Source organism: Podarcis melisellensis (genome assembly GCF_964234715.1).
Source record: "Podarcis melisellensis genome assembly, chromosome: 6".
NCBI lineage: Eukaryota > Metazoa > Chordata > Lepidosauria > Squamata > Lacertidae > Podarcis > Podarcis melisellensis.
In genome coordinates this window covers 21963558-22207350 of record NC_138538.1, presented here as the reverse complement: position 1 = coordinate 22207350, position 243793 = coordinate 21963558, and the positions used below count along the sequence as shown (strand labels likewise).

At 44.6% G+C, this 243793-nt stretch overlaps 3 protein-coding genes, 2 long non-coding RNA genes and 1 pseudogene across 7 annotated transcripts; 2 read left to right on the top strand and 4 right to left on the bottom strand.

Moving 5' to 3' along the window:
- Window positions 1–4431: 4431 nt before the first annotated feature.
- Window positions 4432–136249, top strand: LOC309373214. The gene is made up of 2 exons (XR_014169850.1): window positions 4432–4685; window positions 133192–136249. It is a non-coding gene; the product is annotated as an uncharacterized lncRNA (long non-coding RNA).
- RIMS4 (regulating synaptic membrane exocytosis 4) lies at window positions 39936–128222 on the top strand (the record flags this gene model as incomplete). Of its 2 annotated transcripts, none has more annotated exons than XM_081917297.1 (6): window positions 39936–40047; window positions 106557–106695; window positions 123284–123396; window positions 125351–125452; window positions 126904–127043; window positions 128004–128222. In XM_081917297.1, exons 1-6 carry the CDS (start codon window positions 39951–39953, stop codon window positions 128220–128222), a joined length of 810 nt encoding a protein of 269 aa, XP_081773423.1. In that variant the 5' UTR covers window positions 39936–39950. The 2 variants fall into 2 exon arrangements, with proteins under 2 accessions (XP_081773423.1, XP_081773422.1); XM_081917296.1 differs by having other exon boundaries at window positions 39949–40047; window positions 106554–106695.
- Window positions 128453–133197, bottom strand: LOC309373194. The gene is made up of 3 exons (XR_014169818.1): window positions 132214–133197; window positions 129083–131999; window positions 128453–128592 (listed from the first exon to the last, which is right to left on the bottom strand). It is a non-coding gene; the product is annotated as an uncharacterized lncRNA (long non-coding RNA).
- Window positions 136250–146932: 10683 nt separating the features above from the next.
- On the bottom strand, window positions 146933–154520 carry KCNK15 (potassium two pore domain channel subfamily K member 15). Its single transcript, XM_081915230.1, has 2 exons — window positions 154149–154520; window positions 146933–147933 (listed from the first exon to the last, which is right to left on the bottom strand). Exons 1-2 carry the CDS (start codon window positions 154474–154476, stop codon window positions 147026–147028), a joined length of 1236 nt encoding a protein of 411 aa, XP_081771356.1. The 5' UTR covers window positions 154477–154520; the 3' UTR covers window positions 146933–147025.
- Window positions 154521–179294: 24774 nt separating this feature from the next.
- Window positions 179295–181300, bottom strand: LOC309372575 (P2Y purinoceptor 1 pseudogene; annotated as a pseudogene). Its single transcript has one exon. The product of its transcript is annotated as a P2Y purinoceptor 1 pseudogene (transcript).
- A 15446-nt stretch (window positions 181301–196746) lies between these two features.
- On the bottom strand, window positions 196747–212123 carry CCN5 (cellular communication network factor 5). Its single transcript, XM_081917311.1, has 5 exons — window positions 211967–212123; window positions 205876–206092; window positions 203026–203277; window positions 200905–201107; window positions 196747–197128 (listed from the first exon to the last, which is right to left on the bottom strand). Exons 1-5 carry the CDS (start codon window positions 212012–212014, stop codon window positions 197105–197107), a joined length of 744 nt encoding a protein of 247 aa, XP_081773437.1. The 5' UTR covers window positions 212015–212123; the 3' UTR covers window positions 196747–197104.
- Between the last annotated feature and the right edge of the window lie 31670 nt (window positions 212124–243793).

The window sequence follows — 243793 nt, the reverse complement described above, 5'->3', positions numbered from 1 at the left end:
CAGTGATGATCTGCTATATTCATAATGGACTCCAGTGCTAAGCCACCATGTCTCCCTGCTCCACAGCTGCTATAATAATTTCTCTTGTTTGGAAGGTAGCAACCCAGTTTGAGCAATAAACACCTGGCGCTGTTTTCTCTCTATTTATTAAAGTGTTAGTATCGATTTAGTTGGGGGGTGGGGTAAACTTGAAAACAACTGAAATATCACACAGGCACACAGCTCAGCCCAAATAGCTGTGCAAACCTCTTTCAGTATGTCTATGCAACTGAAAAATTACATTAATAAATCGCAACCAGCTGTGGGAGGGGGAGGAGGAGGAGGAGAGGAAGAAAAAGAAGAAGAAGAAGAAGAAGAAGAAGAAAATTCAAACAGATCTGTGAAAAGAAAAGAGCAAGAAAGAAAAAGAGAACAAGGAGCTAACAGAGAAAAGGAAGGGGAAAGTGAGAGGTCAGCACTGAATGGCAACAACAGAGACCACGTTGTTGCAATACACACACACACATACACACACATAGCCAAGAGTCTGGAGCAATGGAGGCCACATGATAAGGCAACATCTGTACCATACATTTAAAGCACTCTTGCATCACTTTAACAGTCATGGCTTCCCCCAAAGTATCCTGGGAACTGTAGTTTGTTAAGGCACTGAGAGTTGTTAGAAGACCTCTCTTCCCATCACAGAGCTTCCATTCCCAGAGTTCTTTGGGAAGACGGATTGACTGTTAAACCACTCTGGGAATTGGAGTTCACTGAGCAAACAGGAGCAGCATGCTTAGCTATGCTGTCCTTTCCACCAGTCTTTAAAAAGCTGATTCTAATCAAATGGGGAAAGTATTCTGCACATGCTCAGAGGCACTCGACTGCCAGTATCAGAATCACTGGGGCAGGAGGATGCCTCATTTAAATTAAAGGATTTTAGGAGGAGGCTTGAAGCTTGCACGGCTGCCCGAAGGCAGCTGATGCTGACAGAGAGAGTAGACAAACCGCCGCCCAGTCTTCCCATAATGCATTGCAGGGAAACTGGAACAAACCTATGAAATTGGATGAGATTAGCAAAGCAGTTAAATTATTCTAAGCTAATAATGTCCCTGGTCCAGATGGCTCCTCCAGTGAATACTATTATGGAGAAGATTCTGGTTAAATTAGGAGATTTGAGGCTAACGCTTTTAATCTGGATACAGAAATGTCTCAGACAGTAGCCTATGCAGAGATTCCAAATGTGGAAGGGCTCATGGCAGGCAGGCAGAGCAAATGATGCCCAGTTTCTGGAGTGTGTTGAGTATTGCTTACTTGTCACCCATGGGCTGATTCTCACACACATTTATTCACACCTAGATTTTCGGGGGTGCGGGGTTCAGTTAAAAAAGCTAGCTCTTTTCTTATGTGGTCTTCAACGCAGAACAATGAATTGGGGACAGCTTTACTCATAGCTTCTCTCAGCATCACCTGTTAGATTTTAGCACCATTACACTGTGGTTTAAAGTGAGGATTGGAGGCAAGGTGAGGGGGAGATGGAAGTAAGGTATCAACCAGAAAAGCTGTCCAAAAGACTGTGCTATGTTCTCTCCACCATGGTAGGACAGTTGCTGGTCTATATATCTATATCTATATCATAGAATCATAGAGTTGATTCCCTCCATATCTATATCTATATTGTAAAAAGTTCATGCCTCCTCCCCACAAAAAACCAGGAATGCTGTATGTTAACAATGGAAAAATCTGTGTCCCACCAGTCAGTGGGATCCAGTCCCTTGGGGCAAATGGGGCACTTCCCCACCAACCTCAGTTTTGATTCCTCCAAAGCCACTGATCTTCTTCCTTACCACCAGTCCAGAGGGCAGCCCCATAGCCAGCTTTCCTTGTTAGGTGGGGCTGCCACATTTCTATACGGGACATTCTTTTTTGTGGGGGACGAGTATAAATTCACTAACCATTCCGCAATTTCTCAGGCCAAACAACCGATTTGATCTGCTGCTCATGTTGGCAACAAGGTTTAAGGTGGCCCTACAAGCAAACCTCCATCGTTCGTCAGAAACAAAGCTATGCCCTCCCAGTGGCGGAGGAAGCTCTGGCACCCGGTGCAGGGTGCTGAGGAGCGGGGCGAAGCGCCTGGCAGTGCATGCACAGCACCCATAGGGACTGTGCACGAGTGGCAGCCTGTACCAATGACGCCCGTACCTACAGTGTGTGAGCCCTCGGCCTCATTATAGCTGGGTGGGAGGAAGCGGGCCATCTTGTCTCCCTCCCAGGTGGCACCCGGGGCGGGCCGCTCCCCTTCGTACACCCCTGTGCCCTCCCACCTCTATATTGGAAGCCCCGCCAGATGGGTGGGGTATAAATAATAAATAATAAATTGTTGTTGTTGTTGTTGTTGTTGTTATTATCATTATCATTATTATTATTACCCAAGTTTCAGGGGGAAGTGCAGAAGGTTATTGTTTTGTTTGTTATTCTGTTATGACACGTGCTTATGTACTGTGATCTTCAGCTGAAGGGTGGTATATAAATTTAATAAATAATAATAAAAGCAGCGGGGGAAGGTTCTCTTCTTTCTTTCACTCTGCAAGCATACTTTGGATTTTTCCTGCTCGCTTTCCATTAGATCTCACACCATCTTTCTGGCTCCACCTGACCTGAAGAGAATGCAAATGGCAATAGCCAGACAGCAAGAGATTTGCTTTGCTTTTCAGATTTCCCAGGATTCATGTAACAAAAAATGTGGGATGGGTTTTGCTTGAGGGCGACTCCATGGGAACGATGCCCCCAAATCTTGGACTCAGACAGCCTCAGACACACAGTAAAGGCCAGTGTGGACAAGCCCTTAGCTGGCTCTACCTTCTGTTGGTTCTGACTCCTTTGCTTCTACCACACTGTCCCCAGATGTTCATGGACTCCAGTTTCCCTCATCCCTGAGCATTGGCCATGCTGGCTGGGGCTGATGAGAGTTGGAGTCAAGCAGCATCTGGAGGGCCACGGGTTCCCTAACTCTGCTGTGCATCAACACATCAAGAAGAGTCTGATTTAAGAATAGGTCCATGTGGTATAAAGAGCGCACTGTGCAAGTTGAATATTGCATTTTTAGTTGTTGTAGCCTGCCCTGCTTCATCTTAGGGTGAAGGGCAGGTAAGTGATGGTGCTGATGTCAATAATAATAATAATAATAATAATACAAAGGGACCAAGTATAGCAATTGGATATACAGTGGTACCTCAGATTAAGTACTTAATTCGTTCTGGAGGTCTGTTCTTAACCTGAAGCACCACTTTAGCTAATGGGGCCTCCCACTGTCGCCACGCCACCACTGCACAATTTCTGTTCTCATCCTGAAGAAAAGTTCTTAACCCAAGGTACTATTTCTGGGTTAGCGGAGTCTGTACCCTGAAGCATATGTAACCTGAAGCGTAACCCGAGGTACCACTGTATAATGACAGATATTGCATCAAATCTCTCTGTTTCCAGAGACCTGTGTCACCACACCCCCATTTCCCCCCCGGAGTGCTATTTTAAAATGCTGCTAATATATGCATCTATGGACTAGCTAAATATGCTTGAATTGCATCTATTCTATAATTAGGGCTGCCAACATTAGAACTGGTTCCTGTAGCTGTCTTAAAACAGCAGCTCAGTTAGCAGGTAAAGTAATAATATTTATCTCCATGTGGTAAACAGTTTCCCAGGTGATTTGTGCATATCAGGCTCCTTAAGTGGGTAAGAGGAATCCACATAACACCCCCCCCCCAAAAAACCCAGGGCAGTTAGCAATAGAATGGTCAGATGGGGGGGTGGGGTGGGGACCTGCACCTTTAACAGTTAAGATGAAGAGGGATATCGGCAGGCATTACTTACACGACAAATTACATCATCTGATATAGAAAATTAGGGGTGGTTGGCTTTTGCTGCCCAACTCCCCAAGGGACTGAGTCCCCTAAGTCCATCATCAGTCAGAGATGAATGGATGGAGGCAAGGTGCAGTGAAAGCAAGGCTGATCTTTATTTTGCTGTTGCAACAGAGGTCCCTCTCCTTCTAGCAAAGAGGTAAGGGTTTGCATTTTGGCGTGGAGAAGAACTGGACATCCCCTCTACAAAGAGTCAGAAATTACATCACACATAAGGAGGGGTTACTGTGGCTCAGGCAGGCCAAGGTGTGATATTCCTGAGGATTTAGAAAGTTTTACATAGTTCCAGACACAGTTTACACAAAAACATTAGCATTTGATAAGACCATCGGGATGTCTGTCCCTCAGTGCAGGGCATCTGGGCGAACAGTGACAATTAATACAAAAGAGGTTCATAGATATAGGAGAGGAATCCCTTCAGGAACTTCCCTTGATTGCTATCTGGGATAGCAAGAGGGATTAAGGAGGCATTTAGAGTCTTTTGGATTGCTCTCCTGTACTATTTTAGACATGTGGTTTATATACTTACCGTATTTTTTGCTCTATAAGACTCACTTTTCCCCTCCTAAAAAGTAAGGGGAAATGTGTGTGCATCTTATGGAGTGAATGCAGGCTGCGCAGCTATCCCAGAAGCCAGAACAGCAAGAGGGATTTCTGCTTTCACTGTGCAGTGATCCCTCTTGCTGTTCTGGCTTCTGAGATTCAGAATATTTTTTTTCTTGTTTTCCTCCTCCAAAAACTAGGTGTGTCTTATGGTCTGGTGCGTCTTATAGAGCGAAAAATACGGTATGTGTTTACCTTGAGCAATTATCAACATTTATTCTATATTTGAGACCTTAGAATTCCTATAACACATCTAAGCGTCCTTCTTCTGCACAACTATCAAAGGTTCAGGAGTCCTGTTTTCCCTGCCCCAGCTGCCTACCCTCTCAGGGAATCATGTTGGGGTGAGAATTATGATGTATCACAGGGGTAGGAAACCTTTGGTTCTCCCCATGACAATCCCAATCCCTACTGAAATAATTTCAGCCTTCTGTTCCCTAGCTTCCTTGTCATTTTGAAGTTGAAAGGAATTATTTCTTGGTATCCATGTCCTGGATTCCATCCCAGTCTTGGAAAATTCATTTACAGAACGTTTCCTCTTCATACTTGGATACAGGTTTATTAAAACACCTGGCACTCCCCTTTCTACTGGATGGGGAGACCACTTGGGATTCTACACACTGAGACTACCAGGGAAATGAGTAAGAGTATTAAGAAAACCTGTGTTTGCTCCTAATCTTTTGATCTGTGCAGGACTATTACATAACATCTCCAAACTGCAGGGGTGGGGGAAGGAATCCAGCAAGCCGCAGGAACATACGAAAGGCATTTTAACATTCAATGCTTAAATCTGTTTGTTTCTTCACTTATTAATTAATTATTTTTGTTAATCCTGCCCTTCCCCTCCAAAGAGCTCAGATATTGAGCAGATTTCCCCCCAACTCCATTTTACCCTGCTAGGAATGCTGTTGCGATTCTGGGTGGCAATCTCATTCATTCTCAGTTTTATGCCTGTTATGTACTGAGTTGAATAGGATCCAAAAGGCAGCAGTCTGATTGGTCCTAGAACAATAGGCTTCAGAATGCAGCAGTCTGATTGGTCCACAGGAGCCACCCAATCCAGCTCCAGGTGGAAGGGAAGCCACAACCTGATTGGCCTACAGGAGAATCCCGGAATTAGCCAATCACGTGGGGCCCATTGTGTAAATAATGTATATAAGGCAGACATTCTGGGGGAACTTCGATTCCTCCTCACCACTATGAGCTGAATAATGAGCATGAAATCCACTCTCGACTCTGAGTATATTTCAATGCCTGAGTGGGGATTTGAATCCAGGTCTCCCTGATTTAAGTCCAATACTCTTAACAGCTGTGATGGAAGAAACTGCCAATTTCTGTAATTCTCAGTTTTCCAATTGTCCAACATTAAATTCAGTTCTCTGCATTTCTGCAGCAATTTGTGCATTATTATTATTTTTAAATAAACTTCATAAAAACTCTTCAACGGTTTGGTGAAAATTTCACTCCACAAACACATTTTCGTATGCAGTTTTGACTAATGTCTATGTTTTCCTCTAATATAATGCACTTTTGATGTTCTTTTCACTTACATCTTTGTTTTTATGTACACTTTCCCCTAATACACGCATTTTTGCAAACACTGTTTGGGCAGAGATATGTATAGAAAAATTTGGGTAAGGAGAGCTGTGCTTTGGCTCGCATATTGTTTAGGAGAGTGCAGGTTTGATAGCTCCAGCTTAAATGCATGCTGAACAGACTGTCTCCTCCATCCCTGTCTGAGAAAGCAGACCAAAGCTATCAGTATTGTGAATGTCATACTACATTGATTGTCCCCAATGTGATATCTCCAGATGCTTTAGATTACAACTTTGCTGGCAGAGGCTGCTGCGAGTTCTAGTCCAAAATATCTGAAAGGCACCAAGTTGGCAAAGACTGGACTAGAATGTCCATTCAGCTCAAAAGGTGCACACTTCCACTTTTTGTTCTTCAGTAGCCACCTTCGTCTATGCCACAAAGAATGAAAGAGAAACTCAAATTTCTTTTTAATGCCACATAAACAAGCAGAATCAGAGCCACCAATATTGATCTGGATTAATTAGGTCTGGGAGATATCTCTCTTGGATCATCTTACACAGAGGAGGGCCATTGGGGTGTGTCAAGAAGGGATAGGTTGAGGAGGTTTGGGTTTGGTTCTTCTCTTTCATAATTAAGGGACAGCATAATTTATATTCCCCAGTCTCCTGGCTTCCAGTGTGGAGAGGCCACGTGGAAGCTCACAGAAAGTGGGTTAATGCATGAGGCATAGGATCTTTGCATTAAGATGAATCCCCAAATGCACGAGAGCAGAGCATTCATAATATGACGTTTCTTGCTTCTGTACTCTGTTTTGCTTTGTACGGGCTTGTAGCTGAAACAATTCTGTGTGGTTAGGTTTGTTGCTGTCCTGTTTAATGAAACTAATCGATATACTTTTAGAAAAGCCGAAAGGTTCTTTTTTAATGCCACATTTTAAAAGGTTGAGAGAGAGAGAGTGCGTATTTTGACCAGCTACATCTCCAATTCAGTTCTGCTTTTATTAGAGGAACTCTGGCTAAACTCAAGAGCTCTGAGCATGATTCATGAACAGATGGGTCAGAATGTGAAACAGCTCTGGAACGCATATTTTCTCTGGCCAAATTTTGCAGTTGCTTTTCTGTCATGCAATACCATATTCAAGATATGGAGAAACAGATATTTGCAAAGGGTTGCCCCCTCAGGAATGGGGTGTTTATGAGACCACATTCTACATTTAAAGCCTTATGACATCACTTCAAGTACCCATGTCTTCCCCCGCAAAGTATTCTGGGAGGTGTAGTTTGTTATGGGTGCTGAGAGATGTGAGGAGACCCCTGTTCCCCTCACAGAGCTACAGTTCCCAGAGTGGCTTAAAAGTCAACCCCCCTTTACAGGGAACTCTGGGAATTGTAGCTCTGTGAGGGGAACAGGGGTCTCTGAACAACTCTCAGCACAAACTAAAGTCTTACTAAGCAAGAGGCAATGCCATGGTTCAAATACATGTTCTGTCTGGGCAAAAGCATTCAAGGAGCAGGACTAGTGAGAGCTGTGGCCTTCAGAGATACCTACAGGTTACCTTTGCCCCTGATCCAGAGGTTCCCTACCAATGGTCTACAATGCAAGCATGTATTCAGGATTTCAGGTCTTTCCCTGCCCAATCTGGTGATGGCAGGGACTGAACCCTGGGACCTCTTCCATAACACTTGTTTATTTAGGAAATTTATAGGACATTTGCAGGCCATCCAATCAACAAGGTCCTCTGTGTAATACAGTCAGAGGTCAAACAATATACAGTGGTACCTCAGGTTACATACGCTTCAGGTTACATGTACTTCAGGTTACAGACTCCGCTAACCCAGAAATATTACCTCGGGTTAAGAACTTTGCTTCAGGATGAGAACAGAAATCGTCCTCCAGCGGTGTGGCAGCAGTGGGAGGCCCCATTAGCTAAAGTGGTGCTTAAGAACAGTTTCAAGTTAAGAATGGACCTCTGGAACGAATTAAGTACTTAACCTGAGGTACTACTGTAGAATCAAAAGGTTGAAACAGCTTTCCCCCCACCAATTTACTTGTACGTGAAGTCCCACTATGTTCCATGGAGTTTACTATGAGGAGTAAAAAGGTAAAGTAAAAGGAGTAAAAAGGCAAAGTAAAAAGGTAAGGTAAGGTAAAGGACCCCTTACCTTGACTGGATGGTTAGGTCCAGTCAAAGTAGACTGTGGGGTGCAGAGCTCATGTCGCTTCAGGCCGATGGAACCGGCATTTGTCCACAGATGGCTTTTACCTTTACTATGAGGAATATGCCTAGGCCTGCAGTCCTAATGAAATTTACTTGTACTCCTTAGTTAGCAGGTTTCAGTCTTTAGGAAAGGGGTCAGCAAAGTTTTTCAGCAGGGGGCCAGTCCACTGTCCCTCAGACCTTGTGGGGGGGGCCGGACTACATTTTGCAAAAAAAACATGAATGAATTCCTATGCCCCACAAATAACCCAGAGATGCATTTTATATAAAAGGACACATTCTACTCATGTAAAAACATGCTGATTCCACGACTGTCCGTGGGCCAGATTTAGAAGGCGATTGGGCCGAATCCGGCCCCCGGGCCTTAGTTTGCCTACTTATGCTTTAGGATATGGTTCCAGTGAGAAGGCAGTAACTGAACATTAGGCAAGGTGGCTCTGGCTGCATCATTTCAGTATTAGAAGTGCTTTCTTTCCTCATTTCCTAATGCTTGTCCTCCTCTTTCTGATCATGCTTTCCATGGGGCGATAGATGCAGTAAAAGGCAAGTCTCTAATACGTCTAACTGTTGTGCAGAAGAGAGAGAAAATTGGCAGGTGCAGTTTGTCATGTCACGGTGCTCCGGGGGTGATAAAAGCTTCATTTACCAATATTTCCACCTGCCAATGTTCTTCTGCAAGAGGCTAGTGAAGCTTTTCTCACCTCTGGAGCAAAATGCCAAAAACATTTTCTTGCACATTGCCATGGCATTATTATTTAATTATCCCACCCTTCAAGGAATTCAGGGAAGCAAACATGGTTATCACTTTTACCCCCACCCCCACTTTATTCTGGATTTTTTTTTTGTCAAGTAGGTAACTCTGGGGACGTGGGTGGTGATGTGGGTTAAACCACAGAGCCTAGGACTTGAAGGTCAGCGGTTCGAATCCCCGTGACGGGGTGAGCTCCCATTGCTCGGTCCCAGCTCCTGCCAACCTAGCAGTTCGAAAGCATGTCAAAGTGCAAGTAGATAAATAGGTGTTGCTCCAGCGGGAAGGTAAACGGTGTTTCCGTGCGCTGCTCTGGTTCGCCAGAAGTGGCTTAGTCATGCTGGCCACATGACCCGGAAGCGGTATGCCGGCTCCCTTGGCTAGTAAAGCGAGATGAGCGCTGCAACCCCAGAGTCGGCCATGACTGGACCTAATGGTCAGGGGTCCCTTTACCTTTACCTTTAGGTAACTTTGGGTGACTGCTCCAATGTCACTCATGCAGGGGGTTTCATAGATGAATGGAGATTCGAACTCAGAACAGCCTTTGCACTGTACAAAACTCTAACCACCACACAGCAGCGGCTCTTTTAAGCATACAGGTGCTCCAGTCCCTGTTGCATGTTCAATATCCTCCCAATAGCAACTCTGCTAGGGACTGGATGTGCAAAGAAGTCTTGTTTTTTTGCAGAAAGTCTGGAGAGCATTTAGGGACGGGAAATGAGTCTGAATTTGGCCTGCATATGTTCTTATTTTGATATAAGCAGAGAGCAAAATAAAGGAGACAAGAGGTATGTGGGGGGGGGGGGGACATGAATCTCGTTCTGCTGCCAAACTCTCTCCATAGTGTTCATTAAGGGAAACAGCTCGTAGATTTTTAATTCAGAATCAACCCTAATGGGATGCAAGGGCTGGTTATTAGTTTTAATTAGCATGAGAGAAGCTCTCTGTGATGGATTCCAGGAAATGAAAAGACCAGGAGAAGGGAAATGGGAAGGGATATTATTGAAGTCCCCAAGCTAGAATTTGATTATGTATTGAAAGAGGGGAGACGGGGGGGGGGGGTCGTGTCAATTATGAGCCAACAGAACGTAGCAGCACCTCTTGCCTTGCATGCGGGAATTGTGTGGCTCTAGCAGACTGCTGCCATGTGCAGCCATGAAAACACACGTCTTGTTTTGCTGTGTGTCGTCTTCTGTTTAGGAAGATTCACCTTGTGTGAAGCAAAGGACCAGAGGTATGAGTTGGGGTGCTATCAGGTTCAGGGTTGTCTCTCTGGCCACAATCCATTTGTGGAACATCTTTCCTAAGTGCAATTTCCAGACACCCAAATTACTATTTTTTAGGCACCAAATGAAATTATCTTCTGTTTGTCTAGGCTGATGGTAGCATTCAACTCTCTCTTTTCAACTGCCCACTTCCCTGTGTTCCTGCCCACTTCTGTAGCTACTGAGCATGCTCTGTCCTCATTTGTGGGCCTTTTTTTCTTTCTTTTTTTGGTCTCTTAGATTTTTCTTAAAAATATTGTTTTCACTGCTGAAAAACATGGGCTTCTCTTGAACATGTTGATACTGCCATTTTGCTTATCAGGAGCCCCATTTGGGCAATGCTCCTACAGGATTCGCCACCTTCAATTACACTATCAGAAGCAACCAGATTGTTTTAAATTAGTCATTGAAATCCAGCTGGAGGAAAGGCTGAAAGATAATACTGTATTGGCCTGAATATAAGCCTCACTTTCCCCCCAAATCCCGACCATGTAAAGTTAAAGTGCAGCTTATATTTGCTACTTTACGGTATGCAGCCAGGAGCGTGGGGCAAACAGTGCCAGGAGCACAGCAAAGTGGCACCTGCCCTGTGAGTAGTCCCCCGTCCTCTTGCCCAAAGTCAGGGGGGGAGAAAGTCAGGAAGGGGAAAGGTTGCGGCATGGTTCCCCTCCCCCCCCACCGCCAGGAGCAGCGAGGAATGGAGTAGCTTATACTGTATTTTTCTGTGTATGAGACTACATTTCCCCCCAAATTTTTTAAGTTTAAATTTGGGGGTCGTCTTATACACGGAATGTTTAAAATATTTATTTCTTAATCTTGGGCTCAAAAAATAGGGGTCATCTTATACATGGGGCGTCTTATACACGGAAAAATACGGTGTTTGGTCCCCCCCCCACCAATTTTAAAGATGTGGCTTAGATTTGGGTGCAGCTTAGATTCATGCCAATACGGTAAATATGAGATTAGAACTACCATTTTATTTAGCAAGCCCTGTGCCTGTGTTTTTAACAGCAGCCTTATGTACAGAAACGAAGCAGGCACAACTTCTCCTGATATGGATAAAGTGATGGGAAATCTTCACCAACTTGCATGGCACAGCTCTATGCTCAAAAGGAAGAGGGTTTCCAGACTGTCACTGTCTTTGGGTGTGATTCAGTCACCAATTCCAAATTTAGGCTGCACAATTATAGTTGATGGGCAGGTTTTGCAGAATGAACCCATTCCCTGCAAATACTGTATAGGACTTCTGCAGTATAGTCAGTGATGGAGAAAGGAGAGCTGGAAAGTGCTGGATAAAACTTTGGCACAACACCGAGCAACCTCCCCTGAGTCCTCACAAACAGAATGAATTCTCATTAACTAGCCCAAGTGGTATAATCTCCCTGCAAGCAAATCAGGATGACTGCTCAATAAAGAGGACCTAAATTCAACTGACTTCAGTGGAGCTTATTCCCAGCAGAGTGGATCTATATTGCAAAGCTAAATCTTCTCCTGCTGTTAAATGCCCAGGAACAAGGGAAAGGGCAATGACTTTGAGGCACGACAAGGGCCTACAAGACGGAGAAGGGATTTTGGGGAAGAGGGGTAATGCTATTGCATGCTATGAGTGTTCTGATGCTTTTGTTTGAAAGTACTTCAAGGGGCAGGGTAGCTCATTTCCAATAAAGAGAGGTAAGCATTGCAAAAACCATTCTGTTTGAACAAACAAAGCTCCTTGCAACACCTTAGTTCCTCTGCAAATGGATTTGGGGCAGGGGGACTCCCCAAATCTGGCTTTAAGCTGTCAGTTGCAATTCAATTGAAGGAAAAGGGCATGTAAAGACATCTTAACACATACAGTGGTACCTCAGGTTACACACACTTCAGGTTACAGACCCCGCTAACCCAGAAATATTACCTCGGGTTAAGAACATTGCTTCAGGATGAGAACAGCAATTGCACGGCGGTGGTGCAGCAGCTGCAGGAGGCCCCGTTAGCTAAAGTGGTGCTTCAGGTTAAGAACAGTTTCAGGTTAAGAACGAACCTCCGGAACGAATTAAGTATGTAACCAGAGGTACCACTATATCAGTATACAGCTTTTGGTTTGATGGTTTGTTTTTTTAAAAAGCAACAACATAAGCTTAAGAAGATCACCAGCATGAAAGTCAGCATTAGAAATATCTAACCCTGTCTTATCAGCTTTATCATTTAGTAGGGGTGAAAAGTATACCTTGCCACTTTGAATAGTAGGGTGAACTTTGCCTCTGTCTCATTCTGCTTATTGCAGTACTTTGCTTTTTTTCTTTTTCCAGCATGTAAATACATTGGCCTTTCAAGTTGCAGCGGCAGGAGTGTTTTAAATAATGATGATGGTGATGATGATGATAACCTTGTAGCTGTTTAGAACCCCTCAATGGATTTGCAAATGAATGAGCACAAACCATGAGTCAATACTGTGGAGGTGTTTGGATTGCGCAGCGCAGCCTTTACGTTTTGTTTTTTGTTCTTCAAATACCAAAAACTGGTCAGTCCATTTGACAGAATGCCTGCTGCATTCGGATTTCTCTTTCTCAGTAACCCTTCGGGTTTAGGAGTGCAGCCCCCGGGTTTTGAAAGTGTTTGTTTTTAACACATGGAGAGACTTGATTCACAGGTTAACTGGGGCAGGAAGTGACAGGTGGATGATACACCACACCACTAACGTTTGCAGAATGGGACCACAACGGCAAAGTGAATGATGTGGAGCATCCCCCATCCCAGATTTTCCTGATCTCTAGGGAGAAGTCTTCACTTTTTCTACAGATGCTACCAGAACAGTGTAGCATGCAGTCATATGAAAGACAGAGGGCAGATCGCTTACTTGTAAACCACATGCTCTGCGTTTGCAAGGTCCCAGATCTGGGACTGAGCTATACAGCTGCAAACATAACATTTTAGGTCTGTTTTAAGTGTGTTATACAAATGTGATACTAGGTGGCGATGGCGAGCTTATGGCAAATTCAACATATTTTTCAAAATGTTTTTTTTAAATAAAGCATTTTCACAGCATTTTTAAAAATACATATCTAGATTCCACCCTGGTCCCCACCATATAGCAGGTCTGGAGGAAATCCCTGCCTAAAACTTGGGAAAGTGATGCCAGGAAGAACAGATAAACAGCCCAATGGGTGATATGATTTGTGCTACAGCCTGTAATGCTTACTCTGAGTGGATATGTGTGTAGCTAAAGAAAAGCCTGCAAAATCAGGCCAATGGCCCATCTGTTCCAGCGTCCTGTTCTCACAGTGGCCACCCAGAGGCCTCTGGGAAATCCCAGTGCAGGATCTGAGCAATGGAGCAATGCTCCCCCCTCCTGCAGTTTGCAACAACTGGTATTCAGAAGCATTAAGGCAGAGCATAGCCATTATGACTTGTAGCCATTGTAGTCTTCATCTCTTTCAGAAAAAAGGGGGAATCTCCTACAGTATTTTTAAAATGACAACTGCAGAGTTTCATGCATGGCTCACAAGGAGAAGCAACAGGTTGTATTTGAGATGCTAAACTTGTCTATTTGAGGTATGAAGCGCATGCACATCCACACAAAAATAAACATAATTGTGATTTTATTTTATTTTTTAAATGGCATTTTAACTTCTAACAGAATAAACTGCCCTGACATTTTACAGTATGCCAGTATATAGATACTTTTATAATTATAACTATAAATAAAATATATAATGACTTTCTTAGCACATGCCGTGATCGAGGCTTGAAACTGGGTTTTTATGGGAAGACAGATCAGAAAGCCTGTAACTTTTTGCTTAGTGCTCCATGGCCTCATTGAGATCAATACCATCACTGTCTGAGCTCAGCAATAGGCAGCAGCACCAGGGTCTGCTCAGGAGTTGATTTGCCCTGCTTGAGATGGAAGGAAACAAAGATTAAACGCAAGCCATTTGTTCAGTGCCTCTGTTATGCAATCAGACACTACAGATTAAGGGAGGCCGGTCACCTCCTGGAGCAGAAGGGGATTTGCTGACCTGTTAAAGCAAGCAGCGCGTTTGCCACCAATACTTTCAGTCAAAAAGTAACATTCTAGAACAACTGGATTTCAGGTGACTTATTTATTTAGCTCCAAGGGCTATATACACCCTGCTTTTGTGTAATCTGTTGTACAGAGTTGAACTTGGCTCTGGAAAACTGTGCTTCTAATAGTTCTGCAACGAGACAGTGTATCTGGCTGTTAACCAGAAAGCTGGTGCTTCAAGGCCACCCAGGGACAGAGGTGACAGCATTCCTGCATTGCAGTGGGTTGGACTAGATGACCCTTGGGGTTCCTTTGAGCTCTACAATTCTATGGTTTTATTCTGAATTCCACTTCTCATCATAGGAGTTTGGGCAAGCCACTACATTCGCTGTGTACCTGACCTATACTAGCCAGTACAGTATAGTGGATCTTGCCTCTATGGATGCCCAAAGTCCTAGCATTGTTTGCACGTTGCATGAAAACACACCATCTGAAAGAACTATATGGGGAGAAGCCTTTGCACAGATACCTGGGGCTTGTCAATCAGCTCATGTGGATTGTGAACCCCTTCGGCCTACTTTAATCCCCCTTTCTCCATGCAGCGATCTCCTCCATCTCCTGCGGTTAAGAGCGGTAGTCTCGTAATCTGGGGAACCGGGTTCGCGTCTCCGCTCCTCCATATGCAGCTGCTGGGTGACCTTGGGCCAGTCACACTTCTTTGAAGTCTCTCAGCCCCACTCACCTCACAGAGTGTTTGTTGTGGGGGAGGAAGGGAAAGGAGAATGTTAGCCGCTTTGAGACTCCTGAAGGGAGTGAAAGGCGGGATATCAAATCCAAACTCTTCTTTCCCCCACTTTCTTCTTCCTAAATCTGGAGAATTCCCATGCTTTGAATTGCTCACCGTGCATAACTTTAGACACTTCTATCCATTCCATTACAGTGGTACCTCGGGTTAATAACTTAATTCGTTCTGGAAGTCTGTTCTTAACCTGAAACTGTTCTTAACCTGAGGTACCACCTTAGCTAATGGGGCATCCCGGTGCTGCCGCACGATTTCTGTTCTCATCCTGAAGCAAAGTTCTTAACCTGAGGTAATATTTCTGGGTTAGTGGAGTCTGTAACCTGAAGTGTCTGTAACCTGAAGCATCTGTAACCCGAGGTACCACTGTACTTTCTAAACTAAAACGTCTCGAATACTGTGACCATTTCTCCAGCCCTGCAATCATTCTAGCTGTCCTTTTCTGCGAAACAAACCACTTTTTGCTCCTTTTCCTGCCGCTGAATTTTGTCTGTACTGGATCTTTGACTTCCACCCTGTTCTGTCTTGTCTCCCATCCAGGGCCAGTTCTGCAAAACTGTCTAGTGTCCCGTCCTTTATGCAGCTACCCAGAACAAAAGGATGATATCATCTGTCAGTGAGCCTTAGGTAAAGAGCTGAGAAGAAGAAGAGGAGGAGTTTGGATTTGATATCCCGCTTTATCACTACCCTAACGAGTCTCAAAGCGGCTAACATTCCCCTTTCCCTTCCTCCCGTACAACAAACACTCTGTGAGGTGAGTGGGGCTGAGAGACTTCAGAGAAGTGTGACTGGCCCAAGGTCACCCAGCAGCTGCATGTGGAGGAATGGAGACATGAACCCGGTTCCCCAGATTACGAGACTACCACTCTAACCACTATACCACACCAGCTTTTGTTTTTGTGGTGGAGACTCTCTTCCACCCCACCCTCCAGCTTCCATTGCACCTTTATGCGGAATACTGCACGTCCATCCTCATCAAGGACAAACCTAGAGGAAGAAGCAAAAGCGGCACCGGCAGCCCAGCAAATACTCTAATGAGCGGGGGGCTTTACTTTGACCCACTATTCAGAAATGCTGCAGTTCTGCTTTGACGCTTGTGAAGACGGAAGGTGCATTTAAATGGCAGTTGCAGCAGGCTGTTCAATAGAGGTGTGAGCCCAGCTCATCAAGCTCAGTGCTGAAATTTACATCACAAAGGTTAACATAGCAGAGGATGAAGAAGGAGGGTTTCCAGATGGGTGTTTATTGTGGAATTGGTGTTTCTCATGCATACAAGTGGTTTTGCAGCATCAACACAATGTTGTTGTCATCATCAAAATGGCAGCCTATATCCCCACCCCACATTAATCCATATTTACCCTTTGCCAGTGAGCCATAGGTGATGTCTCAACAACTCATTTAAAGTTTGAAGCTCTTGTCTGGAAACCCTCTTAATGTTAGATCACACCCCTCATCTAGCTGCTCTCTTTCTGCGTTGGGGGGAGGCTGTTTGCATCAAAACAAACAAACAAACAAACAAACAAACAAACAACAAACAAACAAACAAACAAACAGTTAGTTAGTTAGTTAGTACACACTGACAGATAAACACAGCGCCTCCATTTTGCCAAAAAATATAAATCCCTTTTTTTTCTTTTAAAGTTCTAGAACCGCTCTGGAGAGTGGGAAGGTGACAATTCCTCATACACTGGCCAATAGGAACCTACCACAATTGGAATTTCTCCATTTTTGCTGTACCACACTGCTCAGTCACTGGAGCATAAAAGTATTTTTCTTAAAAACAGAACGATTCAACCTTGTCTGCCATTCTAAAAACTTGAGTTCTGCCTTTAGCCCTGTTATAAATATTAATCTAGATATACAGTCAGACCTTGGTTCCCAAACAACTTAGTTGCTGAACAAATCGACTCCTGAACGCCGCAAACCCGGAAGTAAGTGTTCCGGTTTGCAAACGTTTTTAGGAAGCCGAACATCCGACGAGGCTTCCGCTTGAGTGCAGGAAGCTCCTGCAGCCAATCGGAAGCTGCACCTTGGTTTTCAAACGGTTTCGGGAGTTGAACAGACTCCCAAAACAGATTAAGTTTGAGAACCAAGGTACCACTATACTTATATAAATATTTATAATTAAATTATGAATAAATGCAATCCATAAGGTGTGGAATGGATTTAGTAAATAGCAGAGGATATCTTAATTACACTGATTCGTCCAGATTTAAACATTTAGAATAATCAGCTAAGTGTTTGCACTTAGAATGCAAGCTGGGCAGAGCTTTAGATTATCACCTCTTGGCAGAAAAAAAGAAGTTCAGGAAAGGCAGCAAAACCACGTTTTATTTAAGTCTAGCTGCAAAGCAAGCTGGTTTTCCCCTTTATAGTTACCACACTTGGTAAAATAATCCAAACCACAAAATGTAAAGTAAGTTTAAAATAATGTTTTACTTACTTAAAGTCTTGCACTTATTTTAAGCAAGTAGCAGCAGCAAAACAATGCAGGCAAAATACCTTTAGGTTACAAAATACATAGCTGAATTCTAAAATGGAGTCTTCACTCAGGGAGAGCATAGACAGACATTCATCTCCAATAAAGACATGGTGCGACAAAGACAAAGAGAGAATGAGTGACAGGAAGGAGAAGGGTTTATATCTCTCATTTCTTCTTGCTACTGGAAACAGGGGAAATGATATCACATAGAGCTCTATCTTCTACAATTGCATTCCTATGGTCTGAGTCAGCCTTTCTAGAAATTTATAGCTCTGTGGTTGCTACCCCATAGACTTACTAATTAACAAGAATATGGATTGTTAGGTAAAGGTAAAGGGACCCCTGACCATTAGGTCCAGTCATGGCTGACCCTGGGCTTGCGGCGCTCATCTCTCTTTACTAGCTGAGGGAGTCGGTGTACAGCTTCCGGGTCATGTGGCCAGAATGACGAAGCCGCTTCTGGCAAATCAGAGCAGCGCATGGAAACGCCGTTTACCTTCCCGCTAGAGCAGTACCTATTTATCTACTTGCACTTTGACATGCTTTCGAACTGCTAGGTTGGCAGGAGCAGGGACCGAGCAACGCGAGCTCACCCTGTTGTGGGGATTCGAACTGCCGACCTTCTGATCGGCAAGTCCTAGGCTCTGTGGTTTAACCCACAGCGCCAACCGCGTCCCATGCATTGTTAGATTTGACTGCAAATTTCCCAAATAAGTAAAGTGCAGCAGAAGGCTGCAGTTCTGAATCACAAGCCCGCCACATTTATTCCCTACTTTGCAAACCTTTTTGACTGACAGAAGAGTTGGTTAGACGGGGATCTGACGACACCCTTGTGCATAACAAGTGGTTTGAGTGACAGTTCTATAGTGGGAATGCAAAATTAGCAGCTTGTTATTTCTCTGCCTGCCTAGGAGCTGAAATGCAGACAGGCCAGGATACAGGGTGGCCCAGAGGAATTAACCTTCCTGCAAAGGAATTTACTGCCCTGTTATTAAAATCTTGCCGAGAAATTTCAATTAGGGAGCATTATGCAAATTCCTTAATGTTTTGCTGAGCATTTGGTGAAGGAGGCGGCAGCTTCTCCCAAGTGTTGTGGTATCATCTGTATCTGTCCCATTTCTCGGGGCCAAACTGATGTGATATTATTCACACCTATAGCCCTTGCATGACAGCATTATTTTATGAACAGCCAATGCAGCAGGGAAGAAAAGCCTGATTGAGATCATGACACAGTCTGGGCTGCACCTGCTATTTGCAATGGAATGAAGCTCTGTAAACCTTTTGAAATTCAGGTCTCACCTGTCCCTTATGTTTCCTCAGGTCCTTTCGGGTTATCTGAAACTGCCCAATGCCTGTGTGTCCAATAAAATAATAATAATAATAATAATATACCCTGCCCATATGGCTGGGTTTCCCTAGCCACTCTGGGTGGCTCCCAACATAAGAAGAAGAAGAAGAAGAAGAAGAAGAAGAAGAAGAAGAAGAAGAAGAAGAAGAAGAAGAAGAAGAAGAAGAAGTCCCAAGAGATAATACATGGTCCCAAGAGATTTGTCAAGAGGACCAATTTAATTCAGGGAAGGCATTCTGGCCTTGGATTAACTATGGAATTTAACTATGCTTTGTTGCTGGATGATGGCACATCAAAGGAAGGATTGGTTTTTTGTCGTTTAGTCGTGTCCGACTCTTCGTGACCCCCTGGACCAGAGCACGCCAGGCCCTCCTGTCTTCCACTGCCTCCCACAGTTTGGTCAAAGTCATGCTGGTAGCTTCGAGAACACTGTCCAACCATCTCGTCCTCTGTTTTCCCCTTCTCCTTGTGCCCTCCATCTTTCCCAACATCAGGGTCTTTTCCAGGGAGTCTTCTCTTCTCATGAGGTGGCCAAAGTATTGGAGCCTCAGCTTCACGATCTGTCCTTCCAGTGAGCACTCAGGGTTGATTTCCTTCAGTATGGAGAGGTTTGATCTTCTTGCAGTCCATGGGACTCTCAAGAGTCTACTCCAGCTCCATAATTTAATAGCATCAATTCTTCGGCGATCGGCCTTCTTTATGGTCCAGCTCTCACTTCCATACATCACTACTGGGAAAACCATAGCTTTAACTATATGGACCATTGTTGGCAAGGTGATGTCTCTGCATTTCCAGTACTTTCTCTGTCACACTTATCAGCACTTTCCCTATCGCAAAAAGTCTGATTTTGGGGGGAAGTACACTTGTTGTACAAGACCACCCAGTCAAGCCTAATTGTGTGACCTGAATTTTCTGGTATGTGACTGAATCTCATTCAAAAATAGCAGCAGCCTAGGAGCACTGTAAGGAGCTGGCCAAGTATTGCTTCAGGGCAACCCTACTCACAGCGGTAAACACCAACGGCAAAGCCGTAACAATATAATGATATCCAAATATTTTGGCCCCCTTAGGGCATGTAAAACCTTTTCTGTATTTATCTGCAAGTTTTTATACCCCAGCTCTGCAATTCACCATTAAAGCCATCCCATAGCTGTCAACTTACAGTTTTGAAAATAAGGGACCAGCAGCCTCAAAAATAAGGGATCAGCAGCCAAAATAAGGGATTTTCCAAGCACAGGTATGTTCAACTTCTGAACCCCTCTGAGCCAAAGGCAGAAAGCCCAGCCAGCAGCCAAACGAAGCCTCAAGCGGTGGTTCCCATGGCGCAGCAACCCGGCAAAGGGGACACAGCAAGGAAAACCACCGTCACCTCTCCGCTGGGAAGCGCTGAGTAAAGGCGAGTCCCCAGGCAACGCGGCCAATTTGATCGGCACAAGGCATGCAAGCTCCACCCCCCAGTCATTCTTAGACTCCTTATTGGGTGAGCAACGCAGCCAAGCAACACAGTTGGAGCCTCCCTCCTCCCTGGCCAGCAGGGAGGGAGGGAGAGGAGCTGCTTCCTTTGAAACCCGGGAAATTTAAGGGACATCATCAGTAAGGGACAGCAGGGACACGGCACTGGGATAAGGGACTTTCCGGCCAAATAAGGGACGGTTGACAGCTATGAGCCAATCATTGAAATAACAACCAGTATGTATTTTGCCAATTTCTATGCCATTTTCTGATATATGTATCTGTGGAGCAGCTCACAACAATAAAACAACAGGAATAAATATCATACCAATAAAACAAAGCAATTAAAAAAGCAGACAAAGGAGGCAGCGATAAGATATCATTTCCCTCCTTAGCAGTTAAAAAGAGTTCAGCGAGGATACAGATCCCAGACTTGCTTAATCTGGCTGCAATTATATTTGAGCAAATAAAATCGACCCTGATTCCTCCCCTGATTATGACTGATCTTCGTTTCCCAATTTTATTTTATTTTTTGAAATGATTTTTTCGAAAAAATTTCAACATAACACAAATTAAAAGCTAATTGGTTATTTATCCCTTCTGGACTCCCCTCCCAGCCTCCAGCACCCCAGTTTCCAATTTCTCCCCTGTTTCCTTACACATCTTAACTTTTCCATTCAATTGCAAATCCATTTATAAACTTTGTTCACGTTACTTCACAGATGTTATATCAATCCTGCTAATGTTTTTAAATCCTTACAGTGAACCTTAAGGTACTCTATAAATTTTTGTCCAGTCTTGTATAAACTTTTTTTTCATCTTCATCTAGGATCTTCCTGGACATCTTTGCCATTTCAGCATAGTCTATCACCTTAGATATCCACAGTTATCCATCATCTTAGTTATCCACTTCAGCATAGTTTATCATCTTAGTTACTGTTACGTACTGAGTTGAATAGGATCCAAAAGGCAGCAGTCTGATTGGTCCACAGGAGCCACCCAATCCAGCTCCAGGTGGAAGGTAATCTGCAACCTGATTGGTCTACAAGAGAATCCTGGAATTAGCCAATCACGTGGGGCCCACTGTGTAAATAATGTATATAAGGCAGATATTCTGGGGGAACATTCCTCCTCACCACTATGAGCTGAATAAAGAGCATGAAATCCACTCTCGACTCAGAGTATATTTCAGTTATCCTTTCCTAAAATTTTAAAGAGCTCCTTTCCAACATTTCCTTTTCCAGACAGCTGTTTGTTAATCTGAATTTGTAACACTCATGAGAAAGTAGGCAGCTGCTTTGTGAGGACACCAGGGAGGTGTGGAACCTTTTCCAGAGCAAGGGACACTCTTCCTCCCTGGTAGTCTTCCAGGGACCATATGTCAGCGGTAGGCAGAACCAGAGATAAATGTTGGCAGAGCAAAAAATGTAATTTTTTTAACCTCTGTGCAGTAGGCTAATTGTTGTACATTCTCTACCCTCTACCAGGGCAAACAAGATCTATTATGAGAGGGCACATGCTAGCCAGCCAAAAGTGTGGAGAAGGGCGTGGCCAGGCAGATATGCACCAAAGGCCACATTCCGTTCCCAAACCTCAGCTTCCCCACCCCTGAACTATACCCTTGACTTAGTAGACAGCTCCAAGGACTAAGGAAACTGGGGCACAATGGCAGAAGAGACCTGTGCTGATCTCTCTCCAACACACACTGAAATATCATGGCAGGCAGATAATCCATTCCATTTTGTCCGCTGCAACTGTGGCCCCTAATACGATTGTTATGTTAAAACAATATTACAGTTAACTTGTGCCAGCCCCATTCCTGGGAATACATCAGAGGAAATATGCCAGGCCACCCCTCCTGACACTGTACAAATGGATTCTTCTGAGGTTGGGTGCAGGCACCTGATTGTCCCTGTAATGGTTTGGCCCATCTGCTTCCTCCTGTGTTCCCTAGTAAATTGATGCCTTGTGTTTTGCTTTTAAATAAGAAACTATTGCCCGGAAGATTATTCTTTGTTTATCTCTCTTCATTCCAACGACCAATCATTATTTCCACTTCTTCCTGGTCTGTTCTCATAGAGAGGAATGTTGTGGGATTTTCTTGAACTTTGCAGCCAAATCCTACATTGCTTTTAAAGCTATTTACGCAGGCATCGAAAGCTAATAATAGCACGGCTGGCTTCGGAAGCAAGCAAATGGTGCAAGTTTCTCAGACCACACACGTATAGAGCCTCAAATGATGGAAAGTGGACAGGAGAAAGAGACAATATCTGCACTACATAGAAGCTTCCTTTGTGCAGTTTGTATTATTGCTTCCTATTCAAATTAATTGTAAAAGGAAAAAAAACATGAGTGGAAACCAGAAACTGAAGTCCTGCTCTGCCCCCAATGCAAGAAGCAGGAACTGAGTAATTACAATGCAGTTAAAAGATTACACAGTCATACTGTTGCTTTGCTGAACAAGAAACAATACAAGGGCCAGAAGCTGTAAGAAGGAAGTTTCTAATTAACAGTGCAGGTGACCTTTCCTGAACAGGACATTTTTCTGTAAACATTATAGTAGGATCTTGGCAAAAGGGATGGGTTTTGCCAGATAATATAGCTCTATATTAAGTGTCGTGTTGAACCACTGTTTTAATTCTCCTTTCAGCCAATTGCAGAAAACAAATACCAATTCGCTAAAATGCCTCATTGTAGAAGCGCCCTAAATTTGCTGAACAGGAAGCAATAAAATAGTTTGAACATGCAAGGAGGAAACCTTTGATTAAAGGTAGTGTACCCCTTAAACCTCTGTATTAAAAACGCTATTAGTTGGAACAAAAATCCAGGACACAAATCAGGGCTTTCAAAAAACAGCACTGGAGGATAATACAAACAAAAAACTGGCATGCAAGTGTTAGGCAACAGCAGCAGCTGGATTCTCCATAAAAAGTGTGTATAACAAGGAAGGTCAGTTTCAGAGAAAATTGCAAGTAACAGTGGGTTCTTCCTCAATGGCGCGCATCTGCCTTGTTTCTGGCATGATTGACACAGGAATATAAGAAGCTATCTTCTACCAAGTCAGACCATTGATCTGTCCAGTACAGCAATGTCTACAGTGGCAGGCAGTGACTGTGCAGGGTTCCAGAGTGTCAAGGTCCGGTTCACGGGCAATCGAAGTCCCGGCAGGGGACGTCAGGACCAGGGGCAAGATGGTGGGGTGGGAGCAGGAACGGGGGCCCAGAAGCCAGGAGTCAGGAAGCCAAGAGTCCAAAGGTCAGAGAGCTGGGAGTCAAGAAGCCAAGGGTCCTAGGGTCAGGAAGCAAGGAGGAAGTCAGGAGTCCGAGGATCAAGAAGCAAGGAGGAAGTCAGGAGTCCGAGGATCAAGAAGCAGGGAGTTGAGAAGCTGAGGTTCAAGGATCAGGAAGCAAGAAGCCAAACACAGCAAGGCAGGGAGCGTGTTGCTGTGGCAAAGAGCCAAAGGGAAATGCTGACCTTATATCCCTTCCCAGCTCTTGCCACCAGGTGCTGTGAGTTGCCAATCGGCCTCACCTGTGCAGCCACACCTTGCCTCTTCAGAACAAACTTAGGAAGGCCCCAATCCTGCAAAGTCCTATTGGTCACAGGGCCTGGCTCCTGCACACACTCCTGACACAGAGCAGCAAACTTTCCCAGCTCTACTTGCCAGGGATTTAACCCGAGACTTTCAGTATGCAATACAGATGCTCTACAACTGAGCTGGGGCCCTCCCTCTTCATTGCAGCAAGCTACCGTATTTTTCACTCTATAAGACGCACGAGACCACAAGACGCACCTAGTTTTTGGAGGAGGAAAACAAGAAAAAACATATTCTGAATCTCAGAAGCCAGAACAGCAAGAGGGATCGCTACGCAGTGAAAGCAGCAATCCCTCTTACTGTTCTGGCTTCTGGGATAGCTGTGCAGCCTGCATTCGCTCCATAAGATGCACACACATTTCGCCTTACTTTTTAGGAGGGAAAAAGTAAGTCTTATACAGCAAAAAATACGGTAATTGTAGAACCGCCATTAGTGCTAACACTCCACCCTATTCTTCGCGTGGCTTCCCTGCTTAGCTAAAACAAATATTTAACGACTAACACATTTATTTACAACTTTATAAGTTCTTTCAATTAGTATTTTTCAAAAGCAGACACTTTAAAAACACTTTAAACACTGAAACACAGCGGTGGCCTGTTCCGCAAAACCAGGGACTTTCACGAAGAACAGTGATGATTACAGATCATTTGAAACCCTGTAATTAAATCCTTAATTCATTAATTGCACACATTAATTGACCAAAGCCTGCAGCCTGCCCCCCCTCTTCATATGTATCCATGCTTTATATATTCAACACATAGAACTAACGGTACACCCTATTAACATGGTAATAGTATCAAAGCTAACCTCACACCTCAGAGGAAAATATGAAGACAAGTGATGAGGAACGAAGAGCCACAGCACTGCTGGCCGCAAATGCTAAAATATTTCTAGGTAAGTCAGTGTTCCATGCAGAAAACTGGGTTTAAATTACCCTGCAGGTTCTATTTACTGCTATATATTTAATACCAACTTCAAATGCCTGGGGCTTACATCAAATCCATTCAAGAACTCAAAGCTGTTTTCGTTAAAGGGCTCAACCCTTTAGGATCTTTCCACAAATTCACCCCATTCACAAATTACATTTTAGATGTACCCTTAACAAATATTAGGGTTACACCTACATAATGCAAAGTACGAAGCAGGAATAAGAGTGAATTCAGATTACCATGAGGTGACATCAACTATCACCCAGTGGATTGTGACAAGCCAACGAGTCATACGCAGAGTAAACCCAATGAAAACACTGAGGCTAAGGCTACTGATTTTAATGGACATGCTCAGAATATGACTATCATTCTTTTAAATTTACAGATAGGTAGCCGTGTTGATCTGCCATAGTCAAAACAAAAAAAAAATTCCTTCCAGTAGCACCTTAAAGACCAACTAAGTTAGTTCTTGGTATAGCAGTTTGGAAGGAATTTCTTTTTGTTTATTCTTTTAAATTGGTATTAAATTTGAAGTTAAATTGTTAAAAACCTTTGAAACTTAATAAAAATCAATTGCCAGAAAGGGTGGCTGTGGAGGAAACTCGACTGCTCAGCTTTAATTTCAAAATAATAGCAATTAATAATATTTTTTTTTAAGAAAGAGAGGGTTTGTGTGGCATGTGCAGTTTCTGCAGCTACCCACAAAATGGCAGCCAGAGTAGAACGAATTCAAGTGGAGGTTAGTGAGAAGAGGAAGCAGTGGGGGCAGAGCCCCCTTACTAACAACATATAGGCACCTGTTCCTGAAAATGGCAACAGCCTGTTTATTTCCTCCCTCAAGTCACAATACCTAATTTCTCCTTGACTCTAGGTGTAACTTGATGTTTCATTTCCTCAGCCAAGTTGCCCTTTTGTTCTCCTCATGGTATATAAACATCACTGGTTAGCAATTGTGGGCTAACTACCCCACTGCAACAGTTAAAAACCCCACAACTTTCCAGCAACATCACAGTAACTCAGCCAATGGGACAGTTCAGGTGACTGGCTGAAAACAGATATGTCAAGAGGCATTTATTTTGGCTATTTGCAGCTCCAAGATCTTCCTTGAAAGGCAGCAACTAACTTAGATAGTACACTTTTTATATATTCTGTGCCACGTGACTTGTTGATGCTTTAATCTCAGCTGCCATGGGGGGGGGGGGGAGAGAATAAAAATTAATTCCCCTCTCGTACGTCTTGCCTTTATACCAGCTTTCTTCGCGTTGAATTAAAAGTAGATGTTTTTGACTCAGGAAAGCTATTCAGAAAATACTTTCTAGACATGCTTCTTTTCTGTCTGCCGAAACCTTTTTAAGTGAATGAACCGGCCTCAGAGAAATGTGCACCAGACTATAAATAGCACTGGGAACATTCATTGATTAAAGCCATGTGACTGACCATTTAATGTTTCGATCACGGATAAAAATAGAATGCTCATTAACGGGAGCCTGTGGCTTAGACTAGAATTTCCCAAATACTTGCTGCTGAGCCCCAGATATTATATCTTTAACCCATCGGAGCTCCTTCTCACTGCCTTCTGCCTCACCTGGGCTTGTTCTGAAGCATGAGTGAAATCTCAATTCAATTCAAAATCCTTTATTAGGCATAGCACACCACACATTAACAAACAAACATCATATACAAACTGTATAAAATACAGGTACAGCAAACACAATTTATCCTAGTCCTATTCTTAACTCCCAGAAATTAAACGATGTACATGAATAACATAATACAATATAATATAAAATAATAATACAACCCAACAACATCACCTACCATAGAATTCAGTTTTAATTGCACCATCTTGACTCCAGCTGTTGGACTGTATACCCAGTGGTTGCACAAGTGAAAGGCAGATTGCAGAATTATTTTTTTCTAGCCTCACCCCCTGCACCCTCTGGAGGGGAGTGGACAGCTCCTAGATAGTATGGGATATGTCTTACAGGGCTATAGTGGAAAGGGGAATCACCTGAAACCAGGAGGAGAGATCTTGTGCCAGCAGCTGTAGGTAAAAGGTAAAGGACCCCTGGATAGTCAAGTCCAGTCAAAGGCTACTATGGGGTTGCGGCGCTCATCTTACTTTCAGACCGACAGACAGCTTTCCAGGTCATGTGGCCAGCATGACTAAACTGCTTCTGGTGCAACGGAACACCGTGACAGAAACCAGAGCATACAGAAATGCTGTTTAACTTCCTGCCACGGCGGTACCTATTTATCTACTTGCACTGGTGTGCTTTCAAACTGCTAAGTTGGCAGGAGCTGGGACAGAGCAACGGGAGCTCACTCCGTCGCAGGGATTTGAACCGCCGACCTTCTGATCATCAAGCCCAAGTGGCTCAGTGGTTTAAAAGTGAGAGGTGGGTTGTTGAGTGCTGCTTGGTGGTAACAGAGTGGGAAATCTACAGCTGAGGGCGGGGGGGCCTAGGCACACGCAGATCTGGATCACCTCAATGTCCTTGTTGTGCTTTGCAAAAAGAAATTGCTTGCAAAAATCCAGACACTTCTCTTTCCATCATCGCTTCCATTTGTGACACTGACAGTGACATGAGTGGGAATGAATGAAAGAGATGAAGGAAGCAGTTTGTCTGCACAACAAGCAAGGGCTCATTCAAATGCATCCTGCTAGCTCTCTATTATGGCTTCCCACCTCCACATCCCTTCTGTATATAGCACAAAGCGTCTGTTCCACATTTGCTAAAGAGAGCTATGTGGGTCAGATTTTTCCCTCCCCAAAAGCAACTTCTGCTTTTGCACATGGAAGCAGTATCTATTTCCAAAGGTAAAAGGAAAAAAAGCTAAAATGAAAGAGGAGGCTCAAATAGCAAACTCCAAACAAAAAAAAATCAGTCGGGATTAAGTGTAATAAATTGGCTAACAAAAAAACTCACCAGGTAAATATATTAACAGGACTTCAAGCGTCAAAGGGAATTGTTGTATAGTGAAATAATTTCTAAGGAAAAAACGTAGGTGATTGGCAGAATAAGAAAGGCCTAATTTGCTAAGCAGGATAAGTGAATAACTAGGGATTGCAATTCTACAGCTAAAATGGAAATGACTTGACGGCAAGCTGTATTGCAAACTGACCTGAGCCTAAAAACAGCTCATGCGGTTCAGCGTGGATTGCCTTAGAGCCTTTTGATATGTTATGCAGACCAAGAGTTGGGGACCTTTGACCCTCCAGATCTGCAGCTTTCATCAGCCCTAGCAAGCATGGTCAATGGGCAGGGATGATGTGAGTTGGAGTTTATCAACATCTGGAGGGTCCAAGGTCCCCTGCTCCTGATGCAGACTAGAGGCAGCTCATGGCATTTTGCTGCCTGAAACAGATGGCACCCCATTCCAACATACAGAAGCCAACCAGACTGGCAGTGGAAGTTTATTTGGGCACTAGAAATAAGACAGCGCAGCCTTCTACACCACACTTGAGGGCAGGAAGGGGTAAATGGCAAGCCAAGTGAAATACACACAGCTCTGTCCTCCAGTGCCTCACTGCTGCTTCCCAGCATCTGCCGACTGAGGCAGCCTAAACCCTCTGCCTAACGATAGGGCCGGCTCTGTATGCAGAATAAGGAGGGAGAGTTCTGGATGTTGCCACTTCACACTGCAGGGATGGTTGTGTTGTATATTCTGAAGTCCTTGCATGTAAACAGCTTCCAGCATGTGGTAAATGCCAGAGATAGCACTACATATATTCAATCCCTTGATGAAGGGAGATATATTGTGCTTCCAGGCCATCTGTTATGCAAGACATCCCAACCAACTGTAATTATGTACCCAGAATTTGCCAGTATGTGATTCAATCCTACCCCAAAATAGTAGCAGCTGGGCAGCACCCAGTTATGGGCGCAGCCAGGATTTTTGTTACGGGAAGGGCAGAACCGACATGATTGGTCAGTTACTTAAGTATTTCTGTTGTTTTATTTGATGGGGGGCAACTGCCCCTCCTGGATCCCCCGGCTATGCCCATGCACCCTTTTTGTTGTTTAGTCATTTTTTCGTGTCCGACTCTTTGTGACCCCATGGACCAGAGCACGCCAGGCACTCCTATCTTCCACTGCCTCCCGCACTTGGTCAAACTCATGTTCGTAGCTTCGAGAACACTGTCCAGCCATCTCATCCTCTGTCGTCCCCTTCTCTTTGTGCCCTCCATCTTTCCCAACATCAGGGTCTTTTCCAGGGAGTCTTCTCTTCTCATGAGGTGGCCAAAGTATTGGAGCCTCAGCTTCAGGATCTGTCCTTCCAGTGAGCACTCAGGGCTGATTTCCTTCAGAATGGAGAGGTTTGATCTTCTTGCAGTCCCTGGGACTCTCAAGAGTCTCCTCCAGCGCCATAATTCAAAAGCATAAATTCTTCAGTGATCAGCCTTCTTTATGGTCCAGCTCTCACTTCCATACATCACTACTGGGAAAACCATAGCTTTAACTATATGGACCTTTGTTGGCAAGGTGATGTCTCTGCTTTTTAGTATGCTGTCTAGGTTTGTCATTGCTTTTCTCCCAAGAAGCAGGCGTCTTTTAATTTTGTGACTGCTGTGACCATCTGCAGTGATCATGGAACCCAAGAAAGTCAAATCTCTCACGGCCTCCATTTTTTCCCCTTCTATTTGCCAGGAGGTGATGGGACCAGTGGCCATGATCTTCGTTTTTTTTATGTTGAACTTCAGACCATATTTTGCACTCTCCTCTTTCACTCTCATTAAAAGGTTCTTTAATTGCTCCTCACTTTCTGCCATCAAGGTTGTGTCATCTGCATATCTGAGGTTGTTGATATTGCTTCCGGCAATCTTAATTCCGGCTTGGGATTCATCCAGCCCATCCTTTCGCATGATGAATTCTGCATATAAGTTAAATAAGCAGGGAGACAATATACAGCCTTGTCATACTCTTTCCCAATTTTGAACCAATCAGTTGTTCCGTATCCAGTTCTAACTGTAGCTTCTTGTCCCACGTAGAGATTTCTCAGAAGACAGATGAGGTAATCAGGCACTCCCATTTCTTTAAGAACTTGCCATAGTTTGCCGTGGTCGACACAGTCAAAGGCTTTTGCATAGTCAATGAAGCAGAAGTAGATGTTTTTCTGGAACTCTCTAGCTTTCTCCATAATCCAGCACATGTTTGCAATTTGGTCTCTGGTTCCTCTGCCCCTTTGAAATCCAGCTTGCACTTCTGGGAGTTCTCAGTCCACATACTGTTTAAGCCTGCCTTGTAGAATTTTAAGCATAACCTTGCTAGCTTTTGAAATGAGTGCAATTGTGCTGTAGTTGGAGCATTCTTTGGCACTGCCCTTCTTTGGGATTGGGCTGTAGACTGATCTTCTCCAATCCTCTGGCCACTGCTGAGTGTTTATTAAATGCTTGGAGTTCTTAGACAGGGGACTGCTCAAAAATATTCCCCCATCTGTAATCTGAAATGGTAGAGTTGAAAAGTCTACCACTTTACTCCACTATCAGGTGTAATGTATAGAATGGTTCCACATGGTTCACAACAATAATTGCTTTTTCTCCTCTTCTGGTGCGGCAGAAACTGGGGCAAGGAAAACTCAGCCCTCATTACTCCCAAGGGAATCTCCTACCCCTCTATGGGACATGCAGCTTTTTTTGGCAGAGGCAAGTGTTGTTGGTGAAGCCTAGGCAGAACATCAAAGCTCCTTGAATTGTCTGTGGCCTATAACTTCAGCAACAACAGCCTGGAGCTGTGCCTCTGGCATGGCTCTTTGTGTGTGCTTTTGTGTGTATATAAGTCTGCACTTAGGATGCATTTGTGTTTTTAATGCTTGGTCATCCTCAGTAGGATGCCTGGCTGTACAACATGAACTGAACTGAGTTAAAATAGTTAAAATAACGACCACAGATCAATAAAATTCAACATATACTTGCATGGATACTTGCCAAGAAAGTCGGACACAGTCATGGCAGCCTGCACTTTCTCCACATTTAATTCAAAATCTCCTGATCCATGGATAATGCAGTACGGGAGGGAGATCCACCATAAAACTGCAGGTTACATACTGAAGCATATTGCGTGGGCAGGATTCTTTTTTAAAAAACCCATGTGTGGTGATATTTTACTGGGTGCCATCTCCAATGGCACCTCCATTGGTGAGGTGCTCCTTAGTAGGCTGCTGATGTGGTTGGTACAACACACACTTGGGGGGGGGGTATCTTTAACCTGTGCAAATCTGGTATACCGGCAAACATTTATCTCATTTTTTTAAAAAAAGAAAAAGCAGAATTGATCATGCACAGGTAAACAAATACCTGTGCACATTCCCAAAATGGATCGCAGATGGGGAAGGTGTGGGAAGGACTAATTGAGGGGAGGGGACCGCAACACACAGTGCAAATACATAACCCATCAGGCACTGCCCACTAGTGTGGATGAGAAACACTGAGATAGCGTGAGGACTCATCCAGACTCACCCTTGCTTTGCTGTTTTCTCTTGGGTAAACCCAATCTCTATTGCTGAATCAGAGCAAACGTCAATCGGGTTTTCTCTGGATTGACATTTGCTCCGATTTATTGCTAAAGAGTGGGTTTTCCAGAGGAAAGCAGACCCATGCAAGCAAGCAGAAAACAAGAAAGAAAGCAGAAAACCTCTTGGACCTGTGCTTTCCAAGTACAGGACTAGCTCAGGTCTGCATGAGCCCTTAAATTGAAAGGAGCCATGTGTGGACGACCGTGCACAAAGGGAAAAATTGGATCTGTGTGGCCTGCATGCACCTCAACACTCTGGTGTGTTCACAAGAAGAACATTGAAACTACTTTTTGTCTTCATAAATTTCTAGAGTGGCTTAACAGTCAACCCCTCTTTCCAGGGAACTCTGGAAACTGGAAGCTCTGTGAGGGGGAATAAGGGTCACTCTTTTAACGCTCTTAACAAAACTACACTTCCATTTCCAGACTGTCAGATAATGAATTCAGCCATTCAGAGTGCACTGATTGGGATTTCTTTTCCCTAGAAACTGAATGCCACAAGTAACTGAGTAACAATCAAAGCTGGAACCTGCTGTGCCATCTGACAGGAAGCTGCTGAACTGCCATCTCTGTTTTGCTTCAAAGATTGTCAATCTGGAGAGAATACGGCAAAAGCAGTGGCATTAGCTGAATATGGAGGATAGGGATATGAGAGATAAGTGTTTGGATTCCTACAGAAATGCAGTGCATTGCAGGACTAAAATGCCACAGAGACGGCCCAAAAGAAGCTGGAAAGGGCGTTGGTGTCTGTTCCGAGGTCTTAACTGTAGTGTCCTGCATGCGTTCAGATTTTCCTTCCATAACATAACAACAAGGGTTAGAAACTTACTTTTTAAAAGCAAGTGTCACAAATCCTAGATACTCTGAATTTTGAAAAGCAGAATCTGTGCCCAGTTGTGCAATTACAGGGATGTCTATTCCAAAGGTAGGCTTTATTTCTGTGCATTTTTATTCATTTATGTTAACGACTGGATTGATCGGGGGTGGGTGGGAAGGGAGCTCAAATGCTAAGCAGATATCACAGAGGAAGTTACCTACCAGGCCTCTGAAGAGAGGGAGTTTTGGGGACAAAGACTGCAAGGGTTCAGGAGTCTGCAGAAGTTATTAAAAAGAGAGACACATTTAACTGCATTAGCAAGGCATCTGAATCTCCAGCTAAAGACTTATTGCCTCTATCAACTGCTCAAAAACCTAGAGACATGTGGAGGTGTGGTATCACCAAATTTAATCACACGGCCAGAAACTTTAGGCAGCTCAAACCCCATGTACCTACTAGCAACAGGCATTAAGCTTTCAAGAGCCGATTGCATGAATCTCGATAGCTTGAATCTGCTCCTGGACACTGTGGTAATAGAGAGAAGTCTTTGTACTTTAAGGCATTTGGACCACTTCCATCTAACAATATTGGCAGGTGATGCAGTGAAAGCAGCAAGAGGTCTATGACTCAAGATCTGCTTCCATGTTCTCAGAAGCAATAGAGATCTTTATTTCTCAACAGCAAGATTTATAGCACAGCTTATTCCCAGGGCTTGGGGTAATAATGTTACTTCACTTATTCTCAGTTTTCTCACTCCTATCAAGCTCATGAGCTAGAACATTATTACTGCCATTTACAAACAGAACATTGACTGAGGAGAATGCTTTGTCAAAAGCCACCGAACAGCCAATGGAACACAACTTATTTCTTTAATGGTACAAACCAATTTCTATCCAAACCCAGTGCTTTTTTTTTAAAAAAAATGTTTAGGAGTTCTCTCATTTTGACTCAAGAAAATTACCATTTTATACTTTAAATCGGGGAAAATAAATACAGTAAATGGACAAAAGTACAAAGATTCACAAAATGTTTAGGGGTATGCATACCCCTGCATCCCCCCCCAGAAAAAAGCACTGTCCAAACCTATGGTTTAAGGTGAAGGGACCCCTGACCATTAGGTCCAGTGGTGACTGACTCTGAGGTTGTGGCGCTCATCTCGCTTTATTGGCCGAGAGAGCCGGCGTACAGCTTCCGGGTCATGTGTCTAGCATGACTAAGCTGCTTCTGGCGAACCAGAGCAGCGCACGGAAACACCGTTAACCTTCCCGCCAGAGCAGTACCTATTTATCTACTTGCACTTTAACATGCTTTCCAACTGCTAGGTGGGCAGGAGCAGGGACCGAGCAATGGGAGCTCATCCCATCACGGGGATTCGAACCACTGACCTTCTGATCGGCAAGTCCTAGGCTCTGTGGTTTAACCCACAGCGCCACCCGCGTCCCTATGGTTTAAGGTAGGAGTGCACTAAAGATTTGAATGAATTCCAGATCAAGAATTGAATTGGGTCAGATTTAAGGTTTCACGGAATAATAGAGTCATAAAACTGAAGAGTTGGAAGGTGCCTCAAGGATCATCTAGTCCAACCCTCTGCAATGCAGGAATCTTTCACCCGGGGTGGGACTCGAACCCACAACTCTGGGATTTAGAGTCTCATTCTCTACCGATTGAGCTATTTGTTTATTTTTTATTTGTCCAAGCCAAAGTAGAACCTCTCCAAAATACCCTGAGCCAATCTGATCTTTGAACAACCAGCCATAATGACAGCAGGAAATTGACATGTGGGTTATCCCTCCCACCTGTCAAAGTTGACCCATGTGGACGGACTCTCTGCCTGGCCTGGGCTGCTGGGCCAAAAAGGTTCCTCCTCTCTGATGTATACTGATGATACTGTAAATGTATGGTAATTTGCATCCTGCCCTTTCTCTAAGGAACTCAAGTTGGTGTACATAGAGGCTATCCATTTTATAGGGCTCACTGTCAAGTCTGAATATCTTGGGGCATACAGAGTATTTTACAATTGCAAACACATCTTCTTCACACACACACACACACACACACACACACACACACACACAGTGGTACCTTGGGATACATACGCTTCAGGTTACAGACTCTGCTAACCCAGAAATATTACCCCGGGTTAAGAACTTTGCCTCAGGATGAAAACAGAAATCGTGCAGCGACAGTGCAGCAGGAGGCCCCATTAGCTAAAATGGTGCTTCGGGTTAAGAACAGTTTCAGGTTAAGAACAGACCTCCAGAATGAATTAAGTTCTTAACCCGAGGTAGATATATATATATATTGTACCACTTGATTGTAAAAAGCAAAAAACCCCTCAATGTAGTTTACAAAAAACAGAAAACAAGATAAATATCACTTAGAAAAATCAACAACAATAATTTAAGACATTCAAAAATGTAAAATGACAAAAGAATAATCCTAATTCCTCCTTTTGATAGCAACTGGAAATGATTGGGGCAAAGGATCGGGGGCTTCTTCTCTTTGTGACACACCAAGGAAACCTGACGGCTGCTGGGAAAACCAACCGAAGGCTAAGGCTCCATCTTATTTTCTATCTGAGGTTTGAGTCACACAGAATCGCTAGGCAGAGATCCCTCCACGCAAATGGAAGCATATGATGCAATTGTGCCTACACTGCTTTTGAGTTTCCTGGGTGAGCAATGCTCATCTTCTGAGGACAGCTGGTGTTTTTGATTGGCAGCCAGGTTTTTCTGGGTGAACTTTGAGGGAGGGTAAGAGAGAGAGAGAGAGAGAGAGAGAGAGAGAGAGAGAGAGAGAGAGAGAGAGAGAGAGAGAAGAGTGGGAAACCGGCCTTCAGGAAATGTTGGGAAACAAAGCTTGCTTATTTATATGTGACACCATAAACCCTGACCAGTGACTGCTCACTCTCGGATGCCGAGAGTCCACTGGACTGTGCTAGGAGAAGGCTTGCATTCTTAGAGAAGGGCTTCAGCAGCTGTTGACTAAATGACGCCTCTCTTTTTCTAGGAAGCCTGCCACAGCTCTACTGCTTCGTTCCCACATTAAAGGAAGGAGTTGACACAACAAAATATGAGAGCAAGGAGATGAATCAAATCTGTTTGTCTCCTTTCTCCCAGCTAACTGTTGGAATGCTTTTGATGGTGCAAAATGTGCCTATATGTGTTGTGCATCAGACTGTTCACCTCCCATAGGGTAAATTTAAATGCTTGGAAACAAACATAGGATAATCTCACCTGCGAGATGATATGTTCTGAGTTTATTACGAGTCTTGATTTGTAAAGGCTGTGCAGAAGTAGTGGCTTTCAAGTGTTGAGTAACAAATATATGTAATGCTCCTTTCTGGCAAATGTTGTACAAACGATCCATTTAATATGGCTGTGTCTGGAAATCATACCATGATGGAAGCATGGGAGAAAGAATGGAAATGTAAGTCACCCACTTTTCAGAAAACATGGATCACAAATTTAAATTTTTTTGCCCTTCTTCCCTCTAAGCAGGAAGAATTCGGAGCCATCTTGCCTTGGTGGGGAGGGAAACTGGTGGTTGGAGCAGGGGAAATCGCCTGCCTGCTTTTGTGCCTTTGAACCATGGATTGATATAAACTACAGAAATCAACAGGAACAGCTTTTCATATCATGGATGTAAGCATAGGAGCAAGACATGGATAAAAAGTTGTATAAAAAAACAGACAGTACCAGATATTCATAATATCACTATTTGCTCAGCTGATTCTCAGCTCTCTTTGCAAACACCAAGCAAAATTGGTGTGCTATTTTTTTTTTTAAAAAAGGACATGTACACCGCTTAGAAATTCTGAATATTGAGCAGTGTATACTAAACGATATGTCCGCTACTGAAAGACAAGAGACCTAGCCACTGCTATCCTTGCTTGGGTGGGCTTTCATTTTGGATCGCTGCAATGGTGTTTTTGTGGGGGTGTCCTGGTGCCAATTGATGCTGTTTGATTATGGTGGGCTCAAGCCAGGATTTTCCTATTAGCTGTTTTGAAACATTACGATAGTTTCCAGCTCCTTCCAAACTCAACTCAAGGTGCTGCTTTGACATTCAAAAGGCCTCAGTGCCCTGGATTCTGATTATCTCAGGGCAAATCCCCTCCCATTTAGCCCTCTCAACATTTAACATCCATTCAATGAGGTCATTTCAGACTCTCCTGCACATGGCGGTGAAGCTGTTCTTTTCAAGAAGCAGGACCTTGTCCGTTGTGGCCCCAGAACCTTAGAATGGCCTCCCACCAGATGCTCATTGGGCTTCCTCCCTGTTATTTTACAAAGACCTTCATTTTCAGTGCACCTTCAGTAATATTATTAATTCTTCTAGTTGGTGTTTATATATATATATTTTCAGGTTTCTAGCTTGCTCAGGCTACTTGTCCTCCTATGGTGAAGTGTTTCTGTTGTCGTATGTTCTTATGGCTTATATATTAAAGGTCACAGTCCATCACACTTTCACTGCGCACTCATATGTAGGCACTTAAATAATATATTCATATATTTACAACATTTGGTTGCAATATGCTGTTCAACATATTGGGAGCCTTTCAGCCCCAAAGCGGTATATAAATAAGCCAACATGCCCACTCCTTTTCTACATGCTTTTATATAATCTTTTTTTAAAAAATGGATTTTAAATGAGTTTAGTTGAGAATGTGATCTCTTGATTTTTTGGGGCACTGCTTTGAGAGGCTGCTGCTGATTTTGGAAAAGCGGTATAAAAAACAATTAAAATAAACAAACAGAGAGACCTCTGCCCAAAGTTCAAAGGCTGCAGTCCTATATGTATTTGACTGGGTGTAAATGCCATTGAACTCAATGCCACTTACTTCTGACTAAAGATGCACAGAATTGTGTTGGAAGGCATTCTTTCCACCCGGACATTTGGCACCTGTGCACACCGCAATCCCACCAGACACATGGTATTAAAATACTTTATTTTTCAGTTACAAAAAAGCCGTATCACAATCCTCATATATCCTCAACCCCCCAAGAAACATTTCATTTATATACAAGTTACAAGAAGAAAGGAGATTTCAAGTAAACATCAGGAATAACTTTCTGAAAGTAAGAGCTGTTCAACAGTGGAACGGTCTCCCTCAGGAGCGGTATATTCTCCTTCCTTGGAGGTTTTTAAGCAGATGTTGGTCGGCCATCTGTCATGTATGATCAAGTTGCAATTCCTGCATTGCAGGGGGTTGAACAAGATGACCCTGAGGAGCTCTTCTATGATAATGTAAATCAGGGGTGACCAACTCCCAAGTGACTGCGATCTACTCACAGAGTTAAAAACTGGAAGCGTTCTATCCCCTTATTTGGGCTTCAGGTCTAAGTTGTTGAGGTTTTTTTAGGAAGGAAACCCCTGTTTTAGGGGTGCAGGGCAAAGTTGTTGAGCTTCTTTGTGGGGAGCCTGTGATCTACCACAGATGTCCACTGATCTACTGGTAGATCTACCTGTTGGTTGTGCCTGATGTCAATAATACAAACATTAAGTTTGTAAGTACAGTAAGTACAGATGTTAAATTATCTCTGTATGCCACAACTGCTGCTCGTATTTTGTTAGCTAAAAAGTGGAAAATAGAAGAATTACCAACGATAGAAGAATGGCAGATGAAGATGATGGATTTTTCGGAGCTAGCCGACCTAACCAGAAGAGTCCGCGACCAGAAGGAGGAGGAGTATCAGGAAGAGTGGATTAAATTTAATGATTACTTAGTTAAATGTGTTAAATTAAATTAACTGAAAACAGCTTGCAGATACTTAATTGGCTTAGGATTTTATTTATGTTAAATGATGAATTAATATGTTTAATTTCATAATGTGAAGATCTAAGGATGTTAATGTTTAAGTTAAATTTTATAAGAACTGTGATTTGGAAAACCGTTAAAAGGATATGCAATGAAATTCAACCAAGGGGAAGCGAGGAAGTCACTTAACAATGTTAATAAGTGTAATTTTCAATAAGGCTATGATTTATGTTTGTTTGTCTTATGTGTTTGTTTGTTTATAATGTGAAAAGCAATATTTTTTTTTGTAAGTACAGTCATACCTCGGGTTACAGATGCTTCTGGTGCATTTTTTCTGGTTACGGACCTGCCGAAACCCGGGAGTACCGGAACGGTTTACTTTCAGGTTTCGGGGGTCATGCATGCGCAGAAGCACTGAATCACAACCCGTGCGTGTGCAGACGCACCGCTGCTGGTTGTGAACGTGCATCCTGCATGGATCACATTCGCAACCCGAGCATCCACTGCAGTTTAGATCTGATTGCATCAATTTGGTGTCTTCTACCCTCCGTCTTAACAAGCTGTCCCAAAGTGAGCCATGGGTAGCTGGTGGTGAGGGGACAGCACTGTCCTTTCCGGTGCACTGAATAAAGATGTGCTATGCAGTTTCAAAAACATCTTTGGTCTTTGTGTTCCTGGTCGCTTTAAGATGCCTTGTTAGTTTCTCCATAAGGACTTAGCTCCACATTCTACATGCCATTCCTCTGTCGTTAAGTTAGTACCTGCGACAGGGTAGCTCAGTCAATAGAGCATGAGACTCTTTATTTGACGGTTGTGGGTTCGAGCCCCACGTCGGACAAAAGATCCTTGCACTGAAGGGAGCTGGACTTAGATGACCCTCCTGGTCCCCTCCAACTCTACCATCCCATGATTCTGTGATTGAATGGTGCTGAACATCCTACAGCCAGCGAACTCCAGCAGCGTGAAATCGATGGGCTGCAAACCATCCGCCGCAGCCGCCGTCACACAAAAGGCGCGAGGGCGCATGCTCCGTCGCTTTCCGCCTGGCAACGGCCGCCGCCAACTCTTATCCAGCGGCGGGTCTCCTTTCAAGCCCTAGCGACTGCCCCTCTCCGCCCGCCCTCGGGCTCCGATTGGCCGCGCCGCCTTTCCCGGGATGACTTCACGGCCGCAGCCCCCGCCCCCGACGCCGGGCTGAATGAAGAGCCATTGAGAGCCGGAGACGGGCAGCCGCGAGGAGCGCAGCCTGGCGGTGGGGGACGCGGCGAGAAGAGCCAGACGCGCCTCCGTGGGAAGAGCCGCGGACGCCCGGGGAGAGCGGGCGGAGCAGCAGGTGGTTCTCTCGACGGGAGCCGCAGACTTCGCGGCGACGCAAGGGCATCGGGCTCCATCCTGACATCTGCATCGGGGATCACAGCAGCCTCCCTCCTCTCCTCCCTGGGGGCAAAAGAGCAGCTGCAGCATCTCTCCTCGGGAGAAGAGCGGCAGCTGGAAGAAGCAGCTCTCTTGGCAGCATCCTTCCTCACCGCATCCATCCTCCCTTTGGGTACCACCAGCATCCTTTCTCTCTTGGGTACCACCAGCATCCTTCCTCTCTTGGGTACCGCCAGCATCCTTCCTCTCTCGGGTACTGCCTGCATCCTTCCTCTCTTGGGTACCGCCAGCATCCTTTCACCCGGGCGCTCAGTTTCCTGGGTACCACTAGCATCTCCCCTGCGCGTTCCCTCCTCAGCATCACCTTCTCTTTCTCCCTCCCTCCCATCTCCGCCGCGGGTGGGTTCAAGTCCGTTCTTCTGTCACCCCCCCTCTCACCCAGCCCCCGCCTCATATCCCCCACCCCCCCACCCCGGTCAGCCCATTTCTCACCTCCCTAAGGCCCCCCCACAGTAGCCAAGACGCCGCGGGCTGTGCTCCGAGTGAAGAATGGGGCGTCGAAGCTGGCCAAGCCGCAGGCTGCGGCCGAAGCCCCCGGCGGCGCCCCGGGCTCGGGGCTTTTCATGGAGCGATCGCAGAGCCGCCTCAGCCTCTCCGCGTCCTTCGAGGCCCTGGCCATTTACTTCCCCTGCATGAACAGCTTCGACGAGGAGGACGCGGGTAAGACTCGGCGCGGGGTGGGAGGGGGGGGGAGCAAAAGGGAAGCGGACAGAGGAAGCCGGAGCTGGGGAGAAAACCGAGGCATGTCGGCAGCAAAGGGGTTAATAGTTGGAGCGAAGGAGAGGCTTGTGTTGTGGGAGGGGGGGTTGGGGGGATGCTTGGCGTGGGACCCACCTTGAGCTGCTTGAAGGAAAAGCTGGGATGGAACAGTACCAATTAAACAAATGGACAGGCTGCATAGAGTTAACCGTTGTTCCACATCCCTCAGTCATGTCTGCCATCTCTCTCCCAGGTAAATAGCAGCCAAGAGGAAGGGTGCAAAGATTAGATTCTAGAGGTGCAGAGGAGGGAGAAAAGGAAGCCAGCTCCAGTTGTGTGGATTAACTTTTCATCGTGGTACATCTGTAGAAACGTGTGTCTGTGGGAATTATACGCACACATTAACACACACACACAATTTGATGGCGCAAGAGCTGCTTCAATATTGGCTCCCCTACCTTCCACATGTCTACGACCTGCTGTGAAAATAGCTTGAATGGAATTGACAGGGTGTGTTTGTTTGTTTGTTTGTCTCTCTCTCTCTCTCTCTCTCTCTCTCTCTATCTATCTATCTATCTTCGTGTGCTGTGGGTGATGGAGAATGCTTTTTTTGGGCATTCCTCTGGTGTGAAAGGCATGAGCAAAACTAAAAGAACTTGTGGGGTGGGAGTGGTAGATTCATGTTGCAGAGGCCAAGGGCACTTTGGGGGCAGACCACAGGAAAAGGGGAGAGTGGAAATCTCGTGGTGTAATGATTGCATACACAGAGAGAAATGAAAGGAATGAGATAGTTGGTGGTGAAGACCAAAACAGTGGTACCTCGGGTTAAGTACTTAATTCGTTCTGGAGGTCCACTCTTAACCTGAAACTGTTCTTAACCTGAAGCACCACTTTAGCTAATGGGGCCTCCTGCTGCTGCCGTGCCGCTGGAGCACGTACATTTCCATTCTCATCCCGAAGCAAAGTTCTTAACCCGAGGTATTATTTCTGGGTTAGCGGAGTCTGTAACCTGAAGTGTATGTAACCTGAAGCGTATGTAACCCGAGGTACCACTGTAATATGAATGGGCTGGACTAATGAAGGGGGCAACAGAAGTTGCTGTTGGCGGCCTCAAGGTGGATGGGTAAGAAGCTTGGTGTGTGTGTGTGTGTTTGTGTGTTTGGGTTAGTAAAGGTAGCAATGCCAATGCAGATGGTGGGTGCTGTTAGCCTACAGGATACTGGAATGAGAAGGAACGGTGGATCAGATTTGGGAGCACTGCTTGGCTTTCAGCAGGACTGTGTGGTCATGGATGCACTGACTCAACCCCTCCCTGACTCAGTATGAGCAGCGGATGACACCCTACTTAAACCGCCTGACTAGCAGTCTGCCAGCCACTGCCTACCACACATGCTGTGTGTTTGCAGTGTGAGGCATACCAAGTTAGGACCCTGAATTAGTGTGCGGGGTTTAAAGGGTCATCCTTAGGCATAATCAAGTGAGCTCTCTGCTTTTCGATTTACACTGAAGTTGATGTATTTATAAAAGCATGGTGCAAGTCTTAATCCGTCTATTAAGCTCCTCAGCCTTCTGGGGAACGTGATGAAAGGGGAAACTTTAAATACGACCAAAAAATAAAGCCCTCTCTGACTGCACATTCTGGTCTCATAAAAACAAAAGACTGCCCTGCTATTCAGATGGCAAGCTTCACTGCTCCCAGAATAAACACTCCCACTGTAATTAATTGATAAATATGCTAATTGAGACAGATGGATTTAATACATTTCAAGAATATGCGAGTTTAAAGGTAATCTGTCGCCCGTGAAGCTTTCACCCAGGCAAATTTATGAATTTGTTAGAATAGCATTGTGCTGGGAGTAGATGTGTCTAATGAAATTAATCCTGTGATTTATTGACTTTGAAGGGGAGGGTCTTTTTTGCTGGGTACAGGAAACCCTGTCTTATTAATCCAAACAAAGTTTTAAATTTTGGATCTCCTATATAGGGATGGTCTTCAGGAGCAAGTACTGGCCTCAACTCCTTGTTCAGTGTGCATTTGGTGGCCATTCTCAAAATGGCCCTTATCTTGAATTCCCCAGATTGTGTCGCTAAACCCCTTGATCCTCTCTAGAGAGGGAATTCTCCATCCTGCCATTCTTGAGCCTGAATTGGAGGATGGAGTAAATCGGAGGCAGAACCAGAAAAAAAATGCCACTCATGTCTTACCTTTTTTGACTGGAGAAGTGGCCTTTTCTTGGGCATCAGGAGGTGCACCACTCACACCATGCATGGCAGCCATGCTTCCCTGTTCAAAGCAGCACCATAGCCATCGTTGACAGTCTGAGAGGAGAAAGATCTGTTTTACACGCACAGAACTGCTGCATATTATCACTAGTTTATTATTGTCAGCTCTTGCTATTGGTGCAGCTGCACTTCAACTATCTGTAGGATCAAGGTTGCCTGATAATAGAGGTATGTGTGCACTGATGCCCCTCCGCTACAATTTTCACAACGGTTTGGCAATTGCCGTTCCTTGATTCCCTTCCCTTGCTCCGCATTTCCTTCCCTCATGTGCTTCCTGCTCGGGCCCCAGGTTAAAGCCCTAGCATCTCCAAGTTAGGCTGAGACCATCCCCAGTCTGAAACCCTGGAGAGCTGCTTCCAGTCAGTGTAGACATTACTGAGCTTGATGGAACAGTGGTCCGACTTGAACTAAACTATGTTCCTGCTCCTGGGTGCTTTTTGTTCTTCTTCCTTTGGAAATCATGGTTAATATGCAGACAGCTGTGCATATTATATATCACAGCACATCATACTGATGTGCTATAGTAGTAGTAATAATAATAATAATAATAATAATAATAATAATAATAATAATAATATATTTATACCCTGCCCATCTGGCTGGGTTTCCCCAACCACTCTAGGTGGCTCCCAACAGATTAAAAGCAGAGTAAACTAATAACCTTGTGGGTTCCTCCAGACCTGTTGTTTGTTTGCAGATGTATTCTGCAACCTGACACCGTTGCAGTAATAGTGTGCTAGTGATGGATTTATTCTCGACCATCCACACAGCTTTCTTCTTCATTAGTTGTTCTGCGATGCTTCCCCAGTGTTATTGTATTAATGTCATCTGGAGGCGGCTACAGCCCAAGAAGTGCAGGACAAACATTTGCGGGATTAAAAAGTTATAGGATTTCAGTTATGGGACATGCACTGGTTGGAAACGAAGCAGTGTGTCTGCCCCAAAATGTTTCCTGGTGCCTATAGTATTGAAAATGGGATTGTGTACAACAACCCCGATTCCATAAGTGAGCAGAAATAATCATGAATTCACAACAAAAAGGACATTCATAGGGACCCTGTATTTGCCTGTATGTGAGAGGGAAAGAAAAAGAGAGAAATATTTAGAATTAATGGAGGCTATTCAACTTCAAGAGGGAAATCTGCCAGAAGCACACAATAAAGCAGCTTGAAGTGTGTATTGGTGCGGGAGGACTGATGCCTATTTGATGGGTAAATAGGAAGGAAAGCACCCATTTCACCTTAATTGAACAGAAATAAAGAAAGGTGTTAAAAAAACATACTCGAGGAGAATAATGTCCTAGATTAGGGACACTGTGGAATAGCTAACCAGGCACAATAGACATCACACAAAGGTTAGCATCTGGGCATGGGGTATTAATCAAGGCAGAATGCAGGATACTGCGCAGACTGCATAAGCTCTTTGTGGCACACACAGGTGCAAACCATTTGAGGGAAAACAATTGGTGCAGGTGTGCCCTTGTGCTTGGCTACGTCTGCAAAGAAGCTGAATTCAAACACTCTAGATTGCTAAGAATAATGATTTGTGGCGCCCAAATATGAAAACATCCCATCTGGGACAGCTGATCCAAGACGAGGATCTAACCTTCCAAATACATATTACTGGATGAATTCATTTCCTCCAGATGGATGATATCAATCTAGACAAAAGTATTTTGGAGTGTGCTTGGAACTGGGCAGTTCAGTTGATGGTTTATGGTTACAGCAAACTAGGGTTTTGTACAAATAAGCAGCTTAAAACAGCGGTGGTTAGTTTGTTTTTGCAATTTAGATCGAAGCTGGTTTGGGGAGAATGCACCAAAACACAGTGTTTTGTAAGGAACGACAGGATATATATGGATCGTGGCTGATGCCCTCCCTCTGTGCACTGCTTCCCAGGCCAGCTATGGGAGTACACTAAATGGGAGTGTGTACACAGTCCAACACCGTTAATGTGGCAGAACAAGTGCAACTTAATGCAGATAATATTCAAGCTAGTCCTGGGTTCAAATCCTTGTTCACCCATGAAGCTAGCTTGGTGATGGCTCCACCATCTTTCAGCCTAGAATCACAGAGTTGGAAGAGACCTCAAGGCTCATCGTCCAGCCCCTTGCAGAGCCTAACCTGCCTCACTGTGAGGTCACATTGATCAAGCTGAATATGTTTGTGAAGGCTCACTGTCATTTTTTACATTGCATTTCTCTTTGACCTCACTGCTTTCATTTGCCACCCCCTTGCACTCCTTGCATACAATGTAGGAAACTTTTGCTCACAGAGGCTTATGCCATAATACCTTTGTTAAGTCTTCAAGGAGCCACAATGCTCAGTATGGCTTTTTATGATTTTGCTTTGTTGAGCAAAAGGAGTTGAAATCGACTAGAAGTTTGCAAAGCCCATTTCAAATTTTGGTATTATATTTGGACTGGAGCGACAGGTGAAGCTTGTCCATTTTGCTCAGGAGCTCAGAAGGGGGATTGTAGGAGGAGGAGATTTTCCTCTGCTCCCTATAGTGTCTCTTCCTGCCCTCGCCCCCAGCATACATACACAGTGGCGAACAGGTAGCTGCCCTACTGCAGAAAGTTACTGCAGGAGGAGGCAGGGCCAAGATGAGCCCGGGGGTTGAGACAAGAGGCCTAGCAGGGCTTGCAGGGAGCAGGTTTGGTTTGCAGGCTGCCGGCTGTGACTTAAAATGCAGCTCCAGCACTCTGTTTTTGGGCTCTTCCAGGAAACCTGTTGACTGAGCATGCATCCTGATTTGCTTATACAATGCTTACATGGAGGTTAGACTATGTCCAGACTTTATTGAGCTTTTGTTCCAATTTGTTTGTGGGAAGGTTGTATAATATGTATGCATCCTGATTTGCTTGTATACAGGTTATAGGTCTTCCTGTTAGCTGTTCCTTTGTTCTGCCCCTCCGTTTCAATGTCACAAGAAGTCTGTGTTTTGTCTTGAGTGGATTTGTTGAACTGGGGAAGCAGAGATCTTTGATCCATGTGAACTGTACAAACCTAAATTTCTGGTATGCATTCAAATCCCCCCTGCAAAATACTGGCAGTTTAAAGAGGTGATTTTCGATTGGTGGGGAGTGAGATTGACCCTCCTTTCCAATCACTTCTCCTGTAGTCAGCTTTCAACAGTTTCGCCCAAATTCCCAATGAGCTTTGCTGTATAAAGGGTTTTTGTTTTGTTTTTTGGCTGTAAAAGTCTCTCCCTTCTACAGCCTTCTACAGTCTCAAGGTAGTTAAGTTAGAACTTTGGTCCATTTAGTCCTGGTTGGTCTGCTTGGAGTAGCAGAAGAGCCCCAGATATTGGACAGAACTGTCCTGTGATCACCGGGAAAGAACTGGGCAGGCAAAATTCATGCAACAGAAGTAACTGGTGAGAATGACTTTTCCCCACCCCTGGAGCAGTAGCAAGTTGGTGAAACATCCTCTTTACAGGGAAAAGGATGACTACTGAAGTTTCTACAACAGCAGCAGTGGGCAAGTTAGGAAGGAACAGAGTGGTGAGTGAAATTTCTCCAGTATATCTCTTCCTTCTGAAAAAGAGGGCAGCATGATATTAGGACACCATAATGAACTGTTAAGGCTGAATCCTACTAACACTCATATTGCGTTAGCAAAACAATGATTTTATTTTTGATTTTGAATCAGACAAACTGTGTTGACATGCTGAAAAGTGTACACTCTCTAATAAGGATAAAATACAAGGGCAGCAGTAAGGCTTTCTACTTCAGATGGCCAGTACTTGCAGAAACCAACTGCCAACTCTTCCAATGCCATTTCTGTGCAAGAAAAAAGAAAGTGCAAAAATACGATGGGCAGGTGTTGGGTTTGCCATTTTCCACAGGGGCATGGAATTCTACTTTGCACCCTCAACACAACAAACATTTCTGTGTGAAAAAGAGGGAAGTCAACCTGTCACATACGTATTGTGGGATTATTCCCTACTTCATGACAAAATTGAGTGACACAGTGCTAGGAGAACCATGGGAGTGGAAATTTGAGCACAATTCCCCAATCATTAAATAGCTGAGGATTTTTCCCTAGTCTTCCATGCTTTATCATGTGGTTGCTGGACATCTGGAGGCAGGAAGTGGACTTATTAGTTTGTGGGTGAGTCTACAGAAGCTGCCATTAATTATCAAATGGAGACTAGCAACCACTCTCATCGCTAGCTCATGTTGGTTGCATGCCTATTTCCATAAACCTTGTCTTGTGAGGAGGACTATAGTAAGTTGAACTGAAAGAAGAAAAGCTTTCAAATTAAACTTTATGTATTAAATAAGGTTGTTGGTTGTTGTTTTTTTAAGTTCCTAACCAAGCAGCCCTTCAGGATTTAACCTCCTTCCATTAGGCCTGTAAGACAGAGCTACTCCACTTGGTCTTTAATTTGAATTCAGCCTGATCTTTTATTTCCCTTCTCTTCCCTCCCCCTCCCCTTTCATGAAGATTACCCACTCTGAGACCTCACAGCTAATTCTCCCCTGGCCTCCTCGCTGGCCCAAGTAGGACTAATTCAGCCAGCTAGCCCTGGTGACTATATAATGCTTACTGGATGGATTTTCCCCAAATTGATTTTTGAACTTTGAATTTTATTCTTATTCATGCTTTTATACTGTATTTTATGTTGCTCTATGTTGTATTACAATTGAGTGTTTTAAATTTGTTGTTAGCCGCCCTGAACCCGGTTTTCTGAACTTGGAAGGGCGGGGTATAAATAAAATTATTATTATTATTATTATTATTATTATTATTATTATTATTATTATTATTTATTACTGGGCAACTGGGTTGAACACTGCCTGCATGTTAACCCAGTCAAATGGGTGGAGTACAAGATAGATAAATTATAAAAGCCAGAAATTCTGAGCAGAAGACTGAAATATTCCTGAGGGGAAAGGTCATAGGTCATTAGAGGAGCATCTGCTTTGCTTGTTTGTTTCCTCGCTTCTTATTTATTTACTTAAACAAAGCCTTGTCTTGCTGAGTGGCTTTTTCTCCCCACAAACTCGGTCCTTTAATTTTCCTCCGCTGCCCATTTCCTTGGCACCTGTTTTTTTTTTGGACCTACCAGTCTACTTGCAGCTCTGCCTGCCATGCAGATAAAGTGGTTTTGCTCCGAATGCTGCAGTTCCTCCATTGCCTTCTGTGTGATGAAATGGAGAGACAGTGTGTACCTACCTAATGCCAGGCTGTAAGAGGAGCCGCAAGGAAAACAGACTTTCCGGTGAAGAAAGTGATTTCATAGCTGAGCAGTTTTCACAAATCCGTCTCATAACTTTTATCTGTCGTCAGCCCAGAGCATAAATCCTGGGAAGTCCTTCTCGCATCTCCTTGAAGACACCCAGCTATCACCATCAGGGCAGGATTCACAGTGACGTGATGTCAGGTAGAGCGTCGTTCTGAGCAAATGAGGAGCCTTTCCTTGAAGGCTGAGCAGTCGGTCTGCTTTTTGTTGGACTGTGCATCATCCCATCCTTTAAGCAACCTGGATATTGCTCCTTAGTGCAGCAAGCTGAAATGTATTTCTTCTATTGCACCTAGAAGGAATATTGCTGCCACAGTGGCTTGCAGGAATAGCCTGTAAAGCGTAAAATGCAGTTGGTATTGTATAAAGGGTAAAACGCAGTTGGGTATTTTGATGTGTTGGGAAGACTCAAGCCTCATCTCAAAGGCTAATGGAACAGTCAAAGTATTGCAGTAGTGCTATTGAGAAAAAATTATTTACTTAGCCACTTTAAAACATACCCAGGATTCCCAGAATAGTTACTCAAAACTCATATATGAAAAGAAGGACAACCAAGATGGAATCTACACAAATATTTAAAAAACCACTGTGAAAATGCTTAAAAAACAAACAAACACTTTTTGAAAAACACATTGAATTTGCCACAGCTCACTGTTGCCATCAAGTGTCTTATTTGTATATTGCACTTTACAATATATTTAAAATGTTTTATTTGCAGCTGTATAGCTGAGTCCCAACCATGGTTCCTTTAAAGCATCTGGAAAGTGAAGACCACTGTTGCAGAATCTGTGGCACTGTTTGGGTAAGACTACTGGGTGCAGGTCTGAGACCCTACAGTGATGGTGGTTTGTTTCCCCCCACCCCTAAATTTCTTTAACTTTTCCCCACAGAGCTGCCATACTGCGGAGTGGAGATCCAGGCAGTTATGCAGGCCAACTTCATCTCCCAGAGTGCCTCAGGGCCCCATATGAGAAATGAAGGCCGGGGGGGCCACTAGGGGGTGCATTGGAAGATGGCCAACAATACAATCTCTACGACCCACACGGGGTAATTAAGAGGCTGTTATGGGAGTAGGCAGCCTCCCTTGTTGCCCCAAGAAAATGGGGAACACTGTCCTTGCCTGCTGTGCCCATAAATCACCCCCTAATTTGAAAGAAGGGGGTGAGGGCCCTAGGCAGAATGCCCCCGTGTGGACCTCGGCTCTCCTGGACGCTGTCTCTGATAGCACACTAGCTGCAGCAATTCAGAATAATTAATTACAAAAGAAGTAAATGCACATATTTCAAGTGAAGAAGGGGAGTGAAGTCTGCTAATTTAAGTGACCTCTGCGAAAGAAGACGACAGGTTGGAGAAACAGGAATATTTTATGATGAAGATACACCAAAGGCTGGGTATGTTGGGACTGAATGGGGGGGGGGGACCTTTTTTACTTTCCTTCTATGTGATTTACAAGAACCCCTCCTCATTAGAATCGTCGGTTGAACTGACCCAAGCAGGATGATTAAGGTCTGTGTGGAGATAAACTTTAACCAAAAGTATGCTTTATGGAGATCGAGAAGCAATAAGAGCTTTTGGAATGGCACAGCAATTAATTTGGAGTCGCCATCTTGCCAAAGGATTTATAGCCAGGAGGAAGAACGGACTTGTTTTTAGACGGCATTCCTAGTGAATCTCCTCAGAGGTTTTGAGAAAGGAGGCAGATTGGTGAAGATTAATGACGCTAAGACTGTTTTGATGTATGGAAGTGATGTTAAATGGAAAACGTCTGGATATGGCTACTGGACAAAAAAATAATATCCACGCAGCATTACAAACTGTTCTAACCAGCTTGCGGAGACTATCAGAGGTCACAAAGAGAAAGGAAAAATATATGAAAATAACAACAAGAGATGTGGAAAAACAATAAGAAAGGACTGGATAGTACTGTGAACATCATAAGGTTAGATTTGTGGACATTAAAACAGCAGTAAGAAGCAAGAAGTTGATTGGATCCCCTTCGGAATTTGAAATATGAGTACCCCCAACAAAAATTTAAAATTTGGCTGTGTAATTTGGAATTTATGTAATTTGGTTTGATTTTATGTGATTGGTCGGTTAATAAAAAATTATTCTTAATGAGAAATGAAGGCCGTGGGCACGATTGGCTTTTTGTTTCACTCCACAGTGTGGCTGCTCTGTGAAACAAGTTAAGAGAACGAAGGAAAGATGAGCTTGGCAGTAACTGCCATCACCACCGTTTCTGGAGCCTTCAGTATTTGGGGGAGAGGAACCAAGACAAAGCAGGTCAAGCATCTTTCCTGTGGGCGCAAGCCTGACACATGGGCTCGGTCTGACACAGAGTTGTGGACCATAGGCTCTGTCTCTGTCGAGTATCCTAAACAGCCTCGGTCCAGTATACCTGAAGGAGCGTCTCCACCTCCATCGTTCTGCCCAGACACTGAGGTCCAGCTCTGAGAGCCTTCTAGTGGTTCCCTCGCTGCAAGAAGCCAAGTTACAGGGAACCAGGCAGAGGACCTTCTTGGTAGTGACACCCGCCCTGTGGAACACCCTCCCACCAGATGTCAAGGAGAAAAACAACTGCCAGATTTTTAGAAGACATCTGAAGGCAGTCCTGTTTAGGGAAGCTTTTAATGTTTAATAGGTTATTGTATTTTAGCGTTCTGTTGGAAGCCGCCCAGAGTGGCTGGGGAAGCCCAGCCACATGGGTGGGGTATAAATAATAAGTTGTTGTTGTTGTTGTTGTGGAAGCCGCCCAGAGTGGCTGGGGAAGCCCAGCCACATGGGTGGGGTATAAATAATAAGTTGTTGTTGTTGTTGTTATCCCCAAGCCACATTCCCTCCTGAACAGCATCTTGGACAGAGGATAGGGAAGAGTACATGTAGAAACAAGCCTACTGTACAAAGATAATATTTGCATTAGTCACTCTACCTACTTTTGCCTCTGGTCCCGCCCACCCCTGGCACATGGCCCCCACAAGAATGCTCAGAACGGAATATGGCCCTCAGACTGAAAAGGATTCCCCATCCTTAGTCCCACATTTAGCATGGGAGAGGGAGGGAGGGCTATATGCAGAGAGGAAAAATCTTGGTCTGTTTCTCTGATTCCCTCTGGGTCTGAAAATCTAGTGCTTCTCTTTTTTTAAAAAAGATATTTATTAAAGTTTCAAAAATTATATAAAAACAAAACAAAACAACAATACAAACAAACATAAACAAAAACAAGTATAGTTTCAATCCCTTATTTTCATGTAACTTACTTCCCCGACTTCCTCATACCTCCCCTTTCTGTATTCCAATTTCTAATTATTAATTCAGCAAATCCTCTCCCTTATTTTTCATTTAATTTTTAGCCTTTCTTTTCTTTTTACTTAACCATTACAGCTGGAAACCACATAATTTCTAAACCAACGTCATTCTAACATTCATTAATTTTGCAATGTTTCTTAAGATAGTCCTTAAATTTCTTCCAATCTTCTTCCGCTGTCTCTCTTCCCTGGTCTCGGATTCTGCCAGTCATTTCTGCCAGTCCCATATTGTCTGAAAATCTAGTGCTTCTCAAAGGAAGCGTTTCCTTCCTCATCCCACTCCTTTTATTTTCACCAAGGACCTCTGTGTTTTTCTTGGTTTCAACCCCTCTGCCTGTTAAGTGATCCCCTCCTGGCTCGGGAGAGGGAAAGAGGCAGCTTGTCATTTTTTCTGATTTGATCATCATGTTCGGTCACTGCATTCAGGTGTAGCATTTGTAGGGATGCTGAGCTTCTGCAGAGAAGTTGTGTCACAGCTTTTTAATCTACCCTGTGTGGGTTTCTTCAGCTTCGCGAGTTGTTTGGTGATATGTTCATATTATTATTATTATGCTTAAGTGGAAGTTGGAGGAAACGATAACCTGGACAGCAGTTGAGATTATGGACGGGTGAATCTGTCAGTTGTAGTTTCCCTCAGTTTCTCATTTTTTTTGCAATCTTAAATTTAATTTTCCACATTATATTTTTTGAAGCCCTCATCCACCATCATTTTAGTGTGAATGATTCTTAATATATACATTTTTGCCTAATATTATAGATTTTTGCCAAGAAATTCCCCCTAATATATCACCTTTTCCTATGTTGTTTTCAGCAATACATGCATTTTAATTGCAAACTTTACCCTAATTGTATGCATTTGTGCACACATAACTTGGCAGGTGAACTGCACTGCAAAACCTGTGTGAATCCTGAAGGATTGCTGTGTTTTTGATTCTTGTTTCAGAAAGTGCAAATGAGGCTGGTATGCCTTTAAGTTCAGACTGAATCAAATTTCTCTCTCATCCCTAGGAGAGACTGTTAGAGCCTTTTGCATGGCTTCCTATAGAAGCAAGGGTGGGAGGAGGGCAGCTTGGACAACAGCTGAGTCCTCCCCCAAGCTCTTTCTCCAAGGAAGAATGTAGCTTTGGGTTACTCATGAACAACAGATGCTAGAGAAGGAGTCAAAATTTTACCTGCAGAATTTTAAGACAATTCCTTGGGGATTACTCCCTCTAATAACTTCAAAGCCCCACAGGTGCTGGAAGAAGGTGGCACCTGCTGAATCTCTCCCTGAAAAATGGAGTAAGTAAAAAGCTGGCATCCTTGGTGGTGGTGACCCTATGTAGCATTTGTGTGCCCCTTGTGATCTTCAAAAGGGATGCAGGTGGTGCTGTGGGTTAAACCACAGAGCCTAGGACTTGCTGATCAGAAAGTCAGCGGTTCAAATCCCTGCAATGGGGTGAGCTCCCGTTGCTCGGTCCCTGCTCCTGCCAACCTGGCAGTTTGAAAGCACATCAAAGTGCAAGTAGATAAATAGGTACCGCTCTGGTAGGAAGGTAAACAGCGTTTCCGTGCGCTGCTCTGGTTCACCAGAAGTGGCTTAGTCATGCTGGCCACATGACCCGGAAGCTGTACGCCGGCTCCCTCGGCCAATAAAGCAAGATGAGCGCCGCAACCCCAGAGTCGGTCACGACTGGACCTAATGGTTAGGGGTCCCTTTACCTTTCTTGTGATCTTCAAAATGGTTCTTCTTTATCACTCTGAAAGCCTGACAACAAGGTTGCAAGCTGAGAAAAGGGGGAAGGACTAAGCTGATCTGATCCAGGAAAAGAAGAAAAACAGTGGTTTAAAATAATAATAATAATAATAATAATAATAATAATAATAATAATAATAAAGCTTTAGCATGATTGCATTATGGGTGGTTCAGGTTTTTGAGCAAATATTCAAATTCAGAAATATTGTATGCTATTCTTATGCTACTGCAGACTGCGCATGAGAGATCACATGTTTGGGTGCCTTCTTCCTCTTGGCATAGAGGAAAGTAGCACATCTAAGCTACCATTCTCCCCTACTAGCTAGTTTCTACAGCTGTGGAAATTTTGAATATGGATGCTGTTTAATTTTCTTTTCTGGTGCCACTTTTCAAATTATTGCAGCTGCTCCCATCCACCAAGCCATGCAGTTTGCCCAGCTTCTGCTAAGTTGTGGTACGGTCCGCATCATCACAACCTGAAAGCAATTGGACCATTTGCATATATACTGTGATACTTTTTAAAGGTGTCAGTGCCATGTTAGAAAGCTGGATGCAGAGGCTTCACAATATTAAATGTGGCCAGAACCGTCTGTTTCTCAAGTACTTCAATTACAGCTTAGGAGTCTCCCCTTTCAGTTAATGTGCATTCAGTTAATGCGCATTGTGACCATTCCCAAGTTATACTTTTTCTTCTTTTAATGTCACCTTGCCCCCTGCAGCTAATGTAGGTTAAAGTTCCTATATTTTGGCCCACACTGCTCTGTGGCTAGACCTGGTCGCAGAGAGGCAGCATGGAGCAATGGTTAGTGTGCTGGACTAGGATTGGAGTTCAAATCCCCACTCAACCATAAAGTTAGCAACTGGCCTAGCTTTCAACCTAACATACCTCACAGGATTATTGTGAAAATAATAATAATAATAATAATAATAATAATAATAATAATAATAATAATAATAATTTATTTATACCCCGCCCAGCCACTCTGGGTGGCTTCCAGCAGAATATTAAAATACAATAATTCATCCAGTATTAAAAGCTTCCCTAAACAGGGCTGCCTTCAGATGTCTTCTAAAAGTCCGATAGTTGTTTATTTCTTTGACATCTGGTGGGAGGGCGTTCCACAGGGCAGACACCACTACCAAGAAGACCCTCTTCCTGGTTCCCTGTAACTTTGCTTCTTGCAGTGAAGGAACCACCAGAAAGCCCTCGGCACTGGACCTCAGTGTCCAGTGAACGATGGGGGTAGAAACGTTCCTTCAGGTATACTGGGCTCAGGCCATTTAGGGGTTTAAAGGTCAGACCAACACTTTGAATTCTGCCCGGAAACGTACTGGGAGTCAATGTAGGTCTTTCAGGACCAGTGTTATATGGTCTTGGCGGCCGTTCTCAATCACCAGTCTAGCTGCCACATTCTGGATTAGTTGTAGTGGTAGCCCCACATAGAGTGCATTGCAGTAGACCAAGCGGGAGATAACCAGAGCATGAGAATGAGGATAAAGTGTTTGAAAAACGATATATATGTGTAATAAAAAAACCCCTGCAGTATGGTTGGTGACAGGCCCTATTTGTGCATTGCCAGCTTAGACTCACTGCTACCACTTCCTTCTCCATCCCTGCTCAGTGAAACTGACAAGTTATGAGCGAAGAACGTTTGGTGGCGCAGACGCCTCATTACTGTGTGCTGATGCAAGGGGAGAAAGATGGAGATCAGCAAAACTGGCAAGGCTTCCCCCCTGAGACCAAAACATACAGAACAGTGAAGGGAATGGCTGTGCCATTGTTGCTCAAGGTCATACAAAAGAGAGGAGGAATTGGGTAAAGGAGCAGTGCGAGTTAAGAGCGATCAAATCTATGCTTCCTTAGAGGAAGGAGAGGTTAAGTTGTGAGAAACCATTCCCAAATGTGTAGAAATCAGTGGGGGAAAATGGTGGGTGGAAGATTGAAAATAGGATGCACCTATTCTTAGATTATATGCAATCGCAGCCTCCTACCCAGCATTGCTCAGAAATGCTAAGAAGAAACAACAACAGCAAAATCAGTGCAGTTTTGAAATCAGTGGTTAAAATCAGTGCAGTTTTGAAAGGTTCAGTCAGCCACTTTGCTTCAGTTGTATCCAAACACAGATGAAAACATGCTGCTTGATCTCAGGAACCATTATGCAAAGATTGGTTACAATATCCTAAGAGGTGTCCAAATACATAGCACAGGCTTCCTCAAACTCAGTCCTCCAGATGTTTTGGGACTACAGCTCCCTTCATCCCTAGCTAACAGGGCCAGTGGTCAGGGATGATGGGAATTGTAGTCTCAAAACATCTGGAAGGCCGAGTTTGAGGAAGCCTGGTATAGCAGCTAAACAGCTTTCCAAAATATACAGTAGATTGTCAACCCACCTTCTGCCATGACCACCAGTCTAAATACTGATGTCCGTGTGTCTTGCCATTCATACCAAAGAGCCTGAAAAAAGCTGAAAAATGCCTTTTAGGTAGCATGCGTGTAAAATCCTTCTGCTAATAGGGAAAAGGTGGGACATTTCCTCAGTGATGATTTTTTTTTTTGGTGTGGATCTTTTCCCTGTCAATTTACTCTAAATGAACGTGTCCCTAGATATCTTTCTATCTAGGAGCAAATGTTCTCCTGTCACTTCCAATTCATGTAAAATTAATTCCAATGCAAAATTTATTATCTCAAAACCATAACTCTTCCAGCTTTTTTTTAAAGAAAAGAACTAAGGTACTTTGGTCTGTCATGTTTCTACATTGGGAGAAGTCCTGAAGTGCTTGTAGCTGTATATGACTCCTATATTCTCTTTGATGACTGCGTGCATCTGATTTGGTGAAAAGGAATGCCGCTCGATCACACTTTTGTTTGAGGAATAACTTATTCGCATGGGTTCTCTAAGCAATGAATTACCTACTGCAGTTTTAAATAACTGATTTAGGTGAGAAGTGCATATGTTTTCAGTTCAGTCTACTGTATCAATAAACCAAACGGGATTTAACCACTTACAGTACCAAATCATGTGATGTAATATAATACAAAAATTCAATAGTAACGTACAATATTCAAGTGTTCCGGTGCTTCACATGCTAGTTGAACACCTAACAACAACTCTGCAATATGGTGGTGGTGGGCAGCATTTTATGCACCAGGGGCCATAGCAATCCTTGACCAGCACTCCAGGCTAGGCATGCAAAAAGTGCCTTTTCTGCATGCATTCTCACATGCACCCAGGGCCGGCTGGCCCATGAGGCAAGGGGAGGCGACTGCCTCAGGTGACAGGATCCACAGGGGCAGCAGATCCCAATGTAGGTCGTTATTCCCCCTCCTTTTTTCCATACGTAGATCTTCACTCGCTCCTTTTTGCCTGGCGAGGAGAGAGGCCGCCATTTTGTGGTTTGCCTGAAGTGCCAAAAAGTCTTGGGCCAGCCCTGCAGGCACTACATATGCAGGAGAAACAGGTGTATAGGACCCAGCACAAGCACACACTCCAGCTTGCCTGATTCATGAAGATCATCTGGGGAGCAGGGTTATTGCCTTCTCTCCACTCATCAAATGATCAGTCTGATAACTGATGGGGGGCGGGCGGTATTTATAGCTCCATCAGGATGCTGGGATTAGCAAAGAGGTTTAATATTTTTGCTGCTGCAGTGCTGCCAAAACTGATGGGGTTTGGAGAGCCAGAAGAAATTTGTTCAGGGAGCCAAGGTCTAATCCCCAGGCTAGGTTCACGCCTACTGTAAGGCAACGGTTTGCAGAAGTGCAACTGTTTTATTCTGATCACTATTCTTATCAAATTTATTTCCCACTCTTGACCAACATGTTCCAGGTTGGGTTACAAGTGAAACTTCAGTATTAAAAACTGCTGTAGCAAAGACAAACAAAGAGCTTCTTTTATTGAGCGTTTATCCTGTTTTGCTTGCAAAAAAGTTAACATAGAGGTTAGATTGCATCTAGTTTTTATTGAGGATTCAATCTGATTTGTTTATGGGGTGGTTATGTGACAATGCCCATTCATCCTGATTAGCTTTGCAGGGTGTTCACATGTTTTCCCATTAATCACACTTTTCAATGCACCTCCTCATCACTTCCTAAACTACAAAAAGTCCTTAAAAAGAAACAGGGCAGAAAAAGACCAGATTTGTTGTGCTAGGGCATCAGAGCCCTTTAATCTACTTGGAGTGCCTCAAGTATTTTGTCAGTATTTTATGGGAGGCATTCAAAGAGCCTTGTGGCACCTTAAAGACTAACAAATTTATTATGGCACAAGCTTTCATGGACTTAGTCCAATTCATTAGATGATGAAGTCCATGAAGCCTTATGCCATATATTTGTTAGTGAGAGTGTAAGAGGAGTCCTGCTGGAGCCAAAGGCATTTTGTTCTCACAGTGACCATCCAGATGCACATGGGAGGCCTGCAAGCATGGCCTGGGTGCAACAGTACTCTCCCCACTCTTGATTCTCAGCAACTGGTATATTTAGATGCAGGTAAAGGTAAAACAAGAGGAACACGGGTGGCGCTGTGGGTTAAACCACAGAGCCTAGGACTCTGAAGGTCGGCAGTTCTCCCAGTACCCCCAGTGGGTGAAAGGCTATTCTCGCAGTCAGCTGTTAGATCCATTCCTGACTGACCACTGTGCATGGTGGGATAGCCTGCCTAAACCAAATATTTGAATGGTCCAATCAGGGCAGGTTGGTGGGCAGAGCTGGGTTTATGGACTGAAGCGTGGAAGTCTTCACTGCGGTCCGCTGCCTGCAGACATAAGCAGGGGCGGAGGAAGGGTGTGTGGTCCGCCCCGGGTATCACCACTGAGGCGGGTGACAAAATGCCGGCCGGGCGGCACTCACTGCGGGGCCTGCAGCGCACCTGAGCCACACGTCTCTCCTGGGAGAGACATGGTGGCTTGGGCACCTGCAGGCTCTGCACTGCCCAAATGGTCTGCCCGCTGCCTCCCCCCAGCTGTAGGGCAGCGGAGAGGGAGGAGGCAGGCAGACTCCGGAGGCCCCTATAGGCTGCTCGCCCTGCCCCTATGGGTGCGCCCCTGGTCGCCCCTGGTCGCACCCCTGGTGCGCCCCTGGTCGCATGCGCCCGAGCAGCTTCCTCCGTCGCTGGACATAAGACGGCTACATTTTTGGAGTATGTGTGATATGTAATTTCAGCTAGACTGAACTGGATTAACAACTCTCGTAGCTTTTTTCCATGGCAAGATTATAAATGGGACAGCATCACTGATATTGACAAACATGATCCCTTTTCAGTGCACACTTCCAAATCCAAAAAAATCTGGAAACCAGGAACACGTTTAAACAGAAACTGCTGCCCTGTTGCTTTTAATTACCAAAGTCCTGATTCTGATCGTTGCAGTTTTTACTTCCTTTTGGTGTTTCTGTCTTTGAAGTGTTGCCCCAGGCAGTTGTGCTTTTTTAAAAAAAAGAATTAACTTATTTGAATGGAAGCATTTTATTATCTGGACAGTTGTTCAACAGTCTTTGGATGGTTGGTTAGAGCATGGTGCTGATAATGCTAAGCTTGAAGGTTCAATCCTCACATGAGGCCCCTGCATATTCCTACATTACAGGGGGTTGGACTAGATGTCCCTCAGGGTCCCTTGCTAATCTACAATTCTATGATGGTGCAACCCACCAAGCTTTGTTGCAGCATCTCCCGTGATTTATTTCACTTAGATTTCACAGGAACCATGATCTCATACCCTCCAACATTTCTCTGATGAAAATAGGGACGTACTATTCAATAATAGTAATAGTAATAGTAATAATACAGTTGTACCCTGGAAGTCAAACGGAAATTGTTCCGGAAGTCCATTCAACTTCCAAAATGTTCGAAAACCAAATCGCAGCTTCTGATTAGCTGCAGGAAGCTCCTGCAGCCAATCAGAAGCCGCAAAAGCCCCATCGGATGTTCAGGTTCCAAAAGAATGTTCACAAACCAGAACAATCACTTCCGGGTTTGCCGCAATCAGTAGCCAAAACATCTGAGTTCCAGGGCATTCAGAATCCAAGGTACGACTTTAATAATATTTAAACCCCGCCCATCTGACTAAGTTGCCCAGCCACTCTGGGCAGCTTCCAACATATATAAAAGCAAAATAAAACATTAAACATTAAAAACCTTCTCTATACAGGGCTGTCTTCAGGAGTCTTCTAAAGGTTGTATAGTTACTTACCTCCTTGGCTCTGGGGTCGCAGAACTATACTCTCCAACATTTCTCCAATGAAAATAGGGACGTTCTAAGGAAAAGCAGGACATCAGAAACCAGGATGCCTTCTATAAATCCGGGACTGTCCCTGGAAAATAGGGACGCTTGGAGGGTCTGTGATCTGTGAATGGCAATTGCTGGCTGCATTTGATACCATGTTTGCTGAAAACCCTTCCTCATCTTCTGAAATGGAGAAGGAAATTGTACGTTTTATGAGTAAGCAGAAAAAAGATATTAGATGCATAGCTGATAGCACGGTGCTTCAATATATTATGCATATGCACAAACTGGACAATTAACAACAGCTGTACACTTACTGAGTCGGCAGGTTTCTTGAGCTCTGCGTTGCGGAACTGTTTCATGGAAAATGCTCTAGGGAAAGGGAGGCACATTTCTATTGAGCAGAAATGGGGAGAGACTAGTTCAGTGATTGAGCACGTCCTTTGCATGCAGATGGTCGGGGGTTCAATCCCTGTCATCTGCAGTGAAAAGGAAAAAAATGAGGATTGGGTTTTAGAAAACAAATACAAGACCTTGGAGTTTGACTGCTTGTACTATCCAAATAGATAACACTGGGTATTATCTACACATATCACTATGTCATACATATATTTCTATACAGTTTACAGCAATAAAACAAAACAAAAAGCATAAAATAAAAGCCATGTTTGAAAAGTTAAAATCAGAAATCAGGTAACTATTGTGGAAAGATGTATTCTGAGTTGCCTGCCTAGGCCTGATGGAATAGAAAAGTTTCCAGCAGGTGTTTAGAAGTTGAAACAGAAGGTGCCTGCTGAATCTCGATGGGCAGAATATTCCATAATACCAAAGGCTCTGTTCCTTGTTGCCATCAAATGACCCTCACCAATTTGTGGAATGACCAGTGATGCGCCTGATCTCAGTGGTTGATTGGGATAGAATGCTTCGGGCAATCCCTGAGGTACCCTGGACCTAAGTTGTTCCGGGCTTTGCAAATTCATGCAAGCACCTGGAACCTGGCTCGGTGGAAGATGGGTATCCGGTGCAGCTGTTTTAACAATGGTACAGTAATCCAGCCTCAACACCAACACATGGATGACAGCAGTCAGGCTGTTCCTATCCAGGAACAGTCATAGCTGGCGAACTGGACAAAGCTGGTAAAAGGCATTCGTAGCCACAGAGGACAATTGGGCCTCTGCTGACCAAGGTGTGTTCAGGAGTACCACTTGCTCCTTCAGAGGGAGTGCAACCCCGTCCAGAACAGGTAACTTGTATATCTCCTGAAAATGGGAACCCCCCCCACCCAAAAACCCGCCATCTTCCCAGGATGTCAAGACGAATGTCAGAATACATCATCTGCCTCTGTGTCTGTCCTCCTAGGCCCCTTTAACTCTTCATGCTCCATCCTGCAACCTGACGCCTCCAGTTTTATCTTCTCTCCCTCTCTCAAATTATTTCATCCTCGTATAAAACTTCTCATCTGCAGAAACTGCAAGTCTCAAGTCAAATCCATTCTCTAGACAATCTGATTAAAGGATTTTTTGCGGGGGTGGGGGAAATCTCTTTTATGTAGGGTACTTAAATCCAGAAGGATACTATTCCCCTCCCCACCCCAAAGAAAGGTTATTTACAGTTAATCTTAAATGTTCACAGGGATAAAATGATTCCAGAGAAGAGAGATGTACGGATGACATCCCTTTGGGTTTATTCCATGCTTGCCAAATAGCTACGAGGAACACATTATGATAATCTTTTGTTTCTTTTGTGCTGTCTTGCCCAGGATAAATCATATTATACACTCCCCACTTCCCTAAGCTATGAGAAATTCCAGGGGTTTTGTCTCTCTTTAAATGAGAGATCACAGAAGGCCTGTGGCATTTTTGTGATAAATCTTGTTTATTCTCAAATTGCGCATGGATGAGCATACTTGCACTCGAGCTATCTATACAGTGGCTTCAGTTTCCCAAAAGTAAACAGCATCTCCTTGAAGTTCCCTAAAGCTCTCCTTCCAGCCCAGTGCAAAACTCAGAACCTAGTTTAGCTTCACTGGGTCTATTATATTTTATCTCCCCAAGCGCTCTCTCTTCTCCCAGAACATTTGTCTCTGCTCCATCCTGGCTAGAGTGTCTAGGTACTCCTGAAACATCTTTCAGCCATCAAAGGCTGACACTAGAAGACCAGCTTATCACCACTGCCCATTAGCAAGTGTTCAGGTGTACAAAAGATGGTTGTCCTTCTAGGTGTTTCACAATTCTCCTTAGGCCAGTAAGGGCTTATTCACACTTACCGGTACCTTTCCTCTGCTCTTTCTAGGCATGGACTGCGCTTTAAATCTCAGCACTAGTTTTTGTTTTTGTTTTGCCCCAGAGCTTTCCCTTGAAAACAATGTTCTTTAAAGCTTAATCAGAGCAAATGGCAATCTACAGAAAACCCAAATTGATTTTTGCTCCATTGAGGACTAATGAGCGAGTTTTTGCAGGGAAAGCTCAGGGCAGAACCAAAAATGCTCAGAGACGGGGCTTTTAAGCACGGACATTTGCTTGGAAAGAGGGGGGCAAAAAGTAAGCGTGAAGCCCTTAAGAGATCCTGTTCCTAGCTGGTTGTTGGCTGCATTTTTGCTTCTCTCTCTTTTGCCATATTACAGTCTGGAAGCATCTTAAGTTTTTGCTGCTGTCTGGGAGAGTAGAAGCCTCTGGCACCAAGCGGATGCTTTAAAAGATGCTTGCTCATTTCCCTGCCATGCTCAAGTTGGATGTATATCTGTGTGTGTTTCCAGGGTGCTCTCTTTGCAAGGAGAATGTGGTAGGAAGTTCCTACCAGTGGCGTAGCGTGGGTTGTCAGCACCCGGGGCAAGGCAAGTAATTTGCACCCCCTAACCCAGTAGGGGCAGAGAGCTGTGAGTGCGAGCGCACCCCCCCAGATGTTGCGCCCGGTGCAGCCGCCCCCCCTGCACCTCCACGCTACGCCACTGGTTCCTACCACTATGGGAAGCATATACAGCAATATAACTGCCTGTGTTCTCTTTCTCATGGTGTTGCATACCTTAAGTACATTGTTTGGGAGTTGTGGCCATCAGCACTTTTTGATTGATTAGGAAACAAAACCAAGTTACGCTGACAACAGCTTAACATGCTGATGGTGTTCATCCTTGCAGATAATGGAAGCTGGGTCTCGTGGCGATTTATAATGTTGCTCCTAAAAAAAAGCTTTCTCACGTGCTCCGGAGTTCAGGGCTGCCAGGTTGGTTGGGATCCAATAGCTGGGCAGCTTGAATTAGCTGTCAGCTGCTGCAGCGACTGCGGTGAACTCTGGAGGCAACTTGATGTGAGCCATATTGATGCCGCTTGTAATGAAACAGCCTGTGTCAAAACGCTGCACCGTATGAGGACATTTCCATGGCAACGCAAAGATCCCATGGTACCCTGCCTTGCACTTTGATATCGGCACAGACTTCCGTGGCTGTACATCCTCCCCCAATGAGATCGCCGGGAAATGACACAGTAGTCCTAAAGAGCAAGTTAGTAAAGGTGTGTTGATAGAGGTTATGGCCAGATGCAAAGAAGGACAGGTGGGTTGAACAGGGTTTTCAATAGCAACTGTATGTATCTAATTGTGGAGAGGCAAGAAAGGCTGCCCAAACACACCTGTCAAGAACCCTATCTTTTTGTTCTTATTTAGTATTATTATCAGTGCTATTTTTCTAGAAAAAAGAGGTGCCGGAACTCACCACAAACACCTGCCTTATTCTCTTAGAATGGCAATGGTGCCCACCTGAGAGGTGCCAGAACTGAATTCTGGCAAGTTCCGGCTAAAAGAAAGCCAAGGTTATATGAACTTTTGACTATATTCAGAAAGGCTCAACATCCCCCAAATCTGGTGAAATAGAAATGACTTTGTTTGTGCCTAAAAGGGCACAAAAGAGGAAATGAAACTAAAAACTTATTGAGGGAGGGTCTTCCACAAAATGGGGGTTCTCGCTGATAAGGCCCTGTTCACAGTACAGTGGTACCTTGGGTTACAGATGCTTCAGGTTACAGACTCCGCTAACCCAGAAATAGTACCTCATGTTAAGAACTTTGCTTCAGGATGAGAACAGAAATTGTGTGGGGGTGGCATGGCAGCAGCGGGAGGCCCCATTAGCTAAAGTGGTACCTCAGGTTAAGAATAGTTTCAGGTTAAGAACGGACCTCCAGAACAAATTAAGTTCTTAACCCGAGGTACACAGTAGTTGACAAACTGGCATACATAAAATAGTGGTGCTTGCTGGTTCATCTCCCTTAAGGTGAGTGCAGCTGACCAGTCATGTTCAGGTGGCCCACCTCCTGCTTTTCACTGTCTGCCCAGAACTTGAAAACCAGGAAGGTCATCAAGCTGCTGGTGAGCCACCATAAAACAGCGTTCAGCTGGGTAGGTCACAAGCTGTGCTGACCCATGGCTCGTTTGATGGATGCTTCATTTTCAAACTGCAGATGCTCCACAAAGGTCGTCTATCAAATCAATGTCTCTTTCCCCTTTGTCCCCCCTACCCCCCATTTTAAAGATCATTTTCTTTAATATAACTTTCCATTTCGATCCGCATTGCATCTGTACAACTCAAGCACGGCCAGTGTCTCTTCTTCCAATCTACATGATTAAGGACAGGATTTGGTCCATGGCAATGTTCCTCCGTTGCTCTAATCCAGCCTCTCTCTGTTTGTCCTGCCCTTAGGTTATTTTGCAAAAATTGGCCTTTCCAAATACAGTCAGGCGAGGCAGTGATTTTTGGCTGCTGTTACAGTGCGAGATGTCAGCTACTCATTTACGCCACTAGCTGTGGGAAGTTTTTTTTCTCCCCATACATAAACCTGTGGCTTTTTGGTAGGATCTACCCATGCTGCAGTTGTTTCTGGTTTCATTCATGTCTTAATCAGTGTTTTCTGCACGTCTATAAATAATTCAACCCTTGCTGTCACTTTGGCACATGACATGAGTCCCTCCAGGACTCTTCATTTCTCTGTTGATGCATCTTTGGTGCTCAAATAGTTTTCGGTGTTTATTTCTTGCATTACAGTAATAGAATGCTCTCTCTCTCTCTCTCTCTCTCTCTCCTCTCTCTCTCTCTCTCTCTCTCTCGCCTATTGCAAGGGACTCTTCCACATTCACAATTCCCCCTCCCCAACTATTTATTTATAAGCAAGAAGGGGAACAAAGATACTTAACATCTGTTACGCTCGCTCATTAGCAAGTCCTTTGTAAAGTAGTATTTTGCAAAATACAATCAGTCTCGATCTGTTGCTGCAAAAATAGTAACTATTTTTCCCCCATAGAAGTTTATTCCCCTGCTTGTTTCCCTCCTCTGTGTCTTTGGCTATGTGTACTTTACCAGCACAAATTGGAGCTAGGCTGTACATTTTCTCAATTTGGATCGAAGCTGGTTTGGAGGGGAAACATCAAGCTGCAATATTTCATAAGAAATGACAGGATAAATATAGGATGGATATGGATTGTGGCTATCATCAGTTCCCAAACCAGCAGTGAGAGCACACTGGATGCAGAGCAAATAAGTGTGTGTACACAGAATAAGGCTTTGGTCTTTTCCACGCTTATGCGAGAATCGGTCCAATATAATTTAGAATATACATCTGGTGAAACATGAATAGTATTGGACTACCCATATGTCTACTTTATCAGAATCAAAATGGCTTCCAGCAGTTCAATCCTATACAATCCTACCAGAAGCAAATCCGATTGAGTTCAATGGGGCTGACTCCCAGGAAGTTGGCTATAGGATTGCAGCCAAAATCTCCGCACTCACTTACCTGGGAGTAAGCCTCATTGACCTCAGTAGGGTTTGCTTCCCTGGTCAGCAAGTCTAGGATTGTGAAGCTATTTTTTATTATTGAAAAAGCAATTAATTGAAATCACTTTGAGGCCAGTTCTTCCCTAGCATTGAGAAGCAAATGTAGTTTACATTAAAAACGAAGTAAAACTGGCTGCATGGCTTTGTGGCATGACAAACACTGGGTTCAACAATGCACAGAGAGGCAAGCTATCTCTTGCACTGTAGCCTGCTACTAATCACAGTTCACATCCAACCACCGCCTGCTTTGTGTATTACATCAACCCCAACCTATTTAATGGATAATGAAGACATGAGAAAAGATCGTCTTAAAATAATGTAATCCTTTACCTTTTAAGTATTCCTGAATATTGTTATTAACATTTATGTACCAGCCTATGGCATCCCTAACATAGCATAATAATAAAAGACAATAAAACAGCCTCAGGGAGAAAAATCATAACAACATTTCTGAGGCCATAGATTGTTTAATGGCAGAAGGCCTGGGTAAAGAGGAATGTTTTCTCCTGGCACCCAAAGACATGTAATGATGGCCCCAGGCAAGCCTCTCTGGGGAGAGTATTCCACAAATGGGGAGCCATCACAGAAAAGGCTCGTTCTCGTGTTGCCACCCTCCGAATCTCTTGGGGAAGCGGGACATAGAGAAGGGCCTCAGATGACAAGCACAGGGTCCAGGTTGGTTCATGTGGGGAAGAGGTGGACCTTAAGGTATTGAGTTCACGAGCCATGTAAAGCTTTATAGGTCAGCACCAGCACTTTGAATTGGGCCTGTAAACTAATTGGCAGCCAGTTAGTGAGTTAATTGGCAGTCAGAGACATTTTTTAAAACGCATGCAATATTTGTTGCTCAAAACGGTCTCTTGAATTGCTTTCACAAGTATGCAGGTTTAGAAATGTTATAGTGGAATGGGTTGTCCATGTAACTTTTCTAGATGAGCATGCTTCTATTCAAATCTATGGACAGATCCATATGATTGTTTCTTGAAAGTGTGCATGGATAATTCATTCTGTCCACATATTTGGGGCAAGGATAAGCCCTCTGTTTGTTCCCTATGTGTCACAATATATGTGGTACACACAACACACACCAGAGGCATTTGGTACAAGCCAAGAAATTTATTTTAAAAGCAGATGCAAAAGGCACGCATTTGAACCTAAGTTTGGCCTTTAATGAGTGAAATGTTTGTGAATAAACATTCCTCTTGTTTGCTCTGCTCAACACTCAACTGTGCCCTATTGACAGACCAGGAAATTGGCATGGATGACATTCAGCTCTTTTCTGCGTACTGATTTATTCAAGGACACGGCCATGTGATTTCCTTATCACACAGATACTTAATTAGTTCATCCTATCCATTCAGACTCCAGAAGGCCAGTTTTTTGAGTCTCAGATGTGAAGCTGCTTGCAAAGAGCAGGCAGGGCTTTGGAAACGTGACTGCCTGATGGCTTGCTGCCCATTTGGCCTTTAGCTCGGGGATGGATGAGCAAAGGTGCGTAAGATCCACAAGGAAAAATCCTTTCTGTTGTTAATCATAATTGTAAGTGAGGAAGGCAGCCTTTCTCACCCCAGTGACTCTTTCCTCCACACTAGATGCGGTGTGATACTATGTGGAAACAACTCTCATAGAATTCACTGGGACTACTCTGAAATAAGTAAGCATAGGATTGCAGCCATAGCGTAGCCAAGACTGGGTGCTATTTTTTAAAAAAATAATTTAAAAAAACCTATACTAACATGGAACTAGGGATGGGAGAGAATTTTGATTCCATTTTGCATTTAAGGCAAATCTACCTAATTTGTACTTTGCAAAACAAGACACGAACTGAAACACCAGCCATCCTTTGAAATTCACACTTCTCCAGATTTCGCAGGGCAGTTCTCTAGCCAAGTAACACATACAAAAATGCATATACTGGGGTAAAGTGTCCTCAAAAGTGCATATATTAGTGAAACGTAACAGGCAAAAATGCATTATTTGGGTGGGGGAATGTATTGCAAAAATCAGGAGACACTAAAACGTTGGTAAATTTTCTTTCTAATTTTTTTTTGGGGGGGGGTAGAATGTATTATCTGATTTTTTAAAAAAATTGCAAACCTATGTGGAAATGTTGAGAACTGAATTTAAGATTGGAAAAATGAGAAACTGATAGATTTGCCCATCCCCATCTGCAACCCAAGTTTTCCATGATGAAAAGCTTAATTCGTTGAGCTGGATGAATAAGGACATTTCCTGAACTTGTACAATATATTTGTTGCCTCTGCTGATACTGGGGAGGGGTGAGGAGCAATGAAGCAGCCACTCTGCTCCTTAACTACTAAACTCCCTCTGGCTAAAACCCACACACTTTAAACTATGTCTCAGCACTGATGAAGACCGGCAACATCCATTGGAAAAGATACGCTGAGATTCTCAGACTGCTGTTCTTGCAGTTCTTTGGTGGGCTTTCTGCTCTTGTCATGGAATGCATGGCATTCCTGAACATGCCTCTTAACTGGAACAACAAATTTTACAACCCTCCTTTTGTTGAACTGTGACTGCTGCTCCATTGTCATGTGATGATGAAATGACACCCATGTTCTCACATGCGATCTTTTGAAAGGACAGCATTTTGGAAGCAGGACAGACCTATTCTCAAACAAATGTACTATTTTTTAATTTTATTTATTTATTGAATACAGTATATATACCGCCCTATACCTGGGGGTCTCAGGGCAGTTCACAGAAAAAAATCAAGATATAAAATCACAAAATACATAATAAAAATAAAAGCAACAACCTAATAGCCTCCCCCTCCCCAATAAAAACACATCTTAAAAGGGTATAGGATGTAAATCAGATCAACCAAAGGCCTGTTTAAAAAGGAATGTTTTTGCCTGACACCTAAAGGTATGTAACGAAGGTGCCAGGCGAACTTCCCTGGAGAAAGCATTCCACAGGCGGGGAGCCACTGCGGAAAAGGCCCGTTCTCGTGTTGCCACCCTCTGGACCTCTCAAGGAGGAGGCACATGAAGAAGGGCCTCAGAAGATGATCTCAGGATCTACGATGGCCAGTCCTTGCTTTGTTGGGTCCTTTTTATGATGAATCTATTTTAATAGGTGATCCAGACTAATCATTGGCACTTGATACGCATGCCCAAGGAAATCAGTGGTGGATCAGGCCATCTCCTGTCACAGTGGTACTGTTGGTGCTAGATTTGTTCAAAGGCATGCTCAGAACAGTCTTCAATGATCACAGTAGAGCAGGGTTGAGGTCCCTCTGGACCGCCTATTGCTGTACTCCCATAATCTCTGAACATTGACCATGCCGGCTGGGTCTGATGGAGCTCAAATCCAACAATATCTGTGGGGCCACAGGTTCTCCAGCCCTTTGTTGTAGCATTATACTCAGTTGTTTATGAAGTGCTCGACAGTTCTGAAGAAAGACAACTACCTTTCCCCCAGGGCATTCCTGTTATTGCAGTGGAGAGTTAGCCTTGAAGGCTGCCCAGTCCATAGTGGTTCTGTACTAAACTCTGTCAGATATGCAGATATCAGCAGAGGACCACAGCAATATGTTTGCATGTGAGGAAGGAGGGTGCATGAGTTGTGGGGTCTTCAGCTAAGCAAGTACGTTGGGTACTTATGCAAGCAGAATATCATCAGTAGAATGCTTAGCTGTGAAGATTTCAGCTTTAGTGCTAGGATTGTGGCTATTATTGGGTTTCTTTCATTGGTTTTCTAGCTTCTGAGGAGAGCTGGGTGAGTTTTTGATCTCTGTGTTACCGATCTCGCGCTGTATCTCTATCACTGTCAGCTGCTTTGGATGGGCGTTTCCCAGAAAAGCAGCCGAGAAATGGATCAAAATAAAACAGAATACAACGAATGAGACTCTCCATCAGAGTCTGTGACTCTGATGTAGTTACCATCTAATTTTGATCAGTTGCATGAGAAAGGCCATCAGGCTTCTTGACAAGGAATTGTGACAGCTTATCTGTTCCTTGCACACATAAGGGAAGGCGGAGAACGATCACTAGACAGCAATACATCTTTCTTGGGTCAAGTTTCATAAAGAATTCATTGACCCAGTTTTGCTTGGTTTCCCATCTTTGTGGAAAAGGATGTTTTCATTGTGCTGATCTTAAATATTCATTTAAATAGCTTGTGTCCTGGTGTCTCTCTTGTTATGCCGTGAGTCCTGCAGGTGCGCAGCTGCTTAAAGCTACTATTTTATTTTATTTTAAAAACGAATCCAGGACAAATCTGGACTATATTTAACATTGTTCCATTTTGACTTGACAACCAGCTATTGAACACCTACAAATTTTGCATCTGTGAATCACTCCAGGAGTGATGTCACTGGGTATTAATAGCCACATAATTGTAGCCACGTTGAGGAAACAGCTTCATTAATTACTTCCACAAACAAATACTGTTTATCTGAAAAATCAAGGAGCATTAGTTGTGCGCATTCTTGGCTGTGCGTTCTGGATGAACTGCTCCCTGCCTTGCTCGACTTTTCCCCACCTGGCTGGGAGGGTGGGGCCCAGACTGACTCCAGCTGCAGAAGCCGAGGCTGCTGAAGAGACCTGGGCTGGGGTAATTATTTAGGGGTTTTTGCTGGGGTTTTTTGTTGTTGCGGATATCGTGGAGGTTTTTTTTGTTTCCTTACTTTTTGATCTTATGATTTATGTGGAAATGGTTACAGTTTCGTGGTGCACTTTGACATACATTTTATTTATGTTGTTTGTGACTCAACTTTGGTTATTTTTGTAATCATGTACAGTGGTACCTCGGGTTAAGTACTTAATTCATTCCGGAGGTCCGTACTTAACCTGAAACTGTTCTTAACCTGAAGCACCACTTTAGCTAATGGGGCCTCCTGCTGCTGCTGCGCCACCAGAGCACGATTTGTGTTCTCATCTTGAAGCAAAGTTCTTAACCTGAAGCACTATTTCAGGGTTAGCGGAGTCTGTAACGTGAAGTGTATGTAACCGGAAGTGTATGTAACCCAAGGTACCACTGTAAATCTCTTCGTATTGTAAGTCACATTGAGCATGGTTTTAACTATTGAAAGGCAGCATGCAACTAAAATGATGATGATGCATTGTGAAAAAAGCTCTCTCTCTCTCTAACACACACACACACACACACACACACAGAGAGAGAGAGAGAGAACCTCTCTGTTTACAGGCTGGTTTTCCAGACACACATCTCATTATTTCAAGCAAAGGAAATAAACACATTAGGAATTGAAACAATGCTCATTCACAACCAGAATAATGGAGCTAATGATGGGACACAAATCCAAGCGCTTTCTTTTTAAAGTAGCCTCAGTCGTTCAACAAGAGAAGGCCTTTGCTTCTAGGGGATTTGTGGCTTTCCTTGGAAGCCAATGCATCAAGCATTGCGTGCCCTTTGGGAGATTATACGAGAAGAACTCAAATGATGCAAGTATTTCTCATAGGAGGAACAGGAGCTGTGTGGTGATGAGCCAAACCATTGGTCCAGCTGGCTCAGGGTGCAATGCACACAAGCTGGTTGCAGTTTTCCAGGGTTTTGGACAGGAATGTTTCCCATCCTTGCTTAGAGTTGTCAGAAATTGAACCTAGGACCTCCTGCGAACACTGTCATTCCAGTTCAGCCTTCCCACCTCAAGCACCTTGCAATCAGTTTTCACTGTGGGTTGGTTCACATGAAATGCCAAAATTGAACATTGTGGCCCCCTCCCCACCTGCCACATATACCACTCCAACTTCTTCCTTCCCCTTTTATGCAAGCCATCGTTTGTTACCTGTAGACTATGGTTTGTGCTTGCACTTATTCACAAGTTTGCTAGTGTAGACATTGCCGCAAAATATGGTTTACATTGTTGTTGTTGTTTAGTCATTTAGTCGTGTCTGACTCTTCGTGACCCCATGGACCAGAGCACGCCAGGCACTCCTGTCTTCCACTGCCTCTCGCATCTTAGTCAAACTCACGTTGGTAGCTTCGAGAACACTGTCCAATCATCTCGTCTTCTGTCGTCCCCTTCTCCTTGTGCCCTCCATCTTTCCCAACATAGGGTCTTTTCCAGGGAGTCTTCTCTTCTCATGAAGTGGCCAAAGTATTGGAGCCTCAGTTTCAGGATCTGTCCTTCCAGTGAGCACTCAGGGCTGATTTCCTTGAGAATGGATAGGTTGGATCTTCTTGCAGTCCATAGGACTCTCAAGAGTCTCCTCCAGCACCATAATTCAAAAGCATCAATTCTTTGGCGATCAGCCTTCTTTATGGTCCAGCTCTCACTTCCATACATCGCTACTGGGAAAACCATAGCTTTTACTATACGGACCTTTGATGTCTCTGATTTTTAAGATGCTGTCTAGGTTTGTCATTGTTTTTCTCCCAAGAAGCAGGCACCTTTTAATTTCATGACTGCTGTCACAATCTGCAGTGATCATGGAGCCCAAGAAAGTAAAATCTCTCACTGTCTCCATTTCTTTCCCTTCTATTTGCCAGGAGGTGATGGGACCAGTGGTCGTTATCTTAGTTTTTTTGATGTTGAGCTTCAGACCATATTTTGCGCTCTCCTCTTTTCATTAAATGGTAGTCATTAACTGAAGTGGACTGTACAGCAGGGGAAAGAGAAACCAGGCTCATTCCATGATGTTTTTTTTTTAATAGAATATTTATTAAGATTTTACAAAGACATAAATAAAAAATAAAAATACAAAATACAAAAGACGAAAAAATAAGAAAAAAAATTAAAAACAAATCCATTTTTTATAACTTTAAACTCATTAGCTTGTTTCCTTGCCCTCCTCCCACCTCCCCTTTTTGTGTTCCCATTTACATAATCAAGTCAAGGCTCATTCCATGATGATTTGGAATTGTGACAGAACCCCAAATCCCCAATCCTTTGATTCTTTTCATAAATCCTTGCCTCTTGGCTTATAAAGTAGCCCATCAGTGACTTGTGATGGCATCACCATAAGCATAACTTTAGAATGTTGTGCCATGGCAGTTCATAGTAGCCGGGCAGCTGCATGTTTCCTTGTGTCCCTCCTTCCCCACTATTCTCGGCTTTCCTTAGTCTTGTTCTCTTCCTTTGATAATGAATAATTCATCTACGTTGCTTACATTTTTGCAGGCTGGCTGCTTCCCCACCATCTGCCATCAATCTCAGATATTTATAAAGGCATCTGTCACCTTGGTATGACTTTATTTTTCTTGACCCATAGCTCTCATGCAAAGCTCAATGTCAATGCCTTTCTAATGGCTTCTGTTCTAGTAGGGCCAGGAAATGGCAACTCGGAAAAGTCCCGTACCAAGAGGAGTGGGTGGTGGCAATAGAAATGATCTCAAAATATTTTTCGCTGTATCCAGAGGTGGTTTCGTAGTACCTCGGTTAAAGAACAGCCCTATTTACGAACTATTCAGTTTACAAACTCTGCAAAACTGGAAGTAGTGTCCCGGTTTGTGAACTTTACCTCGGTCTAAGAACGGAAGCCAAATGGTGGAAGGGCACCAGCAGCGGGAGGCCTCATTAGGGAAAGTGTGCCTCAGTTTAAGAACGGTTTCAGTTTAAGAACGGACTTCCGGAACAGATTAAGTTCGTAAACCGAGGTACCACTGTACTCTGGAAAGTGTTTGTTCTTGGCACCCTTTTTTCACAATCTCCCCTCTCTCTCACAGCCCCTGATATCACATCCCATTGATATTGGAGTCCCCCCCCCCAAAAAAAATTATCTAAGAAACTGCTCTGGAGGCCCCTCAGAGCAGGTTTCTTTGGCGCTGGGGGGGGGGTATATGCACCTGTGTGGATCATAAGCACAGAATTATAAATAAAGTTCATGAGGTGTACCCAGTGTTGGTCTCTCCAGGTGTTTTGGTTTAGATCACCCTGAAAGCACTTCATTGGCTACCTAAATAATAATAATAATAATAATAATAATAAGAATAATAATAATAAAAATAATAAAAATAATAAAAAACCTCCCTAAAAACTTCCCTACTGTGATGGTTATATGGGGTTGCTCGTGTGTAAGTTGCCGCCACTCCTGGCTAGGGAGCCTGGTTAAACCTTTCCTGGCTGGACAGCCCTTCACTTCGTGGCTGTTCAGTCGCTAGCAGAATCCGTCAGTGGGAATTTCTTGAACTTTTTCCAGCAAAGAAGTTCTTTGACGCCAAGTCTGCGCCTACTTTCCCTGAGCGGAAGTCTTCTGCACAGGGTGGGTGTGGGTAGCGGAGGACCTGTGCTCTCCCCGCTGGTCTCCAGCGAAGAGTCCTGGAGCCCCCTCTCCGATTCCCCCATCCGCCCCACTTTATCCCTGGTGTTACGCTGATTTCCTTCCCCAGCTGATGAGTCCCCTCTCTTCCCTGCTGGGCCCTTCTCCAGCATCGCTTGGGAGCCCTGCCTCCACTTCTGGCTCCGATGTCAGTCCCCTGACACCTACCTATATATTTCTGGTCAGAATTTAACATGCTGATATTCACCTGTAATATCTAAATCACTCAGGACCCAGGGATCTGAATGAGGACTTCTCTTTGTATTAGCCTGTCCAGTCCTCTCCAGTCTGAAGGAGACACCATCTCATGGTCTATTAGGAGAGATTCTTGCAGCACTGGCTGGTCTGAGAGCCTTTTTGCATGATCATACCCCATTTGTGGAATGCCCTCCCCCAAGAATTATGCCTGGCGCCAACTATATTTCTTGTGCCAGGTTGTTTCTGTTGCCCTGACAAGGGACTCAGCTACATTTATCAAAATACAGCATTATAAATGTGTTATAACAGTGTCACTAGATGGCGCTGTAGAGCTGAAATCGTAACTCAATAATTTTTTCGATTGTGAAATTTACAACTTTTTTTCAGAGTGTTTTCAGAGTGTTTTTTAATAGCTGTGTAGATCTAGCCAAGTTGTGTTGTTCCCACAAATCTTTATGATTTAACCTCAGTTGATTTCAGGTTTTATCTGGTCTACCTGGTTCTTAGGCGGCTTGTATTTTAACTGAGACTATAAGATGAAGGGCAAGATAAAAGCATCCTAAATAAACATATTATGAAGTATATAAATAAATCTCTTTAAGAGATTCACATGATACATTCACATGCTCCTAGGCTTCTGACCAAGATGCATCTGGCATATTTCTCATACCCGGTCAGATGGGCAGGGTATAAATAATAAAATTATTGTGATTATTTCTGATGTATGCAGAAGATGCAACTTTTTACATTGGCCTTTGACACCCGAGATACATGTTTTTCAGGACCCACCCTACTCCTGTGAGTGTGACTTGTTTTAAACTATTTTTAATATTTAATTTTTAATAGTTGTAGCCCTCCCCAGAATCCGACGGTGATAGCCAGGTAACATATTGAAATCATCATCATCATAATTAAAAATGAATGTGCAGACAAGTGGCCCTGGCATGGCAGCATTTATGCATTTTCAAGATTAGCTGTAAACCTAGAAGAACAAAACAAAAACCTAGGCAAACTAACCAAACTAACCAAAATTCTGTGTCAAAGAGAATAATATATGCATTTGGGCAAACCACTGCTCCCCTTACCCTTTTCAGATCTACATGAACACACTATGATATAAATGGCTCATTTATTCACTCCCCTGTTCTGAATGCATTGCCAGTGGTCCGTCTAATGAGCTGAACTATATGTGAATATCTTCCACTAATATCGCACACACGCACTAACATTTCAGTAACTGGCAATATACTGTGCATTTAATACATCAAGCTGGCCTCTAGTCCAAATTGAGTGGGTTTCACCAGCATGTGACACTGAAAGATGCAATTAGCAAGGTATGTAAAAATGGCTCGGAAAATGAGCGACGTGAAAACGAAAAGAAGAATGTGAAAGGGGCAAAGTGGAGGTTAAATGGTGCATGATTAATGCCAGGTAAAAAGGGTTCACTAAGCTATTGTGATTTCATGATGAGCGCTCTGATGCATAACATGGTATTTCAGCGCATAATTTCCCTAACCAAGATCTAAATGGGTACATAGGTATGGAGGGTGCTACTACACAGCAAGAAAGCTTTGGGCTTTGGGAAGGAGGAAGGAGGGCTCTGGCAGGGTCTTAGACTCCTTCCACCTCCTTCTCAAGGTCCTGGGAGCCCTTGCCAAGCTTTGGGAAGGAGCTGGGAGATCTCTAGGACCCTGCCAGAGCCCTCACACCTCCTTCCCAAAGCCTGGCACCTCACTTACCCAGCCTTGAGAAAGCAGCGCAAGGGCTGGGCTGTGCATGTCAAATTTTGGCCTCATACAGGGCGCCATGTTACCAAGGCCTGCCCCTGCACTTGCTGAAGCCCTGAGGATGCTGAGGGACACATCACTTCATGCTGCAGCACCCAAGAAGGTTGAAAGAAGGCTCTGTTGTGAGCATAGTATCTAAGAGACTATGCAACAACCTTGGGCATTCTGAAGCTCTTCAGATATCTTGGACTACTATCTTGGATAGCTGATGGCCTTATGATTTGGGAAACCTGACTAATCCTCTGAGTCTGTAGTCATCTATCACCCTGACGTATCCAGGTAGGCTTGGAATATCTCCTATTTAAAACCCTGGTGAGTCACTGCCAGTCCGTGTATATCATGGATAGAGAACACAGTGCCTTGTCGATGATGATGGACTATAATGGCCAATGGTCAGGGATGATGGGAGTTGTAGTCCAGCAATATCAGGAGGCCACCATGTTGCCAATCCCTGCAGTAGATGAACGGAGCTGGACAGAGCAACTGGTATACTTCCTTTGGCTGATGCATACCTAGTAAAATTCTGCTTGGCAAAAGTTGGTCTGTCTTCATTTATTTCATGGTAACATTTCTAACCACTGTGCCATCTAGCCTGGTTCTCAGTGTTTGAATCTTCTGCATTCTGTGGAGGTCCAGCAAGTTTCAACTGCAACAATCTGACAACAGCATGGCAATGGCAAAACATGTTCAGCACTTTGATCTTGTCAACAAAAGCATCGTTACAGGTTGCATATTAGGGGCCCGTGAAATGCTTTCTGACACCGATTTGACCAGATGCCACAGCAGAAGCACTCGTGCTTTGGGAATGAAGAGGGAAATAATACTGCTCTGTGTTTCTTAAGTGTAAATGGATGAGGTGGGCTTTATTTGAGACAGATTCTACATTGTAATAGCTTCTCAACAAAATAATAAAGGTACAGATTCAGGTGTTGTTTCGTTAGGCTGAAATCAAGGCCTCTTTGATGACAGAGCAGTTTCCAGTGGTGTTAGTGGAAATTGCTGGGTTTATGGATCAAAAGCAGTTTGCTTGCTTTGCTAGTATATATGTTGAGATTTGAAATTCTGGAAATGAGGAGGTGAAGCTTAATTTGTATAAAAATAATATAGATCCCCGTGGAGTCTGAATTATAAACTGTATTTTATCAGCATGTACCAGCCATCAAGCCCCACAGACACACAGTGCTTGATTCGCTACCTCGCTCCATAGCAACAAACAGAACCCGCATGGAAATATTGAATGTATTTCTCTTGTTTCGTCATTGGGTAACTAGAATGTAGACCGTACAAACAGCTCACTCATTCACTGTCGCTCTCAGTGCCCTCTACTGCAAGCAAAATGTGGGGCTCAGCAAAAATGACCACTTGAGATTCTCCATCCTGTTTTCAGGTTCCAAAAAATAAAACAAATACAAAAGTAAAAGATGGGGAAGGGACAATTTGCCAGATATTCTCCAGGTGTGGTTGAAATTCTCCCAACAGCTTGGTGGAAGGCTGGGGGGAGGGAATATCTGAAAATTCTCTTTGAAAAATTTCACTTCGTTCATTCCGCATGGAATTTTGTTGTTGCTATGGCTATTGTTTAAATTTAAAAGGTCTCCGTGTGACTTATATTGTTTAAAACACGACTAAAAATACATTGTAATAATAACACGGGCAAAGCCGCTTTCACACAAGATGCATGCAATTCATAAAAAATACAGACCGCTATCCCACCCCCACCCCCCATTACCAATAGCAGCAGCAGAAAGCTCAGACAGCACACTAGCAGCAAACAACAACAGCATCTTCCATAGTCCAATTCGGAGAGGAGGATTTTGTGATTACTGTCATGATTGTGGGGTTGGACTAGATGACCCTTGGGGTCTCTTCCAGCTCTGCAGTTCAGTGATCCTGCATGGGGCAGGACTGTGCCTGCTGACTCTCCCCCGTCATGCCCCCACCTTCTGCCATCACCCACATGTTAGAGAAAAGTCATTAGGTGTCAGGCACCAGAGGATCCAACCCCCATGGCAGGTTGCCAGGAATGGATAAGGCGAGGAAAGTTATCACCAATGCTTTTTATTCAATATTCACAGAGAGAGGCTTAGAAATGCAGCCTCTTAGAGTAATGGCGTTGCTCCGATTGAGTCTCCACCCCCTCCCTGTCTCCCATTATGCATCATCACTACTGGTCTTGAGCTGTGCCCTTGGCCTCTGAGCTCTCTGCTTTCAATCCCTGCAAGGCTCGGGTGGGGGGGGCTGGAATGCTTTCGAAAGAGGCTGTGTCCATCAGCTGCCCCCCCCTCCTTTGGTGCTTCTTCTTGCTCCTCTCCCAGTATTCCCCAGCTTTCCCCCTTATCTGCCTCTGAGCTGTGATGATAATGATAACGATAACGATAACGATGATGATGATGATAATAATAATAATAATATTTTATTTATACCCCGCCCATCTGGACGGGTTTCCCCAGCCACTCTGGGCGGCTTCCAACAGAATATTAAAAAAACAATAATCTATTAAACAGTAAAAGTTTCCCTAAACAGGGCTGCCTTCAGATGTCTTCTAAAAGTCTGGTACAGTGGTACCTCGGGTTAAGTACTTAATTCATTCTGGAGGTCCGTTCTTAACCTGAAACTGTTCTTAACTTGAAGCACCACTTTAGCTAATGGGACCTCCCACTGCTGCTGTGCCGCTGGAGCATGATTTCTGTTCTCATCCTGAAGCAAAGTTCTTAACCCGAGGTACTATTTCTGGGTTAGCAGAGTCTGTAACCTGAAGCATATGTAACCTGAAGCGTATGTAACCCGAGGTACCACTGTTGTTGTTCTCTTTGACATCTGGTGGGAGGGTGTTCCACAGGGTGGGTGCCACTACTGAGAAGGCCCTCTGCCTGGTTCCCTGTAACTTGGCTTCTCGCAGTGAGGGAACCGCCAGAAGGCCCTTGGCGCTGGACCTCAGTGTCCGGGCAGAACGATGGGGGTGGAGACGCTCCTTTAGGTATCCTGGACCGAGGTCGTTTAGGGCTTTAAAAGTCAGCGCCAACACTTTGAATTGTGCTCAGAAACATTCTGGGAGCCAATGTAGGTCTTTCAAGACCGATGTTATGTGGTTTCAGTGGCTGCTCAAACCCCTGTTGTAATTCTCAACTGTCGTCTTCTTCTCTGGAAGGGTCAGGGCTGGGAAGGTTGTCTCTACCATTCCTCCTCTGCCCGGTCCTTGACATTAAATGAGGACCCCGTTCCGGGCACATGCCACATTCCCTGTGACATAGAGCCCTGCGTGAGGGAAATCAAGGCAAATTGGGACAGAAAGGTATGGACAGGGCTGACCAGTACAGCTCCACTCAGTGGCTCCATGGGATTGTAACAGTAGGATCCTGATGCCCCAGTAGGGCTTAGATGTTTGGCTTGCTTCCTCCAGCAGTATGATTCATGGGTTAAGAGAAGTGGAATTGGGGCTTCTTCCAACCCTATTCAGATATATTTGGTTGGATCCATAATTCACCACCTGCTTCACGGATTGCAAAACAGTATGCACATTTTGCTAATTATTCTTGTTATATGTGCGAAATATTCCAAAGTGGGGTTTTGGGGGCTGGAAAACATTGGGGGGTTGTTTTCCTGAGAAGTTTCAGCTCAGCTCTAGAGGAGAGAGGCAATCCATATCTGCCTTTCAAAGTGTGATCAGTCCTTCTCTCTTTGATTTCCAGAGTCTTTCGTAGTGGTGCATCTCAATTCCCTTGCTCGTCCAGCAGTAGGAAAAATGGACAAGATTTTCCCAAGGCTAGAATGTCCAGGACAATAACAAACTGGGGACGGAGATAGGGTCCTCCCCACCAAAACTTGAAGGCAGTGTAAAGTCAGGATCGCAGTGCGTTATATGTGCAATCACCCCACTTTCACCTCTTGTAAACAGGTTTTTCAGGGGTTTGTATTGTTTCAGAAACCTGCAATACCCGCTTCACATATGTGGCAGGGTTACAAAGCAGAGGTGTGTGTGCAGCCTGGAAACTAATGAGCCTGTCAATCACTTTCAACCTCCTTAAAACTGTTTTGTCTAAGCTTGAGACGTAAGAACTATGATCGACAGGCCCATGCAAGATTTCTCAAAAAAATATATTTTAAGACAGTTTGGTGGTTTTTGCCTGCTTTTAAAAAACCATTTGAAAAGCCTGTTAGTTAGCAGCAGAGTACAATGTGTGGGATGTAACAAAGCCCAGATTGCAGTTACCCTGATGAACACCCATAACAGAACCCTAGACTCTCCCGCTGATATATACCAGTGGAAAATCTGCCTTGGTGCACTTAACATATTTGGATAATGTCACTCTCAGGTTTTGAACACTGTGGAGTCATGGCATTAAAAATATCTCCTCTCATTAAAGGGATATTGACTTTTTCTCTTGCTCTCTGTATAAAGAATGTCATCAGTATTCTTTCTTTAATGATGAAATCAAAAACTGTTGCTTCCATCTCTGTTAGCATTTGCTAGACTGACAATTTGCAGCACATCGATAAAAGTATCCCCGGGCAAATAAGATTCAGTGTTCGTTAGCTCCTGGCTTATGTAGTTTTGGTCCGTGTCTGACTTAGTAAATTGCTTTTTGCTCAATAATTCATTGCCCTCCAACTGTTTTATTGTCATTTTGATTTATTAATGAGTTTGGCTCGAGTTGGCTGTCCTCGTACAGTATTGTGAAAGAGAATCTTTCACTCGCCACATTTTGCAATTGCAGTCCGGTTTTATTTTAATGCTTCCATGGCACAACTTAGACTTTCTGTCAAAGCGTGGTAAAAGGAAGCTTAACCATGGTTTGTATGATGGTTAGAGTGTCGAGAAACCATGGCTTGTGATCATTTGGTGCACAGCAATCAGAAACCAAGTTTGGAAGTAATTCTTAACCTGGTTTGGCACTCCAATCCACATGTGACAGTTTGGACTGGGTAGCTTGATTTTCCACAAGGGTGTGGGGCAAACTGGTTTATTGATTTGTTTGTTAAATTTATATACCACCTGTCATGAAAAGACCAGTTTACAGCATAGAACCCAAATGTCAATACATAATATCTATTCAACCTAAAAATCAACAGAGTTCTATAAATGCAATTATAATAATATGAAATGCATAATAAAATACAGGTTCTCAAAATACAGATTCTGAAATCAGCAACGGCATAAAAATAAGAGAGGAGAAAATCCGAGGAGAAGATAAAACAACTGCACAGATGCAGAATACTCTGTATCCAGAAGTAACTCTTAATCTCGCCCTCCACTGAAAATGACAGACCCTCCCAGCTCTCACATGGCAACGTTCTTTTTTTTTAATTAAATAAATTTTATTAGTATTTACCACACAACAACAACAACACAAAAAATAACAATACACAACACACAAAAACCAACATTCGAAAAACAGCAGCTTTCCTTTCATCTCCCATTCTCTCACCCTGGGAGATATTGACTTCTCTCCCTCTTACGCAAGGTCTCTCCACCATCTATCTGCCATTTTCATGTGGGTGCAGTCCTTTTGCCCCCAATGGCATCCCAGACGGGGCGACACCAGAGGGGTAATTCCCTGGCACGTCTTCCCCTTGAGGTCACTCTCGCTGGCATTGACCCATCCCTGGGCAGCCCTCTGCCTGCAGCATGCCTGATTTCTCTCCCCATCCTGGAACACATCCTTAGGGTGCTTCGAGTTCAACTTGCCTGTTTCAGTGCAGTACAGCCAAAAAAAGCTGCCTTGTGTACCAATTGGCTCCATTTTCTTTCTTTAATAGCCCAACTGTCAGCACCTCTGTTGTTGCTGCCAATAAACTGCAGTTAAATATCTCTATCAGAGACCACAGAGATATCTTGAGGAGCACCTCAAGGGTGCAGCTTGCTGATGAAAACACATCTCTAAAGTACAGCTGTTTTGTTTTGTTTTGGGAGGGAGTAATCCAAAACCACAGAGCCTAGGACTTGCTGATCAGAAGGTCGGCGGTTCGAATCCCCGCGACAGGGTGAGCTCCCGTTGCTCGGTCCCAGCTCCTGCCAACCTAGCAGTTCGAAAGCACATCAAAGTGCAAGTAGATCAATAGGTACCACCCTGGCAGGAAAGTAAACGGCATTTCCGTGTGCTGCTCTGGTTTGCCAGAAGCGGCTTAGTCATGCTGGCAACATGACCCGGAAGCTGTACGCCAGCTCCCTCGGCCAATAAAGCAAGATGAGCACCACAACCCCAGAGTTGGCCACGACTGGACCTAATGGTCAGGGGTCCCTTTACCTTTACCTATCTGCCATTCACAGTTTAGGACCAGCAGGGATGGCTGATCCACTGGCTGAGAACCACAGTTGAGAGCCCAGCACTTCAGTTACCTTAGCCTGTGCGTGTTATGTAGGGTCAACTGCTGCCCCACATCCATACCGGTCAAATTGTCCCCCCCCCCATACTCTGCACAGAAAAGGCGATTGTGCACCCTGTTTCAACAACGAACCCCCAAACTAGGCAAACTTTTTGTAGTCTTAGTTTGAAGTGGTTTTGCAAGCCATGGTTTGTGCTAGCCACAATTTGATGCAATGTCCCAAATCCAAAAGGCCATCGGTACTGTTGTTGCTCCACGTCCCCAGGCTGCTGGATGTCAGAGACATAGGAGGAACTGTCTGAGCAAGCAGAAAAAGGAAGCAGATAAGCAGACCTAAACCATGCTTTGCCTGTTGTATGATTAGGGCCTCTTCATGGTTTGCTGTTGTGTTTGATCTGAGCCAACATCTCTGCATGCATCATGACTGAGTGTACTTGTAGCTTCTAATGGGCATTGGTGCTTTTTCTTTGTAGGAACATGGAAGCAAAATGTTCCACTGCTCACAGAATTCAGCTGTCTGAGACCCTCTGCTTTCTTCTCTTTTCTTTAGAGCAGGGTTCTAGCCCTTTTGTTAACGTAAGATTGTGCAGTAGATATCCGAAGACAGAAACTGAAAGACAGGGACTTTCCAAGACCTTTCAATACATTTGTAGTTCAGCGTAACTTTGAACCCAGGTCTTAGAAGAGTCCTGCTGGATTGGATCAAAGGCTCACCTAGCCAGTGGGGCAACTAGACCTCTGGCAAGCCTACAAGCAGCACAATAGCTCAAACACACACTCTCAACTTCCAATTCCCAGGAACTGGTATTCAAAGGCATAATTCCTCGGACACTTTCCCCTTTGCAATTAAAATATGCCTTTCATGCTTTGAGGTCTAGATCAGCAGTCAGTCCGATCGCTCTTCCATGCTTCAGGTAGCTTGGTTTACTTAATTTTTGTAAGCATGCTACGTGTGTGTGTGTGTGTGTGTATGTGACATTCTTACTTGGTCTCTTTAAAAATGGTTGCAAAACTGCTCTGCAGATAGCGGTGCTGGCAACTTTCTGCTAGCACAGACGTTACCAGTTGCAGGAAATTTGCAGAACTGAGTTTTGGTTTTAGCTAATCTCTGAGAAAGATAAGGATGTGTTTTGTAATGAATGTGGGGGAGGGCAGCTTTACCAAACAGGACCTAGGGCTTTGCATTCGTCTTCACCACTTAATCAGTCCGGTACATGATTTGCTCATCAATTGACTTTGCCGGCTTCCCTGCTGCGAACCGTTGCAGTTTCCCTGCCGAAATCCCTGCCAGGAACAAGCAGAACATCTCTTTTATTTTGATTTGATTTGGTTAGCAGATAAAACCCTTTTGATTGCTTTGCTAACTGTTTCTGTTTGTGGCGAACACCCTCAGTAAGAACATGCAGAAAAGGAACAGGAACTGATGGATGTTTAGAATTATCCTGCAGTCATTTTGCCGGGCTCTGCATTCTGAATTCTCTTTAGGGAGGGTGATTGATCAGCTCGGAGCAAGCTGTAACTTTTAAGGTATAGTGTATGTTACTGGCAATATTAGGGCCGAATGATGGCAGAAAAGTACTTAAGCTTGCATGCGGTACCATTTTCATCTCAGAATTATGAGTTATAGCTGGTTTCTGCCTCAGTATGGGAAAAGAAAAACCTTACAGTTCATGTTTAGTGAGCAGCTACAAATTTCCTCCCCTGCCCCCCCCCTATTTTCAGCATAATCAAGTGCAGGCAGAAAGCAAACAATGGATTAACAGGTTTAATATACAGAAAACCCAGGCTTTAAAGGCAGTTGGCTCAGAAACAAGATGTTCCAAGGAAAATCTCAGCAGAAACAGACGGTGTTTTGCAATCGAAAAAGGGAAATGATTCTGGAGCTTCTAGAAGGACAAAGCCAAGTGGATAAATGGTTCAGATGCTGCCCAAAGCTTGAACTTTAATATCAGAGCCATAACCCCATAATAATTCTGCAATCAAAAATAGTAGATGGAGCTCAAACCATTTTTACCTAAAGATCACAGCTGCACCATACAGTTAAAGAACGCTTACAGCACTTGAACAGCCATGACTACCCACAAAGAATCCCAGGAACAATTGTTTACACCTCCGAGAGCTACAATTCCCAACACCCTTAACAAACCACAGTCCCAGGATTTTTAGGGGGAGCAATGTGGTTTGGGACTGCTGGCAAACTGGCTGCAGTTGACTTAGGAAACCTTTCTTTGTGAGGGCACTCACCATTCATCTATTTTCTGCTGCCCATGGCAGCTATGTTACACTGGTACCCATTGCACGTTATCAGAATAAAAATACCAGTGCCTTATATTTTTGCCTCCCCACCCCTTAAAATCACAGCCCTGAACCATCTTTTCTTAGTGCTGCTCTCAACACTTTGGGGTTTTTAGCAGGACTGGTTTTACAGAGTCGAGAGTGAGAGTTATCACGGGACATGGGCTGAAGGTGGAGCTGGGAGGTGGATCACGGAGAGCAAGGGGGGCGGTTTTAGGGGTCTGGTCCCATGCGGGAGAGAGCTTTTGCACAGGCAGACAGGGTGGGTCAGACTTGGAGAGCGAGAGAGAGGTGTTTGTACAGCCCTGATGGGGGGGGGGAGAGATTCCTCATGGGCAGAGGCGGGTGGTCAGAGACTGAGATTTGGCGTCAGAAAGCAAGAGAGGGTAGGTTTGCACAGGCCTGCTCCATCTGTCCAGTGGAGAGCGAGGGGATTTGGACAGAGAGTTTTTGCATGGGCAGAGGCGGGTGGATCAGAGAGCGAGAGAGGGGCTTTGCCTGGGCCTGGTCTCTAGAGAGTTTCTGCACCACATAAAGTAATTTTTAGCCCCACAATTTCCCTCTCGACCTGACCTGTATTTTTCTGACCTTTTTGTTATGTACTGAAGTTCTCACCCTGGGCCAGCAGGGGGATACTGTAGATAGTTTTCACTCAGGTCCACATATACAAATAAGGGATTGAAAGTGATGTTCAGTGATTGGATAGTTACAGAAAGTGGTTACAGTTGTGTTGTAGTGAAGCTCTATATAAGCAGGCTGGCTGAACCCTTCTGTTCAGTTCTGTTCTGGCCTGTGAATAAACAAGAGCTGTTTGAAGAATTGCTGTGTCATCTTATATGTTCACCCACAACTTAGCACTTTTCCTTTACTTTGCCCAACCAAGGGTGGTAACCCTATCTTCACAGCATCTGCTTCCTGAGGCCGCTGTCTCACCCTGCCTAACAGCAGGGCCACTCTTGTCTTGTAATAGCATATCAAGGCTGAAGCACCCCATGCCCTTATTCAAAGTAAGGTCACATCCACACCATAAAGCACATGATTTCCCCCAAAGAATCCTGGGAACTGTAGTTTGGCAAGTGTGTTGGGAATTGTAACTCGGGGGGGGGGGTAAACTACAGTCGCCAGGATTCTTTGGGGGAAGCCATTCCTAGTAGTGATGTATGGAAATGAGAGCTGGACCATAAAGAAGGCTGATCGCCGAAGAATTGATACTTTTGAATTATGGTGCTAGAGGAGACTCTTGAGAGTCCCATGGACTGCAAGAAGATCAAACCTATCCATTTTTAAGGAAATCAGCCCTGAGTGCTCACTGGAAGGACAGATCCTGAAGCTGAGGCTCTAATACTTTAGCCGCCTCATGAGAAGAGAAGACTCCCTGGAAAAGACCCTGATGCTGGGAAAGATGGAGAAGGGGGCGGCAGAGGACGAGATGGTTGGACAGTGTTCTCGAAGCTACCAGCATGAGTTTGGCCAAACTGCGGGAGGCAGTGGAAGACAGGAGTGCCTGGCGTGCTCTGGTCCATGGGGTCACGAAGAGTCGGACACGACTAAACGACTAAACTACAACAACAACAATTAGCTTTAAATGAATGGTGTGGATGTAGCCGAAGACTTGTGTGCATTATTTGAAAGGGGCAAATACAATGGGCCTTCTTGCATTCCGTGTTATCTTCTGTTTCACTGAATATAGACACCATTTCCAGTGCTTTATTCTTATACTGAAGCCTGTGCTGTCTAATCTATGTTAGTGTGCCAGCTGTGGACCCTTAATTGAAAGAGCCCTGTAGTTAGTGGAACAGATGTTAGTTGAGAGGAAGGTTCGTGTGTCTTCCCTCAGTAGGGTATTGCTCCCCAGCGACTGAATTGGCACCTGCTCAGATATTTTATGGGCTCTTATGAGTCAGGTCAGTCACACCAGCTGCACCGGTCGCATTTGCATTTATGAAAATGTTCAGCAAATGAGTGTAATCTACCTCCACTTGGCAGTGCTCCGGCAGACATAAGAGAACAAATTGCTATGGCTTGTGAGCCAACACTGTCAAGTAGTTTCTAGAAAAGAAATAATGCAAATCTCATCTTTTCCAGAAAGACGTTGGGGTCAGCGTCTTGCAGACCACGCTTATCGTCTCATTTTTCGTCATGTAGCCACACAATATAAGTAATTTGGGTCATAATAACCCAAATCAAGGCCTTGGCCAGAGACCATTCGCCTTTTTAAAAATGGTAGTTTTCATGGGTACTTCTTTTTAGTAGCAAAGGGTAACACAGCCTACCATGCTTGTTTCAGATTTACGAGTATTTTCTTACAAGCTGTTCTGTCCGATCGCTCTGCTTTTGAGGTGAACTTCAGCGTGTTCTTTCACTTAAATATAAATCAAGGTTCTGCATCATAAAATTCTTCATTCTGGACACACACAAAATGCGAGGCAGGAATAGGGTTTTATGGCCTACAGTTGTTTACCTGCCAAAGTTCTTAGGACAAGTGTTTGGTGTTTAGTCTCAAGAATAGAACTGCACAATTAAGACTCCATTTAGAAGCCTATTCAGAATTTGGGATATGTGCTAGCAACCATGTTTTGGAGGAACGTTACAGCACTCTGTGCTCAGTTAGCTTGCAAAAGACGTTCCCTAGAACCCACCAAGCCAGGGCAAGGGACCTGTGTTTAAACCTCTGATCATCATCTTGAGTGCAAATGTAGGATTTCTGTGTGGATTTATAATAATGGGTTGGGAAAATATTAATTTCATTTTGGGACACGAAAACTGCCTTGCTGAATCTGACTAAAAGACCATGTAGGCTAGTTGACTGCACCCAACTGTGCCTAACCCAAAGCCTTTGAGAGCTTGAAGCAAGACAGGAGGGTGACAGCGACATTTCTGTTTTGTTTGTCCTCAGAATATGGTATTTCAAACTACACTATCTATAGACTTGGAGGTCCCATGTGTCTTGGCTAGTAGCCATGACTAGACCCAACTTCTGAATAGTTAACCTTTCTCTAAAAAGCCATCTGCATTAGAGTTCACTTCCGTATCTTCCCAAGCAGGCACTCTAGGCATGCACAAAATTATTAGTAGTATAAGGGAGAGACCTTTTCAGCCCCCCCCCCCCCAAGTCTCTGTCCTGCAAAGCTCATTGGACATTTGGGTGAAACTGTTGAAAGCTGATTAAAGAAGAAGAGTATGGAAAGGAGGGTCAATCTCACTCCCTGCCAATCAAAGGTCACCTCCAAACTGTCCATATTTTGCAGGACAGATTTGATTGCGTGCTAGAAATTTATGTTCACACAATTAACGTGGGTTGAATCACAGTTGGGAAAGTAGCTGGGAGGTGCACTGTTGGATAAACAATTGACCGATGGGAATACGTGTAACTCCTGCACAAGCAAATCAGGATGAATACTCATTGCCTAATTTCCCTGCAAACAAATCAAAATGATAATGAGTGGACATCATACGACCTCCATGTAAGTTTTCTGCAAGCTAATCAGGATGAAAGTTCAATGAAGAGATTGTCTGGAGGAGCCTTGAGAGAGCATCATCATTCGTGCCTTGGGCTCCTTTCTTCCTGAATCTGTTTTTGCTGCTTGTTTACTTCTAGTAGGCAAAGTGGGGGAAATTTGGTTCAGTTTGCATTTAAAGGCAAGCCAACCTAATCTGCACTTACCTAATTCACACTTAACCAAAACACAGCCATCCTCTGAAACAAACATCTACATTGTGCAATGTAGTTCTCAAACCAAGTAATGTGTACAAGAATGCAGATACTAGGGTAAAGTGTACATAACAATTCACGTTTTAATGACAATAACATACAATGGTACCTCGAGTTACATATGCTTCAGGTTACATACACTTCAGGTTACAGACTCAGCTAACCCAGAAATAGTACCTCGGGTTAAGAACTTTGCTTCAGGATGAGAACAGAAATCGTGCAGCGGTGGCGCAGCAGCAGCAAGAGGCCCCATTAGCTAAAGTGGTGCTTCAGGTTAAGAACAGTTTCAGATTAAGAACGGACCTCCAGAACGAATTAAGTACTTAACCCGAGGTACCACTGCACTAAAATTCATAATAGGCAAAACTGCGTACCAAAATGAGGATATAAGAAGAAATTCACACTAAAGTTCTGATGAATTTTCATGAGGTTTTCTTTTTAAAAAATAGCAAATTGATGTGGAAGTGTGAAGAGCTGAACGTAAGATTGGAAAAACAAGGAACTGAAAAAGAAGAAAAAAACCTGACAGATTTGCCCATCTGTAGCAGACTAGCAGCTGCTATCACTATTCATTTGTGGCTTTTCTGCTGCTACATGCGAAACTGCAGTTCACTTTCCAATTTCAGGAGTACAGCGGTGTGTGGGTGTGGGTGTGCATCCTATGTTCTCTCCACACTGGTGGGTGCAACATAGGTGCATGTGTGGGAGGAGGGAAATTCACTTGTGCATGTTTAGCAGCATGATTAAAAAAACCCACACCTCTTTTTTTTAATTGGGCTTTAAAAGATTTCCATTTGCCATGATATTTTAATCTTTAAAAGGCCAAAAGGGGAAAGTAAGTGTGCTAGTTCAAAGGAAAAGGTTGCTGTTGCTTTAAATCCCACGTTGCTAAAATAGTGTTGACTGGAAAAAAGTAGTGCTGAAAGATCAATGGCGAAAGATCAACCATCAACTTTGTCACTGTGTAAATCAAAACCACATCTCATCAAAGAGACAGAAGAGAGGCACTAATGTCAGCTGCTCCTGCAGAGATTGCACTTCTGTTTCCAAAAAGGTCACATCTTCTGCAGTTTCAAAAGGGATGGGGAAACGTGCAGGGGCCAATGCAGAAGAACAACGATTTGATGATGACGCCATGTAAAAGCCCTGGAATATGGGAAAGAGCCAAGCGTGGCAGTTCTGGAGTAAACAGCTACAACGATCACTGCAAGTCACTTCTCCTTGTTAATCCAGACCTCCCTGAAATCACACAGAAGTGGCTGGAGATGACGAAAACAGTGGTTCCCAAACTTTATTGAGTCACCACTCTCTCAGTTCCATAAACTCATCCCCGTTGCCCCCTATCCCACCCTATCCTAGGGTTTCCATGTTTCACAAAGTGAAAATCTGGACACAGCAATTTTTAAGAAACTTCGCCAAAAAAATCAACCTTTCCAACATGGGTTGCCAGGTGTCTGGATTTTCCTGGACATTGTTACCGATTTTTGGAAATTCCACCTGGACTCTATTTCTGACGAACAAATCCCAGAAATGTCTGGGAAATTCTGGACGTACATCAGCCCTACCCTATCCTTAAAAAAAAAATATTCAGAATTTTCGTTTGCTCAACTCACTAAGGAAGATAACTGCACAATAAAATTCAAAATAGTAGCAATTAACTGCACACTCACTCAAAATCTATTTAGAAATATTTGGCTTCATTAATTCAACAAAAGTGATCAAATCAGAAACGGGAACAGTCTGGGACTGTCCCTGGAAAATAGCAAAACTTGGAGAGTCTTCTCTAGACAATTGCTTAAGGCATATTTGGGTATCATCACCTGGTACATCCAAGGCAAGAACTATCCTTAAAAGAAAACTGCTTGTGCACATGGGTGGGGTTTGGTTTTTTTATTGCTGGTGTGCCACAAGGTAATTGCAGTGCCTCCAAGTACCAAATGAGATACAAATTAAAATTATCCATGCGTCCTCCTTAACACCAACTCAGCCATTTCTGTGGACGGCAGGTTTTCCTCTGAGACTTCGTGCAGACAAGTTGTCAGTACCGAACCAACTGGGTGGCAAATGATTTCTGCGCTGCCTCTGGGCCAATGGGGTTTTGGTGGCTTCCTCCGATTGCTGCTGACTGCTGACTGGATATGCGCGGAATTGAAATGCAATTACAGAGACTGTCAAAAAAAAAAGTACACATTGCTCTGAATATATTTAGAACAGGGAATTTGTCGCGCTGTATCTTAAAATTACTTTTCTTTGCCTGCCTTCCATCCCCCTTGCCTTATGCGAAATTTCCAGTGCGTCTTAAGCTCTGAACAGCTCCCCAGTTAATTATCAGATCTGTAAACATGAATAATGATGGCAAGGACGCAGCTAGGAAGGCAGGCTAGCTGCATTGTTTGAGCACCTTCAGGATAATTTACAAGGCCTGTAATATTCCAGCCTCTCCCTACAGACTGACCTTCTTTTAATCACTGTCTCTTGTAAGTGGTTTCCAGCACACAATATAAATCTGTTCCCAGCAAATATATATATATATTTCTGTTAGTTAGGCTGGTATGGCAAACCACCACACTCTACAGCCACCAAGGCTGCGTGTAGACACTGCTCTTTAAGAAACAAATTCCGCAACATTATGTTTAGACCCACTCTGCGGCAGGCATGATGGTTCTGCCTCTGTATGCCACAATAACTGTGATATTCTGCTTCCGCAAAATACTCATGATAAGGAACACCAGAGCCATATCATAGCCATTTGACACCAAATGGCGTCTCTCTCTGGTGTCTTTCTTTAGGCATCATGATGTGCTTCTTGGACTATATGCATCAAGGTATATAGGCAATACCTCAAGGACCGCCTCTTCCCATATAAAACTTGTGGCAACATAAGAACAGGCCTTCTCTGTAGTGGCTCCCCATTTGTGGAATGCTCTCCCCAGAGAGGTTCACCTGGCACCTTCATTATATATATTTTTAGGTGCCCGGCAACCAGGCCTTTGACTGATTAATATTCTACAGCCTTTAAAATTTGTCTGTGGGAAAGGAGGGTTAGTCAGTTTTACCGTATTTACTCAAGTCTAATGTGCCATCGAATCTAATGCGCACCTTAATTTTTGCAACGTGATTTGGCCCAAAAAAGGTGAGCATTAGATTCGAGTAAACACAGTACTTATTTGCCTTTTTTATCCTGTATTTTATTCTCTGAACTGCTCTGAGGTCTTATGATGAAGGGCAGTATATAAATCTAATAAATAAAATATTCTCAGCTCAGTTGGTTAGGGTGTGGTGCTGATAACACTGCAGGTCCGATCCCCATAGGGGAGAGCTGCATTGCAGAGGGGTGGACTAGATGATCCCCAGGGCATAGCTATCAACGTTTCCCTTTTTTTAAAGGAAAATTCCCTTATTCCGAATAGGATTCCTCGCAAGAAAAGGGGAAAGTTGACAGCTATGCCCCCGGGTCCCTTCTAACACTTCGATTCTACAATTCTATGATTCAACCACTCCAAAAGAGGGGTTGCAAAGCGAATCTTCTATCCTACAAAAAAAAAAGCTTTCTAGAATATTTCAACTTACGGAAGCTTTGCCTACTAAACAGTAATTAATTGCTTCCCAAAGCCCTGCCCCTCTTCCTCCAGATTTGGATTGCTGAGCAATTAGAGTAATAGATGAGACAATGAGAGCAGAGGTGACTAAGCAGATGTTCTTTCATTACTGAAGCAACACAGTTGCTGCACCCCCATGACTGGATTCCATGCAGCGCTGGTAATGGCACCACTGTTATCCATGCTTTGATTATGACTAAGCTAGGTTAGAAACACAGAACTGAATCCAGATAAAATGGAGGCGATGCCATTAGGAAACGGCCGTGGTCTGAAGGGGTTAAGCCTGCCCGTGACTGATGGGGATCTTGACCCACTCGACTCATTCGATCTGCAGAACTGACACTTTGACAAGTAGATCCCATACTGTTTGCTCTGCATTTGCGAGGAACCGATCCTTCAGTCTCCCTGTCCATTCAAGATGAGGCGGGCACTTTCACTCCACTGTTTCTGACACCTGCTAAAAATCTCACTTATTTATTTCACAAGATTCATATACCACTTGATTGTAATAAAACCTCAAAGCGGTTTTGCTTAGGCGTGCAATTAGCACGCAGTTTATATTTGAATGAATTCTATGTCGATTTGTTTCCAATGCTTGATTTTTATGAGTGTTTCGTTTTATGCAAACTGCCTAGAGGGTTTTTGTTGTTGATGATTAAGTGGTACTGTATATAAATCTTGTCTTATAAAATTTCCCAAAAAACCCCACCAATCATGTAAAGAGTTTGGGGCTATTCCTGGGCCCAGCTGCTGTTTGTTTCTTTGTCCTTAAGTAGGATGGAATTATTGATTTAAGTGCCTTCTTTCATATTCAGCTAATATACCCTCCAACATTCATCAGATGAAAATAGGGACATTTCTCACTCCCCCACAACTGACCCTCCTCAACCCTCCATTTCCCACCAGAAGTGACGGCCTCCACAACTACACCAACAGGACACACCACACATGTCTTCCACCACCCTAAGAAAACCTCTCAATCCCGATTGTATTATATAGTGTAAAGGTAAAGGGAATGACTCTGGGGTTGCAGCCCTCATCTTGCTTTATTGGCGGAGGGAGCCGTCGTACAACTTCCGGGTCATGTGGCCAGCATGACTAAGCCGCTTCTGGCGAACCAGAGCAGCACACGGTAACGTCGTTTACCTTCCCGCCGGAGCGGTACCTATATATCTACTTGCACTTTGATGTGCTTTCAAACTGCTAGGTTGGCAGGAGCAGGGACCAAGCAATGGGAGCTCACCCCGTCACGGGGATTCGAACCGCCAGCCATCTGATCGGCAAGTCCTAGGCTCTGTGGTTTAACCCACAGCGCCACCCGCATCCCTGTATTATTCTTTGGTAAATTTAGAGGAAGTCCTTTATGTTGGTGTGGAGTAGGGCTGGATGATATACAAAAATGTTTGACAAAACCAGTTTGAAGTCCATATCGTGATATTGGTTTCAAAAATTTTGACCTGGCAATATATCACGAATCATGGTGTGTGTGTGTGTGCTATGCAAAAATCATGACACGGGGAAGCCAGCTAGTGCCTCTACATAGCTCTATCCTTCTTTCAGACATCATGATATATTCAGTATATCGCGATGTTTAGCTGGTGATATACTGCGATGCTGAAAAACCAGATACCACCCAGCCCTGGCATGGAGTGATTACTGTAAGTGTGTAGTCTGGATCTAGACCTTCGTGGAAAGTAATGTGTGTAGGTGGATTCTGGTTGGTGCACAAGTTCACTTCCTGGAGCAGAACTCTCATTTGCAAGTAGGAAGAACTTATTCAGGATTCTGAGTCCTTCTGCAGCAACAACTCAGGCCATGTGCCAAAAACGAAACAAAACACCAAACCATTGGGCTGGTCTTCAAAAAGAAAAGGGGGGGGGAGAGAAACAATAGCAACAAAGCTCACTCCACAACAATTTGGCTTTGATTATGGGAGCCAGCTTCTATATATGGATAGCTCTCTTTTTTTGCCATTTTTCATGTTGTGTCCTGCCATTTATTTTGCACCCTTTAACACAGGAACAATTTCCTTTAATAACAACTGTCAAAAGCAAAGGCCAAGGTAAGGTTAATGAAACTGCCCGACTTGTGAAGGTCAGTGCTGCCTCAAGGATTGGTGAGAGGGGGTGTGAGGGCAAGGCAAACTCAGTTAGCTACCCCTCTCCCACTTTAGTCCAGACAGTGGCTACAGCCCTCTCCTCTTAACCACTAGAAGAAAAGGCTGTATGTGCATAGGAGCACAGGGAGCTGGCTGCCTTAAACAGAGAGGGACGCATTCTTGCATCCAGCGCAGTGTTGTTGACACTGACTGCAAGTCTCTTTCCAGGATTTCAGAGAGGGGACAAAATTCCCTGCTTTACCTGGACATGATGGGGGTTGAACCTGAGACATTCTGCATGCAAGGCATATTATCACTGACTGCACCTTCATCAAGTGCACACATTAACAGATATTAAATGTTACTGAATGGGCCTGTCCTGACAATGTTCAGCCTTTTTAGTCTGGCCCACTGGATTGAACCCCCCTCCCCAGCCCTGCTTTGTATCCTGGGTGTTTTTTCCTGCCTGGGATGTGTCTCTGACATCACCTCTTGACGATCGCTCAGTTGTTAGAGCATGAGACGCAAGTGTGGCCAGGATCCTGAGTTGCACAGACTTGACTTCAGATTAGAAGGTGGGGAGGAATTCAATGAAGTTTGCTTTTATAGGCAGACCTACTGATTCGAACTTTCTGAAACAATGTACAAACTGAAACAAGGCCCATGCCTCAAAATTCGCACTACTCTGAATTTTGCATTGTAATGTGTACACAAATGCATCTGCTTGAATAAAGTGTGTACAACATGCATATATTAATGAAAGTGGCATACAAAAATGCTTTCTATAGGATGGAACTGGTTTGTAGAAAAATGTGTGTATCGGGCGAAATTGTATTATAGGGAGAAATTTGCACTAAAATGCTGCTGAATTTTCATGAGGACTTGTTTCCCCCAGTAAACTGATGTGGAAACATGGGAACATAAGGAAGGCCGGCTGAATCAGGCCATTCATCCTTCTAGGCTGGCATCCTGCTCTCACAATAGCCAGCCAGATGCCTGTGGAGGCAGGACCTGAGGACAAGGAGCCAGTGTGGTGTAGTGGTTAAGAGCGGTGGACTCGTAATCTGGTGAACCGGGTTTGATTCCCCGCTCCTCCACATGCAGCTGCTGGGTGACCTTGGGCTAGTCACACTTCTCAGAAGTCTCTCAGCCCCACTCACCTCACAGAGTGTTTATTGTGGGGGAGGAAGGGAAAGGAGAATGTTAGCCGCTTTGAGACTCCTTAGGGTAGTGATAAAGCGGGATATCAAATCCAAACTCTTCCAAACAAGACCAGTTGCCCCTCCTGTGGCTTCCAGGAAATGTGAAGAAGTGAACTAAAGAGCAGAAAAACAAGAAACTGGAAATGGACAGATCCACCCACTCCTCCTTCAGATGCTTCTCCCTACCTCCTTATGAGATTCTCTTCCATTTTTTTTTTAAAGCTCTGTGCACGCATTGTGGAAGGCTTTTAGTGACTCAGATGACAAGCTCAAAGAATGACGCCAACTGACGGATTGTTGCCCCAAGGTCATCTCCTGCCATTTTCTATCGTTCTTTTCAACCAATATATTATTTAGACACCCATCACAGTTCTTACTTGCTCCTATATGAAACTCAATGTAAAATGCCTTCCTTCAGGTGCTCATCAAAATTCTCAACCCATTAAGGTGGAAGGACTGTAACTTGTCTGTCAGCGGCATGCTAGCTCTTCTAGTCACACTGCAATTGCATTCAGCTGGTTAAATGCTATGAGGAATGACTTTTCCTTAAGAGAACTTGAAGGGGGACGGAGTGTTCTCTAGTGAAATGGGCAGTTGATTCGTGATGCCCCCAAAGGGAGTATTTCCCCCCACAAAATGCATAATTAATTTATAGAAAAACAAAAGAAGCATCGTGCATATTTACTCGATCAATGCAAATGTCCATGTGTTGCTCTTCAACTAGATCTACTATCTCCTGTGCATTCACATGGGCAAATGATTTGGAGTGCTTCAATATCTTCCTTTGAGGTGACTCCAGTTGTGTTTTCCTTGAAGCTCCATTGTACATAATCAGAATTTGCCTACCGGCAGTGCCAGATTTACATGTAAGCTAAACAAGCTATAGGGACGCGGGTGGCGCTGTGGGTTAAACCACAGAGCCTAGGATTTGCCAATCAGAAGGTCAGCGGTTCGAATCCCCACGACTGGGTGAGCTCCCGTTGTTCGGTCCCTGCTCCTGCCAACCTAGCAGTTCGAAAGCACGACAAAGTGCGAGTAGATAGTTACCGGTCCGGCAGGAAGGTAAATGGTGTTTCCGTGCACTGCTCTGGTTCTCCAAAAGCTGCTTAGTCATGCTGGCCACATGACCCGGAAGTAGTACGCTGGCTCCCTCGGCCAATAAAGCGAGATGAGCGCCGCAACCCCAGAGTCGGTCATGACTGGACCTAACGGTCAGGATTTACCTTTACCTAAACAAGCTATAGCTTAGGTCCCCACTCTCTTGGGGGGCCCCAAAAAAATTAAAGGAAAAAAACCTGGATGTAGATTTCCAATATATAAGATAAAAAACAAATAAAATGAAACCTACATACAGCTTCAGTGTTTTGTGTTGTGTAGGCTCCTATGATGTAAGTAATGGGCTCCACCTGCTATAAAAAGGGCCCCGTTACCTTCAGTAGCTTAGCGCCTCATCAAACCTAAATCCAGCCCCTGAAACTGAAGCCCCTTGTGTTCCTAAATGCTTAGCATTGGAGCATCCTTAGAGCTCTTTCCACCCAACCTTCATCAGAGTGACCTTAGGAGCCAATCCAATGAGAGCCAGTGTGGTGTAGTGGTTAAGAGCGGTAGTCTTGTAATCTGGGGAACCGGGTTCGCATCTCCACTCCTCCACATGCAGCTGCTGGGTGACCTTGGGCCAGTCACACTTCTTTGTAGTCTCTCAGCCCCACTCACCTCACAGAGTGTTTGTTGTGGGGGAGGAAGGGAAAGGAGAATGTTAGCCGCTTTAAGACTCCTTAAAGAGAGTGAAAGGCGGGATATCAAATCCAGACTACTACTACTACTACTACTACTACTACTATTCTTCTTCTTCTTCTTCTTCTTCTTCTTCTTCTTCTTCTTCTTCTTCTTCTTCTTCTTCTTCTTCTTCTTCTTCTTCTTCTATCTTCAGTGGCCAACACCCTTCCCTTCATTCTGATTGGCTCTGTTTAGCACAAAGGGTGAGAATACTTCTCCTCATTGGCTAGAAAGCTTCCCTTTCATGCTGATTGGGCAGCTCTAGGACGCTGGAGACAGGAACCTTGCTGCAGAAATAGTAGGAAGTTTTTAACTCTTGCAGCCCCTGACTACTACACTCCTGCTTACTACTATCAGAAGCCATTCTTGGTCTGATCCTGCTCAGCTCTTCATGTGTGCACTCATATGACTCCAGTCATTGGCTGTGGCCTCCATGTGATTCCCCGCAGCAGACAGCTACTCCAAACAGCTTTGCTTGTTAAACACAAAAACATAGATAGATGCACACTGTAAATTAAAAGCAAGGGAGCGAAGCAAAGGCCTGCAGAATATTCAGTGAAGACGAATGGCTTCGTATACTTCCTGTGTGCATCAAGGCGTTTGGTATTCATGCCGTTCTGTTGAGATGCTATTTTTACCTCTCTTGTATTTTGGACCAAAGGGATTCTTTTCTTCAGCTCAGAACGGATGGATAATGAAATGCCTCCTGGCAAATAGTCCTCAGGGGGCTCTGTTCTCTGTATCTGAATACGTCAGGAAAGAAAGTGGGAAATCATTTAGGAGCAAATGCAGCCAATGAAAGAAAAACAAAGCAAAGCAACCCAGAGCAACAACCAAGAAACCAAATTATAAGAGAGACAGTAACAGTTCAAAGTTGGGACTTCAGAGGCCCAGGTTCAAATCTCTGTTCAGCTTTGAAGCTCACAGGGTTGATCTTGGGCCAGTCACTATCTCTCAGCCTAACCTACCTCATAGGGTTGTTGTGAAGCACTTCTTCCCTGGGACAAACCCGAAGAAGAGAAGAGGAGAATGCTGTGTGGCTCTTTGGGGCAAAGCTTAGCACATTACTGAACATAAACTTAGAATCATAAAGTTGGAAGGGACTACAAGGGATATCAGGGACGTGGGTGGCGCTGTGGGTTAAACCACAGAGCCTAGGACTTGCTGATCACAAGGTTGGTGGTTCGAATCGCCGCAACGGGGTGAGCTCCCGTTGCTCGGTCCCTGCTCCTGCAGTTCGAAAGCACGTCAAAGTGCAAGTAGATAAATAGGTATCGCGCTGGTGGGAAGGTAAACGGTGTTTCCGTGTGCTGCTCTGGTTCACCAGAAGCGGCTTAGTCATGATGGCCACATGACCTGGAAGCTGTACGCCGGCTCCCTCGGCCAATAAAGTGAGATGAGCGCCGCAACCCCAGAGTCGGTCACGACTGGACCTAATGGTCAGGGGTCCCTTTACCTTTTTACAAGGGTTATCTAGTCCAGCCCCCTGCGATGCAGGAATCTTTTTGCCTAATGTGAGGCTCGAACTCGTGACCTTAAAATTAAGAGTCTCATACTCTACCAACTGAGCTATTCCAGAATTTGGCACCTCTCCAAGTGAGCAGGGCAGGGCTTTCCTGTCCAGAAGGTAGGCGGTGGCAGAATCCAAGAGGCACTAACGTGGGTGTGTACACACACACACACACACACCCTGCTGCCAGCAGAGCTTTTCATGTGGATTGCAAGTTGTGCAGGTCTGTTGTTGATGAGGACTCACGGTAGCAAAGCCAATCTGCTCAACTCCTGTCGGCCCGTAAACCTTGGATCTATTAGTGCCCGGTGTGCTTTGGTGCAAAATAAGAAATCTTGGAAGGCAATCTGGTCCATTTTAAATCCAGCCACTGCCTGTTCAACTTCGAATCGATTCCACTTAATGTAGCAGATATGGAAAGCCCCACTCAGAGAGCTACTTCTACAGCCCCTTGAATCAATTTCCTCCTGTGTCACTAGAGTGGAAGCCAAGTGGGGACCTGAATGTCGAAAAATTGAATGGTAATCACAGCAGATGGGATTTAAAATGAGAAAGCTGAGAGAATCAAGAACTCAGAACAGAGTGGAGAAGCAGCAGGAGGATTTAAAAAGGAAGCAATAATGCTCAGGGCACAATCCAGCCAAAGATGAGGATGTCTAAGTCTTATTGATTTCAGTGGGAAAGATGTGCTCAATTTGGCTGAATCATAGAATCACAGAGTTGGAAAGGACCAACAAAGATAATCTAGTCCAAATCCTTGCAAGACAGGAATCTTTTCCCCAATGTGGGGCTAGAACAATGACCCTGATATTAAGAATCGCATGCTCTACCGACTGAGCCACGCCCTTAGTTTTTTATAAATTGTGCTCCTCAAGTTCTCTAAGGCACTTCTCACATATTATTTGTTTGTTATTTGTTATTATTTGGTTTGGTTTGGTTTTTTTATTATGTTTTATTATGGGGGTTATTGTTTTGTTTTTGTTCTAACTATTTGTGCTTTTATCCTGTATTTTTATCTTGTGAACTGCCCTGAGATCTTTGGGTCTATAAATTTTATCAAGAATAAATAACACATATTTTGTGTTTTTTGTCTTGTGTTTTTAATCTTGTGAACCACCCTGAGATCCACGGATGAAGGGCAGTATTCAAATTTAACAAAATAAATAAATAATCTCAGTAATTTTTGCAACACTCCTGCAGTGTAGACTTCGATTATCCTTCTATTACATATCCAGGGTGTTGGGGGGGATGGAGGGATAAAGCTGAAAGACAATGATTTACCTAAAGCTACCCAATGAGTTTATAGCAGAGCTAAAAATTTGCAAGGGGGTTTCCACATCACTGATCATGTTTCAGTCATTACACTGCAGCAGCTTTTACAAGTTCCCAGAAGAGTGGAATCACTGAAAAGTTGCAAACTGAAAAGTTAAATATGTAATAGCTGCATATGTTTCCACTGGTACGATAGCCCTGTGGCTAGATATGGCGATGTACAATAAGAAATTAAGATATTGAAATGCGTTGACATTTTGGCACAACGCGTGGATCTGAAAAATGCTTTGATGCATGCTCAGATGTTTACATGCCATGTCCTGGGGAATCTATAACTGAGCCAAGGTGTAGTGAGTCATAATTCTGAGACATGGTGGGTCATTCCAAGCACAAATGCACCATGCCAAATATCATCTCTCAGCATTAGAGATGACACGCTCTAGCCATTGTGTTGTTGTTTTCTAATGGTGGTTTGAATTCACCCTATTCTGTCGGTATAAATGGCTGCAGAATAGATTATCAACATTTTGTCTTTATAACCTCAAAAGAGGTGGAACTTGGCCACTAGAGAGGGTGGTCGGAACAGTGAGTGAGAGCGCTCTGAACGCCCCGTCATGTGCTAGGAAATATTGTGAGTCATTGCATCTTGTTCATGCCAGTGGAGGAGCAAAGTGGAAGCAAATGGGCAGCATGCACAAGCAAATTGCTTGCTCACGATAAACCACAGTAATAATAATTTATTAGATTGTTCTCCCACCCTTCCCCCCACAAAGAAACATATAGAACAACAAATCAGTAAAAACAATATAGACCTTTTTTAAAAAAATGCAAAACCAAAGCATCCTTACAGCTAGCAGTTTCACGGTTGCCAAAGCACAGCATATTTCATTTTCTAGATGCCTGAATGAACAGGAATGTTTTAAAACCCCACCTAAACACTAATAGGTACATGGGTGGCGCTGTGGGTTAAACCACAGAGCCTAGGAATTGCAGATGAGAAGGTCGGTGGTTTGAATCCCCGTGACGGGGTGAGCTCCCATTGCTCAGTACCTGCTCCTGCCAACCTAGCGGTTCGAAAGCACGTCAAAGTGCAAGTAGATAAATAGGTACTGCTCCAGCGGGAAGGTAAACGGCATTTCCGTGCGCTGCTTTGGTTCGCCAGAAGTGGCTTAGTCATGCTGGCCACATGACCCAGAAGCTGTACGCCGGCTCCCTCAGCTAATAAAGCGAGATGAGCGCCACAACCCCAGAGTCGGTCATGACTGGACCTAATGGTCAGGGGTCCCTTTACCTTTACCTTTAAACACTAATAACCTATACATGTCTATATTACAGCAAGCGACTGGGCTGTAATAACTATCCAGTGCTGAATCCATGTACAGTAGTTATTCTTTACTCTTGGGTTGTTATCAGAACTATGTATGCTGCTGGCAACCTAGAGCACGGGTGGGCTAACGTTTGGAGGCTTAGGGCTGCATTTGGGGGGGTGGCTAGGAGGTCACATGTCACTGCTTGGTGGGTGGAGCCAAATAAAAAGTGGGTGGGACACCCCTTCTCTTCCAGTCTTTTATTCATTCCATCACAGTCTCACAACTCACTCTCTCCCCCCCCACACACTTTATTCCTTGATCACCCATTCATTCTCTTCCAATCCTTCTCTTCTGCTTCCTCACTCTCTCTCGCTCCGGGATGGGCTTGAAGGCCACCGTGAAGGCTGCGGAGGGCCACCTGTGAGCTCCATGATCCAGATGAGCATGGCTACTTGTGTGAATTCAAATGAATACATTCCCAGACTGTAATCTACTCTGTAGCAGCCTTCCCTTGGGTAGGCTGTCAATTAATTTAACCACCGCTAGCAAGTTTTAATTGCAACGTGCGCAGGGAGTATACATCTTCCCCTGCCATAGGAAAGAAGATCGATACTCAAAACAGATAGCCCTTAAGAAGCTAACAAAGGTAAATTATTTTCTCTTGGTGCATCATCACTCAGGGGACACCACAATTGTCACAAGGACATAATGATAGTGGATGAGATCAAGCATCCATTTGTCTCCACCAGTGGCCAGGTAATGCTAATCAGGCTTGGGAAGATGATGAGGGACATCCTTTACTTAACTGTTTTCCAGCATCTGATACTCCCACATTCAATGGATCTGGTGGTTGCATTTCACTTTCTGGCTCATACAAATTGATCTGCCTGCTCCCCACGAATGTTTAAAGCCATCAGAGCTAGAGGCCATTGACACTTTTTTTGGCTGTAATTAACCTGAAATTAAATATGCTTTTCTTTCATTGTTTGGGTTTTCTGTTCAATTTGCCTAGATAGTTCATGACCTTACAGATCTTGAACATTCCCTTCTTCTTCTTCTTCCTCCTCCTCCTCCTCCTCTTCTTCTTCTTCTTCTTCTTCTTCTTCTTCTTCTTCTTCTTCTTCTTCTTCTTCTTCTTCTTCTTCTGTGATCACTTGTACCTGGGTAAGATTGTCTTCCATGAATATGGTCTTAACAGTGTGTCCCTAAGTGACTGTGGAGGCCAATTCTGGATCCACACATCCTTCTACAGTGGGGATATAGGTTTGTGAGTGGGAGTTAATCATAGCGAGGATTTGCCAAATGTGTCTTCCTCACCCATCCTTTCATTGTCTCTTTTAAAAAACAAACTAAAAAAGAAAAGAAACAAAAAGCCAAAGTCTTTCCTCCTAAGCATGCTGGGGGGATGGCAACCCTAAAAGGCGATGGAGCAGGTGTAAGATGGGGGGGGGGCAGTAGCTTTGCCAGATGTTTAAGCTCTGTCTCCTCACCTCTGGAATACCTTACCATTCCTCCTCTGGTTTCTGATATCTGTCCAGGTACTGCTGACATACTTTACTGCTTTCACTGCAACTGTGATTCTAGATGCTTGGGTTTTAGAAGGGGGGAAGGAAGCTGATATATTCAGTGTGCCAGACTCTGTGCCAAGTATCCGACTGCATGCATGGAAAGTCTTTGGGTTCACTGAAGACACATCACCTGCTAATATTGCACCACATTCATTGTCACTGCTGATCTCTCTAGCTTGAGTTCAATTTGGTTGCATAAGTCCCATCCCTGAAAATAACAACAACAACAACAACAATTTTATTTATACCCCGCCCATCTTTTTTTTTCCCAGCAGGAAGTTTGGAAAGCACCAGAATTTTCATCTGTAAATAACTCTCCTTTAGCGGACTGGTTTTCAGGTTTCTCCTTACAGCTGTGAGTGATGGTTTTTAAAGCCACGAGATGATAGCAAAAGCACTTTGCTCTGTCTTTCCGTTCATGTCCTTCCATCACACGAAACACAAATTCAAGGAGACAGCTGAGGTGACATGACAGTACTACAAATCTACCCACAGCCAATTTGAGAGATGGCCAGTTTTAAGAAGCTATCTCAAAAGGCCACCTTAGAGGTGGCTGAAGATGTCCCATCTGCTTGCATCGTGGCGTTGGCTGATAAAAAAAACAAGCCACACTTTGGTACTGTGGTATCTGAAATGGAGGGAAGGGTGGAATTTATGTAATTGTGGTGCACGGTAATTAAGAGGAAGCCGGGAGTGATCTTCCGCAGTTCCTCTGTATCAGTCTACCCTTCTGTGCTTCCCATCTGGCTGGGGGTGAGGGAAACAGCAAAGGCAAAATGAGAAGTGTATTAGCAGCAGCTGAGCCCTAGCCAAGGCTTTAGCTTCTGGAATCATGGATGGCACTGATCATGTGGGAGACGCTTCGTGAAACCAGATGCTACCTCTGAGGTTGGACACTGCAGCCTCTAACATTGCACCTCATGGCTTGAGATTTGGCACTGAGTCGGGAGAGGATGAGAGCAGGAGGTGTTGGGCAGCCAGTGGCAAATGTAACCATTGTCAAATAAGCGCCTGCGACATTTGTCACAGCTGCACTCCTAGGCAATAGCCAAGGATTTCCTGACTGAGGGGAAAATCAGGATTGCAGTATCCCCAATTTGGGTGCTGGGAATTTGAGCATCTCACCAGAGGAAAAGCTACCTTAGGGGATTCATTGCAAAGGTGGATGATGAATGCATTGACATTACATTATCATAATGTAAAGTTTTAATAACTTTACATTTGAAGTCATCAGCTGGGAAGGCCTCTATTTGTGGAACTTCCTTCATGAGTTTCAGAGACTATGATATAAATGTCTAAGGGCTTTGGCATATTGTGGATATCTATAGATGTATAACTGTTTATAGGATCCAGTATTCTGCTATTTATTTATTACTTTTACATCCTGTCTCTTCCCTCTGTGGAATTCAGAAAGTTTTTTTGGATGTTTCATTGGAATCTCCTTTCTTGTAACTTGAAGCCATTAGTTTGAGTCCTCTGGAGCAGGAGAAAACAAGTTTGTTCCATCTTCCATATGATAGCCTTTGAGATATTTGAAGATGGCTATCACATCTCCTCTCAGTCTCCTCTTTTCCAGGCTAAATATACCAAGCTCCTTCAACTGTTCCTCATAAGGCTTGGTTTCCAGACCCTTGATCTGGGTTGCCCTCCTCTGCACACATTCTAGTGTGTCAAAATCTGTCTTAAATTGTGGCACCCAGAATTGGACACAGTATTCCAGATGTGGTCTGACCAAGGCAGAATAGAGTGGTACTATTACTACCCTTGATTTGGACACTGGAGATGAGAACATCAGAAGAGCCCTGCTGGATCAGGCCAAAGACTAATTTAGCCCAGCATCTTCTTATGCTTAGGGGAAACTTGCAAGCAGGACCTGAGTGGAAAAGCACTTTCCCAGCATGTGAGTTTGAGCAGCCGCTATTCAAAGACATGCTGCATCTAACAGTAGAAGTAAAACATAGCTATCATAGCTAGTAGCCACGGATAGCTTTATCCTCCATCAATAACCCTCTTTTAAAGCCATACAATTTGGTGGCCCTTTTTCATTTCCTCAGGTGTTTCTCCACTCTGCTAGACAAAGGGCAGGGGAGGTGAAGAAGAGACATTTTCTCTAGCTATCACACATAGGAAGAGAGAAGTAGAGGGAAGACTTGGCAATAGGCTATTTGCAACAGAAGCAGTGGTGTTGTGACCTTTGTTGGTGCCCGCGGCATGCATACGCACCTCAGGCAGGACCAGGGGCTGAGCGCAGAGGTTGAACAAAGCCTGTCACGCCAGCCCAATCCTCACTGCCATTGCCGGGTAGGAGGGTTCACAGGGCCGCACTGTGCCACCTGCCTGCCTGCGCAGGGGGGAACCTGGCTGGCTGACGTGGCCTGTGGTGGGCACATCCCTGCAATGCTGGCTGGGCAGCCATTCGGTAAGGGGGCCAGGGCAAGACCAGCCAGGCCAGGCTCCAGGACCCAGAGACCTGTGGTGGCTTGCAGGGCAGGGATCCCTATTGGGGAAGAGTCTGGCTCATGCCCCCTGAAGATCATGCACCCGGGGCTATGGCCCCCTAGCCCTGCCCAAACTATGCCCCTGAGTGGAAGATCTGTCCTCCTTATTCCTCCCTTGCCTGGAAATGGTCCACTGGTAAGTCAGTCAACAGGGTGACAGTTCATATAGGGTAATATCAAGGTTAACACAAAAAGGTGTAGTCTCATAAGGAAGATGTCTCTCACCTGGCAGGACATGAAAATGGCAGGTATCCGTCCCTTGCCAGAGAAAGACAGTACGAGAATAGCATTCTTAACGGCAGCATGCATTTTGCAGAGAGTTCAGCATCCTCATTCATTAGCAGAATTTTGCAGCCCTTTGTCAGCGTTATGGTTTAAGTATTGCATGTCAGCTGAAACTTCTTAGCTTCCTGACGTAAGCCAAAGCAATTAGTGTTAATGGTACTTATTATATATTCATTATATAACATAAATTTATTCAAAGAAATGTGGACTGTGAGAGCGGGTGATGAAAATAGAAACTCTGAATTTAAGAGGATGGGCTTTCGAAGGCCAGTTTTTCAGGGAAGGGACTCAGTGTTATTCATTCCGCGGGAAAGTACATCAGCAGGACATTTTCTCTGCAAATTCGGCCGCTGCAATGCAAAGTGATAATTCTCTCAAGCACACCAAACAATAACATCAAATGTGAAAATTTGGATGTAAATTTGAGAACTGGCATGCATAACCAGTTGCTAGGAAGTAAAATTGTTTTTATGGGAATAAAGGTAAAGGTAAAGGGACCCCTGACCATTAGGTCCAGTCGTGACGACTCAATAAAGCTCATCTCGCTTTATTGGCCGAGGGAGCTGGCATACAGCTTCTAGGTCATGTGGCCATCATGACTAAGCCGCTTCTGGTGAACCAGAGCAGCACATGGAAACACCGTTTATCTTCCCACCGGAGCGGTACCTATTTATCTACTTGCACTTTGACGTGCTTTCGAACTGCTAGGTTGGCAGGAGCAGGGACCGAGCAACGGGAGCTCACTCCATCGCGAGGATTCGAACCGCCGACCTTCTGATCAGCAAGTGCTAGGCTCTGTGGTTTAACCCACAGTGCCACATAGGTCTAAATACTCTTCCATATAGGAACATCTCCCAGGAAACCATAAGGTTATCCAAGTATCTATGTGCAAGGATTTGTTTGCTTTTTTCCATAAGAAGCAGGCATTCATGCTATCTCCCTGCTACATTTTGATCTGCAGTAGTTAGGGATGGGTGGGTGTGGAATTTGATTCTGTTCAGAATTAAAGCTGAATTTATCAAATCTACACTTTCTGAAACAATATGAGAATCAAGTCATAACCATCCTTTGAAATTGGCTTTTATCCAGATTTTGTAATGCAGTTCCCCAACCAACCAATGTTTTCAAAAACACGTATCTATGTAGAGTGCATAAAATGACTGCATTTGCGAAAGTATCATACAAACATGCAGTATTATGTTAGGAGCAAATGATTGCAAAAATGTGTGCATTAGTCAAAAATACATACAAAAATGTTGAAGATTTTTAATGAAGATTTTCACAAATTGCTGCAGAAATGCAGAGCATTGAATTTCATATTGGGGGGAAAATAAAATAAAATTTTATATTGGGGGGAAAATAAAAACTGAGAGAATGGAAATAGACCAACCCTTCCATCCCTGGTAATGCCACAGACCAGGGAGAGTTTTACCACTTATCTGTTGTTTATATAAACGAGGCTTGTGCTGTAGGTGTAATATCTGGTTCTGCTACTTTTGCAAACTGAAAGCCTGGCTTTTTTATCCCCCTCAGGCCTCAAAACCCAAGGCTAATTTGCTGGCTTTGGATGTAGGAAACTGTGAAAGTTTCATAATTGTGTGGATTTTTATGGAGAAGCTCTATGCGCATACATCAGTAAGTGTGTAGAAGGATGTGTCACCAAAAGCAAAATGGAATCTAGGGTGTCAAACCCAAGGCCAGCTCAAGACATTTTGCTGCCTGAGGCGAAGAACAATATGGTGTCCTGCCCCAAGGCACATACAGAAAGCAACTGGAATGGTAGTTGAATCTTAATCCAATACAAGTGAGAGAACAGTCCTTTCCACTGTGCTTAAAGGCAGCAGGCTAGTGTAGAAAGTACAGAGGAGGCCACATGTCACTCACAGCTCTGGCCACTCCCTGCACCTAAGCATCTGCCGCCTGAGGCAGCTGCCTCACTCTGCCTCACTGTAGGCTCAACCCTCTTCCTGCTACACCAGAAAGTGCTCCAGATTTCCAGATTCTCTGGTGTTGTCCTAGTTTCCGGATTCCCAAGTAAAAATCTTTGTATTTATTTGTTTGCATGTTGCTTTCCACTGTTGTATAGTCTTCACCCAATATCAAAATGCCTAATCACTTTTCTTTTCTTGTCTTCCTTCCCTCCTTCTCTCCTTCCCACATGCTCTTTGTCTTTGTTTTAGAAGGAGATGGCCGGAAACTCAAAGGTGCCATCCAGCGGAGCACAGAAACTGGCCTGGCAGTTGAGATGCCAAGCCGAACGATCCGACAAGCCAGCCATGAATCCATCGAGGAGAGTATGAACAGCTATGGATCCGAAGGAAAGTAAGTAGCAAGAGGGCGAAGTACATATATCTGTGTATCTTTATCTATCGATTGATCGATCATAAGCAAACTTTAATTAATTGTAAAATATAATAATGTGTCCTCTGTGTTACCTGTACCAACAAATACATTGACAGAGTAGGCATCTTTGAATGGGCTTCCAGGGGACACTCCACATAAAAACCATAACCCCCAGATTCCCAGCTTTCAGTTTTTTTAAAAAAATAAGTTTCTAGTGTTTGTGGAATCCGAGATATGAGGCAAAATGTAGAAGCACTGTAATTCTTTCTTTCTTTTTTCGTAGGAAACTAGCCTCCTCCCAATCAATGTTTTCCTTTTCCTCCCCACCCTGGGAAAAGTCAATCAATCAATGTGAGACAATGAGTAACGAATAAGTCTCATTGATTTCAGTAGGACCAATATGCAACTTCTTTGCTGTGGATTCAACCCCGAAGTCTGACAACAGCACAAAATTAGCTCAGTTGTGGGATGTCATTGTCTGAATTTTAGAGCCTAGAAGGTCTTCAAAGGTGACTCATTGAGGCAGAAGGTAAATGGTGTTTCTGTGCGCTCTGGTTTCCGTCACGGTGTCCCATTGCGCCAGAAGTGGTTTTGTCATGCTGGCCACATGACCCACAAAAGCTGTCTGTGGACAAACGCTGGCTCCCTTAGCCTGAAAGTGAGATGAACGCTTCAACCCCATAGTTGCCTTTGAGTGGACTTAACTATCCAGGAGTCCTTTACCATTCACCTTTACCTTTTTACCTTTTGGAGAAATGGTTTAAAGCTAGAGATCCTACCAGGCATTATTATTCATTGCTATTGTTTGTTTGTTGTTACCACTCTGCAATTGTAATGATTATGTAGCTGATGCCTTCCATGAAAACCTGCCTCCAAGGAAATAGTTCTGCTACGCAATTGCAGTAAGGTAACTTTGTTCCTTGCCTGCGTTACAAATTCAGTGAATTTGGAATTGAGGCGTGTTCTTTTGGCCTTGCAGGGAATCTGTTTTCCATGCCAACAACCATTATTTCCTTTCTGTCTGTGTGGTTCAGCCTCTCGGGAACGATGTACAAATATCTTGGATCATCTGTGCAGCATCACTGCACAGACCGGCTGCTTTCATGTTCAGGCTTTGATTGGAAGTGCGTAACAGCCCAGTTCCAAAAGAAATAGAGTACCTTGGTAAAAAGCTGCTCCACTGCAGTATCCTCCATTTATTAAAGTTAGTGGCATGCAACTGTACCCTTTATATTCAAACTCCAAGTTTACACAGGATGATATAACAGCTCCTTGGCCTTCAAGAAGGGGTGACATGGACAGAGAGATTCAGAAAGGCACAAGATGTGAGCGCTCATGTTTATTCCAAATCATGCTTCCAGTTCCAATTTTGCTCCTAGAATATCGGAAGCATGTTTTGCTTTCTTTGCTGTACTTAGAAGCTTCTGTAATCACAGCCCTTTTCATGCATGCAAATGAGGGAGGCTATTAAAGGGGCAATTAATAGGCTATTCACCACCAGCACACACTCACGCGCATCAGGAAGCAATAAAATTGCCGGAACTGAGGAATTTGTTAAAAAGAGCATTGCTGGGAACTTTTACAGGACTTATTTATGAGTAAACATGATAGGAAGCTAAGAGGACATTGGCCATGGGTTAGGGTTAGCGCACTGCTGGTGGAAACTTGTGTGGAAACTCCATTCTAATTGCTTTTCCAGCTAACTGCACATACTCACACAAAAGTCTTCAGCAGTGCTTAAATGCTGTAGCATGGAAGCAACCTAGGTTAAGAACTCCAGCTACTGAATGCCTAGACCTGTTCTGTGAAAGCAAATACTGAATTATTTCTTTCAGGGAGCATTGTCAAGAGATAACAGCATTTTATGAATTTTTAATGGTTTCCTTGCATAAGTCACTTCTTGTGGCTTAGGACATTCAGAACCAGTATTACTTCGATGGCACATTTCATCCCTCCATGTTTCAGTTCTTGAGAAGTAGCTCACACACGTACACACTCTTGCCTTTGCCATTTGAATAGCACCAAGAGTTAAGATGACCAAGCCCTTCCTAGCCTCCCAGCTGAGGACAGATATTTACAGAGACCTGTTGCTACTTACTCATCCTGATGAGCTGCCAAATTAGGAAGCTTGCACATCTCCCAGGAGAGCAACAAGCTAAGAAGGCTAGTGAGAAGTCAAATTCTTCCTCCAGCTTTCAGTTCAGAGGTTTGCCCCTGGGGAAAGCTGCCATGACGTGAATGCCAACTCACATCTAAGACCTTGTGGAGGTTTAGAAATGGCTCCTTGCAAATCATGGCTTCCAAATTGAGATCCAGCCTCAGGAATAGGTATTCTATTCTTTTTCACTCTCAGGCATAATTTCCCCCCTCTTCTCCCTTTGTCACCTAGAACCATGGCTTAGTATTACATCTGTGCTGATGCTAATCTTGTTTATTGCTAACTAGGAGTCTTGCACGGTCCCGAGGATGACTTCTGGTTTGCAAATCATGGCTTGCAGGAAACGAACAGGAATCAATCCAGATTAGATTACTGCAATGCGCTCCATGTGGGGCAGCTTTTAAAAAGTGTTTGGAAATCTCAGCCAATGCAAAATGCAACGGCAAGAACGTTGTCCGGTGTTTTATTTCATGGTGTGCATTATTTTGATTTTGTTCAATCTGCACTGCCTCCTTGTTCATATCCAGGCACAATTGAAAGTGCTGATTATTACCTCAGCCTTAACTGACATCCCATGCTAGGAATATGTGTTGCGCTGACTCTATTTTTCTATATTCCTGTTTTGTTCCATGAAGTTTTCATATGTATTTTGTATTCCTAATGATTCATAAGCTGCCTTGACAGTTGATTTGGCTGAAAGACAGGATATAAGTTTTAAGACAAGGAGATTTTTTGCACCAGAGCAGATATGAAAACATGGTTTAAAAAATCAGGGTTGTATCCAACTGAGAAACAATAACTGTTGTTTGGGGGTTTTGCTGATTCAACAGAGAATCTGAAGCTTAGCTCTGACTCCAACAAGGTCCTGGGTATACTATATGGTACAGTTAGCAAGATGTGGCAAGTTAATTATGTTTTACATAATTGCTTCCACTGTGTGCGTGCACCCACCCACCCAGTGACTGGTTTTATTGGATGAGTGGACTTCAGGTAAATTGCCCCAGAATAAAATATTGTGGGCTGCTGCAATCTGAAATGCATTGCAGTTGAAGGCTTTCTTGTTTTCTGCTGACGACCGCTGGGATGATTAGTTTGCAGAATGCTAAGGTGACTTTCTTACATTAGAATAACACAGCAGGCAATGACTTCGGGAGGAGCAGGAAAGGCGCTCTCTCGTTTGATATGGAAGTCAAAACCGTGCTCTGCAAGGACACGTCGTCAATTTGCTCTGCCTTCTCCCCCCTTCATGCTTTGTTTCAGCTCTTAAAACAAAATGTTCTCTTGCCACTTCCCTAGAGGCTGGTATCATGGCATCATGTGGGCTCCACTCTGAGATACAGCATGGAAGGCTGCAGAGACACCTGCAGCTCTGTTTGCCACATGCCTACCTGTGAAACCCAGATATCATTCTAACAGAGAACCTGAGTAGCTGTGTGACTGTCAGTTTGTAAATTAAAGGAACCTCTCACATATAATGCAGCAGTGTTTGCACGCACATAGTCACTGCAGTGGTGCATACATTTGTAAATAATGAGGGGAAAGGAATGATTGCTGCTGTTGTGAGTGGTTCATTTCAGCCCACTGTTTACAACATCCTTTTTCTTTTTCCTCTACACACCCATGTAAACATAAACATAAACCTGCCACTTTCCAGCAACCCTTCGTGCATCTGACTCTGGTCCATAGAAGCTGATGTCATAATATTTAACCAGAAAATGGCTTCCCTCAAAGAATCCTGGGAACGGTAGTTCACTCCTCACAGAGCTGCAATTCCCAGCACCCTTCACCTAAGAGTCAGGAGGATATTGCTGAAAACCATTCCGCTGTACTGCCAAGAGGACGGTGGGAGTACATCTAGCTGTCTATATTAGATAACATCAGAAACAGTCAGGGCTAATCCACTTTAAGAAGTGAAAGTGATGAAGAGAAAGCACATTAATCCAATTGTGAAAGATTATTTGCTCCATTTATTCTGTTAGGTGATCAGTCAGGCAACTTGATGCCAGCAAATTTCCAAAGTGTCGTCTTCTGAGCAACACCAATGGTGTAATAAACATGTTTTAACCTGTATCAGGCAGGTTTATGGCAATTCGCTCCACAGAGGCCTCAAAGTTTTCTCATCATTAGTGCTTTGTTTACAAACAGTGCCTGCCCGCAAAAGTCGTCTGCCCACAAGGGTAAGAGAGATCCATTGTAAATCTCTACTTTGACTAATGCCCACCCAGTGCTCTGTTTGATTCAACATCTAACAGCTCTCCAGGCAAGAGCTGATCAGCAGATTTATGGACTCTCCACAGCAAGTTTTGAAAACCATGAGCATTATTCTTCATTAAATGTTCCTGCCGCAGGTGTTCTCCCAAGATACCCCCTCCATTCTCCCTCCCATTGATGGGAACGTTTGGAATCCATCTGCAAGTTGGAACATTAATTTTCCCTACTTCATTTCCATTCAGCCTGATAATTTGTGATAGTGGCTATTCAATGTCTCAAAAAACCCCCGAAAAATGGTCAAGAAAGTCTCCCCCCCCCCGGACTTTGCTTCTTTCTGGTCTCATTGCTCAAAGGTTCAGATCCAGTGGCAAGTTTTGTGTATTCAGGTTCATTGGCTCATTCTTGTGGTCTATGAGATTACAGGTTTCTGGACCACCCAAATACTGCACATAGTCCAGATTGCTGTGCCTGCTACAGCTGACCGTTTTTGCACAACTAAAATAGAGGAAAAAATACATATATGTGCATACAATTTATATGTGCTAATTTATACTTAGAAATGAAAATTTAGAAATAGAAAGGCGACACGTCTTTGAACCAAATTCTCATGCCATTCCTAGAAGAGCAGAAAGTAGTTTAGTTGCCTTTAAAAGAGATGAATAAACTCACGGAGGCGAAGTCTCTCAATGGCTACTGTAGTGGCGTAGGAGAGCTGAAAATAATGCCAATATATTTCACATCTGCCAACCAATGCACCCCTTTGGTTTCAGATAGTAGATGAGTCTAAAAAGCCTGGAACACAAATGTTCATGGCCCTCTAGCAGCCATGGTGGCTCATTTACCAGAATTTATATATTTAGTGTTGGCACTAGAAATGTATACGCAAAAGCAACTACTCTATTCCAAACTTAAAAATGGAAAGCGTAATGTTGATGGTCAACAAAATAGCTTTAAAGACTATCTCAAGGCAAATCTAAAATAAGTACTGTAAACACCAACAGCTGGGAAATACTGGCCTGCAAGCGCTCCAGTTGGAGAACAGCCTTTAGCAAAGGTGTCATGGACTTTGAAGGCACTCAGACTCAGGATGCAAGGGAGAAACATGCTAAGAGGAAGGCACGCTTGGCAAATCCACACCTTGATCAACTCCCACCCGGAAACCAATGTCCCCACTGTGGAAGGACGTGTGGGTCCAGAATTGGCCTCCACAGTCACTTACGGACTCATTGTTAAAACCGTGTTTATAGAAGACAATCTTACTCAGCTACAAGTGATTGCCAAAGAAAGAGAAAGAATGATACTCGACTCTGTTCAAACAAAGCCTCTCGTCTCCTAGTCTCTCCTCTGCAGTTTCTTAGCATTCCTTTGAGCTCATTCCATCATTTTCTCTCAGCCCCCTCTCTCCCTGGACTCCTCCAGATGACCTGTTTATTGAGCATTCATCTTCATTTGCTTGCACAAAGCTTACCTATTGATTAAACAATGTCCAGCGTTCACTGAGCATTTGTTCTGATTTGTTTGCTTTGCAGGGAGGTCATACAACAATGAACATTCACCCTGATTTGCTTGCAGGGTGTTTATAGGTCTTCCTAGTAATCATTCATTTATCCCACCATTTTCAGTGTGTTTCCCCATCACTTTCCTAACTGCAAAAAGTACAGTATCTTCTTTTTTAAGCAAGCTCGTGCCAGGATTGCACTTTAATCTACCTTGAGTGCACAAATTAAATCCCCAGTATGCACATGAATCTCTCCAGTAAAATAGTGATAATCTGGAAGCACTCCTTGAATGCTTTCATGGTAGCACAGAAGCAGCACAGGATCTACTGTTCGCAAGATAAGAATTCAGCTAAGATAAAAATAAATAAGATACCAAGAGTTGAACCTGAGAGTCTCCGCATACAAAGCATTTCTGCTACCTCTGGGGGTGTAAGAAGCATCATTTCCCAAACTGCTCTGAATTTGCTGCATGCAACACTGTTTCCATTCCGCTGCAGTATGTCTTCTGCTAAGAACTATGTTATTTGCCTTGTTGCCCACTGTGGCAAAATTACAAAATTCACATTATTAATTTTGTAAATTGTGTTGTCATTACATTATCCCACCCCATTCATTTCAGTGTAAAGGAAACACAATGCAAATGACGGAGGGGAATATAATTAATTAAGTTTTGCTTGTGGACAGAAAACAACAACAGCATATACTGATTGTCTTTCTTGGCATGGGGCAAGTAAGTAAACATTGGCAATTTCTGCTGTTCTTTACCTTTTCACTGACTATTCCCACATCCCTAGCTACTTATAAGTCAGGGGTTTCAAAACTTTGATCATGCACGTGCTCCATGGCATGTCTGTAGATTTGTGGCTGCAGATGGGAGGTGGCAGATCAATCAGATGGGAGGTGGCAGATCAATTTTATTTTTAATTGCTTCTTTTATTTCTTATATTGGCTTTTGCCATGACAGTTTTGAATTCTACAGAATTCAAATTGCAATGCAGTAAGATTCTATATATAAGAAATAAAAGCAATAATAAAATGCAATTTAAAAATTATACAGGCTCCAGCACAGCACATTACAATCTCTGCAGGCAGAAAAGTCACTAAGTGGTCTGCCAAGACCCTCGGCAATTTCCAAGTGGTCCACATTAGTGGTGGAGAACCACTGAGCACTTTTGTTGCACAGTGAGCATAGGCGGGTGACTAAAGGGAAGGTTTTCTGAGTGCCAGGGCATGGAGTGGGGGTAGAATCTGTCCCTCTTTGGCCATGTGAAACGTTTGGAGCTGCAGAGCAATGGCTTTTTCCAGGTTGGAGAGCTTGGAATGGTGGACAAGCAGAGTAATGAAATCTTGAGGCTTTTGGTGAGTTGAAAGCTTTGGCTTGGCACTCTGCAGCAGCACTTGGCATGGAAGATCTCAGAACCGCTTTAAAAATAGATTTGAAAAGAGGTCACAAACTCCACATGGACAAGAAAAGAAATTAATGATACGTTTGCCTAAACTTAGCTGCGCAGAAACTGCTTTCCGCATACTAATGCGTCACATTTGGCAGGTTGGAGGGGAATGGCTCCCGCTTGGGATATTCTTCAAAGCATTCCTTGCTGCAAGCAGTTTCCTTCGTTAGGCTGCTTGTGCTACTGTCACTTTCCAAAATAGGATTTTAAAAGCAGGTCAAGAATATGGGTAAATTATACGGCGGTGGGTGGTGGGCAAGGGATAGTAAATTTGGCAGAGCAGCTTGCAGTGGTTCCTTTAAACACTGAATGTAACTGTGGTGTGATATCATCATCATTATCATTATCATCATCACCATTATTATTATTAATATACCACCCTATAACTGGAGGTCTCAGGGCAGTTCACAGGAAAGATCAACATAAAAACCACAATATATACATGCTGGTGAGAGGAAGAGAGCATGGCCTGGTATTTGCTGGGCTGTTAATATAGCATGTTTAAATAATAAAGGAAATGCACAGTGACCAAGCCTTGATTAGATATAAACCTAAAAGAGATGACTGGTGCAGTATCATCATTATGTGCCAGACAGCATTGACTGTTTCATCTTTTATTAACTTTGCTGCTGCTGCTTTTATTTCTGCCTCATTGTGGTTTTTTCCTGCCTTTTAATATTTTTTAATTGAGTTTTATGGATACTTGTTGGTGTTGGGCAGGGCTGGGACACCTATGGCACTCCGGATATTTGTTGGACTCCAACTCCCATCAGCCCCAGCAAGCATGGTCAAGAACCAGGGATTATGGGAGTTGGTGTCCAGCAAGCTCTGGAGAGCCACAGGTTCCCCAGCTGCTCCTTTAGGATTTTGACTCTAAATTTAAAAGCTGGATAGATTGTATCAGTGATGGGCAGAATATCATTCAGGATCTACTGGTAGATCTCTGAGTTAATTGCAGCAGATCGGCAAGGTGGAAACTACACACGTTTAAAATTTTGTGAAAATGCTTTTTTTAATAATTGTTTTGAAAAACGCATTGAATTTGCTATAGCTCACTGCTGCCATCTAGTGTCACAACTGTATATTGCGCTTTACAACACATTTCAAAACATTTTATTTGCAGCTGTATAGCTGACTCCTCTGTCTCTCAGAAACCCTAAGTTGCAACACAAGAGATGCTGGTCCTTATGGGTGAATGAAGCACTGCCCCACCAAACTCAATATGCTATTTGCCGGCCCCTCTTCCTAAAACTACTTAATTGATGGGACATATTTTTTTTATAATACTGTCATACCTTGGAAGTCAAACTGAATCTGTTCCAGAAGTCCATTCGACTTCCAAAACGTTCATAAACCAAAGCATGGCTTCCGATTGGCTGCAGGAAGTTCCTGCAGCCAATCGGAAGCCGCAGAAGCACCAATGGACATTCGAGTTTGAAAGAACATTCGCAAACCAGAACACTCACTTCCAAGTTTGTGGCGTTCGGGAGCCAAAACGTCTTGAGTACTAAGGCGTTCAGGATCCAAGGTACGACTGTACTGCCTATGGAACGGTTCACAATCTCTCATGGCTGTGCCATCGTGATATGGTGTGTTGTTGTATCGGTTCAAGTGTTGAACCAGGACCTGGGAGGCCATAGTTTGAATCCCTGCTAAGCCAGGAAGCATCTTGAGCCAGTCACCATCTTTCAGCCTCACAGAGTTGTTGTGAGGATAAACTGAGGAGTGATGGGACCAGGCATGCCACCTTCAGTTCCTTGGGGAAAAGGTGACATGAAATGCAATAAATAAATAACCTTTCTCTGATTTCCCTAAGTAGACAATCTGGAAGATACTAAGCAGATATCTGATTTTTACAGTGCAGACCAGATATGTTGGAGATGCCATAAATAGTCACTGGCACTTAGCAAACACCAGCAGGGATGCTTCAGAGCCAAGAAATTGATTTTGCTGTTGTTTCTTCTGGGCCTAGAAATTAAATTCCAATAGGTTTGTTGTGAGGGTGACCTTGCTTATATTTAACATGTGTTACATGAGAAACTGAGCTCTTGCAAGCAACACCGCTATGATCTAACATCTCTTGCAGACATTATATTTGAGTTTACTTTAGTCTGGGTGTTATTTAGGAACACTTCATAAAGAAAAGAAAACATATTGGTGTTTTCCCTTCAAAGAGGCACAGATGAGAGAGCTGGTAATCGTGTGACTGGAGATAGCAGACTGGTTATGCATGCATGTAATGGTGCAGGAATGCTATATTTTCATTTGTTTTGTAGCGAGCCAATGCTTGGCTTCCAATATACTGTCTGATCTTCCATGAAAAGAATCCTTGCTCTCATGGAAAATCCTTTGATCCATCAGAGGCTCCCCACTGGTAGAAGAGCAGAGATGATTTTTTTCTCTTCAGTTTCCTCCCTGAAATAAGGTTACCAGACGTCCTGGGGACAGTCCCCGGATTTGCAACTCAGTCCCCATACAAAATCCATTGAAGTTGAAAAGTGTCCCCAGATTCATTGAAAAAAAATCTGATAACCTTACCCTTAAACCCCTAACACCACCTGTCATACTGGCCCATTGGTTTCACTAATTCTCTGGGAAAGATTTCCAGGGCAAAAGAGTTTCAGGGGAATTGGGGGGGGGGAATCCCTTTCTGCCAGAGAGAGAGCCCTGTCAGCAAAGTTCCACTCATGAGATCTCAATTACTATGTACATTTAGGGAAGCTTTCATGCAATAGCTGCCCAAACTAGTATGAACTCTATCCACACCATGCACACACACACACACACACACACACACACAGTGGTACCTCTGGTTAAGTACTTAATTCGTTCTGGAGGTCCGTTCTTAACCTGAAACTGTTCTTAACCTGAAGCACCACTTTAGCTAATGGGGCCTCCTGCTACCGCTGTGCCGCCAGATCACGATTTCTGTTCTCATCCTGAAGCAAAGTTCTTAACCTGAAGCACTATTTCTGGGTTAGCAGAGTCTGTAACCTGAAGCATATGTAACCTGAAGCGTATGTAATCTGAGGTACCACTGTATTTGGAAATAATTTTTATTGAAGATTTTCTTGAATTAAAAAAGGACATGCAACGTCACTTTTCTTTTCTGTTTTCCGGATCATGAAATCCCCTCCACACCATAGATTTAAATCTCTTGGCTTCCCACAGAGAATCCTGGGAACAGTCCTTTGCCACTAACAGAGAGCTAAGGTTCCCAATACCCTTCAACTACATTTCCCAAGATTCTCTGGGGGAAGCCATGTGCTTGAAATGCCTGATTGTGGATGTGGCCTAAGCCTCACGGTGCTGAACGAGTATGAATGGAGCTCGCCCTGCTCATAGCTTACAGCTCTGTGTTGAATTCAAGCGGTGCTGCAGCAATCCCTGACCTCCACTGACTTTGTTCAGACCTGATGATACAGCACATACTGGTTTGTCAGCTGCTGCCTGGGGCAGATTCACCCATCTGTATAAAGTTCAGAGGAGGAGTCAAGTACTGCTTCCAAAGGCCGCCTGAGCTAATTTTATTAAAATCATTAACATGCTGCCATAACAAGTTCATCATTAATTGTAATGACTAGGAGGCAAAGGTCATAGAAGAAGAGAAATTGGATATCCCTTTGAAAAAAAGAAAAATGCTGATCACCAAGAGGAAGCTTATTGAGTCCATTTTGTCCTCCAGGCTCAGTTGTATGAAGGGGGCAGACGTTTCTCCCAGGTTTGATAGAAGGAATATAGCGTGCTCCTTAGTAATATTTTGTGTAAAGAGGAGCAGCCCCTTCTCTGCTATAGCACCAAAAGCATCTCTGTTGACTGGATTACTTGTCCTTTCCAAAGTGCAGAGGAACATGCTGATAATAAGAATAATTTATTATTTATACCCCGCCACTCTGGCTGGGTTTCCCCAAGAGAATTAAAAACTCGATATAACACCAAACATTAAAAACTTCCCTAAACAGGGCTGCCTTGAGATGTCTTCTAAAAGTCAGATAGTTATTTATTTCCTTGACATCTGATGGGAGGGCGGGCGCCACTACCGAGAAGGCCCTCTGCCTGGTTCCCCACAACCTCACTTCTCGCGATGGGGGTGGAGATGCTCCTTCAGGTATACTGGGCCAAGGTCATTTAGGGCTTTAAAGGTCAGCACCAAAACTTTCTTAGCGCCTTCTTGATAGGATTAGGTGGAATCACACTTGCGACTCTGGTAGCATGTGTATTAATCAAAACAGGGGTCGGTTACACAGCTCTGGAAACAGCATAGCAAGTGGTTTGATGGTGTGTGCCTCAGTTTGTGCACGCAGTGAAACTGCCATGTAGTTGCGTTGCAGTTATTCAGTCCTCCTTTGAGAAGAACCATAGCTCAGTGGTGGGACACATGCTTCACTTGCAAATAGTCCCAGGTCTAGCATCCAGCATCACTTCACATAGCACTGGGAAAAACTCATGTCTGAGTTTGACAGTGGAGCCATCATCCTTGGAAGATGGTGGACTCTCTGTTAAGTTGTGGGTGAACATATCAGACGACACAGCGATTCTTCAAACAGCTCTTCTTTATTCATAGGCCAGAACAGAACTGAACTGAAGGGTTCAGCCAGCCTGCTTATATAGAGCTCCAGTACAACGTAACTGTAACAATTTTCTAAAACTATCCAGTCACTGAACGTCACTTTTGAACCCTTATTTGCATAACTATCTACGGTATCCCCCTGCTGGCCCAGGGTGAGAACTTCAGCACATAACACTCTCCTTCCTTGGAAGTTTTTAAGCAGAGGTTGGATAGCCACCTGTCATGGATGCTTTAGTTGGGATCATTTCCAACTCTACAGTTCTATGATTCCACGATCAGTGGCACTTACCTCTTTGTAAACATGCCATGGGACTGGGCTGCACAACACTTTGCTCTTTAAAGGTTTGTCATTGCTGTTACTATTAAGGTAGCAGCCGCAAAGGATGAAAACCAAATGATAATGGAAATAATTATAATGAACGAACAGTAAACTTTGTGACGGACTTCCTTGCAGAATGTTTGTTCAAAGGCCACATTCAGAAGCATTTCCCTCAAATAAATTATAACACATTTGAAACATATACAGGAAGATGAGGATCACAAGGAACAGGCTTGTGATACAATCTGTTTGAATCAGAAGCTGATATATTTCACATACTGAAAAAACCAAAAAGGATAAAAATAAAACATGCTTCAGCTCTAATTCAGTGGTTAATTTATATGAGAAGTGCTAGAAGCCTCAATCTTTGATCAGACACTGCCCCCCTCCCTTAATCCTAGAGAGATGTAGATCTGCTGTGGTTAACACGTTGGAGAATTAAAGTCACTCTGCACGTGTGGCATTTTTGCTGTGGCTTCGGCAGGGTTTCATCCTGTCCTTGATGCTGCTTAACATCTACATGGGAGCAACCATTAAGGGATTTAGAGCAAGGTTCATTGGTATGTGAACAACAGCCAGCATTGCTTTATCATCTGAATCAGGTGTGCCTGTGTGGGTGTGCCTAGGCCAGTGAAGGGTGAATTAGCACATGCATGCATGGGGGGGGGGGTGTCCTCTTTTGTTGTGTTGCTTTTGAGAGCCAGTGTGATGTAGTGGTTAAGAGTGGTAGACTCGTAATCTGGTGAACCTGGTTCACATCTCCACTTCTCCAAATGCAGCTGCTGGGTGACCTTGGGCTAGTCACACTTCTTTGAAGTCTCTCAGCCCCAATCACCTCACAGAGTGTTTCTTGTGGGGGAGGAAGGGAAAGGAGAATGTTAGCTGCTTTGAGACTCCTTCGGGTAGTGATAAAGCGGGATATCAAATCCAAACTCTTCTTCTTGGTGAGGGGAATAGCCATTGGAGGAGAATTCAGAGGCCATAAACACCTCCTTCCTTAGCCCTCTGCCTCAGAACAAGATTTTGTTACAGAGACTCCCTTCTCATTTAGCATTTCCAGACTGTTCACCACTGTCAGTAGGTGTCCTCTGGACTAGTCAGGCCATGCTTCCCTCATATGACCTCCCCAGCTTTTCAACCATCTTTCCTGGGAAGCTGCTGCACATTAATGTCAAGCGTAATTACAAAATTTCTGGCGCTGTCACATGCATCGCCGCAGGGAACGCATACCAGATCAGTAAAATGGTTCGCTGCCTCCTAAAATCGGTTTCTCGGAAACGAGTCTGTACTCGAGGTGAAACATTCGCTAATGGTGTTCCTCTGCTCGGTGCAACATCTTCTCCTGCAATCGCTAACTAATAGCTTCCAATATGCTAATTTCACTGCCCATATATCACATACAATTTGGTTGAGAAGTCAGCACAGGGTTGTTGATGTTTTGTGCCCAGAACTGCTCAGTTTGTAATATGAGCTAGCCATCCACCCACTCCCCATCCCAAGATTGCTTTCTCCTTCCACCCACACGAATAGGTCAAATGCTGAAGCTCTGCGCTCTCCATCTCTTTCTATGGAAGTCTGTGTCATTACAGAGAAAGGCATCATTATCTGTACTAAGAAGGGCAAGCATGCATTCACACCATGTCTGCTGTGCAGTGTGCCTGCAAGGACTTTATGTTAGCTTTATAGATTAGTTGCCCTAAACCCACAAACCTTTGCATGTAATCTTTAATAGGTGTCAAAACCCCATTCAGTTAGAAGTCGGCTAATAATGGGCTGACATCATCCATAATGGGACGTCCATTTTTGCGGTCACATTGAAATATGCAGCTACCTTGCATTGTTCTGTTGAGCTCAGTATTATCTATCCCAGCCTTCCACAATCTCCAAATGCTTTCGATTACAGCTCCCGCTGGCCCAGCTGTCAGGGATGATGAGAGCTGTAGCCCGACAATAATATCTGGAGGCCACAAGTTGGCAAAGGCTGATGTCCATAGAATGGCAGCAGCCGTGGGAGTTTGAATTGCCCGCCTGTGAAATTGGCCATTCACAGGTGGGCATAGGTGAGCATCACAAGGAGGGCGGGGCCAACTGGAAAGCCACCAGGGTTTTCCCTTGAGTATGCTCTCCGGCCTTATAAAAGGGGCCAGCTCCTCGCCCTGGCACTGCGGTCTGTGGAAATGTGGCAGTATAGTTATAAGAAATGAAAATGTTGTTTTTCCCCATAAAAGGCCAAAAGGTCACAACAGCTAAGTAACCGCCAACTCGCTTAGAAGCTTATCTTTAGCAGGACTTGTGGTTAGAGAGCCCGAAAACAGGGCGTCTTGCAGTTGAAATGTGGTTTATCTATACACTTCAGCAGACATAGAACCCGTGTTCGCCTATAGTGGTCGTGATGTAGCATTATCACTTGAGTCAATGTGTCAAAACCTAGGAGCATGGACCAAATAAGGATGAAAATAATCAGAAGTAGGTGGTGGTAAATTCAGAGTAATGGAAGATGTCAAGAAAGGCGGAGATTTTAGCATTTTAATTAGGCAATTGTGATAGGCTGTAAACCCTGCATGTGCCCAGCCAATGGGGAAACAGAGGAGGGAAACTGCACTTAGATATAGGGGATATAAGCTTGTGTTTTGCTAAATTTGGGTGTGCTTGCTTTCAGACACCCGCTTCTTGCAAGAACGTTTGTAATCAATAAGCTCTTTGCTGCTTCACCAATTTTGTTCAGATTCTGTTTGTAGGTTCCCAGGACCCAGAGTCTTGGGACCTGTGTTTTATACCTAACAGTAGTGTAATGTTACAGGTAGGTATCCGTGTTGGTCTGCCGTAGTGGAAACAAAATTTTAAAAATCCTTCCAGTAGCACCTTAAAGGTAAAGGTAAAGGGACCCCTGACCATTAGGTCTAGTCGTGGCGGACTCTGGGGTTGCGGCACTCATCTCGCTTTATTGGCCGAGGGAGGCGGCGTACAGCTTCCGGGTCATGTGGCCAGCATGGTGAACCAGAGCAGTGCACGGAAATGCCATTTACCTTCCCGCCGGAGCAGTACCTATTTATCTACTTGCACTTTGTGCTTTCGAACTGCTAGGTTGGCAGGAGCAGGGACCGAGCAACGGGAGCTCACCCCGTCGTGGGGATTCGAACCGCTAACCTTCTGATCGGCAAGTCCTAGGCTCTGTGGTTTAACCCACAGCACCACCCACGTCCCTTAGAGCCCAACTAAGTTTGTTATTGGTATGAGCTTTCATCTTCAGATAACGGTTAAAGTATTGGACTATGACCTGGGAGACTTCAAATCCCCACTCAGCCATGAAGCTCATTGGGTAACCTTGGGCCAGTCACCATCTCTTAGCCTAAACTACCTCACAGGGTTGTTGTGAGGACAAAACGGGGAGGAAGAGAACCATGTATACCACCTTGAGTTCCTTGGAAGATAAAGGTGGTATATAGATGTAATAAATGAAATAAATAAACTTAAGATTGGGAAAATGGGCAGAGGCAAAATGGTCTGATTGATATGTACAGTTGGCCGGGAACATCTGAGGCATCAGGATTCAGCATTTTTATTGAGATATCGAAATTCACATCACTTTAGAAGCATTGTAGTTTCTGATCGGTGTACCATGATCTCATTGGTGGCATAATCAGGAAATTAAATTCTTCAGGATAATAATAACAATAAACTCCTTCAAATTTATGGGAGTAGGAAGGACGTTAGCATGGGAAATACGCCAGAAATTAACAGAGGGTCAGAAAGAGACCAAAGTGAAATTATATGAAATACAAGGAAGCAAATCAAGATGCACCTCAACAGATTTAACACATCCTACTGTATAATTTTCACTTCTGAACAGGATCCATTCAGCTTCGGAATGAATTTTTAATTGTGAGAGGGAATTTCTGCTTTCATCTACTGTGGTTTCCATTGAGTATAAATACAGTACGGCTAGTCTGTTTGGCTCTAGATTCCATCCTAGATGTAATAGCCTCAGGAGAGAGAGACTGCACATCAGCAAAAAATTAATTGCATGCCATTCGGACCCCCAGGCAAAAGAGTTTCAGTTTTTCCTACTGTATTTGGGGAGGGGGGGAGAAGCTTGATACAGGAAAATGACACCAATTTCCCATGTTGATTTATCATGACGATAATTGTTTTGTCTGTGATTATCTGTAACTACACTAACCACACATCCCTTGCGGTTATGGGAAGAAACTGAAAGCGCGTCAAGCCAATCTGAAAACCAGCGAGACTGGAACTCATGCAGAAATAGCTCTTCATTTCACGCATATTTCCCGTTAGCTTAAGACTGTGTATTTAGCAAGTCTCGAAACAATGAATTACACGAACCAATTTATTTTGCAGCTTGAACTTCAATGGAGTTCACCTGGCAGCCGCTGGGCAGTTCAGCGATTTCCTGGGCAGCATGGGGCCTGCACAGTTTGTGGGTCGCCAAACCTTGGCTACTACCTCCATGGGTAAGCAAGAGAAAACCATTGTTTTTTTTATGAATGTGTTTTTGTGTTGGAATAGTGCTATCAATGCACATGATGCTTTGCAAAGAGGAGGTTTGCCAGGTTGCCCTATCCTAAGGAGGTTACAAATTTATAAGCAGACAGAATGACACAACAGAGGAAGGGAAAAATAAATGAGGCTGCTTAGATTTGACCTCTTTATTGTGCATTCATCCTGATGCACAATAGATTAGATGAGGTTGGCTATTCAATGGGCATTCACCTGGATTTCTTTGTGGGGCACCAAAGCAAGTGTAATCTCACACTTTGCAATGTATTTCTTCCACTACTTTCCTTATCGCAAAAAGTCTGCTCACCTGGGCAAGCGGGTATGTTGCGCAAACTTCCCAATCAGCTATAACTGTCCAACTTGAGTTTGCTAGTCTGTGATTGAAGCACCCACCTCCTCTCATCCGAGTAGCTAAGAAAACATGGAGTTGCTTGTGTAAATCAGAATGTGTGAGATTCCCTTAAAGCAATGCACGACCTGTATTTTGTGTGGTAATGCATGGGCATTAAAGATAAATCAAATTACTTGAGGGAAAAGTCTTGATAAAAACACAGATTGCTTTAAAACATCCAACAATATTTACATTATAACAAGATACAGTAGAAGAGCATGCAACATACATATTAAAAAATCCAAATGGTGATAGTTGTAATAAGCAAAAACAAGTTTCAGAATAAAAGTTTTCTGAGGCTTCTTAAAAGGTTAGCCTTTCTTTGGAAAGTCTTAGCCAAGTGATCCCTTTGAACATGTTGGAAGGAAGAAAAGAGAAGACGCCATAAGGTATCAAAAGCCTTTTTGTGGCGGGGGGGGGGGGTTGAACTGTGTCTAATATTTATACCCAGTGCTTTTTTCTTTTTAAAACAATGTTTAGGGGTACTCTCATTTTCCTACTCATATTGAAATATTGCCCTTCAATGAGGCCAAACTTAGATTCACAAAATGTTTAGGGGTATGCGTATCCCCAGAAAAAAGCACTGTTTATACCCTTTAAATTAGATAGGTCAGCAATTATCAACCTCTCTCTCACTCACACTTACACACACACACACACACACACACACACACACACACACACAATCATCATTCTTGGAATTGTTTTCAGTCTAGTTTTATCTTCTACACATAAGCATTTCAAACACTGGACTTTAGGTCCTGATGAGTTCTGTACCACCATATAACTGCTTTCATGCTGCAGAAATATTTCTACTTGTTCATCTTGTCATATTTCCAAACACATATTAACCATAGTAGTTTAATGACGTTCCTTCCCCTTAAGGTCATTCTTTACTCTTTCATGGATCAAAATTCAGCTGGTGAAGTGCAGGTGAAGTTTTATTCCACCGTTTTCACTATATACTGTGTGAAGCAGTACTTCCTTTTTCTTGTCCTGGAATTGCCTACCCTTCAGCTTATTTAGTGGGAAAACAACAATTTCTATTTTTTCTCTGCAACATGCACAATTGTATGTACCTTTATCATGTGTGTGTCCCACCACTGATATTGGTGCTCAAAACTTCTGAATGCAACCTTCTCCTGATGTCACATAACATTTCAAGAGATCATTCGAGGAAGGGCACATAGTTTGGAAGTTGTCACTTTGAAAGGGTGAGTTGTTCAAAGACTCTGGCAGTTAATATGCCTGGTGGACCACTTTGAGACAAGGAAGGCCCGTGCCTCAATTCCATACTAGTCAGTAAGTTCTGTTGCCATTTTATCCCCATCTTTCTTGCCTCTAGATAATCAACTTGTTGCAAGGGGAAGCCTGACTTGTACCAGATGATAACTCTGCAGCGCAGAGTACTGCATCATTCTGCAGTCTCTAATGTTTAAGAGAAATTAGAGCAGTGAGCAGTGGTTCATAGAGATCTTTTTGACACTCACTTACTTTTCATTTTGTTTTCTGTCCAGGTGATGTGGAAATTGGGTTACAGGAGCGAAATGGACAATTAGAAGTGGACATCATTCAAGCCCGAGGACTGACTCCAAAGCCTGGCTCCAAAACCCTGCCAGGTAGAGTGTTTCAGCCTCTTTGCCTCTCCCAAATCCTGGGTAATAGCATTGATAAAAGATGCTTGGTTTTTACAAGGGAATAACTGATAAGATTGTGGGAACTGGAAGGAGGAGAAGGATGGTGTGGTGTGTGCCATCTGAATTTTGCAAGCATTCCTTACACGTTATCGCAAGATTCTGACATTTTTGCAAGGTTCAGATAATTTTTAAGATGAGCAACCAGTTCTTTGCTCATCTCTAACAGGCTGCATAAACACCATTCCATGAAAGTGCATGTAAAGCATGTGGGTCAACACACACACACACAAACACCAGTGCTGAGAACTGTGGTTTGTAGAGGGAGCTGGGAATTGTAGTTCTCTGAAACACAGTTCCCAGGATTCTCTTGGGAAATAAGTGTGCTTAAAATCAATGGTGTGTACACTGCCATAGACACAGGACCTCAGAGTGAGGTGGCTGCCTCAGACAGCAGGTGCTGGGATGTGCATTGAGAATGAATGGGGCAGTATTGGCAGCCCATCCAGGGATTCTCCTATTCTGGAGGTAGGGGTGGGGGAGATATTTCATTTGGTTTGCATTTATCAAATTTGCACTTTCCAAAACAATGTGAGAACCGAAACAAAGCCATCCTCCAAAATTTGCATTTACCCAAATTTTGTGGTGCACTTCTTCATCCAGTGTTTACAAAAACGCATTATAGTATGTTAAAGCGTGGATAAAAACGAATGCGTCAATACAAATAACATACCCCAAAATGCATTGTATTAGGAGAAATTCCTTGCAAAAATGTGTACATTAGTCAATACCACATATAAAATTGTGCCTATTTAGGAGAAACGTGAACTAAAATTCTGAAGAATTTTCCCGAGGTTTTTCTAAAAAAAACCCCCTGCAAATTGTTGCAGAGATGTGGAGTGCTGAATTTAAGACTGGGGGGAAATGAGAAACGGAGAGAACCAAAACAGATAGATCCTTTCATCCTTAGTGGGAAGACAGAGCTCTGTGTAGCAAACAACCCACCTTGCTCCCACTAAGCAAATCTGCTGTTCTCAGGTGTGAAGGAGGATAGCATCCCATCACCAGTGTTGAAACAAGATTTAACTTCCTGTCCAATCAGCTTCTGTATGTGGAATGGGAGTTGCACCATGTTGTCCTGCACTTCTCGGGCAGCAAAAAGTCCTGATGTGATCCTGAATAGATACTTGCTGCGTATGTGTGATGATGGCTAGAGATAAACATTGGACCGAGGCCAGTCACAGGCAACCTCAGCATCACTCAGACACCAAGCAAGGCTTGAAAAGACCACTTCCAACAATATGTTGGAAGCTTTTCTCTCAAAACAAACTTTTCTTTTTTAGTAGCTTCATCTGAGCAAATTGATGGTGGTGTTTGTGGGGGTTCCCTGTACTTAACACGGCAATACAACCCTTTACCCTGTGTTATTCTTCCAGCTGCTTACATCAAGGCCTACCTACTAGAAAATGGGGTGTGCATTGCAAAGAAAAAGACCAAAGTGGCTCGCAAATCCTTAGATCCGCTGTACAACCAAGTGTTGCTTTTCCCAGAGAGTCCACAAGGCAAAGTACTGCAGGTAAGATGGACCTGTCTGAGGCCTCCTGGCAGATCTCACAGCTAGGGTTAGAGTGGCCTGTGTGGTCAACTAGGATGTAGCATTTGTAAGGAGACACCATACAGGGAGAGGAAGTTGTTTGTGCTTTTGATGAGTTGCCATTCTGCTGGAGAACCAAGGTGGTCATGTGTCCTACTTTGCAAAGGACAGCCCTCTACTTGAAGGACTGTCCAGTCTAAAGAGGAAGAGCCAAGAAGGGAGAGCTGGAGGACCGTGTAACTGTCCATTAATAGCACCCAGAGAGCAGACTGGGAAGACACAATGCTAATTCTGTAATAATAACAATAATTTATACCCTGCCACTCTGGGCGACTCCCAACAGAATATTAAAAACGCGATAAAACATCAAACATTAAAAACTCCTCTAAAAAGGGCTGGCTTCAGGTGTCTTCTAAATGTTAGATAGTTGTTTATTTCTTTGACATCTGATGGGAGGGCGTTCCACAGGGCGGGCGCCACTACCAAGAAGGTCCTCTGCCTGGTTCCCTGTAACCTCACTTCTCGCAGTGAGGGAACCACCAGAAAGCTCTCGGTGCTGGACCTCAGTGTCCGGGCTGAATGATGGGGGTGGAGAAGCTCCTTCAGATATACTAGGCCGAGACCCATTGAAATTAATAACTTAAAGTAGTTTACTTAAAATAGTTATTTTAATTTCAGCGCCTCTACTCTGAGTATATTGCGTGTATTTTATTTTTATTTTTCAAATTAATGAAGTTTTGAAAAAAGAAAAGGAAATACAGTGCAATTGACTTGACTCTCCCGTGACCTTCACCTCAAGTCCTTCCTTGGTCTTCTTCAGTATCATTCAGATCATGAGCTGTGTGAATGCTTTGCCAAAAGATAAATTCCACGCCAGCCTCCCATCATTCGTGTGATATTGCTTGCAAACTAAACATGTCCCCCACCCCTCTTGTTTCCAAGGTGATAGTCTGGGGGAACTACGGACGCATGGAGCGCAAACACTTCATGGGAGTTGCCCGGGTTCTTCTGGAAGAACTTGATTTGTCAACTTTGGCAGTTGGCTGGTATAAGCTTTTCCCGACCTCGTCGATGGTGGATCCTGCTACTGCTCCACTCTTACGCCAATCCTCGCAGCTTTCCTTGGAGAGCACAGTAGGACCTTGTTGTGACAGGTCTTAATTGGCAATGAAGTTCCAGGGGGACTGCTTCTGTTTTTAAAATCATGCTGTCGAGGTTTTGTTTGCCAGAACGCTGTCCTCAAGCGCATTGCATCTTTGATCAGTCCTTGGAGGAACCTGAAGGTGAGGATAGCCAAGTAACCTTGGACAGGAACCAAGATGGAGGCCAATGACCTTTCTCCATCCAAGTAGAAAGAGCTGCAGGGCACAAGTCCTAATTATGAAATGACACACACAAACACAAGACACACTTTTTCGTTTCCCTTTTTCCACAGTCATCCATGCACCCTTGCTTCAGATCAGTGTAAAACCTTGAAATGTTGCAGCATCTTTTTTAAAAATTGGGGAAGATGTTTCTCTTCTTCTTAATGCTATTTTACAAATTGGGGAAAGAAGAGATAGAGAGAACTTTTAGAAAATTCTTAAATATTCAAAAGCAAACATCTGACCTAAATGAAAACAGCAGTTTCAGGGAAACTTTGTGGGTTTTGTAAACTTTCCCCACCCCCTTTAAGGCTGGGGAGGGGTGGGAGGAACTGCAGCTACTACTTTAGAACAAGTTCCACGGTTCTGTATGATGTACAAACGCCGCTGTATTTTTTACACTGTGCCAAATTACCAGCAGTGTCTTCTACTATAGGACTTAGGCCAACAGTACTGCTGACGCATTTTTGTTGGAAGGACAAGAAAACACACTTTGGTTACACCAGTCGGTTCTAACGCAGAGTGCATAGCAAGCCAATTAGCTGGAATGTTGCACAGAGAATGTTGCTGAATGCAAACTGGAAATCTGGCAGAGCTACTTGCTAGCCCATTGTTAGATATGAACACTGCAAAACACACACACACACCATACCTTACCTCAGCTTTTGCTGTGCTATCCCCCTGTTGTGTTTTTTGCTTCCATAACGCTAGTCATGCTTTTGGGATTTTTAGTGCATATCTGGTGACGTGCCACTTTCCTCTGGAACAGGGATCAGTTTGAGGTAGCAATACTTTCTTCTGCCGTTGCAAATGAAATGACAACATAAAAAGTCTGCACATTAAAAAAAAGAGGTGGGAGTGATCAGAAGATGGAGTTCTGTTCGTCATGCAGGAGATTATTAAACCCTGCCCTTAGAGAAAAAGGAGTGTTGCATTCAGACAACTGTATTAATACCCAAGTGGTGTGAAGCAACATGGAAAACTCAGGCACAGAAGGCAGATAAGGACTTATTTAAGGGTGTTTTCACAAGTGACACTAAAAGCGCCTTCCAACCTTTTGCATGGATTGTGTGCACGTGTGAATGACTGCAATGCACTTTTGAATGAGTGTGAGGAGGAGATTGATGTTGGCATTTGAACTTCCACATGGCTTTTTGTGCGTATGTGTCAGCCTGCCTGTATATATGTGTGGATGTTCTGAGTGGATGTTCTCTACTCATAATGCTTTGTTGACCCTCCATCCACCATTCTTATTGCCACAAAGCTCTATACATTCCAGGTTCAGCATGCAAGGGTATGTCTTCTGCTGTACCATGAGCTCTTATTGGTAGTCAACAGAAGTCTTGCTTTTGAATAGAGTTAAATGTGATTCAGCTGGCGGGTTGATACCGGCATGAGTTTCCGAGTCACTTGTGAAACTGACCTGGTCACTGCAGATAGGCTTTGTGGATTGTTTTATAATGAACAAAAAATAAATAAAATAAAAGGTAAATATTTTATGTTCGCCAATAAAAAGATAGCTATAATATATACATATATATATTCTGCATACAGCTAAGACGACAGCAGATTGTCAACAGAGTCACCTTCAGTAGAGTAGGTTAGTGGTTTACCAGATAGAGCCATTGAACAAATGCAAAGTGATTTACCTGGTGACAGCCCTGTCTAGAGGCTTCAGTTTAGAGAGTAAATTTAAGAAGTAGGCCAAGACGCTCTATCTGTATTTAGATCTACCTTTTGTACATTGCTAGGTGTTTTGTTTCTGTTCTCATTTCTAATGAAGATTTAATGATTGCTATCTCAAATCTGTTTTCCTATTAGGATGTCAAGAGCTGATTTTGCTCCACGGTTTCTGGTGCCAAGTCCCACGTTAGCATTTAGGAACCATCTCAAAATGGCTTCCTGGCCTGTTGTTACGTCACAGAGTAATAACAAGGTTTCTACGTGGACTACGAACTAAGCATGATTAAAGCATGACTTACTATAGAATGAAACATAGACAGTCATATGTTATAGGTAGTGTTTTTAATGGTTTGGGAAATAACGACCAAATGACTAGAAAAGCAGTAGGCCCAGTAATGAGCTCTGCTTGAAGTAACCTAATATAGATAATAGCATAAGGAAACATTGAGCATATTAAAATCACAGAAGCTCCAGAGTTTCAGATTGATTATCTTAATTTTTTCTATGCCTGTGGTTTCAAGTATAATTCCGTTTCCAAGTCATATTAAAGATTTTCTGTGTATTGGCTGAAGGGAGGTAGTTGCATGCTGGTCAAAATATGTTGTGACTCTCCTTTCCCCCCATTTATTTAAAAACTCGCTTAACTATATTTCAGACTGAATCCTCTTCATATTTGTGTATAGTAGGTACTAGGCAATATTGTACAATATATGTATGGACTAGAATAGATTGGGTTAGATTTAGTGATTGGTAGCCATTGACTCTTTTAATAACCTTGTCGTAAAAAGGACTGTGGAGAAAACAAAACACATTCCAAAGCTGGGAACCGAAGAGCAGTCGTTGATGCTTTATAAATTCAAATATTTTGCTTATGTTGTTTGAACCTGTAAATCAAATCAGCCCTGTTTTGTATGTATCCTGCAGCACAGCTGTCAATTCTTACCCAAATGTTAATAGTGGAAGTGGGAGCAAAAATGCTGGAAACACAATCTTGGCTTCCTAATCTGTTGTTAACAGCACAACAGACTTAACTCTAAAATGTCTGGAGCTGCCTATCTCTGTTAACTCAAATGTGAATGGATGTGTGAGTTGGGTTAAACTGAAGGACTCAGAACAGAGAGGTCCATCCCAAAGCTGCTTAGAAATAATTTCAATAGGACATAAACGTCAAAAGGTTAAAAACATTTTCATGTTGATTCTATGTCTTTGTATACTACCCTTCAACCAGTTGATTCCCAGGATAATTAGCAAGAGAATAAATGGCAATGAAAAACAGTTTTAAAAAGCAATTTTTAAAAACCCAGTAGCGCCAGCAATTAAAAGCAACAGATTAAAAGTGTTAGAGGCTTGAGAGAATACAAAAGGGTTTTGCTTAGCAAGAGGATACTTATTTCAAGCTATTTCCTTTCTTCCCTCTTTGGTGCAACCCTTTGGATCCTGGCAAAAAAAAACCTTAGTTACAGCAACTTTGAGCTAGGCACACATGCAATCCACTTTTCTATTTTTAGCAAGCAAGTCTGCATTACTACAAATGCAAGATTATAAATGATCTACAAAGACTGGATTAGAAGGAACAAAATTTACTTAGCAATTGAAACTAGTCAGGTGTCCCTGAGCATCCTTTCCCTTCTAGTCTCACCGAGAACTGACCACGTCTTATAACCCTTTCTAAATAACATCCGTTCCTATTTATCTATTTTATGCATCTATTTCAAGTATTTATATACCACTTTGCATCATAAAAGATCGCGAGGTGGTTTACAAAGAAAATCGAAAAAGAATGCACAAAACAAGAAAAACTAAACACAGTATGGAGAACATCAGAATCCGTAAATAATGCAATGTATGAAACATGAAACTTCATCATATAGAATTCCACGGACTCTATACACTTACAGTGGTACCTCGCAAGACGAATGCCTCGTAAGACGAAAAACTCGCAAGACGAAAGAGTTTTTCGTTTTTTGAGTTGCTTCGCAAGACGATTTCAATTTCATTAATTGATTTTCAATGCATTCCTATGGGAATCCGTGCTTCGCAAGATGAAAAATTCGCAAGACGAAAAAACTCGCAGAACGAATTAATTTCGTCTTGCGAGGTACCACTGTATTCAATATCCACATCTTCTAACACACCTGTGTCTCAACCAGAGTGCACCTGCACACATTCACCCACATGCTCCAATCCATTACAAATCCCAATAATCCCCTGGGTGGGCTGCACTATGATGCTGGCAGTCTAATACCAGGAGACTAAAATCACCTCACAGAGTCTAAACTAGGGCCCTTGTGGTCTTATGTGCACCCTCTGGGTACATGCATGCAGCGGCCTTGCTAGATCCTGACCCACAAACGCAAACAGAAATCTAAAATGCAGGCCTGCTTTCAGAGCACCTCGCTTTCAGCCCACAACAAGCAACGTCCAAATACGATACATTGCCAGCTTAAAGCTGTTCTTCTCGTTCTTGTGAGAGCCCTTATTCTTGAGAGCAGCGGTGGGCAAACTCTTCTTCTATCAAGGGCTGCACTCCCTCAGGGGTGACCAATTGGGGACCACATGACTGCAGTGGGCACAGCCAGAGACAATAGTGTTCTGGATTAACTAATCTCGAACAATGGCTGCCCTGTTTCAATTTCACCATGGCTACCTCGAATTAGGATTTCCAATCCTTTGTAGATCTACTCAGAATTAAGCCCCGCTGGTTTTGATAGGTTTTGATACTTATTCCTCTCCAATAAGTATAAAGAGGATTTTTATTTTTTACTGAGGACAACAGACCCATACAGTGACTGGAGGGCCAAGTGAAAGCGACTCTTTTCTAACTTTAATGTGCTTAACGCGCACCAACCACAGAGGCAAGAAAGGGGAAGTGATGAACAGGAAGGAAGGAACTCTGATGAGGTGGAAGAATGAGGCAGCTTCCGAGAGTATAGGGGCCACAGACTGGCTACAAAAGAGCAAATAAGTTTTGCATCTAAATTAAGAGGCAGTTCTTCAGTAGATGCAGGTGTTCTGCTCCTGTGCACACCTTTTTACTGGGTTGTTGTTGAAAGCTGGCTCAGAAATCCACAAGTGATAAAGAGGTAATTAGTATCACTAGGCTTGGATCAGCTCCTCTTGTGTAAAGCCCAGCCTGGAGCCTGTTTTCTTCCACATTAGATCACATGATTCCTGGTTATGATCCACTGCCCCTTTAGGGGCACATACCAGAACATCTCCCTTACTCTCCCCCCCCCACCTGTTTTTCATGCTGAGTCAGAAGATATTTCTGAAGCCACTCACATGAAACTTGCAGTGAAGCCTTTATAAATAATAATAATATTTTTCATGAAAAAAGGCCCCATAGGCCTAAGTTTCACTTCATCATTTTGGTTGTGTAAAGCAAGTGTTTGCATTTTGAAACCTCATCTCTTGCTACCTTTTAAAAGTTTAAAATAGAATCGCATCTATCTGTAACTTTTAATGATTGACTTCTTTTATGGGGAAGTAGAGGAAGAGTTAGAGGGTGTCTGAGAGGTAATAGTTAACCTCTGTGGCTTGCCTGCTTGTTATTAAGCTGAGGAGCGAAGGCTCGGCCTCTCTCCATTTTATAGCCTCTTCAAGCACTTTGAATTTTGGTTAAAATGACTGACAACTGCATCATATCCATATTGTGCGCTGAAAGCACATGGCTTTCCCCAAAGAACCTTGGGAAATGTAGTTTAGCAAGCATGCTGGGAATTGTAGGTCTGCAAGGAGCCAACTACAGTTCCCAAGGTTCTTTGGAGGAAGTCGTGTGCTTTAAAGGCGCTTTAAATTTATGACATGGATATGACCTAATAAGCAAAGCAGTGACCTCTCAGCCACAATCCTAGGAACACACAAAATACTGGCTCTGAGCTTCATCGCCCTATTCTTTAACCCCCCAAAACAGGAGAACCATTTTATTGCCACAATTGTTTTCAGATGCAAATGTCATATTTTTCTGGGAGTGCTTTATGACCCCCCGATTCCTAATGGTTATGGTAGAGAGGACAAATCTAGGTTTTCTTAGCTCCCGGAGTGCCCATGAAAGTCAATTTACTAATAATATACAAATAGAATGAAATGTATCTTGCCAATCAAAATACTGAAACAATGTGTAAAAAACCGAAACAATATTATACGTCAATGGCCTCCAAGTCATAGCTATTCTTGTTTCACAGGAAGTTCCCAGGTTCGTACAGTTTTTAGAGTAAGGAGTTGAATCTGGACTTCCCGTGCCTCTTAAGCACCAGATCATTCTTCCTCTGTATGCAGAGTTATTTTTGAGGATCGGGAATTAAGCAAAACCCAGCCTGCTGTTAGCTCAACCAAGGCTCCCCAACTCTGGGGCAAAGGACTTTTGAAGAAAGAAAAATCAATTTGTGAATGCTTCTGTTGTATATAATTATACCTTTTTAATGTTTTTAATACTGGATCCCTTATACATGTACTTTTTTGTTTTTTTAAAGTAGGTCTATAGGCAAAAGAAATATCATAAATTTATGTATACAAAGAAATTATGTAGATGTCGAGGCAGTAAGAATCTCATTGTAAACATGATTAGTAATAACCGTCTTAGACAGCAAGACCTTTTAATGAAGTTTATTTAAGTTAGTTTACTACATGCTATTTAATAATTTTGACACTGGAGGAATATTTTATTTAAAAACAAAATGTGATACTTTTTTTCTAACAGATTATATGATTTAAAGTGCAATCTTTTGCATGGTTACTCAAAATAAATCCTTCTGTGGGACTTATTCCTTTGTAAGCATGTTTTGGATTGCAAACTTAACTTTTTAAAATTATTTTTTAAAAGTTTTATGTTTGGTACAACCTGTATTCTTCCTGATCTGGAGAATGTTAGCCATCAGCTCCATTGAACTAAATGAACACTGGTTAGTCATGACAACTAGTTAGCCATTGAATTCAATGGAACGTCAGCAGAGTTCCCCTTCTCTGGATTCAGTCCTTACTGGTTTAGTGTCAGATGCCACATGTTATCAACTTGTTCTTTTTTCCCCAAAATGGAAAAAAAAAAGTTTTGTAAATAGCTACCAGGAAATAGTCCTATAGAAATTTCACTTGAATCTCTCATTAAGTTATTAATACTATTAATATTGTGTAAGAATATTTGCAGTTGTTCATTACATCTCTGCTAAAGATCTTAGCCTAAGATCTAAGCCTTTGTTGAAGGAATTGATGTCGTATTTTCAAGATGAAAAAAACAAAAACCTTAGCTAGTTTGTCATAATCCTGTATTCTGTAAACAAACAAAAGAAGCCTTTTTATAAAGAGAGTCTACATAGGCTTACAAGCAATAATATATTCCATTTGGTGTGGAGAATGTGATGTGCAGATGGCAGTATATACCATGGATAACAATATGTGATGACAGACTTAGTTTTTAGGGATGTCAGGTTTGATTAGGCCATATTAATATTGGCCATTTGGTTATTTTTTAAAAGGGAAGTTGGGGTAGGTGCCATACTGTTGGTTCCGTTCTACCTACTTGTGTAAGTCCAATCACTGACCATAAAATATATGTAGTTGACTTTCATGCTACAATTGTCAAAAAAGTTTCAGTATAAAGCTCACCAAATGTGTCAGATCTCCTTGTTTTCAGATAACTGTTGAGCATTTGTCACAGTTTTCTCAGACACCGCCACTGCCAGTGTTTTGTATTATGAATCTGATGGCAGCTCTGCCCCCTAACGGGCCTGTTTGGCAAAGACACCTCGTTGAAGTTAAAGGGAGGTGGGCTGTGTTTTTCTTTTCCTCTCCTGAGCTGCTGTTCCATCCTTTATTACTGTACATGACACCAAAGCAAGGGAATACATGCACCTTTGTCAACAACAAGCACAGATTGATGTGCAAAACAGAACGCCACAATGCTTGACTGCGCTGTCACATAACGGCAAACAGTATTATGGAATATGTGTGGAGGTTTCCACCAAATGGCAGGAGCGGAATCTGCTCTGCATCCATTTTAAATTCAGTCCAGTGGATAAAATAATTAGGCTGCAATCAGTGCTAAAGTTTAGCTCCAGCAGGTGGGAGAGGGAATGAGCAGGCAAGCTCAGATGGAAACTCTCAAATTGTAAAATTGTTCCCACTCCCAGGACTAGTGCTTGGTTCTAGGGCCTTCCCCATCACTCCTAAGAAATCTTGCAGAAAATTAATTTCCCTTGTTGATTACAGATTGGGCAACCAGATACGTTTGCAATGCTAAACCAGCAACTGATGCTCATGGCGCCACATGCATTACTGTGCATGGTTCCATCTCTCCCCAGTGCTAGTGAGGCCACTGCTAATCCCAGAAGCAGAAGATGAATGTGGATGAACATTCCCCAGTCAGCCCAATTGACCAAAGGGCCCTTGCTGGTCACACCAGGGCTGTCATTCCACGTCTGGCAGTGTGTGAGTGGATTGATAGGAGACCTTTTTCCTTTCGCCTCTTCACATAGCCACAGAAAATAATTAAAGTATGGAGCTCGCTATGAGAGGATGTGGCATGCGCCTTCCCCTTACGTGGCCTTTTCAGACAGGGCCTAAACCAGAGCACTTTTGCTTGGTGAAAGGACATGACTATATCCAAGATAAGCTGATGTGGAAGGGGAATTCCTGAAGCGACTGTACCCCCACACATCTGATGCTGAAGTTCACTGGTGTGTCCGACTTTATGCTGCTTCAACATCCTACCGTATTTTTTGCTTTATAAGACTCACTTTTTCCCTTCTAAAAAGTAAGGGGAAATGTGTGTGCATCTCATGGAGCGAATGCAGGCTGCACAGCTATCCCAGAAACCAGAACAGCAAGAGGGATTGCTGCTTTCACTGCGCAGCGATCCCTCTTGCTGTTCTGGCTTCTGGGATTCAGAATAATTTTTTTCTTGTTTTCCTCCTCCAAAAACGAGGTGCGTCTTCTGGTCTGGTGCGTATTATAGAGCGAAAAATACGGTAATTTGATTGATGCACCTTGGCCAAAAACCCAGTCTGCGCAGCACATGTTGACTTGCAGTTATATATTATGAATTGCTTATGCCTGTGTCCTGCTTGTCTTTCCACATGGGGGTTATGTTTTTACACACCAAACGTAGGAAGCTGCCTTATCTCAAGTCACAGCATGGGTCCATTCAGCTCAGTATCACCAGCACAGGCTCTCCAGGGTTTCAAGCAGTTGTCTCTCCTGGCCCTACCTGGAGACGCTGAGGATTAGATTTAGGACCACCTGCCTGGATGAAGATGCTCTACCACATAGTTGTGGTCCTCTTCCCTTAACAGAAAGCCAAAGCCTAGAGCCAAGAGAGGCTTGAAGGCAATTTAAGTCTCGTGTATGGAAATGTTTTTAGATGTGATTCACTTTCACAGGGACTTAGTGAAGATAATCTTTTGCTGGGTTGTGCCCTGGGTGTTAAAATAGTGCTACCTGCTACATGTCCTCTCCCCTGCCATGCCAACCCTCATAACACATGAAGTTTGCAAGAATTTAGCAAAAAGTGAAAACGGGCGTGCAACTAGATAATTATCAACTGCATGTTACCTGGGTCGGTGACCTTTTTGGAACACATTGCACAGGACAGGATCTCTCCCAAATCCAAGAGAAGGTCTCATTTCTAACAAACCCCACTGAAATTTTCATAAGGTGCATGAACTTCCCTGTTTGGCATCTTCTGTGGCAGGTTGCTCTGTAACAGTGCTGTACATGTGGCAAAGTGTGACTTAGCACATAGTGTCCAGCACACATTCATGTTGGGTGCTGTCTTTTGTCTTTAAGGGAAGATACGGATGCGCTGTTTTCTTTGTCTGTCAGTTTTATCCAGACAATACAAAAAAAATGGTTGGGTAATTTGCAACTTAGTGTTAAGCTACTGAAACTGTTGAAAATAAACATTCTTCATTTCTTTTCCTAAACTGAATCTGAGCCTTTTCATTGAATGCATTTTTAAAAAAATAAATAAATGACGATGACGATGATTTATTACATTTCCGCTCTGCCCTTCACCACGAACAATTAAAAAAATAACAATATTAAAATCAGTTAAAGCAAATTACAGTCACGAGAATGGGGTGGATCCCAGAAATAGATGTCTTGGGTGTCTAAAGTCAGGGTGAAGCATCTTCACCATACAACAAAAACTGGGTAATGAAGGTTCTAGATGCATCTCTGGAGGGAGGGAATTCCATGGCTTCAGAGGCTGGCAAAGAGAATGTCCCAAACTTATATGGAAGGACAATGGAAGCATCAAGAGGGACCCCTCTGTTGATCAACTCTGTTGACCAACTCACAGAAATTCCATTAGGAAGGAGGAAGTCTTTCAGATAACTGGGGCCTACATCACTTTGGGTTTTAAACACTTATGTGAGCACCTTGAATTGGACTTTGAATTATAGTGGTACCTTGGTTCTCGAACTTATTCCATTCCAGGAGTCCGTCCGATTCCCGAAACCGTTCGAAAACCAAGGCGTGGCTTCTGATTGGCTGCAGGAGCTTCCTGTTCGTCTTCCGAAAAACATTCACAATCCGGAACACTTACTCCCAGGTTTGCAGCGTTCAGGAGCCGATTTGCTCGACAACTAAGCCGTTCGATAACCAAGGTACCACTGTATTTTCCAGGGACCTTGAAGTTAGGGCACCACACATCGAAGAGAAGACGTACCTTTCTTTTTACCACTCAGTTGCAACCAGCTGGGATCAGGGTGTCACAGAGTGATCCAGTCAGTCAATCATGCCATCCAGAGTTGGAGCTAACTCTTTATTAGGAAAAACACAATCTTCACAGACCTTGTCGAGTGTCGGGCCTAATGAACACAGCAGTTCCTTCCCTGTAGGTCTTACTCTAGGAAATCAGTTACCAAGACTAAAGGTCTCCCCACTGTGTCTCCTCCTCCCCTGGGCTTTCCCCAAGCAATCAGAGACTGCATCTGCACATCTGTCTTTGCTTCTCTCATTTATGCCTCTTCTGGTCCTGGGAAGAGGGAGCATATCTGCCCTTTGCTTTCATGGAATAGGCTGTGATCCTAAATAATTAGGCTTGTGTGGAGCCATCTACCATTTTCTAAGCACTCATACAACCAATATTTTATCATTCTTCTACCCCCCCCCCCAATCACTCTGTAAGGGTCATATTTGGCCCCCAGGCATGTAAGTTCACCCAACCGAATCTATGATTTTGGGTTCTAATTCATTAGAAAAGTAATAGGGCTTATGATTGGTAATCACAGCATTTGGCTTAATTCCAAATCACCCCAGGATTCATAGGCTTTATCAGAGAACTTGTTGCATTGACCAGATATTTCAAGGCTAAGTTTTTGCTCAAATTATGCCTCCTGTTAAGCTGGTGGAAGACAAGGGCAATCAAGTAGGTTAGGAGGAGAGAAACAAAGAGGGGACCCCAGGGTATAGAAATGGGCGACGAGAAGAAGTGCCCATAAGACTTACCCATTGCTCAAAAGTTGTTTGTTTTTTTAAAGTTTTTTTTTAATGTATCCAAAGCAGATTATGGAAAAGTCACCATCAGTTCCCCCATCACCAACTTCCAAAAGGAGCATCAGCTTCTGGCTGTTGCTAGGCAACTGGTGCCCTCCGCATAATATCTCCTAGCAACCCAAGGACGGTGACAGCAACAAATAATAAACAAACAGGTGCCTTGACTTGATGGCTTCTCACATTCTCTATGAATGGCAGCCACTCTGTTTGGGAAACAAACGCTCAGCACTACAGATGTCCCAGTTCATCACTTCCTGCGGGGTCCCTGGCATTACTTCCTGCACTGTTAATTTGCAGCTTTTGTGCTCTGGTGTTCTCTGTGACACAGGCTGATCAGACATGGTGAGCAAATGTAGAAACCAGCCAACAGAAACAGTGAAGGAGCAATCCAGGGCCTGATCCTGCTCTCCAAAGTTTCTTTCTGGCTGCACTTTGGTGCTGAGCTTTTGTTTCCCAGGGCGTCTAATAAGTAAGGCTAACACCCAACTGAAGAAATTTGAAGTCCTGGTCTACACCTGTAGCAGCATGAGCAGGAAATGAGATGGCACAGAACTGGTGGTGGACGTATGGATGGCACCACTTCAGGCTGAAGACAGGTGGGTATGGAGATCATCTTTAAACACCTGTAAGAAAGGAACCTACCCTACAATCCCCCTACAACACGGAAGGCAAGGATCATGAGATTCTTTATGCTCCACCTTGGTCACCAAGCTCCTCAGATGGGGCATTCTGGTGGTTCCCCATACCCCTGAGGTTTGGTCTGATGATTTCAGGTAGCTTCCTTGAATATATATTATTTTTCTTAGCGGACAGCACCAGGGCAATTCTGGGGAGAGGTGATGCAACAACAGCAGAATGTGAAAACACCACCAGCAGAATGTGAAAACACCAAGAGAGACACAGCAAAGAGCCAACTCTCACTCTCGACAGCCAAATACCACATCTCATGACACTGGGGCAGGGAAGGCACCTAGTTCCCTTTCTCTTTCTCCACCAGTGAGCCAACCACTGCATCCATCCTGCCTGTGGTTTCTGCATATGCTGCCTCATGGAATCCCTGAGCAGCAATCAATGTTAATGATCTCTCAGGGATCACAGGACTTTCCTCCTACATGCATGTAGTCCTGAGTCTAATCTGGATGGTTTGTTTTCTTTACACAGCGTTCGAAGGTGGTGATTTGCAACAAAGATTTGGCTTCTAACGCCACTATTTCATAAACCCTGTTCTGTGATGCATCTGCCCAATGCAGGATAGATAGATAACATTTATATATTGCTTTTGTTCCACCATGGAACCAAATGGAGAATCACCCTTTCAGGCACTGAGCAGACCCAGATCTCCTTAACTTCAGTAAATTGGGAGCTTCATGTGTCTTCAAGACCATACCCTGGAATGTAGAGCAGGGCTGGAGGATCCCTGGTCCTCCAGATGTTGTTGGACTCCAACTCCCATCAACCCTAGCTAGCATAATTAGTGGTCAGGGATAGAGATGTGAAGGCCTGGGGGGGGGAAACCACTGGGTTTCTCGCCACCGCAACTGCCACCTGTTTTTCTACTTTTCCAATTTTTCAGACACAAATAGGCCGGAAAAAGAAAATGGGAGAAAAACTGTTTCTTCCCCCTTTCCTCCAGATGTTCCCAGGGTTTTCCCCAAGCTTTCACATCTCTAGTCATGAATGATGGGGGCTAGAGTCTAGCATTTAGAGAGCTTCAAGCTTCCCACCCATAAATGTAGGGGTGATCAAACTTTCCAGATATCACCTGTGTGCCGAGAGGCAGGTAGCTGTTCTTGGGGCTGCACCGCGTGTGAGTTCAAAGGTTTGGAGAACAGCTACATTGGTGCTGGAATGCCAGTCCCCTGGGGCAGTCATTACCATGTTCCCTCAAGGCACGAACCGAGGTCTGCAAGTGATTAGAGTTAAATCTCGAAGGGCTCACTAACTATACTTTGTAAGGCTTGTTAAGGTAGCTACCCTTGTTTTTCTCTTGGGCTCTGCTGCTTTTTATCATAGGAACAAGTGTACAAGAAGCATACAGGGAGCCCTTTTCCAAACTCACAAAACCATTTTCAGCACCCCGTTTTGGGACCTTTGCATACCTTATTTCCGATACATTTAGGAATTTCTCCTATCATATCTGTTGGCAAATACTAAAAGCTATTGCAGCTTAGAGTGAGTTCACCTCTGAGTAAGCATGCATAGGATTAGAGCTATGCAGCACAATCCAGGGCATATGTACTCACAAGCCACTATCTTCAATATGGCATGTAAAGGTAAAGGGAACCCTGACCATTAGGTCCAGTCGTGACCAACTCTGGGGTTGCGGCACTCATCTCGCTTTATTGGCCGAGGGAGCCGGCGTACAGCTTCCGGGTCATGTGGCCAGCATGACTAAGCCACTTCTGGCGAACCAGAGCAGCGCACGGAAATGCCGTTTACCTTCCCACCGGAGTGGTACCTATTTATCTACTTGCACTTTGACGTGCTTTCGAACTGCTAGGTTGGCAGGAGCAGGGACCGAGCAACGGGAGCTCACCCCGTCATGGGAATTCAAACCGCCGACCTTCTGATCGGCAAGTCCTAGGCTCTGTGGTTTAACCCACAGCACCACCTGCGTCCCTCAATATGGCATAGTCCCAGGTATTTGTGCATATGACTCCAGCTTACGTGAGCTTTGATCTGCATTGTATTGTGGCCTTCAAATTCTATCCTGCATTAAAACAAGAGAATTGCTTGTTGATTTACTTTGAATCATAGAGTTGGAAGGGACTCAAAGCATCATCTAGTCCAACCCCTTTGCAATGCCAGGAATCCTTTGCCCAGCATGGAGCTTGAACCCACAACCCTGAGGTTAAGAGTGGGTTCATTTTGCCTTGTGCTCAGGACATGCAGTTTCTCCCTCTGGGTCCAGATGAAGCTCAACCGGCTGATCAATTGAGCAAGCATAAACCCCAGAGTGTCATTGCTGAATGGCGCACTTCTCTGTGTTGACCACAAGATGGCACTCATTTGTGCCACATGAGGACATTTCCCAAGCCCTGAAAATGTCACCTATTTTCTATCCTTAGCAAAGAAAACAAGGGTGTCGTCGCCCTTCACTTGCCATGCTGTAGTACATATTTTTGTATGCACAGTTCTCCTGCAATATACACACAGAGGAGATTGTTCCTATTCCTGGCAACACATCTTACACTTTCAAAACGCAACTGAAGAGATGCGGCGTAAAGGAAACTCAGATATATAAGCTAGGCACCAGATGGCTCCTTAAACCAAAGCTAGAGTTGCCAAAACAAAATGTCTTGATCCCATTTGGGGGGCAAGACGGCTCTGAAGTCTTATTTTTCAAAGGATGGACTGACTGTGATTGATTGTTAAACACCTGGCTAGTTTAGATGACAACCTTGAACTAGGTTAAGAACTTTGAGATTTTAAAGAAGAAAAATCCCTTGATCCACATATATATTGGCCTATTCCTACCTTTTATCTTAATGGCGACACAGACCATTCGTAAGGCAAGAACATTCTTCACAACTGTGAGCAGGGCAGTGGCGTGGGGTAGACAAGCTGCAACAATTAACTGCAACCTTTGAAGGTGACCCGGAAACTACAACTAATCCAGAATGCGGCAGCAAGACTGGTGACTGGGAGCGGCCGCTGAGACCATATAACACCGGTTTTCAAAGACCTACACTGGCTCCCAGTACGTTTCCGAGCACAATTCAAAGTGTTGGTGCTAACCTTTAAAGCCCTAAATGGCTTTGGCCCAGTATACCTGAAGGAGTGTCTCCACCTCCATTGTTCTGCCCGGATACTGAGGTCCAGCACCGAGGGCCTTCTGGTGGTTCCGTCACTGTGAGAAGCCAAGTTACAGGGAACCAGGCAGAGGGCCTTCTCGGTAGTGGCACCCGCCCTGTGGAACGCCCTCCCACCAGATGTCAAAGAGAAAAATAACTACCAAACTTTTAGAAGACATCTAAAGGCAGCCCTGTTTAGGGAAGCTTTTAATGTTTAATAGGTTATTGTATTTTAGTGTTTTGTTGGAAGCTGCCCAGAGTGGCTGGGGAAACCCAGCCAGATGGGCAGGGTATAAATAATAAATTGTTGTTGTTGTTGTTGTTGTTGTTGTTGTGTTCACTGCTCCTGCGCAGGCTGCTCAGAAAAAAAGCATTTTGGTACCTGAAATTCATTCCGATTGTGCAGATAAAATATCATGGATAGAATTCTACAGGGTGTGGTATTAGTGTGTGAAAACAGCCCAAATCCAAGCATACCCCCAGGCATTCATTTCCAGATGGTGGAGATGTCAGGCGCCATCTTGACACCCAGGCATCTTCACTTGGTCACAGTTTCGAACACTGGTCAATTAGCAAGCAAGATGTTGCGCCCATCGGCTGATGCAGACTGCCTGCCGCAGCCTTTTCTAACCTGACGCCCTCCAGATGTCTTGGGAGTGGTAGTTCAAAATATCTGGGAGGTCACCAGTTTGGGACAGGCTGATCTACAAAACACAAGGGCGGGGAGCTGCGGCTCCACGAACCTATGCATGTTGCAGCACGTAACACAAGAGTGGAGTTGATTTTCACTGCTATCAGGAGCAGAAAGCCTAGCACACTTTTGCAAGGAGCACACACACCAAGCCCAGGGGAGGGAAAGGCTTCTATGGTGGCTTCTCAGAAGCTGAAGAAATGAAAGGAGTTGGAGAAAGCAAGCTAAGGGACTGAAGTCAAGTAGCAGCTGGTGGCTCTTCCACAGCCACTTCTCCCTGTTTTAAAGGACTGGAACTGTCCCCCATGAGAGTGGGAATGTCTGGGGGGTGGGGTGGGGGTGGGGAGAGGTAATTGGAGGGAAGGGACTGTCAGCACTGTTAGGGTGTGAAACCTAAGACGCTGGCAAGTTAGCAATGTCATGTGACTTTAAGTAGTCAAGCTCGTTAAGTTGTTAAGTTGCTCAGTATATAAAGAGTGTTTGTTTTCTCTGCCTGGGGGCGTGAAGCAAAAATGTCTGAAAGCTCCGGAGGTGTTTTTGTTATCTTTCTGCAATAAACCTGTCTTTGGAAGGACAGGCTTCCCTGTGTCGTTATTTCTTTGCTGCTGAGACTCTGAAGCTTGTACTGCAACAAGAATCTCTGCACTGGACTTAATTAATGCTCTGCAAAGAGAACTGTTGCTGGTTGCGCAGTGGAAGCGTTTACTGGACCAGAACACAGACTCTCTTGGGCACATGCATGTGTTATGCAGCCAGAGTGACAGGCAGCTGCTAGAAAATTATTTGCCAGGCTCATCAACACCTTTAATTGGATCACTTCTGCTCATGAAAGTTGGCTGACTAAACTGGTATCACGTTACCAGCTTCCGGTGGCTTAAAAAGACTACAGTCTTTTTATAGAGCTTCTTTCTTCCCACACCCGGCTAAATACTGCCTTCTACCCCAATACACTTTTAAAACTGGCACGGTGACATTGCACAAGGAGCAGAATATTTTCGTGTGTTGCCATTATGGATTGAAAAATCAGCGGTGGAAAGCCGAGGATGGGGAAACTGTCGCCCTCTGGTTGTTGATAAAGGTAAAGGGACCCCTGACCATTAGGTCCAGTCATGGCCGGCTCTGGGGTTGCAGCGCTCATCTCGCTTTATTGGCCGAGGGAGCCGGCGTACAGCTTCCGGGTCATGTGGCCAGCATGACTAAGCCGCTTCTGGCAAACAAGAGCAGCGCATGGAAACACCGTTTACCTTCCAGCCGGGGCGGTACCTATTTATCTACTTGCACTTTAACCGGCTTTTGAACTGCTAGGTTGGCAGGAGCTGGGACCGAGCAACGGGAGATCACCCCGTCGCAGGGATTCAAACCGCCAACCTTCTGATCAGCAAGTCCTAGGATCTGTGGTTTAACCCACAGCGCCACCCGCGTCCCCTGGTTGTTGATACCCCTGGCTAATGGCTAAAGTGGATGGAGCCAATACTAATCCAACACAACAGCCATCACATAAGCACACCCAAAGGGTGCTGCACAGTTGTAAACAGGTTGAGCGATGAGCCAACTATGGATCTTCACTCATCCCTCTCTGGCCAGATGCACAGCCTTCCTCTGGAAAGCAAGGAGGCCTCCCAGTTTCAAGAAAATCAGGCTGTGCAGAATGCTGATTGGCTGGGCATTGTGACAGTCACAAAGCCACCTCCCCTCCTCCCCTCTTATCTGGCTGGGCAGAGTGCTGATTGGCTGGCCCTTGTAGCAAATACAAAGCCAAAGCACTTCCTCCCAAATCTAGTGTTCATTACTTTTTAAAAAAATCAAATCAAATCAAAGCCTGCCTAAAGTCCCCACCCCCTCAAAACATAGCTTCAGGAATAGGTTTATGTGTCATTAGAAGAACAAAGATGTGGGGAGTGGGAGGGAAGCAGAGCTCACCCCCAGAATGAGAACAACAAAAAAGGCACTCAATCCTGTAGGACGGTGGTTTTTCAACCAGTGTGTCGTGACACCCTGGGGTGCCTTGATTGATGGTCAGGGGTGCTGTGGGCAACACTGGCCTCTGTCCCCCTTTCCCTCCTCTGATGCCCTCTTGCATCTCTGCCTCCCCAAAGCTTGCACAGCTGTTTGTTGCAGCAGCCCTGGCTACAGGCTCCCCTGGTGAATGGTGCCTCTGGGGCTGGCCAGGGAGTGATTCCCAGGCCCCTGTGGGGCAGCGTGAGGAGGCACCTCTCTTTGGGGTGGGGGGGAGCAGCTCAGAGATCAGGGGCAACAGCAGGTGCTGCACAGAGGACTCCCAAGGAGAGGGGAGAGGAGAGGAGGCTGAGGGAACCCTCCACAAGGGATGGGTGAGGGGCTGCTAGCTCTACAGGCAAGGGGTGACATAACTGGGCTCCTGAGCCCCACAGGGGTGCCGCAGAAAGAATGTAGTTGGTCAAGGGAGCTGTGGACCCAAAAAGGTTAAAAATCTCTGCTGTAGGAGGTACATCTGTACACTCCTACAGTTGGGGGTAAAGGCAGGACAAACCTAGAATACCGGCTGCAATGATGTAATTGAGCATTATCTATGTATTTTCCCCTGAGGCAATAATTAGGGCTTTCTGCAGATGACTTGACAACTTTGATGCACTGTGGGGTTCTATTATTTAAGTCCCCTAAAATGCTTAGCTTCTCCTGCAATTGTTGTGACATACTCTGTTGATGGGAGAAGCTATTTTCCGTGACTCGTATTTTATAAAAGCAGTGCTCAGGCAAGTGCATTGTGGAGCTGGCAGCACCGCATGTTGGTAGCCATTTTGGGACGTGCCTGCAAAGGGAAAAGAAGAATAAAGGAGATGAAAGAAAGGCAACCAGAACAACCCGGCGTCTCAGTTAATAATTTATCATCAAAAGAAGTTCAGGAGCAGAACACAGCTCAGAGTAATAAAAAAAAAAGTCCAAAAAGAGCATGCACGTTTATCAGATAGACTTCCTCCTCAGCTGGGAGTGCTCCCGGCAGCTGGGACTATTGGACGACAGAGTGCTCCTGGGGGAAGACAAGCCAGTGTGGTCCTTACCGCCCAAGGAGACCTCCATGATTTTGTAAGAAATGGAATTGTAATATACAAGGTTGGTGTGGCAGTTGAAGGCCTCTGGTTGGGAAGGAACTGGGCTCCTGCTTAGCCGCGGCCGGTAGCACAGGCAGTTGCAGAAGGAAGGGACTCTTGTGGTGGAGCCTGAGGACTTCCCCCTCTGTCTCCCGGCCTCTTCCTGCATCAACGGCAGGAGGTTCATCTGACTCGTCCCGTCTTCGATGGGGAGCAGGAGGTCGTTCCTGTCCCGGTTCTCCTCCCGGCTGATGTAATTCCTGGCCCTCCTCAGAGACGCCCTTTCCTCCTCGTCCCGCCGCTCGTCTTCCGAGTTCATAATCAAAAACCGAAAGACGACCAAGTTGAGGAAAGCCCCGATGACCGTCAAGCCCACCAGGATGTACATGAAGCTGAAGGCGACGTAAGGGGGCTTCTTCTGCAAAGCTTCGTGCTTCTGAAGGGCCACAAAGTCTCCAAACCCAATGGTGGTCAAGGTTATGAAGCAGTAATAAAAGGCGTGGAAGAAAGTCCAGCCTTCAAAATAGGAGAAGGCGGCTGCTCCGATGCCCAGCGTCCCCATGCAGGAGAGGAAACCCACCACAACCATGTTCTTCATGGAGACAGTTGGCTGCCTCATTCCCAGGCACCTCTTTATTTTCTTCAGCACCATTCGGACCAGGATGTTCATGCGCTCGCCAAGGCTTTGGAACATCACCAGGGTGAGGGGAATGCCGAGGATCGCATAGAACATGCAGAAAACCTTGCCAGCATCTGTTCCAGGTGCAGCATGTCCGTAACCTGTGGCAAAAGAAGAGAAAACGTAAGCATTTCTCTAGATTGCATATTAATGAATGGAGAACCATGTCAACACAATCCTTTGTCACAGAATTATTCCCACCCCCCCAAAAAATGTTTTATTTAGTCCACTCCTCCAAGGAACTCAGGATGAAACACAGAAGCCCATTTTTGATCTCACAAAACCCTGAGAGACAGCGAGTGGCCCAAGCATACCCAGAAGGTTTCCTGGATGAATAGGGAGACCTGAACCCAGGTCTCATGAACCCAGTTCTGTATCTCTCCTCTGATTTTTTTGGGGTATTACTGTTGCTACAGGTCATCTTTCATCGGTACAGCAATTCTAATCCATTTTAATTTGCATGTTGCCCAGAGAACTCAGGTTATCAGCTGACCCAAAATATGAAATAAGTAAATGTAGGAATGAAAATCACGGGAGACGAGTAGTAGGTGTCATGTGAGAGGCGTCTGCCGGGAAAGCCCCGGGAACTCTCTTTTATTGAATATTACAAACATTGCCACAGGTGTGCTTGTGGCTGATTGGTTGATACAAACACAAAGAAACTTAATGCTGATTGGTTAACATACATACAAGGCGAGAATTACATGTGAGGGGTGGGAATTACATGTGAACATTAATCACCGGTAGATTAAAGGCTGGGAAACGAGGTTGGGACTAGGCAGGCATGAAGCCTCCTAATTAAATTGTAACTAAAGATTAATATAGCATAAAACAATTACTAATGATTGATCATAACATATAACAATCGAGTTCCGTAGATGTGGTCAGCTATGCATTGAGAACAGGTCATCATGATCTTAAGATGAACTGGGTTTGGAACAGGTTCATACAGTGTGTGCAGAAACAGAGGAAAGATTATAAGCGAGAGTTCCCAGAATGCAAGAGAAAAGAAGCAATGCTTCCCTATAATGCAACAGTTATGTGCAGAGGGAAAACATATGTGCAGAAGGAAAACTTCCCTTTAAGTAAATATTTGCTTTAATTGCATTATAGAGGTTCTCAAGCACATGTCCAAATTATCAGTCTGATGACCCCACATGTCCTAATTTTCAGCAGTTTTTCATATCACCCACTAAAGTCGCTTCTAATTTAATCAAGTGTAAGCTTCACTCGGTGTACTTCAGTTAGTATTGCCTTTGATGCGCATCATCACTGAATGAAACAACCACTCCAGGAGATAAGGTGAGCCATAGGGAAACCTGAGACTGCAGAAGGAGGAAATGTTAATGTTTGTCCATCGTCAATAGCAGCTTCCTGGGCCCCATTTTCAAAACAGTCAGATAAACAAGGAGAGAGGACCACACCAAGGTGGCTGCAATAAGCCCAACAGCACTACAATTCCTCGTGGCAGTAGTTCAGCTGTACAAGCCTAATGGAAGCTAGTAACCTCTGCAATACACAGAGGTAAAAGTAATTGGATGGACCATTACACTACAACTTGCTGTAACTGTTGTGGACAGAAGAGCCATCAAAAGCCATATTCTAGTCCCAGCAAATACAAACTCTACCATTTAAGCCTGTTTACACTCCATGAGATTAGCCCATCACACCAAACAACCTCCAAGTAACAGATCAAAAGCCTGACTCATTAAAGAGCAATCATCTTATGTTGTTGCCATTTTGCTGAGTTATGGGATGGAAGATGTTTAATAGTAATCGACCGTTTCTTTTATTCTGAAGATTTTTGATGCAATTTTCATTGAGCTTCCAACAGATTGTTTTAGATCTCATAAACTTGCCTTGGAAATACAGATGACAGACTTTAAAAATAAATAAGGTTTAAACCATCCCTGGAACGTCTATGACACATTGTAGCATATTTCAGTATATGGAAATATTTCTGATCCTGTATTATGATTCCTTCTGCCCTCGTAGCATCTAACAAGTCATTAAAAGCTATAATAAGAAAACAGCAAAAAGTAGTAGAACAAACAGGTCTCTCCCTCTCAAATAATGTGAAAGAGCCCTAGTTTTGCTGCTCATCAAAAGACAAGCAGGGACAAGGCCAGGTGGGCCTCTTTAGAAGGAGAAAGAATCCCACAAACAAGGATCAAATGTTGTGTATCTGCTTGCCGTTCCTCATGCAGGCATCTCATACCTTTCTAATGTAAGCACCTGCCAAACTTCAGATGATGGAGGGTAACAGAGCTCCACCTCTTGATGTTGACCTTAATTCCCGCATACGTTAGCAAACCATACACCTATGTAGGGGAAAGGCTGTCCATAACATAGCTGTCAAATATCTGATGCTAGACAAAGGCTAAGCCCAGAAAATGGTTTAAAGCAGCCTTTCCCTACCCTGGTGCACTCCAGTTTTCTTGGAGGACAATTCCCATCTACTGCAGCTATCATAGCCAATGGTCATGGATGACAGCAGTTGTAGTGCAAAACATTTGAGGTAGCCTAGTCTAGAAGAATGAGGGGTCTCTTCAAGCCCCTCTAACTAACAGCCCTACCCATATCGTTGGGTTACACTCCCATCAGCCCCAGTCAGCATAATCAATGGTCAGGAATGATGGGAGTTGTGGTGGGAGGGCCACATGTCAGCCACATTTGCTATAGACTATCTGGATGGAAGCCCACCTAGAAACCACATGCAAGTTGTTTTGAGTTCAGAGGATGGGTGTGGAATAGGTGTAATAATAGGGGTGGTGCACTTGGCTCCACATAGAACCCCTCCTGCATCTGTTGCTATGTTGACATAGTAGTCACCAGGAAGTTTGTCTGGAAGAAGACAAGCCATGAAACCAGGTTCAGATGACAAAGCCAAAGCATGGCTTGGCTCACAGCGGTGCAGGAGACCACACTTTCAAACGATGCTGTAGTTTGGCTTAGCATTGGCCAGCTCACTGGGCCAATGTTTTCACTGAGCTGTCCACCATGGCCCCAAGATCTGTTAAGTCTCACCACCAACACAGACCTCAGTTATTTCTTTACAATATTTATTAATTGCCTTTTGCTGCTCATCAGAAGACCCCCCCCCCCAAGCCAATATACAGTCACTAAAGATATGCGCATTTGGAATTTGGGGCCCAGTGTGTTTCGCTTAACACTTACATTAACCATCGCCTGCCATTTTGTTGCCCGCTCACCCAAGTTCGGAAAGATCCTTTTGGAATGCTTGTAGTTTTTTCCCACCACTACCCTGTCATCTGCAGACTTGGCCACTTCACTGTTAACCCCCAACTTAAGACCACTTGGGATTGTTAAAAAACAAACAAACGCTTCTCCCAATAGAGATCCTTGGAGGACCCCAATTGTTTGTTGTTGTTGCTTAGTCGTTTAGTCGTGTCCGACTCTTCATGACCCCATGGACCAGAGCACGCCAGGCACGCCTGTCTTCCACTGCCTCCCGCAGTTTGGTCAAACTCATGCTGGTAGCTTCGAGAGCACTGTCCAACCATCTCGTCCTCTGTCGTCCCCTTCTCCTTGTGCCTTCCATCTTTCCCAACATCAGGGTCTTTTCCAGGGAGTCTTCTCTTCTCATAAGGTGGCCAAAGTATTGGAGCCTCAGCTTCAGGATCTGTCCTTCCAGTGAGCACTCAGGGCTGATTTCCTTAAGAATGGAGAGGTTTGATCTTCTTGTAGTCCATGGCACTCCCAATTCTTACAGCTCTCAGTTAATGGACATGTCCATTTATTCCTACTCTCATCTTCCCTTTTTTAAAGTCAGTTACCAATCCATAAAAGGCCCCATCCTCTTATCCCATGACAACAACATTTACTCAGGAGCCGCTCCCCCTTGCCTCATGGCAGGCACACCTCTGGGTGCCAGTTTCCTACAGCAGAGACAGTCAGCAAGAGGACAAAAGGCTGCATGCTGCTGATGAGAGCATCATGCACAGCTGATGGGAGTGACACACGCGCCACAGCAATATGACGACAGCATGGCATGCCCATTTATTATGCCAGACGTCTGGAGGTCCGAAGCCAGCAGGACACTCCTGTTTCTTCTGATTTACCTCACCCCTTGTGGGAAAGTGCCATCATTGATGCTAACTGTACTTTGCAAAGAACAGGCAGTTCAAGATGAACATCCTGGATACAGACAACATGGACAGTATTTATATTTGCAGCAAATGGAGCAATTGCTTTTATAGTGGGATGAGAGGGGAGCTGCTATTGAACAATTGTTGTCCTTTCTTATTGCAATGTCTAAAAGGTTCTTCCTCCACTGAGGAGCAATAAAGAACTTCATAGTTGCTCACTAAAATGAATATTCAGGACACTAGCTCCCCAGACAGTGAATGGCAGGATTGTCAGTGACCCAAAAATGCCAGGGAAAGAACAGGGACAGGTCTGCCTGCTGAGTTGTTTGCTCCCTGCAGCAAGCACCCATAGGTGCTTGTTATCCATCTTCATGCCCTTAACTCTTCACCGGCTACTAGCCATAATGGCTATGTTCCACCTGCACTGTCAGAGGCATTGTGCCTCTGAATACTAGAATACAGGTTCCTAATGCTGGCGTGCTCATGTCCATCTTCGCAGCTTCCCACAGTTGGCCACTGTGCGAACAGGACTACATGGCCCATGGGCCTGACCCAGCAGGGATTGTCTGGAGTTCTTACATACTGACACCACATAATGCAGAGAGGCGAGGAACCTGAACCCCTATAGATGTTATTGGACTCCCACTGGGCCAGCGGTCAGAGATTACGAGAGTTAGGTGTCGGTGCAGAAATTATAGGTGGCGCAGTGGAAAATGCAACAAAAGTGAGCATGAGAGGATCTTGGTTGCTTTTAATGTGGCTGTGGAACTGCCAAACCCTGTGGACACTTGGTTTTATGTAGTGGCAATTTATGCTCATCTCTCAAGAAGCAAAAGTGTCCTCAAATTCACTTGATCGTTATGTAGTGGTATTGATGTGCTTGAAGAGAGTTGGATATCTGCCGAATGGGCAGTGCTGGCTCTGAAGCTTGGCTGAGAAATCATGTACAGTGGTACCTCGGGTTAAGAACTTAATTCTTTCTGGACGTCCGTTCTTAACCTGAAGCTGTTCTTCACCTGAGACACCAGCTAATGGGGCCTCCTGCTGCCGCCACACGATTTCTGTTCTCATCCTGAAGCAAAGTTCTTAACCCGGGGTACTATTTCTGGGTTAGTGGAGTTTGTAACCTGAAGCAGCTGTAACCCTAGGTACCACTGTATTTTGCCAAGAAAACTCTGCCCCCAATTTCAGGTGAAAGCTGGCTGTGGCTTCACAGTAATGGAGACAAAGCACTTGGTACGTACTTGCAGGTGCCCTTCACTATATTTGCTCCATGTTTTCTAGGGCTGAAGCCCAGGTTGAAATTTGACCCTGCTGATGCCCAGCCCATGTGGACTGAAGATAGCTCACGGTCTCCTGGAGGACCCACTGATCAATTTCTGCCAGAACATCTAAAGCTTGTTGGAACTTGGCTTCTTGCTAAGAACGATAGACTAGATGGAACTTGAGCTGGTCCAGCAAGCAACATCTTATATTCTTAAAAAGAGAATGTTCTACTCATGAGGCCTTTCAACATGTTTGGAAATGACATTAAGCCAGATGCGTGGAGAGGGTGAAAGATGGCACACACTGCTGCCACTCCTGATCTCCTGGGCATTCAAGGGCTCTCTATGCACAGTCTACACATGCACAACCTGAGCACATGAAGGCTGCCCCTCCCTACTGTATGGACCTTATGAAATGTAAGTTGCAGATCACACTACGGCAAAATGCATACAACCTGCATTGGTTCACACACAGAGCGAATGAAGGGATGGAAGTTCAGAATCAACTTCCCTTCTGCAGATTTCAGCCCAGCATGGTTAACTCTGGTGTAAAAATGGCTATGTTGACTAGGTTGATACAGGTTAAGTCTTTCCTGGTTGCAAAGATGAACCCCTGCATTGTACATCAGTGGACAGCGATGGGGATCTGGGGAGGTAGAGAAAGGGGTCAAATTGAGCAAGGCAGAAACAAGCCCACATCGACTCCTGGTCCAGGAGTGAGAAACCTGTGGCCTTCCAGATGTTGCTAGACTGGACTCCAACTCCCATCGTCCCTGGCCATTGACCACACTGGATGGGGTTGATGGGAGTTGGAGTCCAAGAACCTCCACAAGCTCTCCTGTCCCTGCCCTGGAGAGTGACAGAAGAGAGCCCGGCACACCCAGCGATGGGTTGCTTTGGGGGTCGCCCTAAATGGGAAGGGGGATCCCTCCGCGCACTCACCGATGGTGGTGATGACCGTGATGGCGAAATAGAAGGAGCCGGCGAACCTCCACTGCGTGCCGGCTCGGTGCGGCTCGGCCCGCAGCGCCAGGCGCTCGAACTCGCGGTAGTCCTCGGCGGTGAAGCGGTACTTCCTCCGCAGGCCGCTGCGCTTCTGCTCCAGGAGGCGCTTGTGGCCGATCTCGGCCTCCGACTCGAGCGCATCGAAGACGGCGGCGCCCACCAGCAGGTAGGAGAAGACGCACACGATCAGCGACAGCGTGCGCAGGTTCTGCCGCTTCATGGCGAGGCCGGCCGGCCGGGCGCCGCTGCCCCGGGCACAGCGCATCAGCCGCGGGGGCGCCGTCGCCGCATGGCACCGCCGCGCGGGGAGCTGCCGGCCTCGGCGGGCGACGGCCTCCTCGGAGCCCGGGGCATTCGCGGCACAGCCTCTCCCCGGAGCCCGCCCACCCCGGCTCCCGCTCACATCGAGGGTCGCTTCTCGCGCAAGCGGCGGCTACCGGGAGCGCCCCCCCTCCGGAGCCCCGGTTCCCGCGAGGCACCGGAGGCAGCTCCGTTCGTCCTCAGCGCCTCGGTGCAGCTCCCTCCTTGCGCCGATCGCAGCCACGCAGCTCCGGAGGCGAGGAAGAGGAGCCGGCGCTGCTCCCGCCGCTGCTCCCCGCGTGCTCCCGCCGCAGGGACTCGCCGGACCCGGCCACGCCTCCGCTTGCCAGCGCCGGCTGCGAGGAGGAGGGGCTGGCGCGCGGGGACGGCCCACACCTACCTACAGCGCACCCGAGGAGAAGACAAACGGATCGGTCCTCTTCCCACGGCCGCTCTCTGAACGACCCCCCTCGCCTTCTGCTCCTATGCGCGATGCTTTTGCAGCGGGGATTTAAGGCTGTCGATTCAGGACGAGGACAAGCTCAGAAACGGGATAAGATCCTAACCTAAGAACAACCGCCTTCTTTCTTCTTCTTTGGCGATCACTCGTAGCCGAGTAAGATTGTCTTCCATAAACACGGTTTTAACAATCCAGACCAATTCTGGATCCACACGTACTTCCACAGTGGGGACATTGGTTTCCGGGCGGGAGTTGATCACCGTTTGGATTTGCCAAGCGTGCCTTCCTCTTAGCACGTTTCTCCCATGCGTTCTGAGTTGGAGTGTTTTCAAAGCCTATGACACCTTTGGTAAAGGCTGTTCTTGGTCTGCTGCTTCCTAAAAGGATGCAAGAGGACCAGACCAAGAGCTCATCCTGTTCTCAGAGCCAGATCATAGAATCATAGAATTTGAAGGGACCCAAGGGTCATTTAGCCCAACCCTCTGCAATCCATGACAGATGGCTATCCAGTCTCCACTGAAAAACTGCCAAGGAAGGAGAATCCACCACCTCTCAAGGGAGACCATTCCACCTCTGGGAAACCTGGAAGGAGGACTTCCATCGGTCTCTCAGTTTGTGATGCCCAGCATGCTGTCTCCAACAAAGGAGATGGAACAGAGCCATTGCAGTTTGTAGCTATGGATCACATTCTCTGTGCCTTTGGCTAATACTCTTTTAAAGGCATCCAGAATTGTTGCCGTCACAAATGACATCTTGTGGATAGCTCAGTTGGTTAGAGCCTGGTGGTGCTGATAACACCAGTTTTGATGCCCATATGGGAAAGGCGCATATTCCTGCCTTGGACTAGATAATCCTCAGGGTCTCTTCCAACTCTACAGCTCTATGCTACTATGCCCTTGAGTCCCTTCCAACTCTATGATTCTAATATTGTGACCTTTTCCAACAGGGGAGTTGCTGTGACCCCTTGACCATTTTGGTTTCCCCTTTCTTACACTTTTCCAGCTCTGCAATATCCTTTTCAAGGTGAGGCAACCAGAACAATACCCAGTATTCCAAGTCTGGTCTCACCCTAAGAACATGAGAAGAGCCCTGCTTGGATCAGGCCAACGGCCCATCTAGACAACACTGTGTTCTCAAAGTAGTCAACCAGGTGCACATGGGAAGTCCCAAAACAGTAGCTCAGTGCAACAGCAGTCTCCCACTTGTGATTCCCTATCAGCCGGCAAATAAATTTGCACAACACGTTATGGGTACTGGCAGTTTATTATAAGCCCCTTTCCTAATGACTACTGTCATGAAATTAACCTTTTCCACTGCTGCCACTCACAGGGTCAACATCAGTAGTGAACTATCCTAGTCAGTCATGGCTGGTTCATGTCCCATTAGTGTATTTATTAAATTAGGGTGGGATTTTTGTTTTGCTCCAATGTGCATTATTTTACATTTGTTTACATTTGCCATTTTACTACCAATTCACTCAGTCTGGAGTTCTTTGCAATCCCTTTCAGTTGTAACCACCTTGAAATATTTTGTATTGTCAACAAATTGGCTACCTCACTGATCACCTCTTAACTCTGAATTATTTCTGAGCAAGTTAAAAAGCACAGGCCCAAATGTCAATCCTTGGGGGACACCACTTTCTACACCCACCCATGGACAGAAATGTTCATTTATTCCTACTCTCCACTTCCTATTTCTTAACCAGGCCATGGAGGGAAGGACCTGGCCTCTTCACCCTGCTGCTGAACTCGCTCAACTGCTGAACTCACTTGTTACCTTGAAGCTTTGTCACTGGGACTGAGAGACTGCATCAGCTGAGGCACCCCTCTTGCTCATGGAATGGACTCCTTCACTCAATTGTTTTTAAGTTTATAACCCTAGCTAGCTTTCTCCAGCTGCTAAGGCAACTAATTAGATCAGCAGGTTCTTGTTTGAAAAGCACAAGGAGGTGTGTGCCTCAACAACACAAATTCCAGTCAGGAGGAGTTTGATCAGAAGAGGTAATGAGATAAAAGAAAGTGCTTCTGTCAGTATCTTTTTTTAGCCCTATGCAGGTGTTGGATCATGTGCATAACTGATACATCAGCAGAGATGTGCATGCTATTTTAGGAAACGAGGACATTGCATAAATATTACTAATAAAAAATACAGTTTGAATGGGTAGAATAGGTAGAATAGCTCCAACTACATTTTGAAGTAAGTGAACTCATGCTCACATCACCTTCTAAAGAGTTGCCCCACTTCCATAAGACCATTAAGTCCAGAGTCTAAATTTACCTAACGGCATCATTGTATCCACTAAATATCCTCTCACTTCTTATGTAACAATAAGTGGGGGGGGGGGCTGAATATCTTTGCAAACTGGTTCCTCCTAATTATTTTCCCAGTTATTGTCACATAAGGCCTGGGGAAATGTGAGTTCCTATGGTGTCTGGAAGAACAAAGCTTACTCCGCATTTCACTGATATATCAAACTAAGTGGCATCTAATGATTTTAATCCAGTAGCAAAGTTACCAAATGCTATACAAGACTTATCGAAAGCTATACTAGAATGGGACTGCGCTGCTTAACATGCACTGTTGAAAAAGGTGCTAATTTGATTCATTTGAATCAAAGCCAAGATGGTGTCAGTATAAATTTAGCTCCCAGCTATTCTTGCTGATAGATAGCCCACTATCGTCCACACCCTTCTCCCACTCCCAAGCAAGGCTGCTAAGAGGTTGAAGGGTACCCCAGCACAAATGGATGCAGGTGGCACTGTGGTCTAAACCACTGAGCCTATTGGGCTTGCCGATTGGAAGGTCAGCGGTTCGACGAACGGGGTGAGCTCCCATTGTTCTGTCCCAGCTCCTGCCAACCTAGCAGTTCGAAAGCACACCAGTACAAGTAGATAAATAGGTATCGCTGCGGTGGGAAGGTAAATTGCATTTCTGTGTGCTCTGGCTTCCATCAGTGTTCCGTTGCACCAGAAGTGGTTTAGTCATGCTGGCCACATGACCTGGAAAGATGTTTGCGGACTAATGCCAGCTCCCACAGCCTGAAGCAAGATGAGCACCGCACTCCATAGTCGCCGTTGAGTGGACTTAACTGTCCAGGGGTCCTTTACCTTTACCTTTTTACCTTACTCCAGCACAATCCACCATGTGGTTAGACCATACATTCACCGTGTTTGGTATCTCAGAATGTGAGGGTTGATAACTTTTAGATCAATATTTTCCCTGCAGTTCCGTTTCTGTTGTTTTATAAACCATAATAGAGTAAGCAGATGGCTAGCTCTGAAAGAGGGGGAGGGGGGAGCCACTCCTCCATTTTTAAATACAGCTGGTTAAAAACCACCATGTCTTTGTGCGCAAGGGGGGGGGGAGAAAAAGTAACCTTCAGAACAACATTTTGATATATTAATATATTTGATATATTGATAAGCTGTATTTTAAGCCATATTTTAATTAACTGCTTGTTTGTTTGTTGTTTTTCTATTATGTTTTATTGTAATTCATATTTGGTGTTAGCCGCTCTGAGCCTGGACCTGGCCAGGGAGGGCGGGATATAAATAAATTATTATTATTATTATTATTATTATTATTATTATTATTATTATTATTATTATTATTATTATTATTTAGCAGCAAATCCCATGACATTCAGGACTTTTTATTATTATTTTAATGTAGAATGTCTGAATTTCAGTGACACCCCTCCTCACACACACACACTGGATGTATGAAGGTTGCCGCATACACTCAAAGGGCAGTGAGGCTGCAGCTCTGGCCCTGTCCTGAGGTCATGCACCTGTCCCCAGTGTGCTCAGGTGTGGGCACCTACAGGGAAAAAATAACCTATGACCATGGCAGATTTGGGAGAAATTGGAGAGTTGGAAGGGACCACAAGGGTAATCTGTTAGGATATAGTTCCGTTCCACCTTAAAAAGAACAGACATGACTGTAGTGTGCCACATGCCTGTTTACTTTCAGCACAGTCTGCTGGGAACTTCCATTTGTATATTGCTTTTGCTATACTGCTGTTGTGCTTGGACACAAAGGGAAGCAGACATGTTTTTTCCTTTGTTCCTGAACTATGCTGAATAAAGGGTAAAGGGGACACCTGACCATTAGGTCCAGTCATGGCCGACTCTGGGGTTGCGGTGCTCATCTCGCTTTATGGGCCGAGGGAGCCGGCGTACAGCTTCCAGGTCATGTGGCCAGCATGACTAAGCCGCTTTTGGCGAACCAGAGCAGCGCACGGAAACGCCATTTACCTTCCCACCAGAGTGGTACCTATTTATCTACTTGCACTTTGACGTGCTTTTGAACTGCTAGCTTGGCAGGAGCAGGGACCGAGCAACAGGAGCTCACCCCGTCACGGGGATTCGAACCGCTGACCTTCTGATCGGCAAATCCTAGGCTCTGTGGTTTAACCCACAGCTCCACCTGTAAATAATGCTTACACATGTCTCTGTCCGCCACTTCCGTTGTGAGAAGTTATTCACTCTGCTGACTAGAACGTACCAAGTCTCTAAAGGTCTCTGAGGCTTGTGACCCTGAAATTAAGAGACTTGTGGTGTTCCGGCTGAGCTATACCTTATGTGTTTGTCCATGAACACCACTATTTAAAATCAAATCAACAGATCCATGCTTGAGCCACTGTAGGTGCACCTAAAGGATTTTCAGGGCTTACTGTCTAACTGCACCTATAGAGTAGCATTGAGCTGAGGCATAGATGAAGGATGAGTAGCAGAGGTAGGGAGACTATCAGGGCAATTGTGAGCGGCATCTGATTGGACAGCAACTCCCTTTCAATTCCACGTCTCCTGCATGGAGGCAGAAGCAGAGTCGGGAGAACAGAGGCCTTTAGCTGTCATGGGTTCCATGGGCAGTGTTGGGTTAGAGGAGGAATCAAACTTGGGTAGATGGGGTTGGAAGATGGTGGGAATGGTGGATGTGACATGCGACTCCTCTGTGTTTTCAACAGCAGCAGCAACTTGTCCTAATGAGACAAACAGAGGGGATTCAATTGTGCAGAAAGGAATATATAAGTAGCTGCCAAGAGACAGAGAGAGAGAGAGAGAGAGGAGAAAGGATTGTGTCTCTCACCTAAGGCTTTGCTTAGAATTCAGCAGAGACACAAGAGGAAGCAGAGCTTCATATCTGCATCTGAAATGCACACCCCCTGCCAGCTGACAAGCATCAGCCTAATTAGGCAGGGGAAGAAACCAGGCTGAGCGCCTTCCCTTAATGAGGCTAAAACGAATTTAGTTCCATCCCCAGACTGCATAGTCTTGGAAGATGGGAAAGGGAGCTTTCGTATCTCCGCACAAACTCCAATTTTGGATTTTTTTATTCCTCTTGGAAACCAGCTCAAAGATGCCTGCAAAGCATCATCGGTCAAATCCTTAGCTGATGACAGATGCTGATTCAGGACACCCACACACTCACCGGGATCAGCAAACAAGCCTCATCTGCATACAGAAAACACCCCCACCAACTTGGAAGATTTTAAAAGGATTGGACATATTCATTACAATCTGTGGCCTTTTAAACTGTGCGTGGGGTGGGCCTTGTTTTTGTTTGTTATTATGGTGTGTACTTTTGCGTTTTTATATTGTAAGCTGCCCTGTAATCTTTGGATGAAGGGCGGTATAGATATTTAATAAATAAGAAATAAATAAACACAAGGCTATCAATGGCCCGTTGCTGGAAACTGCTTGGGCTATGCTTAGGGTGTTAAGTTGTGGGTGAACATATCAGATGACACAGCGATTCTTCAAACAGCTCTTGTTTATTCAGAGGCCAGAACAGAACTGAGCTGAAGGGCTCAGTCAGCCTGCTTATATAGAGCACCAGTACAACGCTACTGTAACCACTTTCTAAAACTATCCAATCACTGAACGTCACTTTCGATCCTTCATTTGCATAACTATCTACAGGATCCCCCTGCTGGCCCAGGGTGAGAACTTCAGTACATAACATAGGGGTTTCCCACAGGCTTCTGGTTGGCCAGTGTGAGAACAGGATCCTGAACTAGATGGGCCATTGACAGACTGCTCTTATGTTCTTCACATTAAGTAGCATGGGGGATAAGATAGGATTTGTTCGTTTGTTTAATAAATCACTTCCCATGAAACAGACCCAAGCAGTTTCACAAGAAAAGCATCAGCCATAATAAAAACCATATACGCATAGATAGATCTTTGTTGGACCTTGCACACCCTAGGCCTGTTATAATAACTTGTTTAGGAACCTTGGAAGCTGCCTAATACTGAATCAGACCATTGGTCCCTCTAGCTCACCTGGAAATGCCAGGACTTGAACCTGGGACAACCTGCAGATGCTGTACCACTGAGTGACAGGCCGTTCCCAGAGTGGGTGATGGTGTTACTTCTCTGTTTCTTGCTGGCAGATTTCTATAGATCAAGCTGCTGTAAAGGGTACACAAGCAGGCCAGGTTGAAGGGGTTTGTTCCCTGGTCAGTTGGCAACCCTACATTGAAAGTGCACACACCAACCCACTGCAGGGGGTTGGACTAGATGATCCTTAGGGTCCCTTCCAGCTCTACAGTTCTATGATTCTTTCTCTTTTGGTGCCCCAGAACACTTGAAGTGGTATCCCCAGACACTCTGAGAATACAGAAGTGGAAACAAGGGCTCTCCACTCACAGCATGACTTTCTCTCAGCAAAGTTCACTACCAGTACATTTGCCCCTTAACATTACAATGCATTTATTTAAAACATTTCTATCCTTTTTTGGGCAATGCCTCAGATGATGATGATATAAAAAGATTAAAAGCAAAAACAATTAAGCAAATGTAATAAAATAACCTCAGATTAAAAACAATGGAGGGGAATTAGATTAAAGAAAATTTCCCTGGCATTGTTTAAAGCTGGGAATTCTGAAGCCCTCTAAAGCCTACACCTACTTCAAAAACACACCTACTTTGCAATTTTGGTGGAATCTACACACATATAAAAACCGTTCTGAAAATGCTTTTTTTAAAAAAGGTGTTTTTTTAAAAAAATACATTGAATTTTCCATAAGGCTCACCATCACTATCTAGTGTCACACTGTATATTGCACTTAAAACACACTTAAAACATTTTATTTGCAACTGACTCCCAAATCTCTCAGTTGTCACCAATCTAGAGAGTCCTGTTGCTGGCAGACCAACCTTGTTCCTTCCTCAATACCCTAAAAATTGTACTCAATCCTGGCTAGTTATCAGTTCTGTTCACTCCTCATGCTATTTAGCAATGCTCAGAACCTTCTACAGATGCCAGAACCTGCTTGCAGGTACATCCTTGGTATAAATTCCTCTTTCTTGCTGAAATTTACATACAGTGGTACCTCAGGTTAAGTACTTAATTCATTCTGGAGGGCCGTACTTAACCTGAAACTGTTCTTAACCTGAAGCACCACTTTAGCTAATGGGGCCTCCTGCTACTGCCGCGCCGCCGGAGCACAATTTCTGTTCTTATCCTGAAGCAAAGTTCTTAACCCGAGGTACTATTTCTGGGTTAGCGGAGTCTGTAACCTGAAGCGTATGCAACCTGAGGTACCATGGTATTTGATCCATTCTAGATGAGTGACAGCCATTTCCAAACATTCCCTATGCAGTTCTAAATAACTAGAAGAGGTATTACAGGAAGGTTATGTTTTCAATTTGATTCATTTTGGCTTTGCAAAGACCCCCAAGAGCATTTTATAGATTTCTGCCTATCCTTTGCATTGTTTAGGTTCTAACTGCTTTTTCTTGCTATTGCACGCAATAAACCCACCCCCTCCTTTTGCTCTTTCTGCACCTTTTATTATGGCATTCTGGTTTCATTTTAAAATGTTAGGCATATGCTTTAAATGTATGATGTCTTCTGGGCTCACAGAGCTTCTGTTTCCTTCTGTTCGAAAATCGTCCCAGTGCTCACAGAGCTCATGACACAGTTTGCAAATGAACAGTTATATTTCTTTTTATATTGCTCGTGGTCCGAGTTTTTCTGCAGCACTTCAATCCTCGTGTCATTGGAACAGAAAACATTTTCCGCTCCTCTTGGAGTGGCCAGCCACCTCCTCTGGGTCTGTCACAGTGACCTGTTAGCAAAGTGGTAAGCAAATAATGAAAAGGACCCTACTCAGCTTTTTCCACCCTCTGCGCTCTCCCTTTCAGAAACTGATGTATTGCACCTATTAGCGGAATTAGAAGCGCCAAGACAGTGACATAAACCTTATCCCGCCCCTGAGTTAATGGAATGGAACTGGAAACCCAGTGAAGCAAGAATCCAATGTTGTCTTGCTGCTTCTATTTATACTTGGTGAATACAGTAGGACCAGGATGTAAAGCATTTCGATTCTTCATGCGAAGTGAATGCGAAAAAAGAATAATTCTGCACCTCCTCCTTTTTTGCAGGGAGTCAACAGCAGGTTCCTATTCACACTTGAATACAGAGATTCTTCAAGGTCATTCAAGATTCGTGTTATTCCTGGAAGGGAGGGAGGGAGGGAGCACTGTTTATACATCTTTTCTAGAAAGTCACCTTTCCAGCAAAAGGAAAACATTATTTCCCCCAATAGTTCATCCATTGTTATCGCAATTGCCCCATATAAGATAAAAACGTAAGATGAGCCTGGTAGATTAGGCCAGCTAGTCCTGCCCCCTGTTCTCACAGGGTAAAAGGGGAGGGACGTGGGTGGCGCTGTGGTCTAAACCATTGAGCCTCTTGGGCTTGCCGATTGGAAGGTCGGCGGTTCAGATCCCCATGATGGAGCGAGCTCCCGTTGCTTTGTCCCAGCTCCTGCCAGCCTAGCAGTTCGAAAGCATACCAGTGCAAGTAGATAAATATCTCCCCAGGTGGGGAGATAAATAGATAGTGCTGCGGCGGGAAGATAAACAGCATTTCTGTGTGCTCTGGTTTCCATCACGGTGTTCCGTTGTGCCAGAAGCAGTTTAGTCATGCTGGCCACATGACCCGGAAAGGGAGATGAGCAATGCATCCCCATAGTCGCCTTTGACTGGACTTAACCGCCATGGGGTCCTTTGCCTTTACCTTTTACCTTTTCACAGGGTCCAAAAGCAGGTGCCCACGAGCAGGACCTGAGAACAAAAGCCATCTCCCCACATGCAATTCCCAGCAACTGTCATCCAGAAGCATTACTTCCTCCAACAGTGGAGACACAACCTTAACACTGTGGCTGGTAGCCATTGAGGGATTGATCCACCACGAATATGTTAAATCTCTTTTAAAGCCATCCAAGTTGAATGTGATGGAGACTGTACTTTCTGTAAGAGCAGGCAATCGAGTCAGCTGCAGGTTTGAGGAAGCTCTGAACAAAGTGCCCTCAGCACCTCAGATAAAAGCGGTTGATGTGGCCTAGAGAGCTACAGCAGGTGGGGAGATGGTAGAAACAGGTCCAGCACCCTCCAAGTGTTCCTATTTTCCAGGGACAGTCGCAGATTTACAGAAGCCATCCCAGTTTTTGATTTGATCCTGGAATGTCCTGCTTTTCCTTAAAGGTAAAGGTAAAGGGACCCCTGACCATTAGGTCCAGTCGTGGACGACTCTGAGGTTGCGGCGCTCATCTCGCTTTACTGGCCAAGGGAGCTGGCGTACAGCTTCTGGGTCATGTGGCCAGCATGACTAAGCCACTTCTGGTGAACCAGACCAGCGCATGGAAATAGGATGTCCCTATTTTCATTGGAGAAATGTTGGAGGGTATGGAGTTATGCGACCCCCAAGCCTAGGAGATAACTATACAACCTTTAGAAGACATCTGAAGTCAGCCCTGTACAGGGAAGCTTTAAAAAATATATATTAATGGTTTCTTTTGTTTTTATATATGTTGGAAGCTGCCCAGAATGGCTGGGGCAACCCAGTCAGATGGGCAGGTAACAGCAACAACAACAACAACAACAGGATGTCCCTGTTTTCATCAGAGAAATGTTGAATGGTATGCTAGCGACCAGGCAGGTTGCGCACAGGCCAAGGTCTCCAGAGTTCAGAAGGACCCCTCACCAGCTCATTGTGCCACACATTCACCACTACCCAACCCACGTGGCCCTGTGTGGACACTACATGGTAGCCAAGCTCAGCACCCATCTGCAGCAGTTAGCTGGGTGTCCATCTTCACCTCCCTGCATCTTGCCTAGGCTCTGAGAAAGGGCCCAGGGGATCTTCCTTCTCAGAGACAGTCTTTCTGGGCGCCAGGAAAATGCCCTCTTCAAAGTCCTTCAAAACTGGAACCTTCTGCCAAACACATCTTCTGTAATCCAGCTGCTTTGGCATTATATCCTAGTTCCGCTAATGCAGGTGGTATCTCGCCATTAGTTAGTGTTGTTATAGTTACTGTGGCATTTGTCCTGCTCTCCCACACAAAGCAGTGTTTCGTCTCAGAATCTTTATCAATAAAAAAAAAGGCTTAGCCATCTTAGTAATAAGGCAGGGGTCAGCAAACTTTTCCAGCAGGGGGCTGGTCCACTGTCCCTCAGACCTTGTCGGGGGCCAGACTATATTTTGAAAAAAATATATGAACAAATTCCTATGCCCCACAAATAACCCAGAGATGCATAAATAAAAGGACACATTCTACTCATGTAAAAACACGCTGATTCCCGGACCGTCCACGGGCCAGATTTAGAAGGCAATTGGGTCTGATCCAGCCCTCGGGCCTTAGTTTGCCTACCCATGGAATAAGGGAACAACCTTATAGTACACAGACCGACAGTTAGTTTCGGTGTGGGACATTTACATTCAGGTCCTAGCATAAAGATTACTAGGGTGCCCTCGAGCAAGTCACCTCATAGTCACTTTGTGCACTAAACAGAACTGTAGAAACGCTGTAACCATACAAGTCCTGCCAGCCTCTGCATTTGTTTTTCCCTCCTTCTCTGCCTACCCCCCAAATCCACTCTGAAAGGCCAGGAGAACCTTCAGGACCACACACTGGGATGGGGCAGCGGTCAGAAGATCATTTCATCAGGCAAGCAGAAAAACTTGTGCTGACCAATCAGTCTCCTTAGTGTTGGAACTCCGCCCTCTGTCCCCATGTATGGGAATACGGCCACCCGTGACATTTTTTTGCAAGGACGTTTAGTTTGTCCATTAGATCTGTTATTAAAGCTTCCTGCAAATGTATAACTCTCAGCATCCGTTGTTATCTAGAACAAGCCACAGGCTTTGGAAGTCTCCAATATGGTGACATATTTATAAGACCCACCTGGATATTGTAGCAATGCCGATAACCCAGTTGTGCTTAACGAAAGAGGACTTTGCAGCCAAAATTTCTGAGGTAGGTGGGGAGTTTTGTCAGGATTAGATTTCAGCTGAAGGCCATTTGTTTCATGTCTCAGGCAGGCTGTGCATCATTTGTACAACTGAGATTTCCAATATGCTTTTTCTTGTCTCGCCAACAGCCATTAAACGAACCTTAAGCTGCAGAGAAATGATGGATTCAAGGAGACTCAATAACTCATAAGGCAGTCACTGTTTGTGTTTCCATTCGTGGTTTGAATAGCTGACCTTCTATTTAACAACTCCTACTTAATCTGAAGTCAAAATAGCACAAGCATTGAGGGTGTTTCACAATTTCAAAACCTTTGCTATTCTGCCTGTGCAAAAACAACAAGAATGAAACACATCTGCTAGGTTGTAAATGTGCTCAAATGGTCCACTAAATCTGATATTATCTCTTTCATAAAGATGTGTTTTCTTTAAAAGGGAACAGGCTGCCAAACTGTAGGATGGTCCTAAGACCATGTTAATATTTCAGTATCCATTCAGAATTCCTTCTTGCACACAATTCTCTTCGATAGCGTGAGACCTACATTTGATACCACATTTGTCAGACTCCAAATCCCACCATCCCCAGCCAGTATGGCCTCCTGCTGGGGATGGTGGGAGTTGTAGTCCCAACAACATCTGGAGGGCTGCAGAATCTGCCCTGTAGTTGGTCTATTCAAGATGTTTATATACTACTTAATTATTTGAATTTCTTAGTAGTGTACATAAGAACAATTAAAGAAAATGTGACAATAGAACAATAATATAAAACCAAACACTTCCTTATACTGCCTGCTGGAACAACAACAACAACAACAAATTTAGTGCCTGAAATTTAACTAGGAGAGTGCCTGTCTACCCTCAGTTGGTAAGAGTAATTCCATGAATAATTCTACATTGATCTCTATCCCATGCCATCCCAGTAATGGCTGTACTGCATTCATCTCAAATTGACGTGGACAGCGTACTGGCACAGAGCTATTTTTCAAAGTCTTCTAAAAAATGGAGGGAAATGCTAAAGTGTATTTTAACCTGATTGCCTGCTCTTCTCTAATATGAGAGAATTGCATCCTGGATTGGCCTGCAGCTCCCATGCGAATTGTCCTTAAGGATTTGGCTAGCATTATACCCATAGCCCATTCCTAGCATTTTAAAAAAAACGTCAGGCAAGAATTGCTCAGTCGCACAAAAATCGAATGAGTGCAGAAAGCTTCTGCACAGTGATATGTGGTGGTTTTGTTTTGTTTTGATTCTGGATAGCAATCATTCCATCTTCGTTTGTTCTGCTTTCACTGTATGTGTCCGTGGTGGAAAAGCTGTGCTGCTCTAGATTTTTTAGACTCCAACTCCCATCAGCCCCTGACAAGATGGCCAATGGTCAGGAGTTGGAGTCCAGAACCATCTAGAGGTGCTCATTCCTGGCGTATATTATTGTGAAGCTGAATTGTTGTGAAATGCAAGGAAAAGGGTAAAAGCAACTGCAGCTGCACATGTTCCCAACTGGAGGCTAGTCCATAAAAGCAAATGGGGCATTGACACAGTGTCCTCAGTCTGTCCTCACCTGTCTGCCTTCTCACTTACAACGAGCCTTGGTAGTAAGCCTGGATATCAGCTTCCTTCTCCTTAGGCTCAGGGTTTCTCTGCACTTCTGTTTGTCCCGTGCCCAGGGACGGATTTAGGTTTGATGAGGCCCTATGTTATAGACACGGGTGGCGCTATGGGTTAAATCACAGAGCCTAGGACTTGCCCATCAGAAGGTCGGCGGTTCGAATCCCCATGATGGGGTGAGCTCCCGTTGCTCGGTCCCAGCTCCTGCCAAGCTAGCAGTTCGAAAGCACATCAAAGTGCAAGTAGATAAATAGGTGCCGCTCTGGCGGGAAGGTAAACAGCGTTTCCGTGCGCTGCTCTAGTTCGCCAGAAGGGGCTTAGTCATGCTGGCCACATGACCCGGAAGTTGTACACTGGCTCCCTCGGCCAATAAAGTGAGATGAGTGCCGCAACCCCAGAGTCGGTCACAACGGGACCTAATGGTCAGGGGTCCCTTTACCTTTAGGTTCTTGAAGGTAATGGTGCCCTTTATATGTCCAGCTGTCCTTTGTCAACAACAAATTGTTGCTGGTTTTTGTGTTGAATATATGCTATGTGGCAATTTATGGACCTAATAGGTATCTAAAACCATTTGCACATGTTGCCATGCAACCTGTCCATGCAGAATGTAGGCACCCTATATATAGAAATGAGCAAACCAGTGATATTTTAGGAGCAGGCTAGCAGGCGGGGCCCATTACTTGCCTCATAGGAGCCTACACAACACAAAACACTGTTGCTGTATGTAGGTTTTGTTTTATTTGTTTTTTATCTTACATTTTGGAAATGTACATCCAGGTTTTTTTTCCTTTAATTTTTTGGGGGGCCCCCAAGAGAGTGTGGGCCCTAAGCTATAGCTTGTTTAGCTTATACGTAAATCCAGCACTGGTCCCATGCTTAAAAAACATGGTTTCAAGCCATTTTTTCTCGTGTCCTCTGCTTTCTAGGCATATGTCTGAGTGGATTTCTGTTTGCTCTGCTGCTTTTCCTGGGAAGACCCACTTTTTATCGCTGAAATGGAGCAAAAGTCAATCCCCGGAAAACTGATGACTCCATTTCAGCATTCAAGATCAGACTTTTCCGGGGAATGTGGCAGGACAAGCAGAAATGTGGATGAGCCTGTCATCTCTCTAATACTCGTCTAAATACTCATTCATCAAGTTTCCATGAAGAGCAATGCTTGCTGTGGCACCCCAAGTAGTAACTGAGAGCTTTTGAACAAGGCAACTTCCAAGTTTTCTTAGTGCAAAGAATAAGCCCCCTGTTTACTTGCAAAGCAATGGAGGTTTGGGCCATGGCAGAGAAAAGGAATGCAGCATAAATCAGGTGGAGCAGTGCCTTCAGCGATGTGTAATAAATAATATGCAAGCGCTCTAGTTTGAATGTGATCTGGCATGAGAACTGGCAATTGTGTCCCTATTTTCATCTGAGAAATGATGGGAGGTATGAGAGAGGCTTCAACATGGGCAACATGCTGAGTATTAATAGATTATTACAATCTTATTAACTTGATTTCTTACCAGTTCTTCATCCCTAAGGTCCCTGATGGTGGAACAGAGCAGGCAGAGTTCTGGGGCCCTGGCAACTGCCCAAGGATGCCAGAAGTACTACCCTGACAATGCTTCCAGCTGATGCTACCCACTCTGCTAAAATGTCCCTGGATCTATGGTATCTGCAGGTTTTGGTTTATTTTCCTGTGATCGCTTGCTGCTGAAGGGATATGCCTTCCGGATTTTTATACAACTACTGCAATCCGTGACTGTTTATAAGGGAGACACTACACAGATGGAGACGGCAGTGAATTCCCTTCTCTTTCTAGTCCAAAAAAGATCAAAGTAAGCAGAAAATACTACACTCAAAGGGATTGTTCTCTGTTCTCTCAGTCCGAAAGAGAGGTTGCAGTCCCCTCCGATTCTTATTTACTCCACAGTGAAGGTGAACAATGGGGGAAATGTTCCAACTGCTCTCTCTTTAATCCATGTATAAGCACTGGGGAGGAAGAAAAATCACAACAGTTGGGAGTTAATAATGAAGGAGGCTTTCTTGCATAGTTCTAGATCAAAGCCAAACGCCTGCCCAAGTCAAACAAATGATACCTGCACTCTTCAACCTGGCTACTGGATGTTGTTGTTTTGATTTGGGACTGGTTGCCAAGAAAGCAAAGAAGAAGGTTGCTTTCTGTTCCATACCACCACCTATTTTAAAAAGCTGTACCCTTCTGGGCAGTTTTGTTTTTTATAGACAGTTTAGGTTATTTTAAGAGAATGCTTTGGGCCGATCTCCTTCTATAGAGCCACACCCCAGATACAGTTTGATTAAACAAAGGATATTGCTAACTCTGCAGTCTTAAAAGAAATTTATCAAGGGGTAGGTACCAAACATGCATAAGGTTGTGCAGCTAAACAGGCAACGGTGTGTACACTCCTTCCAGTATACAAATACAGCAATGGTACCCAGTGCCAGATTTACGTATAAGCTAAACAAGCTATAGCTTAGAGCCCCACCCTCTTGGGGGCCCCAAAAAAAATTAAAGGAAGGAAAAAACTGGATGTACATTTCCAAAATATAAGATAAAAAACAAATAAAATAAAACCTACATACAGCAACAGTGTTTTGTGTTGTGTAGGCTCCTATGAGGGAAGTAATGGGCCCCGCCTGCTAGCCTGCTCCCTAAAATATCACTGGTTTGCTCATTTCTATATATAGGGTGCCCACATTCTGCATGTGCAAATGGCTTTAGATGCCTATTAGGTCCATAAATTACCATATATCATATATTCAACACAAAAAAGCGACAATTTGTTGTTGACAAAGGACAGCTGGACATATAAAGGGCCCCATTACCTTCAGTAGCTTAGGGCCTCATCAAACCTAAATCCAGCTCTGGGTATGGCCCAATGTTGTTGGACTGCAACTCCCATCGTCCCTGACTATTGGCTTTGCTGAGTGGAGCTGAAGGGTGTTGTAGTCCAACAACAGCATAGCTCGATTAGTAGGGCCTGAGACTCTTAATCTTAGGGTCATGGGTTTGAGATCCATCTTGGGCAAAAGATCCCTGCATTGCAGCAGGCAAACTAGATGACTCTCGTGCTCCCTGCCAACTCAACAATTCTGTGGTTCTAACATCTGTTGAGGGCACCAGGTTGAAGACAGTGGGGCTAGATGGACAAATTGTCTGACAGATGTTTCCCAGGCTGGTCTACATGTAATAATAAAAAGGTAAAGGGGCCCCTTACCATTAGGTCCAGTTGTGGCTGACTCTGGGGTTGCGGTGCTCATCTCGTTTTAGTGGCCGAGGGAGCCGGCCTACAGCTTCCAGGTCATGTGGCCAGCATGACTAAGCCGCTTCTGGTGAACCGGAGCAGCGCATGGAAACACTGTTTACCTTCCCGCTGGAGTGGTACCTATTTATCTACTTGCACTTTGACGTGCTTTCGAACTGCTAGGTTGGCAGCAGCAGGGACCAAGCAACGGGAGCTCACCCCGTCGCAGGGATTCGAACCGCCGACTTTCTGCAACTTGAGTTTGACCAAACTGCGGGAGGCAGTGGAAGACAGGAGTGCCTGGCGTGCTCTGGTCCATGGAGTCACAAAGAGTCAGACACAACTAAACGACTAAACAACAATATTGTATATGACTTTTTTTTTTAACCATAAAGACATTAAGTAGTGCAAATAGCTTATGTATGCTTCTTACTAGCATAAGGATTTCACATGTGTTGTGCCATATGTTTGTTTACATTCTTGCTATGACTTTTGGCTGCCTGCAACAGAAATCTAGATTTAATCCGTAGACTATTAATCAATTTAACGATTTGCCCAAGACCACCTAGTAAGTCTTGCGGCTAATCAGGGACATGAATTTAAACATGCATGAGTGCCTTGTATCCAGACCCCACAAACCATTATATACACCCACCCCTGCCCTCCATATTCTTTCCCCCCAAAACGTGTACTTTTATTTAATATTGGGTGTTATATACATGGCCCCAAATGCCCCAGCTGACTCAGAGACAAAACTAAACATTCTTTTTGAGGCACGAAAACAACAAAAAAGGGAGTATGTTACAGTTCCAGCTGATCTCTTGCAAGAATGTCTAAAGTACGTCAAGTGTTTCTAATTAAGTCAAATTAGGCAGAAGGAGACACAGAAATTGACACAGGGTGCCTGATCTCCAAAAGTCCAGCTGTCTGAAGCTGAACACATCCCCGAATGCTTCACTGCAGAGGACATTTTCCCAGCTTTCCTTGAAAGGATATTTGAGAGCACAATGTATGCTACCTCCTCTTACGAGAAAGTAGTGGGCTGTTTGAAAACAAGATTAAGGGCACTTCTTAAGGAAGCTTATTTCATAGAATCACAGAGTTGGAAGGGATCCCAAGAATGATCTAGTCTTACCCTCTGCAATGCAGGAATCTCAACTTCTGAAAATCAGTAGCTGGGAAGAGTGCTCCTGTGTTCAAATCCTGCTTGTGCATTTCCCATAGGCACCTGTTTGGCCACTATGAGAACAGGATGTTGGACTACATGGGCCATTGGCCTGATCCAGCAAACTCTTCTTATGATCTTAAGAGAAAACAAGTCTACACCATCCTTTTCCTGCACGACAGCCATTCAGATATGAAGACTGCTCCCATGACCGACTCCTTAATCTTCTCTATAGACTGAACTCTGTAGACTTTCAACCATTCATCAGAGTCCTTGATGCTAAGGCTGCTGCTCCATGTTTGATCATTTAAACCTGCATTCCCACACCTTCAGAGGTTTTGGACTACAATTTCCACCAGCCAGTTGTTGGGTTGGACAGGTAGCTGGGTATGGATCTATCTCTTCCTTGTACAGTGGTACCTCAGGATACAGATGCTTCAGGTTACAAACGCTTCAGGTTACAGACTCCGCTAACCCAGAAATAGTACCTCAGGTTAAGAACTTTGCTTCAGGATGAGAACAAAAATTGCATTGTGCCTGCGCAGTGGCAGCAGGAGGCCCTATTAGCTAAAGTGGTAAAGGTAAAGGGTAAAGGGACCCCTGACCATTAGGTCCAGTCGTGGCCGACTCTGGGGTTGCGGCGCTCATCTCGCTTTATTGGCTGAGGGAGCCAGCGTACAGCTTCCGGATCATGTGACCAGCATGACTTAGCCGCTTCTGGCGAACCAGAGCAGCGCACGGAAATGCCGTTTACCTTCCCGCTGGAGCGGTACCTATTTATCTACTTGCACTTTGACGTGCTTTCAAACTGCTAGGTGGGCAGGAGCTGGGACCGACCAACGGGAGCTCACCCTGTTGCGGGAATTCGAACCTTCTGATCCGCAAGCCCTAGGCTCTGTGGTTTAACCCACAGCGCCACCCGCGACCCTTAGCTAAAGTGGTACCTCAGGTTAAAAACAGTTTCAGGTTAAGAACAGACCTCTGGAACGAATTCGTAGCTAGAGGTACCACTGTACTTGCAAACTGAGAATGAGCTCTGTGGCTCTTCTGTGAGACTCTGGGCCAGCTGGCTTGCATTCATGCAAATTTTAAACAGCTCAAAACAACCCGTCACCAAAAGCTGTAAATGTTTATTTGGTTGCTATCATTATCTGGTATGAACAGAGGAGCCTGGTTTCCTTTGTGTACGTCAAAAGAGGGCCGGCAGTGCACACAATCCAAGCTTTGGTGCAATAAATCTTCATCCAGTCCAGCTAGCTTTTATCATGGAAAGCTCTTCAAACTCAGCTGGTGAAATAAACCATCTTTGAAACTTCAGGACTCTCTTGTGGGTTGTCTGAAATGCATAGACTCAAACTAAGCACTGAGTGTTGTGAGATTTGCCTTCTTGTGCAACAAATGGGGGTTCTTTGAGGTGATCCACACTGAAGTAACCTGAAGTGTATGTAACCTGAAGTGTATGTAACCTGAAGCGTACATAACCCGAGGTACCACTGTAGTCCTGTTCCTGTTTTGCATCTGGCAAGCATAACCTTAGGTTCCCAGGTCTCCAAGAGAGAGAGGGAGATCCTGCAAAACTAAAGTCAGCCCATGCCTGACATATTGCATATATCGCAGTCAAAATAAATTCTGAAATAGGCCAAAAAAAAACCCACAACCCCTCTCAAATGCAGTGATAAAATGCATGTCTCTTTTGTGAACACACATATAGGACTGACCACTGATGTTACTGAAGAAACACTATAAACTGAATTATTCGTGTTCAGTATAGGAACCTGCTGTATACCACATCAGACATAGGACTGTTTGCCTAGCTCTTACTCTGGCAGCAGCTCTCCAGGGTCTCCTTCCCATCAATGGCTACTTGACCCTCTTTTTTAACCAGCCAGGGGCTGAACCTCAAACTGTCTGTGTGCATGGCATGTTCTCTATTACTGAGCCATGGCTTCCACGCCTAAATTTAGCTGGTCATACACATCTACGGGTAAAGAGTTATCCTGCCACCACCACCTCACATTCAAAGGGAAACTGGCTAAGGGGAAATGTATGGGATAGAAAAAACACGTGTAATTTTGTGCTGCCAATTTAGCAATTCAGGCTGAGAAGCGGGGCATTCAAAATCCGACCCTTTCATGCCATTGAGCAATACCTATCTCCAATCTTCTGATGAAGGGTTCCTGTAGTCTACCTGTGTGGTTTTCCTGTGGGTGTATTTGGCAACATGTATTTGAGATAATTATACTGCATTAGTGGTGAATCGATTCTGGACCATACAGAATCATACACTTTAAACGTTGCTCTGCCATGCTTCCCCAATGCTACCACATTATTGCCATTGAGAGGGGCACTCTTGCACTATAACAAGGCCAAAAAACAAACAAACAATCCAGTCGAAACCCAGGACATTTGTGGCATCAAAAGCTAGGGGGTTTCAGCAGGATGCTATGGGGTACGCACTCTTTGAGAACAAAGCAATAAGTCTGCCCAGAAAGTTTTGCAGGCACAAACAGTATTAAAAGTGGGATCATATATAACTGCCCCATTACTGTCATGAGCACAAATCATCATGAAGGCACAATAAAAAGGCCATCAGGAAGGACCCAAAGACTACTCATATAGAGCTGCGGTAGCTTCTGTTTGCTCATGTGGTTCCTCATCTGAATAAGGATATATGTGTGGAATTCTGTTTCCATGCCCATATTTCCATTAGCCTAAGCAAGTTCCTCTTTAGATATTACAAGCAGTGACCGTGCTCAACTGGCTGCGCTCAGCTAGAAATGCCCAAGCCGCTTCTACAGTTGCAGATAATTTTATTTTTGAATTAAATACTAGCTCTTAGGAAAATGCAATGGCGTGTCAACAGCAGCAGCAAAAACCCTTTAAAATCTATCCAGAGTGTCTTGTTTCCAACCCACCCCAAATCCACCATCATATATCACCCTGCAGTAATTATCCAATCAGTAAGTTTTTCCTGAAATTCTTGTGTTTGTCACAAGTGACATTAGTTGGACAAGGACTGTGAAGAATTCCCAAACATCATCTTTTACCAAAAAATGGCACCTACGTAAAGTCTATGTCCAGTTTCACAGCAACTATCCACACGTGTGGTTCTGATCTAGCTGGAAGAAGAAGAAGAAGAAGAAGAAGAAGAAGAAGAAGAAGAAGAAGAAGAAGAAGAAGAAGAAGAAGAAGAAGAAGAAGAAGAAGAAGAGGAGGAGGAGGAGGAGGAGGAGGAGGAGGAGGAGGAGGAGGAGGAGGAGGAGGAGGAGGAGGAGGAGGAGGAGCTTGGATTTGATATCCCGCCTTTCACTCCCTTTAAGGAGTCTCAAAGCGGCTAACATTCTCCTTTCCCTTCCTCCCCCACAACAAACACTCTGTGAGGTGAGTGGGGCTGAGAGACTTCAAGGAAGTGTGACTGGCCCAAGGTCACCCAGCAGCTGCATGTGGAGGAGCGGAGACTCGAACCCGGTTCTCCAGATTACGGACTACCGCTCTTAACCACTATACCACACTGGCTCTGGAGATAGTTATTTTGATCAACTGAGTGAAAGGGAAAGCTGTGGGGCTGGATTTAGTTTATCTACTCCCTTGCTAAACTGGCACCACCACTGATTTATCAGATCAGATTATGTGTGTTTTCTGTCCTGTGCATTTCCACTTGAAAGAAAAGCAGCCAAACTCTGAATAACATAAGAGCCAAGTGATACCTTATGCAGGAGATCTCTGGATTTGTATCCTGGCCACTGCTGCCTTTTGCAGGTCAAAATAGCAGTTGGAGAGGGTGGGTTTTGGCCAACAAAACGGCATGGTGGGAAAAAGGTTGACCACCATTAACTGCATTCCATACAAAAAATGCAAAGGGTTGGATCTTGATTAAGCTGGTTCAATTTAGCTTCTGTTGAAATTGATGAACAGAGAGGGAAAGACCACAGCTCAGTGGTAGCACATCAACTCACACCATATGTCCATCAAACTCAATACTGCCTACACTGACCCACAGTGGCTTTCCAGGGTTTCAGACAAGGAGTCTCTCCCATCTCTACCTGGAGATGCTGGGGATTGAACCTGGGACCTTCTGCATGCAAAGCAGATGCTCTGCCACTGAGCTATGGCCCTTCCTCCAAAGAATTGCAGCCTTAATCTGGATCGAGCCCAGTATCCTATGACTTAGTGTACTGTAAATAGCCCTGTGGTCCTTGGATTAAGGGCAGTACATTAAGTGAATGAATGAATGAATGAATGAATGAATGAATGAATGAATGAATGATCCAACCACAGACCTCACATGTAAGGTGTAGTTTGAGTTCAGATTTATCAGTGCACTGCTGCTTTTTACTGAAGCGATCTACACTGTTGAATATAACCTCTGCTCCTGTAAAACAGAATAGAAACTTTACAGTGTGACTAGTGATTCAATCTCAGTCATAGAAACATAGAGTTGGAAGGAGCCACACATTGGAAGGCACCCCTGCAATGCAGGAATCTTTCATCCAATGTGGGGCTCAAACCCACAAACCTTAAGATTAAGAGCCTCATGCTCTACCGACTGAGCTATTCCAGTCCTCCTAAGACAATAAAAACCTCCTTATTCCATTTTTACAAACCAACAAGGAGATGTATAAAGATTATCATGAATTGGATGTGAAATATCACATGTATTTTGCTCTGATAATGTTTATTTTCATGAAACCAAGAAGCCCCCAAAATGTCATATGGAATTGTATAGAGAAAAAATATGATTGCAAGGTGCTCCTCCCAAGATAACCATTCTGATCTGATGCTTGGCTGTTGTAAGCCGGAAACCTGTACAATGCTTTCAGATTTCATATCCAGAAATGAAATGCTTAAATTTGTTCCAGTTACAGATAGTTATTTCAGTTAAAATAATTCCAGTTATTTGTTGCATACCAAATAAAATGGGTTGGATAAAAATATTAAGTACACCAATGTGTGATCTCCTGCGGATTAGCGTGTATGAACTGCTAACTGTTTTGTGATTAGACCCCTGGCTGCCTAAAGTGACTACACGCATCTGCATTGTTCTACTATCTTGCTCTCCCAAAATAGCTGAGAAACAAGGTGACCTTTCCATTCTGCCCAGTGAAGATTTGGATGCAGTTCAATGACTTATACCTTCTTCTAGCAGCATCAACACAAATTATTACTTTATCCATTTTGAAATTATTGCTCACAGGAAGATTGCACTCACTGATTGATCTTGGGCCTTTTTCTCTCTTTCCATCTCTCCCTCCTCCAACCTTCCTCACGGGATAGCTCCAAGGATGCTGTAGCTCTGTGGTAAACCATAGTTGAGTGAAGGCCTGTGTCTCTGTAGACCATAGCTCAGATACAATCCCTGGCATCTCCAGGCAGGACTGCGAGAGACCCTATGCGAAATCCCAGGGAGCTGCTGCCAGTCAATGTAGCCAATACAGCGGTACCTCAGGTTAAGTACTTAATTCGTCCCGGAGGTCCATTCTTAACCTGAAACTGTTCTTAACCTGAAGCACCACTTTAGCTAATGGGGCCTCCTGCTGCCGCTGCACGGCGGGAACATGATTTCTGTTCTCATCCTGAAGCAAAGTTCTTAACCCGAGGTACTATTTCTGGGTTAGCGGAGTCTGTAACCTGAAGTGTATGTAACCTGAAGCATATGTAACCCAAGGTACCACTGTACTGAACTAGATAAACCCATGGTCTGATTCAGTATAAGACAACATCCTTTGCCTCTATGCCCACCACCAGGCACACTCCTCAGAAGACAGGACACAAATGTGGGAGTCCAACAAACGTGGATGAAGCTGTGTGGTTTTTTTAAAACTGATTCTGGAAGATACAAGACAAGTGGGCATTTTCTAAGAGATAAATATTTGTGATAAAGCAAAATCTACCAGACCCTTGAATTCAACTGTTAACTTCACTGCAAAATGCACACATTATTTTACACCCTTTATCTAATTGGCAAATACAGCATATGTGGTTTGTTGAGGACCAGGGGGTGGGGAATTACAGATGTTGTTGAAATACAACTTCCATCATCCCTGACCACTGGGCATGCTGACTGAGGCTGATGGGTCCTGGAGTCCAACAACTTTTGTAGGATCACAGATTCCCCATCTCTGCGTTTGGATAATGAGAGGTTTGCTTGGTGCAACAGAGAGTAATGTCCCATTAGATGTGGTGACTTAGCTCAAGAGCTCATTGACTTTTGTTGGAGAGGCTTCTGGTTCAATTATTTCTACATGGACTGACAGCCAATCTTTCAAACAACCACAAGCTACCTTAAAATCAAGCAAATGCAACCTCTTCAATGTGCTCAGAACCATTTCAAAAAATTATTTAATTCCTCATTTCAAAATCTTGAAATAGGCACCAAAGGAATTGGTACAAATGAGTAAATAACTCCAGTACAGTTATATTTGTAATCATCATAATGTGCCGTAAGGTCATTTGCACGCATTAAGCAGTGATATTGTAAGCCGTACGTGTCTTACTGAGCTCAGAATAACTTCCTAGGTAAGTGTGCATAAGGTTGCAGACTAACTGGTGTAGTCACTTCAGGATATACTTTAGAGAATGTTGTCTGGTTCAATGTAAACACTGTAACACAGTCCCCCCAGAAACAAAACCACAAGTTTCTAGCCCTCAAACATTCTGCATAGCCCATTTCTTCCCAAATGTTTGTATTAATCATTTGTGGTCAAAAATGGGAGGGGGAAAGTGTCGATGAATTGTTGAAAATCCTGGATCTACAGTGACAGCAATAGCCTTGACATGCTTTCTCCAGTAAAGAGAAATGGAAATTTTCACGGATATTTGAAAAGTGCATCTAATACAGGCATCTGGATAAATTTCCTGCTTATGCTCCCCACCAAATGGTACCACACATACATAAGGCTTGCAATCCTTCGTGTTAAGTCAGGTTGCTTAAATCCTATTGTCTTCAAATGCACAGGCCTCCAGTTGTGGCAATTAGACATATACTGAGTAAACAAGTGCAGGACTATCAGAGTGAGTAAATGAATAACTGTACAGGTGCAGAATGCATTGGACAGTTTCTGATAAACCCTTCCTTTCTGGTAAAGGACAAACACCACATTCACCCCACTATTGCCTCTGAACATAGCCTTTCCAAGAAGCACTTGCAAGGTTTTCTAGATCTGTTTCACTAGAGAAAACAAGGGCATAAATATGTGCTTAAATCACATGCAATGGTGCTTCCGTGACAGATCACGTTCAGTTCTTTTAAAAACTAGTCTCTGCCTAGAGAGAAATGGATATTGCAAAGAAGCCCACATAAGCATTTAGGGTATGCTTTTCTTCTTCTTTTTAAAGTCAATTCAGAGATAATTAGACACCTCCTCACATTCTTCATTGAGCATAATGCTTTGCTTATTTTGGTCCAAGCGCTGCTGGTTTTGACTTTGCCAAAGATACCCCAGCGCCTTTCTCATCCTTCGGCCAAAAGCCCTTGACCGGGTCACCAGGTCCTCGCTAGCCATCAGGTACAAGAGAGGATTCACAGCACTGTTGAGGCTGGCCAAGCCTCGTGTCACTTGATATGCGATGTAGATGTTCCTCAAGGTCTGAGTGCAGGACCCCTGGAGCTGCCACCTCCGCGACAGCAAGTTGAGGTTCCTGAAGATGTGGTAGGGCAGGAAGCAGACGGAGAAGAGTACCGTCACCAGCACCACCAGTTTGATGCTCCTGCGCCTGAGGATAGGGTCCACATTCCGGTTCCTCTGCAGGACCAGGACCACGTGGCAGTAGCATCCCGTGATGATGAGGAAAGGGATGACGAAGCCAGTCACCGTGATGGTCAGGATGTACGGCAGGTAGGTCCCCAGGTTCTCGTGCTCTGTCGTGTCATGGCACTTGACGCCCACACGGTCCGTCTTGCTGAAGATGAAGTCGGGAGAGAGCTGGATGAGGACCCAGGCCCAGACCACGACGCTGAGCGAGATGGTAGGCCCAAGGGTCTGGCACCTGCCCAGCATCCTCAGAGGGTACACGATGCCCAGGTAGCGATGCACACTGATGCAGGTCAGGAAGCCGATGCTGGCGTAAAGGTTCAGGTGAAACAGCAGACGCGTCACCCGGCACCAGCCTTGGCCAAAGAGCCACACGCGACCCAGGAGGTAGTAGGAGACCAGGAAAGGGAGTGTGACCACGTACAGCAAGTCTGCCACCCCTAAGTTGCACACCAGGACGCTGAGGGCGCTCCAGCTGCCCTTTCGAGAGCTGGCGCACAGGTTCCACAAACCCAGCCCGTTGCCCACAACCCCTAGCAGAGAGACCACCAGGTAAATCGTCGGCAGGAACCACTGGGTGAAATCCGTGTTCACGGGGCACAGGAGCTCAATGTTGAGTGGGGTGGTGCCAGCTGTGGTGTTGGCCAGGCCGTCTATTTCTCCTTCCATGAGGTCCATGACAAAGCTGCAGCTGGGGTAGAGGAAGAGGAACCAGAGAGAGGAACTACAGAAGGGGATCCTGCCAGGACTAAATCAGGGAAAGGAGCAGGGGAGATGTCTATGCAGGAGGGATCTATGAGTTCCCAAGGGAAGGCTTAGGAAAGGAGGCAGCATTGGTGTACGGCAGAGGCACCAGGAGAGCTTTGCAGCCTTGGCTCAGAAGGGAGGTCTGTGAACCAAGAGCAGTTGTGGGCAATGGACACAGAAGGGAGCTAAGAACGGGAGGAGGAAGCAGAAGGTGTCCTAGGACAGGGTGATGAGGATGTGGAAACTCGAGGGAGGTAAGCGGAATGGTCGGCGCTGCAGAGGAAGAAAGGGTGCAGGGTTTTTCGCCTCGACGGGGCGGTTTTGGAGGAAGGGGAAAGGGCGCAGGAGGACAGGTCTCACTTTGCCGCTGGTTTGCTTCGCGTTGCGTCCGATCTCCGCCCTCTCGGACTCCAGATTCGACTCGTGGCCCCGGATCGCGATGGAAAGCCGTCGCCTTCCGACGTGCTGCTCGCGGTTGAGGCGTCGGCGGGGCCGCGTCCGCACCGTCGCAAGGGGAGCCTGTCGGATGCGCGCTGCTCCCGGAGCGCGGCGGAGTCTGCAGAGCAGAGGGGGGGTGAGACGGGACGGGACGCGAGGAGAGCAGGGGGCGGAGATGCAGGAGGGATCCGGGAGGAGCCCGAAAGTGAAAGTCCAAGCTGGGGTTGTTTGGGAGAGAGGAAGGCGGGCGGGGAGGGGGCGCATCGGGGGAGGGGAAGCAGGGGGCGTGGGACGGCCACCCTTCCCGTGCCTTCGGTTTGAACCTCGCCTTTGCACGACTACCTAGATGTCATTGGCTTTGCTGCTGGTCCTCACCACGCGCTCCTGCTTTTATTTCTCCTGCATTCGCGCAGGTTCTCCAAATCCATCCAGGGAAACGGTTGTGCAGGATCCAAGTAGGTGAAGGGCTTGGGCTTCATGGATGATGGCTGTAGCCATAACTTGCCACGATTTCCCCATCTTACCACTTTATTACCTGTGAGTAGCGATTGTAAGCCACTTTAAGGTATTTTATGGTGTGTAAGTGATGAATAAATGCAAATAAAAGTCGCATTTAACGCCTGGTTGTCCTACATGTGTAGTCTGCTACACATACAAATCTTAAGAAGCTGGGGACTGCCTTTGCAATATTCTTGAATACAGCTTAAATGCGCATAACGTCATTGGACATGATGATGTATACACATGGGACATAAATTGTGTCGTTTTGTTGCTTCGGTTTAATTATTTACTTGTGTTTTATCTTGTATTTTATTCTGTGAACTGCCCTGAGATCTTTTGATGAAGGGGCGGTATATAAATTTAATAAATAAAGTAATCATAATAAATATTCCCACTTAACTGTTTTCATTGCTTTTTTTCTAAAAAAAATATGTTTAGGGGTACTCTCATTTTGACTCAAGAAAATCGCCAATTTATAGTTCAAACCAGGAAAAATAAATACGGTAAATGGACATAAGTACAAAGATTCACAAAATGTTTAGGGGTATGCGTACCCCTGCATCCCCCCAGAAAAAAGCACTTTCTTTCTTTCTTTCTTTCTTTCTTTCTTTCTTTCTTTCTTTCTTTCTTTCTTTCTTTCTTTCTTTGTATGTTTTATCCTACTTTACAAACAATTGCCTCGCCAGGTAGGTCACATGAATTAGAATAAAATAGTGGTAGAGTTGGAAGGGATCCTCAAGCATCATTAAGTCCAACCCGCTGTGATGCAGGAATCACAGCTAATGGATCCCTGGCCATCACTGAGTGAGTGAGTTCCATAGCTGAACGATACGCTATACCCCTCAGGTATTTGAAGATGGCTATCATATCACCTCTCAGTCTTCTCTTCTCCGGGTTAAAGATACTGTACCCAACATATCTCAAAAGGTAGAGTCAAAGATTGAAGTTTACTAACTAAAATGTCAGAATGAGGAAACGGGCTAAGGCACCTTTCCTGAGTCTACACTTGATGTTAGCTAAACACAGTGATACTTGCCAAGCCAAGTGAAGGGGAGAGGAATCTCTGCTGAACAGTGATGGCAGGGAAGGGGCGCAGCACACAGTGGCTGCATTTGTTGTTGTTTAGTCATTTAGTTGTGTCCGACTCTTTGTGACCCCATGGACCAGAGCACGCCAGGCCCTCCTGTCTTCGACTGCCTCCCGCAGTTTGGTCAAACTCATGCTGGTAGCTTCGAGAACACTGTCCAACCATCTCATCCTCTGTAGTCCCCTTCTCCTTGTGCCCTCCATCTTTCCCAACATCAGGGTCTTTTCCAGGGAGTCTTCTCTTCTCATGATGTGGCCAAAGTATTGGAGTCTCAGCTTCAGGATCTGTACTTCCAGTGAGCATACAGTGGCTGCATACACACACAAAAAAAGTCAGCACATAGCTTTTCCCGGAGCAAGGTTTCCCAAACTTTGGTCTCCAGCTGTTTTTCTGGACTACAATTCCCAACATCCCTGACCACTGACACTGCTGCTAGGGTTGATGGGAGTTGTAGTCCAAACAGCTGGAGACCCAAGTTTGGGAAACCCTCCCCCAGAGACTCTTGGGAACTGTAGCAAAATAGTACTGGCATTTGTAGAAAGCCCCACTTGTCCAGTTCTGATTCCCAAGCATTATCCATCTAGGAATGTGGGAGGCTGCCTTGCACTGAATCACCCATTGGTCCATGGATAGGCAAACTAAGGCCCGGCGGCTGGATCCAACCCAATCGCCTTCTAAATTTGGCCCCCGGGCAGTCTGGGAATCAGCATGTTTTTACATGAGTAGAATGTGTCGTTTTATTTAAAATGCATCTCTGGGTTATTTGTGGGGCATAGGAATTCATTCATCCCCCCTCCCCCCCGAAATATAGTCTGGCCCCCCACAAGGTCTGAGGGACAGTGGACCGGCCCCCTGCTTAAAAAGTTTGCTGACCCCTGCATTGGTCTATCTAGCTCAGTGTTGTCTGTCTATACTGACTGGCGGGAACTCTACAGGGTTTCAGATCTGGGTCGTTTGCAGCCCTGCCGGAAGATGCTGCTGACTGAACTGAAGACCTGTTGCATGCAAAGGAAATGCTCTGTCTCAGCCAAAGCCCTTCTCAAGCAAAAGGAGACAGAATGTATTTATGACAGCCTTAGCTATTCTTAGGGATTGCTACATGCTTGGACCACCTGCCTCTCTTGGACCACCTGCCAAGCAAAATATGTTGGTTCAAAACAACCACGGCTTGCCTGGGGTTTATGGGCAAGAGATCTGCAGTTAGCCCCTCCCCCCAGCAGAAACACACATACACACACACAAACAAACTGCATACACTGAGCACGTCTGGGCAAGCAGTGGGGTAGTTCCTGCTTGCAGAGCCGAGCTGTTATGGCAGCTTGGCTGTGGCTCAACATTGGAAAATGTTGATCACTTCTCCTACCTAGGCAGTTATCTTTCCACAAGGGCCAACACTGATACCGAAATCCAGCGTCGCCTGAGCTCTGCGAGTGCGGCTTTCTCCTGATTGAAGTGCAGAGTGTTTGAGGACAGGGACATTCACAGGGAAACCAAAATGCTTGTTTACAAAGCTATTGTACTGCCAACCTTACTGTATGCTTGTGAAACATGAACCACTTATAAAAGCCACCTCCAACTCCTCAAAAGAGTCCATCAATGGTGTCTCCGAAAAATTTTACACATCACTTGGGAAGACAGGCGAACTAATATTAGTGTACAGGAAGAAGCAAAGATCACCAGTGTTGAAGCAATGATTCTTCAACATCAACTTCGTTGGACTGGTCATGTTGTGCGGATGCCTGATGATCGTCTTCCAAAGCAACTACTCTATTCCGAACTTAAAAATGGAAAGCGTAATGCCTGTGGTCAACAAAAGAGGTTTGAAGACTGTCTCAAGGCAAATCTAAAAAAATGTAGTATACACACTGACAACTGGGAAACACTGGCCTGCGAACACTCCAATTGGAGAACAGCCTTTACCAAAGGTGTCATGGGCTTTGAAGACACTCAAGCTCAGGACGAAAGGGAGAAATGTGCTAAGAGGAAGGCATACTTGGCAAATCCACACCATGATCAACCTCCCGCCTGGAAACCAATGTCCCCACTGTGGAAGGACTTGTGGATCCAGAATTGGCCTCCACAATCACTTACAGACTCACTGTTAAAACCATGTTTATGGAAGACAATCTTACTCAGCTACGAGTGATCACTGAAGAAGAAGATTCCTTCTCTCTCCCAGCGGTGGCACAACATCTGTCTGTCTGAAATCAACCGGCTGCAGCTTATGTGCATGCCTGATGACATGTAACCTGTGCACCTGTTTGTGTGCATGGGCCAAGCAAAATAGCATTCAACAGCCCAGGGTCTTTGGTCAGAAGGGGGCCCTTGCTGTTGCAGGGGTCTCGCCTGCTACCAGACTGCACCAGTCACAGCTCTGGTAGTGGTGCCCACCCTGTGGAATGCCCTCCTATCAGATGTCAAGGAATATATCTGACTTTTAGAAGAGATCTGAAGCCAGCCCCATTTAGGGAAGTTTTTAATGTTTGAAGTTTTATTCTGTTTTTAGGGTTCTGTTGGGAGCCGCCCAGAGTGGCTGGGGAAACCCAGCCAGATGTCTGCTCTCGTGCATCTTTGCATTCAACATCGCATATAAAAAAATGCAAACAGTATCTGCTGGACGCATGTGATCTTTGTTGGGATTGCAGCAAGCATGGAAAGAGAATGCAACTCTTTTCCCGCTATGGTCCTGAGGAAGATCCCTCCCCTGAAGCTGCTATTTACATCAAAAAATGCAAATATCTCCCCACATTGCCACCAATAGGTTGGCAATGAATATCTCTTCTAGTTAAGCTCTTTCTCTGGGCTAAGTCTGAGGTTGGATAAAAAAAAATGTCTGTGTGTGTCTCCTCTCAATCAAAGCCAGCACATATGCACTCCTTACAGCAGGACAGATTGGGTACACAGAAATTTTGGTTGTGCCCACACAATTTTGGCAGTGCTAGAAGATCTCTACTGATGGTCCAGCATGAACAGGTGGCCTTAGCTGTTACTGTACGGATGGAGCAAATAAAGCCCAGAGAAGCACCCAAGGAGAAAGTAAAGATAGATAGATAGATAGATAGATAGATAGATAGATAGATAGATAGAGAGAGAGAGAGAGCTGAAGGTCTGAATGATTCTTGCCACCAACGCCTAATGGTGGTTTACAGCCTATCACATATCTGAAGTGCTGTGTATACAGAGGTTACACAATCCTGTGTTGTAAATGTGACCAAGCAAATAGTGGTCCAAATGTTGATGCTCATTTTTGCACTATGATCTCGAGAGCTTCTCATCACCAAGCATTTTTAAAAAATGAAGACCAGGTTCTACTCATTTTCTTTTCAATTATTCTATTTTTTTTTAAAAAAAACTTTAAGTTGTGTAAAAAACAACAGCAACCCCACCTAAATTGTCCCTGGTGTTTGCCAGCCTCAGCTTCTCCCTGTGATATTTTTGAAAGCAGAAGCAGGGAAACAAATGCCTGGCATGACTTATTTTTGGCACCGATGCTTGCCTTGGCAGCAGTGAGGAGCTGCGTTGCCTGACAAATAAGGATTCTATATTAGAACATAGGGTTTGCCTTGCTTGTTGATGGACCAGGGAACCGTCCAGTTCGGCATTCTGTCTCCAGCAGGGGTCAGGCAGATGCCTATGACATTGAAGCTGACAAATAAGCCATTAAGGGGAAAGCCAACTTCTTTTGTTTTGACTCCAGCATCTGGTTGTCAGATATGTTGACCTGCTTCCAATGCAGCTCTAAAGAAGCATCCCACCAGCGCAAGGATCTCCACTCGTGTGATGGGACTTTCCCTCTCTACTTCCCTTATGCTGCAACTCCCCCCCCCATCAGTTCTGGGTTTCCCCCCAAACCCTCCAGAGCAGCTTTGTGGAGGGTATGTGGAGCACAAGCAAGAATAACCCATTGTGCAAGCAGCAAGCCTTGCGTTGATAGGATGTTTACTTAGCACTTCATTGGATAGAGACCATTGCCTGTTTGAACATGGATATTCAGTGTCTAAATACGACTGTTTATTAATTTCTACCATTCGCTAATGGACATTGTCTGGTACCCTAGATTTAGGACACTATTGAAACCAGAGGCCTTTCTTCTGGGGATAACAGGTCTGGAATTGCCTAAGAAAGATGTTAATTTCTTTTTGTATGCCACGACAGCTGCTCGAATTTTACTAGCTAAGAACTGGAAAATACAAGAATTACCAACTGTGGAAGACTAGCAGATGAAGATGATGGATTTCTTGGAGCTAGCTGACTTGACTGGAAGAATCCGCGACCAGAAAGAAGAGGAATACCAAGAAGACTGGAAGAAATTTAAAGACTATTTGAATAAATACTGTAATATAAAAAATTAGAAATCACTTGAGAGTATCAAATAGGCATAGGGTTAAAATAGGATCTATTAAACAAAGGAGGTCTAGAAAGTAAGAAAAGTGAATAAATTAGATAATAACTGGAAATATTTTGGTTTAAGAATGATATTGGAAAGCTGTAACATACAGGTAAAAGGAAATTCAGAAGGGAGGGAATTGAGGAAGTCAACTAACATGTAAATAAGTATGGGTTTTTAAAGGATCAAGTTTGTTTATTTTTTTATGGTGGTGGATTGTATTGTTTTTCTTTTTGATGCATTCTTTATTCCTTTTTTCTTTTTTCTTGTTATATGTTCTGGTATGTGTTATAATTGTGGAAAACTCATTTTTTTTTTTAAAATAGAGTTAGGACACTATCTTAGCAGCCTTCTAATTCACGGGCTGTCCGGTCTAAGTCTAGTTTAAAGATAAAGAACCATAAGAAGGAAGAGCAGCAGAAACTTTGAGTTGCCCATAAATAGTTGGCCACCCTGACACACACACCACACGCCCATCTGTCTTCTGACTGCATGCCAGCAATCTTCCACATCTGGCGTGGAGATGCCTCTGAAGTCCATGTAAACAGGACCTAGGAATCTGGCTGCATCTCCAGCCCACATGTGGAGCATGTTTGGAAGAGAGAACAAAAGCAAACCGTTGGCATATCACTAAATAAGATGCAGGGAAAGCAGTGTATGAAATTAAGCGTGGTCTAGAGAAAGTGGACAGGATGAAGCTTTCTCCCTCTGTCGCAAAACTAGAACTCAATGAAGCTGAACGCTGGTAAATTTACAACAAAAGAAAGTACATCTTCACACACAGCAATGTGAAACTATGGCATTGGCTCCACAAGAGGCAATGATGGCCAGCAACCTGGTTGACTTTAAAGAGGATAAGTTTCTCAATGGCTACTAGCCACAATAGCCATATTTCACCTCCACTGTTTTAGGCAGTATGCCTCTGGATACCCTTTGCTGTGTATGCGATGTATGGAAGTGAGAGCTGGACCATAAAGAAGGCTCATCGCAGAAGAATTGATGCTTTTGAATTATGGTGCTGGAGGAGACTCTTGAGAATCCCATGGACTGCAAGAAGATCAAACGTATCCATTCTTAAGGAAATCAGCCCTGAGTGCTCACTGGAAGGACAGATCCTGAAGCTGAGGCTCCAATACTTTGGCCACCTCACAAGAAGAGAAGACTCCCTGGAAAAGAACCTGATGTTGGGAAAGACGGAGGGCACAAGGAGAAGGGGACGACAGAGGACGAGATGGTTGGATAGTGTTCTCGAAGCTAACAGCATGAGTTTGACCAAACTGCGGGAGGCCGTGGAAGACAGGAGTGCCTGGCGTGCTCTGGTCCATGGGGTCACGAAGAGTCGGACATGACTAAACGACTAAACAACAACCCTTTGCTGGGAATCAAAGAGTTCTGCAGTGCTTAGGTTCCACTTCCCATTGGGATCTGTTTAGCCATTGTGGGAACCCCGTGCTGGAGTAGGTGAGCCTTTGGCCTGATCCAGCAGGCTTGTCTTCTTAGGCAACTACAGCTTCTCTGTTTGAGCCTGTTGTGGTGGAATTGTGTTCTAATGGAGAGCATTTGGTTCCTGGTCCTAAGTGTGACAAGCTTGGTACTGTCAGGGACTGGACATAGGAGGAGGAATGATGGAGACTGCCTCTCCCTCCTCCTGCACTTCCCAGAGAAGAGGGAGGCAGAATAGATTTAGAAGGCCACAGTTCAGAGGCTGCAGAGGGGAGAAGCTGGGAAATATTGGGAGAGGAACAGGAGGAAGAAGAAGCACCAGGGGAGAGACAGCTGAGACTCAGTGTCTTTGGACAGCATGCCAGAACCCCACCCTCTCCCAGGTCCAGGTGGGCATTGAGAGTAGGAGAACAGAAAGTTCAGAGGCAGAAAGCACAGATCAGCCACCGTAGGGATGACATATAATAAGAGAGACGAAGGAGGTGGGACTTTACTCAGAGCAGCGTTATTATCCTAGAGGCACCATCATGCATCTCTCTTTCTGTGAATACAATCATACCTCAGGTTACAGCCGCTTCAGGTTGCGTTTTTTCGGGTTGCGGACCACCGAAACCCGGATGTACTGTACTGGAATGTGTTACTTCCGGGTTTTGGCGTTGTACATGCGCAGAAGCGCTATATCACGCTTTGCGCATGTGCAGAAGTGCCAAATTGCAACCCGCACGTGCGCAGACATGGGTTGCGAATGCTGTGGGTTGTGAATGCGCATCCCACACGGATCAGTTCGCAACCTGAGCGTCCACTGTATTGAATAAATTACATTGGTAAGAACTTCTTGTTTTCCCATTTCTGGCTGCCAGCCGTAAGGGAAGGGGGTCGGGTTCCCTGAAGCCTGACAGATACTACACAACCTCAACTCCTGAAATATAACCAATCCCTGCTGGTAAGTGACACAAATATCAACATCAGGCAGGTGCCATCACTGTATTGTTTCAGATGCCTAATGAAAACATGTTTGTTTCAGCAAGCCTAACCTAATATATAACTTAGTTACATATGGTTTAGTTTCCTGTATCAGTTTTAAATATTTTAAAGGTTTTATTTGTGTTTTAAGGCTGATGGTTTTATACACATTTGTGTGTGTGTGTTTAAAAAAAAAATGGTTTGTGGATTTTAGCAATGGTACTTGTACCCTGTTTGGAGAGCTGTTTGATCAAGAGGTTTATCAATCTTTTAAATCAATCAATAACATGAAGTGTACCTAGGGAGTTTAATGGTGCTTGTTTGTGACTCTTGCTTCTTCAAAACAACATCTAGCCAGAAAAGCACGATGCATTTGAAGAAGGAGAGGTATTTGCTTGTCGGAAAAACAATGCTCTGCTCCTGCAGAGCCTCACGGAGCCTCAGGCTGTTGCACAATTATGCTGGCCTAGATCCCAGGCCCTGCACAAATTCAAAATAGAACTGCTGTCACTCAGGCCTAAAGAGGGCAAGCAAGGTAGAAATGAAGAAGAAGGCAGCATAAAGGACTTGGGTCATCAGTGAGCTGCAAGACAATGAAGCTGAATGTTGGAAGATCTGGAACCAATAAAAGGAAGAACTTATTTATGCAACGCACTATTAAACTATGAAACTCACACACACAGTTGATGGCCACAAACGTGGATGGCTTTAAAAGAGAATTAGACGAATTCATAAAGAGTAAGGCTATCAATTAAAAGATGCCTGCTTCTTGGTAGAAAAGCAATGACAAACCTAGACAGCATTCTTAAAAAGCAAAGACATCACCTTGCCAACAAAGGTCTGTATAGTTAAAGCTATGGTTTTCCCAGTAGTGATGTATGGAAGTGACAGCTGGACCATAAAGATGGCTGATCGCTGAAGAATTGATGCTTTTGAATTATGGAGAAGACTCCCTGGAAAAGACCCTGATGTTGGGAAAGATGGAGGGCACAAGGAGAAGGGGATGACAGAGGACGAGATGGCTGGACAGTGTTCTCAAAGCTACCAGCATGAATTTGACCAAACTGCGGGAGGCAGTGGAAGACAGAAGTGCCTGGCATGCTCTGGTCCATGGGGTCACAAAGAGTCGGACTCGACTAAATGACTAAATAACAACAAAGGCTACCAATGTCTACTAGCCATGATGGAATTGCTCTGCCTCCATGGCTGGAGGCTGTAATGCTACTGAACATCAGTTGCTGAAAACTGCAGGAGGGGAGTGTGGGCTTGTTCCGCTTGCAGGCTCGCCAAACGCATCTGGGTGGTCAGTGTGAGAACAGGGTGCTGTCTTAGATGGGCCATTGGTCTGGTCCTGCAGGCTCTCCTTATGTTCTTATGAATGATCAATGCGCAAGCATTGAATTCAGAATGAATGTTTGTTGTCAGATAACCTTTCCAGAAACAAATCAGAACAAATGCTCATTAAAGACAGTATGGTCTGATCTCTGTGTAAGTTTTGTGCAAGCACATTTGCAAAGCTAAGCTCGGCAGAGAGCGGGGGCAGCGCACGACTTTTGGAACAATGGTATGGTGAGTTCTCCTTATATGCAGCCATTCTGCTTCCCTCCTTGTTCTCTGGGAAGTAACTTCCATGGACTCGTTGTGCAGTCCGATAGGCCATCTAATTTTTTTGGCAAACGCTGCAATCGTATGAGCACTTCCTTGGCAGTAAGGCCCACTGAACACAGCTGGACTTGCTCCTGCCTGCATAGTCATACCTTGGGGTGCTCTGAACATGTTCAGTTAGAGAGCATTGGAACATTTTATGCTCACATGTTGAAACCGAACAAACTGCCCCAAGCACCTTTCAATGACTTGAAGCTTTCGTTGTTTGATTTGTAATTTGTTTATGGAAGCAATCTGAGTTCCCTTATTTATTTTTTAAAAATATAAATCCTTTTAAGTCCCCCCCCCCCCACCCGCCCCACAGTTTCCCTAGCTGTTTCCAGTTCCACAGTCCTTGGCCTGGGTCAGTTTTTCTATTGCCAGCAGCCATTTTTGCATTTTCTCATCATTCCCTCACTCCACAAGCCACAAACAAACCTATCTCAATATATCTTCCAGGAGGTGGCCAAATGGGCAGTAACTTTTTTTGCTCGGCTGCATGTTTTGATGTAAACCCCACCTCTCTGCGCATATTATTATGGAATTTAAAACATTCCACAACAACAATTGGCTTCAGGATAGAGTTCTCTGGTAACATGCTTTGGTGGTCTGCTAAACTTTTGTCTCCTGGCTTCTGGAGCTGCAAAACCTTTCTTAAGAGGGAGTGTGTTTCACTGCCCAGACACTGAAAAATATTGCTTTCTGTTTGTCCTGATCATTCGTTACATTTCCTAGATAAGAGTAGCCCAATTTTGCTTTCAATATATTGCTGCCAGTCCTGTTTTCCAGTGCCAAACTCCTCGATTTTCCCACAGAATGCCATTGTTAAGTTTCCTCACCACCATTTATTACGAGTCCCCTTTTGATATGAATCAGTCTTACTGTTATTGCAGGCCAAAGAACATATTACTTTATTGCTGGAAAGAAGACTTGAGGGTCAAACTAGATGTGATCGTGGAAGCCATGTTTTTTATTCAACGTGTGAACATAAAACAGCGTGGATGGCAAACCTCCAGCCTTTGGGCCAAATCTGGCAAACCAGGGGTTCAAGTTTGGGCTGTGAGGCCATTTTCCCCAAACTACATACACTTGCTCCCCACTTTATCTTTCATATGTGACGGTAGGTGCAGAGCAGCTACAGACACGGCTGCCAATGCACAATCAGGAGCCATAAAGTACACACTGAAAAAGTAAAACAGGCTTCAACTCTACCACCTATTGGGTAGGTGGATTGGCTGTGCTAAACTCAAGCCTCAAGTCTTTAAACCACCACTCAGGACTCTTTGCAAGCCCCTTGCATTGCTCTGATGTCTCTACTTTGGGACTTCAAAGTGCCCATTCGCCTTGTGACATCAAGTGATTGGCAGGTGGGCAATGTCACCCACTTGCCAAATTTGGCCTGCTAATCCAGGATCTCATAAGGATCTGGCCCGCAGAGTCAAAACAGTTCCCCACTCCCAACATACACAGACAAGGGAGTATGTGTATATTTTAATATCGGAAAGGCTGCACGAGTGAGGGGCAGGGGCGAAGGAAGGCTGTGTGACACCTGGGGCAGGCGTCGCTACGTAGGGTGCATGTGTTGTTGCATGCGCCATACGTAGCGACGCTGCACATGCACTGTATAGCGGTTTGCCAGCGCTGCCGCTCCAGCGCCATACGGACAGTGCAAGGATCCCTCCGTCACCACTACAGCCATTTAGGAAAGTTTTTAATGTCTGATGCTGTATTGTTTTTAATATTCGGTTGGAAGCCACCCAGAGTGGCTGGGGAAACTCAGCCAGATGGGCGGGGTATAAATAGTATATTATTATTATTATTATTATTATTATTATTATTATTATTATTATTATTATTATATTTTTCTCCATTCATGGCTGCAGCCGTGAGCAGAGGATTCTGGCACTGTCCGTACGACACTGGAGTGCCGGCGCCGGCAAACCACTAAGTACAGTGCATGTGCAATGTTGCACGCATGCACCGTATGTAGTGACACCACACATGCGCTGTATAGCGGTTTGCCGGTGCCACCACTCTACTGCTGTACAGATGGTGCCAGGATCCTTTGCTCGCGGCTGCAGCCACAAACGGAGGATCCTCCAGATGCGGTGGCGCGATGGCTGCTCACGCCACCGCAAGCCCCCGCGGGGGGCCTTCTTGTCACTCCCGCAGACATGGAACCCAGGGCGCACCACCCCCCATTGCGGCACCACTGATGAGGGGAGCTTAATGTTCCCCAATCCTGAGCCTTGTTTCTCTGCATTCAGCCACCCCTAGAAATTTCCTCTCACCTTTTTTCCAGTATTGGGAAGAAGATCACAACAGGTGCCCTTCTGACTCAGATCCCTCTGGTGCAGCAGCATCCTCTTCGCCACTGTAGCCAATCAGATGACTCTTGGAAGTTCACCAGGAGGGAATGAAAGCAATGGCTCTCTTGGTAGCAGCCCAGTCAGACTATGGGGAAATGCCTGAAGATATATACCAACTTTGCAGAAAGGGCGAGAGTTCAAACAGGGCTTCATCTCTGGATGTGCTTTGCATATTTTTTGTTTTGCTGTTGAGTATCGTTGTGCTGCTGTTCAATGAATGTTGCATATTGCTATGTTCCATATATAAAAGTGCCTGAAATGATTGGGTACAGGAATATAATGTGGTGGGCCCTCCCCCCCTTTGTCCACACAGCCTCTTTGAGCCCCTCTTTCCACCTTATATGGGAAAAGAGTAGACACATGTGTAAGTAAATAAATCTGGGTTCCATGTTGTGTTTTGTGCGGCCCTGTGCTGACACTAAAAAGTCAGAAAAAAGATCTGAGAAACATGTTGGGATCCGGCTCAAGATAATAATGGGTGATCGTAAATGTAACCTTATCATGCATTGACAATCCAGTCCTGCTCTTACCTTGCCAGCCCCATAGTTTCCTGCTCGTACCAGGGTGGGTCAAAATACTGGCTTGTGTAAAGAAAAGAAACACAGTGGGAGGAAATGCACTTTTGCTGTCAGAGATCCAAACGATAGACAGCTTATATATATAGAAAGGTTCATTGCTTAGCCTTCATCACTGTTCAAACGGCAAGTCGCAATTTCCCAGTTTTATGCCTGCAGATCTAGAGCAAGGCCATTAGAGGGCATTTAAACTTCATCCTTCAGTCCAGCTAGAAGTTTCCATCACCACAACAAAACTTCTGCATAACCCCATGGCCTGCTTGGAATAGTTTCGTTTTGTTTGTTTTCATATGGCTTTCCATCTCTGCTGCATTGTTTTTCTATTTTGAGTCTCTTATTTTCGCCTCAGGCTGCAAAAGGTTTGGGGCTGGATATTATGTAGTGTGCCTGGTAATTTGGAAGGGTGTGTGTTTGTGTGCTTGAACTCCTTCTATTTCTAAGTCCCTAAAGGTAAAGGGACCGGGACCCCTGACCATTAGGTCCAGTCGTGGCCGACTCTGGGGTTGCGGCGCTCATCTTGCTTTATTGGCCGAGGGAGCCGGCGTACAGCTTCCGGGTCATATGGCCAACATGACTAAGCCACTTCTGGCGAAACCAAAGCAGTGCACGGAAATGCCGTTTACCTTCCCGCCGGAGCGGTACCTATTTATCTACTTGCACTTTGACGTGCTTTTGAACTGCTAGGTTGGCAGGAGCAGGGACCGAGCAATGGGAGCTCACCCCGTCGTGGGGATTCGAACCGCCGACCTTCTGATCGGCAAGTCCTAGGCTCTGTGGTTTAACCCACAGCGCCACCCGCGTCCCTCTAAGTCACTAACCACCTCCATTAACAATGTGAAGATGCTCAGAGGGAGATTCTCTCTCTCTCCCCCCCCCTATTATTTGAAGACAGGTGCCCTTTCAAAGCAAGAAATGTCAAAGGCACCCGAAGAAGAAGAGCCTTCTTGTTTTGGTGACAGCTTGAACGTGTCCTGTTTATTTTTGGTATCTGCTAGATATAGCAGGATAATTGTTGCCTTATTCTCTGGGACCAATCAAAAAATAATTGACTTTTTCATAGAAACAAATATGGCAACACCTTCTGTATTAGATCTCTTCCCTTGGGCCAAGAAATTCCTGATAGTTTAGAGAACAGGTTTTCAGACTTTATTTGCAAAACACAACGGTGCTTGCCATTCCTAATCCAAGGTCATCTGTTGGAAAAGTCAGGTGCTTGTCTGGGGGAGGGGGTGGCCCTGAAGGAGGGCATTAAGCAAAAGGGAAGAAGAGCAGACCTACGTGGGCACAATGTGGGCAGAATACAAAACTATACGGATGTGTGACCTTTTCACACATTACCCAACAAACCCTGAGGCCTCCATGGTATGCAGCAAGTCCCATCATCTCAAGTTGATGCACAGGGACCAACTTGTGGCCTCTCCTGCGAACAGATGACCCGAACCTCTAGGTATAGGAGGTATCCAAAGTAGTGTGGAGTAACACATCCCATCAGTGCAAGGATATCAACCATGCCCCATCTGTTGTAGGAGTTCTCCATTGCCTCCAAAGCAGATTTGGGAAAGGTGTAGAAAAAAGAGAGGCAAGAAAGTCCCATTGTGCAGGTAGAAATCGTTGTGCTGATGGGACACAGTCATTGCCCTCCATTTCTGCAGTAAATATTGCATGGGAGCACCTTTGAAGACTCTGTTAGTCCAGAACACATCAGCTAGGTTGCTAGAATATTGCTAGAACATTGGCTTTTGCCCAGCTGGGGATTTTCTTGGGTAGCTTCCTTGAGTATACAGTGGTACCTCGGGTTAAGTACTTAATTCGTTCCGGAGGTCCGTTCTTAACCTGAAACTGTTCTTAACCTGAAGCACCACTTTAGCTAATGGGGCCACCTGCTGCTGCCGCGCCGCCGGAGCACAATTTCTATTCTCATCCTGAAGCAAAGTTCTTAACCTAAAGCACTATTTGTGGGTTAGCGGAGTCTGTAAACTGAAATGTATGTAACCTGAAGCGTATGTAACCCGAGGTACCACTGTATTGCGAGTTCTTTGTATCCAATCCATCAGCTAGGAGCAATAAAGGCAAAAGGCTGTTCTGTAGAGATTCTGAGTGCAAAGTATGAATGGCGTCACAGACATGATAAATACCCTTCAGCAATGTCGAATAGACCTACCACCTTTGGGGAAACTGTTGATGGTTGGAGCAAAAGGAAGGAGTGCTTCAGACCATCAGTGCCACTTTCCCTGTTCATGTTTACGCAAGCAGAACAGCTGCACAGGGCATCAAAGAATGCCTTGAACTTTACTACAGATGCTCTGTTTCTCTTATACTGCTGCTCTTCCCTTCCTTGTATACCAAATAAGGTCTATTTTCTGCTCTATGTTGCCTGGGGCTTGCCACGAAACATTAGATTTCACTGCGAGTTCCTTGAACAACCCCTGGTCCATTCAGCCTCAGCCAGTTCATCATTGCATTTATTCTTTTATTTCTAACAACAACAGCCTGGTTTGAATAATGGTGGCTGCTTCACCCTTCCGTCCCCCAGCTCCCCCATAACTATTCTCCAGTGAAATGATAACACGGAGAAAGAATAACAAGACACGGTTCCTTAGATTACAGTAGCTGCAAAGCATCATTTTTCCAATGGATGGATTTATAATAGTAGCCACAAGCTGGCATTAAACACATCAGTATTGTACAGTATTAAAACATATGGTCTGGTTTCCCTCACTGAACGATAACATTGTCTAGCATAATTGCAGGGGAATCAAGGGAGAAGACAGATGTCGGCTGTGATGAGGTGCTGCACTTTAGCTTTCTTCCTCTCTCCCAGCTAAAGACGGTCATTTCTTCTCTGTTTCTAGGCAGTTATCTCATTATCAAAGAAATGAGAGCATCTTGGACTTGTGACGATCCAGCTGCTAGGATAAGGCCAGTATATCAACTTCTGAATGGAGCGGGCTGGTTTACAAGCGGCTTCCTCTTCCTCTCTGTGGAGGCAACACACTCAGTGGAATTTCCAACATACTCTGAAAAAGCACAGCTGAATGAGAGGGCCAAACTAGATGTCAAGAGAGGACAGGAGAAAACTCACCAATCTCCGGGTTTCTTTTTAATTGAGAAGCAGCCCTCAGAGGCTGTCGGTTTTAGTGGGGGAGACAGGGGTGCTTAATATTTTCTCCTCTCGTTGTTCACCTGATCACATTATCCCTCCCAGAATTGCTTTTCTGGGTCTCTGTATCTGTATCTATTCCCTTACAGAAGAAAGGTGGGCCCTTTTGACTAGACAGATGGTGGGATATGAACGGGTTGAGATGCTCATTGTGACTGCTATTCTTTTGTTCAAATTGGCAGACTCTCAGATAATGATGATGATGATGATGTCTTCTGCATAATGTCTAGTTTGGGTATGATTTTCTTTGGAGTTTATTTTCATGTATCTGGTGCTGATGTACTTAGGGTATGCTTGCAGCGTTCGTTCCCAATTTCCCCTTGTTTATCCCCCTATCTCAATATCCTATATGTTGGGGGGCAGGGTTTGCACCATTTCACTGCTTCCACTGATAGATGATTGATAGATGATAGATGATAGATGATAGATAGATAGATAGATAGATAGATAGATAGATAGATAGATAGATAGATAGATGATAGATAGATAGATTGATGATAGATAGATGATAGATAGATAGATAGATAGATAGATGATAGATAGATAGATGATATAGATAGATGATAGATAGATAGATAGATAGATAGATAATGATAATAATAATAATAATAATAATAATAATAATAATAATAATAATAAAAAAAAATTTTATTTATATCCAGCCCTCCCCAGCCGAAGCCGGGCTCAGGGCGGCTAACAACAATAAACCAGCACAAAAGTACAGCACAAACAACACTCTAAAATCATTCATTGTAAAATTAATTCAAATCAAGCCACTGGCAACCATTGGGCCAGAGCTCCGTGAAGATTGCCGAGGGAGGGAGTCAGGCTGTGCCCTGGCCAAAGGCCTGGTGGAACAGCTCTCTCTTGCAGGCCCTGCAGAAAGATGTCAAGTCCCACAGGGCCCTAGTCTCTTGTTCCAGAGTGTTCCAGAGTGATAGATGATGATAGATAGATTAGATAGATAGATAGATAGATAGATGATATAGATAGATGATAGATAGATGATAGATAGATAGATAGATAGATAGATAGATAGATAGATAGATAGATGATAGATAGATAGATGATAGATAGATGATAGATATAGATGATAGATAGATAATAGATATCAGTACTTACAGAAAGAAACCCTTTAATCATAATGTATAGGTGAAAATCTGTTGTCTGGACTGATCAATGACTTAAGTGGCGTTGCTGAGCACACTTTCCCCTGAAATGTGCTTAATGTAACATGTAGTTTGACCTTGACTTTAATCAAATATTTTTTTCTTCCCAAACCCCATCTGGGTTTGTTTTTCACAGCTGACACTATGAACACATTTTAGCCTGGGCTGATCCAAACTGAATCAACTTTACAAGAACAGAAAATGCCAAAACCAACTTACAAGAAGACAGGCACAAAACTGAAGTCTCAGATTGCTTGGGAAGGACCCAGGGGGCAGGAAGAGACTTAGGCAACTGTGGGAAGGTGGGGACCTTCCATCCCCACAGCTGCCTCATAAGGGCAAGAGCTACTGGGACAAGTTACTGTGCTCTCTAGGCCTCTCTAGGCCTCATAAGTCGACCTTGTTTCCTTGAATAAAGAGTTAATTTCACTGAAGCTGTGTGATTTATTGCCACCCTACCCCTAATCCCAGCTCCTGACACACGTCTGATGCTCCTACCAGTGTTTCTTCAAAACCACAAGCTGGCCAGCACCCTGACCTACACCAAACCCGTCCAAGTAAGTTGTAGCGACACTAGTGTTCAGAAGGCGCTCTTGCAGCTCTGTCCCACCACACCGATCACTACACATATCCTTGATGTGTGGAAAGCAGTGTGAGTGTTTTATTTCCCAGAAATTGCACTATCAACTGCCGCACCCAGATCTTGCAAAGTAACCTTCGTTGCAGCCCTTCAAACTTCACACTTCGGAAGCTATAAAGTACGAATTGTTGCTGGTGGAGCCAGAGCCCCTCCTCAATGAAGGAGGAAAGCAGCACAACCCCCCCTCCCCCAAAATCCAGGCCAGTTTAAATCCAGCCAGGTAGCTCATTTAGCTCCAGCTGTGTCAATAAATCACGCTGCTGCATTTTGGGTCACAGAGGGTCCGTTGCTATTTGGGGATTCAGCCACTTACAGAGCTTGGCAGTCGAACTGCAAGTATTGATTTTGCTGGAACAATTTATATCAGACTTAAAGAGAATGTCTTTCTTAAGATGCTCGGTCCTTTAGCACACAGCTAAGTGGTCCATGGAGAATTTAGGGAGAGTTTAGGTAGAGGTAGGTGATAACGCTAGTCATAGGAATTTGGGGGGCCCTGCGGCAGGTGGGGGAAGATTAAAATGCCTCCTGCCCTGCACTGGAAAACAATATTATAAGGAACTGTCCCCTCCATAATGTTTGGCTAAATTTACTCTATGCCAGATTCCCCCAGATTTCCAGATGTTTTGGACTACAAATCCCATCAGCCCTGTCTACGGCTGATGGGATTTGTAGTCCAAAATGCCCAGCGGACACCAGGCTGGGAAAAGCTGCTCTATGTCCTGATGTCAACGAAATGTGCATTTGCTCAACCCAGCCAGGAACATCCAAAGTTGTGGGCCTGAGGAAATGCACATGGTACATAGGTGGTAACAGAGGGGCAAGCAACCCCCTCAGACAAGTGGCGCCCCACCCCCTTCACTGGACACCTGTGGCTAACTTGAAGGAAAGGCACTTTTCATATGCAAATTATAACTGAATCATGATTTGGGCATTAAGAATTAAGGCTGCAATGCTATGCATGCTGACTTGAAACTTAACTCCATCAAAGCCAGTTGGACTTTCTGTAGAGGGAATCTGTTTAGGGCAGAAGTATTAATATGAGCATTCTTCCTGTTTTGGGAATCTAACATGTGAGAATAAGGTCACACACACGTGATGAATTTTCCCCCTCTGTGCCTTCCCTCCCCAGCAATCCCCCCCCCCTGGTTCTGCCATTGTAATAGGGAAAACTGAATGAGGCTGTTACAGAAGGAGAGGATGGGAAATCAACACAGGGCAGCCCAAGGCGCTTAGCCTGTGAGTGGATCCTAGAATCCTAGAATGGTAGAATTGAAAGGGACAATGAGAGTCATTTATCCCAAACCCCCTCCAATGCAGGGATCCTTTTGCCCAACTTGGGGTTTGAGCCCAGAACCCAGAAATCAAGAGTCTCGTGTTTTCCAGATTAAGCTACCCATCTGGGCTTGCTTCACAAATATGTATTTCCCACAACTATACCCAAAAGCTGGCTTGCTGGGCTGCTCATTCACATACAGACTTTTCTCCATTATGTCCCTCAGCAAGCCATGGTCTTCCAGCCAGGCTTTACACTCACAAATGTCCTTCACCCCATCGAAGGACCTCCTCCTTTGTGTTTGCCCTCACTTGCTTGTTGACCAGCCCCTTCTTCCTGCCCTTTAGTTCTGTATCCTCATTTGCTCTGTCTCCAAAGCAAGAAATTCTCTGTGACAGTAACCACATTAGCCACCTGACATATGTCTGCCTTGTGGTGGTGATTACCTCCTTTAAAAAAGCAACTTCAACCCTGGTGGAGATTTCTCATTTTTCCACAGACCCATCACTTACCATGCTGGCTATTCCCGTCAGACCCTGGCAGGATCTGAGGAGGCATAAGCGTCTTTGGGTCTCAAGCCTGCAGTACTGATTCTGGTTAGATACTCGCGTGGTGATCCCTACGCCACAGGTGGCAGAACAGGCGGACCATTCAGTGCTCCACTGTTCACATGCATAGGGGATCAATATCGACGCTGTCCCAGGGAGCCTTTGTGCTGAGCAGGGAATGAAAGAAAGAAGCTTCATTAAAATGGATGCTCATAAATTTCATGGTAACAACCTCTAGAGGAATAGCCTTCTTAGTTTTGTAGCAAAAAATGGGAAGGATTTTTTGGATTTGAAAAATTCACAGATTTGGCTGAGGCAGCCAGCCAAATGGGCAGGGTATAAATAATAAAATTATTATTATTATTATTATTATTATTGATGTGGCCTAAGCTTTTGTGAATTAGGACCTTCTCCAGACTGGGGGTGGGTTGTTGTTGTTGTTTTTAGGTGTATTCTGTAACATGTCATGGATGCAATAACAACATATTTGTGGTACACTAATGACAGTGTACTGGAAGAAGCAAAGATCACCAGTGTCAAAGCAATGATTCTTCAACATCAAGTTTGTTGGATTGGTCATGTTGTGTGGATGCCTGATTATCGTCTTCCAAAGCAACTACTCTGTTCCAAACTTAAAAATGGAAAGCATAATGCCAGTGGTCAACAAAAGAGGTTTAAAGACTCTCTCAAGGCAAATCTAAATAAATGTAGTATAAACACCAACAATTGGGAAACACTGGCCTGTGAGCACTCCAATTGGAGAACAGCCTTTACCAAAGGTGCCATGGGCTTTGAAGACACTCGAACTCAGGATGGAAGGGAGAAATGTGCTAAGAGGAAGGCACGCTTGGCAAACCCTCACCATGATCAACTCCTGCCCAGAAATCTATGTCCCCACTGTGGAACGACGTGAGGATGCAGAATTAGCCTCCACAGTCACTTACGAACCCACTGTTAAAACCGTGTTTATGGAAGACAATCTTACTCGGCTACGAGTGATCGCCAAAGAAGAAAGATTTGTGGTGGATTTATATTGGACTGTCCACATAGCATTCTGATTTATTAGTAGTTCTACAGTGTTCTCCCAATGTTTTTTCTTTTTGGTTTTGGAGTTTTAATGCTCAACTGTGCTGTGCCAATAGCTCAACATATTGAGAGCAGCAACACAGCAATGTTTACATTTGGGAAAGAAACAAGCATAAGGAGGAATTGTCAATAGAAATCACCCACCCCCAGGAAAAAAAACAAGAAGTTATTTCAGGCTTCCTTTTTACAGAAGAGGAGGAGGAGAGAGTTATAGGAAAGTGAATCTGAAGAAGAGGGCATGGCTTGCCCCTAATGAGTCCTGCCAGTGCAAAGGCTTCTGCTTGCTCAATGGAGCTTTCCCACCTTTCCTCTCTTGTGCCCCCAGAAATTGGCTTGGGATTTCAGTGCCAGGAGAAGCCTCAGAACAGTGTGTGGGGTGAGGACAGGGGGGATTATTCCATCTGGTAAACCGCAATGCTTGCACTGACAAAATGTTCACCAAGTGCAAGGTTGAATTCCACCCAGGGATTCCTGAAATAGCTCCTTGGTTCCATTCATAGCAAGCTCTTCCAAAGGAGGAATCTGCACATGATTTGTCCAGTGAACTTTCAGTTCCAGCAAGTGCCAGTGTGCACCGAATCATCTAACTCCAGTTGAAGATCTAAGCTGCACAAGCTCTGAAGCAAATGTTTAAGGCCTAGACCAGCAGCACCTGAACAGCAGACTGTGCAGGTACATACAAGTCACCTGCTACAGTCTCCCCCACGATGGGGAGATGCATTGTGCTTGTTTAAATTACAGAAATTACTTCTAAATCTGCAATATAAATCAGCACATGCATATTCCAGGAAACTCCAGAGCCTCCTTTTAGGCAATGCCTTTCCTCTTTTTTTGGCAATGTCTAAGTAGCCACCTTTGCAAGCCGCCTCATTCACCTGCATGCAACAGCTTTTCAGCTCCGGCTACCAGACTAGTGCTTAAATGCAAGGCTGGTTTGGGCCGTAACTTCGACAACCAAGTGAGGACCAAAAAGGTGGGCCAGGACCTGTGGAGTTTTACCTGCCATGGTATCCGTCAAGATCTGCCTGTCTTGTCTTTCACAAATCCATTCCTGGCAGCACTTTCCTGGGATCTCCACACGCCTTGGATGGGGGCAATCTGGAGTGGGGAGGCGAACATCCTCACTGCAAAGGGGGACACATGTGAAACCTCCTCCTGAGCAGCGGCACTGGAGCTTACAGCTTGGCTGGAACACGTCCCCATCCTGATAGATCTTCCCATTCACTTCGCAGCTGTCATCGTTGTCTTCATCTGTAGTCCACATTCAGAGCAGCCAAAAACAAGGGGAGAAATCAAATGTAGGCATTCAGTCTGTAACAGAGCTACCACGTAATATGATCAGCAATGGAATATGGTACCTCCACATTCTGAAACTGAAATTGGTTCTGCATTGTTGTTTTTAGGAAAGGGAATTTCTCCACTCAATTCCCTACATAGGTATCAGGAATTAGGGTCAGAAACCCAGTACATTTGAGCCTAAAAGCCAAAAACTAAAAAGGTTATTTAAAACTCAACATTTTGGGCCAAAAGACTAGTTATAAGACTGATGAGTCCATGTATCTTCTTCCACTGCAAGAACAGGTGAGAGGTACATTGTTCCTAATGATTATGAGAAATATTTTTGTGTCAGAGATTCTCCTACAGATGCAACTCCACAAACCAGAAGGTTGGCTATACAATATAAGGTGGAGTGAAAAACAGTTACACAGTCAGGCCTTGTGTTGGCCTTCCATCTGGATTTTCTGCTGTGGCACAGTCTTCCTTAGAGAAGCTCAGAAAACAAGAAATCCATTGGCAACATTCCAAAGTGGGAATGGGAAGTGAAATCTGAACAGTTTTAGACCAGGTTATTTGAAGAATCCTCTGCACTCGTATGAACATGGCCAGCCCAAAACAATTTACATAGAAATCTGTATTATACGGTGTCAGACCATTCGTCTATCAAAGATGTCCAGACTGTCGCAATTTTCAGGTGGGATTCAGCCATACAGCTGCAAATCCATGTTGCACAATTAAAGCTGATTTGGAGCTGTTGCACAACAAATCTGCTTCCTCAAAAGATCTGATTGTTTGCAATAGCGAAAGTGGCAGGGAAAGTCAGTGGAAAGTCTGGAAAACAGTAGCTTTGATGCAACATCATCTAATCTCGTGGCAAACAAATCAGGATAGATGCCCAATAATCAGGTCATTTGGAAAGGTGGAAGCTCAGGATTATCTACACCAGTGGTTCCCAAATTTTCCCTGCCCAGGAACATTTGAAAATTGCAAATCATATTGGTGGACAATAAAACAATATGAATATTTATTGCTGATATGGAACAAACCACCCAAATTAAGCTCAAAAGAAGGTCCACAGACCACATTTTTTGGAACCCCTGATTTCTACTAACTGGCAGTGACAAGCACAGCCTTGTTTTCTGCTAGGATGAAGGTCTATAGTTCAGTGACAGAACATTGCTTTCCATGCAGAGAGTTCCAGATGCAATCCCTGGCATCTCTAGTTAAAAGCAAGGAATGATGTGAAAGACTTCTGCCTGATATTTTGGGAGTGCCACCTGCTAGGGCTGAAAATACAAGGCTAACTAGATAGTTTCTGACCTGGCAGTTTCTGATATCCCTGTTTTGTTTAATTGCCTAATGGACTAATACCCAAGCCAAGCCTGACTCCATCCTCAGAGTGTGGGATCCCTAACTTTCCAAGAGTTGGTCACCATTCTCCTGCTCTTTCTAGAAAGCTTTTAAAAAACAGGAAAGTCACTTTGTTCCAAGTTAGGTCTTGTTATTTTGTAAAAGGCCGATATTTGTTTAACTCACATCCCTGTCAGCTGACCTGAACTCTCCAAGTAGGACAGGAAATCGGGGCATATTTGCTGAGTTTTGTTTGCATTCCTGCCTGCTGCCATGGGAGCTCCAGGGGAAGAATAGAGATGACACGGTCATGACATATAGCCAAGCCTGCACTGTGTACCAACTTACAGGACTGTCATCACAGCCTCTGATTTATGGCCCTGTGAGAGCATCATACCCCTTTCTAGCAAAGTGCCCACCAAAAGGTGTGAATGTTTGGAATCGCCACCGTGGACCAATGCGCCATTCGACACTCAGGATTTTCAGGCATGCCAACAGAGGCGAGGGCAAAGGGAGAAGATTGGTTCACTGAGTGGCTGATGTCACAATGGCCCTTAACTCTTTGGTGAGTGAAATATTCTTCTTTATTAGTAATTCTCAGGATATGGAGCATTTCCTAGTTATGTATGGCACTTTCTGTCTTGCTACGGCTGTTCATAATTATTAGGCATGAGTATAATAACAGCAGGGTATCTGGAATTTAGATCAGGGCCATGGCACAGAGGAGCAAAGTTTTAACCCTTTCCACACAAATTTTCCTGATTAACGCCCCCGTCCCTAAAAAAGCTATACAACAACTGCATGTCTTGCCATAAAGGACCAATAGAAACTTCTTGAGAGAGGGGTGTTAACTGAAAAGAATAATGTGAGATTGAAAAATCCACACACACCCCAGCCCTGCAGTCCCAGTTCAAATTCCTCTCCCTGCTACCCTGTAATTCCCACAGTTACTATTAACACTTTTAAAACACAAGATAGTCATGAATGATGGCTAGCCATGTGTACTTTGGCCCTGACTCACAGATCTAATAAAGATTTTGGAGTGCAACATGCTTTTGGACTCTTGTGTTTCAAGGGCACCCTGCAGGTTTCCTAATCTTTCCAGGCGTTCTTTCCGTATGCATTAGACATTTCTGGCTTTGCCCAGTTTGAGGGAGCCAGTTCCATCCCGCTAAATGACAGAGGGGCTCCTGTAAAGAGAGGCAAGAAGGAATAGCTCACAATTGCAGGTTCCTCCTCTCCCCATCAGGGCAGCGCTGTAATCGCAGACAAGTCCTTGGCTCCGATCGCAGACGTGTAGATAGCTGCAGGGCTCTCCCAGTCTGCGGGCGCATATGTTGCAGCAGCCGCAGCCGTCCAGAACTAAGGAGGAGCCTGGTGGACAACGTGGAGGGATCCATGGGCAGTAGCATGGAGTCTGGCAAAGCTGTGCATACACCTGCAGAGAGAGAGAGCGTGTGCGCAAGAATATAGGGACATGGTGAAATGAGCAGCTGAATAATAATAAGTTTTTAAAAAGGATATACAGTCATACCTCGGGTTACAGACACTCCGGGTTGCGCGATTTCAGGTTGTGCACTGTGCCGAACCCGAAAGTATTGGAACTGGTTACTTCCGGGTTTCAGCACTTGCGCATGCGCAGAAACACTAAATTGCACTTTGCGCATGCGCAGAAGCACAGAAGCGCAACCCGCATGTGCACACATGTGGCGCTGCAGGTTTCAAATGCTGCAGGTTACGAACATGCTTCCCGCACGGATCATGTTTGCAACCCGAGCGTCCACTGTAGTGACACTGAATGCCTTTCTTTTTTCGGTACACAAACCATGGCTACTAGCAGCATTCCCCTGAATACCAGTTACTGGGAATCGCGGGTGGAGAGAGGGCTGTTGTGCTCAAGTCTTGCATGTCATAGAATCATAGAATTGAAGAGTTAGAAGGGACCCCATGGGTCATCTAGTCCAACCCCCTGCAATGCGGGAATCTCAGCTAAAGCATCCTTGACAGATGGCCGTCCAACCTCTGCTTAAATATGTGGGATGCAATTCACTGGGAGCAGTCAAATACAACATTCCTTGTTTTGCTAGAGTGGACATGCAAGGGAATGTTTGGTTCAGCCAGTTGAAACTTCCTGTTCCTCCTGGCCTGGAACATCCTTCCTTGCATGTGACTAGTGGGTGGGCGTGACCTTTCCAGACCTGGTAAAAGGACAAGGCATGCTGCCTCTCTCCCTCTTTTCCATCTTCCTTTCGTCCTGTGAACTCCTGGACTGCTAAGCCTGCAGTCACTAGGTAAATCTCCCTTATGGGGTAAACCTATTTGTATATGTTTCAAACTTTAAGCCTAAAGTCTACCTTTAGGGATCTCACTGTGCTCTGCCTGATCGTGAGTAAACTTTCTTTCTGTTACTTATGAATAAGACTGTGGTGTCTTTATTCTTTTAGGAGGGATTCAAGGGGTCTTACCAGGAAAATATTAGAACATATTTCAATCTGGACAAGCCAGGTAAATTGTGTATTGTCTTAAGAAACTCACACGAGTTTGCAACAAGTTTTCTGCTATGTAAAGGGGAATGCACTCTGCTAAGTGAAGGAACTTGCTAGCGCAAGTTAGGAAGGATATCCTCTCCTTCCACCCTGAACATTCCCACAAAAAAACCTGCAAGGAAGGAGAGTCCACAGCCTCCTGTGGGAGTCCGTTCTATTGTCGAATAAGCTGTTACTGTCAGGAAGTTTTTCCTGATGTTTAGTTGGAATCTCCTTTGTGGACTTCCCATAGGCATCTCACCACAGTGAGAGCAACATGCTGGCTAAATGACCCTTTGGCCTACTCCAGCAGGTCTCTTCTGATGTCCCTACACGTTTGGGGCACAGTTCACCAAGACACTCTGCTTTATAATCCCTATCCACCTAAAATGGATGGGATCAGCTGAGGAGCACAATAGGCCTACCTCCAAGCAGAGGCCTAACTACTGATTTGGCACGAAGTGTTATTTGTGTGACTGACTCCTCCAAGTAGTTGAACCCTCCAAAGATCAATCAAAGCTAAGGATACGTAGCAGTTAATAGGATAGGGACTTTCACAAACAATAATACCAGGAGACTCATGTGACTGAAGCTCACTTCTGTATTGATGGTCAACTTTGATTTATGGTCAACTTTGATTTTGATATTGGCTTTATTGTGTTTTCATTACTGACCACTGACTGAATAAGTCAGCACCTTAACATAGGATGAATATCCTTAGATGTATGCCCTGCGCTCCCCAGTCAGGACCAGGCTCAGGGTGGCTAACATCAAAGTAATAGTATCAGCTAGTTTAGTATCAATCAAACAAGTATCCAATTGAGTGTCCTCTGGCATAACTCATAACAAAGGCTGGAAAATTCTGTGCCTTTGTAAAGTTGTTACATCAATAATGAGAGAAGCAAGATAAATAAATAGTTTTCTACATCTTCCTAGCTTCTAAAATACATTGAAAGGGTGTGTTCCAAATTGACAGACCGCACCACAACATTTTGGTGATATGTTTTTGGACTAGTCTCTAAACCAGTGGTGCCTTCCAGTTGTTGTTTTTTTTTTACTACAAATCCCATCAGCCCCAGCCATCATTGACAATGGGCAGAGATTATGGGAGTTGTAGTCCAAAACACGTAGAGGGAAGCATGTTGACTACCCCTGATCTAAACTAACACAGAGTTTAGTACAGTGGTACCTCTGGTTATGAACTTAATTCGTTCCAGAGGTCTGTTCTTAACCTGAAACTGTTCTTAACCTGAGGTATCACTTTAGCTAATGGGGCCTCCCGCTGCTGCCGCACCGCCGCCATGCGATTTCTGTTCTCATCCTGAGGCAAAGTTCTTAACCCGAGGTACTACTCCTGGGTTAGCAGATTCTGTAACCTAAAGTGTTTGTAACCCGAGGTACCACTGTATCTGTATTTCATTCAGTTTCATTAGGCGAAGGCTTGCAGCCTTTGATAAGGATTCTCCTAGTCCATGTCAAGGAGGAAGGTGAACATCTGGAGCCTGGGCTGTACATAAGGAGACAGGGCACCATTAATATGCCTGAACACAACACAGGGTCTTTTTATGGTTACTACTCTAATTACATTGGGGACGCAGGTGGCGCTGTGGGTTAAAGCCTCAGCGCCTAGGACTTGCCGATCAAAAGGTCGGCGGTTCGAATCCCTGCGGCGGGGTGCGCTCCCGTTGCTCGGTCCCAGCGCCTGCCAACCTAGCAGTTCGAAAGCACCTCCGGGTGCAAGTAGATAAATAGGGACCGCTTACCAGTGGGAAGGTAAACGGCGTTTCCGTGTGCAGCTCTGGCTCGCCAGAGCAGCGATGTCACGCTGGCCACGTGACCCGGAAGTGTCTCCGGACAGCGCTGGCCCCTGGCCTCTTAAGTGAGATGGGCGCACAACCCCAGAGTCTGTCAAGACTGGCCCGTACGGGCAGGGGTACCTTTACCTTTACTTTACCTTACTCTAATTACATATAGGCCACGTTTGGACTTCATGGTAGTCCACATATCATTATGTGTCAGGCTTCAGAGACACTGCTTCCTCCCCCCTTGGCCATAGATAAACAGTACAAAGTGAAAGCAGTCTCTTACCAGTAACAGAAATGTTTAATGAATGCAGCAAAAGAACAAGCGACCCTTCTCAGAGTGCAGGTGCTCCCAGTTAAGGTTCCACCGACTTCCCTGTAGTCACTTCCATCCTTTTGTCTCCTAGCCACCTGATCTCTCAACCTTCAGCCTTTTGCGAAGCCACCTTATCTAATCTCCTAGCCTTGGCACTGAGAGGCTGCACATCTGCACCGTTTTTCTTCTTGCTGTTCACCTCCCAGTTCTGCCCAACTGTTGTCACACAAACTGTGCCCCTCAGCAAACCATTGTTCCAAATCAAGACTACTCCACTGCTCCTGTGGAGTTTCAGGATCCTGACCATTCCTCATCAGAGTTGTACTCCTCAGGCTGATCTGTATTGCTTCAAACCATGATGATTGGCCACAGTTTGTTCTTGGCTTACCAATCTTGGTTCCTTAGTACAAAACAAACCACGATCCTTGTTTTAGATGTAACACTAAATGATTTGTCAGGATTGAAAAAGCACTGTTGTTAAATCAAGTAGGGTGTTTTCAGACTAACAGTGTTCTATAATATCACATTTTCTACAAAAAAATAACATCTCTGTGCAGAGCACAGATCTCAAGTGCAGATGATTTCTTGTGATTTACAATTGCACACACACTAAGCCATATTTTCCCAGCTCATACACAGATGCAAGCATTTTTATTTATTCGTAGCAACTTCACCCCACTCTTCAGACAAAAAGACTCCGGAGTGTCTTATGTACAATCATTTAATGGATTACCAAGTAAAAGACATGGCACAGAAGGGGAAAGGAATGGGGAGGGAAGATGAAAAAAGCCAACTCAGGTTAGATTCAGGAACACCTGGGCTCATTCAACAAAGAGGTTCACTGGTTAACATTGGGCCGATCACTTAGTCTACTACACTCAGCTTAGTCTACCTCACAGGAGGCAAACAACTTCCCTGAGCTCAGCAAAGGAAGGAAGGGATAAAAACGTAATGAATGAGCAAATAAACTAATTGAGACGAGAGTAAGGCCTTGAGGTAAGAAGAGAGGCAGTGGACACGTTAAAGCAGGGGTCAGCAACCTTTTTCAGCCGTGGGCTGGTCCACTGTCCCTCAGACCTTGTGGGAGGCCGGACTATATTTTTTGGGGGGGGGGATGAAGGAATTCCTATGCCCCACAAATAACCTAGAGATGCATTTTAAAGGACACATTCTATTCATGTAAAAACATGGTGATTCCTGGACCATCCGCGGGCCGGATTGAGAAGGCGATTGGGCCGCATCCGGACCACGGGCCTTAGGTTGCTTACCCCTGCGTTAAAGCAAACAGGAAAGTGGTGAATCAAGACTAAAAAAAAGCAATGTATTTAGTATGGATAGAGCCTGCCACACTCCTTCCTTTCCAATGAAGTGAGAAAGGGACTAGTGTCTATGGTAACTCACACTTGCTCTACTCAGTAGACAGGGGTCAAAGATTATAAGAGAACCTGCCTTCTTAAGAATCTGCTCAAGGTGAGCTTCTTTGTCAGTGTTTCTTCTTTATGGTGATATATTTGCATTCGAAAGAAAATAATGTCATTGTGATGCTAATATGTTCAGCATCTCTAGCAGTGTAACTCATCAAATGATGCCCTTTCATCTCCTTCACAGAATTTGGAAACAAAACCTACCTAGAGTCACTCACAGGAGTGCTATTTGAATAATCTAAAAATTGATCAATTGTGTTACCCCTGACATTGAGTCATACCGAGAGTGTGCAGTAAGGAAAAGCAAACTACACCTTTATATTTCCTAGGATAATATGACCAAACGAGAATTGATGTCATTGGGATATAATGCACAGCTTCTTATAGCTGTTGAGGTATAGTATTTGTTTTAATAGGCTTGCTTGTCTCCACAACAGGCTATTCTTGGATGTAAATATGCTGAATATCTGCTATGATCTGATTAATTCTACCTCTCCTATGCTTTATATTCTGGGTTGCTGTGTCCTTAAGTAACACCTGATTGTATTTTCACACAGGTATCCAGTCCATGTGTTACATATTTTTAAAGACAGGCAACTGCAACAATCTCAACACTTACAGTGTGTTTCCAAAATCTGAAACTGAAGCAGTATTCTAAAACCACTGGAAAACCCTCAAGTGATTAAATTGTTCTCGTGTGTGTGTGTGTGTGTATACATGTTAAATGAACAATGTTGTTCATCTTGTGCAATCCTGCAGGAGGCATCAGCTGTACATGTGCTTCTCTGTATTTCCCGGAGCAAAAGCTGGACAACAATTGAGCAATATTGAAAAATAATGCCAGCTGCTTGGCTTTGTGCCTCTTGAGGTTGTAAAACAGAGAACTGAGTGTGCAGAAGAAAACTATTTAATTGATTACTATGCAGGCTCCTCAGCTAGCATAAGCACATGACTTTGGTACCGGCACAAAATTAATGAAGTAGATCCAAATACAGTGATTTAAAATATGGGAACCGTGGTGCTAAAGGATAAAAGTTGGCCTTTCAACATTTATTCACAACAGCACATTTGCACAGATGTGACACTTAAGCATGCACATTAAAAAGACACATTAGTGTTTGAAGACATCCTTTAATTATTCCAGTTGCCAAACTGAAGTTGCTTGATTATAAATTGTTTTGTAAGTGGGGGAATGGGGGGGGGGGAGATCCTTGCTATCTAAACAAACATTCCCAGCTTCCTTACCTTGGAAAGGAGACAAAGGAAGGCGATCAAGAGAAGCTGGAGTTTCATTCTGACACTTCAGCACATCCCTCCCCAGGCAGTTTGGAGACAGCAGCGTGTCTGAAGTTTTTAAAGTCTGCGAGTAAAGCCCTGCAAGTGTTTATACTCTTCCCTGCTCTGATGTCACTCCTAGGCTCCAGTATAAACACAAGTAGGTTTGGACAAGCGTCAAGTTGTTTCTTTTTCTTTTTCTCCCCCCACATTCCAGTTAACATTTCCATTCACCTCAAGGTGAGAACATGCAACCCATTCACAAAGCACAGAAGGGAAGTCTCGCTGGGCTGATTGCAGAGAAGCAGAACAGAGGGGGAAGCAGCAAAGGTATCAACAGTAAGTGGATCTTTTAATGGGAGAGCTTCTCTCGGTGTGTATTTGTGCGCTCTCAACAAGACGCCTGCTCCACAGAGATCTTTGAGGAGCAGAGGTTCTGTGTATTGTGGAAGCCTGCACACTTTGAACACCTTTGCACCCAAGTGAAAGCTTGCAAGGAAGGTTGAATAATAGCATGGGTAGGCAAACAAAGGCCCGGGTTCCGGATCTGGCCCAATCACTTTCTAAATCTGGCCTGCGGATGATCCGGGAATCAGTTTTTTTTTACATGAGTAGAAGGTGTCCTTTTATTTAAAATGCACCACTGGGTTATTTGTGGGGCATAGGAATACGTTCATCCACCCCCCCCAAAAAAATAGTCCAGCCCCCCACAAGGTCTGAGGGACAGTGGAACAGCCCCCAGCTGAAAAAGTTTTCTGACCCCTGGATAATAGCAACTGACCACTGCCAATGACCAGGGAAGGGAACATTAGAGGCGCCAGGGACAACTAAGGCAGTGCCGATGCAGGTAATGCTGCTGAATGGCCAGCAGCGCCCAGGTCAGATATATCATGCCAGATTGGGAGCTCAAGGGTATGCAGCCGTACCTGCACCCACTGGTGCACAGAGCCCCATTCCAGTGGTGTAGCATGGGGGCAAGGGAGCAATGGCTCCAGGTGCAACAGGCACTCCCATGATGGGGTCCCTCATCAAGGCAAGATCTGTGGGGAGATAAGTGCCTCTTTCTGCTCCCAGCTGGCGAAAGGACACCCACATGCCCTCTTCCCCTGGGCCGGCTGAGAGGGAGGGGAGGCAGCTGCCACCACTGCCCACCAAGGAGGAAGGATGGAAGAGAAAGGCAGTAAAGCACTGCCAGAGCCACGTGCATTGACCTGATTGCCTTTGTGTTTCCCTGCTTTGTCTCTGCTCCCAGGTTGGGGCTTGAAATATACTCAGAGTCCTGCAGTGATTTCATGCTCTTTATTGCAGCTTGTAAAACACTGACTGAATTCCACCTCCCTAAAAAACCTCAGGCTTTTATATACATTATTTACACAATGAGTCCCGTTGGATTGGCTGATTCTGCTTCCCTCTGGAGCCTGATTGGTCTTCTTTTGCAAGCCAATCAGTTGTTGCATTCTACGATCCTACCAGCCTAATAGGCTGATTAAGTTCCTCCTGGAGCCTGATTGGTCTTCTCCTGCAGGCCAATCAGTTGTTGCATTCTACGATCCTACCTGCCTATTTTTCTAGGATCCAAGCTTAGTACATAGCAGGGCTAGTTTGCAAGGAGAGATTCCCTTGATTGGACGCTGGTGTGCAAAGGGACTGACCGCTGCCCAGTCCACCAGGGGGCACAACACTTGCCTCGCCCTGGGTGCCAGCAACCCACGCTATGTCCTAGCCCCATTCTCCTTTCCCTCAATAACTGCTCAATGGCTGCAGGTTACCCCCCTCTCCAGTTTACAAGGTGCCATTGCTTGCACCTTTGTTGCTTATTTGAACACTTGTTGCCTCTTCACAAGGTTGCCTCTATGTGTCAGCTCAGTGGAGAGGAGAGGGGCTGCATTTGCTGACCCCGACATCATATTGCACCCCATCACCCCCCTCCCCCAGCATTATTGAATTCAGTGTGCAGTACATAAAAAGGGGAATCCAGATTGCATGGGGTTCTGAGTCACATGAAATCCTATGAGCATGCAACAGGACATCCTCTTTGCAGATGTCATGCAGAGTAAGTTGGGAGCATAAAGTCAATAGCTTTGCTCCCCACCCCATTTAGGTGGAAGTGACTTGTGATGGAGGCTGTGATGGAGCACAGAATAATGTGTCTCTCAATTTCATTGAAAAGCATTGCAACTTGGGCGCTGCAATGGCTCTGCACAAGCTACCACTTTCTTCTATAGTCATTTTCTTATAAATATGCAGAGTGAATGAGCTCTTACTTGCCTCATTTGGCTTCCATTTCAATCCAATATTATGCTTTGAAAGAAATCCCATTGGTTTTAGCAGGAGTGATCCTGCTAAAACCAATGATCCCTGTATAATGGATTCAAACTAGCATGTTTGCTCTCTGGAAGATTCAGGCCACCTCATAAAACAATTGTGGGGGCTTCCTAGGGCCATTTTTCATTTGCTACTTAGATATTGACAAAATCCAGGTTTTGGTGGGTGTGAAAGCTTAAACTGGAGGAAAGGGGGTGAAAAACAAAACTGCCCATGCTGAAACTGCCTTTTAGAGAAAATCTATAGTGTGGCCATGTTTGCTGTGCGGTGCAAAGTTCTAGTTCCTGCAAATGTTGCTGTAGGAAAGGTAGAGGTCCAGAAAAGAGCAATGAAAATTGTCAAAGGATGGAGAATCTCCCCTATGAGAAATGGCTAAAAATGGGGCTTTATACTTTAGGGGAAGAAAAGTAACTTAGACAGGGAAATGATACAGGGGTATAAAATTGTACATGGTGTGACAAAAGAGGATAGGGAGATCTTTTGTGTGCACGTGCGATCATATGAGAACTTGGGAATTATCTAATTGAATGATAGGAAATTCAGAACAGACAAATGTACTTCTTCACACAGTGCATAGCTAAAGTGTAGAATTCACTTAGTAGTGGCCTCCAGTTTAGACAGCTTAAAAAGGAGAGTAGACAAAATCTATCAAATTTGCACTTTCCGGAACAATTTGAGAACCAAACCACAGCTATCCTTTGAAATTTGAACTTAGCTGAATTGTGTGATGCCGTTCTCCAACCAACCAACATTTAGAAAAATGCATATATTTCAGGAGAGTGCATAAAAATCACTTGATTAGTAAAAAAAAATAACATGCTAAAGTGCTTTATAGTATATTAGTCAAGGCTGCATACAGAAAATGTGTGTATTCTGTTGAATTTTAAAATCACAATATAATTTGAGATGTATAACAATGGGTATAATAATGCACTTAGTATGCAAAAATTTTATTTATTTATTTAAAATCATTTACCAGCAGCTTAATTTTTTAATCTCTTAAGTGTTTGTACAATATAAAAACTAAACAATATCATTAAAACAAAAATGCAATGCAAAACCAATAAAACAGCAGCATAAAATCTTATAAAACCAAAACAAAGGATTGAATCACATAAACGGCCTCAGCCCAGTATTCCTGAAGAAGTGTACCCACCCCCATTGTTCAGTTTGGACACTGAGGTCCAACTCTGAGGGCCTTCTGGCGGTTTCCCTCACTGCGAGAAGCAAAGCTACAGGGAACCAGGCAGAGGGCCTTCTCAGTAGTGGCGCCTGCCATCCCTTCAGATGTCAAGGAAATCAACAACTATCTGACTTTTAGAAGTCAGATGTTTTATCGTGTTTTTAATATTCCATTGGGAACCGCTCAGAGTGGCTGGGGAAACCCAACCAGATGGGCAGGGTATAAATATATTATTATTTGGGCATTGAATTACAAGAGGATCTGTCCTGGAGTGTCAACACAAGGGGGCTTGTGAAGAAGGCGCAGCAGAGACTGTACTTTTTGAGAATTCTAAGGAAAAACCATCTTCCGCAGAAACTGCTGCTTGCCTTCTATCACTGTGCCATTGAGAGCGTGCTCACTTATGGCTTATGTGTGTGGTACGGAAGCTGTACTACCCAGGACAGGATGGGGTTGTGCAGAGTTGTTAAGGCAGCAGAGAGCATTGTTGGCTGCCCACTCTCCACCTTAGAGCAGATTTATGCCACAAGGTGCCATAGGAAGGCACTGGACATAGTAAAAGATCCATCGCATCCTGGTCTCTCTCTCTTCAAGCTCCTGCCGTCGGGACGGAGATACAGGACGATGAAGACAAGAACGAGCCGTCTTAAGAACAAGCTTCTTCTCCAGAGCGATCTCGGCCCTGAATGGGAAGCCTGGACTTTGAAAGTCATCTAATCTTCCTTGCTGTACTATATTGTTTTAATTAGTGTTTTTATGGAGCAGTCAAGTAATTTCGTTGTCCCCGAGAGGGGGCAATGGCAATAAAGATATTATTATTATTATTATTATTATTATTATTATTATTATTATTATTATTATTATTAGGTCAGGGAAAGCCTGGGTGAAAAAGATGTCTTTTAGTAGAACTGGGCCCAGAGTGTGGTGGGGAGCATGGGGACTCTCTTCTTGACAATATTATGGGTTAAGAAGGGAATTAGGAAAAAAGAAATCCATGTGGATAAACTCAGCATCAAGACTTTCTGAAAATTCCATCCCTATTCCAAGCTTCCCCCACAATCATTGAGGCGGCAGACTTTAAAAAAGAGAAAATCATGGTGTACACATTGCTCCGCAGTTCGCCCTGCTTTCACTTTCTTCTCCTTCCTCTGTTGTTCCTGTATGGATTTCTTGACTTGGGAGCACCTTGGGAAAGGGACCTATTCTCTTGTGCTCTGTAAAGTACCATGCATTCCACTGAGGATATATTATAATAACAGCAATAATGGCTTTTGCATCATGATTGGTCTTAAGGCCAAACCTGATGTGAAATGTGTTTTTGCATTTAATGTGGAGATTTTAAAAAGAAGAAATAGAATCAGCTGGGGGGAGAGCTTGGAGCATGTGAGTTTGTGTGTGAATGGAGTAGGAAATTAACCCCTTCTTCCCCTGCAGTAGTCCTAAGGAAACTCCTTCATCTGAAGCTGATACTTGCTTTGAGGCAGGAGGACACCTGCTATAGTTCCAGGCAATATCATCCCCTCCCAGCTGATACTATTTGCATTTTGCAAAACCTGCTATTCGCCATGTCGCCAGACCTTCCAAGTGTCCCTATTTTCCAGGGACAGACCTGGATTTACAGAAACTGCCTTGGTTTCTGATTTGATCTCGGAATGTCCTGCTTTTCCTTAGGCTGTTCCTATTGTCATTGGACAAATGTTGGAGGGTGTGGAGTTATGTGACCCCTGAGCTAGGGAGATAAGTAACTATACAACTTTTAGAAGACATCTGAAGGCAGCCCTGTATAAGGAAGTTTTTTTTAATGCTTAATGTTTTATTATGTTTTGATATATGTTGGAAGCCACCCAGAGTGACTGGGGCAGTCCAGTCAGATGCATGGGGTATAAATGTTGTTGTTGTTGAATAGAAGATCCCTATTTTCATCCAAGAAATGTCCTCCTGACTCTCCATGTCTCCTCATGCAGTTACTCCTGTACCACACTCTCAGTTCAATAAGGAGTGTGTATGATCTACTTGTTGCATCTTAATCCCATTGTTCTGCCAAGGAAGGAGTGGTGTACATGCTTCTTTCCTACCCCCTTTTGATCTTCACAATAAAACTGTGAGCTAGGTTAGGCTGAAATAATGGCAGCTGGACCAAGATTAACAGTGGGTGAGGGGCGCCCACAGGGCAAGCTGCATGGGAAACACAGGTCTGTCCTCCGACAAGCTGCTGCTGTCTTCCAGTATCTGATGCCTGAGGCAGCCAGCTCACTCTACCTGATGCTAGGGCTGGGCCAGAAACATAGAGAGAAATCTAAGAGTTTCTATCTGAAGTTAGCTCAAAATGGGGTGCATCCTTAAGAGTGGCCAAGTTGCTCTCTGAGGATCTACTTTGCAGGAGTGTCTATTTTGGCTCTGCTTATCCTCTGCTTAAATACTTACACATAAAACAAATATTTCAAAGACCACATGAGTCTTTCTCTCTCTCTCCAGTGTTCTCGCTTCCAAAGGAAACGATATTCCATCACACTGCCCTGAGAACACCTCACCACGTGGGGAAGGACCATGTAACAATACAGAGAAGCGTTGCCCCATATTGTATAACTCACAGAGTTGAGGGAAAGCAAGTCTGAAACCAGTGAAGAAACTCATATTATAAACCTTATGCCAACAGCCACCCTGCTGAGCTCAGGAAGCAGAAGGAAGCGGCTGTAATTTTCTGGAAATACCAAGGAAGAAAAGAGGCCAAAACCACAAATGTGAAAATAGCCAATGGCCCATACTTAAGATTTTATCAAGGCTGTTCACTGACTAAGTGTCCCCCAGAGGGATTTGCTCCCGCCTCATTAGATTTCATAGCTGCTCCGGGGAAGGCAGCCTGGGAACCAGGCAGCATCTCCACCACAGAACTGCCATGGTTGCTGATATCAGTTCCTTTGTGCCCTACGCTAGGTGTCATTTAATGAGGTGCCAAAGACCAGTATGGGCCAGGCTGATTCCATGTACATTGGGAAAAGCAGTGGAGAAGAGAAGATGGGAGGTGGTACAACAGCCATCTTCAACTGTCTGAAGGGTTGATCCTTTTAATCTTATTGCTCACCCTGGTGATGTACATTCTGAATGTCTTCGCTGTTTCGCTTTTCTCCTTTAGAAAGTACACAACACAGTCCCTCGAGAAGCCACCCAGAAAAAATAGTATGTCCTTATTTTTTCCCTAGAGAGGGAACATAAAGTGGAACACACACATCACTGCAGATTACATCTAGCACCCTGGTGATTCTCTTTTCGGTGCATGGAGGCAAAGAAGACTCCACACTTTTCTCAGTGATGCAACTTGCACACTTGGTTGTGCCATATCTGACATACAATTTCATTAGAGGCATAATGAAATCACGATGTCAGTCTCTACATTTTCCATGGTGTGAAACAGTTGGACTCTCTTTCTGTAGCCAGTTGTGTAAGACAAGAGTTGACATAAGGACGAGAATCACATTCCTTTGCATCTGGAACTGGCAGTCGTCCTCCTGTGTTACTATAGAAATGAGGAAACCAGTGCAAGCAATTCAGATTCTGTGCAGTTGGCTGGCAAGCCTGTGCCCTTGGATGACGATGCCAGTTGCATCTCAAAAAGATTTTCAGCATACCCTCCAATATTTGCCAGATGGAAACGGATACACTTGCTTTACGTTAAAGGAGGAGAGTATTTATTGAATGCAAGCAAGCAGTATGAAAAACAGCTTTGTGATTGCCACGTCCCTCCAAACCATTCGGGAAACCTTGACTTCAGAATTTACATTTCCCTCCCACTTAGAAAATGCAAATATTGTTCCCAAGGAAACTAAACAACATCTAGAGTTTCAAGTAAGCTTTATGAACTAGTCAGATTATTAGTTCTGGCATCGTAAACAAATAAAGGAAGATGATATTGTAATTATACTTAATGTATGTGACAGAAGCAATGGAAGCATCAACCTTGTGAGATGGGCTGGCTGCCAAGCAATCTCCTTTCTTTCCATCTGTTTCTACAGCCATCGTGGCTTGTGAGATGCAGGGAGTCCCACAACCTATGGTCTAATATTGGGAAGAAGTCACTGCCAGCTGACTTCCAGCTTGATACCCTTATTCTGTCTCTTGTAGGGCCACCTCAAGACCCTTTGCTGCCTGGCATGAAGGACAACAAAGTGTTTCCTCACCCCCAACCCCATCCATGTACAGACACTGACTGGGGCAGTCCTATTCGGAATTCTCTTCCTCCCTTGTAGCAGCAACACGCAGAGAAAACAAGGTAGAGTCCTTTTTAATGAGCTTATTCATTCATGCTAGCGAGAGACAAAAGGATGCAACAAGTCCTGACAATGGTGTTGCTCCAACTGAGCACCTCCTCCTTCTTCCTAGCAACAGCATTTCCCTTTACGGTGGCCGCTTGGGGCCAGGTGCCTTTGCGTCCTTTGTTCCTGCACCCTTAGCGTACGCCAAGTTCTAGGAGAAGGGGGGGTCAGAAATACTCTCCAGTGACAATGTGTCAGCTGGCTGCTCAGCCTCCCCTCCCCTTGTCCCTAACACTTCCCAACTCCTTTGTTCTTCTACCACTGAGCTGTGATCTTCCTCAGACCCCTGCTGTAAAATCAGTACTGCTTTCCTCTCTTCTGTAAGAGTCAGGAGAAGGGGGGGATCTCCACCATTCCTCCTCCTCAATCTTGTCCCCTTCAGTCCAGTCTCTGACAAGGGATGGGACAGCATTATCCATCGAACCTCAATGCAAGCTAGCTGGGCACACTTCTTCCCATAGGACAGGCTTCCTCAAACTCGGCCCTCCAGATGCTTTTGGCCTACAACTCCCATGATCCCTAGCTAGCAGGACCAGTGGTCAGGGATGATGGGAAATGTAGTCTCAAAACATCTGGAGGGCCGAGTTTGAGGAAGCCTGTCATAGTGCATAGTAATAGTAGTAGTTGTAGTTGTTGTAGTAGTAGCAATAATAGTAGTAGTAGTAATAATAATTATAATAATTTTATTATTTATACCCCACCCATCTGGGTTTCCCCAGCCACTCTGGGCGGCTTACAGAATATATAAAACATAATAAAGCATTAAACATTAAAAACTTCTCAATACAGGGCTGCCTTCAGATGTCTTCTAAAAGTTGTTTAGTGCTTTATCTCCTTGACATCTGAAGGAAGGATGTTCCACAGAGAGGATGCCACTACCAAGAAGGCCCTCTGCCTGGTTCCCTGCAACCTCACTTCTCGCAGGGAGGGAACCGCCAGAAGGCCCTCGGAGCTGGACCTCAGTGTCTGGGCAGAATAATGGGGGTGGAGATGCTCCTCCAGGTATACTGGGCCGAGGAAAGGTCAGCACCAACACTTTGAATTGTGCTCGGAAACACACTGGGAGCCAATGAAGATCCTTTAGGATGGGTGTTATACAGTGGACGCTGGGGCTGTGAATGTGATCAGTGCAGGAGGCACGTTCGCAACCTGCAGCATTCGCAACCCGCAGCGCTGCATCTGCCCATGTGCAGGTTGTGATTCGGCGCTTGTGCGCACGTGCAAAGCACAATTTAGTGCTTCTGTGCATGCGCAAGCGCCAAAACCTGAAAGTAACCTGTTCCGGTACTTCCGGGTTCGGCGCGGTGCGCAACCCAAAAACACACAACCCGAAGCATCTGTAACCTGAGGTATGACTGTACAGTGGTACCTCGGGTTACATACACTTCAGGTTACATACTGTCAGGGTTTCTGGGAGAGAGGAGGAGATGACAGAGGAGACGGAGAGCGAGTGGGAGGAGGGGCAGAAGGATGAGGAAGAAGATGACGGAATTCTGAGGGAATCCACGAGTCTGAGCAGCGAGTCAGAGGATTCTCAAAAGGGGGTTACCTTAATCAAGCAAAAGGGAGGAGAAGGGAGAAGCGGAGAGGAGCCCAGTGGAAGACAGACGCAGCAAGAGGCGTCTCAGCCGGAACGGAGAAAAGGGGGTGGAGTCGTCAGCCTCTCGGAGGGAGCAGGATCAGGAGAGAACAGAGAAAGGGGGTTGGAGCAAGGTGTTCAGCCGGAAAGGGTGGAGAGCAGAACAAGGGGTGGTGTAGCGGTCGAAAGAAAGGTCAGCAGCAACGTACGCGCGCCAAGTTCAAACGTAGAGGCGCGCGGAAGTGGAGAGAGCTCAGGGGAGGAGCCCGGCCCTAAAGCCAGAAGGAGGGGGGAAGAGGCGGCAGAGGATTCAGCCTCAGGCGAGTCACGGAGAGAGGGAACCCAGGGGGGCAGGAAGACCCTGCGGAAAAGAAAGGAGAGGAAGAGGTGGTCTAGAGCCAGGCTATTAAGTTGGTGTGGAAGAGGGGAGGAGTCAGAGGGGACTTCAGCGGTCTAACGAGACAGACGTACGGCCACAATGCTGAACTGTACGAGAAGCAGAAATCTTCAATAAACTTTTCCTGTAAATAAACTGCAACGGAGTGAGGTCTCTGGTGAGCTGGGACCCGTCCTGGGTGGCCGTGACAGTAAGTCCCCTCTCTGAAAGCAAAAATTTTTTTTTTGCGAAGCTCACGAACGGGAGCAGCCATGAGCGCTGAGGAGCAGCTGGTTGCACTGCGGGATCAGGTTACCGCTCTCACATCGGCAGTCATTGCTTCGCAGAAGAAGAATGACGACTTGGAGAAGACGTGCCAGGATTTGCAGGCAAGGTGGGAACACGCGGACAGGGCGGGGGCCCCAGGTTCCAGAGCGGAGGGCATTGCGCTTGGACGGAGGGGGGGTGCCCTGGTTCCGCATTTTAATGGCAACTTGCAAGACTATCCCAATTTCAGAGCGGACGTCGTATATGCACTGCATTTACTCCGTCACGATTTTAAAGATGAGGAGGAGAAAGTGGGGTTCATTGTTTCGCACCTGCATGGGGAGGCCAGGGCTTGGCTACGCAATCTGTGGCGCGAAGATGGACCGGCCCGTCGCAATTCAACTGCGTTCATCAAAGCGATGGATTCTTGTTTTCAATCCTCTGTGGATGTGGACATTGCGCGCCGTCAAATGCACGGGCTGAGGCAGGGGAAAGCGACTGTGCGCCAATACCACTCTAAATTTTTTGCATTGCTCACCGCCTTAGATTGGCCAAAGGACAGTAAGCCGGTCAGAGATCTTTTTTGGGAGGGATTGAGCCCCCCCATCAAGGATGAGATCGCTAGGGGGGACAGACCCCAGACCCTAGAAGACGTGGTGCACCGGGCTTTAGCTATTGGAATTCGACATGAGGGACGTCCGTGGCACGAGGAGGACGGGTCCCAAGCGCGTGCGCAAGCGAGGACTCTCCCTTTTGTGCACAGGGATTTCAGCCGTGCGCACCCCTCGCCAATGGGGAAGGACAGCGAGGAGCCAATGGAGATTGGTGGTGCTAGGGCTCAGAAGCCATCCCAGAGCCCTGTCCCTGGTGCAGCCAAAGCGAAGCCTCCTAGAGGAACCAGGAAGTGTTACATCTGTGACAGTGCGCACCATATGGCGAAAGAGTGCCCCCAGAGGCTCCAGAAGCACACTGCAGCACTGGCAACTGTAACAGCAGAGGTGCAACCAGGGGAGCAGCTTCAGGGAAACGACAGTGCCTGGCTGGAAGCAGAGCTACTGGGGCTCAGCCAGGCGGATCTGTAGACAAGCCCCCAGCATCACTGCAGAGCGTGGACCCTTTGCCTCCCAGACCGGCAGTTCTGCTCACAGCAACACTCCAGTTGCCTGATGGGAGACTCCTCGAGGTTCCAATAACGATCGATTCGGGAAGCAACGCCGACTTCGTGGGACTGCAGTTCGTTAAGCAGCACAACATGGCGCTCCTGCCTGCAACGACGCCTCTAAACGTGGTCACGGTAGACGGCAGGAAGTTGCTGGGGGGGCAAGTGGTGCAGCAAACCCCTCCCATGATGATGCAGATTGGCAACCATCGAGAACTTATTAGTTTCAATGTCACCCACTTATCGGACACACCCATCGTGTTAGGCATGAGTTGGCTGGAGAGGCACAGTCCCGCGGTTGCGTGGTACCAGCGGCAGATCACCTTTTGTTCATCGTATTGTGCTCAGCATTGCTTTCAGACCGATCAGGGAGGAGAAGCCGAGCAGCAGTTGCATCTGGGTATGGTGCAAACAGTGCCTCACAAGTACCAGGACTTCTTGGAGGTTTTCTGTGAGAAGGAAGCTGACAAGTTGCCGCCTCACAGACCTTACGACTGCGCGATTGATTTAGTGCCAGGGGCGCAACTGCCTGCTGCCAAGCTGTACTCCATGTCGGAAGACGAGATGCAAGAGCTTCGGGAGTTCATAGACCATAACCTCAAGCGAGGTTTCATCCAGGAATCTAAAGCAGCGGGTGGCAGCCCTGTGTTCTTTGTGAAGAAGAAAAACACGCCCCAAAAAAGGCTTATAGTGGATTACAGGTTCATAAACAGCTTGACTAAGCCCAAAGCTTTCCCCATGCCCAAGATTGACGACCTTTTAGCGACCGTCAGGAGGGGCAAGATTTTCACCAAGCTGGACCTACGTGGAGCTTACAATCTCATCCGCATCCGGAAAGGAGATGAGTGGAAGACCGCCATGTTCACCCCTCTGGGCACATACGAATACAGAGTCATGCCTTTCGGTCTCCAAAATGGCAGCCACGTTTTTCAAGCATTTATGCACCACGTGCTAGCAGGTCTCCTCTACAAAAAGTGTGTCTGCTTTCTCGACGATATCCTGATTTTCTCGGAATTGTCGGAGGATCACGATAAGGACGTGAGGGAGGTCCTGCAGAGGCTGAAGGACCACAGGCTGTACGCCAAGTTGGAAAAATGCCAGTTTGATGTCAGAGAGGTTGATTTCCTTGGCTACAAGTTGTCCGACGAGGGACTGGCCATGGACAGGGCTAAGGTTCAAGCGCTGTTGGACTGGAAAAGCCCTCGAAATCGGAAAGAGGTCCAGAGGTTCATCGGCTTTGCCAATTTTTACCGCAAGTTTATTAAAGGTTTTGCGAACGCGACGGCGGCTATCACTGACACCCTCAGTTCCAAGAAGAAGAAGTTCGTCTGGACCGAACAAGCGGAGCGGTCCTTCCGGACGCTTAAAGGTCTTTTCGCCTCCGAAGAGCAGCTGCTCCACGTGAATCCCGGCAGACCCATGCGGGTAGAGACCGATGCGTCAGACAGAGCGGTTGGGGCCGTTCTTTTGCAAGAGGATTCGCAAGGCAACTGGAGACCGGGTGCGTTCTACTCCCGGAAGCTCAGCAAGACGGAGCGCAATTATACCATATGGGACAGGGAGTTGTTGGCCATTCATGCAGCTTTCAAAGCGTGGCGACACTTCTTAATAGGAGCCAAGCACACGGTGCAAGTCCGCACGGATCACAAGAACTTAGAGTATTGGCGGACGGCTAAGTTACAGACCCAGCGACACATGCGCTGGGCGGAGTTCTTTGCGGATTTCGACTTCAAAATAGAATACATCCCAGGAGACTCCAATGTTATTGCAGACGCGCTGTCCCGAAAGCCGCAATACTTGGAGGAAGCAGCTCCAATCGCAGCAAAGCACATTTTCGCACCGCAGGCGTGGACGTGCGCTACCATCGCAGTCGACCTGGACGCGGTGCGACGCGCGTTGCAAAGGGATCAGTTTGCACAGTCCAAGATGGAGGAGCTACGCGGAGGGTCGCGAGACAACGATGAGTTCCAATTGCAAGATGGACTTTTGACTCGTAAGGGTGCCCTTTACGTGCCCACCGACGATCTTCGAGCCAAGGTTCTGCAACAATTGCATGACGCCCCTAGTGCAGGCCATTTCGGCAAAGAGAAGACGATGGAGTTGGTGGCTAGAGACTTTTGGTGGCCCCAGATGAGAGGAGAGGTGGCGGACTACGTCGCCAGGTGTGATATCTGCCAGAGGTCCAAACCAGTGCACCAGAAGCAGGCGGGATTGCTAGAACCGCTGGAGACACCGCAGCAACCGTGGGAGAGGGTAGCGTTGGACTTTGTTACGGACCTGCCCAGCTCCAGAGGTAAGACGGCGGTGTTAGTGGTGGTGGACTTGTTCACCAAGATGGCGCATTTCATCCCTTGTGCCAAGGTGGCGACGGCAGAACAGACCGCAAAGCTCTTCATCGATCACGTCTTCAGAGTGCATGGACTTCCGCAGTCCGTCTTGTCCGACAGGGGGCGCCAGTTTGTTTCCACTTTCTGGCGAAAGCTTCTGGGCATCTTGCACGTCAAAATCAACCTGACATCGGCGAGACATCCACAAACCAACGGTCAAGCGGAGAGGGTCAACGCGATCATGCAGCAGTACCTGCGGTGCTACGCCAACCAGCGACCTGCGGCGTGGGTGGACTATTTGCCGATGGCTGAATTCGCCTACAACAACACGAAACACGCATCCACCGGGGTGACGCCTTTCTTCGCGAACAATGGCCGTCATCCCAGAACCTTCCCGAGATTTGCGGCACCAGGAGGGGGGGGGCCTCAAGATGCCGACCAGTTTGCAGCGGAGTTGCAAGAGGTGCACGAGGAGCTGCGGAGACATTTGGAGCTGGCAAAACAGGCGTATAAGGTGCAGGCCGATAAGCACAGGAGGGCGGGAGAGGACATCCAGATTGGGGACTGGGTGTGGTTAGCAGCCCACGCGATGCCGGCCAGGTCATTGGCCAAGAAGAAGTTAGGACACAGGCAGCTAGGGCCATATCAAGTTGAGGCTAAGATCAATCCGGTGGCTTTTCGTCTAGCCCTTCCGGAGGGTTCCAGGGTGCACCCGGTCTTTCATAGGTCGGTGCTCACTCCCTACAAAACCCCACACAGGTTTCAAGAGTCAGGAGCACTCCCAGAGCCACGTAGGAGGGCGCCTGAGGGGGGGGAATCGCCAAGACCAGAACCTCTTAACGAGGTCACAGAGATACTGGACTCGAGATGGGGGGAGGAGGGAGTTGAATATTTTCTAGCCAGGGAAGGCACTCCGGCCTCTGCCAATAGCTGGGTGCCGGGTTACGCGTTGGACGAACCCCTGTTGAAGGAGGAGTTCCATGCACTTTTTCCGCACAAGCCCATGCCCGAGGAGTATTTTGATGATTGGCTTTTCACGCCCACTTTGTCAGACAGCACGTTCGAGGGTTTCTCCTCACCCGAGGGCCATACGCCCGAAACAAGCCCGGCCAGGGATCCGAGACTGGGGGGGGAGGAGACAGGCCCTTGTTGGTGGGTGGATCAGCCAAGGGAGGCATGGAGTCAGAGATGGATGGTAGGTCCTTGGCAGGCAGCGCCAGGAGAAGCAGTGATGGAGGAAGAGACTGTGAGGTCTGTGGGTGGGGAACCCGAGTTCGAACACGCATATACGGAGATGACGGAGGAGAACGTTGAAGTGGACAACTTGTATCCTGAACCGACCCCGGAAGAACCACGTTTTCCTCAACCTGCACCCGGCGAGCGGGAGGGGGGAAGGGGGGGCTTCGAGGGGGGGATGGATGTCAGGGTTTCTGGGAGAGAGGAGGAGATGACAGAGGAGACGGAGAGCGAGTGGGAGGAGGGGCAGAAGGATGAGGAAGAAGATGACGGAATTCTGAGGGAATCCACGAGTCTGAGCAGCGAGTCAGAGGATTCTCAAAAGGGGGTTACCTTAATCAAGCAAAAGGGAGGAGAAGGGAGAAGCGGAGAGGAGCCCAGTGGAAGACAGACGCAGCAAGAGGCGTCTCAGCCGGAACGGAGAAAAGGGGGTGGAGTCGTCAGCCTCTCGGAGGGAGCAGGATCAGGAGAGAACAGAGAAAGGGGGTTGGAGCAAGGTGTTCAGCCGGAAAGGGTGGAGAGCAGAACAAGGGGTGGTGTAGCGGTCGAAAGAAAGGTCAGCAGCAACGTACGCGCGCCAAGTTCAAACGTAGAGGCGCGCGGAAGTGGAGAGAGTTCAGGGGAGGAGCCCGGCCCTAAAGCCAGAAGGAGGGGGGAAGAGGCGGCAGAGGATTCAGCCTCAGGCGAGTCACGGAGAGAGGGAACCCAGGGGGGCAGGAAGACCCTGCGGAAAAGAAAGGAGAGGAAGAGGTGGTCTAGAGCCAGGCTATTAAGTTGGTGTGGAAGAGGGGAGGAGTCAGAGGGGACTTCAGCGGTCTAACGAGACAGACGTACGGCCACAATGCTGAACTGTACGAGAAGCAGAAATCTTCAATAAACTTTTCCTGTAAATAAACTGCAACGGAGTGAGGTCTCTGGTGAGCTGGGACCCGTCCTGGGTGGCCGTGACACATACGTTTCAGGTTACTGACTCTGCTAACCCAGAAATATTACCTCGGGTTAAGAACTTTGCTTCAGGATGAGAACAGAAATCGTGCAGCGGCGGTGCAGCGGCAGCAGGAAGCCCCATTAGCTAAAGTGGTGCTTCAGGTTAAGAACAGTTTCAGGTTAAGTACGGATCTCTGGAACGAATTAAGTATTTAACCCGAGGTACCACTGTATTGCATTCTGTTTCACCTCAAAACTTTACTACAACATTCTAATGCGTATGTAAATCTGTATTATTATCACCCCTGAATTTGGGGGTGGTGTGGACTGACAGGTTGTCCCAAGACCATTTGATTATTCAGGCAAATAATTTATTTTTTCTAGCCAATGAAAAGAAACCTATTTGGATAATGCTAAGTGTCAGCCGGCTCTATGAAGCTTCCTGATCTCCACTTTGCTCAAAGCCCCCCCCCAAAAAAAAATTTGGAAAGTGGTTTTGGGCTATTATTCAGACTCAGCATTCAAAGAGACTCAGCATTTAGGAATAAGTGAAGAGCAAACATTTGGGCAGCAGGTGTGTCAAAATGCAGCCTGCCTTTCACTTCCGGAGGCGGCGCGAAACAGCAATGGCGGTCCTCTTCGCGCTGTGAAGAGGGGCTCCGCGGAAAAGGGTCGTCCGCTACGGCAAAGCGGAGACCCGTTAAGAAAAACCACAGGTAGAGTGAGCCTGTGGTCGTGGGACTCGGCGGGCACCAAGAGCGACCTCGGAAACGAAGAAGGGACCCCGTAAGGGGCTCCGGAACGTGGAGGGGGTAGCGGTGCTGTGAGTTCATCGCTCTTTCCGCGGAAGTGAAGCCGCGCGGCTGCTGCTGATGAGCGCTGACCTTTCTTCCTTGAACATTCGATTTGAAACAACTTACTCATGAGTAAGATCTTTGAGATTTGGGAACTTAAATTTCTGAAATTCGGCTGAAAGCGGGAGACGTTAAAAAGGAAGTCCGTCTTCCGGCTCTGTTTAAAATACCAAGCAAAGAGCTATAAACCTGAAGCGCTGAGAGGGACTTTTAAGAAGTTGGAGTATATCTTGCAAATTCGGATTAAAGTGTATGAAAAGTTAAGAACTTTCTCTCTATAAGAGGATATAGATAGCGACCTCTTCCTTTCCTTTATTGTGGATTACAAAGTTTCAAAACCCAGCTCTCGGACTGTCTGGATACAAAAAATCATCAGACTGCGGTAACTGTATATAAAACTTTGAAGTTACATTGGGGCTATTTTTGAAGCTACAAATAAGAAACTGTTGCATGCACCACTGTAAAGAACATCTATTCTCTGCTAGTTAAAGTGAACTTTTGAAGGTCCTACCCCTTGGTTTTTGGTTCTTTTTTTTTAACTTTTGGAACTTTTAAAGTTTGGAACTTAATGGTGGAAATTTTTCACTTTTTTCTTCTTAACTCTTGGGGAGCTCCCCCTACTGGATTGTGGAATATCTAGTCTCTGGGAACTGCAGGTTGTTTTTGTAAAGCTTCTGCCTGGATGTTTTTCTTTCAGTTTGTCTTTCCCATGGGATTTACAATTTGACCTTGATACATGGACAGCTGTGGAATGAGTGGTGCTGCAAAAACAAGAGCTGCCAAAAAAGCAAAACAATCTGAGCTAGTACAAACAACTTTGCCTGTGCAGCCTCGCAGATCATCCGTCCCAATTGTTACAGGTCTGCAAGAAGGAGAATCTAAACAGCCAGCATTCCGGGACATGGCTGCAGGAGGGCTGGACCCTGTATCTAAAGAAATATTGGAACAGCTGGCTGCTTTGAATAAAAAAGCAGATGAACAGGCCTCTAAGTTTGACCAAGTGACAGCTACAATTAACAAATTGACTGACCAAGTTTCTCAAAATTTACAGGCTATTGGAAATTTGCAATCAATAACAGTAGAAAATCGTAAATTAGCTGAAGAAGCAAACTTAAAAGCAGACCAAAACAAAAAGAGGATAGAAGAAGTAAGAGGAGAAGTAAGACCACTGAGCAGACAGATCAATGAACAGCAAGCCTATCTGTCCATGGCAGAATTGAAAAATCGGGAAAGCAACCTTAGGATTAGGAATATACCAGAACTTGAGAAAGAAGATTTGATCGGCTACTTGACGGCAGAAATCTCAAAGTTCTGGGGCATCGCAGAAGACAAGGACTTTAAAATTGTCACCGCTTTCAGGCTGGGAAGAGTGGCTAAGAAGGATAAACCAAGAGATTGCTTGGTCATTTTGAGATCTAAGCAAGAAAAAGACAATATACTCGGCCTTCATTTTAAAAATACATTGGTGATCCAGGGAAGGACAGCAGAAATCTTCAGAGACATACCGAAACAACTGTTGGATTTAAGAATTACATATAAAGACCTCGCAAGCCTATTGAGAAACAACACAATTCCCTATAGGTGGGAATTCCCTCAAGGACTATCTTTCAGTATCAAAGGGAAAAAAGTGAGAATTAGATCAGCAGAAGACCAAGAAAAATTCTTGAACGACTACGGGGAGGACCTTCGGAAAGGAGTAGCAGGGGCCTGGCCACCACCTCCGCCTGGTGCAACACCTCCAGATCTAGACGATAAGAAAGACACCCCTATTGGCTAACAATTTGATTCAAGATGTCTCTGCAGCTACTTAGTTGGAATATCCACGGTGCAAATTCCCCTGAGAAAAGGAAAAAGATCTTTCACATATTGAGAAAGGAACAAGTGGACATTATTTGCCTACAAGAAACACATGTGACTAGGCTCCATAGGAGAGTTTTAATTAACAAAAGATTAGGCCAAGAATTTGTTTCTTCAGACAAAGTCAAGAAAAGAGGAGTAGTGATTTATGCAAAAGAGAACCTAGCACCAAAGTTGATATTTAAAGATGAACAAGGAAGAATTTTGGCGATTGAAATACAAACACAAGGAGAAAAATTTTTGATAGTAGGAGTATATGCACCAAATGAGGGGAAATCGGAATTTTATAAAAAGCTGCATGAGATAATGCTGGATCATATAGACTACACCAACATCATTTTGATGGGAGATATGAATGGAGTTGTCTCTACGTATATGGATAAGTCACAAAATCAAAACTTGACTAAAGATGGCAGACTACCCAAATCTTTTTTTGAACTGACAGACAATATGGACTTGATCGACATTTGGAGGACAAAAAACCCACTAGGTAAAGAAGGGACTTTCTTTTCTGAGGCCCACCTTTCATGGACAAGAATCGACCAAATTTGGATAACCAGAGGGCTGGCCCCTAAGACTAAAAAAATAGAGATCTGCCCTAAAACTTGCTCCGACCACAACGCTCTGAAAATGGACTTGAGACTTATGCCAGCTGGATCCTTCAGATGGAGAATGAATGACACTTTGTTTAGAGATCAGGAGATTGTGAAGAAGGCCCAAAAAACGTTGAAGGACTATTTTGAAATTTTGAAATTAATATGAATACTTCGGTGGATAAGAAAACAATCTGGGACGCAAGCAAAGCTGTTCTGATTCAACAAAATTCTATTAAGAAAAAACTCTGGAACGGGAAAAGAGATAAGATATTAGAGAAGATACGAGATGGTGAAAAGAAGCTTAGACTCAACCCAAAGTCAAAAGAAGTGTTAAGAGAAATTAAGTTTTATCAAGCACAATATGCCAAATTGATAAATCAAGAAGTAGAATGGAAAATTAAACAAATGAGACAAAGATCGTTTGAATCAGCAAATAAATGTGGAAAATTATTAGCATGGCAGTTGAAAAAGAGACACAAATTGAACTTTATCACCAACTTGGAGGTTGACGGAGAAAGCATTCAGAAACCAGAAGAAATTAGAAAGTGCTTCCAGAGATATTTCAAAAAACTGTTTACTCAAGGCCCACAGGCGGAGGCTGAGATTATTCAATTTATAAAAAGTAATGGACTGAAAAAATTATCCCAAGATAAACAAACAACCCTGAATTACAGAATAACACAGCAGGAAATTGAAAGTGCCATTCAGAATATGCAATTGGGGAAATCTCCAGGCCCAGATGGACTTACCTCCAAATATTACAAGGTTTTAAAAGACTATCTGATACAACCATTAGTGGAGGTGTGCAATCAAATTATGGAGGGGAAGGGGGCGCCGGAATCGTGGAAAGAAGCATTCATCACCTTGATACCAAAACTGGAATCTGAAAAGACTCAACTCAAGAATTATCGTCCTATCTCACTCCTGAACGTGGATTATAAAATCTTTGCTGACATTTTGGCAAGTAGATTTAAAAAAGTCCTGAATGAAGTAATTCATAAAGACCAAGCAGGCTTTCTCCCTGGTAGACATCTGTCTGACAACACTAGGAATATTATAGATGTTTTGGAGCTATTGCAGACAAATATGAATACAAAAGCTGTATTAATTTTTATAGATGCAGAGAAGGCCTTTGACAATATATCTTGGAAATTTATGAAGAGAAATTTGGAAGGGATGGGAGTGGGAAGGGCGTTTCAAAATGGTATAGAAGCAATCTATTCAGAGCAAAAAGCTAAATTAATAGTGAACAATGTGGTGACAGAAGAGTTTAGAATTGAAAAAGGAACACGACAGGGGTGCCCCCTATCACCCCTGCTATTTATTTCGGTCCTGGAGGTATTGCTGAATTTGATCAGGAAGGACCAGGTGGTAGAAGGAATACAGGTCGGAGGTAAACAATACAAGTTGAAGGCTTTTGCAGATGATCTGGTTTTAACACTACAGGAGCCAGAGTCTAGCACAAAAAGAGCTTTAGAACTAATACATGAGTTTGGTCGGGTGGCGGGATTCAGGCTGAATAAACAAAAAACAAAGGTTTTGGCGAAAAATCTGACTTCTTCAGAAATAGATGGGTTTCAGAAGGAAACGGAGTTAATGGTGGCTAAAAAAGTGAAATACCTGGGGGTTAACTTGTCCGGGAAAAAATTGAACTTATTTAAAGACAATTATGAAAAATGTTGGACTGAAATTAAAAAGGATTTAGAAATTTGGTCAAGATTAAAACTTTCCTTGTTGGGAAGAATTGCAGCTGTAAAGATGAATGTATTGCCAAAGATGCTATTTTTGTTTCAAGCCCTGCAGATCGTGGACAGAGTGGAGTGTTTTGGAAAGTGGCAGAAGGATATCACGAAATTCGTCTGGCAGGGCAAAAGGCCCCGGATAAAACTTAAAATACTAATAGATGCTAAAGAAAGAGGGGGATTTGCCCTGCCGGACTTAAGGTTATATTATGAGGCAGCATCTTTCTGCTGGCTGAAGGATTGGTTTCTACTAGAAAACACTGATGTCCTAGATCTGGAAGGGTTTAACAACGCTTTTGGATGGCATGCATACTTGTGGTACGACAAGGTAAAGGTCCATAAATTATTTAAGAGCCATATTGTCAGGAAAGCTTTGTTTAATGTCTGGACTAAATATAAGGACTTACTTGAAAATAAGACACCGAGGTGGTTATCACCAACGGAGGCTAAGGCTACCAAACTACTTAATATGGAGAGCGGCTGGGCAAAATATTGTGAGATAATAGAAAAAGTTGGAGACAATTGGAGGCTGCAGAGCTTAGAAAAAATAAAGGACAAGGTGCGAGATTGGTTTCTTTATGCCCAAATTCAAGAGATTTTTAAAAAAGATAAAAAGATTGGTTTCCAGGTGGAAAAATCAAAATTAGAGACAGAACTACTTGAACCTAAGACGAAAGTGCTTTCAAGAATGTATAACTTGCTGCTTAAATGGAACACACAAGATGAGCTAGTTAAATCAGCTATGATAAAATGGGCTCAAGACATTGGTTATGGAACACCGGTATGAAATTCACGGCATGTAGTGCCTTGAAAGAAAACATTATGAAAATGATATATAGGTGGTACATGACCCCAGTCAAACTTGCAAAGATTTATCATTTGTCTGACAAAAGGTGTTGGAAATGTAAGGAAGCTGAAGGAACATTCTTTCACCTCTGGTGGACATGCCCGAAGGTGAAGGCATTCTGGGAAATGGTTTATAATGAGTTGAAAAAGGTATTTAAGTATACCTTTCACAAGAAACCAGAGGCCTTCCTCCTGGGCATTGTGGGCCAGAGAGTGATAAAGAAGGATAGAACTTTCTTTTTATATGCAACTACAGCAGCAAGAATTCTTTTAGCTAAATATTGGAAGGCACAGGAGCTACCCACGCTGGAAGAGTGGCATACGCAGCTGATGGACTATATGGAACTGGCCGAAATGACTGGCAGAATCCGAGACCTGGGAGAAGAGGCAGTAGAAGAGGACTGGAAAAAATTTAAGGACTATTTACAAAAACATTATAAGTTATATGAATGTTGAGAATTTGTTAAGTTTTTAGACAACAAGCTTCAGATATCAAATTTTGACTTTGCTGGAACTTAAGTTATGATTGTGAAATGACTAAAGTCTAGGGTAAAGTTTTTATTTTGAGGACCGTTGGAATTGTGAACTAATAATATTTCCCCTAAATTCAAAATACAATTGAGGAAAGTATAAAAACACAGGAAACAAGGTATTAATTTGCTGTTAACTTTTTTTTTTTTTATTGAAAAAGATGCAGGGGATGGAGGATGTGGGGAAGTCCAGTAGATCATGAAAAATTGTTTGTAAAGTATGATTTCTTTCTTGTCTAATAACCTTTCTTCTTTTTTTCTGTAAAATCGCTTTTGTTGGATTACCGACGATGTATTTGACCTTGGAAAAAAAGCAAATAAAAATATCATTAAAAAAACAAAACAAAATGCAGCCTGCCTTTCATGGGGCTTATTGCACAGCTCCTGCCATAAGATCTCTGTGCATCATACATCTTCCTTGCTGCCTGCAGGCAAGATACATACTGAAGACGGACAGATGTACAACTGGATTCCCTGTAACTCTCTGTTCCCAGACAGCCAGGAAGAAGCAAGGAATTAAAGCGAGGAGGTTAAATTCAATATTGCCAGCAGGAAAGCCAACAGTAAATAATAAGTCAGCCAAAGACAAGAAAGAATTCATCATCCAAGCCCGCAGGGATAATTATTTTAATATCAGCGTATCCACCTCCTCATTCATTGCGAGACGTGCTTTCTAAAGACTGTCTCAAATCCTGTGCAGTAATTGTCTGTCCTTCTTTGCTATACCATGCCGTCACTGGAAGTCTGGACAAGAGCGAATTCCTGAACCTTGCCATCAATTAAACCTCATCATTTGATAAGCTCTGTCTGATATCATAAAGCATCAAGCAGCACAGTTGGGTTTATTATTATTATTCCTGCAAAATGTTAAAGCACGCTATTCTCATTCTGTGACTGTTTAGTCTTTTTGCATGATTGTAAAAAGCAAGAGTCTGATCGCTGTGATCCCACGAGGCTTGTGTGAAGGAGCTGAACTGTTAAACACGCTCTGATCAGAGTGCAGTTCTGTCTGCCTTTGTTCCCCTTGGCAAACTTTGCTTTGAGAAAGAGCTCAGCTCCTCTCCTAAATTATTTATAGTTGTGTAGTGAATGTTGTGAGCTGGTACAGGCAGACCTCCTGTGCACCTCCTCCCCACACAGTGATGGATATTTTTTCCAGGCACCCTGTTCCTGTTTATATAGAGCTTTTAAACATAGCAGTGAGTCTATAATCGTAATTCGTGTCTGCACTGGAAGTTATCCTTAATTCCCAGCTCAGGTGGCACCGATCTGAGCTATTTACAGAGCTAATCTGTTTGCTTATCTGCCTTCTCCACAGCCTGGCCCTACAAAAAAATACTTCCTTTGTGTATCAATTGCACTAGGTTAATCCAAGGAAATGGGTAGCACTCAATGAAAGTGCTGCGGCAAAGTGCCTTTGGAGCAATAGGGGTAGGTGATTTTAGTGAGACAGGCTAGGTCACGTTGGTGTAAAATGCCCTCTATAGACAACCTTGGCTAATAAATGAAGCACAGTGTTTTGAGAAAGTCCTGTGTACATGTCCCATTAGAAAGACCATATGTGGGCAAACAGTAAAATGGGATTTACTGGTAGATCTCTGAGTCATTTGCAGTAGACCAGCAAGAATTCTGTTTAGCAACAGCTTAGCAACAGCAGAAAGACCTCCCCTCGCATTTGAAATTATGATGCTGAGATGAAGAAAGCTGAGAGGGGCAGACCTTTGTGTGCAACAAGTTCTGGTACTGCATCCAGATTTCTTGGCTGAGTTATGTGCTCACAGGCACCCTGTTTCTTAATGCTGAGAGCGTCGTCCTCCCCAGGCCACAATTTTTCACCTTGGTCTGACTGGTGTATTTCAACGTTCTATTTAAAAAGATAAAAGTAGATCTCACAACCCTGGAGCCTTCCTGCCCCTGAAAAAGACTATTCAGGCTATTCTAGGGAACTAAAATTAAATAATAGATTCGCCTCCCAAAGGAGCCCAGGGTGGGAAGCAGAAACCTAACAGCTAAATAAAACATTCTAAAAACAATTACAAGTACAGTGGTACCTTGGGTTACAGACGCTTCAGGTTACATACGCTTCAGGTTACAGACTCTGCTAACCCAGAAATATTACCTCGGGTTAAGAACTTTGCTTCAGGATGAGAACAGAAATCGTGTTCCGGCCGTGCAGCGGCAGCAGGAGGCCCCATTAGCTAAAGTGCTGCTTCAGGTTAAGAACAGTTTCAGGTTAAGAACGGGCCTCCAGAACGAATTAAGTACTTAACCCGAGGTACCACTGTAAAAACGTCTAAAAGCAGATAGTTCAAAACATTATTTCATGCAGTACCCTCAGGGTTGCCCAGAACAGCATTCTTCAGGTGCCAAGTGCCTAGATAATCAGGAATGTTTTCACATTCCTCCTAAAAGATTAAAAATGATGGATGGAGACAGGCACACCTCACTAGAAAGGGCATTCCACAGCCAGGAAGCCAGCACTGGAAAGGCCCTGCCATGGGTCAGCAGCACCAACCAGGGAGCCCACCCAAAGGCCTCACCTGCTGATCATAGGGTCTGTGATGACTGATATTGCCTCTTTTAGGTACTTGGGTCCCATGCAATTTCGGGCTTTATATGCTAGTTCTAACACCTTGAATTGGACCCAGTAGCTCACTGGCACTCAGTGCGGTGCTCTCAGGACTAGTGTCACAGGGCCTCACTGGGCTGCCCCGCTTACCAACCAATCAGTTGCCTTCTGCACCAGCGGCAGCCTGCAGACCATCTTCAAGGGCCACCCCACATTGAGTGCATTGCAGTAGTCCAAGCTGGAGGTCACTAGAGCATGGACAACTGAGGTTAGGATATCCCAGTCCAGGAGCAACTAGAGCTGGCAAACCAGCCTAAAGCTAGGCAGAAGCATTATTAGCCATGGAAGCTACTTGAGACTCCAGTGTCAAGTTGGAATCTAGGAATGCTCCTACACTTTGACCCTGATGCTTCAGGGAGACTGTTGGTCCTCACAGAACAGGCACACACCTAATTCCCAGACACAGGAACCACCTGCCCACAACACTTCAGTCCTTCAAGGTTCAGCCTCAGTTTATTGGCCCTCATCCAATCCATAACTGCCTCCAGACACCTTCAAAGAATAAATCACGCCTGACCAAACTTTATTCTTGATAAACCCCATGTTGGTTAGTAGTAATCAATGCATTCTTTACTAGATTCTCATAAACTACCGCTTTAATCATCTGTTAGGTTGCAAAGGAAGCTCTCTGCATTAATTGAGTTGCAAGGTAGAACGGTGACGATGCTCATAGTGAAATGGAGGCTGAGGCTTGCCAATTGACATTGTAGAAGCAATATCGGAACCAGGAGCATTGCAGTTCATAGTTGGAGATGTAGGGTAGTGCCTTGTTCACAATAGGGATGGGCAAATCCATCCATTTCAGTTTCTTTCGGTTCCTCATTTTTCCGATCTTAAATTCAGTTATTCACATTTTCTCATTGGTTTTTGATTTTCTTTTTTAAAGTCCTCATGAATGAATTTATCCTAACATAAACATTTGCATTTTTGTCAAATATATACATTTTTACAAAGCATATTTCCCTTAACATGTATACATTTTCTAGCAGAATGCATTCTTGTATGCAATTTTCACTAATAGAATTACATGCACAGTTTGCCTTGGTGTAAATATGGTCTGAAGCTCAACATCAAAAAAAACGAAGATCATGGCCACTGGTCCCATCACCTCCTGGCAAATAGAAGGGGAAGAAACGGAGGCAGTGAGAGATTTTACTTTCTTGGGCTCCATGATCACTGCAGATGGTGACAGCAGCCACGAAATTTAAAGACGCCTGCTTCTTGGGAGAAAAGCAATGACAAACCTAGACAGCATACTAAAAAGCAGAGACATCACTTTGCCAACAAAGGTCCGTATAGTAAAAGCTATGGTTTTCCCAGTAGTGATGTATGGAAGTGAGAGCTGGACCATAAAGAAGGCTGATCGCCGAAGAATTGATGCTTTTTAATTATGATGCTGGAGGAGACTCTTGAGAGTCCCATGGACTGCAAGAAGATCAAACCTCTCCATTCTGAAGGAAATCAGCCCTGAGTGCTCACTGGAAGGACAGATCGTGAAGCTAAGGCTCCAATACTTTGGCCACCTCGTGAGAAGAGAAGACTCCCTGGAAAAGACTCTGATGTTGGGAAAGATGGAGGGCACAAGGAGAAGGGGACAACAGAGGACGAGATGGTTGGACAGTGTTCTCGAAGCTACAAACATGAGCCTGACCAAACTGCGGGAGGCAGTGGAAGACAAAAGTGCCTGGAGTGCTCTGGTCCATAGGGTCACAAAGAGTTGGACACGACTAAACGACTAAACAACAACAAATGATTTTTTGTAGACATTGCCTGGCTGCAAAACCGCTTTGCAAAATTCATTGAGGTGTGAATGAGGTAGATTTGCCTTTAAATGCTAAATCAATCCCTAATACCAAGTGAGACTATTTGTCTATATAGCCCAGGATTGTCTACTTTGAGTACCAGTACCTCTCCTGCATCTCAGGCAGAGTTCTATCCCACCACCAACTAACTGATCCTTTTAAGTGGAGAACTTGGGGGTTGAATCTGGGATCCTATGCATGCAAAGTATTTGCTCTGCCACTGAGCTATGATTCATCCCCATAGCTCTTTAGCCATTAGAGTAGCTCATTCCATGGTCTTGAGACTCAGACAGTGCTTTAGCTCTTAACAGCTGCAGCCAACACAATGAATTCCATCAGAGGCATTTCAGGTGCAAAGGTATCCCTTCTTTCTATCGGCTAGCAATGGACTAGTCTGGTTCCTGGCATTGTATGCCATCTAGTGGAAGCATTGCAAAAGAAGATTTTGTTGACGTGCAAAGCATGATTGCATTTCCTCTGCTCATACTTTGAAACGTATACAAGGGAGAGAGGAGAAAGGGTGGATGCAAAACAGGTAATAAACGTGTTTCATTATTTCCTGGATGAAGAATTTAATTTATTTTCACAAACATCTTTTCCAGCTACACTAATATCATAGGAGCGCATGGTCTGGAGGAAATGAGTTTTCCTAGTTCGAAGGGATGCTATTCTGCACCTAAACTCAATTTAATTTCTTTCCCTGCCCATAAAGCTGCAGTTCTTGAACCAACCTACATAGCATGGCCTTTCATGTAGAAATTTTTCTCCCCTAATCACATTAGCTGGATTTGGTTGTGGCTCTGCAGAGAGGAGGAGAATGTGCAACATGAGTTCGAGGCAACTCGTGGGTTGGAGGGCTAGATATGGAATCAGTGAGTGTGCTGGCTGGCATTTGATTCTGGGCAATAGCCAATCCACAGCAATGCACACAAGGAGGACCCTGCTAGCCCCTTAACAAATCCCTCAGTACATGTGTGTGTGGCTACAGGCACACTGGGGAGGAATGTGGCCAACACATGTCTCTCTGTCTTACCCATTTTTGGCTGACATTTTAAACAGATTCCTCCCATCTTTGAGCTTTTGCCTCAGGAATATCAGATTCCCAATAATGAATACATGGTTTTGTTTCCCCAAAAACACACAACACAACACGTTCATATTGAGATTGCCATGTGGTAGTGGTTGCGCAATTATCATGAACACCTATTGGCTAGCAGGTCATGAATGTCCATGTCTGTGTGGCACTTTGCAAGCTCTCTCCTTCTCTTGCTCTTTCAGAAGCTTTTAACTTGGCATTTTTAAAGAAAGAATCGTGCCTAATGTTATAGCTAACAATTAAGAGCCAAGATCTGAACCAGAAGGTCTTTGAGCACAGTTTGAGGGGGAGGGGATGAAGAATTACCAGTATCTCCACCAGGATTTGTTGAAGAAAATCACAAATGTGCATAAATGTGCACAAAACCGATACAAAAGGGTAGCGAAAATCTTTCCTAACATTTGTTTTTGCAGTCATGGTGCCACATATCACGCCATTGTGCACATTAGTGGCTCAAACTGCAGCTAGGTCATTCTTTTTCTCAATTTGGATCAAAGCTGGTTTGAGAAAAGAAGTGTTAAAATGCTGTATTTCATAAGAATTGGCAACAATAGATACAAGATAAACATTGTCACACGCCACAGGGAACCACTGCCTGCCAAGCCCCCTTACAAAATAAATGTTGCCAACCTGGCACCCCAAACAGCAGGTCCAGTTCCCATTTAAATTTCCCCAAGTGTTCCAGAGTGACTCTACATCATAGGCATTGTGGGAAATTAAAATGGCAGCTGGGTTCAGCTGCCCAGTGCTGTTTAGAGCATTGCTTGGAGGACTGTTTGAAGCCTACTAGAATCCACCAAAGGAGGAGAGGGCCTCTGGTTGGCCCAGGAGCCCTGCCCAATAGTGCATCAATCTTCCCACTTTAGCTCAGAACAAAAAAAAAAGTTCTTTATGACCTTTGTATACAACAGAGGTGAGGAAAGGTTGCCAGACTCCTTAACTCCCATCAGTCCAGAGCTAGCATGGCCGGCGGTTAGGGATGATAGTAGTTGTAAAGGTAAAGGTAAAGGGACCCCTAACCGTTAGGTCCAGTCGTGACCGACTCTGGGGTTCAGGCGCTCATCTTGCTTTATTGGCTGAGGGAGCCAGCGTACAGCTTCCGGGTCATGTGGCCAGCATGACTAAGCCGCTTCTGGCGAACCAGAGCAGCGCACGGAAATGCCGTTTACCTTCCCGCCAGAGCGGTACCTATTTATCTACTTGCACTTTGACGTTTTTTCAAACTGCTAGGTTGGCAGGAGCAGGGACTGAGCAACGGGAGCTCACCCCGTTGCGGGGATTCGAACCGCTGACCTTCTGATTGGCAAGTCCTAGGCTCTGTGGTTTAACCCACAGCGCCACCCGTGCCCCAGGTAGTAGCTGTGGATGTTACTAAACATCTGGGAGGCCACTGGTTCTCCATCCCTGCTGTGGTGGTTCCTTTGGAGATGTTCTTCCTTTGCCCTCCATCCTGAACATATCTGGTGGCCTCTCACTCATATACAATTTATATAAGCCAGTCCAAGAAGGGTCTTCCTTCCTCAGCATCCTGAGCCAACTCAGTAAAGATGCAGCTGCAACCTGTGTGCGAGAGTGTGTCTTGTGTTATATGTTTGTACGATTCAGCCGAGAAAAATAAACTTTTGGTCTAGTCTGGTTATGAAAGCAACGATGTCGCCTGGAAACTATGCAAGGCCAAGAGAACATCCTGTATCGGGAGGCGGACGGGAAGGGGAGGACGGCGGCTCAGATTGAATTCAAAATCAGTGGGAAATATAATTACTCCGGCTCCAGCCACGATCAATCTGAGTAACTGAAGTGCCTGTAAAGAGGCTGAGAATGCAAAGCATGCGAAGTAATTTGTAAAAGGTGTTTGGCTTAAAGGCAAAGACATGTTGTTGTTGCGTTTGCTGTGTAGGGCTGGATGGGCCCGGCTTCTAGTAGGTGGCAGCTTCTGTACCATAAAGCAGTGTTTCAAGGGTAGGAAAAGATGATGGGACTCCAGCTTGCCTGGACACAGCATTCTCTGATCTGGAAGCCGTTTCCTGTAATCCTTGATTGTGAAAACTCTCTGTTGTCATTCAGTGGAGGACCGAAACTCACATCCACATCAAACACTTGAAACACAAAGAATCCTGGGAACTGTAGTTTATTAAGGGTGCTGGGAATTGTAGCTCTGTGGGGGTAAACTGCATCCCCAGAATTCTTTGGGGGAAGCAATGTGCTTAACCTGTGTAGTACAGGGTGAATGTGGCCACACTGCACCTGATTGGGGCACTTTTGTCTATTCCCAGTGTCCCTACACAAATTAAGCCCTAGGGTGAAGAAATAGTCAGCATAGCCCAACGAATGTCTATTTATATGATGCTGCCCTTGGCATTGACGTTGTCCAGTCAAGAAAACCCATAGGGTCTCCACCACTGTGCAAGGAGAGATCACACCTACAGGAAGCAGGTGGGACAAAACATATCACTCAAAACAACTGAAGCAGATGTGTCTGATTGGCACAATTTCTTCCACTTAGAACAGAAGAGCTCACATAGACATCTAGGTCTCCTGATTAACATGCCTCTGCCCAAAAGCTCCTTGTCCTGTCACTGATTTTCAGTTCTGTTTCAAATCTAGTCCTCTGTTTTCAGATCAGTTTCCAGATGGGAATAATACAATGTGAAATAACTAAGGCAGGACCCCGGGGAGGCTGGAGAATTTGAAGAATTTCTTAGTGGAATGCGGCGGCAGCTGAAGTTTCCATTGCCTGCGTCTCCAAATATGAGAAGGAGAAAGAACTCAGCACCAAGCAGACATGGCTAATGTGGAAAGCAGAAGTCTGTCTCCTGCTCCCTGGACCTTCAGAGAGGAGGGTACCTATAGAATTCAAGTGGGGAGCCTGAAGCTTCGGGGGGGGGGGATCTGAACTCACCGGAATTTGCTGGGGCCAAATGACACATTGCAGCAGAGATGTTGCCTCTTTAATGCATCTTTCATATCTCTGTCATGCTTTTGCATACAACACCAAGAGAACATCCCATTCTGGACCGCGTCCACAGCATAGGGGCTGGAAGGAAAAACTGCCACCCTGGGCTCCTTCAAGAGGAAAGGCGAGATAGAAATCAACCCCAACCTCTCTCGCCACCAAAGGAACACAAGCAAATAGCAAAGATAACCTGCACAGGCGACGCTGACACAAAACCCCACAAACACATCAAGTAAAATAGAAACATTGCCACCTGAACCCACCCCTACCCACCATTCCCCCCTCCACCTCTTTCCCCCTTTTCTTCCTAATGTATCACTAATGTCTCAACAAATGAAACTGATCTGTAGAAAATGTAACTTGAAAAAAGAGACATTGCACATACTTTTGTAAACCAAGAAATCTTTAATAAAAATACATTTTAAAAAAGAAATCAAAGGAACCATATTAAATTGGTGGGCAGAGCCTATATCCACCTCTAGATCCCACTCTGGAACACCTGGTTAGCATTATGCTGATTTCCTAAAAGGGATGCTGAGAGCTAGATCAGGGGAGGAACCATGCTGTATTGGACAGGGTTGCACTAGATGACCCTTATAGTCCCTTCCAATTCTATAATTATGTGATTCATGTGCATGGTGCTTGGACCAGAATTTGAGTTACTTCAGGTTCAAACCCTGAGCACAGGGAGCTCTTGGAACAGACACATCACTTTCAGGTAGCTCAGAATATGATCATTTCAGCATATGGGTGACAAATAAGGTTGCCAGATCAGGATCCTCCCAGAACCTGAGATTCTGGGAAGCTCCTGAGATCTAAGGGTGGCCCAGTGATGTCACGGGGGAGACCCTCTTTCCCCTCAACCACCGTGTCCTTTTGTGACATCACAGGAGGCCCACAGACAATGGCAACACCTGGAGAGGCATCAGCCTGGTCTCCCTGGGCCTGGCAATTGTGGGGCACTTTGGCCTTATTGGCCATGTTAGCGATGGAGCCTGGAAACTTCTGCAAAAAGTGTGTTGTCCAACCTGAAAGTGTGCTTCCAGACTGGACATTATTTAGCAAAGCAAAGTATAGCACATCTGGAAGAAGAAGGGGCAGCTATTGGTTTGAGGCTGAAGATGGACCCTAACAGGCACTAGAATGTGATATCCAGGTGTTTATGACAAGGCTCTTTCATAGCCTGCTCTACTAACTTTGATG

Bases quoted from the DNA above. Each gene is read 5' to 3' on its own strand.
- KCNK15 (XM_081915230.1), bottom strand. From the start codon at position 154,476: ATGCGCTGTGCCCGGGGCAGCGGCGCCCGGCCGGCCGGCCTCGCCATG. The intron at 147,934-154,148 runs GTGAGTGCGCGG...CTTTTGCCACAG, and splicing joins CACGGTCATCACCACCATCG to GTTACGGACATGCTGCACCT.
- CCN5 (XM_081917311.1), bottom strand. From the start codon at position 212,014: ATGAAACTCCAGCTTCTCTTGATCGCCTTCCTTTGTCTCCTTTCCAAG. The intron at 201,108-203,025 runs GTAAAACTCCAC...TTCCCTGCTCAG, and splicing joins CTTGACGGATACCATGGCAG to CACAAAGGCTCCCTGGGACA. The intron at 197,129-200,904 runs GTAAGTGATGGG...TTGCCTCCACAG, and splicing joins TGACGGGAATAGCCAGCATG to AGAGGAAGAGGAAGCCGCTT.